The sequence below is a fragment of the Muscardinus avellanarius genome (genome assembly GCF_963383645.1).
Source record: "Muscardinus avellanarius genome assembly, chromosome: 4".
Taxonomy (NCBI): domain Eukaryota; kingdom Metazoa; phylum Chordata; class Mammalia; order Rodentia; family Gliridae; genus Muscardinus; species Muscardinus avellanarius.
In genome coordinates, this window is record NC_137789.1 from 30702922 (window position 1) to 30991279 (window position 288358).

Below are 288358 nucleotides of genomic sequence, written 5' to 3' on the forward strand. Positions count from 1 at the left end.
CCCATTCAATGACAAATATGGGAATTTTCTAATGTTTTAAGAAATTTCCTTAACACAATATATAAATATTGTGTCTATAACCTTTACACAAATATAAAATTTTTTAGATATATTATTATAAATCTTTTAAAAACAGGCCATTTGAAATGTCAAAATACTAATAAATTTTAAAACTACATAGATGTTTGCATAGGTCCAAACATTACCAAATTTAACACTAAATAGTTCTTTGCATATAAGTTAAACCTTAACAAAGGTATGCAAAGGCAAACATGAAAGCAGATAAATGAAAGGAAAACTCTTCAAAAATAAAGCAAAGCTGGATATGCTGATGCACACTTGTAATCTCAGCATTTGAGAGGCTGAGACAGGAGGATATCAGTTTCAAGGGCAGCTTCAGCAATGTAGTGAGACTTTTAGCAATTTATGTAAAAACACAGTATTGGGCATTTTAGAAAGAATTTTTTTTGTGGCACTGAGGATTGAACTCAAAAACATCCTACCTCTGAACTACACCTCCAGACTTATTTTATTTTTATATTGAAATTAGGTCTCACTAGAATAATGAGAGTCTCTCTATTTGCTGAAGCAGTTCTTGAATGTGCAATCCTCCTGTCACGGCCTCCCAAATACTAGGATTACAAGCATGTGCCAACACAGTCAACTCTTAAAAAGATATATACATACATACATATATATATATATATATATATATATATATATATATATATATGCACACACATACATATGTGTGTGTGTGTGTGTGCGCGCGCGCGCATGCACGCACAGATATATTGCCTGAAAATACAATGGCAGATTTCTTTTTTTTTTTTGTTATTGTTGTTTTTTTGTGTGTGGGTCTGGGGATGGAACCCAGGGGCATTCACCTCTAAGCTACACCCCCTGCCCTATTTTTTATTCTTTATTTTGAAAAAAGTTCTCACTAAGTTATGGAGAGCCTCACTAAGTAGCTGAGGCTGTCCACGAACCATGATCCTATAGTCTCAGCCTCCCAAATGCTGGGATTACAAGCATGCACCCCCACGCCTTTCTTCATTTGCTGGTTTTATACAGAAATGCATTATTTATTAATTTCACTGTTCTATGAGAAGTAAAAGCTCAGGCATGTTTTCAGGTTTAATTAAATGTTTAAAACTTTTAGATGATTTTATCTTTTAAAAATATGAAGTATGAAAAAGAAAGAATATGAAAAGAATGATGTTTTGTAGACAAGGGACCAAAAGGGCTGATGCCAATCAGTATGCTTCTTCCTCTCATGGGAAGTGGCTTAAGGGGAAACAAGTCTTCTACCCAGGTTAGAACGTACTGCAGGTGCTAACGTGTACACCACCACTTCAGATTGCATGATGCTGGGCAAATTAATTGAGCTTCTTTCCTCACAGTATTTTAATCCATCAAGTGGAAAGAAAAATTGCATCTAAGCTACAAGGTTAATATGAGAATCCAATACCATCCTATTTTAAAGTACTTAGGACTGCATTAAGAAGAGTCATATCTATAATGTTTAACTATTCATTTTTTAAAAATAACATTTTCCTTCACATTATAGTTTTAATTTCCTTACATACACACACACACACACACACACACACACACATACACACACACACACATACACACACACACACACACACGCACACACACACACCAGGCATTCCGGGAGGCAGGAACAATGTGTGAAGACCAAGGAGGATTGTTCTCCAGAACAACATGATTTGACCATAGGGTAGAATTAGTGAGAAGGAAAGTCCTGGAACTGAGGGCAAGACAGGAGGTTAGGATACAAGTAATGTTATGTGAGCAGAGAAATAATTCTTAATATGTATTGCTCTCACTTTACTTCCTCCAAAAGAGCACTGATTTACATCTTTATTTCAAACACAAGCAAAAGAATTTATCAAGCAGCCACTGAGTGTGTGAGAGAGAAGCTAGGTGCCATAGCATATCCCCAGCACACTGTATCCCATAAGAAAAAGACAACAATGCAATTAATGCTATAATTACAAAATGCTCTCGGTATTTACTGTTCAGAGGAATAGAAAACATCACATCTAGTTAGAGATAAAGAACAACTTTTAAAAACAGGGAGTGTCAAATTGGGGTTAGATTTCAATATCTAGAAATAAAATTTATAGTATATTTCCATGTTTTCAGCATCTAGAAATAAAACTTATCATATATTTCCATGTTTTCAGTATATAGAAATAAAATTTATAGTATATTTCCATGTTTTCAATGCAATGCCATAATCCCTTTCTTTATTTCAGCCCTATAAATCTCCATAAATATCCAGTTCCCAATAGGATCCTGATTGGGGATGTGAATGTAGTTCAGGCGGCCCTGTTTAGTATTCTATTTAATGAAACCTTCCATTAAATGAGTGATATAATTGAAACATCCTCTAACTTCCTGACATCAGAAACTTAAGCCAGAGGTAGTCTTACCTGGCTGAGAGCCCTGATTCCTCTCAGGCAGGAATACAAAGCCAAAGATCTCATTAAATTTTCACCCTCATATTTTGAAATTTTAACACTAAATTAATTGATATATAGCAAATATCGAAACAGTACATCAGACATGTGGATTTGTACTGACAATTCTTTTATAACACGGTAAAATTGCTCATTATCAGGCATGAATTTAAAATGTTACTTGATACATAAGGATGAAAAGCAAGTGTTTACCCCAAAATTCTTCAGTTTGACTTGAATGGTATAAACTTTTCAATATGAAAGATGTTAACCAGTAGATAAGGTCATTTTTCAGGCCAAATATGCATTATTCAAAAGGGAAACACTGGCAGACCACAGTGACCTCAGAAAAGTCAGAAAGGGTGGCCTTGCATACTGCATTCAAACACACAGGCAATGAATAAGTGACCCTGATGCTCCCTTCTAGAGAGATGCATTTTCTTTAACCTTTGCGGCTCTGCTCAGCATTAAGGGTCCCATCCTCTATCCACTTTATTTTTTCCAACCTTTCCTGCTCAGAATTTCTTTAGACAGCAAGATACAAACTATTGTAAAAATTGAGAAAGACAACTGTGAGACTGCGTCTCAGCAAGAATTTGGGAAATGCACCATGGGACAGTGAGAAAAGCACATGATTTTGAGGAGGACAGAACAAGATTCCATCCCAGTTCTGCTATTTCCCAGTTATGTGACCCATGCAGGTCCCTTCTCCTTATTAAACATCATCATAAAACAGTGCCCTTCTTGAGTCATTGAAAAAGTTAAGTGTGATGACATGTTTGATGATATATTGAGAGTGTCTAGTTTCCCACTTCACATAGCCTAAGACTGTAACACAGGTTCCTACTCTCTCTTTCGAAATAATAAATATACAAATATATTTAAAATTCAATCAATGATCTAAGTATTCTGTTCCTTTTTTAGTTCTCATCTTATTTCATTCACTATTGTTGGTCTGATAGGCCCTTCCATAAAGTAATTTCTTTCTATATCTCACTCTACATCTCAGAGAATTATTTCTATTTCTTCTGTTTGCTCTTCCCCTCATGGAATATCTTTAAATGTTAGAAATGTTGGTATTCATTAGTGTCCCACCCTTGGTTCTCCTTCTCTATCATCTGAATGACTTTATATGTCCATATAGATTGGCTGTCACTTTTAAGTCAATAGCTTCAAAATCTAGGCTTCTGTGAGTTATATATTTTATTTGCAAATACCAAATTACCTTCATGCTAGGATACCAAACCAAATTCATCCTTTTTCCTGCCAAACCTTAATCCTCTGTATTAGTCAGAAAATTTAAAATCTGAGAAAGATGATTTCTCCCACTTCAAAACAGTAATCAACCCATTACCAAGTGATGTTGATTCATCTTGTAAATCTTTCCATTTATTCACCTCTCTCCATTCTCACAGATAATATTTAAGTCTTCACCAATCATCTACTCTAATAAAATAATGTCATCATTCAACTCCATGTTGCTAAACATTTTCTCCCGTATTATTCACCATAAAACCCTCTAACCACATGTGGATACTAAGCATTTAAATCTCATTTCTGAAATCATATATAGTGGCACATGTCTATAATCCCAATACTTACAAAACTAAGAAAGGAGGATTTCAAGTTTGCAGCCAGCCTCAGAAACTTAGCAAAGATTCTCAGCAAGCTAGCAAGACCCTGTTTCCAAAATAAATGGGCTGGAGGTGTAGCATAGAGGTAGAATGCCCCTGGATTCAATTCCCAATTCTAAAATTAATTAATTATTAATTAATTAAAATTTTCATGAAGAGTTCAAATCCAAACATTCAATGACCATAGAATATATACCACCAAATCTTGAAAACACATTGTGAAAAATATCACGTTAATAATTTTAAATTGGTTGCATACCCAAACCATATTATTTGAGAATATTGTCTGAATTAAAACAATATTAAAATTAATTTTTCCTTTTTTCCTTTTACTTTCCAAAATTTTTTTGAGAAAACAGATGTGATTAGGATTCTATTTCTGTTAGACATATCTGTCTAACCCATTACTCTCTTTTCTTGCCAGTGTCATCTTTCTATGATACGAATTCAATTGCATCATTCTCTGAATTAATCCTCTGAAATGGGTTTTTACTATCTTGAAGCACAGATGCCTCATTGTGCAATTGCAGACTATAATGAGAAGCTGCTACCTTTAGCTCTGCATTTTCACTGGCAAGACGGGCTTATATTTCCTACCAACACTTAAGAGTCCTCTTAATTTATCTTACCATCTTTATCCCACATCATGTCCTGACCCAACACTGAACCCTGACACTATCAGCCACACTTGACTAGCTTCTTTTCCAAAGAATCTAAGTCACTTGCCTGACTTTCTACCATTTAATAAGCCATTTTTAAGGCTTAGAAATGCCCTCATCTAAGCAATTGCTTACTGATTTTCAAGGCCCAGCTGAGAACTCAACTACTAGAACAGCTTTTCATTTTAACCCCCTATCAGGAGAAAGTGATTGCTTTCTCCTTTGTTCTTAGTAACACTTAAAAAATGCCTGTATTATGTACTTGTTGCTTTTAAGGATTGGTTTATACATGTCTCTCACATTAGTACTAAATATACAAATGGTTCAGACAAGAAGCTGTGATTCATTTGTGAAGCCCACATTTTTTCTCTACTTACATTCTTTTATGCAGTAGTCTAATTTTCTCCTTTAATAAAAAGATAAAGTTGTAGCTGTGCCTGGAAGAGTTACTTTGGATTCTGGCATTCGTTGGAAAACTATAAATTCTTTGGGATATGAAGAAATACAGTTAGTTTTTATCTAAAATGCAATCAATATTATTTTGATTAGATATAAAAGGTCTCCTGAAGAGCTCACATATTAATTTTCAGAGTTAATGTAATGAAGTCATAATAGATGTGATGTCATCAGTGTGTGAAATCCATTGTGCTGGGTTTACTGGGCAGTAATTTAGGCAGGCAGGGGTTACTGGAGATTGTGGGTCCTGGTGGTATGACCTTAGGAACTGTGCATGCTTTTTTTCTTTGAAGCTCGTTATTTGTTTGTCCTTTCTTGCTTCTGGTTCTCATGATATAAGAGTAGAGCCCTTCGTTTCTCTCTCACTGCTTCCCACCACTGTGTCCTCAGCTCCACAAGTACCCAGGCCTGGCATGGAATGAAACTCCCAGATCTCCAAAAAAATGTGAGCAAATAAATCTTCTTTCCTATAAATTGTGTGGTCAGTTGACTTGGATTATAAAAGTAAGAATGTTGACTGAGACAAATGTTAAACAAAAATAGCCAGATACATAAAGACAAAGATTGCATGACATCAGTCATATGTGCAATAAAAATTGATCTCATAGAAGGAGGATGGTCGAAAAAGAGAGTTTGGGGAGATGTTGGTAAAAATTCTTAATTTAAGTCAGATAGAAAAAAATAAGTTCAAATGATCTATTGTATGGCATGATAACTCTAGTTAATATTATATTGTGTTTTTTAAAAACACTGAGAAAATGGATACAAAATATTCTGGCCACAAAAGTTAAATAAATGAAGCATCTGTAATTATTTAGAACTAGTCAATCCGCAGTGTATATATGCTTTAAAGCATGAAGTCATACAGAGTGTATTATTTGCATATATATTTACCTGTTACCTTAAAATAAAAAATATAAAACATGAACAATTTTACTACGTATATTTAAGGTATATAACATAATATTATAGCCTATATGTAGATAATATATTGAAGTAAATCAACATACCCATCATCTCTCATCACCATCATTATTCATTTTTCAATATGTGTTTGTTTTATGGCAAGGGAAGTTGAAATCTGTTCATTTCATTGGAATCTCAAGTACAGTAAAATTTTGATAACTTTTGTCCTTATGTTGTACATTAAACTCTAGACTTGCTCAGCAACTCACTCTATACTACCTTTTATCCTCTGATCTCCGTGTTCCCATTTCCTCCTTCTTGACTTGAAACCACTGCATTGTTTTCTGTATTGAACTTCTTTATGGGACAATGAACTGCAGATATCTTTATGATATGGTGATTTAATTTCTTTAGAAATATGCACAGAAGAATGATAGGTGGGTCACATGAAAGTCCTATTCTTAATTTCTTTAGGAATCCACCAACAATTTGCCAGAGTTCCCCTTTCTTCACATACTTTCATTCGACAAAGTATGTATATATACCAATACGTGTTATCCCTTGGCTTTTTGATAATAGTCATCCTAATGGATGTGAGGTGATTTTTCATAGTGATTTTTTTGTGGTACTGGGGATGAAACCCAAGGTCGTTCTACCTCTGAGCTACACCCCCAGAACTCCCAGCTCTATTTTTTATTCTTTATTTTGAAACAGAGTCTCACTGAGTTGCAAAGAGCCTCTGTAAGTAGCTGAGGCTGTCCGCAAACTGAGATCCTCCTGTCTCAGCCTCTCAAATGCTGGGGTTACAAGTGTGTACCACCACTCCTGGCTTTTCATAGTGATTTTGATCAAATTTCTCTGAAAGTGATATTGATCACTTTTTCATATATCTGATGACCTTTTTAAATATATTCCTTAGAGAACATATGTTCAGGAGTTGGCCCATTTTAATTGGATCATTATTTTCTATTATGGCATTGTATCAGCTATTTATAAATTTAGCATATAGACCCCTTATAGTAGGTATGACTTTAAAACATCTTTTTCTATTCTTTAGGTTGTCGTTTAATTTTCAAAAGTCATTTCCTTTGCTTTGTCAAAGCCATTTTTAAATGTAGATCCATTTGTTTTTGTATTTTTTTCTCTTCAGAAAACAAAGTTGTATATTCTCATCCCCAAAGACAAAATTTTCAACATCTTGATTCTCATTTTGTTAAGTAAGGAATGTAAAATTATCCAAACTTGCCTGGAAGTGTTTATCCCAATATCTATGCACTGAAACCAATTTATTTTTAATGTTTTTTTCAGACCCCATTTTTAAGATCTACTTTGTTTTGTGCACTGTAATTATATATCATAAAGATATATAGAGTGATGGGAACAAACATGCCCACAACACTTGGTGATGTTCACTATGGATCTCACTATTCTCCCTCTCCTTTCCCAACATGTTATTGAGATTTTCAACTCTTAAGCATCAACAAGTTTACAACTGACTTTTAAAACTTAAGAATATAATTGGAAAATTACTAGAGATACACAATTCAAATTCTTGTCTATGTAGAATGGACAGGTTCTAAGCTATCTTTACACTATTATCAAACATGAAACTCTCCTCACCCTTGAGTGCAAGGCCCTTACCAAAGCTATGTAAGGGGTCTTCAGAGGCCTTTTGATACCTCAGTTGAAAATAGGGAGCAATTACTCTTGTGAATATGAACCTGTATCCTCAACATCTCACAGCTCCTGAAATCTCTGCCTAATTCTTTAGCTTCTCAGCAATGTCAGCATTGTTGCTTTGGTATGTGAGATTATCATCGTTAATATTGGATAAATTGCTATAAAACTAGATGTCAACCACTAAGCCAAGCATGGGAAGGAGGGATGGGGAGGGAACAGGGTGGGGATTAGGTAGGTGCTAACTGGGCGATGTGTGCATGTATGTCTACAAAAGTATTTTCTTTATACCATTATGATGTATGAATACATTGCACCAATAAAAAATAAATTAAAAAATAAAATAAAATGTTTTTGAAAAAGTTAAAAAAAAGAATAGCTAAGAAGTTGGCCTTGAATGGACAGTGAAAGAGAAATGTAGGACTCACTTTTCTTAAGTTTTCTCCTATGTGGGTTTATGGATATTTTGAATCTCAGCTGCTTTGAATCTCAGACTACTTCTTTTAACTTAATTTTCCCACATTCAATGGCAAATGCCACAGGAGAAAAATGGATGAGTATGTGAGGTTAACCTCAAATTTCACCCTTTATTCTGAGCTACTAGACCCTCAGTTCTGGCTTCTTGGCTGATGTAATTTTGTATGTTGTCTAAACTTAAATGATGGATATTGATGACTGTTTTCAGGAGAGTCTCTACTAGAAGCTACTTCATTATGTGCAAAAGGTAAAGATGTTCCAATATCTTTAAGAATCTTTGCAATAAAGAAACAACTAAGACATTTTACTGGGTTTACATAGTGGATGATAAGAGTCATTCACCACTAAAGGTCTGGCTCAATGTTAGAATGGTTTCTTAGCATGCATGAGGCCCTGAGTTCAATACCCAGTATCCTCAGTACTGCAGGAAAATATAAATATTTGCAAATGCCTTTAATCCCAGTACTAAGGAGGCTAAAATAGGAAGATCACAGGTTTGAGAATAGAGTCATTCTCCAATATAGTAGGTCTAGGAAGAAGAGAAAGATTGGAAAGAACATGTGGAGGGGTGGTAAGTGATGAGTACAACTTACTATATGAAGAAATAATATTAGAGAGAGAAAAGTGGTGACATGGGTAATGCTTAATACTAAAGTTATTACACATGTAGGACTGAGTCACTTGAATCTACACACATAGGCATTCACACTGCCATTGTGTCATGTCTTTGGCAGCAAGGTCAGTGAGTCATATACATCTGTGATACACACATACACACACACACACACACACACACACTCACACACACAGTTTGAAGGAAGTATAACAATGGACTATATGTGAATACCTTCAACAATGCTATGGTAGGTCCAGAATTTTTGTGTTTTTTTTAATCAAAAATCACTTTATTTCAAACATTTTCAAGACAAAATATCAAGAGTTCTTAACTCTTCCCATGAAATATTCTACTCATACAAGCCCAGAAAACAAAACGTTTTCACTCAATTCTACTTTGAACAGAATTGTATCTCCACTGTTATTTTGAGATTAATTTTAGTCTGTATTTGTTCAAAGTATTGGAATATGATAGATTCTGAGAGAGAAAAATTCAAATGCCATTTGCCTGTTTCATTGCAGTTGGCAGCTAAATAAGTAATTTAAGTTTAATAAATTTGATGTGGTAGAAAAAATGCCAAAATGTGTAGAGCCTGGACAGAGATTTTTGAAGCTCTTTACTATTGTCCAATCCATGATCTTATATATTTTCCCCCATTATACAATGAATTTTAAAGTGCATTTATATCTTCAAAGTTCAAGCTGACTTCTCAGGTGAACTCTGGTCTTTTCCAAATCAAGAACTATCATTTTGGTCGATACTTGGGAAAAAAAGCTACTCTTGAATTAATTTATATATTAAATTTACCAAATGCTTAAGGGAGTTCACAGAGGTCTAGGGGGCAAAAATGTTTTTAAATGGTAACTGTTTCAAAGGTCATAAGGGAGAGCCAGAGCCTTTAAACAAATTAGATTGAAAAGCTTGATTTGGCAAATGCAGTTTCTTTATGACAAACCACATCTGACCTCCCCCAAGTTTAGAAATGATTCCCATTACTTTGACATTAGCATGGTTCCTCTATAACTTTTCTTCCATATAAGAGGGCAAATCTTCAACCTACAGATAATCCGTTGTTCACCTTCTAACATTAGCAAGTGCATAAAACTTCACTCAAAATATTAGGATGGGCTTACCTTTAAATATGCTTGTATAAATGGTAATATTTTTCTTTACTTGAAAATCTAGAGAATGCTCTTTTCAGTTTGACTGAGAGGTAAAATTATTGTGAAAATCACAAAGATAATTTTCTTTCCCAACTTAATTCACTTTATAATTTAGAACAAAGTTCACATAGTGAATATCCTATAAGAAACACAGTTAATCTGATTGTTATTCATTGAAACTAATTATTTTTGTCAACATTACATAGATATCATTTATCTTGAGTATGTGAAGAGAAACAAAGTTAAGAACACAAGCATGTAAAATTAATAAAAGGTGAGATAATGGAGAAACAATTTGTCTTAATTTATATGCAGATTAGCTAAGCTATTTTATTTCAGTTAACATTCCAACATATCATAGAAGGCCTAAAAGTTGCATTATGTATGAGAAAATATAAATCAAAGATAATTCAAAAGTACCATGATGCTGTGTGGACTTACGTCACTGTCCGCATGATTTAGATTATGATGTGAAACTATAATGCACCAATAAGATCATATTTAAAAATAAATACAAAACTCTTTAAAAACTTCAAAAAAAGTACCATGAAGATATAACAGAGTATTACCCTGGTGTTTGTAGATGGTTGCTTGGCCCAAGCCAAGTTGATCAACCATTTCTAAAGGACTTTAAACTTCATGGAACATCAGATTGACAGGAAGTTCCTAGAACTGAGTCACCATCAATCAAGGACTAATACTAAGGAGATCTTAGCCCTAAGAACATGTTTTTAACTTTTACCTCATTTATATTAGCTACTCCAACATGTTTTGAATAAATTGTATTCTTTTTCAAAACACTTCTACAAAATCAATAAGAATTCAACTATGAAACTAGGAGAACAGTAGAATGTTGCCTTTTATTCTTGGTCTCATACTTGTATTGCTTACTCTTAGTGGTTGTTTAGTAGAGAGGTAAACAACAGAGATTTCTAGGATCTAGTTTCAAAGTTTATTTAAATATGTTATTGGCCAAATATGGTGGTGTATGCTTGTAAACCCAGTACTTGAGAGGCTGAAACAGGAGGATTACAAGTCAGCCAGCCTCAGCTACTTAGTGAGGTCCTCTGCAATTTAGTAAGAACTTGCTTCAGAATAAACAATTAAAAAGGGTTGGGGTGTTGTTCGGAGGTAGAATGTCCTTGGGTTCAACCCCCAGTACAGCAAAAAATATAGATATCTTATCTTAGACAAGACAGTTATTTTTATGCCTCAGTTTTCACATATGTACAATAAAAAAAGTAATTTAATGTTCCTAATGTAGTTGTTGGAACTAAATTAGTTAAGATAATCAAGTGTTAGATGTAAATTTGCACAAGGAAAGAGAACTTTTTAAGACAGATTAAATTTAACTCATTTTCCATGTTTTTTATGTATAAATACATTGTGAAATGACTAAGTCTAAGCGTGGGGTGTGGTGGCGCACGCTTGTAATCCCCGTACTTGGGAGGTGGAGACAGGAGGATCGTGCTGGTTCTAAACCAGCCTTGATGGCTTAAGAGACCCTGTTTCCAAATAAAATAATATAAAATAGGTCTGAGATTGTAGCCCAGAGGTAGAAGGGTTTCCAGGAACCCCAGTACCACACACACAAAAAAGACTAAGACTAGCTAGTTAAATGAATTACTTCACCTAGTTATCATTTTGTAGCAAGAGCACATAGCCACTCTGGCACTTTTCAAGAACATGATATAATATTATTAACTATAGTCATCATGCTATATAAAGGATCTCTTGACCTAATTTCTTTTATCAACATATAGTTTGACCCACATCTCTCCATTTCTATAACCATTCTAGCTCCAATAACCATGATTCTACTCTATGAGGTCATGATTTTTTTATTTCACATAAGTGAGATCATGTGAAATAAAATAATATTTGAGTATCATCTATTATTATTTCACAGTCAATGAGTGACTATCATCCTAAGAGTAAAAGAGGATTCAAAACTGGGGAAAAATCCAAAAGCAAAGACAACAGAATCAGACTAAATATTAGGCTTCTAGGGCAGATGACAATAGAATTTTCACAAAATATGTTTTTTATGGTAAAGCTTAGTTTGAAAAGCAATGTACTTGTTTCCAAAAGTAATGCCTATTTTATAAAGAAACAAATTACAGAATAGAGTCCCAAAATCTTACACTTTTTTCATGAAGTGCTACATAAAGAAGAAAAAATCTTGTTTTATAATAAATGAGGATTAAACAGTAAATTACTAAAGAGCTTAATTAATTGGTGCAATTTGTACCCTAGGTTTTTCAGTTTCTTCAAATAAAATAAGATGGAGATAGATTGATCTGAAAAAAATGTATACTTTATCATTGTAGCATAATGAAATTGTGCCAAACAGTAGAATTTCTGCACTAAGAAGACATTAACAAGAGAAAAAATAAACAATGACTCAAGAAACAGAAAGTGTAGCTTGATTCCTAACAACAAAAATGTCTTATTTATGAAACAAAGAGTTGTTTTAAAACATTTTTAAAATTCGTGGCTAAATGAACTAAAAGTCTTATAAAGTAAAAGATGTATTGTTTCATTTTATGCTATGTGGGTATGTCAAGATAAAACACCTCCTGAGCATTATTAACAAAACATTTATTGCCCTTTAATGCATCAAAAAATCTTTCATTTGCTCTGTTGGATAATTCAAAAGTTAATGTGAATTACTCTTTTTTAAAAGAAAGTTTAAAATAAAATATTGCAAAAGTATGACCTCATATTTATGCAATTTAAATTTATTAGAGACAGATGTTTACAAATGGCCTATTACAACACAAAGTAAGGGGAGTTGTGGTGAAAATAAGAAGATGGAGTGGAAATCAGGAGTAAAGAGTTATTAAGTTTTCCCATGAGAGTAGAAACACCACGGAGAAAGCAACACTGGGCCATGGTTAAGGAAAGAGCGTGGTGCATGTTCAAAGAGGTAAAAACACGAGAGAACAGAGTATCTTTAAGGAACTAAAAATGGTATGAAATTTATAGAACTGAAAATATCCAAGAGGACAAGCAGGCAGGTGTCAAATTATGAAGAAATTAGATATGTCTGGGGTTAAGATTATCTCTTAAAGTGAAGATATGTAAACTAAAGAATTTTGAAGCAATTCAATGATGTTTTTAAAATGCAGTATCTTTATTTGTAAAAATCAAGCTGCTTTATTCCATGGATATATAATGACTGATATAATTAAATCATGCTTATTCACTACATATATGTACATATTTATACATACATATATACATACATATATGTATATGTAATATATATTACATATGCATATAAAATATATACATATACATATACATATACAATATATATATATATATATATATTTGGGGTCATTTACTATAGAGATATAAGCCTTTCTATTAATTGTTTCTAAAATTATCCAATTCAATAATTTAAAAGTGATTTTGGAATAGCAACAAAGCAATTATAATCATCAGGTTTTACAAAACTATAAGAGAAAAAATAGTTGAATATTCCCTATGAGCCAGGTATGGTGCCATACCCCTGTAATCCCAGTACTTTGGAGGCTAAAACAAGAAGATCATGTGTTTGAGATCAGCCTCAACAATTTAGTGAGGCTCTTGGGAACTTACTGAGGCACTGTTTTAACATAATAAAAAACTAAAATAAGGTTGGGTATATATAGCTCAGAAGCAGAATGTCTCAGGTTTCAATTTCCAGCACCACACACATACACAAATATATAAATACATATACATGCTACATATCCTTATTTATGTTATTAACATTAACTTTTTATTAAATCACAAAATATTCAGATTTAAAGGTTTTATGTAATTTCCATGCATAAAATGATAAATATAGCACTGCAGAGTTAATAATATGGCATGGGAAATCTTTCAACTAAATGAGAATATGTTATACCAACAACACTGTATAGTTAAGGAAAAAAATAGATATAGGATTCTTGTACCCTCCATCCACCATATTAGTGATGGAATGTTTCATCCAAAGACACATGCAGTTCTACCTAAAGACACTGTTATTATAGGAATCTGTTAGATAGTGCAAACTACATTATAACTTAAAACATTTAAATTAAATACTCCAGGAGAAAACAGGAGAGGTTATGCATCTGATCATGACTTCTTGGCCAGTGCTTAGTCACATGGTTTTTAGTTACATGAGAAATGTATGAATCCATTTTTATTGTGCGTGACCATGAGCCTTATCAAACACTGGAAAGTCTATTCCTAAGGAATGATGGCTATCAAAAGCAACTCCAATATTTTCCACTTACTATGCAATATTCATTCAGAAAATGATAAATATAGCACTGAAGAGTTAATATGACAGAAACTCTTTCAAATATTTATACTAAACTTTTATAAATTCTCTAACAGTTCCCTTTGCTCATAAGCAAATATTTAATAAGGAGGTACACAATAACTTTAAGTATTTAAATCTATTTAGACTTTTATTATTTTAGATGAGTTTTAAATAATTTTATTACTGAATTTCAATTATACATAATAGTGAAGTTCAATGTGCTACAAACATATATGCTAATATTTAAATTTTTATTATGTTTATTTGTTTTACCTATCAAAATGCAATTTTTCTTTTTTATTCCCTTCCATAAACTGCTGATTAGTGTAAAATTATCTCTCTAGAATGAAAAATAAAAGATTAGTTTAGAAATAATTACAAAGTATAATTTTCAGTGTTTTCTATGTGAAAACAATGCTAATGTAAATGCCAGTGTTAGATAATGCACTTCATCGCATATTACTCACCAAAGGTCATAACTAAGTAGAACTTCAGTGTATTCTAAGTTTATAATGCTCTCTTAACCTTACCAACTTCCCTGCATATTTTCTACTTACTGCTTCCCTATATTCACCCAACTTGCAATTAACCATCTTATTATTAACTGACAAATTTATCCATTCTATACTCTTAGTAAGTAATGATATTACTCTTTCCTGAAGGCTTTTATTTCATGTGACAGCTGGTGAGAAGGGATAGCATAACAAAAACCAATGAATCTGGAGCAGTCTTTCAGGGAAAGTAAGGCATTGAGTAGAAGAGAGAATTCACAAACATTGAGTGTTCTTTGATTAACAACTTATTGGTGGACTTTTTTTAGCTGAAGAATTATTCAATTTCAACACAAAAGGTACACAGAGTTAACCATATAATCTCCTCAACTGAATTCAACATTTGCAATTAAATGCAGAATTAAATATGAAAGTTATTTTAATAAGTTTTCATACTGAATTAAAGTAATTAAATATAATAAACCATTGAATAATCTTTCTGTTATTAATTTGTTATTTTGTGTCTATATACAAGGCTGAACTGTTCATAAAGAAAACAGGCATTAGAAATCATGAATTTGAGTATTTTTGCATCTCGTGTTTAAAGCCTAATTTTAAAGTAAATTTATATCGACTCATGATTTTATTAAGTATGACTTCTATATATTTTCTAATGGTTAAGACAGAGTTTTGCAGAAGAGTGTTATATCTCTCCATAACAATACATAAATATACAGGAAAATGTAATTGTTATTCTCTATGTAACATTTATTTTCTGTATAAAATGATAAATCATTCAAAGAACAAAATGGGTCATTATGACTCATTTGTATGAATACATAGTGAATAAGTATTTATTTATTTATTTGGTGGTACTGGGGTTCCTGGAAGCCCTTCTACTTCCGGGCTACACTCCCAGACCTATTTTTACATTTTTATTTGGAAACAGGGTCTCCTAAGCCAGCGCGCATGGCTCCTGCGCGATCCTCCTGTCTCTGCCTCCCAAGCACGGGGATTACAAGCGTGTGCCACCACGCCCGGCAGGTATTTAATTTAATAAATAAATTTTAAGTTGTCAAGGAAGATATTTCAACAAAGTTATGAACTATATAACCTTCTGTTAAGAGTTTTAAAGAAATTTAGACCGCAAAGAGACTGCATATGCAATATGATGGAGAAAACTTTGAAATTGAAATCAAATTAAATTATTTATGTAATTATATAGGTTTCAGTTGAAAAAAATAAACTATTTCTAGATTAAATTTCTTAAATCTTCAAGTTTCTTAAAGCCTCAAATTCATGATGTATACCCCAAAGAAACTCAAACAGTAAAGTTTGACTACTTGCCATTCATCTGTGAATCATTCAATATTGAAGGTCAGAGGAAATTTTTATACAGTGTTGTAACTGATTCACCTTATTTTGTCACAGTAGTATAAAAAATTTCCCAACTCAATAAGAGAATGGAATTTTTATAAGATAAGGAACACAATAATGAGTGAGAGTTGCAGTCCCTGGAGCCATACTGACCTGCTTCAAATCCAAACTGGGCTGATTACCGCTGTGCAAAATGGGTTGACTCAACCTCTCTGAAATGCTGTTTTCACATTTCTAAATTAGGATCATAGGATACTTAGGGCTGTTGTGGAAATGATAATATTTGACATAATGAAGCACTTAGTGGCTGCAAATGCTATCTATTATTGTCATTTTAGCTATTATAATCATAGTTCTCAAGCTTCTGAAGAAATAAATATAACTAGGATGAGGCAAAATCGGTGCTAAATTAAATAAAATCCCTTTCTGTATTTGTTTTGTTTTCCAAGAAAATACCAGTGAAAGCTATATTTTTGAAGAAATAAATTCTATTATAAGCATATGGTCTAAATAGGCTACTTAATGAAACAATGTTATTAATTCACAAAATGACCAAGCAAAAAAATCTTCTGAATCTTCATGTAATCTTCTCTAAAGAACTGTTTACATGCATGGAAATGTGAATATAAAAATATAAGTTTATGCAAGAACTACTCTTCTTATGAAAATATTTTTACCTAAAGAATTTACAATAATAACAGTAGGGAAAGTGTTATGTTCAGTTATATACTATGCAGGGAATGGAACCTGTCTTAAAGGACTGATAAAAGTAGATCTAGCTCAACTATTTTTGTGGGGGGCGTCTAGAGATGGAACCCCGGGGGCATTTGACCTCTGAGTTATACCCCCTGCCCTGTTTTTTATTCTTTATTTTGAAACAGGGTCTCCCTAAGTTGCAGAGGGCCTCACTAAGTAGCTGAGGCTGTCCACAAACCACAATCCTCTGGTCTCAGCCTCCCAAATGCGAGGATTACAAGAGTGTGCCACCACGCCGGGCTCTAACTCAACTCTTGATTTCAATTTAGCCAGAAGAAAATTTTTTCAAAACACTTATACTATATCTTATATAAATTTATGATAGCTAATAATTTTAAAAAGCCATGAGATAGGAATGTCATTTAATTCCTTAGCAAATGAAAGGTGGCATGACCATAACTATTATCACATTGTATAACTACTGCTCCTGGCTACTTGTTCCTAGTGCAAGTAGTAGATGAGAAATTCTAAATATATGGTTTCCTTTTGATTTTCATCTCTATTGTCAAGTTACTAAATTGAAAATATTAAACTGTTTTTAAAAAGTAGTAGGAATTATGTTCTGCCTAAAAAAATATCAGATGGTCAGACACTCATGCTTTCTGACTTGCCTACCTCAAATCCATTATATATACCTTGCAGCCAGGGTGACTCTTAAACAAAGACTCACTTGAGCCAGTAACATTTTAAGTCAATTCTAAGTGATTGTTAATTGTTTGAAGTAAAAAGCAGAGAGGAATACAAGATCATAATTAAAGTAAATAAAATGTGCATATGTTTATGGGTGATTTCACAAATGGAAAAAGTTCCAGCATCTAAAGAAATTATTAGAATACAGATAAAGGAATGTTTACGTGACATACTAAAAACCTAGAACTTTATATTGAGAATACTGTGGAACAGGTTAAGTGTTTTGTTTCACTTTATCAAGAATGGTGGGTTTTCACTAGCACACCAACCACCAACTGTTGTTAAATATTAAGGACTGCAATTTATCAGTAATTTTCTTCCTCTTAAGACTCTTTTTTACATTTTAATTGCATGTATCATTAAAATATGGATGAGAAGAAGATTGGTTAAAATCTTTAAAAAGTTTTTCTGGAAAGTGAAGTAAATCTATTCACAAATATCTGTTGGTTCATGTGTTAATTTCCATAACGAATTACCAACATTTTGTGGCTTAAAAAAACAGAAATGCATCCTCCATTAGACAATAAGGTGTCTACTGGGCCTTGCCCCCTTTGATGTATCTAGAGGAGAATCTGGTCCATGCTTTCTCTTAGCATCTTGGGACACAGTTTTGGTCTTTGACATTTAGATTCACCACTCATCTCTGCTACTACCATCACATGGCATTCTTCCTGTGCACCTCTATTCTTGTGTCTCTTCTCTTCAAATAAGAATGCAAATCATCAAATATTAAGGGCCCACCCCTCTCCTTTATAAGCTCTTCTTAACTAGTGATGTATGTAAAGACCTTATTTTCAAACATAATCATATCCTGACATTCTAGAAAGAATATAAGTTTGGGGAAGATGCTGTTATTCAATCCAGTAGTTTGTTACTTCCCATTATTGCTACTAATGAGGGGTTGTTATGAATAATAACAAAAGAGATATTTTATTTTTATTTTTTTGGCTTTTTTTATCAATTTATTTTTTAAATTGGTGCATTGTAGTTATATATCAATCACATTGGAGTACAAGACGTGAGAAGATATACAAGCACACATCATACAATTAGCCCTCCTCCAGCCCCATCCCATTCCCTCCCCTCCCTCCATCCCACGCTTCTTTGGTGATTTACTTTGATACATTTGTTTATGTAAATGAAGTTGGAAGAAAGAATATTCGAATTGCCTATGACTTAATACATGGCAAATATTTAACAAGTATTTGTAAAACAAATTTCTGGAGATAATAAATAAGTGTAGGTTATCAATGTAAGTCTTATTGGTTTTATTTGTTTTCCTATAAATCCTGAGGAAGAACTGATGACTATTTATCTGAATTGGACCACTGGTCTGAATTTCTATTAAACCAAAACTGTTTATTGATTAAAATTTAAATTAACTGAACCATACATATAAAATTTTATTAGTATATTTTACTAAGATTATATTCTTCTTTGATCAATGTAAGGTACTTTGCCATATATGTGACAAATAAAACTCAAAGTGCTTTTTTAAGATTCTTTTTTCTATGGTGAATAGAAAAGTTAATAAAAGTTTGCATAAATATGCTTCATAAATTATAAATTGCCACACAAAAGAAAGAATTTTGCACATATTTACTCAGAAAATATATAGAATTAATCCTTTTTCCTTAAGAAAAACAATGTAAGAAACACTTCATTTTTTAACAAAATTGTCCAATATTCCAAATTGCTATATACTAAGTAAAAGAGATTTAATTAAATTTATTTTCAAATTTCATTTAATCTTGTCATCTTTCAATTATGAAACTTGTCCATTTTTTATCTAAATGGAGGCAAAAGTTGGGAATTGTATGAGTTCTGATTTATCTTGTAGGAACAAAAGGCATTATTAGAATTTTGAGCAAAATAATAACTGTATCATGAAAAATAGATAAATCTTCTAGAGCCTTTTATTCTTCCAGTATCCTTAGAAAACATTTTGTATTTGAGAGTATTAATTTTCAACTCTCATATGAAAAAATATGAATAAATAAGCAAATCCTTAATGGTAAAGAAAATTGGAAACAAATGAAAGAAGAAAGAAAAGAGAAGGAAGGAAGGAAGGAAAAATATAAAGGTGGAAACAAAGAAGAAAAATAAATAGTAACTTGAACTTTGTCTAATTTTATCATATCATTGTTAGCTCCCATGTACATATGACTATGCTTTGGCATTTTTATCATAGTGATCTAAAGTAAAATATCCACAGATTTACTTATTTCCTAGTTATTACTTTCATAATTATTTGCCTAGCATTGCTTAGATAAAAAAAATGTTTCCCAATCCCACATTTTATCAAAATAAGTATACATATGTCTGTGTCATTTTGTTAAATAATAAATTATTTAAGCAATATGAAAAAAACAAGAAATTGCAGTATCCACTGCAAATAATGAAGTGATTTAAGTGAACATTTTAAATGAACAGTAGACATTGAAGGGAATTATAATATGAAGAATTTTAGAGGATCCCAGAATACTTGAAAGTTGGATGCATCAATTAATCATTAAGCCAGCAATATTTGCAATCAATTATAGACATGTGTGCATGTATTTCTCTACCATCTTGCACTCCATTAAGAAGTATGACTGTGAACTTAGTGTGGTGGTACATGCTTGTAATTCCAGCATTCCAGAGGCTGAGACAGGAGGCTTTCAGTTCCTGGACAGCCTCAGCTACTTAGTGAGGTGCTTTGCAACTCAGTGAGACACCGTTTCAAAATAAAAAATAGGGGAAAGCTCAGGGATGGATTGCCCCAGAGTTAAGTCCTCAATACTGCAAAAAAAAAAAAGTATGACTGCAGTGCACCAATAAAAAAATAAAAATAAATATATAAAAATCATAAATCTTGAAGAATTCATGAAATATAGTTGTGAAGAAGTTATTTGTAAGACATGAATATTCTCTTAGTAAGATTGAAAGAGAAAGTCCCACTCTTAGGCACTGAGGAAATCATTCAATGATTTCCAAATAAATGAGAACTGAGTATATTCATATTATACTCACCAAATAATTTTAAATGTTCTCATGCATGGACCTCTGAATTTGACATGACTCTAACTAATTTGAATAATAAAAGTCAATGACAAAGTATAAATATTTTAATATGCACATGAGCAAAATGTAATCAAATACACACACACACACACACACACACACACACACACACACACACATATATGATGGACATTAAAGCTCCAGGAAAATAAAAGTATATTTTTAAAATGTTTTATTGGTGCATTGTAGTCATACATCTTAATGTGATACAAAATGGTGGAGGCATACATGCACACATCACCCATTTAGCCCTTATCCAATTCCCAACCAATTCCATCCCCCTCCCTCCTTCTCATTTTTGGCTAAGTGATTGACTTTGATATGTTTGTTAATGTACAACATGTACATTAGAGAATTTCCCTTTCTCTCTTCCCATCCCCTCAGTTAGGTCACCTTATTTGATCATCTAGAGTATCTCCTTAGGAAATCATGACAATAGACATTCTTGTCTTGTTCCTGTTTTTAGGAAAAATTCTTGAGTTTTTCTTCATTTAATATAATGTTGGATGTAGGCCTATTGTAGATATGTTCCTTCTATTCTGATTCTCTGTAGTGCTTTTAGCATAAACGGATGCTGGATTTTGACAAATGTTTCTTCATCATCTATTGAAATGATTAGAAAGTTTTTGTCTTTGGTTCTATTTATGTGATGCAATACAAGGATTGATTTTCATACGTTGAACCAGCCTTAAATCCCGGTATAAACCCTACTAGATCATAGTGTATAATTTTCTTGATGTGGTTTTTGAATGTCTGTTGCTAGTATTTTAACAGTTTTGCATCCAAGTTCATCAAGGATATAGGCCTGTTGTTTCCATGATTTGTCTTTATTTGATTTTGATATTAATGTGATGTTGGCTTCATAAAATGTATTTGGTAGAGTCCTTTTTCTTTCTATTTCATGAAATAGATTGAGGAGTATAAAAATTAGCGCTTCTATAAAGGTTTTAAAAAATTTACTTGGAAAATCATCTTGTTCTGGGCTTTTCTTTAATGGTAGGCTATTATTGCTACTTCAATTTCTTCGACTGCTATAGGTTAGTTTAAATTTTCTATATTTTTTGCTAGTGTAGAGTATTTTGAGCTCTTTGTATATTCTAGGTATTAGCCCTCTATCAGAGTGGTGGCTGGTAAAGATCTTCTCCTATTCTGTAGGCTTTATCTTTAGTTTCTTGATGATTTACATTGATGAGCAGAAACTTTTTAGTTTGATGCCATCCCACTTGTTAATTCTTGCTTTCATTTGTTGTACTTTGAAGGTCTTGTTGAAATTACTACCTGTGCCTATATGTTGGAGTGTTGAGCCTGTTCCCTCCTCTAATAACTTGACCATCCCTAGTCTGAATTCCAGGTCTTTGATCCATATTGAGTTCATTCCTGTGCACAGTGAGAAGTAAGGATTTAGGTTCATTTTTCTGAAAATTGATAGCCAGTTCTCCCAGCACCATTTGTTGAAAATGTTGTCTTTTCTCCAGTATATGAATTTGGCCCCTTTGTCAAAGATCAATTGACTATAGATGTGTGGATTTGTTTCTGTATCTTCTATTCTGTTCCATTGGTCTGTGTGCCTGTTGTTATGTCAATGCCATGATCTTTTAACTACTATTACTCTGTAGTGTAATTTGAAGTCAGGGATTGTGGTGCCTCCTGCATGGTTCTTATGGCTGAGAATTGGTTTTGGTATTGTGGGTCTTTTTTTTTTCTCCATATAAAATTCATGACTGATTGTTATAGTTCTACGAAAAAAAATGTCATTGGTATTTTGAAAGGAATTGCATTGAATCTGTAGATCACTTTTTAATTGAATAGACACTTCACAAGTAACAATTTGATTCAATTCACACATGTCTGTAATTGATTGCAAATATTGCTGGCTTCAATAGCAAAACAAATATCCCAATTAAGAAATGGGCAACTGAATTGAATAGACAATTTGCAAAAGAAGAGATACAAATGGCCAAAAGATATATGAAAAAAATGTTCAACATCATTAGCCATCAGTGAGATACAAATCAAAACTATATTGAGATTCTATCTAACCCCAATCAGAGTGGCAAAAATAAAGAAGTCAAATAATAACAAATGCTGGTGAGGATGTGGGAAAATAGGAACTCTTTTACACTGTTGATGGGAGTGCAAACTAGTTTAGTCACTATGGAGATCAATGTAGAGATTCCTTAGAAAACTGGGAATGGATCCACCATATGATCTGGCTATACATCTGCATATCTTTCAAAAGTGGTTGAAATCACAGAACTACAGTAACATATGCATACCCATGTTCATGGCAGCACACAAACACACACACACACACACACACACACACAAAAAAATAAATAAATAAATAAATAAACAATATCGTTTCATTCACAAGAAGATGGAAAGACCTAGAGAACATTATGTTTAGTGAGATCAGCCAATCATAGAAAGAGAAGGGAAATATACGTTCTCTAATATGCCCAAACTAGTGAGTATTAAGGATACCAGAGGGATTCTAGATAGTGGAGGAGAAACCTCAGTCAAGCTGGAAAGGAAGGTTGGGGAAGAAAAAGGCTGTGGCTAATTAATAAAGGTGCTACTTTCAAATATATGTATAAGTGTGAATTTAGCACGGTCAACCTGGACACTTATTGTTGGGAGAGGGGGAAAGGTAAAGGGAGTGGGGGAGAGAGAACCAAGTACTGTGTGAATATTTGTCATTGTCAAAATGATCCACATTATGATTTAAAACTACAGTGTGCCAATAAAATTAAAAATAAAATAAAATAAAATAAGTTTTCTATATCTTCTTGACTCAGTTTAGGAAGGTTGTACTTATCTAGAAAGTTGTCAGTTTTTTCCAAATTTCAATTTTGTTAGGATTACAAAGTGCACCACCACACCCAGCTGAAATATACCTTCATTTAACAAATACTACAGGTCCCAGGGATTGAGAAATGTCCCTGATCCAATACCAGTGGCCTATAAAATGAGCAATTATGGCCATTGTCATTCTACCTTTTTTTAAACATTTTTACTGTCAGCCAGGTGTGTTGGTGCACGATTGTAATCCCCATGTTTGGGAGGCTCAGACAGAAGGATTGTGCAGGTTCAAAGCCAGCCTCAGCTACTGAGTGAGGCTCTCAGAAACTTGGCAAGTCCCTGTTTCCAAATAAAACATAAAATATATTCCATTTTATTAGGAATAGAAGCAACAGTATGCTGGTCTCACTCATAAAAGAGATACTTCTAATATATCTGAGACAGGATATGCTTCTAAATCTGGAAAGAGAAACACCCATTGATATTGGGAATTGGGCCTCATAACCTGATATGTCTAAGGCTTTCATTCATATAGATACCAAATGATACCTAATTATGAATATTATATGACTATGGAAGCAGTGAAAGGCCCTGTTGAATAGATTTTTGTCCAAAAATTTCAGAATCAAGTTAGGATTTGAAGGATAAATAGGAAACGTGTTACAGTGATCAGGACACTCCATAGGGAAGCAGACAGCGATCAAAACCAGATACAGAAGAAATTTGCCTCTCATCTCTGAAAGACAGGAAGTAGACTGCTTGCTTGCATATTGTGCTTGTTTGTGTTTAGATGAAACAATCTTTAATAAAAGCATTAATTAGTACATAATCTGAAAAATTCTAATGAGAGTTCCAGAAGCTCAAACGATTTTATTTAGCTGCAGCCTCTCTACTAAAAATCATCAAACTGCCACAATTGAGAATCTAAAATATATGTAGATAAGAGAAAAATTCACTTGTTTTGCTTGAATTACAAAGCTCACTCATTCAATTCTCTACTTGACTTTTTAAAATAAGAATACTGTTGAAAAATGAGAGAAAACAATGTAAATTCAAGTGGAAATAAATGAAAAAAATAAAAAGTAAATCTATTGGTATGCTAAATTTCTTGGGCATATAAAATAGTGTTAATGTCAAATCTGGTTAATTCTCTAAAAATAGAAACTAAAGATAAAGTCATCATTTTTATTTTCTTAATAAAATACAAATATTTCATAAAAGTATGATTTCAAAGTTAAACTATTCTGACTTCATAATATATCCAAACACCTTGAGGATATGAATGATACAGAATTCTCCTAACCTATAAAATATATTGCTCTCATAAAAATAAAGGTTACAGTGAGTATGTTGCCTCTAGTACCATGCTCAAGGGTTATTATAGCAACTCTTATTTGCAAGTCAGTATGAAAATCTTTTACAACACTTAGGTGGTTGAAAGAAGGAAGCAAATGAAAACTGAAGATCTTCGGGGATGACTCATTAGCCAATATTACTCCTTTGCCTGGTAGTCACTAAATACTTTAAGGTAAATGTATATTCATCCACTGTGCTATAGATTATGGCTAATAAAATTATTTTTCTATTAATACGTATTATATAATAGCATTGTTAAATTAATATTAGAAAACTTGGTTTGCCCATTTATTCAACTTTCATAAAGAAGAAATCTAATCAAACAGTATCATATTAAAATTTTAATGACAAATAGCATAAGCTAGCTTAGCAAAACAAAACTGAGCTCTAATATATACACAACATCGTTTTCATTATGGATACACAAATTGCTGCATAAGTAATAGCATGAACCTCATTTAAATAGTCTGGGCCTTAGTTTCATAGTAGAACAATTGTGAGGACTCTATAAATGTTTATAATATAGTGCTTTGAACACACACATATTCTAGTTCGTACTGATTTTATCATCATGAATGTTAAGAGGTATATGCTAAAAACACCACTGCTTTAAATAAAGAATGGATGCTGGGTGTGGTGGCACATACTTGTAATCCCAGCACTTGGGAGACTGAAACAGGAGGATTGCACAGGTTTGAAGCCAGCCTCAGCTACTTAGTGAGGCTCTCAGCAACTTACTGAGATCTTGTTCCCAAATAAAGTATAAAATAGGTCTGGAGTATAGCTCAGAGGTAGAAAGCCTCTGATTCCACCCCCAGTACCACCAAATAAATAAATAAATAATTTAAATAAAGAATGGTAAAGTTATAAGTTGTTTTAAAACTGGGACAACCTGAAGCCGGGCGTGGTGGCACACGCTTGTAATCCCAGCATTCGGGAGGCTGAGACCTGGAGGATTGCGGTTCGCGGACAGCCTCAGCTACTTAGTGAGGCCCTCTGCAACTCAGTGAGACCTGGTTTCAAAATAAAGAATAAAAAGTAGGGCAGGGGGTGTAGCTTGGAGGTCGAATGCCCCTGGGTTCCATTCCAAAAAAAAACCCGCAAAAAAAAAAAAAAAAAAAAAAAACTGGGACAACTTATAACAAATGTCTGGGAGCGATCATTTGGTGATGAGTAAATATGACCACAACCCTGTTGAAATCATATCATATTATAATCCATTATAATGCCACAAGGTACCCCTAGTACACTGAATGCATCTGAATATTATGTGTTAATTTGTAAATATATAAATATGTTATGTGTGTAATACATATCTATGTACACATGCACATGGATATGCATGTATGTATATTCATTTATATGTAAATTATATGTTTATATGATGCAATTACATATCCTTACATATAGGTACATGTATTTGGACGTATGTGCATGTGCAAACACAAAGAGGCACTCAAGGAATGTTAACAGTATTTCAAAGAGCTCTCCAAGGGACTAACCACAGACTAATTAATCCTCTATTTGTTGTTATAAATTGTTAAAAAAATGTCTATATAGGCCAGGTCTGGAACCAGCAAGGCCGGGCCTGGAGCCTGTCCCATGGCAGGGCTGGGACCAGGGCCTGCTCCACAGCAAAGGGCCAGCAGTTCCCTGCAACTGTGTGTCCAGGAAGCACTAGAAGCTGCTGCTGCCTCACCTCATCTCTCAGCAGTTTCCCAGATCCAAGTGATCTCCATTAAAAAAAAAAAATTGGTTTTGCGTGGATCATCTTGTCAAAGTTACTCACCTTCTGGCTTTTAGAATTTCAGTAAGTGGGAATAAGTGTGAAAATAAAAAAAAGACTTTCAAGGTAAAAAGAAACTGTAATTGATCAGATGTGGAGAAATAGAAACTCTAATACATTGTCAGTGGGAACACAAGTTGGTGCAACCACTTTGGAAAGCAGTATGGAAGATCCCCAGAAAAAGGAAAATGATCTTACCATATGATCCATCAATACCACCTCTGAGTATATACTGGAAAAAATGAAACCAAAATATTAAACTAATGCAAGAGCAACCATGTTCATAGCTGCACAGTTCACCATTGCCAAACTGTGGAACCAGCCAAGATGTCCTTCAATTGATGAGTGGATTACAAAACTATGGGATGTGTACACAATGTAATTTTTCCCAGCCAAAAGGGAGAACAAAATTATGATATTTACAGTAAAATGTCACAAAAAATAAGAAATCAGATGCTTTTCCTAATGTGCAAAAACTAGGGAGAAATGGGTAAAGGAGGAAGTCTAGATGAAGAAGGGATCCTATAGAGGAGCAATTAAGGTGACCTATCTGAGGGGATGGGAGGGGGAAGAGGGAAATTCTTTAATGCACATGATGTACTTAAACATATCAAAGTTAATCAGGAACCCAAGCATGGGAAAGAGGGAGGGGAAAAAAAGAGTTAGGGATTGGGTAAGGGCTGATTGGGTAATGTATGCATGTGTATCTCCACAAGTTTTTTTTAATCTCATTAAGATGTATGACTACAATGCGCCAATAAAAATTTATTTTAAAAATGTCTATATAAGTTATGAAGGATTCTAGGCTTTTCAGTAGTGTTACTACACAGAGGTATTTTATAGTAAGTAACTTTCTTTCCTTAAACATAATACTAAGGTTTCAGAAAACAATAGGCTGTATAATTCTTAAAGGGTTGTCCAAATACTTTCTAATGAGTAAGCATGAAAAAGTTTTTATCACAATAACTCAGATAAAAAAGTAATTTGATGCCGGGCATGGTGGCGCACGCTTGTAATCCCCATGCTTGGGAGGCGGAGACAGGAGGATCGCGCTGGTTCAAAGCCAGCCTCGCTGGCTTAAGAGACCCCGTTTCCAAATAAAAATATAAAATAGGTCTGGGAGTGTAGCCTGGAGGTATAAGGGTTTCCAGGGACCCCAGTACCACCAAAAAAAGTAATTTGATTAAATAATTTCATCAAAGATTAGTAGTATTAATCTTCAATCTTGGGATCATAGGAAGTTGAAGAGCTTGGGGTGGGGTGGAGTAGAGCAGATTCACTGTATAATGGTTACCAACTTGTTTTGAGTCCAGTGGAGCAGAATACACTCATATGTAGCACATTACATGAAACAGATTTGTTATTTGCAGATAGGCTCAAGGAATAAAGGGAGTCTATGACCCACTATATCCCAGTCCCCCAGGCTTTGAACATCTGCTTGAGGTGAAAGAGTCTTCATTGCACATGCTCCAAGTGGACAGCAGCTAAGGGATCATAAAAGGTAGTGGGCCCTGCTTATATACCTTAGAAATTGAGAATCTCTGGGAAAAGCCAGAAGGACATTCTACTTTTAGGGCAGAGAGGGACAAAAGTACAGGATGTTTTGGTCACTTTCTCTTAACTAAAGATGTTATTTTCTCTACAAGCAACAGGAAAAAGGTCAGGACTGTTTCGTACAGTTCTGCTTTATCTCTGGACATTGCATTTCCTGCATATTCTAGTTATTCTTATGAAATACAAGCAAAAAATGAGAAGAACCAGGTCAGTCCATATCCACCCATATCCAGGGAACACTTCAACAGGGGACAGATTCTTGCTTTATAGTTCTCATAAACTCTAGTTAATACAGAGATTAAAGACCAAATAAACAATACGCTGTTCCAAGATGACAAGTGATTTTCACTGGTATGATAATTTCTTGCCTCACAGATTTTATTTTTACTTGAACTATTGAGAACAGTAAAGACTAGTTAGTTTAGTTAAGGTGAGAAAAAATCACTGTTTTCTCTTTTTATAGATTACTTTGCATGAGTTCAGAAAAGCTGTCTCTAGCTGACTTTTGAAAATGGGATATGCTTTTAGGTTCTGCCAGAAAATATTGTGAGAGTATTACACAATTATTCAAAAAATCATTGAATATGCCAACCACATTGTCACACTGTAACCACAGTATTTGGTAAACTGAGATAATAGAATTACAGATTTGAAGACAACATACACAGCAACTTAGCCAGACTATGTTTCAAACTAAAAAATAGAAAAGTATAGGCATATAACTAAGATGTAGGATGTCCTTGGGTTCAACCCCCATTACCACATAAAAGAAAGAAAAAAAAGAAGGAAGGAAGAAAACTATTGCATAGAATTCAAAAAAGGAAGCTATAGTTTTTATATTTATTTCATTCCTTGAAAACTTATTGATCCTTTAGAGTAAGCTCTTTTACTGTTCTATCTATATCCCCAGGTGGAAATGAGTTTAAAAGAATCTCATTAAAACAAGTGGATCCAAAAATAAATGCAAAAATGTAGTTCTTATCTCCCAAGTCTAAAATTGCAATTAATTCAACTACTTTTATACATTAAGATGGAAACACTGCTGTCAATGGAAATGAAGTTTCTAAAATACAAAAAAAATATTTTCTACTTTTGCATCTCTATTGAGAAAATGAGAATATCTGCAGTAGTGTCTTATCTATGACAGCTGTTACCAAGTACTTGTGACTCACTAGCCATGGTAGTTGGACAGCAAATGTCTGCTATTTTCCTACTATCTAATATATCCTTTCCACATGCTTCAACTATAATGAAAAATCAGTGAACCTTAATAAACATATATCTTAGTTTTCTTTTTCCCGAATTTTAGTTTTATCCTAACAAGAAAAAATATTTCTAAATAACCTCAGTGTGTTATTCAAAGGCTGAAAAAAAGTTTATAAAAGATACACTAAAGAAGGTCAAAGGCCAGAGGCTTTGAGGGCTTCCTTAAAACTATCATCATATGTGTGTTATCTACCTCCAAAACTGTAATTCTACAGTTAAAAAAAAAACTATGCTGTAAATGGGCAGTTGGTCCACGTTAGCTATTCAATGCAGTTCATCGAATGTGTTTTTCCTGATGCAGCTGAACTGAACTTATTTCCTGAGAGAATCCAAGAGGTCAAATTCATTATTGCAAACTGGAATCTAAAATAGAAGCTCTATTATCTGAAGTCTCTGCTCTCGTTATCCATGGCATACTTCAGACTGCTTCCAGCTCTCACAGATGGAGTAGAAGTTGAATGGTCATTCCTTAAACATGACCAGAAAAATACACTTCAAGAAATTTACAGATTTACCAAATAGTGACTAACAATATCCACATAAAGACTAGCAGAGTGGAATGGCTTTTGAAAAATTTCAAAAGCATTTCCACTGACTCATGGGGACTTTGTCAATATTTGAGAACACTGTGGAAGCTAGAATTAATTTTACTTAGATATAGTTTAAATAGATACAAAATGTTATGAAAGACTCCATCTCACAGAAATAGCACTAGTTTATAACCTTATATACATTTTCAGGATTGTCGGTTTTTAAGAGTAGCTGCGTTTTGGAGGCCCAGACACAAGAACTAGTGTTTTCTAGATGGTAAAAATACAACAATTTATTTTGAACACTTAAAAAATAATTAAAATATTCTTTAAATGATACATTAATACTCATAGCTATTTAGGGAATGGTTGTTATCTGTTAGGCAGATAACATAGATTCCTTCAAAAATGGGTGCTTTTTTCTCCTATATTACAGATAAAAAAGTTAAGTGTCAGAGAACAATTTGTCTAAGATTATTCAAACCCATGATTTGAGAGGTATTTTTTGTTCTCCTTATAGTTTTCAGGAATGGCTTATAATTGTATTTGGCCTTTTCAAGAGAACAATGTGGGAGGGAGGGAGGGAAGGAGGAAAGGAGGGAGAAAAGGAAGGAAGGAAGGAAGGAAGGAAGGAAGGAAGGAAGGAAGGAAGGAAGGAAGGAAGGAAGGAAAAAGTATAGAAGGGAGGATGAGAAAAGAGGGAAAAAGTTCAGAAGTAAGGAAGGAGAGAAGAGGAAGGAAAGGGAGGAAGTAGAGATTTTTTTGTACTAGGAATTGAACCCAGAGGCTCTCTACCTCCAAACTATACCCACAGCTTAATTTTATTTCTCATTTGAAAACAGGGTCTCACTGGTTTGCTGAGAGCCTCACTAAGTTGCTGAGGTGGGCTTTGAATTTATGATATTCCTGTCTCAGCCTCCCAAGCTCTGAGATTACACAGGCACCACCATGCCCAGGGAAATAAAAGATTTTATTTGTTAATTAACCACTGTAAAGAAAAAATTTGAAGTTGTTCATTTCTGTTTTTAGCCAAGATAAAGTAAAAGTAGAGAAAGTACATAAGATAGAAAGTTAAATGGGTAAAAAAATGTGGTCACTTGGGAAAAGTAAACAGGCATCTAGGCAATACTAAGTGTTTAGACAAATACTAGTATTTTATATTGGCAAATCAAAAGCTGTGGTTGGGATCTAGGTAAGTCCTAGTATTTTTTCCAAGAGTTAAACTCTGTCTAAATGATGGAGAAGTTACTGCAGTTAAGCAACAGCTTTTATTTTCTTGCACAGTTTGAATATGGTGGAGCCAGTGAGACTCTTGAGGATATCCTCCTAGGAGGAATGAGCAGCCAGTATCTGCTCTTCCATTTGGACCAGTGGCCTGACAACCTTCAATTCCACTTTACTGTTGGACAAGACTTTGTGAAGAAAACTCTTCTTTTTTCTAACTACACTTCCGGTGAAGAAAAATAGAAACACCCGTGTTGAAAATGCTTTGAAAATATATTTATAGCCTATATCTAGTATCACTGAACAACTTCAAAGTGAAAGTCCATTTATTTTTTTAATAGTAGAAGCTTGTTTCACAGAGTCAACTCATTGAATGTAGAAAAATCCTGTCCTCCTCCATGAAGCATGACTTGAAACATATTACACGTGTTTGTTTTTAGTGTGCATATTTTATAACAAAATAATCAGCATTTCGCCATGATCCATAAATTCTATTTATATTCTAACAACTCTTTTCAATATTTTTGCTTTATTCTTAGAATTATATAACTTTTTCACTACTAGGGGATTGAACGTTTGAAATGTATATTAAATTATTTTTTCAAAGAATTTAACATGATAGTGCATTATCATGATAATGATTTAACTATCTCATCATTCTTTAAAATAGTTATGTCATATAATAACAGGATTTTTGTGTAATTACTCCAACTTTATCTGGCCATAGGGCCAAAATTCCATCCCAGATGATCAATATGGAGGTAGGCAATTGTGAAGGTACACAGGTATATGTCATTTATGTTAACTATTCATTAGTTGAAATTCCTCCAAAAGTTTACAAAACCTACTTCACAAATTTTCTCATATACTACAGAATTTGAAAATGCCAGAAAGTCACATGTGAAGCTCCCAGGCATGAGTTAGCAAATAGGTAAGCTGCATTCATCAAATTGTACTTCTCAAGTCTCAAATCAGGAGATACTAAAACAAAGGAATGGTAGAATACTTGGAGTCAGTAATATTATCTGAGGTCTGGAAATAGCCAGACGTATAGTCCACACTTCTTTAGCTAATACTAATCTTGATAGAAGAGTGACTTCTCTGTGCCATCTCTGAGATGCGATTTGGGACATATTTTTCCAATTACATAGTCTTATCAGTTTGAGTGTCCATAATCTTATTTATCTGATGAGTACCAAAATTCTCTTAGTAAAATAGGATCTCTGTTGTAATCTTAAATCTACTTTGTGCTGGGCATGGTGACACACACAGCTACTGAGTGAGGCTCTCAGCAACTTAGTGAGACCCTGTTTCCAAATAAAATATAAAATAGGTCTGGTAGTATAACCTGGAGGTAGAAAAGTCCCTGGGTATCACAAGGGCTGATACTGGGTATCACCCCCAGTATCACACACACAAAATTTTGCTTTGCAAGCTTTTGATTCTTAAAACACTACAAACTGACCAGTAAACACTATACACTGCCACTCAGCATGATATTTCATATACAGCCAACATGGAGCCTTTAAGAACTGAAGAATAAAACAAGAATCTGAGGTTATACATGCCAGATGTCATATATACAAAAGATGAAGAAGAAAAGTCACCTTAATATATATAGATATGAATCTCTGTATTTCCTAAATTTAATGTTAAGCACAAAATGCCCACTGTTGTTGTTTTCCTTAAACAAAAGGTGTTCAGGGACTGTGGAATGTCTTAGCCCAGGTATATTTGATCCAAAAGCCTGCCCTACCTCTGATTAGATACTTCATTTCTAAGAAGATATCAACCCCTGTACTTTTGGAATATTAAAATAAATCCAAAGCAGAAAAATGGTGGACTAAAGGAATTTATTTGTCATATGCCAAAACATTACGATGTCCATTTATATACTTTCTCGTGTCCTTTGGGGGTGGGAATCCACATGTGACATTGGCATCTGGTAAAATCCATGACTAGAAATAAAGTATCAGTGATGCACAAGTAGTAAAGTATGTATTTTATTCTTAAGAGTATTTACTTTCTATTCTTATTCTAGATTACTTACTTAAGAGTATTTATTTAAGAATATTTACTTTCTACTCTTGTTCTAGATTACTTTCTATGATGGTGCAGCCTAATTTATTCTATGTGATATAAAACATTTTTATTATTTCTCACAGCCTCTACCTACCCAAGGTGAGACATCTGATATCAGAATTTGAAAATTAGTACTCTAGATACTTACCAAATACAATATTTGTGAAATTATGCTGATAAAATATTTGAGGGAAATTAGTCTTATGGGAACTTTCTTGAACTTCACTGCTTGTAACTGTGTGAATGGGCCAGGGAGAACTGGAGGCTCTAACAGTGACTGCTGCAAACCAGCAAGGAGCTTCATCTTTTTCCACTGTCTTAGATAATGTTTTCTGCTTTGCAAGAGTGCACTCCAGAGAATTCTGAAGTTGAAGAGACAGAGATTTTCATGCCATCGGTTAAATTATCAATAAATACCAGTGACAATTCTACACAAAGTAAAATCCAATTTTAAAGACATAAATCTTGAAATCCAAGCTGGTTAAAGAATTAAGGAGATGGAAGGACATAAGAAAGAAACATTTCAAGCAATGCTATGTTCAAATACAAAGTTATCTTTTATGAAGTATCTATTCAATTCAGTTGCCCATTTCTTGATTGAGTTATTTGTTTTGCTAGTGTAAAGTCTTTTGAGCTCTTTGTAGAACGTGGTAGCTGGGGAAATTTCCTCCCATTCTCTAGGCTTTCTCTTTGGATTCTTGATGGTGTTCTTTGATAAGCAGAAACTTTTTAGTTTGATGCTATTCCAATTGTTAATGGGCAATAGATTAATAAAAACATGCTCAACATCATTGGTAATCAAGGTGATGCAAATAAAAACTACACTGAGATTCTATCTAATCCGAATCAGAGTGGCAAGCATAAAGAAGTCAAATAACAACAAATGTTGGCAAGGATGTGGGGAAACAGGAACTTGTCTACACTGTTGGTGGGAGTGCAAGGTAGTTTACCCACTATGGAGATCATTATGGATATTCCTTAAAAAAAATGGGAATGGATCCACCATATAATCCAGCTATACCACTAGTGGGTATCTTTCCAAAGAGATTGAAATCAGAAAACTAGAGTAACATATGCATACCCATGTTCACATCAGCACTATTCACAATAGTCAAAATATGGAACCAAACTAGGTATCCATCAACAGATGAATGGATTACAAAATTATAAGAAATGCACACAATGGAATTCTACTCAGCAATAAAGAAGGACAAAATCATGTCATTCATAAGAAGATGAAAAGACCTGGAGAACATTATTTTAAGTGAGATTAGCTAAATATAGAAAGAGAAGGGACATATGTTTTCTCTAGTACACTCAAGCTAGGAAGTATTAGGGATACCACAGGGACTTCAGATAATGAAGGGGAAACTTCAGTGAAGCCAGGAATGAAGGGTAGTGGAGAAAGAAGACCGAGGTTCATTAATAAAAAGCTACGTGTGACTATGTGTGTATATGTGAATATAACATTGTTATCCTGAACACTCAGTATTGGGAGAAAGGGAAAGTGAGCGGGGATACCAAGCACTGTGTGAATATATGTCATTGTCATCATGATCCATATTATAATGTGAGACCATAGTGCACCATTAAGAAACAAATATAAAGTTATCAATACCAGTTTCAATATTATACACAGGTAAAGAAAGGAGGCAGAGTGGGACCTGGAGGAAAACACATCAGTGCTGTGTGGATGTATGCTTCTATCACTCAGAATCTCATTTGGATGTATAATTGCAATGCACCAATAAAAAAAAAAAGGAGAGAAGGAATGATAGATTTTGTAGTCTCATCCTCATCTCCAGTTCTGAAGCTTCCCATCACCAAGGATAAGTTGAGTTAATTTTAGAAAGTGATAAAGGAAAATAGATCAGACTCATAAAAGCAACTTTTACCTAGAGATGTTAAGTTTAAATAACTAAAGTGAATCCCTGCTTGCACCGATATCTGCATATTAAATGATTAAGTAATACTATCATTTTTTGGGTAAATAATCCTCAGAATAATATTCCTTGTCCATGGCTCTTGTGAGAAGTGATCAAATCTCTTGTGAGTTGTCCTCCTGAGAAATAATCACATCTTTTGATAAATTCCCCTGCCCTATGGGAAGAAAAAATAATCTGAAATAAGATTTGTATAATGCTACCTGACTGAGAAGCAAAAACTGTGCCCACTGAAATTTTTCATAAGTTGTTTTTGGTACTTATATTTACTGAATAATTGTGTTAAATGTTATGAATTCTGCACTTGGTTGAGATCAGTTCTTCAATGAAACACTTGAATTACAAAGCATGATGTAATTACTTCTCTTTCTGAAAGGAAATGCATCTTGTATATTATTGGGATCTTTCAGAACCCTGCATCTCCACAGTAGAAACTTTCATACAAATACAACTTTGCCCACTTATTTCAAGGCTAGCATGCTGATAGCTGACAGTCTTGTGCATATATATAGTTTTATACTATGAGAAAAATATATTACTCTTTTATAGCTATGATTCAATAATAAGGGCTATATAATTTGCCACATCAAACCTCAGTTGGATCACGAAAGCTCCAGTCATTCCCTTGAAACGAAATGTTCCAAAGATGAACAGTGCTCTCCTGTGATCAAAGAAAGGAACTACTTGCACCATAAAATAGATAATTACCGCTGTTTTATTGCCAGTGCTTCACCTTCTGTTTTCTTATGGTTATTAGCAGGATTATCTTTTATTTCTACTATGTCCATTATCACTCAAAAAAAGCTTTCCTCTTTTTTTTGAAAGTGAAACTGTTACTATGCTAATTATTTTATTCACAGAATTAGGGTTGAAGTCCTAGCTCATTTTTACCTTTGTTATAGTCAGAGTGGAGCAGTTTGTGAAAATAACAAATCTTTCTAAAATGCATCACATAAATGTGGACAAATCGAAAGAAACTTTACTTACAACGCTGTCTTGTAGGAGTCAACGTGCTCATGTAAAATTGGAGCCTTGAATTTTGTCATTTGGTTAGTTTTGCCTTTTAGCAAAAAAAAAAAAAAAAGAAAGAAAGAAAAGAAAGCTTAATGCCTCAGATGCACAAAAGGAGCATCTATAGCTATTTGGCATTTCAAACACCTACAATTTGCAAAGCATCAAACTCTATCTATTGCCCAAAAATAAATTCTATTTCCATTAAGAAATAGAGGTTTAGGCTCCTACCAAAGATGTTCTATTATTCATCAGAGTTTCCTGAGTTTCTGTAAAACCACCACGATTTCCACTGACACATTTATCTATCAGCTGATGTCATTTTGGTAAGAAAAGGAGGGGAGCAAGGAAACTTGTTCCCTGTGAGTACTGATCCAGAATGGACCACAAACAGGTCTGTCTGTCTGTCTGGACAGCCTTCTTAGAAAGAGTGAAAGAGTAAACTCAGTTGCTACATAATCACCTGCCACCTAGATTAATGTCTCATGGAGAAGGCTAAAAGGTATGTCTTTTAAGATGGTAGGCACATATTTATCCCATAAATCACCCAGCAAGATTTCTGAGAAACTCCCTTACTTACTTCAATTGATAGAAATCCAGTTACTGTTTATCTGGAATATATATATATATATATTTGGAAAACATAGGTATATAGGTACATATGTAAGCAGCTTATAAAACCATCATTATGGAGCTGGCATTTACCAGCTGTGGTTCATGTAGAAGTGCAGCTGGCCTTAACTGCAGCTGGAAGATATTAGAACAGACACCTGCCACACACCTGTTACAACTAAATCTGATAATGCCTAATAGCAGGGAAACAAGGGATCGATTTCCAGGAAAGGAAATCCCTTGGGGGAAGGAGTGGAAACACCTCATGGAAGATTGCAAGAATATGACTTGTGAACTTAGGTGTACATCTTGTTATCTGAGCAAAGAGAATGCCAATATCTAGGGGAACCGCAGGCATAAAAATGTTCACTGGTTAAATCAATGCTTCATTGAAACACATTGCTGTTTGAGGTTTTCAAGAAGACTAAGAGCATGGATTGTCTATATTTCATGAACATGAAACTGTGAGGCAGTAAAACTTTGGGTATTACCAGTTATACTGCAGTTAAAGTTAAGAATACCAGAGGAAGGAGGGGTGGTGCAAAGTAGAGAGAAAAATAAGTCATTTTCTCACAGTAATAATTAATTTTCCAAGTAATGAAAACATAACAAATCACAAACAATTCTGAATTTTTTTGTCCAGAAAAGAAAAATTTATCTAAACAAACATGGATAGTATATAGATAGCAGTACCTACTGCTCCCCCTCTTTATACTTTGTGAATTAAAAATGCAGACCCTCACCCCAATAGTCTCAAATGCCCTGTACTATTATATATGTAATAATAAAATGAATATTGAATATTTTATCTAAGCCAGGCATGGTGTTGCATGGTTGTAATCCCAGCATTTGAGAGGATGATACAGGAGGATTGTGGTCTGCAAACAGCCTCAGCTATTTATTGAGGCCCTTTGCAACTCAGTGAGACCCTGTTTCAAAATAAAGAATAAAAAATTGGGCTGGGGGTGTAGCTTGGAGGAAGAATGCCCCTGGATCCATCCCCAGTACCGCAAAAAAAAAAAAAAAAAAAAAAAAAAAAAAAAAAGAAAGAAAGAAAAGAAAATAAATTCACCTAAGCCAAGGATGGTGGCTCATACCTATAACTGCAATGCTTGGGAGGCTGAGACAGGACGATTACAAGTTCAAGGGCAACCTCAGCAATTTCATGAGCCGCTCAGCAACTTAGTGAAATCCTGCTTCATAGGAACATGGCCAAGATCTAGCCAATAAATTTCTTCTCTAAATTTGGAAGTTAAACTGAGAAAGAGAGGACATGGAAACTTCAGAAACTCTTGACTGCTTTTTCACCACTGTAAGAGGCAACAAAATAGGCTAGCTCATCTGGAGGGTATGTCGGGCAAAAACAAAGAAAAGAGAAGGAAGCACTTCTTTCAAAATGTGCTCGAGTGAAAAATAGGAGACAGAGAATGCCAACTCCACTCAAGACATGGCTTACAATAGCCTCGGGGCCAGCCAACATTACAGCCCCAAGTTCTAATACTCAGCATGGCTTCCTTTTTTCAAGTACACATTTTTGCTTCAAGGAGAGCAAATCAGTCTTTTCTTCTGCCAACCAAAAGTATTATAAGACATTGTCTGAGAATTCCAACAACTTGCTAGCTACTTAAAACCTAGATTGTTCTATAAATAATTATGAAACTTTCCTGCTTAAAACATGAAAGTAGAGATACCAGGTAAAATAAGAATTAAAACAAAAAAGATTAACGACGGTAGTCTAATTTCTCATGATGAGGATCTAAAATCTGTTGCCTCATCTTAAAGGCAAAGGTAGAAGGAAGCCCTGTGCATTTTATCTTGTTTGGTATTAAAGCAAGATTCTGAATACAGTTAACTTGAAAATTCTGACTGAGAAATAAAGAGTAATGGGTGGTAATTAACTTGAATTAGCAAAATAATTACCTCTCTGCCACATTTCCTTTTCTTCAAGAGTCCTTGTCAACAAATTAGTTTGTGACTCCTTGTAACACAAAAATCCATTTTTTATTCTAATCTGGGTTCCAGAAGGAAATAAGAGAATTTATAATGTGCTTGTATATAAATGAGTTCCTCTTCCTACGAATCAATACAGCTCAAAAAATATTTGCAGAATGGGATAGGCACTATGGAAAGGACTGAGAATACAGAAATGAGGAAGTCATTGTAAGAAACAGGTATCTCACAATCCTGTTTTTACATATCAGTTTAAAATAAAAATAGAAAAAAGTAGACATTATCTCTGGACAAAGTAGAAGAGACAGATCAGGAAACACAAGGTTTATTGATCTTAAATATTCTATCAACAATAATACAACTCACTAGGTAGGACCACAAAGATGAGAGTGATCAGATTTATGAAAATTTACACATAGAAGTCTTCCTCTGGTACATTGAAGTGGCTGCTTGAAATAGGCATGTCTATAATGGGTAAAAATTCCAGTATTTTTTTTAAGGAAAAAAATGTGTGCTTTAATTGGCTTCTGAATTCTTTAGAAAATTATTAGAAAAATAATCTGAAGTCCACAAAGAATTGTTGCACTGTATCTTAAATCATAGATATATATCCTCCAACTCTATTGACCCCCAATTTTCTGCTCCTTCTCCATCTTGGCAGAAGAAAAAAAAAAGGTTGGACAAAGTATAGTGACTCACAGTGCTGAGTGGCTCTTAGTCCCATTATTTGCCTCAAGGAAATTTAAAGCTATCTTTGGTGCAAGGAAATTGTCATTTTCTAAATATCTAAATATCTGACGTCAGGCATGGTGGTGCACGCTTGTAATCCCTGTGCTTGGGAGGTGGAGACAGGAGGATGGCTCTGGTTTGGAGCCAGCCTCGCTGGCTTCAGAGACCCTGTTTCCAAGTAAAAATGTTAAAAAATAGGTCTGGGAGTGTAGCCCGTGGGAGTGTATCCTGGAGGTAGAAGGGTTTCTAGGAACCCCAGTACCACCAAAACAAACAACAACAAAAAATCTAAATATCTGAAAGTCGTTGTACCCATGAGTAGATACCTCATCACCCTGGTTACGATTTTATTTCACCACTATTCAACTATGTGGCAGACTCCTGCAGGGTCAGTTTTGTTTGTTTTTCTTCACAAGAAATTCTTTATATGTGCCGGTATGTATATTTGCTTTTGCTTAAATTTGCTGCTAGTCTTCTGTTTTCAGTGGAGGAAAGTTTTCCCTCATAGAGGGAAGGAAGTGATTCTTCCTCTGCTATGTCCATAGGTAATTCATTTCAAGATACACAGTGGGTGCCTGAAATCACATACAACACCAAACCAAATATATACCATGCTTTTTATAATGCATACATGCCTATGATACAATTTGAGTTAAAACAGGCATAGTCGAAGATTTATAGGAATAACTAATAATAAAATGAAACAATTATAATAATATACTGTAATAAAAATTGTGTGACTGTAGTCTCTCTTCTCTCAAAATATCTTCTTGTACTGAAGATTTTAGTAACCTCAGCATCTGAAGTTTTCAATTACTTTCTTCATTAAGTAAAATACTTTAAAAGAAAAATAAATAAATATCCTCAATGCACCAGACTTTACATACATCATCTCATTTCTTTTTTTTATTTTTAGCCTATAGACCACAGTAGCCTAAAGATTAACTCTGCAATGGCATGGTCACAGTATGGTTGCTGGTTTTTTTCCTCAGAATGAAAGTATGTCCAATTACACATTTTTGTTATTTCAACCTACCTAAAATAAATGTTATACTCTCTAGTTTCAGTAACAATCTCTTATTGTTTATTTTTTCCAAATATCCAGTAAAGGTGCAGAAATGCTTTTTAACTGAACATTGAAGGAATGATCACCCAATAGCAAACTACGGTTTATATGATATTTGTTCACAATTCTAAATATTTATTCAACATTAACATCTGTTTCCAAATATGAATATGAATAGAGTATGTGTATATATTTTCCACTTAAAATTAGCTTCTCAAACTTCTTAACAAATGTTCACCAACATGGGCCATCATCACAATATCTTTAGTTCTTGGATTAACAAATGGAGTCCAGGAGGGTTCAATGGAACAAAAAAATCCACACAAGAACCTGATTTGCAACTATTGTCAGTAACATCATTTTCTTTGCAATCTACTCTTTTCTGCTAGCTTAATTTCCCTTTCAATGATATTTGTACTGTGGCTACTTTGCTCATATTCAAGGTATCTCAACCAAGTGCTATAAATAAATGATAAAATTTTCTTTTACTCTCTTTCTTCTCTGCAGCTGAGGAGAGATGCAGGAATATTTCCTTCCAGACAGCTGCTAAATTTATATTTATGCCCTTCCTGTATTCTGTCTCTTGGCTACTGAAAGGCGCTGCTCATATGTTTCTGTGTTCTCTGGGTAGAATCTGATGTAATTCCTGGCAGATGCTTTAAGAGGGTTCCAGGCTGTTGGATTTTGGCACCAGGGGCTTTGGAGGAAGTCAAGCAGATCTTTCATAATAAGAGATTGTTGAAAGGTGCTTTATACACTTCACAATAGCTATGAAGCTACTCTGTGGCACATCCCTCTTAGCCTGTGTGTCTCAACAGTTCTCTCATGTGCAACTGAGTCTCTTACTGGAATTTTCTAATCCCAAGAGCATGCTAAAATCCTACTAGCCCAGTAATTACTAGTGGCTTGACAGCAATTCAAGCTATACAGCCACCAAATCACCTAACCACACATCAAAACCAAAATATTTTTGAAAAGACAAAGCACATCTCTTTCAAGCAATTTTATTCCAAAAATCACTTCACAGGTCCAATGCATTTTTACTGCCCCATGCTACCAAATATTTTTGCCTCACTTTAATTTTTATTTGATATGGATTGGATTATTTTCTTATCATCCTTTGTATTTTCTAGCCAGTGAAATGTATTGTTCTCCAGGGATTCTCACCATGAAAATCACATTAAAAGTAGGAGATATAAAGTAATTAGTTTTTCTGAATCTAGTAAAAAATCACTTGGACAATTGAACATTGTTATTTAACCTTCAGAAGGTTGATATCCAGTACAGACTACAGAGTTATTAAAGAACATTATGCTCTACTAAAATGTTACTGCTGTTACTGTACCAAGCAGGGGAGGCAGCAGGCTGCATTGCTCTTAGGGATTCTCAGAATCCTTTGAGACAATTGATCTTAAAGAGGATTTCTAGTATAGTTTATGGTCAGACAGACTGTTCCAAGTATTTTCATACGTTTAAACTTGCTCATTAACTCGAGACTGAATGTTAAGTGAGAACAGTAAGTGGTGGTCCTGGTGTTTTCTCAAAAGGGCCCAGTGTCGATGTTTTTGCAAAGCTATTCATTTTATAAATAACTGGAGTTTGTTTAAAATTTTCAATTACTTTTATTCAAAGAGAGAAACAATAAAAAGATACTAACTGAATGTCGGGCTCAGTGGTGCACACATTTCATTCCAATACTTGGGAGGCTGAGGCAGGAGGACAGCAGGTTTGAGAGCAACCTTGGAAGCTTTGTGAGACCTTCAGTAACCTAACAAGAAACTCTTTCCAAAAAATGAAATAGGACTGGCCATGTAGTTCAGAGGTATACTACTCCTGGGTTCAATCTCATGTACCATACAAAAAAGATAAAAGAATATATATCTCCACACTTACATTTAAGCCCTAAAAAAGAAACATCTCATTTTCTTAATTGATGATATTCATTGTTAAATTGAAACTATTTAACCAAAACTCCAAAGTAAGAATTACCGTTTTTCATGTGATATTAACTTACTCTTTAGAAACCTGAATCAAGGAAAAGTAAATTTGACTAGACTCATGGGATTCTAACAGGCATGTCGACAAAATTGAAGAGAAGCCTAGAAGCAAACCTACACCACATGGGTGCCTCTGTGTATCCTTTACTTTTTTCTTTCTTTTCACAGAAACCATCCTAAATGTCAGTGAATTGGAGAATTAAAGATAAACTGAGATTTGCATGATAACTGAAGTCAATAAAAAAGAAAATATAAAATTTGTCCAATACATTTTAAATGTGACTTAAAAATTTGACCTTTGAGTTTTAACTATAATATTTCATCGTCTAGGGATTTGTTACACAAAAATAACTTTCTGCCACAAATTTTCAAGTTTAATGTATCATTAAGTATTATTGATACCTATTACCACATATACAGGAGACATAATTATATAGTTGACACGATGATTAAGTGAGTAACAATGAATTAGATGAGCTTTTTCCTAAGCGTCCTAATGGTCCAGTTCCTCAACCCTCATTTAGTGTTGCTGCTGTAATATAAGCAGGCTAATCAAACACACATAATATTTTATTGACTATATTTGCTTATAAAAATATCTTTCTTCATCAGGGCATGGTGGTACATGCTTGTAATCCCCACGCTTGGGAGGCGGAGACAGGAGGATGGTACTGGTTCGAAGCCCGCCTTGCTGGCTTAAGTGACCCTGTTTAAAAAAAAAAACAAAAAAAAAAACATAGGTTTGGGAGTATAGCCCGAAGGTAGAAGGGTTTCCAGAAACCCCAGTACCACCAAAAAAAAAAAAAATTTTTTTTTCTTCATTGGAATATAAGATTCAAGCCAGGTGTGGTGGCACATGCTTGTAATCCCAGCATTCAGGAGGCTGAGACCAGAGGATCGCGGTTCAAGAACAGCCTCAGCTACTTAGTGAGGCCCTCTGCAACTTAGTGAGACTCTGTTTCAATAAAGAATAAAAATAGGGCAAGGGATGTGGTTCAGAGGTCGAATACCCCCTGAGTTCCATCCCCAGACTCATGAAAAAAAAAAAAGGAAAAAAAAAAGAATATAAGATTCATATGAGACAGAAAGATGGCAGTTTGCAGTCTACCTCAGCTACTTAGTAAGGCCCTCTGTAACTTAGTGAGATCCTGTTTCAAAATAAAGTATGAAAAAATAGGCTGGGCGTGGTGATGCCTGCTTGTAATCCCTGCGCTTGGGAGGCGGAGACAGGAGGATCATACAGGTTCAAAGCCAGCCTTGCTGGCTTAAGAAACCTTGTTTCCAAATAAAAATATAAAGTAGGTCTTGGAGTGTAGCCCGGAGAAGGGTTTCCAGGAACCTCAGCACCACCAATAAATAAATAAATAAATAAATAAATAAATAAATAAATAAATAAAATAAAGCATAAACAAATAGGGCTGGGGGTGTAGCTTGGAGGTAGAATGCCTCTGGATTCTATCCCAAGTACCTCTCGCCCTCTCTCTCTCTCTCTCTCTCTCTCTCTCTCTCTCTATATATATATATATATATATATATATATATACTTAGTGAGGCCCTTTGCAACTCAGTGAGACCCAGTTTCACAATAAAGAATAATAAATAGGGCAGGGGGTGTAGCTGGGAGGTCAAATGCCCCTGGGTTCCATCTCCAGACAGGCAAAAAAAAATAAATAAATAATAAATAAATAAATAAATAAATGTTTAAAAATACAGTGGCTGTTAGGATCACAACTGTAATAACAGCAGTAGTACAAATGCAACACAGAATACTTACACAAGAAGTTTCTGGACAAATAACATATGTACATGATTTCTACACTGAGTTTATTTGGAGGTCATGACCAGTATAATTGTCATGTTACATATAAACATATCATATTAACATAAGTACAGATTATTGCTATGTTACGTTCTGTTTGCTTTGGAATGAACTCTGATGAAATATAGTAAACCAGTCAGTTGGGGCCTTCACACCCTGAATCCATGATTAGCTACCTACTGCTGCTACATGTAGTCACAGGAAGTAGAATTGGAATCACAATAAATAAATAAATAAATAAATACTACACACTTATCCTTTTGCTCCAAACCCTATGCCATTTCCTAGTTATTGGGCTTGGCCAAATCACTCTGGCAAGGAGGACCTCTTCAGTTGAGGAGTACAAGCAGCTTAGATTGTGAGCCTTTTCTCTATGCTCTACCTCAAAGAGGGAGTAAAACTTTTAGTTTTCATGGAATTTTAACAATGAAAAACAAGAGAGGAAAAGTGAATTAAAAAGAGAACAAAAATACAAAAATCTCAAATGAAATGAAATTTTAATTATGGTTTTATTCATCAACATAAAAACCCTAAACCCAAGCACTGTGCTTAAACAACCTGGAATTTTGAGACCCTTGTTTTTACTTGAGGTTTAAATGCTATGAAGGCTGCCTTGCATTCTCCGTGCATGAGAGAGCACAACACAAAGACACCAAAATTCAGATTTCTAACAGTAACACTTTATTAAAATTGACAGATGCTTACCAATAACTGACTAAATATGTTTTAGGCCTTTAAGAAATAACAAAAGTATGCTAAAAAAGGATTCCAAATGCTCTTCAAGGAAAAATAAATAAATAATAAAAATATGAATTATACAATTTCTTGAGACTAAACCAACCTTTAAAATAATCTATCCTTCAAAAATAACTAATATTTATTATGATTATGGTTTTTATTGTTGCATTCTAGTTTCACATCATCATGTAGTTCATAATAACGGTGACATATATGCACATAGCACTTGGTGGGCTTTCCTCTAGTTTCCTCCCTGTTTCCTCTTTTTCATATAGGGTACTGAGGTTGACACTGATATTTTCACATATGTACATTATGTGTAGTGATATGAAGGTAATTCCTCCATTGATTGTTCCTCTCCTTCCCCCTTTCTCCCTGACCACCTCCTTGTCTCCACTGGAGTTTCTCCTTCATTACCTAGAGTTTCTCTGGTATCCTAATTTCTCCTAGCTTCTGCATATGAGAAAAACATATGACCCTTTACTTTCTGTGACTCGTTAATCTCACTTAACATAATGGTCTATAGGTTCATTCATTTTCCTGAAAATTACATTATGCTATTCTTTTTATTGCAGAATAAAATTCCATTGTGTGTATATCTGATAATTTTTAATCCATTCTTCTCTTGATGGACACCTAGGTTGGTTCCAAAATGTGGCTATTGTAAATTATGTTGCTATAAACATGTAAATGTATGTATCACTATAATTTCTGATTTCATTCCCTTTGGAAATATACCCAGGAGTGCTATAGCTGGTTGGTATGGGGTAACCATTCTGAATTTTCTGAGGAATCTCCACACTGATCTCCATAACAGATGCACTAATTTGCAATTCCTACAGTGTAGAAGAGTTCCTATTTTCCTACATTCCTGGCAGCATTTATTGAAGTTTGACTTCTTGATGATTGCTTTTCTGATTGGGGTTAGATGGAATTTCAGCGTAGTTTGCATCTCCCTGATTGCTAATGATATTGATTTTTTTTTCATGTCTTTCATTTTTTCATTTGTATCTCTTTTTTTGTAAAGTGTCTATTTAGTTCCTTTGCCATTTATTGATTGGATTATTTGCTTTTGAAGGTTTTTTAAGTTCTTTGTATATTCTAGATATTAGTCCTTTATCAAAAGAAGAGCTGGCAAAGATCTTCTCCCATTCAACAGATTCAGTTTTAGATTCATGATGGTTTCCTTTGATGAGCAGAAGCTTTTTAGTTTAATGTTATTCCATTTATTAATTCTTATTTTAATTTCAGAACTTTAAGGATCTTATTGAGGAAGCCAGTACCTACATGTTGAATTGTTGAACCTATATCCACCTCTAGTAACTTAAAAGTTTCTGCTTTAATTTCAAGATCTTTGATCCATTTCAATTTGACTCTTGTGCAGGGTGAGAGATAAGAACTTAACTTCATTTTTCTAGAAATAGTTTTCCCAACATTTGTTGAAAAGGTTATTTTTTCTCCAACATGTATGTGTTTAGCACCTTAATCAAAATTTAATTGGCTGTAAGTGTATGAATTTGTTCCTGTATAATCTATCTGGTTCCATTTGTCCGTGTGTTTGTTTTTGTGCCAATACTATGCTGATTTTATTACTGTAGCTCTATAGAATAATTTAAAGACAGGAATTGTGATGCTTCCTATATGGTTCATATTGCTGAGAATTTCTTTGACTATTCTGGGTCTTCTGTTTTTCCATATAATATTTAGGACTGATTTTTCTAGATCCATGATGTATGAAATTGTTATTTTGATAAGAACTGCATTGACTCTGTAGATCACATTTGGTAGAATGGCCATTTTTATTTAAATATATATAAATTTTTTTTGTGGTACTGGATTTCCTGGGAGCCCTTCTACCTCCGGGTTACACTCCCAGACCTATTTTTTATATTTTTATTTGGAAACAGGGTTTCTTAAGCCAGCACAGCTGGCTTCGAACCTATGCGATCCTCCTGTCTCCACCTCCCAAGTGCTCGGATTACAAGCGTGCGCCACCACGCCCGGCTATTTAAATATTTTTAATTAACTTAAACTTGACATTTCCAAGTTTAGGTAACTCTAAACTATCATTATCTAATTTTCTATCTTTTATTTTTCAATTAAAATCTATAGAAAGGAAAGGACACCAATGGAAAAAAGGCATTCACCAAATTGTAAGATCCAAGAAACTGTAACACATAGAGCTATGCTAAAGTCATATCTATGATCCATACAGAATTATACCTTGAGACAATTAGGCAAGTACAGAGAGATTAAGTAGAGAAATGTTTCAAAGCATTTTACTTCATTTCTCTGTAAAAAATCAAAGCCAAAATGTAAGAAATAAAGCAGTAGCTCCTATAATATGGTGAAAGACATTTTCTAAGATGCTAGCAGCTGAATGGAGTTTTTCTCATTTAAAAGTGAGAAATTCCCCTACCAGAAACAAAAATAACAACAAAACCAAACAAAGAGACATTTTTTAAAAGTAATGAGAAACAATTATCTCTGAGAAAAACAATCATTTTTTTTACTTTTGCCTCAAACCATTTATTCACAAATAATATTTTTAAAGATAAAATACAAAAAAAGATTTGTGCCTCTCTGATTACTCATGATGTTGAACATTTTTTCATATATTTATTAGCCATTTGAACAAATGTGAAGTATAACTATAATCTTATTTAACAAATAAACTTAAATGGTTAAAATAATAGAAGACCTTTCAAACAAGGAAGGTAAAAATATTTATAATAAATAATGAGTAAAGAGCCAGACCTGGTGGCATGGTGCTTGTCATTCCACTACTTGAGAGATGGGGACAGGAGATTTGTAGGTTTTATGCAAGCTTAAGAAACTTAGAAAGATCCACAGCAATTTAGTGAGATCCTGTTTCAAAATACAAAGTAAGATAGGGCTGTACATGTAGCTCAGAAATATAATGCCTCTGAGTTCAACTTCCAGTACAAAAAAGAAATAATAATGGACAAAGGATTAATAACATCAATATAAAATACATTATATAAAAATAACTAGTAACTTAAATATAAATTGATAAGAAAATATTAGAAACTCCTAATAAATAGTGGAAGACATGCACTAAAAATAATACAGGCACATACACACAGAGAGATGCAAATAAGTAATGAACACATTAATAAGTACTCAAAGCCATTGATAGTTTAAAACAACTATGAAATGCCACACTTTGTTTATTAGTGCTGAAAAGGATGTTGTGAGCTAGTCACTTTATTTTTATATACCATTAATATCCTAAATAATACAGGACACCCTTAGCATACACTTGATTAAAATCCTATATTGAAAAGTCAATTGTAAGTATGAAACCTAAAATACAAATAAAATGTTTCCATAGTTGTCTATTATAGGATGAAAGTTTTAAAATAATATAACTATCCAACACTGATAAATAGTGAAATAAATTATTCAGTATGACTGTAATAACATAATCATTGAAAATCATGTTTGGGGAGTATTGGAATAGCATAGGGAAATGTTCTTGCTACATTAGCTGAAAGAACTATTAAGCCTAAATATACAATCTGTCTAGTGAAACAAAACACAAGTTTAGAGAATTATTAGTAATACCCTATAATTGACTATGTATCTGTAGTAATTAAGGTGCTTTACTTATTACTGCCTTCCAAATATTACAGTGGTCAATAACTAATTTTATTTCTCTACTTACTTATTATTTTAATTTGGGAGGAAAGAAATTTTCATAACACATCTCATTGAAAGCTTGATGTCAAGGTAATCGGATTCAACCAGTATTTCCAGTTTCTTGTATATCCATTCAAAGACAAACAACCTTATTATAAAAACTCCCATGTTAGCATATTATGCAGACTGGTCTTTACGTGTATATGTAACACAGTTTTAGTCTCTTAACTATATATTTTGTACTTCATTCTCTATGAATCTATAAAGAGTTTTCTTTATTTTTTGTTTGTTTTCTATTTACTTTTTTGTTTTCTGTATGTTTTCAGCCACTGCATATTATCACACTTTAGATGGTTTCGTTTTCAGTGTAATAGTATACAATTTTACATTACAAATATATCTGCAAGATAATACAGTTATAAAATAATATGACCAAAGTGCATATACATTGGCAATTTTAGGAAGTCAGTCTTTCTTAGAGATTTTACTGATTTACACAACTATTATTAGTGCATCCATAATTCTTTATAGGAGCCAATAATGTTTCCTATAAAACTTTATTTTCTAGTCAAAAAATAACATTATATTTAATTTGCATTTGTGTTATTGTTATCACAAAAAGTTATAGTTTTAACACATAAATTTGAACATCTCTAAATAATTTGCTAAAATGATCATTCTTATTCTAAATTGCAAAGCTTTTCTTTATAGTTCTTTTGTTTTATTGTCTGTCTGTTTATTTGTTTGCTGGCTGGCTGGCTTGGTTGCTTGCTTGTTTCTCCTATATTGGGGATTGAATCCAGAGTCATTCACCCTCTGAGCTATACCTCCAGCCCTATTTTATATATTTGAAACACTCTCACACTAAGTTGCTGAGGCTGTCCTTGAACATGCCATCCTTCTGTCTCAGCATCCCAAGCATTATAGGTGAGTGCCACCATGCCTGACTTCCTTGTAGTTTTGATGTCCCATTCCTTAATTATAGATGGGCCTATTGCTCACACGCTCCAAATTAATGTTTCAGCCAGAGCTCCCATTTAAACTTAATTTTTCTATTGAATATTCTCTTTAACTACATGGTACCAAAACACAGTATTTCAGACCCAGGAAGGAGCCTCTCTTCACTTCTCTCACATGGAATTTTTTCCCATTATTAATTATACCCAAGGAAAACGTTAGCATTGTGACAGATATAAAACTGAATATTCTCCTTAACTCCATTACTGACTGTTTTAGTCAGCTTTTCCAGCACTGTGACCAAAATACCCAACAAGAAGAACTTAGAGAGGGCAAGGTTTATTGGGGCTCAGAGTTTTAGAGATTCTATCCACAGGGCCGGGTCCAAGGTAGAAACCACAACAGCGGTGTCAGTGGTGGGTTATGTGGCCGAAGAATGAGGCTACCACATCATGGTGGCCAGAAGCAGAGAGAGAGAAGAAGGCAACTACAGACACGGATAGAGTCCCCAAGGTCACACCTCCAGCGATCAGCCTCCCCCAGCCCTGCCCCACCTCTGAGCCTGCTGCACTAGGGCCATGCCTTCAGCATATGAGATTCTGGGAGACATTTTGAAAACAAACTAGCACACTGACCCCAGGCTACACTGATCTATCATGCGACTTGATGCCAAGATTAATTTGGGTGCAAAGCGATTGAATCCAAGGATAGTGACCAGATCTTGCAGGCCTGTTCTCTTGGACAAATCACAGGAGAAAATAGAAGATCCATTTTATTGCTTCTTCCATTTCCTGAATGCTTTGCTGCTAGCATCTTGTCACATAAGTTCTATCATGTGACGAACTTTTCAAAAAATAGTTCCCATTTCTTCAAGGGGAAATGCCAAATTAGAATCCCTTCCACGTGTTTGTTTGCAAGTGCTCCCTGGAGTCAAGTGCCCTGAGATGTGCCGTGGCTGGGGAATGGGACCCTTTCTCTACTGCAGCTTAAACTTAACGATAAACCATGAACAGGCAGAAGTTTAATTTGTACATAATGAACCCAAAAGAGGATTCTAAATTAAAACCAGAAATCATTCTGATTCCATTATAAAGGTCAAAAATTTAGCATGACTTTATATGTGAGTAGTTTGTTTATACAAAGACAGTCATTTTCTTTAATCAGCCTTTTTCAGAGAGAGCTGTCTCATTTCAATTTGCATCTTCCACAAGAAATGCCACGAAAGAGGTGCAGACGAAAGGTTCCTTATCAAAATGTTTTGTTTGTGTTTTCCAAATTACAAGGTTGATATTTCATGCAGAATTTAACTGTCAGTAAATCAAACCAAACTTTTACACTGCTTTTTTGCTTTATTCTTCAAATCAGAGCAGGACAGACAAGAAAGAGCATACTCCTCCCAGTTGAAGCAGACAAGAAAGCGTACTCCTCCTAGCTGAGGCCTTGCTAATTTTCAAGTAAAGGAGAAAAAAAAAAAACTTACTTATCAAGCCCAAGGAATTTTTAAGATTTCTACATTTTTAGAAAAATACCAGAAATCTTTCTCCTCTTAGCTTCTTCAACATAATTTACAACAGCTGTTCTCAAAACCTAAGCTTATGTTTGAAACTGACATAGGGTTCTTAAGCTGCCGATTGCTGAGCTTCACTTCTGTAGTTTCTGATTTAGTAGGTTTGGGGCAGTGTTTGGAATCGGCATGTCTACTAGGTCTTTGGGGGCACGAATGCTGCTGTTGGAAGACCACTGGACTTAACAGCCATATCACAGAGCCACTCACCCAGAGAATAACCACCGGGGCTGCTAACTTCAGGGCGATGTGTCCTCCAAATTGAAAGGAAGGTCAGTACTTGCTCTAAATTTTAGAAATGTTTCTGCAGCTTGTCAATTTAATTTCTTTGTGTCAATTTGTACCTTCGTGTCCCTGCTACCAAAGTGCTTTCTCCACAAATCCTTGCTTGAGTGTGTTATCAGTCCACTCCCTGCACAATCTTGACATCCTGCCCACCATCCCCTCATCCATACACCATTGCCTTTGCACGCTTCAACTTACAAAATGTTGTGTGCTTCTACAGTGATGGGCAGATTGAGTGGAAGGAACCTTAGAAATGATATCACAGTATCTAATGAATTTGCAGATGCAAAAACAGTCCCTGAAAAAGATAAAGAAAGTGAAATTATTCTACAGCCCCTCTGTGCCAGTTAGTGCCGAAACCTGGATAAACATTAATGCTGGCTCTGGGTTCTTCACAACATACTAACTATGTCCTCTCCCTCCCAAAAACACTTTGCCCTACTCAACAAACCACTCCAAAAGATTTTCAAGTATTTTTTTTAATGTGCAATTGATTCAAATAACATTTCAGAGTAGAACTGAATTAGCCACACCATTACCAGCAAAGAGTATTATTCAAAAATACTTTAAGTGACTTAGAGAAGTAATTATTATGAGTATTCAAAATAAGAAGCAATAAGATCCAGTTAGAAAAAAATATCTGCCATCTGAAGATTAGTCTCAAATATTAAAGGCCAAACAAAATCTCTTTTCCCAGCCCTAGACATGATTATTTATTTACAAAATGCAGATTTCTACTTAAGCACAAAAGCATCATCTTCAACGCATAATGATACTATCTGTCAATCATGAATAATTAGTTTGTATTAGTTAACCATCAACACAATTCTGAAATAGGTACCATTACTATATACATATTACAGATGTATCACAGTCATTATAAGTAAATAAATCCAGAATTAACATGTTTTAATAAATAGTAAATCTAAAACCAAACAATCCAGTGCCCAAACTTGCTTCCCTGTATTCACTCATCCTTAATACTTTGTATATGGATTTCTTTTTTCTTTCTTTTTTTTTTTTTGGTGATATTGGGGTTCCTGGAAACCCTTCTACCTCCGGGATACACTCCCAGACCCATTTTTTTTATTTGGAAACAGGGTCTCTTAAACCAGCACGGCTGGCTTCGAACCTGTGCGATCCTCCTGTCTCTGCCTCCCAAGCCCGGGGATTACAAGCGTGCACCGCCACCACACCCGGCTGTATCTGGTTTTCTACTTCTACAAAAGTTGCCTTAAGCCAAGCCCTTTTCAGTTCTTATCTGAAACATTATAATTATCTATCCTTCTGTATTTGTATTCCTTCAATTCGTTTGCAATTTAAAATTAATTTTTATTACGTAAAATTATTGTTAGACATTTGCCTCACCCCACATTAGCCACCTTGTTTTCCGTAGCAGTAGTTTTATTTATTCATTCATTCTACTTCTGAACTACACTTCCCAGCCCTATTTATTTATTTATTTATTTATTTATTATTTTTTGAAACAGGGTCTTGATAGGTTGCTGACAGTCTCACTACATTGCTCAGCCTATCCTCAAACTTGCAATTCTCCTGTCTCAACTTCTCAAGTACTGAGATTACAGGCATGCACCACCAAACACAGTTTGCAATGGTTTAAAAATTTGTTGAGGGGGTCTTACTGGGGAATGAGTCCAGGGGTGTCCTATCACTGAACCACACCCACAGCCCTTTTTATTTTTTAGTTTGAAACAGGATCTCATTAACTTACCACACAATGGTCTCAAACCCTCAATCCTCCTGTATTTGCTTCCTGAGTACTCAAAACGAAAGCCTGAGACATCATGCCCAACAATTTAAAAATTTTAACTGAGACAATTTTGATATAAGATATAATTTTCTTTTTAAGAAAACTTTTATAATTAGTGTCCATAAAACGTATACATTCCATAGTGGGCCACTCCAGCCCTCAAGATTGTCTGTGATGCTTACCTCCCTATCTCTAGGATTCAGTAGCACTATTCTTCAAATCCTAATTTTATTTAAGCCTAATTCCAAATGCTCCAGTTAGCTTTGGCTCTGTGTTTTTTTGTCATACTGTTATTCTGTCCCTTTTTTGTCATTCCTAATCCCTTCAAAAAGATCAATAATTTTTATTTTCTAAGGTTAATTTCCACTTTGAAGTCTTCCTGGCTCAGTGGTAGAACTTAATCCACCTCACTTGATTCACCCCTTATTGATTACAAGCATATACTTATAGCATATTCAATTACCTTACAAGTTTGTCTTTCTATACTAGACTCTAATATTCTTAGGGCAGGGACTATAATAAATTTTATGAAAGCATTAGGTATATTCATATTGACAACTGGCATTATGTGATTGCTAATAAGGCAAATTATTGAATAAAAAATAAATTATTTACTTGGGGTCCAAAGTACAACTTGCCTCTTCGTGAAAAAGGAGAAACTTGACATTAAGCAGTTTCTAATGTTCCTCTGAAAAGTGGGATGACTATGGTTCACAATAACTTGTTACATATTTTTTTAAATCACTGGAAGAGAGGAGCTCAAGGTCTCCAAACGTAATTGATAAGAATGCCAAGCATGATGGCACAAGCTTGTACTCCCAGCACATGGGAGGCTGAGACAGGAGGATCTTGAAGCTTCACAGCCAGCCTCAGCTACTTAGTGAGGCTCTCTGCAAGACCTGTTTCAGAATAAAGAAAAAATAATACAGGTGGGGGTTAGCTCAAAGATAGAATGCTCCTGAGTTCAAGTCCTAGTTTTTTAAATAAATAAAGTTATAAGAAAATAGAGATGCTAATAATCCTGATTTTATTAGTATTCATTATATACATGAGATGAAATATATTGTACCCCACAAATAAGTATAATTATTTCATGGTAATTAAAAAATTTAAGTAATGCTATGTCTGTTCATGAAGGTATCACTTCCAATCTCACTAATATATATGGACAAGGTTGAAGAGAGGGGGCATCAGTAGGGAAACACCATGTACTGTGTATGTACCACTTTGAACCTACCTTTGATGTATAATTACAATGCACCAATAAAAGTATAAGAATTTTCTAAATTATGAGTCAAAATTGAAAATTTTCTGTTAAATTAGAAAAAAATTGGTTAAATTTTCAACATGGTTAAATATTTTGATAAAGTACTAGAAGTTTTAAAAATTAAAAAGAAATTGCACATGACCTAGCAAGTGAAGTTGGAGTAATAGAGCCAAGCACAAGATACAACACCAGAAAGATGAAAAATAATTACTCTGAAAATTCTCCTCTGGGGCCTTACATTTAGAAAGGAAAACATTCACAGAGCTGGATTCAATTTGCAAGGCAGGTGTCACCATCCTCTGGCAAAACGCCCTTGTAGGACTTGAAAAATTCCAAGACCAATTGTTGGGAGCTGAATACACTTCTCCATGAGTATCTTACACTTCTGCAGTTCCAGTCTTCAAAGCAAAGGCATTAACCATCCATTTAGATTTGCATAAGGACACATTTTGTTTTATAAGTAGGGCTGAAGCATAGAACCTTCACAGTTCCTCACTTAAAATCAACCTATGTTTAGAGTTCTATTAGAAAAGTGGTCTTGCCCATTCTTGAGCAAGATTGAGTACAGAGCTACTGAGCAAATTAACATTGCTCTACTATTTTCAAGCTTTAATATTTCATGATCTACTGCAGTTTCCTAAAATTAGTGAAAGGTATTGCATTGTTGTTTCTCAAATAAGGAAAATGTATCCTTTCTCAGGTTGAATAGTTAGAAATTTTAAAAGGCAGTTATCATTACTGATCGAAAACAAAAAAAAGGAAAAGCCAAATGAATAATGAATGACCTCTTCAAATAACTAAATATTTTAATTCCATTTAGCTGCAATTCTGAAATGTCTACAATTTTTAAAGCGTAAAATATAGAAATACATTACTTGTAAATATCAATGGAATTATGACATCCTCATTTGAAGAGGTAAAGATGTAACGACATTGAGTATATTTTTGAATTATATGAAAATAAAGTTTAGAACAAAAGTTTTCTAAATAGTTTTCAGTTACAAAAACAAAAAAGTTTACCCTTTTAATTTGAAATATACAAGACTCTATGTTGAAGACACAATAAGGGATAGAGGGTTGAAATAAAACAAAGATGAGCAATCCAAAAAATTAAATATTTATTTATTTCACAGCCAGAAAAGCATACTATCTTCTGTAAGCAGAATTTATTTCAATATTGTAAAATGTTTTTGAGATCATTAAGGATATAAATCAAGAAAAAAATAAAATTAGATCATCACACATTACATCAAAATAAATTATATGGTACATAATTTATAAGTCTAAAATTAATTTAAAATGCTTAAGGACTGTGAAAACATATAGGGATAAAGAAAGTTTCTAAATCTGGTTTAACCTTATATTAATATCACTGAAAAACACTAATTTATTATTTATTTATTTATTTATTTATTTGTGGTACTGGGAATGAAACCCAGGAGCATTCTACTTCCGATCTATACCCCCAACTCTCTTTTTTCAGTCATTTTTATTTTTTTTAATTTTTTTTATTTTTTATTTTTTTTAATGGTACTGGGGTTCCTGGAAGCCCTTCTACCTCCGGGCTACACTCCCAGACCTATTTTTACATTTTTATTTGGAAACAGGGTCTCCTAAACCAGCGTGCGCGGCTGGCTTCGAACCTGCGAGATCCTCCTGTCTCTGCCTCCCAAGGGCGGGGATTACAAGCGTGAGCCACCACTCCCGGCAGTCCTTTTTATTTTTGAAACAGGGTCTCACTGAGTTTTGAAGGACCTCGCTAAATAGCTGAGACTGCGGACAGTGATCCTCCAGTCTCAGCCTCGCAAATGCTGGGATTACAAGGGTGTGCCACCACCCATGGCTACACTAACTTATTCTAATTTATTTAAACAAATATGCTAACGGTTAAATTTTCTTCATGCAGAATTTGAATCACCTCATCTTCACGAGGTACCTCCCACTTCCAGAAACAAACTATGATGAAGTTATTGATTTATCACTAAAACTTAACATTTGTCTAAATTAATCTTAAGTAGTATTGTGTGTGTGTGTGTGTGTGTGTGTGTGTGTGTGTGTGCGTGTGTGTGTGCGTGTGTGCGTGTGTGTGTGTGTACTGGGGATAGAACCCAGGGGCATTCTGTCTGCAAACCTGCCATTCTCCTGTCTCAGCCTCCCAAGTACTGGGATATTTGGATTACAAGCCTGTGCCAGTTTAGTAGTAGTAGTAGTAGTAGTAGTAGTAGTAGTAGTAGTAGTAGTAGTAATAGTAGTAGTATATAAATAGTAGTATATGTTAGTAGTATATATATATATTTAGTATATATATACATATATATTTATTTATTTATTTATTATATGTATATAACTTCTTTTTCTGTGGAACTCAGGGTGGAACCCAGGGTCATTCTACCTCAGCCCTATTTTTTTTTTCATTCTCTAGTTTTAAATAGTGTCTCACTGAGTTGCAAAGGGCCTCACTAAGTAGCTGAAGTTGTTGTAGAACTGCAGTCCTACTATTTCAGCCTCCCAAATGCTGGGATTACAAGCATGAGCCACCACACCAGGCAACTAGTAGTATAATTTTTTATAAAGACTTTATATACATTTCTTATTTGGATGTGTTAACTCAATTGCATCAACCCTAATATAGTTTGAAAATAAGAATAAGAAAAAAAACAGGTGAATAGTATGAACTTGTGATAATCAAATTTTACATTTTTAACAACTAGAAAAATATAAAGAGATTGTGATTTCAAGTCATCAGTGTCATGGAACATTTTAAAGCTGAGCTCTATTTAAAGTTATCCATTTCACTGATTACTGCAGAATTATGTTACAGGGCACCCTCATTCATTTATTTTTTTGATATGTTTGTGGTTTTATGCACTATTTGGTACAATGCTTTTAAGATGTTTCAGCTTTAATTATAGTTATTTTCATTCCATCTAATAAAAAACCATATGAATACTTTGTGACAAAATTTGATTTCCCAACTTACAGCATTGTTGAACACTAAAGTTTCAGCTCTTGATTATCTGTGAACCATCTTCTTCATCCTTATCATGTATATAATGAAATTAAAGTATGTGACAGAAACTAGGATCAGGTTATATTTTTTTAATTTGTTGGTCAAACATGTAATAAACTAAAAATTTAAAAATTAATGTTGTTACCCTCACAGCTTGAAAATTCTCAGCACCATTTCTTTATCTCCTATTAAATACATAACAGGTAAGTAATTGTACTCAAAATAAAGACAGACAATGGTGAACTGAAGAGTCCTCTCTTCTGAGAAACATCTAACTTAACATTATAGTCGTTGAGTGTCAAAGGACATGAAATATAGAGAAGCCAAGAGTGCAGAGCGTGCTGGGTAATCCTCAATGTGGTTTTAACATCGCCATTTGTTGATAGCACTAGAAAAGCAGTCATTTGGATGATGCAAAATTAAACTTATCAAAACACTTGAGAATACACCTTAGGTAATAATCCCACACTATTAGATAAATTGATGAGGTATCATGATGAGTATTTTCCTCATCAACTTTTTAAGTTATGCAAAATTGTGTCAGACTTGTCTATAATTTGTACAATTAGAAACAAATTTTGCCCTTCATTATGCATATTCCCTTTAACTTTGATATATGCTACACATTTGAATATCGTGTCCTTTTCAAAATTTGAATGTATGTATTCATGTTAAATAGCAAAGCCCTAGTAACTTTTCCCTATCCTCTCACTTTGTTCAAAACTACCTTATTGGCAAGAGTCCAAATTTGTAATTACTTTATTTTCTGGCATTTGTAAACCTGATAGATTTATCTGGTGACATTCTGGTGCTAATGACTTACTTGCTTTCTTTTTTGATCAGATATATTGCTTTTATGGAAAATGAGAGAATACTGTTGATTCTAACTATCCATTTGTAAATTGGCTCTTGGTTAGAGCTATACTTAAGGTTAATTTGAATGGTAAAATAGAGCATACAACCACTAATGTAACAAAAATTTTCAAAAATTGTTTTATTTATTGACAACAGAGTGATATTACATAAGACACAAGAGCATTTCTTTTCATAATGTGAAGTAACACGAACTCAACCTTTGAAAATTTAAAAGGGTTTCAGAAAAAAAAAATCTATAAGGGTTTCAGGAAAAAAAAGAATAGATATAGTAAACATTAGCCATTAAGAGAAATAGTGATTAGATGGCCAGATAAGAGCTTTACAAGATCAATCACAGATCTATCACAAATTAGTTACATGATCTGGAGCAAGCACTTAACCTTAGTCTCTTTTTATAAAAATAGATACCAAATGATCTCTAAATTTTCTCTAAGTTAATGGGTACAGGTTTAGTTCAATGATATTAATTTTCTTATTACATCTGATATGAGTACTTTGTGATTAGCTTATTTACTCACTTATTGAGTCATTTGGTCTAGAAGATCTTAAGTTTGCTTTTGTGTATATGTGTGTGTGGTAATGGGGTTCCAGGAAATCCTTATACCTCTGAGCTACACTCTCAGACCTTTTTTAATATTTTTATTTGGAAACAGGGTCTCTTAAGCCAGTGAGGCTGGCTTCGAACCTGCGCGATCCTCCTGTCTCAGCCTCCCAAGCGCAGGGATTACAAGCGTGTGCCACCACGCCCAGCAAGTTTACTATCTTAATTCTTCATCTAGTCTGGATATTAATTTTCTGTGGGAAGAGTATATGGAAACTGGATATTATGATGCCTCCATAATTGAACTTCTTGCTCAGAATTTTTTTGGCTATTCTAGGTGTCTTCTCCATAAATCATAGGACTGTTTTATAGTGCTGTGGATAATATCACCAATATTTATATAAAGTTTCATCAAATCTGTAAATATATTTGGGTAATATGGTAATTTTAACAATATTATTTTTGCTTATCCATGAACATGGAGTGTCTTTACATCTTCTAATGTCTTCCTAAATTTTTTTGTTAGTGCTTTATAATTTCAATTGTAGAGATTTTTCACCTACTTGATTAGATTTGTTTTTAGGTGTTTCTTTTTTAGTTGTTGTTTTTGTGCTACTGAGGAAAGTGAAAATATAAAAACTGAAGGTAAACAACAGGAATTTCTAGTCTCCCTTTCAGAAAGCCCAAAGATTCTTTATAAGCTGTCCCTGCTTTTCCACCTTTACTTTCTCCATTGTGGTGTCCAAATTTTCTTCCTAGTTGTTTCATCTCTGTATCTGGGTTTATTTTTTACTCAGTTTATAAATCTGTTGGAGAGTGGTGGCCTGTGTATTAAACTCAATGAGAAAGGTTTTTGAAGTTTGTTGGAGGAGAAATTACCCTTCTACCCTCTACCAACAAGTATCCAGCACTGTTTCCATCTATTCTTTAATTTTCTTTCTATTTTAGAAACCTATACTTTTGGTTTTTACCTGTTTGCTAGCTCTGAGTAGCCCACAGACATTTTTCCACAGCCTTCCTTTTCAATATGCTGATGAAGAACTACTGTTTTCATTCCATCTTGGGGAGCTACTATGATACTGTGGCATCCTCCAATCTGATGTTTTTCTCCCTGAATAAAGTTTGTAGTTACCTATTAAATACAAAATCATAAGAATATGTAACTCTAAAGAGAACCATATTTCATGAGATAATTTGTGAATTAACAAGAATCATCAATCACCACAACAAGATAAAATATTGCCTTTTGTTCACCTATAAAAATATGATTTTTATTGATAGGTTTCTTAGAAAAATGTTCCCTTGTTATGAAGTTTGAAACATTTTTAATTCTCTCTCTCTCTCTCTCTCCCTCCCTCCCTCCCTCCCTCCCTCTCTTTTTCTCTCTCTTCTTTTCTCTCTAGCTAAAATAAAATGAATATTGGCTGTAAGCTAGCAAAGTAATTTTATTCTTTAGGGGGCTGTAGCTTAAAAAATTTAAAGAATAAAATGATTTTTTTTTACTTTCTACTATCATACAATAGCAGCAGAAAACTTTGGCAAGAGGTTTTGGGCGCTACATTATCATAGCATTACAGACATGGAACAGTTCATAGACTCATTTATCTTAACACTGCTTTATCTTAACACGGTATTATTTTCTCTGGTAAAATATTCTAAAAAGTGCAGACAGTCTTTTTTTCTAGTAATAGGTAAATATAAAAAATATTACATTATCAGAACTAATGAACAGAGAGACAATAGACAGGTTTACTTTCAAGAAGTAAGCAAAAGGGAGAAATTTATCTAATTACTTCATGCAAATATTCCAACATCAACAAGAATTTCCTCTAATTCTGAAACCCCAATATGACAACTGCTAAAAAGCAAGGTCAACAGTATTTTTTTTTTACTTATCGAGAAAATTTGAATTAATATACATTTACCAACGTATAGAAGATGTTCTATTCAGACATGTTGGAGCACACCTAAAATCCCACTACTTTGGAGGCTGAGACAGGAAAATCACAGGTTTGAGGCCAAAGCCAGTCTGGGCAACATAAGGAGGCCCTTGGCAACTTAGTAAAACACCATTCAAAATACAGAAGAAAAAAGCCTGGAGATGTAGCCACAGGTATAATGCTGAAGGCTCAATCCCAAATACCTAATAAATAAATAAATATCTCATTTTTAAAGTAATTTGGATAGAAGTTAATTACAACATGAAGACCATTTCAGAAAAAAATAAAATTATTTTTAGCCTATTTTTTTGAAGTCAATTTACTTGCTCTCGAGGATAATAGTGAATATTTAACAAGAAGTAAAAATAAAACTGTAAACCAGTATCATAATCAATACTAGAATTTTAGCACGTTATTTGTAGAATAGCATTATAAAAGTGTAAATCTAAATAATAACTTCCATAAGATATAAGATATATTCTAATTCTTCATAATTATCCAAATATTCTTTTAGATTGAACATTTAATTCTGTGACTTTTGAAGGTTAGCAAACAAAAATCAGAAAAATATTGAGAGCAAATGTATTAAAATAAGATCACTAAAAAATAGGATGTAGCTGGGGGTGGTGGCGCACGCTTGTAATCTCCGTGTTTGGGAGGTGGAGACAGGAGGATCGCGCTGGTTCGGAGCCAGCCTTGCTGGTTTAAGAGACCCTGTTTCCAAATTTTAAAAATATATATAAAATAGGTCTGGGTGTGTAGCCCGGGGGTAGAAGGGCTTCCAGGAACCCCAGTACCACCAAAAAAATAAATAAATAAATAAAAATAAAATAGGATGTATTTTTCTATCTCAGAGGTCTTCAGTTCAAATTGTATATTACAAATTTTGATAACTAATCTCAACTAAAGACCTTTGCAACTCAATGAGACCCTGTTTCAAAATAAAAAATACAGGGCTTGGGCTGTAGCACAGAGGTAGAATGCCCCTGGGTTTCATCACCAGTACTGCAAAGAAAAGAAAAGAAAAGAAAAGAGAAAGAAGAGAAGAGAAGAGAAGAGAAGAGAAGAGAAGAGAAGAGAAGAGAAGAGAAGAGAAGAGAAGAGAAAGAAGAGAAGAGAAGAGAAGAGAAGAGAAGAGAAGAGAAGAGAAGAGAAGAGAAGAGAAGAGAAACTTCAGGTATAAAGATAAAGCATTGGTAATTTTAATTATTGAGGATATCACAGAGTTTCTTAAATAAATCATGAGTCCTCATCATTGTCATATGAATGAAAAGTGAGCTACAGTGTTAAATTACCTGACCTTAGCAAGTTTCTTAAGCTTACTCAGTTTTCTCATTTGTAATAAAGTATGCTTCATAGAATAACATAATAAGTAAGTAGAAGGAAAATTAAACAACTACAGATACCTAGTGTGAGCTCAATAAATAATCATTGTTCTTTTACAATTATCATCGTAGACATTTTCAATTATTTGGCTATGTATGTATGTGTGTGTGTGTGTGTGTGTGTGTGTGTGTTTGTGTGTGTCTGTGCAGTACTGAGGATGAATCCAGTGACATTCTACACTTGAGCTACACTCATACCCCTATTTTACTCTTTATTTTGAGTCAGGACCTCACTAAATTTCTGAGAGCCTCACTAAGTTGCTAAGGCTGGACTTGAACCTGCAATCTGCCTGTGTCAGCTTCCAAGTACTAGGATTACAGGCATGTACCACCATGCCCAGCCTTTGGCAGCATTTTGAACACAATGTTATGCTTTGTATTTGTAAGAAGTTGGAATATTTCCGCACATCTAAAATTAAACATCTATCACAAAAAGAAAACGTTCAGGTGTAAACTAGGCCAATGATGGCTCTGCTACTTTTAGATAGGTAATATTTAACAGTGAAATATAAATCTTAAATTATGAAAATTTAATTTCCCATTTTTAAATCAAACAAAAAGGATATTTGTTAAAGTATTTTCTAATTCTATTTCTATGACTGAATTTAAAAGATGACAAAATTAGGAAAGTTTTATGATACTACTAGGTTCCATTGAAAGCAATGCTCATGATATTTCTGACACTTCTTTGAACCCAAACAGCCAAACAGCCCAGAGTATCTGGGTTGTGAAGAAATGGAAACCCTTTTACTCTGTTGGTGAACATGTAAATTAGTATAGTCGTGGATAACAGTAGGGAGGTTCTTCAAAAAGTTAAAAATAGAACTACAGTATGATTCACAATCTGATCCAGCAATCCCACCACAGGGTATAATGTATCATATATCCAAAGAAAATTAAATTACTATATAGAAGACATATCAGCATTCCCATGTTTATCACATGACTATTCACAATGACTGAGAAAAGAAAGTGACGTTTGTATTGGTGAATATAAAATGAATAAAGAAAATGTATATATACACAATGGAATACAATTCAGCCATATAACAGTATAAAACATTATCATTTGTAAAAATATAGATATAGATATAGATACGATATTAAGTGAAACAAACCAGGCACACATAGATAAATACTGCATGATTTCACATGTGTAATTTTTTTTTTTGTACTGCAGATGGAACCCAGGGGCGTTCTACCTCTGAGCTACACCCCAGTCCTATCTGTTAGTCATTTTATTTTTATTTTTATTTTGTTTATTTTACTTTTGCGGTACTGGGAATGGAACTCAGGGATACTGCACCTCAGAGCTATACTACCAGCCCTTTTTTTTAGTCTTTATATTTTTGAAACAAGGTCTTACTGAGTTGCGATGGGCCTCGCAAAGGCTGTCCAGAATCGCGATCCTCTGGTCCCCGCTTCACAAATTCGGGGATTACAAGCATGCACCATCACACCTGGCATATGTGGAATCTTTAATAAAAATAATTTCAAACCTTAATTTAGAGAAGTAGAGAACAAAGTAGTAGTTATAAGGGCCTTGTGCTACAGATGCAGCTGGAAAAAGGGACAAAGGGCACAAAGTTTCAATTTAATGGGAAAAAATCCAAGTGATCAAATAACCATCATTAATGCCAATATATTATATTCTGAAAAATGCCAAGAAAGCGGATTTTGTCTGCATTATAAGATGGTAACTATTTGAGGTAAAGAATGTGTTAGCTTAATGTAGCCATTTCAGAATAGCCAGAATGTGTGTGTGTGTGTGTGTGTGTGTGTGTGTGTGTGTGTGTGTGTGTGTTGGAATAACATTTTATACATGATATATACACAATTGTTTTTGTGAATTAAAAATAAAATGAAACAAAATAGATACAAAATAAGCAGACCACATTTCCACTGCATTAAATTCTTACTCAGCATATTAGTTAGTACTCAGCATGTTAAGTATGAAATGTCTATTTTCTAACTCTCTGCCTTTCTTCATGAAAGAAACCATAAAACCATGTCAAAGTAGCCAGCTAAGCCAACAGACTTGGCAATCCTTTCAAAACTTTGAAAACAGATATTGCAGAATATTATCCTTTCTGACACATAAGACAGTAGCTAGTAGAATAATTTATCATTCCTCAAAGAAAATATCAAAGAAGTTTTGTAGTATCATATTTCTAGTTCACTTTTGTAAAATCTTGTAGTATTACAAAAAAATCTAATATAATTTCTAGCATTTTACATCATATAGTGATATTACTCAGTAAATTTTTAGAATGAAATAATTATAGTAAATAGAAACAAGCCAGCATTAAAAAGGATAGAATTTCTTTCTTTTTATGAAGAAAGATTTTGATTTTAAAATAGAATGAACATAGAGAAGGATCAACATCACAGACACAGGAGAGTCCACAGTACTAAGGAAAAATAAAACAAAGCAAATATTTTATGTTAAAAATAGGTGACTATCTCCTAGTAGGGTTTTAAGTTTATAAATTATTTTAAATGTCTGCTTAATATAATGTCTGATACCATACGTATTTTCATGCGCTTCAAATGGAATTTTAAATATCTTCTATCATTTCTCAACAAGGTAGTTTGAGGTACTTTTGTTTATTCAAACTAAATATTAATTTGTTTAATCTTTTCAAATATTCCATCAACTGGTAAAATGAGAAAAGAAACTAATTTTTCTGCTGAGACATAGCAGTGAAATTTCACTGATTGATTATACAGAGAACACAGCAGCTTTTCTGTAAGGTAGCTGAGAGAGAGAACAAGGATTTCTAGTAAGACAAGTTATGCCAAAACAAGGATCCAATCAATGATGGTAATTCAGCTAAATGGAATCACTTCAAGTTAGCCAATCTTACTGAAAAACAATTGCAGTCTTGAAAATCAGAAAGACTAGATTTTTAATACAGAGAACTCAGTGGGACTAACACTTTTGAAAGTTCAAAGCCTATTTTAAATATTCAATATTTTATGAAGAGTGATTGGAGAAAATATTCTAGTGTTTCTGGAATAAATTTACTCCATAGAAGACATGTAGTTAAGTGTTCTTATCAGTACTGAGATAATTCAGTGTCAGAAAGAAGCGTTTATTTATCTTTTCTAAATTGGTGCATTGCGATCATACATCATGATGAGGTTCAGAATGACAGATGCTTATATGCACATAGCACTTGGTGAGCCTCCCCCCAGCTCTCAATCCACTCCCTACCTCTCCTCCCCCCACCCCTGAACTATATCGTGATTGGCATCGATAAGTTTGTATATTTACAGTGTGGTGTGTGCGCGCTTCTGGAGAATGAACCCAAGGGCATTCTACCTCTGAGCTACACTCTCAGTCCTTTTTACTTTTTTTGTTTTTGAAACAGCATCTTGCTGGGTTGCTAAGAATCTCACTAATTTGCTGAAGCTGGCTTCAATCCTGCAATCTTCCTTTCTAACCCTCTCAGGTACTTGGATTACAGGCATGCACTACCATGCCCAGCTTTTTATTTTATATTTTTATTGATGCAATGTAATTATAAATCATACTGAGTTATAGAGTAATAAAATAAACCTTCACACAGATCTTGGGTACTTTCCTCTGAGTCCCACCTCCCTCCCTCTACTGTCCAGTAGGTGTCTTTGAGATTGGCATTGGTACAGAGCATTATTTTAACTGTTACCTTCTTTTTGTCTCTCTATCTTCTTCCTTTAAGTGAGTCTCTGCTACTCTATTTGATGTTTCTCTTATTTCTCAGTTTCTATCTAGCTTCTGCATATGAAAGAAAACATACAACTATTCACTTTTTTAGACTAGTTAATCTTGCTTAGCATAATATTCTCAAGTTCCACCCATTTTTCTACAAATGGTTAAGTAAAGTTTTATTGTGTGTATATATAACAGTTTTGTGATTCATTTATCTGTTGATAGATGATACATAGACTGGTTCTATAATTTGGCTATATTATGAGTTTTGCTACTATAAATATGGATGTGCATGTATTATTAGTAGTAGTAATATTATCAATATTATAATGTTATTATAATACTATGGCTTCAAAGGAAGAAATATTTAAACAGAAAAATGTAAATGGTTATCATTTTGTCACTCACAGTCTCTATCTTGGTTTTTGTGCTGATATAGAGTCAGTTTTACTTATGTAACAATAATATAGAATAAACAACCCAGTGCTATTTGCTCAAATTGTACATGTAATAATACGTAAAGACACCAGGGACACCATCCAGGTCTACTTTCAGAAGACAAACAGGTCCATCCTCCCTCTCATGTCTGTGCCTTTGTTTTCACTGTACTGTACACTTTTTGACTTTCACTCTGTGGTTCTTAGATCAATTCTCTTAAATCAAGCTACATCATGGACGGTAAAAGACATTCCTTTCCTATGTTCTATTCTTATGATTTGGTAAGTTCAGCCTTAGGCCTAGTTCCGAAAACATAGGCCTCCTAAGTGTCTTTCAAACGCCATAGAAAAGCTGTAATTCACTCCAATACCCAAAAGCGAGAGGTCTGAGTGTAATCAAATTATATTTTCTAATTGCTTGGAAATATCAAACACTGAGTAGCCAAGGCAAATAAAGCAAGAACACATTTCTCCAAGATCTGTCAGTCACATTTGTACTCATGTAAGCAGACTGATGAAAACCAAGAGGAGATTTCTAAATCAACGGGGCATCCCCTTGTATATTTACCAGCGGAATGAAATGCTCATAAATTTGAAAAAATCTTCTGGGTCTCCCTTTAAAGGGTCAATGATTTTAACTATATTAAGAGAACATGAGTGTTATGGTTAGATGTAAATTATTCCCTGAAGAGCATGTAATAATGTTCAGGGTTGACATAATGAAGTCATAAGGTTGTATAAATTCATTGTGATGAGTTTTTCGGGCAGTAACCTAGACAGGTGGCGCATAGCTGCAGAAGGTGGATCTTCTGGGGGTGTGCCTTGGGGACTGTGCATTTGTCTCTGGTCCCCTTGCTTGCTTGCCCTCTCTGCTTCTAGCCTTCATGGTGTGAGAGCAGATCCCTTCCTTTCTCCCTGTCTCTGCTTCTGACCATCACGCCCTGAGCTAAAATACTTTAATGAATTATTACTTTGTGCATATTTATGGAGTACCAAATAATAGTTCAGTACAAGTATTAAATATAGAATATCAAATTATGGTAGTTAACATTTTCATTTTCTTATAATTTTTTTATTTATTAACACATAATTATTGTACATACTAATGGGCCTCAGTGTGGTATTTCAATACATGTACCTAATATAAACTGATTGTTATAGTTAGATATAAAGTCTCTTATATTATTTATTAATATTCAGGATTAATATAGTTGAGTAAAGAGGATTGCGTTTCCAGCAGTGGATAAATCCATGGTGGCTGGGTGTGGCTGCAGGGGGTGGAAACCAACAGTGTGTCCTTGAGACAGTAGATGATTCCTTCTCCCCCTGCTCTCTCTTCTGCTCCTGGCCTTTATGATGTGAGAAGCACAGCCCCTGTGCTCTCCCTCTCTCTGATGCCCACCATCATGCCCAGAGATCCATGTTCCCTAACCCCACCTGGACTGAATCCAAAACTGTAAAAAAAAAAAAAAAAAAAAAAAAAAAATTAGGCCGGGCATGGTGGCGCAAGCTTGTAATCTCCGCGCTTGGGAGGCGGAGACAGGAGGATCACTTAGGTTCGAAGCCAACTGCGCTGGCTTAAGAGACCCTGTTTCCAAAAATAAAAGATAGGTCTGGGAGTGTAGCCCAGAAGTAGAAGGGCTTCCAGGAACCCCAGTACTACCAAAAAATATTAAATACTAAATATTTCCTCTAAATTTACATGGTCAAATCTTTAGATTATGATTGTTAGAATGCTATCCAGAACATTGTTCAAGCCAAGGTGAATAATATTCCTATTTTCTTATGATTACTTTTTAAGCTCCTCTCTTCTAAGTCTTCATATAAAATATCTGATAGGTTATTGTGAACTATAGACATCCACTGCTTTTTTCATATTCCTTCTTTTAAATATTTTAAAGACCTCTAGAAGAGATTCAAACAATATACCTATAATTATTTTATATTTATAATAAATGTAATCAAACTCTATAATTCTTAAAGTTGACAAATAGCAAAGTTCAATCTATTTTTACCTGTAGTAAAGCAGAACAGATGTGTAGATCCACGTGAGAGTAGGTCATGATGCAAACTTAAGTCCGTTAAAGGAGTGAGCAGAAATGGAAACTGTGATCCAGGATCCATGGTATCGAGCACATGCAAGGCAAAGCCAGTATTTCTGGGATATAGCCTGTGAATGTGTCCTAACAAAGCAGTACTCTAATGGACAATAGTTGACAGAATTGATTATAGACCAGAAAGGAGATTAATTGTGGGAACCATATGCTAAGAGTAAAACAGACACTTATACTAATGGAACAGAACTGAATATAAAAACAAATCCTCAAACTTACAGCCAGGTGATTTTTGACAAAGATGCCAAAAGCATGTTGGAGAGAAGACAAAGGTGCCAAAAGCATGTTGGAGAGAAGACAGCCTTTTCAACAAATAGTTTTTTGAGAACTGGTTACTTATTTGTAGAAATATGGAATTAAACCACAACATCATGATATCTTCTCCCCCTGCACAAGTGTCAACTCAAGATGGACCAAAGTCCTGAATATTAAACAAGAGACTGATTACTAGATGAAAGCATAGGATCAAGGCTCCAACATATAGGCACTGATAGAAACTGCAATAAGGTCCCCAAATCTCGAAAATTAAAACAAAAATTAATAAACAGGATGACATTAAGTTAAAAAGCTTCTATGCATCAAAGGAAACAAGTGTCTAAAGAAAGATCCAAAAGAATAGAAGATTTTTGCCATTTTTTACTCCTCTGATAAAAGACTAATATCTAGGAAACATGATGTATTTAAAAAACTTAACACCAACAAAACAAATAATGCAATAAAAATTGGACAACTAAATTAAATAGACAATTCACAAAAGAAGAAATACAAATGTCTAGCAAATACGTTGTACAAATTTTGACATCATTAACAATCAGGGAAATGCAAATCAAAACTACACCAAACTTTTATTTAAGCCCAGTTAGAATGGCAACCATCAAGAATAAAAACAATGATAAAATCTGGTAAAGAAATGGGACAATAGAACTCCTAAACACTTTTGGTGGTATTTTAAATTAGTGCAGCTGGTATAGAGATTAGGGTGGAAGTTCTTCAGAGGACAGGAAATGGAACCACTATATTCTCTAGTCTTACTGTTCCTGCACATCTTTCCAAAGGAATTGAAGTCAGAAAATTATATTGATACTTGCATATCCATATTTATAGTAAAACAATTCACAAAAATCAAATTATGGAAATGTCCAGTTGCCCATAAACAGATGAATGGATTATGAAATTGTGGGATATGCATACAATGGAGCCGGGCGTGGTGGCTCACGCTTGTAATCCCTGCGCTTGGGAGGCGGAGACAGGAGAATCGCACAGGTTCGAAGCCAGTCGTGCTGGCTTAAGCGACACTGTTTCCAAATAAAAAAAGTATAAAAATAGGTCTGGGAGTGTCCGGAGGTAGAAGGGCTTCCAGGAACCCCAGTACCACCAAAAAAAGATACATACAATGGAATTTTACTCAGCCATAAAATACAAAATTATGTAGTTTGCAAAAAATGGATGAAACTAGAGAATATCATAAGTGAGATTAGCCAGCCACAAAAAGAGAAGGATAATATATTTTATTTTATATATGGAAGCTAAAGAGAAATTGGGATACATGAGGGATTCCATATAGAGGATAAACCCCAGTGGAATAAAGGAGGATGTCTACTGAAGGGGATGTGGCAGGGGGACTGGATGAAGAAACACTTCAACTGAAAGCTATGTACATATACCTAATTATAGATGCTAATCTCAATTCCATGTATGTGGAAGGGGAGGAAGTGGGGAAAGACCCAAGGGAAAGCTCACCAAGTGCTGTAAGCACGAGTGTCTCTATCCTGCTGAACTTTATTATTTATTAGTACAGTGCATTAGTACAAAAGTATATTTTAACAAGTATAAAATTAAGACTTGTTAAATAATATTCTTTCTCAGTCTTTGTGGAGACCAAGTGAACACTCTCTGTAGATGCATAAAGGCACACATCTTTTACATGTAGCTACGAGAACATTGCAGCTTCACTAAAGTGCACTGTATGCCTTCCCACACATACTCCCCAGGCTAAGGGATCTTGCTATGGACTCAAAATACTAAATCATCTAAGAATTTTATTTTTGTAATGATACTGCTTCAAAATAAGGTGGTTTGCAGTAAGAATAAAAGTAAAAACAGTTATAATAAAGAAACAAGCTTTATTGAAGAAGCATAATATAAAAGATAGGACCCCTGAAATCAGATATATATTAAAAGAGCATATCAATTTGATATAAGATGGCGACTCTGTTCTACTAAATATGACAGTAAGCATCAGGGTGTGTGTATTGACAAAGCATTTTGTGTAACACTGTAAAGTACAAAACTGGAAACATATGAGAGAAACATTCCTATACAATAATATTTCATAGGCGTTCATTAGATTGCTTTCAGGAAAACAAGGGGAATTTTTGGAGTGTTTTAAAAGCATTCTTTTCTCTTTTGATGAATCTTGTTTCATACACTGGCTTTAAAAATTAAGATCATCAAAGCCCTGCGCAGTGGCGCACGCTTGTGATCCCCGCGCTTGGGAGGCGGAGACAGGAGGATTTGAAGCCAGGCGCGCTGGCTTAAGAGAGCCTGTTTCCAAAAATAAAAAAATATAAAATAGGTCTGGGAGTGTAGCCCGGAGGTAGAAGGGCTTCCAGGAACCCCAGTACCACCAAAAAAAAAATTAATACCATCAAGAACAATGACCCAGGAAACAAAATTCATCTATCCTCTCCATAAACTTCGTTAAAGGTAGTTCTTTCTGAGTCTGTCACTGAACATATCACAGCAGTGAGCTGAGTGAATAGCGGGGTGACCGGGGTTGGCTTGAGGTACTGACTGTGTTTCAGGAGATTCGTAACTTCAGTGAATTAAATTAAGCCACACAAAAGCTATTCAATCCTAAAGAAAAACAACTGCATTTATGGAGAATGGATATTTAAATCTTAGATGTGAGTAAAACTTCCAGAATTTCATGCTCTCATCCTACACATAAAATTTCCTTATTATTTCAAAGAAAAGTTTAACAATTTACAAGAAACAAATATAAGTAATTCATATTAGTCACACTCATGAGTTATAAAAAGTGCTAATATGAAAGTCATTTTATAAATCAATAAAACAATAAAATGTATAGTTTATTAATGTTAAATCAAAGTGCAAAGCCAGCAGGGTGGAACATAGAGTACAGAAATATTCTACTAAGTTTTACATCATATTTTATTGATAACTGACTTACCCAATAAGAATATTGTTAAAATTGTCTAAAAAGTATTTAAAAAGGAGAGAATCGCCTTTGCATATCACAACTAATGACTCCTTCTTTCACCAATTCCAGAGTATATTGGAGACTGTTCCCTTCACTTTTGTTATTAAATACTTCATAGACAACAAAGCACATTTGTTGTTATTTTAAGAAAAGAAAGAAAAGGTTAAGGGAAAACATATGTATTTTCTCAGATATATGTCTAAAATAGCCATATGTCATAATTAGCTATTTTGTTGTTGTTGTTTTTCTTTGTTTTCTGTGATCAAAATCTTAACAAGAACAACTTAGCGGAGAAAAAAATTATGTTTGCTGGTGATTTCAGTCTCTGGTTGGCTGACTCTAATGCTCTGCGCCTGTGGTCAAAGGGCGTGGTGGGGGGAAGCTGTTCATCCTGTGGCAGCTGTGAAGTAGAAAGAGCGAGAAAGGAAGGGGCCAAGGACAAATATAATCTCCAAATACTATGCTACTAGTGACCTACTTTCTCAAACCATGCCCTACCTGCCTACAGTCGCCATCCAGTCAGCAATCCAAATTATCAAAGTAAAAAAATGGATTAATGCACTAATAAGGTTGTAACCTTTATGACTCCATCATTTCCTAAAAGCCCCACCTCTGGACTGCCCAACAGATGAGCAATCTGAGGTCACTCCAGATCCAAGTCATAATTGCATAATCAGTGTTCTTCAATATTCACATACTAAATGTAAGGAAGATTGCAGCTTACACATTTCTTTGAATTGGTTGACAACAAAAGTATATTAAGCTATTCATACTGAACACTTTTTTATTCTGAAAACAATCAAAATCTTCTGGCTTAACTCTGTGTTTTCCATTCATCATACACTCCTGTACAGGAAAGAGGAGGATCGGTTGGAGGTAGAAAAGTATTCTGATTAGCACTAGCCCCCTGAAGAGGATACTACAGTCAACCCCCTAACTTATAAGCAACATATGGAGGTCCTTTCACAGTAGGTATAATTTGCCTAAAGTTAATTTTTCCTTTCATGGCTAAAACCTTAAGTGAGTCAGGTGTTGTAAGCAGAGGAGCAAAGAGTTCTTTTCTATGTAGCTTCTTGAAAGTTCTCCCATAGTCATATTCTTCTTAATGCTATTCCCAGCACAAATCTTAGGGCATTTTCCAGTCATATTCACATCAATTTTCATATTATTACAAAACAGCAATCCCCATTCAAAGAAATTTTCAAATTTCATTAATATTACCATTATTATAACTAAAATCAAGAGGGATAATGACTTCACTTTTGCCAGAATCTTCCAGCCCTGAGAAATTCTCTTCCTAGTTGCGACCCTGTCATACAGCAGGAATGACGCGACCTCCGCCACTGAATAAAACAAGATGATTCGGATATCCAAGGGTTTCAGTTAATATTTGTACAAAATAAAGACCACCCATATGTCGCCTACACAACTACAAACTTATGTGGATAAAAGTTAATTGTTCTAAAAAAGAAATAAATACATTAAATCTTTGGAATATTCATTGAGAATAAGTGGCTTAAAAATTAGAATTTCCTTCTGACTGGGGTTAGATGGAATCTCAGAATTGTTTTGATTTTCATCTCCCTGATGGCTAATGATGCTAAACATCTTTTCATGTATCTATTTGCCATTTATATATCTTCTTTTGTGAAGAATCTATTCAGTTCAGTTGCCCATTTCTTGATTGGGTTATTTGTTTTGCTAGTGTAGAGTCTTTTAAGCTCTTTGTATATTCTGGATATTAGCCCTCTATCAGAGTGGTGGCTGGTAAAGATTGTTTCCCATTCTGTAGGCTTTCTCTTTAGATTCTTGATGGTTTCCTTTAATGAGAAAAAATCATTTTAGTATGATGCCATCCCACTTGTTAATTCTTGCTTTAATTTTCTGTGCTTTGGAGGTCTTGTTGAGGGAGTTACTACCACCTGTATCTATATGTTAGAGTTTTGAGCCTATGCCCTTCTCTAATAACTTCACAGTCTTTGGTCTAATTTCTATGTCTTTGATCCATCTTGTGTTGATTCCTGTGCACGGTGAGAGGTATCAAAACTATGCTGAGATTCTAACCACAATCAGAGTGTCAAGCATAAAGAAATCAAATAACAACAAATGCTGCCAAGGATGTGGAAAAAAAGGAACTCTTCTATACTGTTGGTGGGAGTGCAAACTAGTTCACTCACTATGGAGATCAGTGTGAAGATTCCTTAGAAAACTGGGAATGGATCCACCATATGATCTGGCTATACCACTTCTGGGTATTTGTCCAAAGGGGTTGAAATCAGAACTGCAGTAACATATGCATACCCATGTTCATAGCAGCACAATTTGTAATAGTCAAAATATGGAACCAACTTAGGTCTCCATCAACAGATGGATGGATTGCAAAATTATGGGAAATACACACAATGGAATTCTACTCAGCTATAAAGAAGAACAAAATCATGTCATTCGCAAGAAAATGAACAGACCTGAAGAACATTATGTTAAGTGAGATCAGCCAGGCACAAAAAGAGAAGGGACATATCTTTTCTGTAATATGCCCAAACTAGGGAGTATTAGGAATACCAGAGTGGCTCCAAATAATGGAGGGGAAACCTCAGCAAAGCTAGAATAGAAGGATGGAAGAGGAAGAAGGCTGAGCTTGATTAATGGGGGAGATACTTCCGAATATGTGTAAAAGTACGAATATAGCATGGTTAACCTGGACACTCATTGTTGGGAGGGGGAAGGGCAGTTGGGGGGAGGGCACTGAGCACAGTCTGAATGTATGCCATTTTTCAATATGTTCCACATAAAAATAAATAAATAAATAAATAAATTAGAAGCCCTGATAAAATTTGCTTTTGAAATAAAAAATTAAGCTTACACAATCAATATGTACATTTTAATAATGTTTATTTCTGTTTGTTAAAATTTAATGCAGTGTTTTAATATAATATTAATTAAGCTTGAAAATATTTGTGCATAAAAAATTATTATTCAACCCAATGGATTTGTTTGAATATATTTCTATAGTATTCTAAATCGAATATATTTCTGTAAGATAATTCAGTGTGAGGTGGTAATGGAGTAGTAGAAAATTGGCAGCACAAAATACTCTGGCTGGTACAAAAAGAAATTTAGAAAGTATAGAACTAGATAAACTATGCAAAGTCTACTACACTGATGTGAGCAATTTGAAAAATAATAAAAAGAGCTAACAACTCATGTCTAATTAGTGAAAGAAACAAGAGACTACTTCAATACTCTATGCACATGGCTACTGACAATACTGCAGATATCATTCACATTTGCTCTAATGACAAGACAATAAAAATGTTGAAGATGCTTTTAAGCAATGTACTTATCTGTTAGCACATTGAAATTTTAAAAACTTTCCAGAGATGCCTATAAAAGAGAAAGTTTTCTATTAATGATGGAAATGATTATCTCATAGAAGGGATGTTTATGCCATCCCATTTCCTGTGCTTGGTATAAAAATGTATTCCACAGTTAGTGTTGGTTCTACTCCAACAACTATTCTGTCTCTATAATGTGTGATACATAAAGCAGCAGCTTTCTCTAAGTAGCACTATTTATCTTTCAACCTGATGTCCTAAAATATTGACAGGAGAGCCATTTTTGTTCACCTATATTTTTGATGCTAGGGATTGAATCCATAGCCTCATATATGATAGTCAAGCACTCTATTATTGAGGTAGGTAGGCCCACATCCTCTAGAGATTCACCTTGATCAGGTACTTCTTTCTTCTTGTTGTTGAATTTATTATTTATTCATCTATTAATTTGCTTTGTGAAGATGTCTACCAACTTTGTTGAGAAAAGCCGAATATTTTGTAATGAACTATGTATAGCTCACTAAATAAAAAAACAATTAAAAAAATAAACAGTATGAGAATATGTAATATTGGTAATAACAAATAATTGTTGTAGAACCACTTTTATATCCCATTTGTAAACACTAGGATAGAAGGACTGTTCTCTTCCTCTTCTACCTTAGGGATCTTGACCATAGACATGACTTATTTGAATAATGAGTTTAATAAAAACTTAAAAGTGTGACCTAGCTATTAAGACCATTAAGCTACTAGAATAAAATGTAGAGGAAATGCTTTAAAACATTGAAATGAGAAGAGAGTTTCTGGAAAACACCCCGAAATCACAGAAAACAAAAGAAAATTGAGACAATTGAGATTATATAAAGCTGGAAATCTCTGCAGAAAAAAGTGGAAAGTCAGCCGAGCATGGTGGTGGTGCACACTTGTAATCCCAGTGCTGGGAGGCTGAGACAAGAGTATAGCACAGGTTCAAAGCCAGCCTCAGCTACTTAATGAGGCTCTCAGCAACTTAGTGAGACCCTTTTTCCAAATAAAGTATAAAAATAGGTCTGGGAGTGCAGATCAGAGGTAGAAAAGCCCCTGGGTTCCACCCCAAGTACCACACAAAAAGAGAAAAAGTGGAAAGACTGCTCAGTGTGGTGGTGAATTCTTGTAATTCCAACATTTGGGAGACTGAGACAGGAGGATCTTGGTTTTTCTAGACAGCCTCAGCTCCTTAGTGAAGCTGTTTGCAACTCCATGAGACCCTGTTTCAAAATAAAACAGAAAACATAGGTCTGGGGGTGTAGCTCCGAGGTAGAATGCCCCTGGGTTCAATCCCCAGTACCTAAAAAAAAAAAAAAAACCAGAAAAAAGAAAAAAGAAAAGTAGAAAGTCATCAGAGTGAAGATACAACCTAAGGAGTGAGAGGAAATATTTGAAAACTACACATCTTATCAAGGATTAATGCACAAAATATATAATGAACTCAAAACACTAAATAAAAACTAACCCAATTGAAAAAGAAAATTCTCAGTATGAGAACAGTAGACTGAAGTGAAATGAACATCAATTCTAAAGTTAGACATTTTGCATTTGGCAGTTGGGTCTAGTATATGCTAGCTCTCTGGCTATCAGCTAGCTATTCCATGCCATGTTCATTAGTTTACTTCTCTATACATTTCAGATAATAATAACACCAATTTTTAAAACTTTGTTATGATATTAAAGGGCTTAAGCAATGTTTAAGGCTTATGATAGTACCTAAACAAATACTCTATTAGTAAAGAAACAATCACCATCATTATCAACAACAACCTGCTCATTACAAGTAAATTATATGGCTTTTAGGACAATAAGTTTGGTGAAGTCACTACTGTAATTATCCCTAAATTGTAACCAACTGACCCAGGACCCTGACTGCAGTACTTCAGGTCAGTCTTTCTCCATCCCAACTTTCTAAGTGCACTGAATAGAAAAAAAAAAAAAAAAAAAAAACTAGCTAAAATTTGATTATTTGAGACTCTAAAGATAAAAATTGCTTGCTTTAAGGAATATAAATAATTCACAATTGTTTCAATCAGCACTTTCACTGTTGTAATCTAAAACACCTGAAGACCATAATTTAAAGGAAGAAAGATCTATTTGTTCACAATTCTGGAGATTCGGTTTATGTTAGGCCAGGTGATATCTGTGGAACTCAGGAAGTGGGTCAGAGAGCAGAGAGAAAAACAGGTTACACAAAAGGGTTCTGCTTTCACAGCATGCAGGACAAAAGGGAGAGAGCAAGGGGAGAGGAAATGATATATAATCCCCAAGGTGACACCCTCAAGGATTCCTTCTCTGTAACAAAACTCAGCCTCTAACATGGCTAACTTCGTATCCATGAGATAAATGGAAATATGCTAAATCCAAACCATAAGAATAATTAAATAAATTCCTAAGAAAATACACATATATTAACATTTTATCATCTGTTCTTTATTGCCATATTATTGAAGTACTGAATAGTTGTCTTTGGTGGGGCATGCCTTTAATCCCAGTACTTGGAGGCTGAGACAGGAATATTTCATGTTTGAGACCAGAAATTTAGCAAGGCCCTCAGCAACTTAGTGATACTCTGTTTTAATTTTAATAAAATTGACTGGGAATGAAGCTTGGAGTAGAATGCTCCTAAATCGAATCTCAGCACCAAATACCAAATAAATAAATAAATAAAATAGAAAAGATATTTTAATCAATTTTTAAATAATATTGGTGCTCAATTATATTAAAATATTAATACAAAAATCTTCTCTATATGTAGATCCCAAGGCTAAATTTTTATTTGAGTATTATAAAATATATTTTTCTAATTTTTAGCAGATTAATTACGAAAATATGCATTCATCCATACACTCTTTAAAGAGAAAACCATACAAAACAATATGGTTTAGTAAATTAATCACACCTAGATGCCATTTTTCCCACAATCTTATTAGAAAACCTGAAAATAATTTATCATATGAGATATTAATAATAGTAAAATAAAATAAATAAGGGTTATTTGTTGTCATGAGATTGTGTCTGTGTTAAGCATAATCAGAATAGAATATTTTTAAAAATATTAAAATCCAAAGAACACAAAGATCAATATTAATCTAACAAAATATTTGAGAATTGAAATCTTTGTGTAGATTACAGTTTAAAACCATTACCTATTACTGTTGTCTCATGAAAAAAATGGGATACACTTTCTCACGCTAAGTTTGAGATTCCAGAGAAAAAGTAGAGCAAAATTTGAGTGATAAACTTTAAAGCTACATCATGACAACGAATTTAACTCTCTTCACCAAATCAGTTTCAATGACTTAATATTTTAAAGTGCATTCACTGCATGAAATTACTGTAATTGGCTGAGTTGTGACTTAATAAATGCATTTAACAGACTAGGAAATTCATTGTTAGTAAGGAAAGAGAAAAGTATTTAAATATGAATAGCTTGGATTATCATTGTCTAATTCTCTATATCAATATCCATATCTGTTATAGTGTAAACTCTTATTAAATCTATTATATGCATTGCAATCATTTTCTTTGGTGATGGAATTTTAAGGGAGTTTAAAATATTTTCAATGTGTGCATTAAGCATCTATTCCTTGACCTGCTAAAGATTTTACTAAAGCTTTCCATGCTTAGATTTTTCTGCACAGAAATAGGCTAAAATGAGGTTTCTGAAGTAAAGCAGATCATATATTTAATATAGGAAAGTCAGTTCTTATCCATAGGCATGAGTGTGTTGAGCTGAAAAATAAATATATGATAGACTATAGAAAGATGATAAGTAGATAACCTACATCTTTTCCTCAGCTGTAGGATATTCATATAAAATTATTAAATATCATTTCAAGTACTATTCTTAAATAATTAACCACCCTAATATGCCTTCAAATTATTTTTCAAAACTGAAAACAAATATAAATGTAGCCAAAATGTATTGCAGACCAAGTAATGATGTTAATGCTTCCAACAATTACTCATGTCTTTAATTGCAGTTAGTTTTGTATATGAATCATAAAATAAAGCTATTAATCTAGGACTTTACTACGTGTTAGCAAAAAATGTTTGATATTATCCTCATTATTGTTCAATAAAAGGAAAACTGAAAATATTCATGAATAAATAATAATAATAAATAAAAATATTGAGACTGACATACTTCTTTATTTTTGCATTTACCCTAAACTGAAGGAAAACTATCACTTTGATTCTATTATTGCAATTGTGCCTTAAAGTTTGAAAGACAGAATAAATGGACAATTTATAAGGAAAATGGCATTTCACTTAGAAGTTCAGATTGCATTTTTTCTTCAAACTTTCTTATGAACAAGTGTGAAAATAAAAATAGAAATACCATAACTATTTCTGTGAAAATTTACTGCTGAACAACCATTATGAATGGAACATTTTTCTAGACATTTTAAGAATAAGGTTGAAGAATAAAATCTAGCATAAAAACATATACAGAAAGGAGATTCTAAGTAAATTATAAATGCTATAGGAGATAAAAATAAATAAAGTTTGATGGAAGTTAGAACATTGAGTAAAGACTTACACCTAAGATGTAATATGTTTTTTTTATTTACTAGGAAGAAGATGAAATATTTAATCACCCATGAATGAAAAATAGATCGGTAAAATCACAGTAGGAAAATTATAATGTTCAACTTTTCATTCTTTAGAAGAAAATGCTGTCAACTGAGGGCATAGAAAAGCTTCCACAGCCAGAGAAACTATGTGATTTCTTATATTACTAACTAGAAACAAAGATCTCTACTTTTTTAAAGTTAGCTAGAGTACTGGACATGCTAGAAAGTTTTCGGGTTAGAAAATTCTGCTAGCTAGAGTAGTACTGGCACTCTACTTTTCTTATTTCTGGTTGCTATAACAAAAATACAATAGACTGTGTGTTTTTAATCAAGGAAAATTTGTTCTCACAGTGCCAGCACCTGGTTTCTGGTAAGCACTCACTGTCGGGTTTTCAGGTGGTCATCTTTTATAACCTTCACATGTCAGAGAGAAAAGAGGGAAAGTAACCTCTCACATGTCTTTTTTATAAGATCATGAATCTTATTCTTTTTCACCACCTTTATGACCTAATATCTTCCCCACTTAGTATCATCACATTGAGAGTTAGAATTTTAGCATATGTATTTGGGGAGAGCACACATTTGGTCCATAGCACTACCTATTCAAGTCAAGGAAGATGGGGCTAAGCAAGCAAATAGGTATAGTAATGGTGATAATCATACGGAAATAGTCAAGAACTACAGGATAGGTAGCCGATAACTTCACAGAGATTTTAAAGCAGTAGTTGAAACATACATATACAGAATATATATCCTGTTAGTTCTTTACTGGGAAAGAATTTAGCCAAGAGTCTATATTTTATTCAGGAAAACAGACTCGTTCAGCTAACATCATCCTCTCTATAAATAAGATTTAAATGTATGACCTTGGATAATGTACAGTTTTGAGGAGAGAAAGAATTATTAGAAATGTTGAAAACACATTCAGTATAATGTTAATAACATGAATGAGACTGGATGCTGTACTACTAGTCACTTTCTATGATCTTTATTAAATTCAAGCCATATAGGAAATATACTGAGATGAGCTAGTATTTAAGTAAATGTACCAAGTTTTGTAAAAGAGAAAAACAAAACATAAACTGAGATTTGTAATTTGAATAATCAAAACATATTCAAAGGAAGCTAAAATTAGGGAAGAAAAAAATTTTTTTTTTACTTTTTCTTATTGGTGCACTATAGGCTCACATCATAATGTAGATCATGTTGACAATGGCATATATTCACACAGCACTCAATGCCCTTATTCCTTTCACTTACCCATTTCCCTTCCTCCTGATATTGAATGTCCAATTTAACAATGTTATATTCACATGTATACACATAGTCACACGTAGCATTTCCATTGTTTTAATTTCCTGTGCTTTGGAAGTGTTGTTGAGGAAGTTACTACCTGTGCCTATATGTTGGAGTGTTGAACCTATGCCCTCCTCTAATAGCGTCACACTCTCTGATCTCTGAAAAAAAGAGGGTAAGAAACATCTTGATGTTGAGAAAAAGAGTTAGTGTTCTCTCTCCTATAACAAAGGTTATATAACCATATGGCTCTTATTTATTTATTCTGCATCATTTTGTTTCACCAAAAGAAACTGACAATGAGTAAAATATTTGCAAATATAATATAAAACAAAAAGGTTGACTCAAAATCATACTTACAAAAGTTTAATGTCCTATAATGCCATAAAACTTATAAATGAGCTAAAAATAGTAGAAAAAGCTACACATAAAAGAAATTTGTAAAATATGTTTAAAATGAAAAGATTAAATAAAGTTATGTTTACTATATAACTGAATATTAAAAATGCAAACATACTAAATGAAACATACTAAAAGAAACTAAATATTTCAATTTATCTCAGATTTTTTAGTGATCTATTTAAGAATCAAAAGTAAGTCAATATAAGTGGTTAGGAATAAAGTTTTTAAAGCATATGTTTGCTTTAAATAGATCCCATCTGTTCAAATACACTTATCATTACTATAACAAAATGTCTGAGATGATTAATGTAAAAAGAAGAAAGGTTTATTTGGGCTTGCTGTTTCAGAGGTTCCGGTGCATGGTTGTTTGGTACTGTTCTGAGACTGTGGCAACATAGTGGAACATGGTAAAAGTACGTACAGAACAGGCCTGTTCACATCATGGTGTTCAGGAAGCAAAAAGAGAAAAAAGCAAGACAAAATGTCAAGGTCCCAATATCACCTTCAAGGACACAGCCTCAGTGACTTAACTACCTTCTAGTAGGTCCCACTACTTAAAGATTCTACCACCTTCTAATAACACCACGGATCAAACCAAATCTTCACCATATGAACTTCTGGAGGATGTTAAAGATACAAATTATAACACCTCCATATAGAAATAATATATGCAATGTAAACCACTCTTAATTACTTCTAATAGGCTAAGAAAGTAAAAGAAATTCTTCCAATCTAAAGATCAACATGTACAACATGGATTTCCAGATAGAAGTAGGAAATAAAATGTAGGGGAAGAATTTGGGTGAGTTAGAAAAAAAGGAGTTAACAAATTACTTACAGTTGGAGGACTTTGACAAAACTCTAAATACTAAGCAGAGAGATTTTGAACGTTTGTTAAGAAAAAATAAGGTAATCACTAGAAATCAATATAAGTTTTCAGAGAGCGTGTTGCTCTTTATTAAAAATAGGAAATATTTAAAACAAGATTATGAATTTGATAGAACCAATGAATGTCATCCATATAATGTATATTGATTTGGGGAAGAGAATGATGATTTTATTAAATATTTATAGATTTCATTAAATATTTACAGAATATATGCTAAAATGTGAAGTAAATAATATTGGAATTGTTGCTTATAAAAACCTAAGTAATGCTGGGCGTGGTGGCGCACACTTGTAATCCCCACGCTTGAGAGGTGGAGACAGGAGGATCTCGCTGGCTTAAGAGACCCTGTTTCCAAATTAAAAGATATAAAATAGATCTGGGAGTGTAGCCAGGAGATAGAAGGGCTTCCAGGAACCCCAGTACCACCAAAAAAAAAAAAAAACCTAAGTATTGTCTTTTACTGCCTTCATTAAATTGTATAATATTGAATACATTTACTAGGTATTATTACAGGAAAATATTTTTGGTGCATGCCATTCAAAATTTTTGAGTGCTTTAGTAAATTTTAGTTAATTAAAGCTAAAATTCATACTAACAGGCTAAAAGTCTGAGTAAAATAGGAGCTACTTGAAATTCAAAGAAGTTCAGATATAATATTCTGAATTTTTATTACAGAACTTAATTGTGTATGTACATAGGCTGGGAAATATGAGTTATAAATGTTTCATGTAGAAGAAATTTAGGAATAGTTTAGACAAAATTTGTTCATATGATACAATAAACAACAATATGTCAAGTCTTGTCAAAAGGCAGGTTATTACCAAAGAAATGAGAACCTTGGGTAGTGCTGGAGAAACAATTTCTAGGCTCAGTCTAGGTTTATGAGCCAGCCATGGACAAAGTAAAATATGTTCAAATAAATAAATAAATAAATAAATATTAACAGAAACAGGACATCCAGCATAGATAATATGAATATGAAGTCCATGATATTTTAAAAATGAGAGTTACTGCAAATGTTAGGGTTAAGTCAACATGAGAGTTTATAGAAAATCTCAAAGTGAGACTTGACGTATTATCTCATGTGTAGCTAGGTAATAAGAGTGGAAAGAAGTCATGCTCATGCTCATGACTTTATAGAAAGAATAAGCCTCATTCATTCTTGTATCAAGGTACAAATACTGTTGGATAAGGGATGTTTGCATAAGGAAAATCTTGCATGTGGCAAGACTAAGTAAAAGTGTGCTTAGAAAAAGAGGGTTTGGCTATTTTTGTTTCTCTGGGATATTTTATTGTTGTTTCTTTCTTTTTTTCTTTCTTTTTTCCTTTCTTTTTCTTTCTTTTTTTTTTGCGGTACTATAGATGGAACCCAGGGGCATTCTACCTCCAAGAGACACCCCCAGCCCTATATTTATTCTTTATTTTGAAACAAGATCTCATTGAGTTGCAAAGGACCTAAGTAGATGAGGCTGTCTGTGAACCCCAATCCTTCTGTCTCAGCCACCCAAATGCTGGAATTACAAGTGTGGACCACCATGCCTGGCTGTTTTCTTTCTTTCTTTCTTTTCTTTTTTTTAATAGTCATCTACTTTTAAAAAATGGCCCTCTTCCACAAAAAAATCCTCAAACTGGGATTTTTTTTCCATTTATACTAAGAATCTTCATATCTGAGACATTATACTTGCTGGGGAAAATGTTACTTCTAAGGAACTATGATGGAAATATCTTTTTGTTGAAATATCTTTTTGGGGATTGAACTCAGGAGCATTCTATCCCTGAGCCACTCCCCCATCCCTATTTTATTTTTGATGTTGAAACAGGGCATGTGCCACAATGTCCAGCTAGTTATCAATTTTTAAATGCACTATTAAACAAATCAGCTAAAATATAAATATATACAATATAATATAGAAATAATATATGATACAAAATAGGTAACAGATACCAAAATATCTGGATGTTATGCATTTGTAGTTTTCTATTTATCATATTTTTATTTTTCTAAAATATAGTTGTAAAGAAATTATTGTCTTAGTTTAAATTTCAGAAAATCCCCAAAGTCCAAGGACCAGCTGAGGTAGAAGACCAAAGAAAAAGAATATGAAGAACATGTTGATAAATAGAAGAAAAAGCAAAATTAAGAACGAAATTAAACCCACTGTGTGTATATGTGGCACTGGGATTGAATCCAGGGCTTCATGTATGCTAAACAAGTACTCTGCCACTGAGGTATATCCTCAGCCCGTTTTGTTTTCTGACAAGTTGTCAGCAACTTTAAAGCAAACTTTTAAAAGGGCATCTGCACTCATGTCTCCCCTGATCGCCTCTTTACATGGGTGTTTATTCATTTCAGCTTGATCTGTACCTGTGCTCTTTCTGTTTATGAGTTCCTTCTTCTGATTTTCGTGAAATTGAAGTGTTTCATCTTCTAAGCTCATCTTCCCAGATCCTGAATAGCTTACATCCTAATACTCTAATTCTCAAAGGCTTATCGGCTACACTGATATCAGAGGGTCCTTATGAAAGAAACATCAAGGACCATGACAGTGAGACGCGAATGATGGAATGAGGCTCCTCTGTGACTTGAGAATTGGTCGTGTCTATTGCATCTGGGTTATACCTTTCAAGTCATATCTAGGCCAGCACTAACCACAAAGCCAATGCCACTGACACACATTTGCAACTGGGGTCCCTGACCTGTGTCACTTACTCTTACAAAGCCGTATTGATGCAGACACTAGAACTGCTTCAATAACAGGTTGTAATTGTCCCCTTTTGTTCCCAGACAAATCTGATGAGCGGTACAACTGAAGTAGCATTTAATTTTTAAAATAAGACTTTGACCAGCATAACAACGCTCTGTGTGTAATGGCAATATTGACCTCCTCTACTGTATCTTTTCCCCCATTCTGTGAGAATAAAGGCAATAACTTAGAAATCAAATTTTAGTCACTGTTCCTCTCAAACTGTAAATGTCCAAATAAGCTTAAGCCACTATAAATAAGAGTGACACCGATATGAAGCATGTTGAAAATCCAAAGCAGTAAAATACGGTACAAATCAGATCTGCCTTAGAACTTTTAAGAAGTTGAATTCACAAATAATAGAGCTGATATTCAGTAATAGCCTGCACTGAAGGGGACATGTCCTTCAAGATGAGGCCTGTGAAAATATAATTAAATTTGTTTTTAGGTCCAGTAAAATTCTCGGTGATTATTTAAGTGCAAAAGGATTTGGTTGTCTTAATTAAATTTTATGGTTAAAATAAAAAATAGTTATCAAAGAAGATAGCCTCTCTTCTCAGTTAATACAGGTCATACGGCATCAAAGAAAAAGAGTACTCAAAACACATATACAAATTTTCTATTAAACAAACATTTTTAAATTAAAGTATATTTAAAACCAAAACATTGGTTCAAAATATAATTGTCATGAATACATTCAGATAATTTTATCATCTGTAGCAAAACAAAGTTAAAAATAAACATCTTTATACATGTCACAGCCAGGCATGGTGGCACACTTTTGTAATCCCAGTACTTGGGAGGGTTGAGAAAGGAAGATTGCAGGTTTAAAGCCAGCCTGAGCTACTTAGTCCCTCTGCAACTTAGTGAGTCCCTGTTTCAAAGTCAAGAAGGAAAAAATAGGTCTAGAGGTATACCTTGGAAGTAGAATGCCCTTGGCTTAAACCCCCAGTACTGCAAAAAAAAAAAAAAATCACAATATAGTGGAAACTTTAATATCAATTTTGAGACATTTTATCCATAAAAAACACTTTTTGCTCTAAGATAATCTTGTGAAATTAAAAAAACAAAAAACTAAATCACCATGTATGACCGCACATACCTTTATCTCAGTAATGGGAGACTAAAATGGGGGATTGCAGGTTAGAGGCCAGCATCAGCAATTTGGTAAGACCCTGTTTGGAAGTATAATAATAATAATAATAATAATAATAATAATAATAATAATAATAATATAGGAATGCTGGGAGTGGAGTTTGGATGTAGAATGCTCCTGGGTTCAATCCAAATTTTTTTTAAAAAGCTTAAAGGTAGATAGAAAAATAAAGACTTTATTACATAATGATGCTTTCTTTTCAGAACATCAATGCTTGGCGAATCAGGAGGATGGTGAAAAAGCCAGGTCACAACAGCACATTCAGCATGCCCTACTTACAATCCAGCCAACTGCTCAAAAGAAAGAAAGAGCCTGGTGGGACCACACGCTTTCCCTGTGTGCCTTTAGAAAAGGCAGCATCCCCAGCAACAGCACACCACCACCCAAGGAAGCATCAAGTTGCCTACTGATGTGGTGCTCTCCATTGTTGATGAATCGAGGAGGTGAATTTTAGTTCAAAGTGTTCTAGAAATGCTAGGCAGTGTTCGTGTTTTTTCTCTTTGTTTCTGAACTCAAGGATCATAAGTTTAGGAAAACAGTGTCTGCTGACCTTGTGGGCCATAGATGATGAACCACCCCCTGTAGTCTGTTTTCTGCCTATCAGATGCTTTATTACAGCAAGCTGCTATCTGTGACTGTTAAGTTCATTCTTTCTGAAAATTGTTTTTATTCCTATAGCATAAAGAGGTAGGAATGATAACCTCCTTTCTGCTATTTTAATTCAGATGAGACACTGTAGTTTTTAATAGTAACTTCTATTTTTCCTGGATTTGAGCTTTGTAATTAACTCTATGACTACTTGCTGATAGCTTAGGGGTTCTTATTTAAAATGTATTAATTGTGGATTTTGACGCGGGGACATCTTCCTCCTCACCATGTTCTTAAAGACATAAAAGGAGCTGGAATTAAATTATAAACACAGGATTTTAATTGGCATAGATGTTATAATGCTTTCTTACCTCAGAGCAGTAGAAATGTCAGGCTAAAATCACAATTAATAATTCCATGTTATGGTTTAACAAAAAAAGAGGGGCAATTAGAAGCTACTGATTACCTTTCATTCACTCAAAACTGTCATCAATTATTTTTTACAGCACTTTGGATATTGTTTGTCGTTCTTTATATTGTCATAAATATCCCTGATTTTTATATAGTTTTTGGTATATCATAATTATACATCATAATGAATTTCAGAGTAATAAGAACATATATACAAACAAAACTTAGGGTGTTTCCCTCCCAATCCCATCCCACTCCCTCCCCTTCCCCATACATGTTTCTGAAATTGTTATTGGTAACTTTGTTTTTGTGCATAGCATTATTTAAATTGTTTCTTTGATCCTGGCTCCTTCTTCCCACCCCTATCTTCCCTAGGCTCCCTCCTCCATTCCACTAGAGTCTCTCTTCCTTTACCTGAAGTCTCTCTCACTTGTTTCTCAATTTCTCTCTAGCTTCCACATATGAGAGACGTTTTTACTTCCAAAACATACCACCTCTCCCACCTCCTTCTCTTCTTCTGTCTACATATCCTTCCCTTTTCTCTCCTTATCTTTCTTCCTCTTCCTCTTTCTCAACTCTTTCTTCTGTTTCTTCCTCACCTCCTGAATGAAGTCCCTCCAACTATCTTTCTTCTTCCTCCAGAATTCTCCAGAAGAAAAAATGTTTAGAAATGAAACAAAAAATTTAAAGGAGTAGAGATACAATAAATAGGATCCTAAATGAGATTTTCAAATGACTTCTAAGATCCAGAAGAAAACCTGAATGAAATACATTTTGTATAAAAATGATCCAAAACGCTGCTGCGTCTTGTCTCTTCTGAAATATTGAGCTGATGTATTCATATTGATGAGAAGACTTAAAATTCTAGGAACTGAAGGTGTTGATTTGCATTTATCTCTGCTACACCAACAAGATCCTGAATTGCCAGGTTTCCATTCTGTTGCTTATGTAAATATTTGAAAGTTGATAGTAACAGCACTCAGAATCCCAAAATTATATACTCAAATGTCTTTTCTGTATTTAGTTTCTTTTACGTGGCATTCTGGTACCTTCCTTTTCTTCCAGCTAAAATACTCTGGCTTTCAAGGTCCAACTTGAATGTCTATTTAACAAAATGTTCTCATCTCATCTGCTAGTGAATAATCCCTTGTTGCTTTAGCTACTTCCAAGTTGCTGCTGAGCATCTCACACCTGATGCTCTAGGTCTGTTCTCCCTTCTCTACCTGCCCGTACATATAACCCTCATGATGGGATAATGATAGAGAGATAAAGGAGGGAGTAGAGCAAGCATTTATTCTTCCAGTTCCCTCATAGTAATATGACTGTGTCACCTATAGTAAGACTAAAATGCTTAAATGTTCTTTTCCTCTATCACTCCAAGTTCAAGTACCTACCTCCTTTCTCTGTCTCTTTAAGCCAAAGGAAATTACTTCATGCCTGCCCTTTCTCTACAGCCTACCTGTATCTTTGCATCTTTGTAAATGATTCCCTATTAAATTATTTGGAAAGGCTTGAATTTTTATACTCTTCTGCTTACTTGATGGATCACTGGCAATATGTTATATGTATTTCTATCACAATGCTTAAAACACTATAACATGTTTTACATTGTTTTGTAAACATCAATCTCCCCCATCAAATGTTAAAATGTGACCTATTTGAAAGAATCTTTTTGTACTTACATCTCTTTGCACATGTAAGAAATTTCCTTTTATGAAGCAACAAATAAATGTTTCTGCATTGAGAAGATTTACTCTGTGATGTTTGTTCTCCCATATAAAGATAAAGCACAGAAGTATAAACCCTTACTTTGGAGGCTAACATTTATCAGCTTATGATCTCTGCATACCTAATTTAATTTTTTTCTTAAATCACCCTTAGACATTGATAGAATTATGTCAGCTATTGGTGAATGCAGAAACATTTAATGAAAGGTCATGACCATGATTAGAGAATCAATGCTCTAAAGGGCACTGAATAAAACTTCATGTTATATTCTGTGGAAGATTCATTTAAATTATTTTCATTGCAACCAAAAAAAGAAGAAAGAAAAATACTTTTGCTTTCCTCTTGATACTCTATGAGCTTGGCTGAAATGTGTGCTGTAATGAAGGACACAATCAGGACATTTCTATGATAGAGAAAATAAAACTGAGAATTATAATTGTCAAATTAATTTCAATATATGGTTTCACTTTTAAAAATCTACCATAAACAAGTATACCAATTACTTACAATTTTATACATTTAATCTGATTCCTTTGATTATTGTCTTATAAAAAGTTCTTTGAACTTTTACTTATAGGCACACATAAACAAATGTACACATATACATACCAACTCCAAATACTTATTTAATGTTTAAGTATTCTGTTAATGCTTAATCAATTTATAATCATTTTAGAATAAAACCATAGGCCAGTAACATTTATATGGCAATACAAAGGATATATAAGCCTTCTTAAAAAGGTCACAGAAAAGCATAATTATTGTGTAAGTGAATGGTACCCAGAAAGATTCTATGGAACATATTAGGGGACCAATTGTCAAAAAAAAAGTTTGAAGGTATCACTACCAATCCTACTATTATGTAGAAGAGGAAATGAGTAGCAAGGTCGGACCTTAAGGGAAACACACCAAGACTTGTGTGTATGTTTGTTTGTATAACCTTGAATCTAAGATATATAATTACAATGCATCAATAAACTATAAAAATTCCCTATATTAAAGAATGATGGCAGGACAAGAGCAAGGAGAAATGTCAGTGAATACGCACTCTGTAAATATGAGCACAGCTGAAATACAAGCAATTTATGACTTAAGTGAAGAAACAATCATCACATAATAAACTTGGCAATTAAGAAAAGACACTAGGTGGAAAAAAAAGTGCTCTGGAGAAAATTCCGTGATATATATATGAAAAAGGTTGCTAGAGTTACAAAACGTCATACACAGAAAAAAAATGGGCTTTTAATCTTACTCAGCTACAGAAGATATGTTTTTTTGTTGTTGTTTTTTGGTGTGGTTTTTTTTTTTTTTTTTTTTGGTTTTTTGGTGGCATTGGGGTTCCTGGAAGCCCTTCTATGTCCGGGCTACACTCCCAGACCTATTTTTATATTTTTAGTTGGGAACAGGGTCTTTTAAGCCAGCGAGGCTGGCTCTGAACCAGCATGATCCTCCTGTCTCCACCTCCCAAGCATGGGGATTACAAGCGTGCGCCACCACGCCCAGCTGATATGTTGTTTTTTATGACTAAGGAAACATACAGTTAAAAGTAGAGCCCAAAACCACAGAGCATTATACCCAGACTTGGAAACCTAATGTTCACCTGCTAGATTCCAAAATTTCTTGTGACCAATGGCTTTTTTAATTTTATTTTTATTTTTGCCTAATTTGGTGTCCTATGCCAATACCACTATTGTATTTTTGGCACAGGTAATTTATTCTCTAGTATCACAGGTCCAGAAATAGAAAGGAATTTTTCCTCAGAGTGAACTGTATGAACTTCTATATCTGATTCAAATTCTATAGAGGATGAGACATCTCAACTGATGAGATGTAGAAAATGCAATGAACTGTGAGTTGATGCTGATTGAGACTTTTGGGGCTGTTGTAATAGAGTGAATACATTTTTAAAATGACACAAATGTGGAACTTTGGAGATCACAAGACAGATTGTGATAGTGAGAACAATGCCTCACCAGGATACATATCTTCTGAATATGTTACCTGACCTTATATGGTTACAGAAGAAATTTGTAGATATAATTAAGTTAAGGATATTCATATGGGGAGATTATGCTAAACGGTTAAGGTGGGTGCACAGGAGCCCTTATAAAAGTAATATCATGGTCAAGCGATGGATTTTAAGATCTAAGATGCTAAGTTAAATCAGAAATGATCTCTAGGCTAAGGAATGTAAGTGACCTCTAGAAACTGCAAATCACAAGGAAATTGACTCTTTCTTGTAAATTTCTAGAAGGAATGTGGCCTACTGTCACTTTTATCTTAGTAAAACCCATTTCAAATGTTTAACACTTATAATTGTAATTAAAATTTGTGTTGTTCTTATACCACCATGTTCAGAAAAATGTGTTATAGCAACAATAATTGAAATTAAGAAAATATTATAAAATATCAGAAGTACAACGTAGTGCCTGATGTTGATACTGAGGTGAGTATAAGTGAGGAAGTTAATAGTACCATCACTTCTAGGCAGAGAGCGGGAGAACAATGTCTCCTTTCACAGAAATGTCGTAACTAAAACATTTCGTTATTCTAAAAGCCCCTCACCATTCACATTATACACTGAAGTTCCAATATCTGCTTTGTCTCAGGTACAACTGCCTTGATTAATTCTTCTGTTATCATACTTATGGTAATGTCTCATCTTTATAAAATACCACTGAACCTGTGATTCTTTTCATTATGATGTAAGGATTCACTTCTCTGTCAAAAATGAGGCCTATCACAGCAGGCACATTGCCCTCTAACTCTGCAAGACAAAACTGAATAAAATAAACCTTGAAGTGAAGAGAAATTAGAATTTTCACTCACTTCCCAAATGCATTGTGCTTTTTATTACAGAACAGAGCTTTAGAAAGGACAAAAAGAGTGTCTCTCTGTGTCTGACCTATAGTTCTACAGAACAGATTCTAATCAGCTTTATTACAATTTTTTATTTCAAGAATCATATTTTCAACATTAGCCAAAGCAAGTATATATAGATATTTCTTAAGTTGTATAGCATATCAACTAAACAGTTATTTACCTCAACTTTGATGAAATTTATAGAATGATTAAGATAAAATTATCAAGTAAATTAGAAAATAGAAACTTAAACATGTCTTGGTTTTTATGGTCTTCAGCCACCTAGCTCTCCACAGACTCTACTCAGTATGAATATGTATAAATATTTAGCCTGAAGTTCAAAGCATATTTTGCATAATTGATTCCTACTTAGGAAGCATGTTGCAATTTTGACCTGCACCTAAGCTTATACTTCTTCCAGTAAGGCAGTAAGATCGGTGTTTGAAGTTTCATTTACACATATAAAAACTTACACATATAAGTGTTGTTTAATTTACAGTAGGCAGGAACAATTAATTTATTAAAATTGTATTATTTTTATCTTTTAGAATGGTGTATATAGACACATATCACACACACACACACACACACACACACACACACACACACATATATATATATGTATATATACACATATTCTTTTTTTGTGTTTTTATTATATATGTGTGTGTATATATATATATATATATATATATATATATATTACTTTTTTTGTGGGTTTGGGGATGGAACCCAGAGGCATTTGACCTCCGAGCTACACCCCCTGCCCAATTTTTTATTCTTTATTTTGAAACAGGGTCTCACTGAGTTGCGAAGGGCCTCACTAATTAGCTGAGGCTGTCCACGAACCGCGATCCTCCAGTCTCAGCCTCCCAAATGCTGGGATTACAGGTGTGTGCCACCACGCCCGGCTTCTATATAATACTTTTATTGGTGTATTTTTGTCTCACATCTTTCTGTATTTCAGAGTGATAGAAATATATATGCACATAACACTTGGAAAGCTGTCCCTAGATCTCTTCCCACTTCCTCTCACTGAACTTGGTCTTTAATATTTCTGGACAATAACAAATTAATTCGTAGTCCTGTTTTCTTTCTCATCCTGTATCAGTAATGGCATTTTGGGGGATTTCTGGGAAAATAGAAACTGAGAAAAGCAGCACACTACAGTTGTGCTGACACTCGATCTCTACCCTGTGAAAACAGTATCTTGACAAGAAAAAAAAATCCAGCAAAAAATTTAACAAAGCAAACAAACAAATAAACAAAAAAAAAAAAAAACATTTTAAAGGTGATAGAAACAAAGCCAGAAAAAGAACAGATGACAGAAAAGTACCCTGTGCACAAGGGACATGGTGGCACCATCTTGCCTAATCTTGCAGGGATTGCTGACACTGCATCCTCCAGAGACTCCCAGCTAAAAAAGCCAAAGACTTAATGTAAAGTAAGTGGCTCTGTTCTAATGCCAAGCCATAACCTGCAGAGTGGCAGTCAAGCCCACCTCATCTTCAGAGACCCAGAGTGGTGCTCAACAAAATTTTAAGTGAACTAACCCTCCCCACAAGAAGTCATCCAGCACAGCCACAGGGATTTGCACAAGAAGCAATAGACTCTCAGGGTCTGAGACTTTGTGGTTCACTCTGGTAAAGGTTGGAGTAGAGTTTGGTGTTAGACACAGCAGAAACACAGATAAGCTAACACCCTCAGGGCCAACTGAGCAAAAAGGACTATAGTCCATTGGGTACAGCACACTAGTGGGGCATCCAGAGATTGCCACAGACCACCCAATTGTGATAACCAGGAAGGAGTCAGATTGACCGAACCCAATCTATGGAGAACAAGGACCTATACATATATACTGGGTCTAGTCCCAGTAACACCTTTCACTTATGGAGGTGGGGATAGACAGCATGAATTGAACATTGAAGAGATCTGGGATAATTTTAAAACAAACCTAAAAGTAGTAGGCATAGGAGAGGAAATAGAACCCAAAACCAAAGGAATCAGTAATCTTTTCAGAGAAGTAGTATCAGAAAATTACCAAAATTAGAAAAAGTGGTCAACACACAGGTTCAGGAAACATTACAACCCCCAGTAGACACCACACGGCATAATAAACATATTGACAAACAGAAGCTAAGGAGAGAATCTTAAAGGCAAAAAATGTAAAAGACTTAGTAACATTCAGAGGCTAACAAAAAAAAATTACTCAAGACTTCCCAAATCAAGTCATGAAAGCCAAGAGGGCCTGGAGCAGCATATTCCAAATTCTGAAAGAAAAATAATTTTAGCCAAATCTACTCTATTTAGCAAAACTATTTCTCAAATTTAATGGGGAAATAAAAACTTTATATGACAAAAAGAAGCTGAAAGAATTTATGTCTTTCAAACCAGCACTAAAGAAAATGCTCAAAAAGATTAATTACAAAGAAGAATTAATAAATAAATGGCAGAAAAAGAGAATCAATAATTTACATCAAACAAGCAACCAAACAAAGAACAAACATTACCTCAAACAGAAGTTAAAACTCAAAATGTTAGAAATTAAAATCACCTCTTAATAACCATGCTGAATATAAATGGACTCAACTCCCCAATAAAAAGACATAAAGTGCCAAAATGGATTAAAAAAAAGACCTCAATCCATCTATATGTTGCCTACAAGAAAAACACCTTTAAATAAAGATACTCACAAACTAAAGGTGAAGAACTGGAACAAGATAATTCATGGTAATGTAACTCAAAGACAAGCAAAAGTAGCAACTATTATATCACAAAACTAGATTTCAAGCCTACATTTATCAGAAGAGACAAAGCAGGTAATTTTTTACTAATAGAAGGAAAATTACAACAAGAGAAGATAACAATAGTCAACATTTTGCCCCAACACAGGTGCAACCACATTCATAAAACAAAGTCTTTGTGAAATTACATCACATTCATATATCCCAATAAAATAATACTGGAAGAATTTAACACCCCTCTCATACCACTAGACTGATCTTCTAGACTAAATGTCAGTAAAGATGTTCCCAACAAAGAACACCACAAATCAAATGGACCTATCAGACACATACAGGATATTCCACCCAACTACAGAATTCACTACACATTTTTCAGCTGCTCACAGAACTTCTCCAAAGTAGACCACTTCCTAGGCCACAAAGCAAGCACTAAAAAATTCAAAAAAATGTGGCATAATCCCCTGTATCTTTTTAGACCACAATAGAATAAAACTGGAAATTAACTATAAAAAAACAGAAAAACCACATAAACACAAAGGAAACTGAACATCACACTGTTAAATAAGAATAGGTCATAGAAGAAATAAGGGGAGAAATTAAGAAATTTCTATAAATAAGCAAAAAACAGAGACACAACATATCAAAATCTTTGTGAAACCTTGAAAACTGTAATAACAAGAAAATTCATAGCATTGAATGCTCACAAAGGAAGAACAAAAAATCATCAAATAAATAACTCAATGACACACCTCAAAATCCTTCAAAAACAGAAAGTCTAGCCCCAAGTCCAGTAGAAGACAGGAAATTATTAAAATCAGAGCAGAAACCAATGAAGTAGAAAGTAATAAAATATAATCAACAAAATCAAAAGCTGATTTAAAAGAAAAAACAAGATAGATAAACCACTTACCAACCTAACCAAAAAACAGAGAGAATTAAGGTAAATTACTAAAATACAAGGTAGAAAAAGTTGACATTACCACTGACATCATGGAAATCACAAGGATTACCAGAAATTACTTTGAAAATTTATACTCTAACAAAATAAAAAACCTGGAAGAAATTGACAAATGTATAGCCATTTAAAACCTTCCAAACTGATTTTTAAAAATAGAGAAAATTTAAAATTACCAAAAGCAATCAAAAAGTTTGAAATATCAATAAAGAGCTTACCTTGAACAAAAGCCCAGGACCATTTGCTTTCCCAGGTAAATTAAAAAAAAAAAAGAAAAGAAAAAACTTTATAGAAGAGCTAATCCAAATATTCTTCAAACTATTTAGTAAAATAAAGAAATGGACTTTTCCAAATACATTTTATGAAGCCAATATCACAATATCAAAACCAAATAAAGATGACAAAAAAACTATAGACCTAGATCATTTAATGAAAACTGCTATAAAAATAGTAGAAATATAAATTCAAGCCCAGATTAAGAAAATTATATACCATGACTGAGTCAGGTTCATCCCAGGTATACAAGTTTGGTTCAACATACAAAAACAATTTATATAATTCATCACATAAACAGAATTAAAGGAAAAAATCACATAATTATTTCAATAGATGCCAAAAAAACCCATTCAACATATTCCAACACCCATTCATGCTAAAAGCATGACAGATAATTTGAATGAAAGGAACATACCTCACCATCATAAAGGCAATATGTAACAGGCCCACAGTAAATACCATATTAAATGAGAAAAAACTGCGAGAGTTTCCTCCAAAACAGGAACAAGACAAGGATGTCCAGTATCATAACTCCTTTTCAATATAGTAACTTGAGACTCTAGCCAGAACAATAAAGCAAGAGAAGAAAATTAAAGGAGTGCAAATAGGAAAAAAAGAACAAAAACTATCTCTATTTGCAGATAACATTTATTATACTTAGAAGCCCCAACAAACTCAACCAACAGACTTATATAGAGCTGATCTACTAATTCAGTAAGGTGTCTGGTACATAATCAATCTTTTTTTTATGGTATTTGGGATGAAATCCAGGGGCCTTCTACCTCCGAGCTACACTCCAGACCTATTTTATATTTTTTATTTTGGAAAAAGGGTCTCTTAGACCCGTGGAGGATGATTTTGAACCTGCGCGATCCCCCTGTCTCAGCCTCCCGAGCATGGGGATTAAAAACATGTGCCACCACTCCTGGCTATAATCAATCTTAAAAATCAGAAGCTTTTCTGTATGCCAACCATAAACCAACAGAAAAAGAAATTCAGAAAACACTTTCAATCTGGGCATGATGATGCATGATTGTAATCCCAGTACCTAGAGTACAAACAGAAAAATAAGAACTTGGAAGGCTGAGACAGGAGGACCAAAAGTTTGCTTTGCAAGTTTGCATCCAGCCTCAGCTATTTAGTGATGCCCTCTGCAACTTAGTGAGACTCTGTTTCAAAATAAAGAATAAAAATAGGGTTGGGGGCAGAGATCAGAGGTAGAATGCCCTGGGTTTTATTTACATTATCACAAAAAAAGAAAAGAAAAACAAAAGCACTTCCACTCACAATACCCCCCCCCAAAATAATAAAATACTTAGGAATAAACCTAACTAAGGAGGCGAAAGTCCTCTACAAGGAAAATTAAAATCATTAAAAAAGAAATTGAAGAAAATCTTAGAAAAATTGAAAGATTATCCATGCTCTTGGATGGGCAGAATAAATATCATCAAAATGGCCATTCTTCCAAAAGTGATCTACACATTCAAAAAATGTAATATTTATTAAATTATCAAGGTAATTTTTCACAGACACAGAAAACGTCTGTCCTTAAAATTATTTGGAACAACATAAAATCCAGAATAGCCAAAGTAGTTTTCAGCAGCAAGAACCATGCAGGAAACACCACAATATCTGACTTCAAACTATACTACAAAGTCATAGTGATAAATAAAAACAGCATGATATTGGCACAAAAACTAATACATAGGCCAATGGAGCAGAATAAAAAACTCAGAAAGAAATATACACACAGCCAGTTGATTTTTGACAAACAGGCCGAAAACATACACTGGAAAAAAGTAACCTCTTCAATAAGTGGTGTTGACAAAACTGGTTAACTATATGTAGAAAAATGAAAATAAACCCCACATTCTCACCCTGCACAAGAGTCAATTAAAGACCTGGAAATTAGGCCAGAGAACTCACAGATACATGAAGAGTGCATGGGTCCAACACTTCAACACATAGGCATAAGTAAAAACTTTCTCAACAAGATCCCAAAGGCACAAAAAAATTAGAAGAATGATCAATACATGGGATTGCATTAAACTAAAGTGTTTCTGTGCAGCAAAGGAAACTATCAGGAACCTCTACAGAGAGCTAACAGAATGGGAGAAAATTTTTGCCAGCTAACCCTCTGATAGAGGACTAATATCTAAAATATACAGAGAACTCAAGAAACTCACTGATAAGAAAACAAATAGCCCAATCAGAAAATGGGCAAGTGACACTTAATGAAATAGACATTTCATTAAAATAAGTTCAAATGGGTAATACATGTATAAAAATGTTCAAAATAATTAGCAATCAGAGAGATGCAAATCAAAACTATCCTGAGATTTCACCTAACCCCAATTAGAATGGTAATCATTAAAATGCAAACAACAAATGCTGCCAAAAGTGTGGAGAATTGAGGATTCTACTACATTATTACTGGAACTGCAAATCAGTACAACCACTTTGGAAAACAGTTTAGAGGACCCTCAGAAGAATGGGAATAAACCTACTATATGACTTGACATACCACTTCTGCATATCTACCCAAAAGAATGGAAAACCAACTCCCGGACTCATGCATGTGTATCTATGTTTATTTTTTTTTATGTTTTTATTTTTTATTTTTATTTTTTTATTTTTTTATTTTTATTTTATTTTTATTTTTTTATTTTTTTAAATTAATTTATTTTTTAAATTGGTGCATTGTAGTCATATATCAATCACATTGGAGTACAAGACTTGAGAAGATATACAAGCACACATCATACCATTAGCCCTCCTCCAGCCCCCATCCCATTCCCTCCCCCTCCCTCCATCCCACGCTTCTTTGGTGATTTACTTTGATACATTTGTTTATGTACCTCCTGCGTTTTAAAGAGGCTCCATCTTCCAGTATTACATACCCTCTGATTGGTCACATTAGTCGCTTCACTATAGGGCCCTTTCTATAGCTCAACCTCTTCCTGTTGCCCTTTTCCTCCTAGTTATTGCTGATTAAGAGAAGCGTCTGATTCATATTTTCTGCGATATTTCTCTGTGCATGCTGCGTTGCAAGTACCGATCCCACTCTTGATGGTCCCAGTAGTGGCCTGGCTACTCATTGGACTGATCCAGACCTCGCTGGCTCAAGCAGCGGCCTTGCCTCATGGGAGGCCCCAGTTCTGGTCTCGCTGGCCCCTGCACCGTTCTAACCCCTAAGCTGGCTTTAGTCCCGGCCTTGGAGGCCGCAGGAGTGAACTTGCCTCACGCCAGGCTCCGATGCTGGCCATTGGCCCCTGCACCGGCCTAATCCCTTGGCAGGATTCCAATCCCGGCCTCGGAGGCCCCAGCACCAGCCTAGCCTCACGGCAGGCTCCAATGCCGGCCTCGTTGGCCCCAGCACCGGCCTAACCCCTCGGCGGGTTCCGTTCCCTGGTTAGGAGGCCCCAGTACTGGCCTTGCCACAAGGCAGGCTCCGATGCCGGCCTCACTGGCCCCAGCACCGGCCTAACCCCTCGGCAGGCTCCAATCCCGGCCTCGGAGGCCCCAGCACTGGACATGCCTCACGGCAGGCTCCGATGCCGGCCTCACTGGCCCCAGCACCGGCCTAACCCCTCGGCAGGCTCTTATGCTGGCCTCGAGGCCCCAGTACCGGCCTTGCCTCAAGGCAGGCTCCAATGCCGGCCTCACTGGCCCCAGCACCACCCTGACCCCTTGGCAGGCTCCGATCCAGGCCTCGGAGGCCCCAGCACTGGTCATGCCTCACGGCAGGCTCCGATGCCGGCTTCACTGGCCCCAGCACTGGCCTAACCCCTCAGCAGGCTTTTATCCTGGCCTCGGAGGCCCCAGTACCGGCCCTGCCTCAAGTCAGGCTCCGATGCCGGCCTCGGAGGCCCCAGCACTGGTCATGCCTAAGGGCAAGCTCCAATGCCAGCCTCACTGGCCCCAGCACCGGCCTAACCCCTCGGCAGGCTCTGATCCTGGCCTCGAGGCCCCAGTACCGGCCTTGCGTCAAGGCAGGCTCCGATGCCGGCCTCACTGGCCCCAGCACCGGCCTAACCCCTCGGCAGGTTCCAATCCCAGCCTTATAGGCCCCAGCACTGCTCATGCCTCACGGCAGGCTCCGATGCCGGCCTCACTGGCCCCAGCACCGGCCTGACCCCTCGGCAGGCTCTGATCCCGGCCTTGGAGGCCCCAGCACTGGTCATGCCTCACGGCAGGCTCCGATGCCGGCCTCGCTGGCCCCAGCACCGGCCTAACCCCTCGGCAGGCTCTTATCCTGGCCTCGAGGCCCCAGTACCGGCCTTGCCTCAAGGCAGGCTCCGATGCCGGCCTCACTGGCCCCAGCACCGGCCTAACACCTCGGCAGGCTCCAATCCCGGCCTTGGAGGCCCCAGCACTGATCATGCCTCACGGCAGGCTCCGATGCCGGCCTCGCTGGCCGCAGCACCGGCCTAACCCCTCGGCAGGCTCTTATCTTGACCTCGAGGCCCCAGTACCGGCCTTGCCTCAAGGCAGGCTCTGATGCCGGCCTCACTGGCCCCAGCACCGGCCTAACCCCTCGGCAGGCTATTATCCTGGCCTCGGAGCCCCTAGTACCGGCCTTGCCTCACGGCAGGCTCCGATGCCGGCCTCACTGGCCCCAGCACTGGCCTAACCCCTCAGCAGTTTTCGGACCCGACCTCGGAGGCCCCAGAATAAGCCTTGCCTCATGGCAGGCTCCAATGCCGGCCTCGCTGGCCCCAGCATCGGTCTAACCCCTCGGCAGGTTCCAATTCTGGCCATGGAGGCCTCAGTAGTGGCCTTGCCTCACAGCAAGCTCCAATGTCGGCCACTAGCCCCGGCGCCCGCATAACCCCTCAGCAGGTTCCGATCACTGTCTCTGTGGATATTATTTCAAAGGTTCCAGGTGTAATGTATCAGATCTCTGCCTCCCCTGAGTATTGGCCACTGGCATTGCCACTGCCTCCACCGTTTCAAATCCTTCCCAGGCTCTTTTTCCACTCAGAATGTTGTCCAGTGTTACTAATCATGCGTGATGGTAGCACTCGACATTTGGTGTAATTTCTCCAAAAAAAAATAATGTATGTAAGATCCGGTTTCTGCTTCTCCTGAATACAAGTCTCCACCATCATCGTGGAGAACTCTTTCAACACCACATTTCTCCTTGGCCTCCGCTAAACTCTCTCCTTACAGGTGATGTCTGAGATTCTTAACAATATAGAGAAATAGCAGTCCTCTTTCACGGCAAATTTTTCCATAAGTTCCAGTGCATTTAGATAAGTTTTGTCTGCATCTCCAGTGTCCTGGCATCCATAACGGCTTTCTTACCGCCTCTCCGATATTTTTCTTTATCTTTTTCTGTTCTGGGCCCGGTTTCTCCAGGGGTCTGGCGTGCTACTCGCAGTTCGGTCCGGGGCCCAGAGTCCCACGACCCGGGCCCCATCTGGCATGCCCTGCGCGAGACCCCCGCCCAGAACCCAGCATCTTACTGGGCCCGGTTTCTCCAGGGATCTGGCGTGCTACTCGCAGTTCGGCCTGGGGCCCAGAGTCCCACGACCCGGGCCCCAGCTGGCGTGCCCCGCGCGAGACCCCCGCCCAGAACCCAGCGTCTTACTGGGCCCGGTTTCTCCAGGGGTCTGGCCTGCTACGCGCAGTTCGGCCTGGGGCCCAGAGTCCCGAGACCGGGCCCCAGCTCGTGTATCTATGTTTAAAACAGCATATATCACAATTGTCAAACTATGGCACCACCAAGATATTCATCAACAGATGAATGGATTACAAAACTGTGAGATATGTATATAATGGATTTTATTCAGCCATAAAGAAGAACAAAATTATGTAATTTGCAAGAAAATGTATGGAATTGGAAACATGCTATGTGAGATTAGCCAGTCACAAAAAGTGAAATATCAAATCTTCTTCCTAATATGTGGAAGCTAGAGAAAAAATGGCAAATATGAGGGACTCTAGCCAAAGAAAAACAAACCTTAGACGAATAAGGAAGGTGACCTAATGTGAGGGAGATGGAAGGGGCGAAGAGGGAAGTACCCTAATGTGTATGATGTACATTCACAAACCTATCAAAGTAAGTCATTAAGCCAGCTTGATAAGAAGGGAGGGGGGAAGAAATTGGGTGAGAATTGGGGAAGTGTTATATATACATGTATGCCTCTACCATTCTCTACTGCATAATGATGTATGATTACAATGCACCAATAAATTTTTTAAAGTTATGTCATTTGTGATTGATTAAATTCCAAGGCAAATACATCACAGCCAATTGTAAAGATAGTTAACAATGTTTAATAGAGTTAATGGCAAATAAGTTAGAAGTCCAATTTAAAAATTTCTTGTAAAAAACAGGGCCGCTAAATTCAGACTAGACAGGGTGTGAGTCTTATATCTTTTTGGCACTATTATTGACTTCAGTAGGTTCCTTTAGAATCTCTTTGAGTTCCAATGCACCAAGCACAGTCAGAATGTATGCCATTTCCAATATGATCCACATTAAAAATAAATTAAGAAAGAAATTTAAATAATAAGACCTATCTTGCATGGCATTGTGAGGATATTACGGCCCATATAACATGAATGGCACATGTGTTCAGCAACTAATGATTATTTCTTAGGTAAGATTTTACCCCTTTTATGTTGTCTGAGCAAACTTACAGAACAGTTACTTCACTGACTTACAAAATTATAGGGTAGACAGACAATAGAATTCTACTTAGAAATGAAGAACAAAATTATGTCTTTTTCAGGAAAATGGACCAACCTGAAGAACATTATGATAACTGAACTTAGCCAGTCACAGAAAGTAAAGGGACTTGTGGGGAAGCTAGGAGTAATCAGAATACCAGAAGAACTTCATATATGGAGGAGAAACTCCAGTGGAAAGAGAGGGAGGTGAGGAGGAAAGAGAAAAAATAAGTAAACACTTCCATTGACAGCATATACATATGTGAAAATACCAGTGCACATGTGGTGTGGGGGAAGGGAGGGGAGTGGGGAGAAAGCTGAGAGAATCTCACCAAATGCTGTGAGCATATATGTTACTATCACTCTGAACTAGATTGATGTCAGCATACAATGCTCCAATAACATATGCATAGTATGTAGATATTTCTATAAGTTTATGGAACACGAAATGAGAAAGTGCTAGTTCAGTTATGATGGATGCCATTAGCTGAAAGTCTATATAATCAATCATAAAAATTTTCACATGAATAAGAAAACACAGTTCCTTCTTACACCCAGAGTCACTACAAAAAACATTATCCTCTTTAAATAAAATATTTTACATTATCTACCTAAAACAGTTTCTGGTCAGCATCTTGACTCTGAGTTGAATTATTATCAAAGAAATCGTCAATATATGCCAAAGTTTAGATAAAAGCTGAAAATTTATGGGGACTGGATTTCAGCTATGTGTTTTAAGGCTTTGCAAATAATAGTTTCTTCACTTTAAGAAAATGGTCCTTCATTTAAAGTGACAGTTCATGAATAACAGAAATTTTCAGAAACAAATTGACATGAAGTAATTTTTGTCTCATTTTCTTTTATAACAAATGGTGACTGCATGTGGCCATAGTTTCATTTCACAGACTTTTTGCAGCCATAAATACAAAAATTAAACCTACTGATGCTTTATTTTATATTCTTATTTTCGTTTACCATGCTTACTCTACAGTTCACAAGAAGACACTAGCTATATTAATTCTTATCTTTAATAGATATTATTCCAATATTAAACCGTCTTAATTCTTGCCAGTGTTTCCTACAATTACTTTTACTGACTACTTCTAAGGTTTCATAGTGCACAGTGTTTGATATTGTGGAATCCACGTTAAAATTCCCAATAGGGCTTTAAATGGACCTGAACAATGCTAAATGTAGTATTTTTTTTCAATTTTTAATAACCAAAACTTTTCAATAACATTCCAGCTTATAAGCCACACTGATTTTTTCAAATACCTTTCTACTGCTTTTTAATATAGTTAGCATTTTTATCTTATGTCCATGGTATTTTTCTATTTAATCTCCAAAAAAAGGGAGATACATATTTTGGGAAGAAATTCTCTGGTGCACATTTGTGCAGGTATTCATTATCCAGTGGAAAAATAAAATCATCAAGGCTTACAGTTTAAATTTCTGAAGCTCCAAATACTCTGTAATATAATTCCTATAGATGTTTCATTAACAATCAGGGAAAGATAGAAAACACTAGACTTAAAACACCGGTGTTAATAAGAAGTTAAAACTCTTGCAAGCTAATTATACTAAGTTTAAACTCACTTGTTTCATAAAATAAAATTGAATTTTCCATCTTTATAGTTGTCCCATATTTTCTGTCTCTGACTTTTAGTTAATTTCGCGCATTCTTTCTGAAATGCCAGACACATTCTCTATGGAATCTTTCCACCTACACATGAAAATTTTTGTATATTTGTTTGTATGTACTGTGATAACAGCTTAAAGACACCAAATTAGCCAGAGAAGCATTAACTACAGAAAACAGAGTAAGATAATAATGGAATCACTAAAATATAAAACATTAAAGAAGTAATAAATAAATTAAAAATAAAAGGTAAACAGCATGTCTCAAAATCATGTTGATTAATTGTAAAATATGGAAATGTAATTCTCCAAAAGAAAATCAATGCCATAATATTTCCATATAGAAAAGTGATATGTGTGTGTGTGTGTGTGTGTGTGTGTGTGTGTGTGTGTTACTGGGGGTGGAACCCAGGGGCTTTTCTACCTCTGGCCTATACTCCCAGACCTATTTTATACTTTATTTGGAAACAGGATCTCACTAAGTTGCTGAGAGCCTCACTCAGTAGCTGAGGCTGGCTTAGAACCTGTGCGACTTTCCTGTCTCAGCCTCCCAAGCGCTGTAGAAAAGTGATTTTTAGAATACATATACATTAGACTTTGTCGGGTGTGCTGTGCATGCTTATAATCCTCGCACTTGGGAGGCGAAGACAGTAGGATCAAGCAGGTTAGAAGCCAGCCTCGCTGGCTTAAGAGACCCTGTTTCCAAATAAAAATATAAAAAATAGGTGTCTGGGAGTGTAGCCAGGAGGTAGAAGGGTTTCTAGGAACCCCAGTACTGCATATTACTGCATATATATATATGCATGCATGTATGTATGTATGTATGTATATGTATACATATGTATATATGTATACATATGTATATATATGTATATATGTATATATATGTGTATATATATTTATATATATACACATTAGACTTCAAGGCAACACTGAATTATGCAGAAAGGAAAATAATGAGAGTGAGTCTAAAAGTAAAAGTTTATTGTAAATACTTAGATGACTGCTTAGTTGTTGAATAGTTAAGTAATAGGTAAATCATCATTTTTAGATTATATAAAATCTAGCAGAGGGTTGATTTTGCCAAGAGAATTAATGTTGATATTCATATCTAAGTATATCAGTTGCTGATTAGATAGAACATTATAGGATTTGCTGTTTTTTTCTGAAAACAAAGTACTAGAAATCATGACCTAAAATCAGCAAATTATATCTCTTACTTGTTTTCTCATGACAGTGTGTGTTCCTTGTCTTGTAAGGGTCACTCAAATCCTGAGAGCTGAGTGCAGTAATATGGGCCTATAGTCTCAGAACTTGGGAGGCCAAGTCAGAAGGATCACATGAGCCCAGGAGTTTGAGGCCAGCCTGGGAATAATAGCAAGACTCCATTTCAACTTTAAAAAAAAAAAAAGCATAATACCTGAGATTGTGATAAAGTACCCAATTTATCAGCTTCAATATTTTTTGTTTTATTTTTACAATTACATCTGTGAAAGTGTTTGGTAAATTAAAAATGTGTAATTTAGTATTTTAGAATGGTACCCTTTGTGTAGAATCCAAAGTTAAACAATATTTTTTGAGAGAAGGCACTGTTTATTAACTGGCAAGATTACAAAAATACCATGGTGGACACCTTTGTTCATCCTTCCAATGAGCCTGTTGATCTGGTCTTCCCTTTTGCTGGCATCTTTACCTCCTACAAAATAGGTGGGTTTTTTTTTTTTTTTTTTGTCTTCATTCCATCTCATGAAGATAACTTGAAGGGCCACAGAAAGTTATTCATTTATTTGAAACATTTTCCAGTGGTATAGATCTCATGAATCATGCAAATTATGGCACATTTACCAAATGGTACCTATCAAGAAAATTTATTTTCTTACTGATTTTGACATAACCATGCCAGTAGATTGGTTGAATCACTGACTTCAGGTTCCGGTACCTCCATGCAATATATGGTTCCACAATCCTCATCATGTTAATTGAAGCCTTGTTGAGCTTAAGATCAACAAAGGTACCATTGAAGATCTGGAGAAGGAAGAGAAGCTGCAACGCTATAAGGACCTTTGGTCTCACACCATTATGCCTTTGATCTTGATGACAAGTGCCAGCTTGGGTTTTGCAGGTAAGCAAAAGTTGCCATCTTTTCTTGACATTCCAGCCATTTGAATTTCATTTCTGACTGTATTCCTTGTGATAGTGCTTAGGTTCCTCCTTGCCTTTTGAAACATCTTTTGAGAAACCTCTATTTGAGGCACTTTACAAATCTGCAAAATTCTCTCTCTTTTTCTTAAGGGTTTCTGGCACTGCAGGAACCTTTCTCTTCTCTTCAGCACCTTTAATGGCTCCAGCCTAAAAAGAGCTAAACAAATATTTTGAATGAAAAAGAAATTCAGACTTTATAAAGAAATTGATTTCTCTCAGGCAGCATTAATCAAGGAAATGAAAATCCCATTACTTTTGCAAGTTGTTTAATACAGATAAATTTCACTTTCAGATATAGTTTTAGATAAGGTTAATAGGTTTAGATAGGGTTAATGATCTTTAAGGAAGGGCTAATGGTTATCTGCCTTAAAGGCTCACTTGTATAAGAAGAAATAGGCAATATTTCTTACCCACAGAAAGGTCTAAAGAAGACATTCAACAAATGTCACTTTCTTAGCATACTGCCAGTCCTTCATATATGCACAAATTCAGTTAGAAGTACCATGACCTACAGTATACAAATAACTCTAAATTATTTTATTAGAATCATTTTTGTGGTATAGGGATGGAATCCAAGAGCATTCTATCTCCAAGCTACACCCCTAGCCCTAATTTTTTATTCTTTATTTTGAAACAGAATCTCACTGAGTTGCAGAGGGCCTCACTAAGTAGTAGCTGAGGCTGTCTACAAACTGCGATCCTCCCGTCTCAGCCTCCTGAATGCTGAGGTTACAAGCTTGTGTCACCATGCCTGGCTTATTAAAGTCATTTTAAAGGAAGTTTTTAAAATATTCAACCATTTCACTTTAGTCCTGTACACTGTATCCAGAGGGTATAAAGTTTCTGACTGCCTTTGCTTTAGATTTGCTTTTTTCCCTAATTTATTATAAATGCCATGCCAAATTGTTTTACATGCTAGATCCATAATTAAAAGAGAGAATAGACTTTTAGTTCCTAGTCAGAGAAATTTGATATGCTTTTCTAGGTTTGGTGACAAGCATAATTTATGCCTTCATACATTGTAGCATTTCCATCCCAGGGGTATCCAATACATGTAGGGAAGAGTATGTTGTTTTCTTATATCACTTAACATAGGTATATACTGAAGTTTATGGTACATTAAACAGAAAAAATGAGCACAGGAATTCTTATCAACAACATTGTCCATGTCCTCCATTTTGCAAAATCAAACAGAGCCCTTTTAGTTGTTTTTAGATATTTGTGAGTTTTTCTTTAAATCTTCTTGCAGCATTGGATGAGGCAACTGTCCCAAAGGTTAGTTAAAGTAGCAATTTCCAAAATGTGGTTTGTGTACCCCAAGGTTTCTCAAGACACACTCTGTGCATCAGAGAAATTGGAGATGTTTTCATACTAACACCAAGACACTGGCATCCTCTTTACTATGCTGATGTTTATATTCATGGTGTAAAATCTATAGTGGTAGAACTGCTGTCAACATATCATTTATTAAGTCAGAGGCCATGAACTATACCACATAATTTTCCACTCTAACATATTCGTAGTTAATATGAAGTAAACCATTCTCATTCAGTGATATCTTTGATGGAGTAAAACCTATTAATATTAATAAATCTCAATCCATGTGTACATGTGTTTTTAATTTTCATGTGGCAAAATGAGAAGTGTACATGAAATAATTTGGTTGCATGTCAAAGAAAGGCACTTTGAAAACGAATGGTAAGCTTCTGAATTAGCTGCTTTGTTCATGGAACACAATTTTTGCTTGAAAGAACAAATAACAGATAAATCCTGTTATTTAGCCTAGGATGTTTGGCAGGCATTTTGTTGAAAACGAATACAATGAACCTTTCCTTTCAATGAAAACAACTGTCTCTATGTGTTGCCAGTGATAAAATTTGAGCTTTTGAGAGAAAATTGGAATATTGGACAACACGTCTGCCTCTGTGAACCTGACATCTTTCCAATACTTACACATATTTTTATGAGACCAGCAGTGATATTGATTAATGCAATTTGTGGGTATTGTGTAATAAAATATGTCAACATTAGAAAAATCTACATAACTCAGTGAGCTCTTTTCCAACTCATCAGTAAAATATAATACAGAATCACACATGTATTAAGGAATATCAGTCTATTGCATACAAAAGGTTAATTTATGTGGCTTAGAGTCCACATTATAACTAATTTTTAAGATACTACTCCTAGGCAAGTTATGATTTAATATCAAAAATAATATAACTACCTTAAAAGGCTATGAAAATGCTTCCCAACTTTCCAACTAAATATGTATGTGTGGTCATATTTTCTTCATATACCTTAACCCAAAGAGCATATTGTAACAGTTTAAATGCAAAAGCACCTATCAGAATCTAGCTATCTTCTAGTAATCTACACATTAAAGAGTTTTGAATAAAATATTACCAGTAATTTCACTAAAATTTTCTTTAAAATATGATCATTTTGCCGCGTGTGGTGGCGCACGTTTGTAATCCCCGCACTTGGGAGGCGGAGACAGGAGGATGGCACAGTTTTGAAGCCAGCCTCACTGGCTTAAGAGACCCTGTTTCCAAACAAAAATATAAAATAGGTCTGGAAGTGTAGCCCTGAGGTAGAAGAATTTTATCCCCAATACCACCAAAAAAAATGATCATTTATTACAAAGGTATATAATTTTGTTAAAATTTATTGAAATTGTCATTTCAGTTAATTAAATTAATGAAGTTTAAAATCCCAATTATATTTCTAATATAACAAACATCAATAGCTATAAACTACATCCTTTGAGCCTCTCAAAAGTGTATAAATGTTTGAGCTTGAGAGAATTTAAAAAATTGTGTGATCTCTAAAAATGAAATATTTACCTATATTGTTATATGACATTATCTTCATGCACTTATTCTATTCTGCAGTAATCCTTATTGGTCTCCCACTCAAGTGATTTTCTTTTTTCCCCTTTTTTAAGTACTATTATTGGAGCCGGGCATGATGGCGCACGCTTGTAATCCCAGCAATTGGGAGGTTAAGACAGGAGGATCCGGGTTCACAAATTGCCTCAGCTACTTAGTGAGGCCCTCTGCAACTCAGTGAGACCCTGTTTCAAAATAAAGAATAAAAAATAGCAGCCGGGTGTGGTGGCACACGCTTGTAATCCCCGTGCTTGGGAGGCTGAGACAGGAGGATCGCATGGGTTCGAAGCCAGCCTCAGCTACTTAGTGAGGCTCTCAGCAACTTAGTGAAACCCTGTTTCCAAATAAAATATACAAAAGGTCTGGGAGTATAGCCCCCAGGTAGAAAGCCTCTGGGTTCCAACCCCAATACCACCAAAAAAAAAAAAAAAAAAAAAAAAAGAATAAAAAATAGGGCTGGGGTTGTAGCTCAGAGGTAGTATGCCCCTGGGTTCCATCCTCAGTACTGCAAAAATAAATAAATACATACATACATACATACATACATACATGCATACTTTTATTGGTATATTTTAATGATACCTGATAGTGAGATTGAGATTCATAGTGATACATACATGCACATAATGCTCATTGTATTTTCTTTCGCCTCCCACCCTTATGTCCCTTTTTTCCTCCCATATCCATATTAGTAAAATTGGTAGTGATGCCTTTATATATGGGCATATCATTATTTGAACTGTTTACTTTCTCAATCTGCCTTTTCCCCTCCTTAAATCCCTCCTCCAATTCCCTTTCATTTTTCTACTTGTCTCTCTCTTCAATTATCTAAAGTACCGTTTGTTTCCTACTTTCTATTTTCCACATATCAATGAAACATACAACCATTGACTTTCTGAGACTGGCTGATCTCACTAAGCATAAAATTCTTTAGTTCTCTCAATATTTCTACAAATAGCATAACTTTTTCCTTTCTTTTTCGGTGGTACTGGGGTTCCTGGAAACCCTTCTACCTCAGGGATACACTCCCAGACCTATTATATTTTTGGAAACAGGGTCTCTTAAGCCAGCACGGCTGGCTTCGAACCTGCGAGATCCTCCTGTCTCCGCCTCCCAAGCACGGGGATTACAAGCGTGTGCCACTGCCCGACACTTTTTCCTTTCTTATTTGGAGTAAAGTAATGTAGTAAAATTTCATTCTGTATATATGCCACATATTTTAGCCATTCATCTATTGGTTTTTCTCTTTCTTTCAATGCTAGGAACCTCTGAGATTCTTTCATTGCTTAGTTTGGTTTATAACCTGTATCTGTTATAGAAACTTTGGATGAGATGGTTATTCCCAAGTCTATTTCAGCAGACCAGAATCCAGTATTCTCAGGTTCTTCTATATCTAAACATCCACTAGAGATTTTCACTTTCATGTTCTGTAAATTTACTAAACCCCACAAGTCTAGCATGGCAAGTCCAGTCATATCTCTCAAGCAATTGATCTTTCTTTCCATGAATTGTATTCATACATTTACTTAAGAAATTGATGGGGTGAAGGAATGTCATCCTAGACTCTAATCTCTCCCTCAATCCCCAAATATAATAAATATCTCCTATAGATATTACCTTTAGAATATCCCTTTAGTTATTATTTTTATTTTAATTCTACTGTTGTAATCTTGGTTAAGAATACTACTATACCTTATTTGATTTATTGCAACAATCTTTTAAAAAATTTGCTCTCCCCAGAAATAATCTCTTAAAATCTATTCTTGATAATAAAATCAAAATGATTTCTAGGTTTTTACTTTGATTAAAATTTTTCTCTCTATGCTTCAGGATCAAATTACAGCTTTGAATATCAGATCTTCATGATCTGGGCCATATCAAATTCAAAACCTTCATCTCTCACCACTGCTCAAAATAAAGGACTAGAATTTCAATGACTAGCTCTCAGACGATTGATTCCACATCTCATCTCTAGGCAACATCAAAGAATACTCAAGTTGAAAGGATCTTTAGAGATAAAGTAACCATATAATTTATCATCCAAACCAGGACATCTTTGACTGAAAGGTGAAAAAAGTGCTATTAATAATTACGTGGGAATAACAGGTGTAAACCCGATTTTTCCCAGGCAAAGGAGCTTAGCGATAACTGGCCCATGATAGAACTTGAGTCATTAAAGTGAAAATGGTCATACTGCGTCCGACAACGATTGGTCTACACTCAGCCTTTTATGTCTCTTAGTACACTGTTTTTCTTCCACAGTATGCTTTAAAAAAAATACTCAAGATAAAAATCAAAGAGCCTAGTTTTTATAGAAAAGTATTTATGAATTTATGTAGATAGAGTATATATACATAATTTCCAGTCAAAAGCACCCCTCCTAGGGGAAGCCCTTTGATACATAGAGGAATTAAAAAGATCAACATGCATGTGCAAAAGTAGGTTCCACTTCAATAAGAAAATAGGATATTGTTTGGTGATGATAAAAGAAGTTTCAAAATCCCCAAATCTCTGACTAGTAATTTCCAAGCCCATGCTGGCTGAGTTACCAAGAGTATGTGAATGTGGTGTGTGTGTGTGTGTGTGTGTGTGTGTGTGTGTGTGTGTGTGTGTGTGTGTTTAGTGTGAGAGAGACAGAGGGAGAGTCCAATAAGATTTTCTTCCTATGAGAATTAGATTTAGCCGGGCCGTGGTGGCGCACGCTTGTAATCCCCGCGCTTGGGAGGCGGAGACAGGAGGATCGCGCAGGTTCGAAGCCAGCAGCCCTAGCCTAAGAGACCCTGTTTCCAAATAAAGAAAAGTATAAAATAGGTCTGGGAGTGTAGCCCTGAGGTAGAAGGGCTTCCAGGAACCCCAGTACCACCAAAAAAAAAAAAAAATAGATTTAATTATGTAAAATACCCAGATTCATTTACCCAGACTCTTTATAACAGTCCACTCTACAGGTAAGAATACCTAGTTTCTCCTTGCCTTATTTTCCCTAAATCTACTCAAGTCATGAATGAATCCCAAAGGCTGAATTATCTTCAGTTTGAATGTTGTTCTAAACTGACTGCATCCCAGCAAGTGCTTGAGATGAAGAGGCACAGAAGAGAGCAATGGAAAATATAATTCAAGACAGGGCTTACCCTTTTATTCTAACATCTACATCTCCTTCCTGTAACCTATTAAGGGCTATCATTTGTTTTACTGTTTTTATCGCACTATATCAAAATTTCTTCTCACTGAAGACAAAATAAAAATAGAGACTGTCTTGATGTTCCTTTAAAAGCTATGGGTATGAAAATACCAAAATATTCATCAATTAGTAAAATAAAGTGCCATACTCCAATATAACCTCCTTTCTTTAAGACTAGATTTATATCTTTATTTATTTATTTATTTATTTATTTATTTATTTAATTTATTGGTGGTAGTGGGGTTCCTGGAAGCCCTTCTACCTCCGGGCTCCACTCCCAGACACTTATTTTGTATTTTTATTTGGAAACAGGGTCTCTTAAGCCAGCACATGCGCCTGGCTTCGAACCTGCGCGATCCTCCTGTCTCTGCCTCCCAAGCGCGGGGATTACAAGTGTGCGCCACCACGCCTGGCTATATCTTTAAATATATATCTTTAATTATCAATAACACTATTGAAAAAATAGAAATTTAATTAAATTATCACTTATAGTTCCATTATTTCCCTTGCAAAAAACAAAGCTTTCACTTGCCCATATAATCTAATTTCTATGTAACATATTCAACTTTTACATATTTGTATCATAGATACACCATACTTTTATATTTTATAACATTATATAATATATACATCTTCCATTCTGCTGCAGATTACCAACACATTTTTGCAAACAGCATAATGTCCCTCGTGTTAAGAAAAACAATATCTTCTATTTTTCCCTTTAGAGACATATCAAAGCATTTTAATCATAACATTTTATAAATGCCATGAACCAAAAACAAATGTCTTAACATCAAAAGAATACATGTGGTTCATCGGGCATGGTGGTGCACGCTTGTAATCCTGTGTTTGGGAGGTGGAGACAGGAGGATCGCGCTGGTTTGAAGCCAGCCTCTCTGGCTTAAGAGACCCTGTTTCCAAATAAAAAAAATAAAAAAAAAATTGGTCTGGGAGTGTAGCCCAGAGGTAGAAGGGCTTCCAGGAACCCCACTACCACCAAAAAATATAAAAATAAAAAAATAAAGAATACATGTTATTGATATAGGTTAAATTACTAAGTGTTCCATATTGAAAGCATCTAAGAAAAATTCTCAAAATTTTATCTCTATGTGGATATTTTGCTCATCAAACAATATTTACAATGACCTTAATATCTTTCTTTGTCTTGTGCATACACTGAGATCTACATACCAAGGAGAATCATTCTACACTGAATCCTCCCTGGTCTGCTACGATACACAGAAATATGTAACAGCATTCTCTAGCAAGAGATAAAGACACCTATGCAATGGACAATCAAGCCTAGTTAAAATTTTTCCTCTTCTGGATAAAAATCAAGATAGATAAATTCTAATTCTCTAGGCACAAAAAAAAAAAACCACTTAAAGTAGTGACCAACCTGAATATTGTAACTCATATAAATACAACCATTTAAGACCGCTAAAATGTGAGACGATTATAACTGAAAAAATAAATATTAGAATCACATTGTAAAGTATTTTAATCTGTTGTATACATTCCTTTAGGATAATCATATCATGGTTCTAGATTGTTCTCATTCTATACCGTAAGTTTAGAGATTCATGATTAATATTTTGCTGCTATTAGGGAGCTTTCTTCAAGTGAGGCATGGCAGTGCACATCTGTAATCTCAGCACCTGGGAGGCTAAGACACAGGAATCATAGTTTTGAGACTAGCTTCAGCAACTTAGACCTTCAACAACATAATGAGATGCTGTTTCAAAATAAAATATGGCTGCCATGTACCTCAGAGGTAAAATGTCCCTGGATTCAATTTCCAGTACTAAAAATATAAAAAAGTTATTTTTCAGAAAGTGTCCGAGTAAGATATTTGTTTGGATCCGTTTAGCTATAAATGCCTACTATCAAAATTTATACATTTCTAACAAAAAAGTTGGTGTTTTAGTACTTTTTCTGAACATGCAAAAATATTTTATACTTATCTATGCTCTGTTTAATGGTTCTACAAAAATTTACTAAACATTTTCTTCACCAAATTCTCTTCCAGTTTTCCAGACCCTCTCTCGACACTCAACTTCCACTTTGGACTTCGTTTGCCAGAGGCTTCCCCTGTGCTTCACCCAACAGTTCCAAAGCCAGTGGAATTAACCAGTGTCCTGTGCTCGAGCTTGCTCTGCTCTGCTCAGGAATTTAAGGCAATAAATTCTTTGCCTTCTAAAGCATCAAAGGTGACAACAATCCCATCTAAATAATAAACCAATATTAATAGGGTAGGCCTAGAATTGTCATCTTCCTTCTAGAAAAAAATAATTCTAAACTGATTTTTTCTTAGTCACTGGGCACCAATATAACTCTAAGAATAGAAATAGAAGGCCCAGAGGGAAAATATGATAGAGCAGGATACTGGAGAGCCAATGCTGCCCAGCAATCTCCATCATTAAGTACTTCTGGGCAGTTTATTAATTCATTTAAATAAATACACTGAGGGCCTACTATATGCTATGCACTCTTTTAGGTATTGGGACTAAAGAAATTATTTTCTGCCTCCCTTAGCAGTTTGTAATCTAAGAGTTCATAATAGGTATATACCAGGAATTAATTATTTATTGCAGTCCAAAATTGATTATAAGTGTTTTGATTCTTAGTTTGAGGCATTTTCTACAAAACTAAACTATTTTCTCAGATCAGCAATATCTCAGAGACTTTAAAAACCATCTATGTGCTGACTGTGGTGGTCCATACCTAAAATCCTAGTACTTGGGAAGCTGAGACAGGAAGATCATAGGTTCAAGGTTACCCTTAGTGAGCTCATATTTCAAAAAAAGAAAAAAGGTGGTGGTAGAGTAGAGCTGACAGGCAAAATGCCCCTGTACTTAATCCCTGGTTAAAAAAAAATACACATCACACACACACACACACACACACACACACACACACACACACACACACTTTATGTGCCTTACTTGGGATTTTTTTTACTAAAGGAAATATGGCATGGTGCTCAAATGGATCTCTAAAGTGAGAGAAAATAAGAAAAGACTGAAAATAATTATACTAAGAATCCTGGCATTGAGCAGTGGGGTCCAACCAATTAATAACCTTAAATCCTTTAGAGTTGTCATCTATCGCCTTTCTCTATTTGTTGACTAGACAGAGCATTGGCAAGCCCTTTACAAAGGATGTAATTTCATATAGCTAATGGTTTGTAACTAAGCCACATAGACTGTTAAAATTTATATATATAATGAGATAAGAAAAAAAAGAAATGCTCCAAACACAAACTTTCATAGAAGACTGATTTTAAAAAAGCTATATGGAGCCACCTAGTGACAGAATTTTGTGATAATGGAATTTCATTAGTTCATAAACAAAAAAACAAGTTCACAAACTGAATGATATTATAAACGACTAGGTTAGGAACAAAGCCTAGTTTTGTGTGTACATAAGACCTCCATTGTGAACAAAACGTGATTCGTTTGTCAAGGCTTTCATGTTTAAATTATTTTTATTCTACTTTTATTGTTAACAGACCGCTTAAATATGCCTTCTGAAACAGCTCAAAAATTTTCCAATTTAATAGCTCTTCAACAAAGTGTATAAGTTAGAGATAATTGGATTCCACTTTTAAATTCTTATATTTCACCCAACTGAATTAGGCTCAAAAAGTCATTTTCTTTAAATTGGAAAATATCAGTTAATGTTTTCAAACAGAAGAAAATAAGCTTTTTGCCCCCTAAAAACTCATAAGAATCTTTTATCAATGAGACACATTTTAACAACAAAGCTACATTTCTAAGAAAACTAACATAGCAGAAAATTGTCACTCCAATTAAAACCCTTTGTGTCTCCAAATAGAATAAAAATAACAATTGTCTGTATTTATTTAAAGGGATTTATATAGACACATATCTAATTAGGATACTTCAGAAATGCTGTGATAGGACAAAGTCCAAGTCAGGATCACACCAGCTTTTGTTAAATCCTTGAATCTCTTCTTTCATCTCAGAATTGATTTATTATGAATCAATTCTAAAATCTCTCAAAATGATGGATGCTTTGTTATAATGATAAATATAAAAATTGAGACTTTTATAAAAAATAACTTGCACAGTTGCATAGTTAGATTTTCAATCAATTACATAAGCACCTATTAAGAGAATCCTATATATTCTTAATGAAATTAAAGTGGAAGTGGAAGAAGATTAGGGATAGTTTATTTTAGTTTGGTATATTCTTTGGTTGGCCAAATATTAGCTTGAAAACACATTTTGTTTTGTGGCTTTTTGTTGAAAACTTGATTAAAAATATTGGATTTTTTTGCTCCTTACTGACTGAGCCTCTACTCAGTAAGAGAAAGGGCAGAGAGAAAAGGGGCAGATGCAGAATCCTCTGATCTTTATCTGTGACCCAAGATAACATACGTAAAATACACATTGATTTCAGATTAATGAGATTTTATTGTATTATACTGAATATAAGACCTCAGCACACTATCAACATCTAATTCTTCTTTCTGAGCAATTCTAGAACATCTACCCACAAGTCAACTAAATAAGCATTGCAATAAACAGAGATTAGTGAAACTGAAATTTTGGACATAAAATTTTAAAAGTAGTCAGAAAAATAAACAGAACAAGATATCACACGTGTTTTATTTTATAATGCTGTGGATGATTTTAAACAGAATAAAACATCAAAGTTAATATAGCTCTGATGCATAATTTCTGTCACAAAGACTATCGTAAACATAATCTAACTACAGGAAAACCAGAGTATGCGAAAGACTTAAAGTGACCTAGAACAGAGTATATTTGATTAAGTATCTGGTGTGTTTAAATAAATGATGCAAATATCAGCAGCATCCTGTGGCAGTCACTAACGCTACAAATCCAAGACTGCCTACTTGTGTGTGTGTGTGTGTTGTGCCGACAAAAACCTGCTCCCTGTGAAGAATGTATTTCAAAGAGATCTCATTGAACACCAAGGATAATAGGATATGGAGAGCTATCATTATTGAAGATGTACTATGTAATTGACACAGTGCTAGGAGTTTTACATGTGCTATCTCAGTCAACATTTGCGGACCTCTTGAGTTGATATTTGTTGTTCCATTAGATAGGAAAAGAAAATGAGACTCAGAAAGTCGTTCTGCATCCTTTGCTCTAAAATCCATTCTCTTTTCTCTGATTATTGAATTACATAGAAAAATACATATATGCCTGATATATCAGTACTATAAAACCAAATTCTATTCTGTTTACTTAATAATAAAGTAATCGTTTCCTGACCAGATTGGATGCTTTAAATGAATCAAAATAAAATGGTTATTCCTTTTCCTTGAGAGTGAGAGTTCTAGCAGGATCCATACATAAACATTAAAAATAAAATAATTTTTGTCTCTACAAGATAGTCAGTGATGTTTCTTCATATTTATGAAATAATTTCTCTTGCCCTATTTTCCAAATGCGTGTAATAAGTAAAGGTGTAGGAAATATTGACAAATTAGTTTTAGCCCTAAGGAATTGACAGTTACACACAGGAGAAAAGGATCACCTGTTAGACATTTTAAATGCAGATTACTGGCTCCCACCTTCTAGAGACCCTTGTTTGATGGTTCTGAAGAGGGGTCTGGAAATTCACATTTTGAATCATATTCTTAACCTCACTACTCCATGAATTTCTGATACAGGTGGTTCATAAACCATATGAGAATACTCAAGTAAGTTAATCCTTAGAATTCTTGGTTCATTTTCTCAATATTTTGTATCATGTTTCTAAAGCATTTATTATTTGCTTGCTTGTTTATTGCTCCCTTTACTTTTCCAGGGTATATCATACCAGAATTTTTAACTGATCATAACTGCATGTATTAGATAACTCTGTGTTGATTCTTTTAAATGTCTTAAAATATGTTTATTATGTAAGAAAATGTGCCAGTTACTTTTAGAATTTCCAAAACAAAATATTAATACTATTAAAATACCTACAGACTTCACTGTGATTGTGAGAGGGCCCTCATTTTAACGTAATTTAAATTGTATATATGTGAAAAATTGCTTGAATTAAGTCATATCTGCCCTTGTTTGCATAAACAACAAGTGCCATATAGAAAGCATCCTGAGCCAGGTGTGGTGGCACAACGTGTAATCCCAGAATTTGGGAGGCTGAGACAGGAGGATCACAGTTTGAGGATAGCCTCAGCTACTTAGGTCCTTTGCAAGTCAGTGAGACACTGTTTCAAAATAAAGAATAAAAAATAGGGCTGGTGGTGTAGCTCAGGGGTAGAATGCCCCTGGGTTCCATCTCCAGTACCATAAAAAAATTATAAAAACATCCTAATCAGCCAATATCAGCATGCGCCCATCATCAAATGCTAAAACCAATGCAATTTCCAGAACATTGTTTTCTGTTAACCACTACATGAACTGTGATCCACAAACCTGAAATTTAACTGAATGCTACTCAGGGGTCCTTCTCTGTGCTGTACAGAAGATATCAAAGCATAATAACCCTGAACTCTTCCTTTCACTTTAGCTTCCAAATAAAACAGAAAACATTATTTCAGGGGATCCTCTGTTTCATCAAGGTCCAAAAAAAGGAGACCTTTGTTGTGGACCATAGTAGACAGAATATTTGGGTTTAAAATGTGTCTTAGATAGACAGGCGTGGTGGTGCACAGCTGTAATCCTAGAATTTGGGAGTCTGAGACCAGAGGATCGCAGTTCGCGGACAGCTTCAGCTATTTAGTGATGCCCTTCGTAGCTTAGTGAGACCCTGTTTCAAAATAATGAATAAAAACTAGGGCAGGAGGTATGGCTCGGAGGTCGAATGTCCCTGGTTTCCATCCCCAGACCTAAAAATAAATAATAAATAAATAAATAAATAAATAAATAAAATAAAACTGTGTTAGGAACCCCTTGCTAGAGAGAAAAACACAAAAAAAGACAATTCCATTTAAACTGAAGGCGATGTAATCAGTTCTTTTCCACCCTGACTCTTGGTTATGGCCACTGATTGCATGAGTCTCTCCAGCAAGGGTGCACTATCCTTTTAATGCAACACATCTGCTTTCTTTATGATTTCTCTTTTTATGAGTCCCCTGAAAGCCCATCTCCTTCACCAAACTACTCTTTCCTACTTGGTCCCATTGGGGAAAAAACAATCCCTAAAGGGCTGAGGATGTAGCTCAGTGTTAGACCTCTTATTGCCCAGCATGTGTGAGACCCTGGGTTTAGTATTCCAAAATGACAATAATAATAAAATATCCCTCAATTTATATATATTGTATATTATATATAGAAAAAGATCTACCAATCTTTTCTTTTCTGTGTCTCTAGTTCACTTTCTCCTTCTTGTACCACAATATAGTATATATGTAATGCATACCTATATATCTATATCAAGAAAGATTACATTGTCTTTATCCACTGATCCTGTGCACAATTAGGCTGGACCCAGATTTTGCCCTAGTGAATATTGCACAATGAACATGGCAGTGTAGACATTCTTGACATATTGACTTAAATTCTATTGGGTATATACAGAGGAATTTTATTTTTATTTGAAATTTAAAACATCAGACTCATAGAAATAGAGTAGAATGGTTATCAGAAATTAAGGGAAGGGAAAAAGAAATGGGAAGTTGCTGATCAATGGTGCAAAGTTTTAGATACAGAGGAGAAATGAGCTTTGATATATATTGCACAGGACAGTAGCAAAAGTTACTAAACATGTATGTTCAAAATTGGTTATTGGTAAGGGTGAACTTTAAACATCTCACCATAAAAATGACAAGTAAGTAAGATGAAGGATATGGTAATCAGCCTTCACATTGTCTATCAAAACATCACTTTGCATCACATAAGTGTTTACAATTATGATTTGTCAACTAAAATGGTAAAATATTTTTCTAAAATGTAAGTTTTCCCTTACTGTATGATTTTTCATCTTTGAAAAATCATATCAATGACCCCTAGCAACACGGAGTGCACATGAGTGAGCCTTGACTGCCATGTCTGCATATTCCCTTGACTCTTTCCACCAATCACAACATAATTCCACTGTGTTGCAAGTATAATGCTTCTAAATTGTACTCCATCATCTAATGTCATCATAATCACTTATTATTTACCGTATCTATATTGGGTCATATTCCTTGCTTATCACACTTACAACTTACATTTCATAGGGAGTGATAAGCTCACTTATATCTCTAGCCATTTCTTTGAAGTTTTATTAGCAGCAGTACATCTGTAGCTATATTCCCTTAAAAATGCACTCAGATTCCAAATTCTGGTTTTGGTCTCTTTCTCTACCAACTCCATTTTCCAAATAGCTTATGAATTCCTTCCATCTTTTCTTTCCTTGATCTGGCTGTCTACTTAACTCTTTCCTATGTCTCTAGGCCACTTTCTCCTTCTTGCACCACCATGAGCTTCCATGGATTATCCTTTTCCTTTTCTCTTAGAGCATTATTCTGCATAAGATTAGGTTTATTCTATTGTATCATACTCTATAATAGTAAGTCTCTTGGTATTTTAGTTGGAAATAATTCACAAAAAGAGACGAGCATACAATGTTTCTTAAGACTCACAATGAGCCACATTCTTCACATTCTTCTGAACTCAGGATTGGCTCTGGTTACAGGCTTTATGACTGCATAAGATATAGAAATTAGATATTACTCTTAGTATACAAAGGCAAGTCCAGGGAGAGTCTTTTTCATTTTAATAGTACAATAAGATAGTAAAATTATAAAATATATTCATATATTCTCTCAATCAAGACTGTATAAAGTTAGATCTTGGGCTATCAAATAATAAAATATAACTGAAAAATAATGCTAAATTCAGACTATTATTCATGTTTTGTGCACATGCTACCACATAAAGCCTTTGGAAGTATCTGGACAATTATATGTAATACTGACAAAAAGAGTCAAATAATACATGAACATTTCATTCTTATTTAAATGTTTGTCATCAGTGATACCATCTATTTATGTGAGCTTCACTTATTTTCTATAGCTAGTTTTTATGCAAATCAAAAACAAAATCTTAGTCTTGTATAGTGGTGCACTCATAATTCCACTAATGGGAGACTGAGATAAGAGGATCACAGGTTTGTGGCCAGCCTCAGCAACTTAGTAAAAAAATAAAAGATGATGACTGTAAGGTGGGCGTATTATAGATTGTGGTACCAGACAGATCTGGGTTTACCCAGATCTGGGTTTAACTTCATTTTTTTCTAACTTTGAACCTGAGAAACCTATAAACTTTCCAAGCCACAGGTTCTTCTCTTGTAAAGTGGCAATATAAATTCCAATGTTAAATCATGATAAAATTAAAGTCAAAGTCTATTAAGCATATAGGATCAAACTGCTCATTCCCTAGGTGTTCAATAAATGATAGTGCTTTTTCATCCTGAAGCTATTTTCTAGTTTCAATATTCAAGCAATATCCTCCAGTGAAGCAAGAGATTCTCCCAGATCATTTCATCTTAACGTAAGCCATGTCTAGAAAGCAAGGAACTCTAAACAATGTAAGTCAAACTTTCCTTTGAAAAATACAATAGCTTATGCTATCTCCTTCAACTCATGAACCTTTTTTATTAGTGTCCCACTCATAAATTAATAGACATCAAAATGCCTATAAACACAGAAACATCTCTTTAATAGATATCAAATTGCTACTTAGAAAAGCAATTTAATTTCCCCTTGAAGCCAATAACTCCATCTCACATTTACTTTGAAACAAAATGGATTCAATTTCTTAATAATATTTTGTGATAGTAATATTTAACAATTTTAAAGTATTTAAAATGTGTCTCCCTGACCTAAATAATAGGCTAAGTATTATATACATTTTTATTACAGAATTAAAGAATTTAACTCATTATATGTTTTGCACAGATAGTATTCTATTACAAGTGTGTCTTTTTCAAAAACTTGGATTAATGCATAAAAGTTATATATCCAATGTTTCATTCTGTGCCTATTTCTTTTTTTAATTTTTTATTGATGTATTGTCATTATGCATCTTAATGGGGTACAAATGGTAAAGGTATACACGCACACATGACTCAGCCCTCAATTGGAGTGGGAACCCCAATTCCCACTCCAATCCCTCCCTCCTCCCTCCTATCATGTTTGGCATATAAATGACTTTGATATGTTTGTGAATATATGTCATGTACATTCAGAAATTTTCCTCCTCCTCTCTTCCATTCTCCTCAGTTAGGTTGTCTTATTTGCTCATCTTTGTTTCCTCCTTTCTTTAAAGGCTGTAAGCAGCAAGTTTTTAAGTACAAATAAGTTTTACTTTTTCAATGTCACATTCTACTATGTATTTTATTATATTCTAATGTGTAAAAGTGCATGTTGACTTTTAAAAGATTGTGTGTTTTTTCTCATATGTGAAAGCTAGAGAGAAAATAGGAAACTAAAGAGACTTCAGATGAATAAGGAAAAACACCAGTAGAATACTGGTTTGAGAAAGTGGAAGTGGGAGGGGGGAAGGAAGATTGATGAAGGAAACAGTTTGAATAAGCTTATGTCCATATATGAAGGTACCACTACAAATCTCATTAACATGTACCGGGAGGAAGAATGGGGCAGGGTGAGATGCAGAGGGAAATACACAATGTGAAGTATGCAGATATATTTGTATCACTTGGATTCTCACTATGATGTACAATGACAATACACCAGTAAAAGTATAAAAGTTCTTAACATTCTGGTAAAATTGAATTGGGTAAGAATCCTTATAAATCTGGCATACATTAAAGGTGTGGGATTTCAATAGCTTTTATAGTAAAGAATGAATTGCTTCTAATATACTCACTAATTATCACTCTACCAATGAGTATCCAGTTAAATTAGAATAGAATGTAATGCTATAGTCTGAATAACTGTGACAAAATCCAATTCATATGTTGAAAATTAATCACCAATGTGATGATATGAAGAGTTCTTTTCAAAGGTAATTAGGTCATGAGGGCAGAGTCTTCTTAATCAGGATTTGTACACAAATAATCTGTACACAAATTATCTGGGACTTGCCTCCTCCACCTGGAAATTGCCATCTATCACTCAAAAGCCCTCACTGAATTGACCAGCATCTTGATCTTGTATCTCCCAGCCTCAAAAACTATGAAAAATAACTTTCTGGTGTTTAAAATTTACATGGTTTTTACTACTATTGATCTATAGTATAATTTGAAATCTGGGATTGTGATGTCTCATGGGTTATTATTGCTTAGAATTGCTTTGGTTATTTTTGGTCTTTTCTTTCTCCATTTAAAATCACGATAGATTTTTCTAGGTCTATGAAGAATGTTGTTGTTATTCTAATGGGAATTGCATTGAATCTATAGATCACTTTTTGCAGAATGGCCATTTTGATGATATTTAGAATAAATATTATCCATGAGCATGGAAAATCTTTCTATCTTCCAAGGTCTACTTCAATTTCTTAAATGTTTTATAATTTTCTTTACAGAGGACTTTTACATCTTTGGTTAGGTTTATTCATAAGTATTTTATTGGTTTTGAGGTTATAGTGAATGGAATTGTTTTCTTTATTTCTTTCATTGTATATTCATTGTTGGCATAAAAAAGTAACTGATTTCTTTAGGTTGATTTTGAATCCTGCAACTTTGCAGAATTGGTTAATAAACTCCAAAAGTCTTTTGGTTGAGTTCTTTGGGTCTTCTAGATAAAGGATCATGTAATCTGCAAATAAGAATAGTTTTAATTCCTCTCTTCTTATTTGAATTCCTTTGATTTCCTTCTCTTGTCATATTGCTGCAGCAAGAGTCTCAAGGACTATATTGAAAAGAAGTGGTGATAGTGGGCATCCTTGTCTTGATCCTGATTTTAGAGGGAATTCTTTCAGTTTTTCCCATTTCAATACGATGTCGGCTTTGTGTTATTGTATATTGCTTTAATGATGTTTAAATAGGTTCCTTCTATTCCAATTTTCTGCAGTGCTTTTAACATAAATGGGTGTTCAATTTTGTCGAATATTTATTCAGCATCTATTGATATGATTATGTGACTTTTGTTCTCAGTTCTATTTGTGTGGTGAATAATGTGTATTGATTTGCATATGTTGAATCAGCCTTGCTTTTCTGGGATAAAACCAACTTGTTCATGGTGTATAATTCTCTTGATATGGTTAAGAATGTGTATAGTTAGTATTTTGTTTATAATTTTTACATCTATGTTCATTAAGGATATTAGTCTGTAATTTTACTTTCTTGAGATATCTTTATTTGGTTTGAAGATTAATGTGATACTGGACTTGTAGAAGGAATTTGGGAGAATTCCATCTCTTTCAATTTCAAGTTGTGGAGTATTGGGATTAACTTCACTGAAGGTTTTGTAGAATTCAGCTGGAAACCCATTAGGGCCTAGGCTTTTCTTTGATAGCAGAAATTTTTATTGTTCTTTCTATATCTGTGCTTGCTATTAGTTGGTTTAGGCTTGCTATATCCTCTAGGTTCAGTTTAGATAGTTTATATGTGCTTAGAAATCTATCAATTTCTTCCATGTTTTCCAGTCTATTGGAGTATACATTTTCAAAATAATTTCTGATAATCCTTTGAATTTCCCCACTGTCTGTAGTGATGTCTCCTATTTCATTTCTGATTTTAATAATTTAAGTTGATTCGCTCTTTCTTTTGGTTAGGTTGGCAAGAGGTTTGTCAATTCTATTAATCCTTTCAAAGAACCAGCTTTTTGTTTTGTTGATTCTTTGAATTGATTTTTTGTTCTCTATTTCACTTATTTCTGCTTGAATTTTAATAATTTCCTGCCTTCTGCTGACTTTGGGATTATACTGTTGCAATCTTTCTATGTCTTTGAGTTGTGTCTTTAGGTTGTTTACCTGGCAATTCTCTGTCCTTCTTATGTGGGTACTCAATGCTATAAACTTTCCTCGTAACACTGCCTTCAGAGTGCCCCATAGATTTTGGTAAGTTGTTTCTCTATATTCATTTATTTATTTCTTTATTTCTCCCCTAATTTCCAATCTTACACATTCATCATTCATCATTCAATAGTGTATCATTCAATCTCCATGTATTTAAATAGTTTCTTTTGGTCTTCCTGTTGTTGATTTCTACTTTCATTCCATTATGGTCTGAAAAGATTCAAGGAATTATATTACATCTTTTGAATTTGTTGCTGCTTGCTTTGTGGCACAGGATGTGATCTATTTTGGAAAAGGTTCAATGGGCTGCTGATAAGAATGTGTATTCTGTAGTTCCTGGTTGAAAAATTCTGTATATGTATATTAGGTCAATTTGGTTTATAGTTTTCTTTAGTTCTAAAGAGTCTTTACTCATCTTTTGCCTTGAAGATTGATCCAGTGGAGTGAGAGGTATGTTGAAGTCTCCCTACATAGTGTATTTGAGTCTGTTTGCAATCTGATGTCCCAAAGGATTCATTTTACAAATGTGGTTGCACCCATATTTGGGGCATAACCATTTACTATCATTATATCTTCTTAATGGATTGTTCCTTTTAATAAAAGAAAGTGCCCTGCTTGGTCTTTTCTGATGTGTTTTAGCTTAAAGTCCTTTTGTTGGATATCAGCATTGCTATCCCTGCCCATTTTTTGTCTCCATTAGTATGGTATATCTTTTACCATCCTATCACTTTCAATCTGTGAATGTCTTTAGCTGTGAGTTTCTTGCAAATAGCATATATTTGGATTATGTTTTTTAATCCACATTGCCAGTCTATGTCTTTTGATTGGTGAGTTAAGCCCTTTGGTATTCAGAGTTATTATTGAAATATGATTTTTGTTTTCTATCATTTTGTGTTCTGTCTTCTGTTTGGTATCCTGTTATTTCTTCTTTATTAGATGTCCCACTGATCAACTTCATCTCTTCTCTGGTTCTGAAGTCTGCTTCCTTTTTCTTCTTTATGGTTTATTTCTTTAAGTATTTCCTCTAGTGTTGGCTTTGAATTCATGAAGTTTTTGAGATTCTGCTTATCTTAAAACACTTTTGTTTCTCCATCAATTTTCAATTAGTTTGAAATAGTTTTGCTGGATATAGAAGTTTTGGTTGGAAGTTGTTTTCTTCCAGGATCTGGATCATATCGTACCAGTCTTGCCTAGCATTCATGACTTGGGTTGTATAGTCTGGGGTGATTTTTATTGTTTTTCCCCTATATGCCACCTTCCCTTGTTTGTCCCCTATATGCCACCTTCCCTTTTGTTCTCGCTGCTTTTAAGATTCTTTTTTGGCCTCTATGTTGGTCATTTTGATTATTACATGGTGTTAGAAGGTCCTTCTTTGATCTTGTTTTAATGGTGTTCTATATGTCTCCTGGATGTGAAGATCCAAGTCTCTTTCCAAGTTTGGATAATTCTCTGAAATTATTTCTCTGAAGAGATTATGAATTTCCTTGATCTGTACCTCTATTCCTTCCTCAATGCCTTTTAACCATATATTAGGATGTTTCATATTGTCCCATAATTTTTGGATGTTTAGGTTTTGTTGCTGTAATGACTTCTGTATGCTCTTGACTGTGTTTTTGGTCTTGAATGAAGTGGCTTCTAGCAGTGATACTCTACTTTCCATTTCATCTAATCTTCCAGAATTTCTTTCTATTGCTGTCTTCATTTTATTTATTGACTCTTTCATTCCAGACCTCTTTCTGATTCTTTCATAGTGTTTCTATTTCCTTTTTTATTTTCTGTAGACCTGTTTTAAAGCCTTTCATCATATTATAGATCAGGATTCGGAACTCCCCTTTTTGCATTTCTTGTAGGTCAGTATTTATGATTTCCGTTGTCTCTTCACTGTTCCATGTTCTCATATTTTCAAATTTCTCAGCCCCTTTTTTCTGATGTATTTCTATTGTCTGTGGGCATTATGTTTAATCCAGTCTTAGTAGTAGGAATTTAGAAGTGTCAGCAAGTAAGCAGTACTTTTTCCAGGGGTGACGGTTGGGTGATGATGGAGTAGCTAGGGTGATGGGTGCAGGAGTTGAGTAAGGTAGAAGATATGTTTAGGTTGAGGAAGAATTTAAGTATAATAAGGTAGTATCTGGTTGAGAATGGGAGAAGGTTAGATAGTAGGATTCTTGTAGTTAGTATAATATTTAAAAATGGAGATATGAAATACCTTGACTATTAAACAAAGAGATACAGTAAAGGGAAAATGAGAAAGTTTAGAGAGAAGAATGTAGACAGGCTAGAAGTTTGTAAAAGGAGTGGGGGGAAGGAGAAAAGAAACACAAATAAAGTAACACAACAAGATACAAAGGCTAACTATTATACATCAAAGAAAAACAATAAAAAAACAACCAAAAGAGAAAAAAGGGATTAAGAAAGAGAAACAAGAGGACAAAAATAAAATAAAAAAGAACTAGCAAACATGTGAGACAAAAAAGTAAAACAACCAAACAAACAAGAAGCCCAAATAAAGGGAAAAAAGAAAAATTAAACCCCAACAAAACAAAACAAAACCAAAGAACAAAAACAAAAGCAAAAAAAAAATGAAAGTTACCTAGTTTAGGTAATTTTGTTACAACAACCTGAACAGACTAAGACAGGGACAAAAATTAAAACAAAAATGAAAAACTTGAAGCATGTGGTGTTTCAGAAGCCAAGAGTCAAGGAGATGGTGAGCAATTCTGTTGAATGCTGCTCAGCCTCCTGATGAGACAAGACAAGGCACTGACCATACAGAGAGGTGATATTGATAAAATAAAGTTAAAAATAAAATTAAATAATATCTGATTTTGATTTAAAAATAGATACAATCTGTTCTTGATAAAAATCGGATCTTTATAAACACAGTTTCAAAACAATGATCAAAATCAAGGCCTCCCTAGAGTAAATGAAAGAAAACAGTAAGTGAGAAGATGTAGACAAGTATAAACAATGCTTTTTAATATGTTTCTTATAAAGAGAAACAGGAAAAGAAAGCCAAAGGAGAAATTTTATTTTGAATTGTAATAAAATATGAGAAAATTTATCATCTGAACCATTTTAAGTGTGTAGTTCAGTAGTATTAAGTACACTTACAGTATTGTACAACTATCAGTACCATCTTATCTTCATAAATCTTCATCTTGCAAAACTTCTATTTACCTGAAACAGTGACCCCCCCCCATGGAATGTACTGTAAACTGCTTCCATGTTAGTGGGAATAATCCAGAAAACTGGGAGGAATTGTCAGTGTGGGATAGTGAAGGAAAGTTTCAATATTAACATGAGAGTAGGAGGGCAAGTACTCTATTCAGAATTAGACTCTTGACTTAGGCAGGAATGTTGTCCACTCAACTTCTCATCTTTAAGAGTGCCTTTCAAATTTCTTCTTTCCTAAAAAAGAAATCTCTCCATGTAATGTATTTTGAATGTGTTTTTTATAATTCCTTTGGCTTTCACTCTTTCTCCACTTGTCTGTGCAGCAGCCAGCATGGCACTGTCATCCTCTTCATTAAAATAATTAATGTTAATTATCAGTCAACATACTGATGTGATTGAGATACATAAATAAACTGCTGTAAGCCAATGTTTTATATATAAGCTTTTCAAAGCAGATTCTAAACTCACTTAAGGAAGGGTCTATGAGACCTACTAAGGATGTCACTAAATTAACATCCTCATTTTTCTTATTCTTTATGCAAGATCAGATTTTCTTCACAGACTTCCACAAGAGCAACATATTGACTTAATGGATGTATGAAGACCAAGGAGGGGGATAGAATCTTTTATATAAAATCTTTCTAAGACTCTGAAAGTACTTTACTCTACTCACCTTTTTCTTAAAAAATACAGGTATTGTAAAGAAAACATTATTTATTTGATCATATAATTGTATTATTATTTCTAAGTGAATTAGTAATTAAATATCTTAAAAGTATGGTTTAATTGATAATGTAGTGAGTAGATGCAGATTTCAACTACCAAAATAAAACTCTTTGAGGACCTCAATAATTTTTAAGAGTATCAGAGCTACTTAAGATGAAAAAGTTGTAAATCCGAATATGAGATAATCTCTAATTGTCCTTAGCCCTTCTAAAACAACCTGGCTTCCCTCTATTAATGTCTTCAAACTGAAAGCAAATTCAAGACAAAATCAAGAATTTCTATACTATTTGGAATTTTTTCTTCATTCTGAATAGACTAAGAGCACCTAAAACTTTTTTTTTACATTCTCTATTTAAAATGTAAAATCTATACTTGACAGACACCAGCATGAAAGTCTTAACCTGAGAGACACTCAGGTCTCATTAGGAAATGAGGCAAGAAGTTTCAGACTGAGCATACTGGACCAAATTTCTTACTGCTGAGATTGGAACCTTTTGCCCATCAAAGTTTATAGTTCCTCTGTGTTAGTAGACACCCTTAATGTGATGATGGAGAAAGATTTTATTATCCCTAATAAGCATTAAGAGTAATACTTAAGCTCAAAGAGTTTGAGACTTGAGAGTCCTGAGCTTAAATCTAATCTGTGTCGCAAATTATAACCTTGGGTAGCATGCTTACATGGAATTTGAGAATTCACTTATTTAAAATGGTAATCATGGTGCCTAGTTTAGTTTGTTACATTGCTTATTTTGAGGCTAGAGCTCAAATAGTATTAACTTTGATCAGAGTGAAGTGGGCATTGGACAGCTGGAGCTTAGGGTGAGGAGACTGGAAGAATTCAAGGTCATAGTTATTTACCAACACATTAACAATGTCATTAGATTGCCAAATATTTATATAGGGAAGCTTATAGGGAAGCTGTAGTGGTCAGTCAGTGAAGCTGATACACACACCATCCCCAACTTGCCACAGGAGATGTTCCAGTGAAATGATCTCTCAGATCAAATTCTGCCATCATCTAAATACTGAGAGAATAAGCAGGGAAACAGTCATGTGACTAGTTGAAGGAAATCTATTCTCTGCTCCAAGCAAGACCCTTAGCACCTCTCAAGAAAGAACCACTCTGAGGACGATTCAAGGAAGCGTTGATGGCAGGAACAGCCAGTTACATTTAGATTAGATGACAGAATCGTCTGTGATTTGCAGGAATATAGAGTAAACAGAACCCTAACACAATGATATGATACTGCTGGGCTTGCCCAATCCTCAACAATGCAAGGAAGTGAGACCTGTATATTCTTCCTGATCCATCATCCATCTCCAATGACAGTTACTTCATCAATCTAAACAATTCAATCATATCTTATAATATATGCCCTGTGATATATCTCTCAAGAATTCACAAGTCATTGTTGGGCATGGTAGCACATTCTTGTGTTCTCAACACTTGGGAGGCTGAGACAGGAGGACTGCACAGGTTCAAAGCCAGCCTCAGCTACTTAGTGAGGCCCTCAGCAACTTACTTTGATGCTATTTCCAAATAAAGCATAAAATAGTTCTGGGAGTATGTAGCCTGAAGGTAGAAAAAAACCTGAGTTCCACCCCCAGTACCACCAAAAAAAAAAAACAACAAAAAACAAACAACAACAAAAAAAACAGAATTCCCAAATTATGACAAACACCAAGAAGATAATTTTAGTTAAGGATTCTTCAAATACTAAATTGCCCCTTTGCTCGATATTTTACTTAACATTCATAAGCCTGCAACACATTATTTACACTAGATTATTTTAAATGATCCTACAGACAACATAAGCATGACTGTGGACCTTTTAAACACCCTGACCTAATGCCAAGACCTCCCTAAAAATCTGTCATACATTCCTCGGTCTTTGTTCTATGTGTACAATGAGCTCCCAGCACACTGAATATGGTGAAATTTTACAGGAACAGGCTCAAGAAGTGCCCTAGATCTGTTGTGCTCAGCAAGTATCAGGTGTTCACAGAGATATGCTCTATCCCACATTAGCACAAAGCCACAAACCTTAGAGCAAATTGCCTGCCATTCACTTGTTTGTAATCCCTACTGAAGTTAATGGGAATAGTGGTTTAAGGTGATAAGAATGTAATCTTATTAAAAAACATGAGATGCCACAGAAAGAAAACTGCAGAAGCTTCCATATGTTATAACTGACATTGCTTTAGTTCATTTACTTTAAAAAAATAAAGGTAGAAATTGATTATAATAATATTAATGTTTCTTCATTTTAATAATATTCTAAGACTGTTTTATTCTGAACTGTATTTTCTTTTTTGGAATATGGACTCAGTCCAGAATCTAAGAGCTATTATCATAAATTAGATTCATATAGTTAAATTTCCAAAGTAGAGCATAAAGCATATATGAATTTTTCATGACACAGGTCATTTCTAATATATTTAAGAATTTAAAAATATATTTAGAGTTTTATTTAAGAAAAAATATTAAGATTTCTGGACCTTGCTTAATATGGTACTTTTAATGTTTTCCTCTTCCTCAGGTTTTTGTACCAGTCCCTTGACGATATTAGATGTGAAAAATTTTTATTATTTGTTAAAAAACAATGATTCTGTCTCACAATCTCTAGTATGGTTTCTAGTGACTATTACACAAACATACTTGCCTTAGTCATTCATAATTTTTACCAAAGTCTCCCAAGTTGTCTTCCCTTTCAAGCATACAATAGTGTTGTACTTACAGTCCCTATAAGGAAGAATGAGTTAATATAACTAGCTCTGGCCAACAAGTTATAACAAAAGTGACAAGTTTATTCCTCAGGTCAAAACATGTAATTACATATTTAAAACCATTTGAAGCTATGTTTTTTTCTGCCATAGTGACTGAAAAGTTTCAAAATGATGACTATTCTACCCTGTATGCCTATATTTCAAACCTATGATGAGAATGTAGCTTAAGAAAGAAGAAAATCTTACCTGTTAAGCTAAGGATAATTGGGCTATTCATTACTACAAAATATTCCAGCCTACCCTGGATGAGCCTAATCCAACTAAGTGCATAGTGAATTTCTTATTAGGACTTTCAATGCAAATCTTTACATACATATATACATACATACATACACATGCACACACAATCTTTATGTGTATATGTTTGTATATTTTTAATAATTTAATAATTTTATTAGTATGTTGCAATTATATATCATAGTGAGGTTCAATGTGATAGAAATAGCTCTTCTTATATTTCTTCCACAACCCACCCTGTACATGTTAGTGAAAATATTAGTATTAATCTGATCTATTGCTATAGTATTATTGAACTGTTTTCTCTCTCTCAATCCTTTGTTTCCTTCCCTGATTGTCATATAGTTGGATATAGAATGTCCCTTAAAAATCTCAGTATTGATGTAGTTAAGTCATGAGGACAGATTAAACCATTATAATTAATTTATCTGAGTGGTAACCTAGGTGGATGAGTTATGCCTAGAGAGGTGTGGTCTTAGGGGTTGTTCTTGTGTCCTTGAATCCCCTTGTTTGCTTGCTCTCTGCTTCTAGACCACATAATGTGAGAGTGGTGGCTTTTTATCTCTCTCATATTCCTGAAATCATGCCCTGAGCCTCAGACCCTGGCTTCACATTGACTGAACTTAGAATCTCCAAAAAAAAACTGTGAACAAATAAATCTCCCTTCCCCTAAGTTGTGTGGTCAATATTTTGCATTATAACAGTGAGAATGTTCACTTAGACCTGATTACCTCCACAAATCCCCTTCTACTATTCTATAGATCTCTCTGCACATAGCTTAAAGTCCCTTATGTTTTCTATTTTCTGTCTGGCTTCTATATTTGAGAGAAAACATAATCCTCACTTTCTGAGACTGGATGGTCTCACTTAGCATAACATTCTCTACTTTCATACATTTTCCTGCAAATAATATAATTTTGTTCTTCTTTATGACTAAGTGAATTCTACTGTGTATATATACCACATCTGCATAACCACATTCATATTATCCATTCATCTGCCATAAGTTTTAATTCATAAAAGTAGCATCCATAGAGCAAAAACCCCATAATCACACTTTTGCCCATCTCCCTTTAAATTAGAACCAGTTCCAAGTTCCAGAACTCTAATTATTTTTCTTAGTAAAACTCTTTCCTATCATTGACCCTAATATTGAAATAACCTTTTTAAATGGCAATATGCACAGTGTTAATTCTTTTATTCTGCTAATTACAGAGACTCAGCCTGGTCTGAGTGGAGCTATCTTCAATTGTATCTGTCATGAGTAACCCTGGTGTTTTACCCCATGTAGTTTCCCAGTGTATTATTAATGAGCAAAATTGGAATTTAGACTTTTGCAAGTGGACCTTGGCACCATCATAGCCATATATATGCCTAATACCCTTGTATTAACTTGAAATGAACCAGGTACATTCTAGCATGGATAAAACTCACTTCTCTCCGGATCACTATATTATCTCTTTCCATGAAACTCAAATCACAGAGATCCACTTGTCTTGCTACCACCCAATTGATTAATAACTTGAACTTCATACAACTCTAGATCTGCCTCTGCCTCTTTTTTCAGTCTCATGCCTAGCTTGTAGGTGGTTCTCATCCACTAAGACTAGTTGTTTTTGAGAACACTGGCAAACAAGTGTTTAAAAATATGTATATGTATATTAGGGATCAGTAGAGTAACAGAACTCAAAAGATATACATATACTAACAGGAACTTTATTAAATCAGTTTACAGTCCAAAGTAGTGTAGTCCCAAGTATCTGTCTAAACTGGAGGAACCAATATCTGGTCCAATGGTCAGAAAGGTGGAGTCTTAGAAAAGAGGTGACCAATAATGCAGTCCTAGTCCAAGATGGAAAGGCCAGAAAACTCTCTCTAGCAATGATGGTGAAAATATAGTGAGAAGAAGGGATGAATATTGATATCCCAGGTGAGAGCAGATGAGCTTTTCTAAAGAAGGGCCATACATATATTCACACAACATTTCCTTCTTTCTATTCAGGTCCAAGACCTATAAGAAAAGTGCTGATCATATTGAGGATAGGATAGTATTTTTTTTACATAAACCAGTCATCTTATCAGCACACCCAAAGTCACATAATCTTAGATGCTTCATAATCCAGTCAAATCAACAATCCAGACTAAATACCATAATAAGCAAAATAAACTTGATCTCCCAAGAATTCTTTCCAAACTTTTCATACTTAAATCCAAGTGTGTGTGTGTGTGTGTGTGTGTGTGTGTGTGTGTGTGTGTGTATGCACCTTCTTTGCTTCTATTAGTGTCAAGGCATTTTATGAATGGATCCTCCATCAACTCTAATTAAAGATTTTATCTGTCAATCATGGACCCCAAAATTTATGTTACAATGAGCCAGGCTAGACAATAGGCATTACTGTGTGAGGAATAATATTTGTAGAGACATGGCCACAGGATCTGAACAGGGCCAACCTGAGTCACTGTGAGGAATTGAAATAGAGTCTGTTCCAAGGAGGATTGGACCTTCTTCTGAAGAATCACTAGATATAAGGAAGATATATATTGACCTACCAGTGATCACATTATTACTCCCTAGAAAACTGTTGCCTGAAAAAGAAGAAAAGAAGACAGCATAGAGAAAACAGGGTAGAGGAAAAGAACTAGGTCAGGGAAGTTCTCGGGCCATCAGTCAGCTCCTTTGAACTGCATCACTTCTAACCTTTCAGTTCATAGTTTTCACTAGGTTTGGGGTATATTTGTTTATTTACTTAGAGTTTATATAAATATATATTCTTTGGGCTTACAAACAAAAATTTCTCTTCTCTAGAATCCCCACACTCCATATATCTACATGGATACTTATATAAGGCCTTCTAGATTTCTGAGTAAAAAATGTCTCCAACCCAGCCAGGTGTGGTGGCAAACGCTTGTAGTCCTCACACTTGGGAGGTAGAGACAGGAGGATCCCGCTGGTTCAAAGCCAGCCTCGCTGGCTTAAGAGACCCTGTTTCCAAATAAAAATATAAAATAGGTCTGGGAATGTAGCCCAGAGTTAGAAGGGTTTTTGGGAACCCCAGTACCACCAAGCAAACAAAAAAAGTCTTCAACCCAGAGAGGTTTTTCTTAGCCACACTGTGATAGATGACTTCTTTCTTTTGCTATTACTGAATAAGTTTCTACTTGTTTTCCATGACTTTAGAAAGTAAGTTCTTCACTAATCTATTAATTGTTGCTATATTTCCTTGGTCTAAATATCAGTATATGTTTGTCAAATATGCTATGGCACATTATCTGTGCTGCCTAATTCTACTTTTAACCTAGACACACTAGATAATTATTTATATTACTAATAAGGAAACACCTTTTTATGAGTAGATTTTAAAGGATAATGACTTTAATTTTCCAACTTTTTCTTTCCTATGTATAGGGTGCTTCATTCCTCTTCTCTTTACTTTTCTTCTCTTTTCTTTTATTTTCTTTTTTTTTTTTTTGGTAGCAGATTCACTTTACTGTCTAGCTATGTTTGAAGAATGCATATTAACTTTCAAAATAACTAAGTACTATTTAGTACATTTTTATAAGATTAGCACTTAAGCACTTTAATGGATTAATTTACCAAGCTGTAACCTGTGACAATGAAAATAAAAAAAACTACTTCCAAAGGTGTCCAAGCTTTTAACAAGGAACATATAAGATGAGGAACAGGCAAATTTTCTTTTTTTCCTAAATTTCACTTCATTCTTAATTAGTCACCACCATAAACCTTCCCCCATAATACTTTCCTTTTCTGTGTTCAGGGACATCAAAGTCACAGCTGACCACCTAAACCAGATAGATATAGGCAGAAATCCACTTTGCACATACACACACACACACACACACACACACACACACACACACACACATCAGTGCATGGTATTCATCTGTATTCATCTAAGAAATGAGATAAGATGTCAAAAATCTGTTAGTATAAATGAAATCAAATCCAAAACTGGAAATGGATTACTCAACATTAAAAACACACTTCTTTTTCAAATCTCCACAAAAAGAAAATTGTTTTAAAAGGCAAACCCACAAGACAGAGTAAGCAAAGATAAAACAGAAATAGTCTTAGAAGTTGGAAATCAAACACAATTAAGAAAATCAAACCTTAAACTGTAATGAGAAATCTTAGAAGCAACTCTATTTGCCATAAAAATTCACGAAAGTGCTCTAGAATTGGCACTATCCAGACCTTTTGGGAGTTGGTGTGAAAATAACTATTTATTATTAATATGAAGGACTAATTGAAAGACCATTTAAGAAGCAGCCAAATCCCTAGGTGTCCTCCTTCACAATGGCACAAACTAAAGTTTTGCTCTTTTTACTAGTAAATGACTAAGAAAACATTTCAATTGATGCTATGAACATATGCAAAATTATTCATCCAATCTTAATATCATGTACAGAGAAGAGGAGGAAATGGGAAGGAAGCCAGGGAAGCTCCCCAAGTACTGTGTGTGTGTGTGTGTGTGTGTGTGTGTGTGTGTGTGTGTGTGTTCCTAACACTCTGAACTTCATTATGATGCACCAAAGTATAATTTTTTAAATTTTATTTATATGTGGAACATATTGAAAATAGTATATATTTAGACTGTGCTTGGTGCCCTCTCCCCACCCCCCAGCTCCCCTTCCCCCACTCCCAACAATGGGTGTACAGATTAACCATGCTTTATTCACACTTTTACACATATTCAAATGTAGCTCCCCCATTAATCAACCTCAGCCTTATTCCTTTCCTATCCTTTCATTCTAGTTTTGCTGAAGTTTCCCTTCCATTATCTGAAGTCCCTCTGGTATTAATAATACTCCCTAGTTTGGGCATATTAGAAAAAACATATGTCCCTTAACTTTCTCTACTTGGCTGATCTCACTTAACATAATGTTCTCTAGATCTTTCCATCTTCTTGAGAATGATATGATTTTGTTATTTATAGCTGAGTAGAATTCCACTGTGTATATTTCCCATAATTTTACAACTCATTCATCTGTTGATGGAGACTTAGTTTCATTCCATATTTTGACTGTTACTAATTGTGCTGCTATGAACATGGGTATGCATATATTACTATAGTTCTCTCATTTCAACCCCTTTGGAAAAAATACCCAGGAGTGGTAGAGCTGGATCATATGGTACATCTATTCCCATTTTTCTAAGGAATCTCCATACTGATCTTCATAGTGGCTGAACTATTTTGCACTCCCACCAACAGTGTAAAAGAGTTCCTCTTTCCCCACATCCAAGCCAGCATTGTTGTTATTTGCTTTCTTTAAGCTTGCCACTCTGGTTGGGGTTAGATGGAATCTTAGCTTAGTTTTGATTTGCATCTCCCTAATGGCTCATGATGTAGAACATTTTTTCATATATCTATTGGCCATTTATATCTCTTCTTTTGTGAAGTGTCTATTCAGTTCATTTGCACATTTCTTGATTGGGTTATTTGTTTTGCTAGTGTAGAGTCTTTTGATCTCTTTGTATATTCTGGATATTAGCCCTCTATCAAAGTGGTGGCTGGTAAAGATCTCCCATTCTGTAGGCTTCCTCTTTAGGTTCTTGGTGGTTTCCTTTGATGAGAAGAAACTTTTTTAGTTTGATGTCATCCCACTTGTTAATTCTTGCTTTAATTTCCTAAGCTTTGGAGGTCTTGTTGAGAAAGTTACTGCCTTTGCCTATATGTTGGAGTATTGAGCATATGCCCTCCTCTAATAACTTAACAGTGTCTGGGCTAAATTCTAAGTTTTTGATCCATCTAGAGTTGATTCCTGTGCATGGTGAGCAGTAAGGATTTAGTTCTATCTTTCTACATATGGATAGCCAGTTCTCCCAGCACCATTTGTTGAAAAGTCTGTCTTTTCTCCAGTGTATGAATTTGGCCCCTTGGTCAAAGATTAATTGACTATAGGTGTGTGTGTGTTTGTTTCTGTACCTTCTATTTTGTTCTACTGGGCAATATGCCTGTTGTTGTGCCAATACCATGCTATTTTTACTATGATTGTTCTATAGTATAATTTGAAGTCAGGGATTGCAATGCCTCCTGCATGGTTCTTATTGCTGAGAATTTCTTTGGCTATTCTGGGTCTTTTCCTTCTAAATATAAAACTCATGAGTGATTTTTCTAGGTCTATGAAGAATGCTGTTGGTATTTTAATGGTGATTGCATTGAATCTATAGATATCTTTTGGCAGAATGGCCATTTTGATGATATTTATTCTGACTATCTATGAGCATGGGAGATCTTTCTATATTCCAAGGTCTTCTTAAATTGCTTTCTTTATTATTTAATAGTTTTCTTTGTAGAGGTCTTTTACATCATTCGTTAGGTTTATTCCTAAGTATTTTATTGGTTTTGAGGTTACAGTGAATGGAATTGTTTTCTTTATTTCTTTCATCATTGGTATAAAAAAACAACCAATTTATTTAGGTTGAGTTTGTATCCTGCAATTTGCTGAATTGTTTAATCAGCTCCACAAGTCTTTTGGTTTAGTTCTTTGGATCTTCTAGATAGAGAATCATGTCATCTGCAAAAAAGGATAGTTTTAATTCCTCTCTTCCTATTTGAAAATCTTTGATTTCCTTCTCTTGTTTTATTGCTGTGGCAAGAGTTTCAAGGACTATATTGAAAAAAGTGGAGATAGTGGGCATCCTTTGGGTTTATTGTATATTGACTTAATGATGTTTAAATATGTTCCTTCTATTTCAATTTTCTGCAGTGTTTTTAACATAAATGGGTGTTGGATTTTGTCAGATGCTTTTTTTAGCATCTACTGATAGGATTGTATGAATTTTGTTCTGTTTTATTTATGTGGTGAATAACATGTATTGATTTGTGTATGTTGAACCAGACTTGCTTTATTGAGATGAAACCAACTTGGTTGTACTGTACAGTTCTCTTAATATGGTTTTAAATGTGGATAGCTAGAATTTTGTTTAGAATTTTTGCATCTATGTTCATCAAGGGTATTGATCTGTAATTTTCCTTTCTTGAGGTATCTTTATTTTGTTTGGGGGTTAATGTGATATTGGCCTCATAGAAAGAATTTGGGAGAATTTCATCACTTTCAATTTTTCAGAACGAGTTGTGAAGTATTGAGATTAGTTCTTCACTGAAGGTTTTGTAGAATTCAGCTGGAAACACATCAGTGGCTGGGTTTTTCTTTAATTACAGAGCTTTTATTGCTGTTTCTATTTCTTTGCTTGCTATTGGTTGGTTTAGGCTTGCTATGTCCTCTTGGTTCAGTTTAGGTAGGTTATATGTGCTTAGAAATCTATCAGTTTCTTCCATGTTTTCAAATCTATTGAAGTATAAAATTTCAAAATAGTTTCTGATAATCCTTTGAATTTCCCCACTGTTTGTGGTGATGTCTCCTCTTTCTTTTCTTTTTTTCTTTTCCTTTCTTTTTTCTTTTTTGTGGTACTGTGGCTTTCTACCTCCAGGCTATATTCCCAGACCTATTTTATATTTTATTTGGAAACAGGATCTCACTAAGTTACTAAGAGCCTTACTAAGTAGCTGAGGCTGGCTTCAAACCTGTGTAATCCTCCTGTCTCAGCCTCCCAAGCATGAGAATTACAAGTGTGAGCCACCACTCCTGGCATGACATCTCATTTTTTATTTCTGATTTTAATAATTTGAGTTGATTTTATCTTTCTTTTGGCTAGGTTGGCCAGAGTTTGTCAATACTGTTAATCTTTTCAAAGAACCAGCTCTTTGTTTTGTTGACTCTTTAAATTGTTGTTGTTTTTGTTGTTGTTGTACTCTATTTCATTTATTTGGGCTCTGATTTTAATAATTTTCTGCCTTTTGCTGGCTTTGGGATTAGACTGTTGCAGTCTTTCTAGGTCCTTGAGTTGTGTCATTATGTTGTTTATTTAGTGACTTTCTGTCCTTCTTATGTGGGCACTCAATGCTATAAACTTTCCTCATATCACTGCCTTCAGAGTATAGATTTTGGTAAGTTGTTTATCTATATTCATTTATTTCTAGACATTTCTTTATTTCTCCTCTAATTTACAATCTGACCCATTCATCATTCAATAGTGTATCAGTCAGTCTCCATGTATTAAATAGTTTCTTTTAAGTTTCCTGTTATTGATTTCTACTTTCATTCCATTATGGTCTGAAAAGATGCAAGGAATTATATTACATCTTTTGAATTTGCTGCTGCTTGCTTTGTGGTACATGATGTGACCTATTTTGGAGAAGGCTCCTTGGACTACTGAGAAAAAATGTGCATTCTGTAGATCCTGGTTGAAATATTTTGTATGTGTCTATTAGGTCCAATTTGTTTATAGTTTTCTTTAGTTCTGAAGAGTCTTTACTCATCTTTCAAGATTGATCCAGTGGCATGAGAGGTGTGTTGAAGTCTCCCAATATTATTTGGGTCTATTTGAGATCTTATGTCCAGGAGGGTTTGTTTTACAAATGTGGCTGCACCCACATTTGGGGCATAAATATTTACTATCATTATATCTTATTAGTGGATTGTTCCTTTTAATAAAAGGAAGTTCCCTGCTTTGTTTCTTCTGATGTGTTTTAGCTTAAAGTTTGTTTTGTTGGATAGCAGCATTGCTACCCCTGCCCATTTTTGTCTCCATTGGCATGATACATCTTTTTCTATCCTTTCACTTTCATCTGTGAATGTCTTTGGCTACCAGGTGAGTTTCATGCAAATAGCATATATTGGATTATGTTTTTTAATCCACATTGCCAGTCTATGTCTTTTGATTGGTGAGTTAAGCCCTTTGACTTTCAGAGTTATTATTGAAATATGATTTTTGTTTCCTGTCATTTTGTGTTCTAACTTCTGTTTGGTATAATATTTCTTCTTTACTTAGATGCCCTGCTGATAATCTTTTCTCTGGTTCTATAACTTGCTTCTTTTTTCTTCTTTATGGTTTGTTTCTTTAAGTATTTTTTCTAATATAGGCTTTAAAGTAATGAATTTTTTGAGATTCTGTTTATCTTGAAACACTTGTTTCTCCATCAATTTTGAATAATAGTTTTGCTGGATATAGCAGTTTGGGTTGGAAATAGTTTTCTTCCGGGATCTGGATCACATCATACCAGTCTCTCCTGGCATTCATGACTTGGGTTGTATAGTCTGGGGTGATTTTTATTGTTTTTTCTCCTATATGTTACCGTCCTTTTGTTCTCACTACTTTTAAGATTCTTTCCTTGGCCTCTATGTTGGTCATTTTGATTATTACATGGTGTAGACAGGTCCTTCTTTGATCTTGTCTTAATGGTGCTCTGTATGTCTCCTGAATGTGTAAATCCAAGTCTCTTTCTATGTTTCAAAAATTCTCTGAAATTAATTCTCTGAAGAGATTACAAATGTCCTTGTGTTGTACCTCTATCTCTTCTTCATTGCCTTTTAACCATACATTAGGACATTTCATATTTTCCCATAATTGTTTCATGTTTAGGTTTTGTTGCTGTAATGACTTCTGTATGTTGTTGACTATGCTTTTAGTTTTGAAAGAGCTGTCTTCTAACAATTATATTTTTCATTTCATCTAATCTTTCAGAATTTATTTTCATTTATTGACTCTTTGATTTCATTCCAGACCTCTTTCTGATACTTTTGTAGTGTCTCCATTTTCTCTTTTATTTCCTGTAGGCATGCTGTGAGGCCTTTCATCATATTGTAGCTCACGATTTGGAATTCTCCCTCTTGCGTTTCCTGTAGTTCAGTATTCGTGATTTCCATTGTTTCTTCATTAATTCTAATTCTCATATTTTCAAGGTTTTCTTGATTGCTTTTCTGATATTTTGGCATCATTTGTGGTTATTACATTTAATCCAGTCTTAGTAGTAGAAATTTAGAAGTGTCAACAGGTAGGCAGTACTTTTTCCTATGGTGAGGTTTGAGTATGGTGGAGTAGCTGGAGTGATGGTTGCAGGAGTAGGGTAAGGTAGAGGATATGATTAGGTTAAGGAAGAATTTAAGTATAATAAGGTAGTATCTGGTTGAGAATGGAAGAAGATTAGATAGTAGGACTCTTGTAGTTAGTAGAATATTTAAGTATGGAGATATGAAATGCCTTGAGTATTAAACAAAGAAATACAGTAAAGAAAATAAAAAGTTTTGAGAGAAGAGAGTAGATAGACTAAAGTGAAGAAGTTTGTAAAAGGAGTGGGGGGAGAGCAAACAAACACAAATAAAGTAATAAAACAAGATATACAAGCTAACTATTATACATCAAAGACAAACAAAAAAAACAACCAAAAGAGGAAAAAAGAGTAAGAAAGAGAAAAAAGAGTACAAAATAAAATAAAATATAAAGAACTAGCAATCATGTGAGACAACAAAGTTAAACAAATAAGCAAACAAGCAAAAAACCCAAATAAAAGAAAACAAACAAACAAACAAAACAGTCCTACTAAATTACAAATATGGTGTGGGTCCGTATAATATCTGAATGTCTGATTGCTATGGTAGCTTCTGGAGTATGTTCCAATGACTCTTATTTGCTCTATACCCTATCATCAGTTTCTGAGCCTACTCTCTGAGTGTTTGGGCCCCTCTCTCACCTCTGACATCTTTGTGTCTAGGTGTCAGGGCATCAGGAGTCACTGTTAATTAGTTCTTTGCAAGTCCCCAGTTCTGTGTATTTTCACACTGTAGTCTGCACTTCTGAACTCTCCTCCTAGAGCTCTGGCCTGTGCTTCCCTACCCACAGGGGCAGAGGGTGCCCAGTGCAGTCTTGGAACAATACCCTGTGGCCTTGTGCAGGTATCATGCCTTAAACACCTTTCCTGTGTCTCTGGAGGTTCTAACTGGACTAGCCCACCAGGTCCCGCAGCATACAATGGACGCACATAATTACCACAGTGTCCCATGGCACACACTGGGTGCATGCTGGGTCCCGTGGCTCATCTAGGCATATACTGTTACCTGGATGCCCTGGTCTTGGGCTCTGGAGAATTTGCTATGCTTCTGCATGGCTTTTCTGGGAAAACATGGTGACCTGGTTCAGTTTGGGGTCTCTGGAAATCTCACTGTGCCAATGCAGATGCCGCCTCTGATGAGCAAATGGTGCCACTCAGGTGCTCAGGTGCAGCTCACCACTTAAGATGTTGGAGCTCCGTAGCCTCTTTCAAACTCTTGAGGTTTTGTTTTTTGTTTTTCTGAATTTTGGGGGGCTGCCATGCCAGGACTCGCGATTTGGGCCCGCAGCCCATGATGGCACTGGTGGCCTGCTGCATCCACAGCAGGTCCATCACACACTCAGGCTTTTTTGCAGTGGATCTCACAGTTCAGGGTTACTGGATTCCTGCCACGATGTTTCCTGGATCTGTTTTGGGTCATAAGCTATATTTATTTTGTTTATTAAGATGCTGCCTTTTCAGTAGTTGAAATTTATTTCAGCTACTGAGATGTGCTGAATCCCGCATTCACCATTTTGAATTTCTGAAAGTATAGTTAAAAAACAGTAAATGACAGAATTTCTGTGTACTTGGGGACCCAAGATTGTTCAGAGCAGGGTATTTTTCTTAATTAACAAAAATGTTTTAAATGGAGATAGAAAGTAAGAAATAAAAGTTTAAATTAAATTAGTGAAACAATCTACAAAGTTTGATAGTTAAAAAATAACAGTTCCAAAATAAAAGAGCCAAGGAATAGGAGGAGGTATCCCTGAAGTAATCAAGAGATCTTCCAGGAAATAAGAACATAAATTTTGTTGTTGAAAGGACTCACCAAGCTTGTAGCATGATGGATGAAAATAGACAATGGAAGGCACATTATCTTAAAGTTTTAGAAAACTAAGGACAAAAACTTGCTCTCCTAAGCTTACAGTAAAGAATAATATATCATATGTTTTGTATTAGTTTCATATTTTAAACACTATAACTATAACCAAAAGGATTTCAACTTTAGAATTCCACATATAACCAAACTTGCACACATAAGGTCCTTGATTTGAGGTTTAGTGTGGGAAAAATAATCCAGCATAGTCAATTTTCAGCCATACTGCAAAGCATCAAATGATGGAAAAAACTAATCATATTGAGATTTCAGCATTGACTTTGAAAGCTTTACTGCCAAACAGGACACCAAAGGGAATATTGATTCTTCTTTTACCCAGAAGCCACCACACTCAAAAAGTCTCCAGAATCAAAGGATACTTATGCCCATGCATTCCAATAAAATTGAGTATTCTCTTCACTTACTCATTTGACATTTGTGTAAGCATTTCTCATTAGCAGAAACTACAGCACTTCTAGAACCCTACTGTGTTAGTGTTTAAGAAATGCAGAAGTTTTGCTTTCCATATTCTAAAAGAAATTTAAAATTAACGCTGACTGATAATTCACTATTTCTGCCACACAAAGTCTCAAAAATATATTTTGCAAATACTCTTTCTTTGGACATTCTTGGAGTATATATTTCATTGAACTATGAGGAAACCAAGAAGCAGTAAAACATATACATGGCACAGAAGATCTAGCATTGGGGTAAAGTGAGAGAGCTTCTCAGGATAATAGCTGTATCCCAAGCAAGGAGAACAAACCATGGTTGGAGAGAGATCAAAATAAATAGATACCTGATGGGTGCACAGCCCTGATTTTACTGGGTAACAAGTGCGAGTCTGAAGTAATAATAAATACATAGGAAAACAAGCTTGTGACAAAACAGGACAAACTCTGGTATGGGGAGAAAGATGAGCAGAAAATTTATCCAATTTTATGCCTTGGCATATCCTTGGGTGATAAGAGACCTCTTCTTTTCACGCTTAAAGCTAAGCAAAAAAAAAAAATCAAGGAGTAGCTGTAAGCATGTTATTTAAGAGTGGAGGCAAAGTGTAAAATAATCAGCTACACATAGGTGAATATAATTGCCTTTAGGAAAAAGAATAGCAGTTGATTACTGTCTATAATCTTACAGGATTAAAAGACCCCTTAGAAAGGAACATCCTATATTTGATAAAAGTAAAAACTTGGTGGATATGTGTGAGTAATTGATTACAACTATTTATATTCCTACACTATTGTTAAAATGACTGCATTCCACAAAGATATTTGAACATTTTTCAACCTACTCTCACACTAAACTCCTCCTTCAGTCTTAACTCTATGTGAAAGAGCAAAGGCTAAAAGACTCAACACAAGATGACATATGATTTAGCAAAAGCTTATAAATGTTTGTATGTTCCTGGCTTTTGAGAATGCATTAATCATTCACTAGATGGGGCTCACACACTACGGAGAGGTGATGGCTGTCTAAAGTGTTCTCTTGTGTAAGGAAACACATTCTACAGATGTGTTAGATGGAAATTTGCAATGAGACAACATATTGTTTAAACTCTATATCATAATGTACATACAACTATTTATATATAATAAAAGAAAAAGTATTATAAATCTCTATTTGAAAAAACTTTAGTAATTATTTGGTTGAATTCTCTGATTGTAACGAATAAGAAATTTGGGGTCAGAAAAAAAGACTTGCCTAACAGAGGTGGGCATAGAACTCAGCAAAGGCACATATCTCTTGAAAAGAACTGTTGTTTGGAGGCTTAGAGACAATCAGCCCTAACAACAAATATGTATTGAGTACTGAATGAGACACTGGGTATAGGGAAGGTATAAAGATGATTAAGAAAGCCAGGCTTCTAATCCCAGTACTTGAGAGGCTGAGACAGGAGGATCACAGGTTTGCAGCTAGCCTCAACTACTTAATGAGGCCCTCTGCAACTACCTACCAAATACATATTGAAAATGTGGAGATGAGTTTGCTAATATATGTGAAAGTGACTAATATCTCCAGAGCTATAATCAATTGATTTTTACATGACAAATCTGCATTTTCCATCTTAACTATTAGCTTCCTACAACTTAACAGAATAGAAAGAATTTCAAAAAGAAAATGGAAAAGCACAAACCCCACACAGTCATATAAGTAGGAATCCTGTCCTATAAACAATACAATTTTCCACTAAAAACACTCAGCAATCTTCTCATCTGTTTAAATGTCATTCACATCTTTTCCTATACCACCATTATAATCTAAACATAGAATATAAACCAGCTGTGATGGTGTATGCCTATAATCCCAGCTTGAAAGGCTGAGACAGGAGGATTTCAGGTTCAAGCCAGCCTCATCAACTTAAAGAGGATCTCAGCAACTTAGCGAGACTGTTTTAAAATAAAAAATAAAATAAAACTGGAAGTATCGCTCAGAGATAAAATATCCCTAGGTTCAACCCTAGTGCCAAAGAAAAGAATATTTTTATTCTCCTTTAGATTTTGCATCCCTCTTATGTGATCTATAAAACAAAGGAAACAAATGAAATAAGCCCCAGTATACAGACTTAGCAGTTTCCAGACTATAAAGCATGGAGGAAAACTCAAAGGAAATATGACTTCTATTCAAATTTAAACAGAGCTCAGAACATGGAGAAACAGATCACACCAAATACACCAGCACAGAAAACAGAAAAATACATCACAATAGACTGGAGTTTAGCACAGTAATGGAAGATTGCTTTACTATTCAAAAACCAGCCAGTAATTCACCACATCTAGATACTAAATTTATGAAAAAATAAAATATGATCATCTCAATTGACGCAGAAAGATACCTGAAAAGAAATCCAACAACAATTATTGATTAAAATTAAACAAACAAAAAAAAAACTACAAAAAAATAATCATTGTGCTAGCAAGGTACAAAAAGAGTCAGAGAAATGTCCTCAATCTAATGTGTCACACACAAAAAATTAATGACTACCTCCTAATCATTGGTGAGAGATTAGATGCTTTCTACTTAAGATGAAGAATAACTTAAGAAAATCTATGTTCTTTATTTTTATTCAATATTTTGTAAAAAGATCTTAACCAGTGCCATAAGTCCATAAAAACAAATAAATGGTATTATTATTTTTTAAAAAAAGTAATTATATTTTCTTATTTGTAGATGACTATCTGTATAAAATATCTTATGGAAAAATAAGAAAAATAAAATAGGGGTTATGGATGTAGCTCAATGACAAAATATTTGCCTAGCACGTGCAAGGTCCTGCATTCACTGCAAATAGAAAAAAGACAGAGAAAAAATAAATAAATATAAGGAAATTCTATAGATGAGCAAATAAGGCAACCCGAAGGAATGGGAGGGAGAAGAGGAAAATCCTCTAATACACATCAAAGTAAATCACTAAGCCAAGCATGGGAAGGAAGGAGGGGGAGGAATGGGGAAGGAATTGGGTAAGGGCTAATTGGGTGATTTGTGCATGTATGTCTCCACCATCTTTTATCGCATCAAGATGTATGACTACAATGCACCAATAAAATTATATATATATATATATATATATATATATATATATATATATATATATTCATAGAAGTACTTGTCACTATTGTCCACAGCTGCTTTATACATAATAGCTCAAAACTGAAAAAGTATAAATACCCAGAAAAAATTGTAACTTAAAATATTATATTCATTAAGTGACATATTATTCAGGAATAAAAATGAAATTAATTATGGACATGCTCTAAAAAATAGATAAATCCCCAAAGAGCACGTTGATAGAAAAAAGCCCAAAATGCATGTTCTATATGTTAATATAAAATTCTGTTTATATAAAAGTCTAAAAAATGCAAACAAATGGCAACAGAAAATAGAAAAAGGAGTTACCTGTGGAATAAGATAGGGATATAAAAGGGCAGAGAAGAATTACTGAGGTGCACTAGGGTGCTCTGAGCATGATGGATATATTCATTATCTTCATAATGGTTAGGCTTTTTGGTATAACATGTCAAAAGTCATCAAACTATCTGATTTAAATATGTGTAGTTCATTGAATGTAAGCTGTACTTTAATAAAACTAGTAATATGCATGGATGTGTGCACATAAAATGAACAAAATTATAGGTGTACCTTAACTAAAAAAATGAAGTCCTCAGTCAGCAGTGTGATCTGATACCTGGTAAAAGGGTGGCTACTCAGTTAATTATTGAGCAAGTAAGGAAAAACAAAAAATAAAAAAGTCACTTGAGCCCCCTTTACCTTTAAGAGTGCTTTAATTTATTTCTCATAATATCTTTTTGAGATATACTTCATGTAAATTACAATTCAATTATTTAAAATATACAGTTTAACTCTGTCATTGTGGTACATACCTGAAATACCAGAACTTGGGAGGCTGAGGCAGGAGAATCATAGGTTCAAGGGCAGCTTTGGAACCTAGCAGAGCCTCAGAAACTTAGTGAGACCTTGTTTCAAAATTAAAAAATGAAAATTTTGGGGTGTAGCTCAGAGAAAAAAAATCCCCTAATTTCAATCCTTGGTACCAAAAACAAAAAATAAAGTATATACTTCAATATTTCTTAGCATATTCACAGTTGTTTAACTATCACTACTGTCAATTTTAGAAACATGTTTATTACTTCAAAAATAATCTCCCTTTGGACATCACTTTCCATCCCAGCCTCTCAACCACACCTCATGCTTACACAACCACAAGTCTACTTTATATCTGTATAGCTTGTTAATTTGGGCATTTCATGCACATGGGATCATAGATATATGATCTTTAATGCCACCTTCCTTCACTTACCATAATGTTCTCAAGAATTATTCCTATCAATATTCTGTTTCTTTTTCTTGTTAAATTATATTTTCTTGTATAGATATGCAATATTTAGTTATTTATGCATTGGCCAATGAACATTTGTGTGACTTCCACTTTTTTGTCTTCATGCCCCCAAAGCAGCTTCACCTATTTTACAATCCTCCCACACACATGGGAGCTCTTAGTTATCTTTCTTGTTCTCTCTGGGGAACTCTTTGGCATAAAGTTCAGCTTATTGTTCTATGAAGCTACCATCCTCCTGGTGATTACCACCAAAATTCTTTTTAGGGAACTTTTAGTCTTGAATTTTCCCACATTCTTTTTTATATAAAGGCAATTCCTATTCTTAAAGACAGCTCTAGAGCTGAAAGCAAATAGCCTCACCCACTTTTCTTGCAGGAAAGTCCCTACTTTAAAAGCAGGGCACTGGGTGTGGTGACACACGCTTGTAATCCCTGCACTTGGGAGGCGGAGGCAGGAGGATCACTCTGGTTCAAAGCCAGCCTCGCTGGCTTAAGAGACCCTGTTTCCAAATAAAAATATAAAATAGGTCTGGGAGTGTAGCCTGGAGGTAGAAGGGTTTCCAGAAACCCTAGTACCACCAAAAAAAAAAAAGCAGGGCACTGTGTAGGAGTCATGGTCTTTGCTCTTTTAGGCTTCTATCTCCAGCATGAACCGGGAACTAAAGAAGAGCTGTGGCCAAGTAACTGGGGTCCTGTTGTCTTCTGCCCACTGCACAGCGACACTTAGCTTCTGCTTGGACTGGGTAAAAGAAGGAAATCTCTGAACTCCCTTACCCTCACTTAGCTGGAATTTGGCCTTGATAACACAGGGCATAGAGGTTAAAGAGAACAGCAGATAGCCTTCCCTCCATGGAGAGTGGAGAGAGAGCCCCAGTCTTCATTGACTACCCCTGCCCAGAGTGGAGTCTCAGTCATACTGGTCTAGCATAAGTAAAACTACCAGAGACTTACTGTGATTATAAAGATTTGTTAGATTTTTCTTGAATAAATAATTTTCCACTTGCCCTATGTGTTTAGGACACCTTCCCAAAACTTCACTATTTTTGGTATTTTAGAAATATTATTCACCTTTTCTGTTTGTTTCCCTCTAAGTGGTCCATGAGCTCACCATTATTCTTGAAATGAAACTCACCTTCCATTTTATTATATGGCAAAAAGTACAACTATAGGTGTCATTTTGAAAGTTACATATTCTTATAGAATTATTAGTTTTTTTCCTCTGTAAGCTTACAGTTAGATCTCAGGATCACAACATTTTTATAGTCATGTTAAATAGCCAATAAATTTCATGTTTTATCTGGTTGCAATTTTTGAAAATATTTTCCTCTTTCTTACACCAATATGAGGTGAAATTGAATTTTGAAAAGAACACTCACTTTCATCTCATACATAGTTGTCATTTTTAAGGGGAAACAGGAAGTTCACATCACAAAGTTAACTCAGTCAAGTGAAATAGACTTTGTCTCTTATTTCAGAAAGATGAATTACAGAAGAGCTGTTTCAAATTTCTTCTCATCCCAAAGTGCTGTCAACACCATTCTGTAGTCTGCTAGTTCCTTTCAATTACAAGACCAAAATTAGCAGCAATTTAACAGGAACATATTACTAATTAATGCATATTCCCCTAGTCTATTCAGATAGACCTCAGCTCTGGAAAACATACTGGTCCATTTACTAAACTATTCTATGAACTTCATGTCCTCAAACAATAATACCATTCAAAAGTAACCCTATTTAAACTATTCTATTTTTTGGTTTCCTTTGATTAGCACTGAAACTAACCCCAACGTTTATTCATAGCTAAATTTTGGAATTAGGTTAAATTTACCCTTAATGCTCTCCCAATTAACCTTACAGCATTTCTTTCTCAGCTCCTGATAATCTTATCACTAAAGATAATGTCATCAGATAGACTTATCTTGACTTAAAATGGCCTCATTTTCAAAAATTACACCCTTGCAACTTGTTTTCATCTCAATGGTATTTCAGTGTCAACTGTTTGATGCCAAGTGATAGTAAGCTATAAGTGGACAACAGCAGTTCCATGCTTTCCTTTTCTCAGGGCTATTTTTATAAGTAAACATGTTTTTTTATATATAAGACATCAATGCAAAACACTGATGCTAGGCATTCAAAGATGAGTGAGGTACAAATCTATAACTTTAGTGAATGAGAGAAGTGCTATCAATACTAATTCCTAGCATTTAAGCTGTCAGTGTATACCAGGCAATATGGTAAGCTTTCATTTATATCATTCTTCTTTAACCTCACAGAAAACTGTTCAAATGGATATTAATATTATCCCAATTTTATTTTAAAAATTGAACTTCTAAAGAGCAAAGCCACAGATCTAATGTGACCACATCAAAATCTGACCCCATATATGTCAGTTTCCAAAGCTATGTTCTGAAACCATATGCTACATTTTTTATAATATAATAAAAGAAAAATCTGAGATGTCACAAATTTAATCACAATGGTCAAAAGTCGAAGGAGATAAAAATATAAGGAAAGATAGCCAGTAAACAGCTGTAGGAGAAATTAACAAAAGGACTCTTTATGTTGAAATTTTGATTTAAATTCCATCACAGTGGACCACCTTATCCTGTTAAATTACAATCATTTTTATTAAGTAAAACACTATTTTATTAATTAAAATATATAGTGAAGTGAAATATTTCAGAAATAGGTTTCTTAGCAGAGGGTGATGACACATGCCTGCAACTTCAGTGCTTGAAAGGGTGAGATAGGAGGATTCCAGCTTTGAGGCCAGCCTCAACAACATAGCAACACTCTTAAACAACCTAAAGGATAGTTTCAAACCAAAAGATAAAAAAAGGCTGGTTATGTAGCTTAGATGTCTAATATCCATTATGATTGGTTCAATTCTCAATACAAAAAAATTTTTAAATAAAAATAAGTTTCTTAACATGATAGCTGATTCTCCTTTAATAAAAAGTTCTGAGTTGGTAGGATTATTCTGCCTTGTATAGTCATTAGAAACCTAAATCCTTTGTCTGGAAATGCTCAAGATATTTAAGGAGTAAATTACAATCATTTTTGATTCAACCCCAACCAGTTCAGACACAGCAATAACTTTACATACTGACCTTCCATTCCAAAGCTTCCTCTGGTTTGCATAATGCTGCCTCTCTTATCTAAAGGTAATTACATTACAGTGCTTACTTCCCCAATATTTATGACAAGTATTCTTTTCTCTTGTCCTGCAAATATTTTCAAACTACTATCTAGCTCTGCTGGTGGTTGTGGGAACTTGTTCCAGGACTTGGTTATTTTGCTTTCTGGAGAGTATCTGTAATATCTCAATGTACTTTTTTATTATAGATTCTTGGGGATCTTTAGAGTTTTAGTTTAATATTAGTTTATCAAATATAATTTTAAAATATAGTATTAATAAAATAATAGTTATTTAAAAATATGATATAATAATAAAATATTGTACTATTCTATGTATTATCGAAGTACTGTTCATTTCAGCCCTGTACCATTATTTTTTGAAATTTTAAGATGAGAACATCAAAACTTTAACTTGCTCAGAGATATACAACTACGATGTAAGAGTACTATAATTTAAATTCCACTTGAAAATGAACAATTTAGAGATTTTATCAATAGTATTATATTTTATAAAAGAATATGAAAAGAATGTATCAGAAAATCTACTCATTTACTGAAAATTATGTTGGGGGCCTACTGAGTGTCCTATTAAGTGCTGATCCCCATAGTTAGGGCAGGGAATAAGGTAGTGAATAAAAAATATTGTCTTTTCACAGTGAGTTTTAGTTTCCCACAGATATGACAGATGGATAAATCTGCAGTAGCTCTGGTGGGATGCACTTAGAGAAGCTTTGCTGTATGGGACAACAAAGGAGGGACACTTAATTTAGATGATTGAGCAGTGGAAATACCTAGGAAAATATGACAGGTATATAAAGACCCAAAAGGCTGATCTCACTTAACATAATGTTCTCCAGGTCTTTCCATCTTCTTGCAAATGATATAATTTTGTTCTTCATTATGGCTGAATAGAATTCCATTGTGTGTATTTCCCACAGTTTTGCTATCCATTCATCTGTTGATGGTGATCTGGGTTGGTTCCATATTTTGGCTATTACAAATTGTGCTGCTATGAACATAGGTGTGCATATGTTGCTGTAGTTCTCTGAATTCAACCCCTTTGGAAGGATGCCCAGGAGTGGTATAGCTGGATCATATGGTGGATCTATTCCCACCTTTCTTAGGAATATCCACACAGATCTCCATAGTGGTTGAAATAGTTTGCATTCCCACCAACAGTGTAAGAGAGTTCCTCTTTCCCCACATCCTCGCCAGCATTTGTTGTTGTTTGATTTCTTTATGCTTGCCACTCTGACTGGGGTTAGATGGAATCTCAGTGTAGTTTTGATTTGCATCTCCCTGATGGCCAGTGATGAAGAACATCTTTTCACGTATCTATTGGCCCTTTGTATCTCTTCTTTGTGAAGGGTCTATTTAGTTCATTTGCCCATTTCTTGATTGGGTTGTTTGTTTTGCTAGTGTAGAGTCTTTTGAGCTCTTTGTATATTCTGGATATTAGCTCCCTATCAGAGTGGTGGCTGGTAAAGATCCTTTCACATTCTGTAGGCTTCCTCTTTAGGTTATTGATAGTTTCCTTTGATGAGAAGAAACTTTTTAGTTTGATGTTATCCCACTTGTTTATTCTTGCTTTAATTTCCTGAGCTTTGGGGGTTTTGTTGAGAAAGTTACTGCCTGTGCCAATATGTTGTAGTGTTCAACCTATGCTCTCCTCTACTAGCTTCACAGTCTCAGGTCTAATTTCTAAGTCTTTGATCCATCTTGAGTTGATTCCTGTGTTTGGTGAGATATAGGGGTTTAGATTCATCTTTTTACAAATGGTTAGCCAGTTCTCCCAGCACCACTTGTTGAAAAGGCTGTCTTTTCTCCAGCATATGTGTTTGGCCCCTTTGTCAAAGATTAATTGACTAAAGATGTGTGGGTTTGTTTCTGTATCTTCTATTTTAATCCACTGGTCGGTATATCTGTTATTGTGCCAGTACCATGCTGTTTTTACTACTATTGCTCTATTATATAGTTTGAAGTCTGGAATTTTAATGCCTCCTGCATGTTTCTTATTGTTGAGAATTGCTTTGGCTATTCTAGGAGAACATTATGTTAATTGAGATCAGCCAAGCACAGAAGGAGAAGGTACATATGTTTCCTCTAATATGCCCAAACTAGGAAACACAGAGGATACCAGTGGGGCTCCAGATAATGGAGAGGAAATATCAGCAAAGTTTGAATGGAAAGATAGGAGAGGAGGAAGGCTTATCTTGATTAATGAGGGTCTACATCTGAATATGTGTAAAATTATGAATATTACATGGTTAACCTGGACAACCATTGGTGGGAGGGGGGAAGTGAAAACGGGGGCAGGGGGGAAAGGGCACCAAATATAGTTTAAATGTAAACTATGTTCAATAAAAATATTGTTAAAAAATTTTTAATTAAATTTTAAAAAAAGACCCAAAAGGATCAAAATAAAGAGGAGAGTTGTTCTACATGGGTGATGTGAAGGCCTAGATGCCAAAGAAATAATGGATTCGTTTTCATCACTTCCCAATAGTGCATTCAATTATGATCCCATCAATGGATTAATCCATCAATGAAATCAAACCTTCAGGAGAGGAATACTTCCAAAAAGTTCCACCTCTGAACACTGGGCACCAAGTCTTCAACACATGAGTTTGGGTAGACATTTCATATCTAAAGCATAACAGAAGAGTACTCATTTTTAGAAGTAGGAGTAGTTTAAGATAATTAGAGGAAAAGGGTGAGAGATTAAATGGAAGAGGACTATGAATCCTAATCTACTTGAAGCCTTGCTAAGAAATTCAGAAAGAATCTTGAAAATCAATTAAGTCCATGAAGTCTTTTAAGCAGGAGAATGAAATAGGGAAGTGTTCCATTTAGTGAGACAAGATTCTGTCTGATAAATGGATAATGAGTTGGAAATTGACAGTGAGTGAAATTTTAGAGAAATTAGCAGAGTTTTTAAGTATATTTGTGAAAAATTTGGTAGTACCTTAACAAAGGTGATAGCAGTAAACTCTAAATAGAAATTTATTATCCTATATATTAATTTTTGTTGGTTTGATCTAGTCAGATATCAAACATAAAATCAATGTTTTGACATTTTTTATCATTAAAAGTGAACATCTCATATACTATATCTAGTAAGAATTTTAGTAAATATTTGTGTCTATGGATCTTTTTTTTTATAACAATTTTTTATTGAACATAAATAGTATACATTTACACTATATTTGGTGCCCTCTCCCCCCCCGCCCCCATTTTCCCTTCCCTCCTCCCACCAATGGTTGTCCAGGTTAACCATGTCTTATTCATAATTTTACACATGTTCAAGTGTAGACCCTTATTAATCAAGACCGGCCTTCCTCCTCTCCTATCTTACCATCCAAACTTAGCTAGTATTTCCCCTTCAATATCTGGAGTCCCACTGATGTTCTATGTGTTTCCTAGTTTGGGCATATTAGAGGAAACATATGTATCTTCTTCTTCTGTGCTTGGCTGATCTCACTTAACATAATGTTCTCCAGGGCTTTCCATCTTCTTTCAAATGATATAATTTTGTTCTTCTTTATGGCTGAATAGAATTCCATTGTGTGTATTTCCCACAGTTTTGCTATCCATTCATCTGTTGATGGTGATCTGGGTTGGTTCCATATTTTGGCTATTACAAATTGTGCTGCTATGAACATAGGTATGCATATGTTGCTGTAGTTCTCTGAATTCAAACCCTTTGGAAAGATACCCAGGAGTGGTATAGCTGGATCATATGGTGGATCTATTCCCACCTTTCTTAGGAATCTCCACACAGATCTCCATAGTGGTTGAACTAGTTTGCATTCCCAACAGTGTAAAAGAGTTCCTCTTTCCCCACATCCTCGCCAGCATTTGTTGTTATTTGATTTCTTTATGCTTGCTACTCTGACTGGGGTTAGATGGAATCTCAGTGTAGTTTTGATTTGCATCTCCCTGATGGCCAGTGATGAAGAACATCTTTTCATGTATCTATTAGCCCTTTGTATCTCTTCTTTGTGAAGGGTCTATTTAGTTCATTTGCCCATTTCTTGATTGGGTTGTTTGTTTTGCTAGTGTAGAGTCTTTTGAGCTCTTTGTATATTCTGGATATTAGCCCCCTATCGGAATGGTGGCTGGTAAAGATCCTTTCCCATTTTGTAGGCTTTCTCTTTAGGTTATTGATAGTTTCCTTTGATGAGAAGAAACTTTTTAGTTTGATGTTATCCCACTTGTTTATTCTTGCTTTAATTTCCTGAGCTTTGGGGGTTTTGTTGAGAAAGTTACTGCCTGTGCCAATATGTTGTAGTGTTCAACCTATGCTCTCCTCTACTAGCTTCACAGTCTCAGGTCTAATTTCTAAGTCTTTGATCCATCTTGAGTTGATTCCTGTGTTTGGTGAGATATAGGGGTTTTGATTCATCTTTTTACAAATGGTTAGCCAGTTCTCCCAGCACCACTTGTTGAAAAGGCTGTCTTTTCTCCAGCGTATGTGTTTGGCCCCTTTGTCAAAGATTAATTGACTAAAGATGTGTGGGTTTGTTTCTGTATCTTCTATTCTAATCCACTGGTCAGTATATCTGTTTTTGTGCCAGTACCATGCTGTTTTTACTACTATTGCTCTATAGTATAGTTTGAAGTCTGGGATTGTAATACCTCCTGCGTGTTTCTTGTTGTTGAGAATTGCTTTGGCTATTCTAGGTCTTTTCTTTCTCCATATGAAATTCATGATTGATTTTTCTAGGTCTCTGAAGAATGTCATTGGTATTTTAATGGGAATTGCATTGAACCTATCGATCAGTTTTGGCAGAATGGCCATTTTGATGATATTTATTCTGCCTATCCATGAGCACGGGAGATCTTTCCATCTTCCAAGGTCTTCTTCAATTTCTTTCTTTAATGTTATAGTTTTTGTTGTAGAGGTCTTTTACATCTTGGGTTAGGTTTATTCCTAGGTATTTTATTGGTTTTGAGGTTATAGTGAATGGAATTGTTGTTTTTATTTCTTTCATTGTGGATTCGTTGTTGGCATAAAGGAAAGCCACTGATTTCTTTAGGTTGATTTTGTAACCTGCGACTTTGCTGAATTTGTCAATCAGGTCCAGAAGTCTTTTGGTTGAGTTCTTTGGGTCTTCCAGATAAAGGATCATGTCATCTGCGAATAAGGATAATTTTAATTCCTCTCTTCCTATGTGAATTCCTTTGATTTCCTTCTCTTGTCTGATTGCTGCAGCAAGAGTCTCAAGGACTATATTGAAAAGGAGTGGTGATAGTGGGCATCCTTGTCTTGTTCCTGACTGTAGCGGAAATTCTTGCAGTTTTTCCCCATTCAATATAATGTTGGCTTTGGGTTTGCAGTATATTGCCTTAATGATGTTGAAGTACTTTCCTTCTATCCCAATTTTTTGCAGTGTTTTTAACATAAATGGGTGTTGGATTTTGTCGAATGCTTTTTCAGCATCTATTGCTATGATGATGTGGTTTTTGTTCTTGGTTCTATTTATGTGGTGAATAACATGTATTGATTTGCGTATGTTGAACCAGCCTTGTTTTTCTGGGATGAAACCGACTTGGTCATGATGTATTATTCTCTTGATATAGTTTTGAATGCGTATAGCTAGTATTTTGTTTAGAATTTTTGCATCTATGTTCATTAAGGATATTGGTCTGTAGTTTTCCTTTCTTGAGGTATCTTTGTTTGGTTTGGGGATTAATGTGATACTGGCCTCATAGAAGGAATTTGGAAGAGTTCCATCTCTTTCAATTTCCCGGAACATGTTATCAAGTATTGGTATTAGTTGTTCACTGAAGGTTTTGTAGAATTCAGCTGGGAACCCATCTGGGCCTGGGCTTTTCTTTGGTGGAAGAATTTTTATTGCCATTTCTATTTCTTTGGTTGTTATTGGTTGGTTTAGGCTTGCTATGTCCTCTTGGCTAAGTGTAGGAAGGTTAACTGTGCTTAGAAATCTATCAATTTCTTCCAGGTTTTCAAGTCTATTGGAGTATAAATTTTTAAAGTAGTTTCTGATAATATTTTGAATTTCTTCACTATCTGTGGTGATATCTCCATTTTCATTTCTAATTTTGATAATTTGAGTTGATTCTCTTTTTCTTTTGGTTAGGTTGGCCAGGGGTTTATCAATTCTATTAATCTTTTCAAAGAACCAACTTTTTGTTTTATTGATTCTATGAATTGTTTTTTTGTTCTCTATTTCATTTATTTCTGCTCTAATTTTGATGATTTCTTGCCTTCTGCTGGCTTTGGGAATAGACTGTTGCAGAATTTCTAGATCCTTGAGTTGTGTCCTTAGGTTCTTTACTTGGTGGTTCTCCGTCCTTTTTATGTGGGCACTCAATGCAATAAACTTTCCTCTTAGTACTGCCTTCATGGTGTCCCATAGGTTTTGGTAGGTTGTGTCTCTGTTTTCGTTTGTTTCCATAAATTTCTTTATTTCTTCCCTAATTTCTGCTCTTACCCATTCATCATTCAATAGTGTATCATTCATTCCCCATGAATTTGAATACTTTCTTTCGAGTTTCCTGTTGTTGATTTCTACTTTTATTCCGTTGTGGTCTGAAAAGATGCAAGGGATTATATTACATTTTTTGAATTTGCTGGTATTTTCTTTGTGTCCCAGGATGTGATCAATTTTGGAGAAGGTTCCACGGGCTGCTGAGAAGAAAGTGTATTCTGTAGTTCCTGGTTGAAATACTCTGAAAATGTCTATTAGGTCCATTTGGTTTATGGTTTCCTTTAGATCTAAAACGTCTTTACTCATCTTTTGCCTTGAAGATCGATCCAGTGGTGTGAGAGGCGTATTAAAGTCTCCCAGAATTATTGTATTTGGGTCTACTTGGGATCTTATGTCCAGAAGGGTTTGTTTTACAAATGTGGTTGCACCCATATTTGGGGCATAAATATTTACTATCATTATATCTTCTTGGTATATTGTTCCTTTTAGTAAAAGGAGGTGCCCTGATTTGTCTCTTTTGATGTGTTTTAGTTTAAAGTCTGTTTTGTTGGATATTAGGGTTGCTACCCCTGCTCTTTTTTGGTCACTGGTGGCATGGTATATCTTTTTCCATCCTTTCACCTTCAGCCTGTGAATGTCTTTGGCTGTGAGGTGTGTTTCTTGCAGACAGCATATATTTGGATTATGTTTCCTAATCCACATTGCCAGTCTATGTCTTTTGATTGGTGAGTTAAGTCCTTTGACATTAAGTGATATTATTGAAATATGATTTTTGTTTTCTGCCATTTTGTGTTCTGTCTACTCTTGGGTGGTGTGATCTTTCGTCTTTACTTAAGTGGTCCATTTATTAACTTCCTCTCTTCTCTGATTCTGAAGTCTGCTTCTTTTTTCTTCCTTATGGTTTATTTCTTTAAGAATTTTCTCTAGTGTTGGCTTTGAATTCATGAATTTTTTGAGATTCTGTTTATCTTGAAAGACTTTGACTTCCCCATTGATCTTGAATAGTAGTTTTGCTGGATAGATTAATTTGGGCTGGAAGTTATTTTCTTCCAGGGTCTGAATCACGTCGTACCAGTCTCTCCTAGCATTCCTAACCTGGGTTGTATAGTCTGGGGTGATTCTTATTGTTTTGCCTCTATATGTCACCCATCCTTTTGTTCTCGCTGCTTTTAATATTCCTTCCTTAGCCTCTATATTGGTCATTTTAGTTATTATGTGGCGTGGAGTGGTCTTTCTTTGGTTTTGTCTCAGTGGAGTTCTGTATGCCTCCTGGACTTGAAGATCGAAGTCTCTTTCCATATTTGGAAAATTCTCTGAGATTATTTCCTTGAAGATATTACAGATGCCCTTGGTCTGTACCTCTATCCCTTCCTCAATGCCTATTATCCGTAAATTAGGGCGCTTCATATTATCCCATAATTGCTGGATGTTTAGGTTTTGTTGCTGTAAAGCTTTCTGTATATCGCTGACTGTGTTTTCGGTTTGGGATGTACTGTCTTCTAATATTGATACTCTGTTTTCCATTTCATCTAATCTTCCAGAGTTTCTTTCAATTGCTGTCTTCATTTCACTTATTGCCTCTTTCATTTCATTCCAGACCTCTTTCTGATTCTTTTTTAGTGTTTCTAATTCACCTTTAACCTCCTCTATGCTAGTTTTAAATCCTTTCATCATATTGAACAACAAGATTCTGAACTCCCCTTCTTGCATTTCTAGTAGGTCAGTATTCGTGATTTCTGCTGTCTCTTCATAATTCCTGGTTCTCATATTTGTAGCGTTCTCTGTCCTGTTTTTCTGGTTTCTACCCATCATTCGGAGTATTATGCTTAGTCAAATCTTAATGTTAGGAGTTGGGGTATCGGCTAGTCAGCAGAGCCTTTCCAGTGTTGAGGGTGGGTGATGTGGGAGGAGCTGGGGTGATTGGTAAAGGAGTCGGATTAGGTAGAGGATATGTTTAGGTTGAGAAAGACTTTAAGTATGGTAAGGTGAAAAAAATATGGAACGCTTCACGAATTTGCGTGTCATCCTTGCGCAGGGGCCATGCTAATCTTCTCTGTATCGTTCCAATTTTAGTATATGTGCTGCCGAAGCGAGCACATGTCTATGGATCTTTAAATTGCAGATATCTAATTGATACATTAGGAAAGTTAAATAATAGTAATTTGAGTAATTTGAACCATAAGTATTCATGCATTTATGTACTAGTTTTATATTCCAAAATGATTTAAGGCTGGATTCCTTACATGATATATATCATTAAAATTTGTGACAGGAAACAGAGAAACAAAAAATCCTAAATGTTATATGCAGCCTTTCATTGTAGATACAAACTGAAAATATAATTAGCTCTGTAGCACTTTTTGTTAGTTATTGTTAATTTCAATGAAGTCTATAAAAATCAAACATTCATTATAGCTGACTGAATGTAAAAGACTGTCAGGTACAACTTAATCTTCACTAAAATAACACGTTGGGTTTCAAATGAGTGTAGTTTGAGAATGTAATACAAGAGAAATGGAAGTTAATTTATAACACAGTAACATTAAAATACACACATAGGAGAGAATAATAATTGATAAACACCTTACTCTAAAGAGGCATTTTTCAACAACGTGTTGTGGCACATGCTTGTAATCCCAGTACTTAGGAGGCTGAGATAGATGGATAGCAAATTCGAGGACAGCCTCAGCAACTTAGTGAGGCCCTCCACAAAATAGTGAGCCCCGGTTTCCAAATTACAAAACATAAAATATTATGGGAGTGTGGTTCAGAAGTAGAATGCCCCTGGGTTCAATCCCCAGTACTGCTAAATAAATAAATAAATAAATAAATAAATAAATAAATAAGCATTTTCTAATGCTTTCTACTTGGTTTCCTACCTATAGATTTACTCAAGCCTTGTGAGAGGACATATAACTCATAAGGAAAGATAGCTCATCATCCATATTTTCTATTTCTTTGTGCTTTATGCTTCCTCAAAAGTGATTTGAGAGTGCTTAAGTTGAAAAAGTAAGACAGAAAAAAATGAAATTTTGGAAATAAGCTAAATCTAGGTGAAAGGCAATCTACTGAAGTTAGGCCATGTTTGTAGTTTTATTTTTTTATATTTTTGGTTTTTTTCTTCTCTAGAAGAATTTTTATTTTTTATTTTTATGTGGATTATATTAAAAAATGGCATATATTCAGACTGTGCTTGGTGCCCTCTCCCTCCTATTTCCTGTTCCCTCACAATTTGGAAGTAGCTCCTCCATTAATCAACCTCAGCTTTCTTCCTGTCCTACTCTTCCATTCTAGCTTTGCTGAGGTTTCCCCTCCATTATCTGGCATCCCTATGGTATCCCTAATACTCTCTAGTTTGGGCATATTAGAGAAAACATATGTCCCTTCTCTTTCTGTGCTTGGCTGATCTCACTTGGCTGTTCTCCAGGTCTTCCCATCTTCTTGTGAATGATATGATTTTGTTGTTCTTTATAGCTGAGTAGAATTCTATTGTGTGTATTTCCCATAATTTTGCAATCCATTCATCTATTGATGGAGACCTAGGTTGATTCTATATTTTGGCTGTTACAAATTGTGCTACTATGAACATAGGTATACATAGGTTACTGTAACTCTCTGACTTTAATCCCTTTGGAAAGATACCCAGAAGTGGTAGAGCCAGATCATATGGTGGATCCATTCACAGTTTTGTAAGGAATCTCCACACTGATCTCTATAGTGGCTATACTAGTTTGTACTCCAACCAACAGTGTAAAAGTGTTCCTCTTTCCCACATCCTCACTAGCATTTGTTGTTATTTGATTTCTTTATGCTTGCCACTCTGACTGGGGTTAGATGGAATCTCAGTATAGTTTTCATTTGCATCTCCCTGATGGCTAATTATGTAGAACATCTTTTCACATATCTATTGGCCACTTGTATCTCTTCTTTAGTGAAGTCACTACTCAGTTCAGTTGCTAATTTATTGATTGGGTTCTTTGTTTTGCTAGTATAGAGTCTTTTGAGCTCTTTCTATATTCTGGATATTAGCCCTCTAACAGAATGGTATCTGGTAAAGATCTTCTACATTCTAGCTATTTCTTAAAGTTCTTGATTTTTTTTTTTTTTGATGAGCAGAAACTTTTTTAGTTTGATGCCATCCCAGTTGTTAATTATTGCTTTAATTTCCTGTACTTTGGAGATTTTGTAGATAAAGTTACTGCCTGTACCTATATGTTGGAGAGTTGAGCCTATGCCTTCCTCTAATAATTTCAGTCACAGGTTCTAAGCCCAAAGGCTTAGAACTCCATCTGGAGTTGATTCCTGTGCACATAGAGCAGTAAGAATTTAGTTCCATCTTTCTACAAATAGATAGCCAGTTCTCCCATCACCATTTGTTGAAAAGGCTGCCTCTTCTCTAGCATATGAGTTTAGCCCCTTTGTCAAAGATTGATTGACTTTAGATGTGTGGGTTTGTTTCTGTATCATCTATATTGTTCCACTGTTCTCTATGCCTGTTGTCGTGCCAATACATGCTGTTTTTACCACTGTTGCTCTAGAGTATAATCTGAGGTCCGGGATTGTGATGCCTCCTGCATGGTTCTTCTTGCTGAGAATTTCTTTGGCTATTCTGGGTCTTTTCTTTCTCCATATGAAATTAATGACTGATTTTTCTAGGTCTGTGAAGAATGTCATTGGTATTTTGATAGGAATTGCATTAAATCTGTAGATCACTTTTGGCAGAATGGCCATTTTGATGATATTTATTCTGCTTCTTCATGGGCAAGGGAGCTATTTCCATCTTTCAAGGTCTTCTTCAATTTCTTTCTTTAATGTTTTATAATTTTCATTTTATAGGTCTTTTACATCTTTTATTAGGTTTGTTTATTTCTAGTTATTTCATTGGTTTGAGGTTATAGTGAATAAAATTGTTTTCTTTATTTCTTTCATTGTTGGCATATAGAAAAGCAACAGATTTTTTTAGATTGATTCTGTATCCTGCAACATTGCTGAATTAGTTAATTAGCTTCAGTAGTCTTTTGGTTGAGTTCTTTGGATCTTATAGATAAAGGGTCATGTCATCTACAAACAAAAATAGTTTTAATTCCTTTCTTCCTATTTGAATTCCCTTGATTTCCTTCTCTTGTCTTATTTCTGTGGCAAGAGTCTTAAGTACTATATTGAAAATAATTGATGATAATGGGCATGCTTTTCTTGCTTCTGATTTCAGAGGAAATTCTTATAGTTTGGGTTTATTGTATATGAGATTTATTGTATATTGCCTTAATGATGTTGCAATACTTTCCTTCTATTCCAATTTTCTGCAGTTTTTTTTTAAACATGAATGGGTGTTGTATTTTTGTTAAATTATTTTTCAGCATCCATTAATAAGATCATGTGGTTTTTGTTCTCAGTTCTGTTTATGTGGTGAATAATGTGTATTCATTTGTATAGGTTGAACCAGCCTTGCTTTTCTGGGATGAAACCAACTTAGTTATGGTGTATAATTCTCTTGACATGATTTTGAATGTGTATGGATAATATTTTGTTCAGAATTTTTGCATCTATGTTCATCAAAAATATTGGTCTATAATTTTCTTTTCTTGAGGTATCTTTATTTGGTTTGGTATCAATGTGATACTGGCCTCATAAAAGGAATTTGGGAGAATTCCATCTCTTTCAATTACCCAGAACAAGTTGTGAAGTATTGGGATTATTTCTTCACTGAAGGTTTTGTCGAATTCAGCTGGAAACCCATCAGGGCTTGGCTTTTCTTTGATGGCAAAATTTTTATTGATGTTTCTATTTCTTTGCTTGCTATGTCTTCTTGGTTCAGTTTAGGTAGGTTATATGTGCTTAAAAATCTTAACGATTCCTTCCATGTTTCCCAATCTATTTGAGTATAAATTTTCAGAATAGTTTCTGATGATCTTTTGAATATCTCCACTGTCTGTGGTGATGTCTCCTTTTTCATTTATGATTTTAATAATTTGAGTTGATTCTTATGGTTAGGTTGGCTAGGGGTTTGACAATCTTATAAATTTTTTCAAAGAACTGGCTTTTTGTTTTGTTGTTTCTTTGAATTTTTTATTCTTTTGTTCTCTATTTTATTTATTTCTGCTCTGATTTTAATAATTTCCTGCCTTCTACTGGCTTTGGAATTAGACTGTTGCAGTTTTTCTAGGTCCCTGAGATGTGTTCTTAGGTAGTTTACTTGGTGACTCTGTTCTTCTTATGTGGGCACTCAGTGCTACAAACTTTTCTCTTAACAGCATCTTCAATGAGTCCCATAGGTTTTTGTAAGTTCTGTCTCTATTTTTATTTAATTCCAGTAATTTCTTTATTTCTCCCCTTATTTCTGCTCTTTCTCTTTTTTTTCCCCCTTTGGTGGTGGTACTGGGGTTCCTGGAAGCCCTTCTACCTCCAGGCTACACTCCCAGACCCATTTTATACTTTTTTGTTTTTGGAAACAAGGTCTCTTAAGCCAGTGTGGCTGGCTTCAAACCTGTGCAATCCTCCTGTCTCTGCCTCCCAAGCAGGGGGATTACATGAGTGTGTCACCACACCTGGCCTTATTTCTGATCTTACCCACTCACCATTTAATAGTGTATCATTCAGTCTCCGTGTATATAAATAGTTTCTTTTGATCTTCTTGTTGATTTCTACTTTCATTCCATTGTGGTCTGAAAAATGCAGGGAATTATATTAGATCTTTTGAATTTTCTGAAGCTAGTTTTATTGAAATATAATTTTTATTTTCTGTCATTATGTGTTCTATCTTCTGTTTGGTATAGTGTTATTTATTCTTTACTTAGTTGTCCCACTGATCAACTTCATATCTTCTCTAGTTCTAAAATTTTCTTTTCTTTTTTTTTTTTTTTTTTTTTTTGCAGGTCTGGGGATGGAACCCAGGGGCATTTGACCTCTGAGCCACACCCCCTGCCCTATATTTATTCCTTATTTTGAATCAGGGTCTGACTAAGTTGCCGAGGGCCTCACTAAGTAAGTACTTAAATATAAGTTCTATTTCATCTAATCTTCCAGAATTTCTTTCTATTGCTGTCTTCATTTTATTTATTGACTCTTTCATTTCATTCCAGACCTCTTTCTGATTCTTTCTTAGTGTCTCTATTTCCTCTTTCATTTCTTATACACTTGCTCTGAGGCCTTTCATCATATTAAAGATCAGAATTCAGAGTTTTCTTTCTTGCACTTTTTGTAGATCAGTATTCATGATTTCCTTTATTTCTTCACTGTTTCTAGTTCTCATATTTTCAGGGTTCTTGGGCTTGTTTTTCTGATGTCTTGGCATCTTTTTTGTGGATATTCTGTCTAATCCAATCTTAGTAGTAGGGATTTAGAAGTGTCAGCAGGTAAGCAGTGCTTTTTTCACTGGTGCAGGTTGGGTAAGGAGAGAAGAGCTGGGTTGATGAGTACAGGAGTTGGGTAAAGTAGAGGATATGATTAGATTGAGTAAGAACTTAAATATAATAAGGTTGTCTTTGGTTGAGACTGAGAGAAGGTTAGATAATAGGACTCTTGTAGTTAGTAGAGTAAGTATGAAAATATAAAATACTTTGAATATAAAACAAGGAGGTACAGTAAGGGGAAAAAAGTTTTGATGGAAGAGAGTGGGTAGTCTAGAGTGATGAAGTTTGTAAAAGAAATGGGGAGAAGGAGCAAACAAACACTAATAAAGTAACAAAACAAAAAGATGGAAAGATCTGGAGAACATTATTTTAAACGAGATCAGCCAAGCACAGAAAGAGAAGGGACATATGTTTTCTCTAATATGCCAAAACTAGGGAGCATTGGGAATACCAGAGGGACTCCAGATAATGGAGGGGAAAGCTCAGCAAAACTAGAATGGAAGGATATGAGAGGAAGAAGGCTGAGGTTGATTAATGGAGGAACTACACCCAAATATGTGTGAAAGTATGAATATAACATAGTTAATTTGGATAATTATTGTTGGAAGGGAGGGAAGAGAAATGGGGAAAGGGGAGAGGTCACCAAGCACAGTCTAAATGTATACCATTTTCAATATGTTCCACATATAAATAAAATTTAAAAGATAGATACATATATATACAAATAGAGTTGTATAGTTATTCATAGAGAAGAATTATATCATTTCAGTTTTTATCATTATACATCTATTGTCAGGAAGCATTTGGGTTTTCATCTCTTAATATTAATTGTTTGGTGTGAAGTAAAATAAAAGAAAGACAACTTTGATCTAACATTTTTCTTTTAAATAAAAAATGTCAAAGTAAAAAAATAAAAAAATAAAGGCATGATAAAGCCTACAGAATTTTAGTAGTAATCAAGAGTGGGGGGAAAGGAAGCACTTAATGTATACCAAGAGCTGATATCCCATAGTAAACTAAGGAAGAGTGAATGGATTTTAAAACATTTGGAGAAAAACAAAGATCTTTAATTTTTTAAAATGCAAACACCTACTTTCAAAGCTGTCTCTTTCACAAAACACTACTTAATAGCCTGACATAGCTCCAGAAGATTTGGGTGATGTTAATGGGAACAACTTATCCAGTACTACATTTACCTCATTTCCTTGACCACTGAACACAAGTAGGAAGGACTGTCCTTACTAAGACTAGTTCTCAACATGTATACAATTACATAATTCTATAAGAATTCATCATTTCTGGATGTAGAGTATGGGTCACTTTTCAGAAAGAGCAACTATGCATTTTGCAATGCTTTGATTGATCAATAAAAAGAATGTTTATAAAAAAGTATTAAAAGAAACCTAATTTGTGATTACTAGCATACCAATATCTTTAGAATTTTAAAATTATTTATGGAATTGGTTACTGTTCCTTATTAGAGTATACATGTTGGGTTAAAAAATTTCATGTCCTTGGAGTGCCCTGGAGTTAATACTTGCAATCCAGATTGCTGTATTTTATACTTGGTCTATGTTTCAATTCAAGTGTGCACCATTTGTACTGAAAACACCACAGAATAAACTATCTAAAATCCTTGATTTTAATATATGTTTTGGTTTGTAAACGAATCACAGTAATTTCTATTACATTTGTGGAAATTAATTGTATAAGAATTTACATATCAGCCTCGAGATACAATGTGTAAATAAAACTTTCATTTACCCCCGAAAAAAACAAAAAACAAACAGAATTGTCCTCAGCAATAAGAAAGTGATCTCTAACATTAGGACTAAGCAGCTCTTCTCTACCTTCAAATGCTATTGGGCTAAAAATATGAGAAGAATGAATATGGTAAGGATAGCCAGACAGCTGAGACCCATGGTGAATTGAAAGAGGAAGCAAAAGCCAAAGCAAGGAACAGAGAACAAATTTGCAGGGTGTGCCAAAGCCTAGCTTCAGGTAATCTAGAATCACTGGATACTGAGAATGAACAGTGGTGTGCCAGCTGTGCAATAATCAGAGTCCAACTGGCTCTTTTTGTATCTGAGAATTGATTTAAAGAGAGACAGATTTAACAGAAGATGGAATCATAAAGATAATTACTACCTTTTTGGTCTATAATATGCTCCAGAGACAAATTACTATTGAGAATTCACTATTACTTCACACAAATAGCATTTGCTAAAGATGAGCACAACTTTTCTACTTTATAACAAGGAAAAAAAATAATAAAACCTTATATGTTTTTAAATATTCTATACATATAATCTCATGTATTCAATCCTCATAGACATACTGAGCTTTCACATAAAAAAAATATTTCATATCCCAGTTGACAAGCCTCATTGTTCTGACTTTTGCTCTTTACCTAACTGTAGGGTAATACTCCTATCTCATCAGTTTCATACATGCATACGCAGTTGAAATCTTCAAATGCTGTTTCTTAGCAACCTAATCATTCCACCCTTTCCAGTACCATCTTTTAATCATTCTAGCTGACTGTATAGCTTGATGGTTGTTTTTCAGTGAATACACAAAACCAGGTTACCAGATAACCCTTGCCATTTTTGGATCAGATTTAAAGATTTATTTTGAGTTTTTTCAACTATTTTATCTGTTGTTCATTGCAGATATCTATGCAAGCTTAAGGAGTAAAATATTTTGTTTCTATTTTTGCATTGCAAATAACAAATTTTATCTGTATGTTACAATTTCAGAGTATGCTAAAAGCCAATTACTCTACATGGTTATCAGTGTCTTTGAGACACATAATGTGCACATTTATAAAATAATTTTATAGTCAAAAGAAAATACATTTTATATATCAAAGGAAAACAAACAGCAAAGTAGAAAATTTGTGAAAACTGAAAATAAATAATAAATATTACCTTAAAAGGAAGTTCAAAAATAATTCAACCTCTGGCAAAAGATATTTTGATTTTTCAATTTAATATTTTACCAAAGAACAAAAGAAGATGGATAAGATATAAAATTTTTGAAAGATGATGTGAGTTTCTCTCATAATACTGATGTCAACAAAAGAGCGAATTTACCTCAGGAATTCTGCAAGGCAGAGGACACATCTAGACTTGAATAGTGCATTGGATATTGTTATATTTTTATAACTGGCATAATAACTACTACATCATATGTATCTTCTGAAATTAAGCATCTCCAAAACTTCTACCAGCTCTAAATATCCCACATTAATTTGCAACTCAAGAAACATTAATCATGCAACACCTTTAATTTTCTCTACATAACAAAATCAATTCAAATGTGTTGCTCTCATCAGAAATGGCATATGCTCACTAATGAACATCATTGTGGTAGAAAATTAAATTAATTCAAACAGTAGGATAGTTATAGGAACAGTCTACCTTCATAAATATGTCACATTCCAGTGAAAATATTTAATCTGAGTGCTTTAATATTGTACATGAATTAAGAATCAATATTACTCAGGTTGCAGAGAATATAGATTCCAAAATTAGAATTTTAGCAATGAACTTTTAGAAGTTTTCTATGACCATTATTTGTATATTATATTTTATTTAACCAAGAATAAGGTTTAAATATTATAAATCAATAATATTTTAAAAATTAAGGAGACATAATTAATAATTTGCATTTTATTTTGATTTCATTGTTTTCTTTCTTTTTTCTCTTTGTCTTTCTTTTTTTTTTTTGCAGTATTGTGAATTGAATTCCATTGATCCTTACCCAGACATTTGCTCTCATTTTAAGATAGTCTTGATAAGTTACCCAGGTTGTCCTCAAGACAGCCTTCCAAGTCACTAGAGTTATAGGAGTCCATTTAATTATTTTTATATGCAAACTACTCTCTCACATTGGAGAAAGTCAGTTAATTAAAAAAAGAGTTGAAAAAGTTTAGGGAAAGGGAGAGAAAAGCACTGCAGAGACATTCTGAAAACAATGAGTCTTTTGTATTCTTAAACTTAAAGCTGAGCAAAGAGATTATTCATGGTATTCTGTCTTTGAAAAGGTGGACAAACATGTTAAAGAAATTAGTTTTATAAAAACAAATAGTCCAAATAAAATGAGCTATTTATCTGAATAAGCATTTCTCAAAAGAAGAAATGCAAATGGCAAACAAGTATATGAAGAAGTGTTCAACATCATAAGCAATCAAGAAAATGCAAATCAAAACAACACTGAGATTCCTTCTAACTCCAGTTAGAATTGTAATAGTTAAGAATACAAACAACAATAAATTCTAACAAGAATATGAGGAAATAGAAACTTTTACACACTAATGATGGGAGCATAAATTAATATAACCACTATGGAGATCATTGTAGAGGTTCCTCAAAAGAGTAGAAATAGAATCATCATATGACCTAGCTGTTCCACTCCTAGGTATTTTTCCAAAAGAATTAAAGTTAGAATGCTATAGTGATACATGCTTCCAACTTAGGAGAGGCATAATATTTTTGGCACTAACAGTGGAAAATTACAGATAAACCCAAGATAGATAAACCAGAAATTGCTCCGTATGCTGCTGAGGAGATACAGAGATGAATAACTAGAGTCTGATGGACCATGTGTAACCTAAGGTCTAAGAGAACAAAATAGTGCAATGATGCCCTCTAACATTTCTTGCCCATGAATACCCAAGTAATCATTAGTCTTGGAAGCCCCCTTACTAACCAGTGGTCCAATCCATATTTGTAGAATAAACAGGAGAACCTTACCTCCATGGACTCTGCATATTTGGACAAACATTGAGACACGGGGCATTTTTACTCTAAAATACTATAAATGACCAAAGGGAATATTTCTGTCACTGCATTAAATTAAGTTTACTTGGTTGTACTAAAAAAAGGATTTACCTTATGTCTATTATGGAAAAGTTACAAAAATACAGATGATCAATTGAAGCTAAATTAATTTTATTTTATCTGTAAATATTAAAATATGTATACCTTTATGTTCAGGAAATATTTGGATGAAACTTTATAAAATATAAATCGCCTATAGTTTTTCTGTGATTACTGAAAAATCTGAACATAAATTCTGTGCCTAAGTTGTACCACTATACATGTCCCTTAGCACAATACTTTTCAAAGTGTACTCTATAGATTCCTGAGGTGTGATGAAACCCTTTGATGGATATTTTAAAGGTGCTTTTCTTCCACATTATTCCAAGACATTTTTTGGTTCACTGTGTGTGCATTGTACTAATGTTACAAAATCAGTAATGCTCATTCATGTTTCCACATGCTTCAAAGCAATGACACCAAACTATAACTGTCATGGTGTTCTTCACACACTTTTAGGGAAACAAGTCACTTAAAAGTGCCCTGGAAGAACAATAATTACATTATTATTATATTACTTAAATATGAATTTTATTCACTTTCATGACTAGATTCATGTCTTTTAACATCTATACTGTTATTGTTGTAATGTAGTCTCACATAATAATGTGGTTCCAAGTGCTAGGGACATATATAAGCACAGCACTGAGAACTTCTGCAGCATGCTCTGGGATCATGCATACAGAAAGAAAAAGTACCATGTGACTGAGGTGAAAAAGGAGGTCTCTGCTCTCCAGAGTTCACCATTTTTACTTGGAAAAATTAGCAGGCAAACTAAAGTTATTCAGAGGTTTATGAATAACATCTTAAAAATGAATTAATGGAGACTGTCACTGTCAAAGAAACCTGACAGTATTTGTTGTCAATGATAAAATTTGAACTTTCTAGTGAAAATTTGAATTGTGAAAAACTTATTTCAAACATCAAAAGCTTGATAACTTCCCAAGAGTAATAAACGTATTTGATTAAATTAGTGGTAATATAACAAAAGGGATATTTTATTTGCTCTTCAATGAAATATATCTCCTTTGGGAAAGTATATAACAAAGGAACAACCATCCTGAACAGTAAATAAAATAACAAATCACATCTGTTATTTTAAAACCCTAAGGGAAAGAAAGATCAATATAGCTGAGTTTGAAAAATTTGCTGATACAATGTAAGATTCCACGTCTTGGTGAACCTATCAATTTCTGATATAGTTCCAATAAAGAATTTACACAATTATATGTCCAAACTATAAAAGTACCCCTCTACCTTTAACTATGTAATCATGTGACACTAATTTTTTTCATAAGCTTCAACTAAAATATCAAGTGGCAACAATTCAAACTAAATATTAGGTCAGATATGAAGGCAATATAAAAATTATGAAACAGTGCTACTCTTCTCAATAATTTTGGGGAATGTATTTATTTTTAAAGTGTGATTGTTTTTCATAGACTGAGTTTATTATTATTTTTTAGTATTATTATATACATATATTAAATTTGATCTGTTTAAAATTTCAATGTGGTAAATATCAAGACACATCCTATAAAAGCAAAAGCTGCTTGAAGTCCTTGATGATCTTAAAGATTGCGGAGGAGTTCCAACACAGCATGGACTTCTATCAGAACCATAATACAAAAATCTGCACCATGAAAACAAATATTTTAATAAGATGAGTGCTTACTATAAGAAAGTTGCCTCCATCATTTCATCAGCAAGAGGTTCACTTACTTTGTGACTCTTACCTGCCCCAGGGACAAATTCTGATTGAAAATAGAGGTGAAAGATTGTCAATTCGCAGAGGAACAGGGGTCTGAGTGCAGGCAGTGTTTGGCCATGCTGACAACATTGACAGAGGTCATGTATTCTTCTATAATGGTTTTACTCAAGCGTTTACATATTCAAGTGCATGCAAACTTTCTTTTCATTTGACATTTATCCATAAGAAAGTTTGTAGCAAAAAACTACAATGACTTGCTAAATAATATAAGATGAGCCAGGTGTGATGGCTCACACCTATAATCCCAGTGCTTGGGAGACTAAGACAGGAAGATTACAGGTCCAAGGCCACCAGCATGTGTTAACTTAGTGAAACCCTGTTTCAAAAAAAAAAAAAAAAAAAAAAAACAATAGGACTGAAGGTGTAGCTTACAGGTAGAATACCTGTGGGTTCAATCCCTAGTAGCACAAAAATTTTATATAAAATAAGAAAACATAAGGAACATAATTTTAGTATGTTTATGGCTTAATTTTATAAAAAATCTAAATTACTAAAATGAATGAATTTGACCATATTGAGATCAGACAAAAAAGCAGATGTAGGACAAATTTGCCATGCTTTGACTTCCCTCTGATTCCCATTTGGTTGAGGTTTCCGGGAAATCTGTTTGTGGGAGAACTGTGAGGCCAGGTCTAAAACTGAGATGTCAATCAGACGCAGTGGTGTAAGGGAGAAGCCATATGGCTCATTCTTTTCTCCATGTTGGAGGAATGACAAATTTGTGCAATGTAATTTTCTCTACACTCTGAATGCATGCACTGATCTCAGGGTTGATTTTTTTTAAATCAACAGGATTAATGTGTACTCACTCCAAATCCATGTCTCTATTCTTTTGTACCAGTGCAGAGAAAAAAAAGATAAAAATGTCTCACATACAGCTAAGTGTAAAACACATTGCCTTTGGGAAGTCAATCAGAGTGGTGTTCAATTGATTAAATAAAAATTTATTTAAATTAATGTGTTTTATGTGACTAAACTGAGACTAGAATAACATTAAAATGTTTTCTTCTATTGCAATCCAGTTAACAAAAAATAGTTTGGCATAGATTTCAACATATGTGTCCTAAAATGTTACTTCATATTTTTTCTTTAACTAGATCACGTTTAAAATTTCATGAGGATTCTATATAAAGGAACTATACTACATAACTATGGACTATTTTCTAGAGAAAACATGCCTTCCTCCTTACTTATCTCTACTTTTTTTATATTTCTCTGAGTACTCACTACTTCTCTTGTATAGGATAATGACAATATGAACCACTGACTTAGTACTTATTGTAAATTGCACTTTACTCCTAAGTGTGTGTGGTGTTTATGTGTGTCTACTTATATATATATTATGATATATTTTATTTGCATGTACTTTTAAGTGTCCCCCAAAGTTTAAGAAATATACTTCTATAAGTATTTACTGATCAATAAATTTTTCAATGCTGTTTTGATTGTATGAAACCAAAAATACAACAAAAATTATCATAATTTGTATAGAGTACAAAGATGAACTTTTTCCAATTTCAGAGTGAAATTCAAGTTTACTGAGCTCTTTGATAATGAAGGAAAGCACTAAATAAATTAAATGAAGAACAAGTCTAAATGCAAGTTACTTTTAATATTAATAAACCACAAATACTCAATGAGAAACATAGCTTTCATGGTTCTGTTATAACTCAAACTCCCTATCAACATAAGGGAACTAGATAAATCTGTGTGAAAAGAATTTAATTGGAATTTCCAAATTCAATATTGGGTTCACTTAACAGTTCACAGAACAAGATGATCAAAGCACTTGCCCTGTATTTGTTTTACTGCTTCTAAATCTTGTTTATAAAAGTTTAATGTCAGTGTAATTATAACAATCAATCCACTGAACAATAAGTGCCTGATTCTACACATTTAATTGATAATTCAATGAAAAACTTGACATGTCTTTTGCATATCATAGTGGTATAATAAAAATCACATACTGATAAATTAAATTGGCTCTTCCTTTATGAAGATTAGAAAAAAATTTAAGTTATTAAAATGTAAAATCACAGGTAATGTCTCGGTCATGTATTGATTATTTGGAGCATAGAATGTAATATTTCTCTTTAAAAAATTATTTGTAAAGAGAAGAATATTTTAATAGTGACTGCTATTTTTATATTATTACCTTTCAAAGAATATACACTTTGAATCAAATAAATGTGTTTACTGTGCTATTTTATATTGTTGCCTGTCAAAAAATATAAGCTTTGAATCAAATAAATGTGTTCAAGCCTTTATCTCCTACTTGTATTTGTATGACATGTGAGAAATTACTTCAGCATTCTAATCTTGGTTTTTTTTTTTTTTTTGTCTACAAAATAAGAATAACAATGTTACTTTCTTTGCAAGTTTATGTGAAATAAATGAAATAAGGTTTGTAAAGTTCTTAGCACGGTACTTATCACAGAATAAGTACTTGGTAAGGTGTTAGGGAGGTCAATCAGAATAACATTCCTGTAACATAATAATAAACGGGGCAGCAAAACTAAGGGAACTACACTAAGCATTTTACATGGATTATCTCATTTAATTTAAAAATGATAGCATAAATTGCTATTATGACCCTTATTTTACAGATGAGAAAAATAACACTTAAGAAACTTGTTAATATCATGAGCCAATAAATGGCAGAACAGGGATTGAATAAGTAAAGATAGCACCTATAATTATATTATCATTATCATCATCAACATCATCAATGTATATTGCTGTCTCTGTAGCAGACTAGGCTATAAAAATGAGCTCCTGGGTACTTCCACAGATAATTGCCTCCCCTTGGAAGAAATCCAGAACAAGCCCACATTAAGCTAAATTCTGCCTAAGAGTGGGCTGTCATACAGTTGGGAGGATTTATTCCAAGTACCTTGAAGGCACATGAAAGATGAATAGATGAAATTCGTCAGATTTTCTTCTTTCTTTACACATATTCCAAGACAAGGAAGAGAAAGAAGATGAAGCCATTTTGTCCTACACAAAGGCATTTTAGGTGTCATTACCTAAAAATTATAACTGACATATCTAGTTGTCAGTCCTGGGAAATCAAACATGGGGCTAAAGTTATGCATACCTCACTTTAAATATAGTGAGATTAGTCAATCCCAAATGTAAGAAATCAGATGTTCTCCCTAATATGTGGAAGCTAGGGATAAAATGGGTGATAGGAGGAACTCTAGACAAAGAAGAAGAAAAAAGGCAAATAAGGCAGCCTAACTGAGGAGGATGGGAAGGGGGAAGAAGGAAATACCCTAATGTATATGATAAACATTCACAAACATATTAATGTCAATCACTAAGCCAAACATGAATGAAGATGCTAACTTCATAGAATCACTGTAGGAAGTCAGGTACTTAACAAAGGGGTTGACACTTAAAGGTGGTTATTATTATTATTACTCCTATAGGACACCAATCCTCACAACCAAGGGTCAGGGGTCTGAAGGTAGTGAAGGTGATCCGCAAGGTTTAGCTACCTTTACTAACCTCAAGTTACCTGTCAAGGTTTCCCTTCTCACTTAAGGTTGTCATTTTCCTCTAAAAGCTTTCCTCCATCCTCACCATGATAAAGCTAGCATGGACCTTTATCACTAATCATAGTACACAGTTTTGTTGTACATAAGTACATAAGTACAACAAAACTGGTACAACAAAACTGTGTACTTCTGACATTCTTTAATACCTAAATTATCTGTGAATGAGATTTTGGAGGTTTTTTTCTCCGATACCTTCAAAAAATAATAACACGGAACCTAAACATAATAATAAACTATTTACTGGAATAATTTTAGTCTCTCCATATTTTCTGAATGGAAAGTTCATTATAGAGACAAAAGTTACCCAAATGGATAGGTATCAGTAGAACATAACCTAGAAATATTATGCTTTTAATTTTTTCACTGATTTTTTTTATTCTTACAGGGTAACTGTAAATTTCATAAGAACAGGGATCTTTCTGTTTTCCTTTCAGATGTATGTTAAGCACTTCAAACAGTCTGGTACTCATCAGGAAATACACCACATTAAATTCTCACCCCTCTTTAGAAATTCGAAAAAAAAAAAAGAAAGAAAGAAAGCCAGGCATGTTGGCTCACTCATGTTCATAATTCCATGGAAACAAAATCCCTTGGGAAGCTGAGACAGTAGGATTGAAGGTTCTAGGCCAGCTTCAACTACTTGATAAGGTCCTCGGAAACTTGACCCTGTTTCAAAAATAAAGAATAAAAAATAGGGCTGGGAGTGTAGCCTGGAGGTAGAATGCCCCTGGGTTCAATTTCCAAGTCCTACAAAAAATAAAAAAGCAAAACAAACTTCAATGCAATTTATTTTAAAATGAACAAAAATGGTAATTTCCATGCATTTTGCTTATAAAGGCAGCTTCTGACATTTAGTCCTGGGTGTGGGTTTGTACTGTGTGACCCTAAGTCAGTTAATTTCTCTGTATCTGTTTCTCCTTTTGTTATCTGGGTACATTGCTACCTCATAATATTGTTATTAAGCTCATACAAGGTACTAAATGATTAAGAAGCTCATAAAACTCCCTGGTATAAAGTAAGCACCCAATAAATGTTGGGTGTCTTTATTAAACCTGGAAAATTTGCAGGAACATTGAGATCCATGAAGTAAAACGCCAGTTGTCAAAGACGGAACTAAACAACCATGTTCCTGTCTAATCTATGAAAGTAAAGATCTTCTTTCTGCATCAAGCTGCTTGTCTCTGTACACTTACCCATTTCCTAAAACTACTTATAAAAAAAAAAAGATGAGCCATGGTGCACTCTGGAAAACACTTCTTTAAAAAAAAAAAAAGCAGGATTCTGAGATGCTTGGTGAAAATCATGAGAAAACTTTGAAGCAGGCGGGCATGCCCCACAACGCAGTTAATATAACTACCCTGACCCCAAGTTTAACACGCTTACTCAGTTTGGAAATTTGGGGGCATCTGTGTGGAACGCAGATAGAGGGGGGAAAGACTGAAATACAATGCTTGAAGTGTCTTCAAGATGAATCTAATATTCGGTGTCACGGAGCCCCTCCTTTCCTGCCCCCCTCGGTCTCACCTCCCTCTCTCCTTCCCTCCCTCTGCTCTTTCTCTGGGCTCTGCTGGAGCTGGGAACCTTGGCTCCCAGCGACAGCAAGCAAGCGGGGGCGGGCCGCTCTGCAGAGCCCAGAGCCTGGGAGCCGAGAGGCGGGTGGAGGCGCAGCGAGGCAGCAAGTGCTGGCGAAGAGCGCAGCTGTGAGCAGCTTCCTTCTAGACCCAGCAAGTCAGACATCACGTGTAGCCCAGGAGAATCACAAGACAGCTACCTATCAGCTCTCAGCGGCGCGTGCGGTGAGCGGCCCAGGTGTGCCAGGAGTTGCAGGTGAGTCACTTCTCCACCCTTCCCTGCCCTCCCATCCTCCCCAAGTCCAACAGGTTGGCTCCGGCGCAGCTCCCAGAGATGGGTGGGCACACTTCTAGTCTCACCTGTGCGCCTGCACGCGACTTCACCCCTTCCCTAGGGGTCGCTGTTATTTAAATTCCTGCCCTGGCCCATGCCTGTTTTCTTCTTTGGCTTTTTGCTTTCTGCTTTCCCTAAAAATGAGAGTGCCTCGGTGTGCACAGAACACCTGCTCTCCTGAAAACTTAGGAAGGGCGCAGTGCCTCCCGTGCGAAGGTCACCCAAGGGGGTGGGAGCCAGCAATGCCGACCTCCAGTTCTTAGTGGCTCGCTAGGACTTCAAAGTAAAAAGTCATCTTAACTAGCCTTGTGTCTCAACTAGGAGGCCAGAAACCTAAAGGAAGAAGAAGAAAACAGAGCGTGAGTGGACGACTGGAATAAGAATGAATTGGGAAGAAACTGGCAGCCCCGGTCGCCCAGGCACCCTGCCCCACGCGCGCACACACCCAGCGAGCACCCCTTGGAAGCCTATCCAATAGCAGAACAGGGAAGAAGATAACCCCTCAAGTTAGCAAGAACCCAGACCCAATTACACCTTAGCTTTCTGAACTTTTGGTCTTGCCCTCCTGCGGGTAGAAGCAAGCCTTCCCAGCCCCAGTCATTTTCCCTCCTCCTCCTCCCTTCTCCATCTCTCTCTTTCCTTCTGCACCCAATCTCTCCACCCACCCAGCAGGAGGCATTTCATCCCTACATCTTCCCGGCTGGGAATCTCCAGTACAAACTTGGGGTCCGAGGGGCGCCACCATCCTAAAAGGGACACTGCGTCTGGCAGCCTTGCCAGGCGCTGTCCTGGTCTTGGTCTGCTCGGGACCATTTCCCTTGGCGCGACCTCTCCTCCCAGCCTCCCGCCCTGACACTTAGGAGCTGCTCTGGCACACTCGCAGCTCCCTAGCGACGAGAAGGGGAACCGATCGCTGGGGGTGGAGAGAGTAAGGGCGCGCGAGTGGGAGGCACCTGCAGCGGGAGCCTGGGAAATCCCAGCCATCACCAGGAGACGGGCCACCGAGGCTTCCAGCGCCTTCCCAACTTTGTGGCGCCCTCAGGCAGTGGAGGCCGGGATGGAGCTGCCTCCCCGCAGCAGCCGGGCACCGCTGGGATCCCCTCTGGACAGCGGCTCCCTGGCCTCTCTGGACTCCAGCGTCTTCTGCAGCGAGGGTGAAGGGGAGCCCTTGGCGCTCGGGGACTGCTTCACCGTCAACGTGGGCGGCAGCCGCTTCGTGTTCTCGCAGCAGGCGCTGTCCTGCTTCCCGCACACGCGTCTGGGCAAGCTGGCGGTGGTGGTTGCCTCCTACCGCCGCCTGGGAGCCCTGGCTGCAGCGCCCAGCCCGCTGGAGCTGTGCGATGATGCCAACCCCGTGGACAACGAGTACTTCTTCGACCGCAGCTCGCAGGCGTTCCGCTATGTCCTGCACTACTATCGCACCGGCCGCCTGCACGTCATGGAGCAGCTGTGTGCGCTCTCCTTCCTTCAGGAGATCCAGTACTGGGGCATCGATGAGCTCAGCATTGACTCCTGCTGCAGGGACAGGTACCCGGGATATTGGGCGGTGGAGAAAGGGAGGCTTAGGTAAAGATCTGAGGCTTCACTGAGCATCCCAGATCCCAGGCCCCACAATAGGTGTGGCCACCTCTGGGAGAGGTGGGAGTGCAGGGCTGGGAAGAGGCAAAGCTATCTTATGAATCTAACTTTTTGAACTTTCTTGTCCTTCTTTTTATTCCAAAAAGTTATGCTAATTTCATGTCAAAGACAGGGAAGTCAAACTTGCAATAACTGTTTGCATGTTGGAGAAATAAATAAGAAAATCTGTGCTTTAAAAGAAACATGTATAGGGATGAAGGTGTTGGTCTGGAGTAGTATTTATGAAGCCTAAGACAGTAACTTTGGAAAATTTGCATAGAGAATGGCTTTAAATACAGAGGAAGGAAAGTTGGTTTCTTGACTGAATGACTGTAGGGTTTTGGTGGTGCCATTGCTGTTATCATGACATTGATATCATTTCTTTATGAATATCTTTCCTGGACACACGACAAAGTTCCACATTGCAAAAAACTGTCCTTGCTACCAGAAAGTGCATAATTAAAACGCATAGATCCAAAGTTGTCTTGTTATATATGAATCCTTCTGCATAAACTTCTACTAAGAAAAGGCTTCATTATAAAAAAATCATCATCCAACGTGATCATGATCACAATTCTGAATGCTATGGACAGGAGATAGCCTGGATAAAATATGAAAAGACATTTTCTGTGTTTTACAGAAATAGAAAGTTTCTGTCAGGTATCTCTCCTACTTCTGTGTTAAAAACAAAAAGTTAGACTAATCACCTCCCTGTCAGGTGTCTCTTCTGCTTCTGTATTAAATAATAATAATAAAAAAAATGCCAGGCGTGGTGGAGCACGCTTGTAATCCCCATGCTTGGGAGGCTGAGACAGGAGGATCGTGCAGGTTCAAAGCCAACCTTGCTGGCTTAAGAGACCCTGCTTCCAAATTTAAAAAAAAAAAAAGTGTAAAATAGGTCTAACCCGGCGGTAGAAGGGTTTCCAGGAACCCCAGTACCACCAAAAAAAAAAAAAAAAAAAAAAAGCTGGGTGTGGTGACACACGTTTGTAATCCCAGGATTTGTGAGCTGAGACTAGAGGATCATGGTTCACAAGTACTTAGTGAGGCTCTATGCAACTTCATGAGACCCTGTTTCAAAATAAAGAATAAAATTAGGGTGGAGGGTGAAGCTTGGAGTGTAGCTTGGAGGTCAAATGCCCCTGGGTTCCATCCTTAGACCCCCCCACACACACACAAAAAAAAAAAACAAGTTAGACTAATCACCAAGTTGTCTTCTCTAAAAGATACTTCAGAAGAAAGGAGCTGAGTGAAACTCTGGACTTTAAGAAGGACACAGATGACCAGGAGAGCCAACATGAGAGTGAACAGGACTTCTCACAGGGACCTTGCCCCACCGTCCGCCAGAAGCTCTGGAACATCCTGGAGAAACCTGGATCCTCCACAGCTGCCAGAATCTTCGGGGTCATCTCCATCATCTTTGTGGCAGTGTCCATTGTCAATATGGCCCTGATGTCAGCAGAGTTGAGCTGGTTGAACCTGCAGCTGCTAGAGATCCTGGAGTACGTGTGCATTAGCTGGTTCACCGGGGAGTTTGTCCTGCGCTTCCTGTGTGTGCGGGACAGGTGCCGCTTCCTGAGAAAGGTGCCCAACATCATAGATCTCCTTGCCATCTTGCCCTTCTACATCACTCTCCTGGTAGAGAGCCTGAGTGGGAGCCAGACCACACAGGAGCTGGAAAACGTGGGGCGCATCGTCCAGGTTTTGAGGCTGCTCAGGGCTCTACGCATGCTAAAGCTGGGCAGGCATTCCACAGGTATCCACATTTCATTGATGCTTTTTGTCTTTGTTTGCAAGCTTTAGTGATTTGACCATAGTACAAAGAAAGCCACTCTGGGATTGGTGCTCAAAATTACCAGCTTTGATGCTTTACTCAACTCTGACCTCTAAAGAGATACTGGAAAGCAAAACCTTGAGGTTAGTAGTGTGCATAGAGGAGAAGGTGTTTCTCACATACTTTCTCCTCATAGGTTGTAGAGGAGCAATTTGATCATTTGGTAACTTTGAGTTAGTAGAACCTAGAACCTAAAAGATACAGAAATGTAATGATGCTCTGTCTCTAAGAGGTTTTAGATGAAACATGCATAAATGACACAGAAAAACATATCTATGAATTGCATAATATATAGGACCACGACCTAGTTTGTCTTCTGTATACAAAAATTGGTTACTGTAATACATATTATTTAGTAGAAAAGAAAATAATCCCTCCAAAGCTCTCTCTAGTTATGCAAGAAGAGAGATGATCAGGTGTTAATACCTTTCCCATAATTAGTATAGAAACAATGGAAATACTTTTCTTTGAAAAAAACAGAAGACACTAATTAAATGTCTTCTCTAAGACTGAGAGATTTTCTTGTTTCTCAGGAAGAAAAAGAGAAGGAATAGGAATTCCTTAGTTTTGTGTGTGTGTGTGTGTGTGTGTGTGTGTGTGTGTGTGTGTTATAGAGACTGAAAACCAAATGAACATTCCCTAGAAATAATCTCCACACAACCCACACACATAAAACATGAAAACTGTGGCCAATGTCAATGGAAATCACACACACAGAGAGAGAGATTGATGAAAGACAGTTCTTCCTAGGATAGCAGTTCTCAGTATCTGGCCCTGATGCTGTTGAACATTCTAGAGTTATGTAGGAGTTACATTATGTCAGACTTTAAGAAAATGAGAATTCCCAGACAAGCTTCTTTCAATGCAGATTCTGATCCCTGACCCACAGAGTCAAAGTCAGAATTTATTATGTGAGTTGAATCTAGGACCAACTGTTTTAAAAACCTTGCAATTGATTTTGATATAGATGGTTCATGGACCACACTTTGAAAAACAGTGGAGTAGGGTAGCATAGTAAGTAATACAGTATATATTAATTCAAACACATGTTGGTACAAACAAGTTGGCTAGAGATTTTTATTCCACTTTATTTCCCTAGAGATATCCCTCACTGACTACCTGAAGAGAACTTCTGTTTTTTTTATTCTACAGCTCTGTGGTAATTAGGACTTATCCTAATATAATTCTGGTCGTGTATTTTCCTCGCTAGTAACACATGCCAGTGATTTGATAATGGGTTTTCCAACAACTTTTATAAGTACCACCCTTTGTTTTCTGGTACACATAATGGGATGCTTTCTTCAAGTATTTATAAACTCTTCACAGGATTCAATTTAAAAAACACCCTAGCAAACACTATATTTTTTCACAAAAGAAAGAAAAAGGAAAATTATAGTAATTTCTACAATGTCACCTCTTCAAAAGTTTTTTTCAGTCCTAAGACAAGTCTAAATCATTAATAAAGTCTTACTTTATTAAAAATATATGAGAATTGCATGAATATTTGATACATTTGCTCAAGCAAAATACAGACATAGGTGATAAACATTCCCATATATTAATTATGAAAAATATTGAAAGGTGTTATAGAATAATAAGCAGGAAGCCAGATAGACTAGGTTTAAACCCTGGCTTTGTAGCTTTGTACTAATAAGTTACATCTGTGCCTCAGATTGCTCATCTGTAAAATTGTATAACAATGACACCTGCCTTATGTTGTTTTTGAGGATTTCATGCATTACTAGACATCATATGCTAGACATTTAGCCCCACCTGTGCTTCTTTACAAAATTGTTTAGAACATTTCATCTTTAAATGAAAAGTTTTCCCAAACACAATACTTCTTCTCATATATTGTCAATTTATTTCAGAAATGTATTTCCATTTAGATGTATAAAAATCAGTTTTCTAAATAGGTATTATAAAGGTATTCTTAAAAATGTTCTTTGGAAATAAACCTCAAAATTAATATTCATTGGTCTTTAAAAATATCTGGTTACTAATGCAAAACTACAGCCTGGTGTGGTGGCACACGCTGGAAACCCAGCATTTGGGAGGCTGAGACAGAGAATCGCAGTTCCCCGCCAGCATCAGCTACTTAGTGAGCCCCTTTGCAACTCGGTGTGACCCTGTTTCAAAATAAAGAATAAAAGATCGGGTTGGAAGTGTAACTCGGAGGTAGAATGCCCCGTGAGTTCCATCTTCAGTACCACAATTTAAAAAAAAATGCAAGAATACTTCAAAATTTGAAAAGAAAATTATGAGAACATAAATAGTATTCTACTGCATTTCAAATAATCTCTAGTGAGTAAATATGAATGAGAAAATAATTCCTATTGCCCTGTATTTTTTTTTTTTTGGTGGGTCTGGGGATGGAACCCAAGGGCATTTGACCTCTGCGCTACACCCTCTGCCCTATTTTTTATTCTTTATTTTGAAACCAGGTCTCACTAAGTTGCAGAGGGCCTCACTAAGTAGCTGAGGCTGTCTGCGAACTGCGATCCTCTGGTCTCAGCCTCCCGAATGCTGGGATTACAAGCGTGTGCCACCACGCCCGGCTCTGCCCTGTATTTCTGAGGCAATTTCATTATGCTGTCATATTGATATGACTTCAGCATGTGGATAAACTTTGAGAAGTATCTCTCCATCACCAGGAAGACTATCTTACAGATAATTCAAAGTCCGGTTTATAATGGGCTTAGTCTCTTCACAGATGGAATTAGACTCTCTTGGGTCTGTGCCCAAAGGGCTCAGTAAGTCATCAGATCTAGTAATGGGAACCCATCAGTGCCTCATAGTGAGTAAGTCCCTCAAGGGCTCTCTCTCTATTCTTGTTCCTTTTGCAATGGAGGAACATTCTGTGTTCTATCTTCTTACAAGAAAGCAGAGATGTTATGTGCTCAGGGGAGATAGTTCTCTATGGTTTTGGCATTATGGGTAGGATATCAATGATTATCCTGGGAGTTGAAGGACCTTCTCCTGATACACCACTAAGAACATCCCTGAATGTTCATGAGTTCTCATGCCGTTCATGTCACCAAAGCCTAACTTGCTTCTCCTGCTTATTTCACCATTATGATATACACACTTCACTTCCTCTGACTTTTGGGACAAAAACTTTATCAGGAGATGAGAAAAACATATACACAAACACACATACACACATACATACGAAAACAACATAAAACTAGTGTTAGAAAGAAGTGCTGAAGTGATGCGTTGAAATGAAGATTTAACCAAATGAGCCCTCCATGTGCAACATTATAGAGGTCTCCCACTGTATAAACTGCAAACTCCTGTTGTAACTCTTATGAAAAACTCTCCCTACTTTTTATTCTTGTTTATCACCTACTTTAGAATATAAATAGTAGAAGCTCAAGGATTCTGCAAGACAAGGGTTATGATTTAATCGTACTTCTCTATCCTCTGAACCTGGCCCTATTAACTAGGGAAGAAGCTTTCTGAAGACAGAGGCTATGATTTAATCATCTTTGTATCCTGAACATTGCCCAGTGCTGGGGACATGGTAGGTAGGCAGTGCATGTGTGTGGGTGGATAGAAAGGAGAAAGGAAGGAAAGGAAAAAAGGGAGAAGAAAGGAGGGGGTCCTGATGATTGACAGCAGTTGTTCTATTTCAGGATTACGCTCACTTGGAATGACGATCACCCAGTGTTATGAAGAGGTCGGCCTGCTGCTCCTATTTCTATCTGTAGGGATTTCTATATTCTCAACTGTAGAATACTTTGCAGAGCAAAGCATTCCAGACACAACCTTCACAAGTGTTCCTTGTGCATGGTGGTGGGCCACAACTTCCATGACTACCGTGGGATATGGAGACATTAGACCAGACACCACCACAGGCAAAATTGTGGCCTTCATGTGCATATTATCGGGAATCCTCGTCTTGGCCTTACCTATTGCTATCATTAACGATCGCTTTTCTGCTTGCTACTTCACCTTGAAACTCAAGGAAGCAGCTGTTAGACAGCGTGAAGCTCTGAAGAAGCTCACCAAGAACATAGCTACTGACTCATATATTAGTGTTAACTTAAGAGATGTCTATGCCCGAAGTATAATGGAGATGCTTCGGTTAAAAGGCAGAGAAAGAGCAAGTACAAGGAGCTCTGGAGGAGATGATTTCTGGTTTTAAATTCACTTTCAGTTTGTTTATAAAGCTGTGTACAATTAACTGGATTGATACGGCCTTGTCTGCCTAACTGATGAGAAGTATCTTGAGCACTACCCATCTTAATTTTTGCTGGTGCATCACCTGATCTGCTAGAATATTTTACTTCCCCATACCACTACACATTGTTGTGACATATTTGAGTCATGGAAACAGTGATTAACACAGTCAAACACAATTGGGACAATAAATGCATGTCAGCATTTTCAGATATGAAAGAGTATTATTGCAATGCATACAACAATGTTAAAAATGTTATCAGTAATTTTACAAGTTTCTTCACAACTATTACTTTTTAAAAAGCGAAAACTAAGCTGCATAGCCCAGATAAAAGTTAAGTGAACATTTTGGAACACATTGAACATCTTTGCTATTTAAAGATATTCTCTAAGTAAATTACTCCTTTCTCTATCAGTTAAAGCTGTTGAGTATAACAATTAGCGTTGCAAGAGAAAACTTGACTTAGTGGTCATATATTATGTTGCTGTCTCCCATGTGGCACAAACTTTTAGTCACAAATGGACCAAACTCTGCATCCCATCATTAGTATCACAGGTGGGAGTTCCAACCTGCTAAGACTGTAGTAGATGAGACTGCACAGACTTTGCAAACTGAAACACTTCATTCTTCTGACTGAGTATAATATGTGAAGTATAAAGCAGTATATTTCTTAGTTTGTTGTGAAGATCAGATGGTTTTTAAAATGTCTCATTATGAATATACCAAGTTATATCTTTAAAATCATGGATATGTAAGTGTGAAATGGTGAACAACCTAAATTTATACACTGAAATTATTAAATGGTCTTATTTCATAAAGTAAGAGCATGTTGAATGCCATCATTGGATGAACTTGAAGGTCTTTCGTTTATTAACCAAATAATATTATGGACAGTTTTCTGACTGTTGGGGTAAATAGCACATGTTCCAACTTTGCAGGCATTGTGACATTCATGGTAATAATAAAATTCCTAGACACTCTGTTATGTAATTAAAGCTGAAAGCTCTAAGGCAAAGAACCAGAACCAGCTTGTGATTCCAAATATCCTAGTAACTAAGATTTTCAAAACTAAGAAAAATAACAAAGAATAGAGCACTTTAATGCCTGCATTCTCAAAGTATGCAATAAAGCCCCTACTAGAAAGAAAACTGGTTCTTAGAGGAGAATGTCTTACTCCTACATATATATATATATATATATATATATATATATATATATATATATGTACATGCAGTATGAAAATCAAATAATGCAGAATATCTGCAATATTAAAATTCCATTGGAAGGAAAATTTTAAAAACTGCCTAGGAGTTTCCTTTATAAGGCAGATGATAATAAATATTGAAAAGTATTACTTTAATATATGGTTCTAATATATTTCATCAACTCTAAGACATCCTACTATATTATGAATAATAAATAAAAAAATGAAAAAGGAAGAAAGTAATGAAAAAGGAAAGGAAATAAATATGCCAATCAGAAATTGTGAGATCCCATGGAATATAAAATGCATCCAGATTTGGAATATGTAAAATTTTATAATATACAGCTTAAAAGCAATGAAATAGTGCATGCACTACCTCCTTTATTCTGGTATGCATGCTTAAGCTCTGAAAATATTTTCATTGATGGCATGAGTTTCTATTATACACTAAAGTACTTTAATCCACTGGACTTGTTTGAACTTCTAAATTTTTAAGACATTTAGGATATATGAATACTAATGAAATAATTATTGTTCCTTTTACATATAGACATGGGTGCTAGAGCTTTGGCACAGGGCCACTAGTCCTAGTGTACATCTCATCCATAAACTGAAAAACAACCTAAAGGTTATACACAGAAGACAAACTTAGTCTGACATGTCTAGTACTTTCCCCACTAACAATAGTAACTGTGATCCAGGACTATGCTCTGTATCATCATGTATGATATCGCTCTATCCTCAAAATGTCCCAATTACATAAATATTATTCTTATACTCTTTCAAATATATGTTTTATACATTTACTAATTCAACAAATATGTATTAAGGATCATTCTGAGTGTTAGACACTAGAGATTCTTTGTTAAACAAGACCAAATCCTGTTCCCTTGTATTTAATGTTCTATTTAAGATGTAAGGGGAAGACAGATGACAAAACTCAGATAGTAAATGATATCCACCTGCCTAAATTCACAGACTACAGGTGGTAGAGTCAGGAATGAATGTCAACCTACCTAATTCAGAAATTGATAGTCCTTAAAGTCAGACTATAGGTTTTATTCTTCCCACACAACTCAGGCATAGGAATTTACTTTATAGGTAGGTAAGCTAACTTCTTATGGATGGAGAAGTTTACTATGCCTTAAGAAAAATACTACCTTATAGTCAACAGTGGAGTGGTGGTGCTTTAAAAAATCAGTTGTGGTAACAATTTATAGACACTATTGGACGAGGAAAATGTTGCCTTTAGAATAATTAATAGAAAAATTTTAAATGTAAACATATGTGTATATATATATATGTGAGTGTATATGTTATATATACATATATATGGTTTGTTAGCTGTATTAATTTTGTCAAGATGTAGACATTTCAAAAGAGTTTTAAAATATCATTGCTTAGTTAACTTTTCTGTTAAGTAAAATATGGATGTAATTATTCAATGAAGATCCTTGTTAACAAACCAAATTTAACTAACAAATCAAGACATGAACTGTTAATTTTACATGTCATAATTTTTAAAGCACTAAACATTCTTAAAAAATTCTAATTACTGTGATAAAACATATTTATTTAAAAATATAATATTGTCTTTCTCTAAAGTATTAGAGAACACAAATTAAAGACATTTTAATGCACACAGAGAATGTTTGCATACCTAAAAGAACAATTTTAAGAATTTGCTGAGGAATCTCTGGCAGAAAGAACATCATATTCATGCTTTATTAGTTTTATTTTCTCTATATATGTGTGTGTTTTAATACACGTACACATATATACACATATATTATATACATATACATACACAATTGTTGCATTTATAATTTTAGTAAAAAATATTAAGGGAATAAGTGACTTCACCGAGGTAAAAATCTTAGTTCTGTGTTCACTGTGGAATTCTTGTTCTCCTCAAAATCTTTTGACTAGCTTTTGTAGAAAATATATGTTCTGTCCCAACTCATCTAAGCAAAGTGTTATCACTGGGTAAGGTTACTATTCTGACAAGTATTTCCACTGCTACCTTATTTTCTGGTGGCACTGGGGTTCCTGAAAGCCCTTCTACCTCCGGGCAACACTCCCAGACCTATTTTTACATTTTTATTTGGAAACAGGGTCTCCTAAGCCAGCACACACGCCTGGCTTCGAACCTGCGCGATCCTCCTGTCTCTGCCTCCCAAGCGCGGGGATTACAATCGTGAGCCACCACACCCGGCTCCACTGCTACATTTTAACATGAAAAGTCTTTCTGTTGAAAACTTAGCCATTAATAGCTCTGATTTATTCATACTTTAATTTAGGCCCAAGAATCAAACCTTGGCTTGTTGACAAAGGATGTATTTCAATGTTTCCAATGGTGATTTTTCCTTGCAAAGTGCTGCCAGCCCAAAACCTCTCTCGAAGCCATGATAATATATAGAAGAAAAATGTCACACACAGAGAGAACCACTCGTCGCTTCCATGGTAGGTCTTTGTTGATAATGGGTTAACCTGGATGTCGACGCTGTCATGTCTTCACTTCTCTTATAATTACTTTCATCTTCACTCCATTAACTTCTTTTCCTTTCTGGTAGTCAACTGGCAATAACTCAACCCCAATAAAATCCAGTCCAAAGCCTACTTGTGCCTGCCTCTACAAAGCTGGTCATAACTACTGGAGTGGAGGGGGGAGCAAAGCATGGTGACTGTTTTCACTTGACATTCTTTTCAACCCCATTTGGGATTCTAAATGCTGCCAGGCAATCATACTGCAATCCCAAATCCATTCACTCCCAAAATAAATGGAAACCTTTAACACCTCCCTTTGGTTCCTATTTCACTCATAAAATTGAGTCACAGAAGAGATTTTCTACAAGAACCAGCACCCACGTTGATCCGCCTACCTCCATCTGTGCCTCTTCACTCTGTCCTTCCTCTCCTTACAGAGATGGAACTGTCCATCCTCCTTTACTCTCCAACTCTAGGACATTGCTTTGCAATGCCTTTCCTCTTCCCTACCACTCCTTCAGTTTCCTCATCTCTGCTGGACATTTCTATCAGCATACAGACATGACGTAATTTTCCTCATCATAAAAATAAACCCAGGCAAATAAACTCCTTGGGTCTACTTCACATTTTGGAAAATAACCTAATTCTCTGAACTTTATCATAGAAAAATTTATTGATTGCATTTTTTTTTGCAGTAGTGGGGATAGAACCCAGGGGCATTCTACCTTTGAGCTATACTCCCAAACCTAAATTTTTATTCTTTATTTTGAAACAGGGTCTCACTGAGTTGCAATGGGCCTCACTAAGTAGTATCTGAGTCTGTCCATGAACCACTATCCTCCCGTCTCACCCTCCCGAATGTTGGAATTACAAGCGTGCACCACCACGCCCAGCTTCAGCATTTTCTACAAATCAATTTCTCCATTTTTATATTTGCTGCTTCTTTTCCCATTATTTTCATCAATCACTCACCTCTATATCTCCTTTAATAATGGTATTCTTATGGTCATAGTGATCCCGTAATTGCTAAATTGCCAACTGTCAATGCTGAGAATTCATATTACTTGCTCCATCAGGAGTGTTTTGCAAGGTCAATCACAGACCCTCCTTTGAAACACTTCCTTCACTTCCAGCCCTTCATGTGCTCCTAATTCCATCCAACATCACTCTTCAGTCATCTTTTCTAGCTGAGGTGGTCAGTGAGGGCCTGTTTCTCAGTTTGCTTCTGCTGTTTATTCTGATTCCTTGATAAAATATTCTGGTTTTATGTCTTAAATGTCATCCGTACTTGGCCAACCCAAATTCTATGTCCAGACTAGACCTCTCCTCTAACTTTCTTCATCTCTTCAACAGATGGCCTGTATGCATCTCACAGTGTATCCAATGTCAAATTACAAATACTTCCCCAAAACTCTAGGTTCAGGCCCTCTGAAAAGCAGACCAAAGCATATAATTATTGCAATTTTCATTATGTGTAAGATATGTATGTATTGTGGGCAAAAGACCTGTGAATGCTAAAAAAAAATCTAGAGGATATATAAAGAATCTTCAGATCATGTTGCAGATCTGACAGCTGTGAAGAAGAGGAAGAAGGGAGGAAAGACTGGGTAAGACGAATCCCTTAAAGATTCTCATGGAGCCACATTAATATTCCAGAAAGGCTATAGTTCAGGCTGTCAGTCAGTAATATCACCCTCAAGTAATTGGCCACAGTCAATCCATGAAGATGCCCAAGTTTTCTTCTCCAAGTATATTCAACAGTGTTTCCTTCATGAATACCTTCTATATTTCAGTAATTATCTCAATATTGCACACTGGATAAGCAGAATTTTTCCTGTTTCTGAAAGGAAACTTAGAAAAAAAGGTAGGTGGAATGGACTATAGACCTTATTGCTGTAGCTGGTCACTATGCATCAGCTAATAGTCATCCTCTCTCTCTTCCACTATCCACAGAACTCCATGAAAGCATATTATTTTCCCCACTATACCCTGAACCTTAAAAGGGTTACGAAGAAAGCTCTAGCCTGCTTGTGTTAGACTCAGAAAATAATTTTACATCCTAGAAAACATTTTTTATCATTTTGTATACTGAGGCACATTGTGATTTATGTGGCACAGTATTGCAATTGCTATGCTATTTACCTTTATTCTCAAGCCAAGAAATGGCATGAATAAAAATGGTGTCTCAGGGGAATTTCAAAACAGTCTAAATCTCATTTTCCTCTTTTCTAAACTAGTAATATAACGTACAGTATGATCCTGCTTTAATAGGCGCTATTAGCAATCCAATGACTAAAAACTATGTTTAAATGTTAACTTCTATAAGACCACTGTGTAGACAAGTATATTTAGTTTTTCAGTAGCACAGTACAAATCTGAAGTTTCAGGGAAAATGAATTAACCTTTAAATTACCTTTTCATATTCTACAGTTGAGTAGCAATTCTCTCAATTACATGAAACTTTGCCTTCTTCTGAGGATCTATAGTCTAAGAGGTTTGGTAAATAAAAGGAGAAAAGTGAGAGTTGTCTTTTCTATATCATTTTATTGCTCAATAACCAAATTATAGGCAAAGAAAAAATAATTGAATTAAAAGAGTTGACAATTTAGGCAAAAGCATATAAAAAACATCAAAAGGAAAATTAAAAGCTTATGATAAAAATGTGATTTTTAAGTTGACCAGAAAGAAAATGTTCCTTGATATGTATCAATAATCATCTTCATATTAGATAGATAGAATTTCAAGTATAAGTAAGAAAATTGAATCGTCCTTAAAAAGTAATTTAAGTTTCTCTAAACGAGGACAATATTTCTGAAACCCTGTCTTTATACATGTCTTTGCTGTACAGCAAATGTTTTATCTTAAGTGGTCTATAATTATTATTGTCAACTAATTCTAAATGGTACATGTGAAAATAAAAGACAGTTACAGTTGCTATGGAAACTATATTTTGTAGAAAATTTATTTCACCAGGCCTTGATTCTAAAGTTAAAAAGAAAAAAAGACCTTCACAGAAAATAGTAAAACCTTGACCACAAGCCTTTAGCAAAGTCAAGAATAAAAATGTAAAAATAAAAACCATTCTACATTAGCTGAACTCAAAGCTTCTTTCTTCAAAATAAGCTTTAATATATAGCAATTAATTTATTATTTTTTCTTTGGGTTTCAATCAAGAAAAAATTTCCTACTATAAAATCTATGCATAATAGTTCAATTTTTAAAAAATAATTTTTTATTTTTAATCAACACATAATCATTTTACATGCTTATGGGATATCGTATGCATTACAATACATGTATACAATATATAATCATGAAATCAGGATAAGAGTTCTTTTTTGGTTTTAAAGATACAATATCTAACTTTGTAATAATAATTTTGAGGAATATAATTATCAAAGAATATTTGACAAACTAACAGTATTTTTCATTGTTTTTAATAAGAAATTCTGTTTTCAAAAAGAAATAATATTGCTGGGCGTGGTGGCACACACTTGTAATCCCAGTGCTTGGGAGGCTGAGACAGGAGGATTGCACAGGTTCAAAGCCAGCCTCAGCTGCTTAGTGAGGCTCTCAGAAACTTAGTGAGACCCTGTCTCCAAATAAAATATTTTTAAAAAGAGGTCTGGGAGTATAGCCCAGAGGTAGAAAAGCCCTTGGGTTCCACCCCAGTACTATATATATATATATATATATATATATATATATATATTTATATTTATATTTATATTACAAATATTACAAATAATTCAAAGGAAGTGCAATAAGTCAGGCACAGAAAGACAAATGTCACACATTCCCTCTCATATGTGCATGAATAAAAAGTTGACTAGAATGTACAATAGTGATTACTAGAGCCTAAAACAGGGAGAGGGAAGAAGAAATCGGAAAGAGGTTGGATAATAGCTATCAAAGGTGAGTTAGATAAAGAAAATAAGCTCAAGTATTAAATAGCATAGTGGGACCACAGTCACAATAACCTATCATATATTTTATGAATAACTAGAAGAGAGGGGCTGAAAGGCTATTAACACAAATTAATGATAAGGAGACATAAATGTTAAGTAACCTGATTTGATCAATACATATACATATATTGTATATACATATACATATCAATACATATATTGAATATACATATACATATACATATCAATACATATACTGAAATATCACACTGTATCCTATAAACTATACAACATTTATATATTAATCCAATTTTTCAAGTGCTAGGACTACAAGCCTGTTTCACCATGCCCAGCTTTATTGTAAATAAATCTTCCAAGAGCTTTAGGCATATACCTAATAATCAAATTAGCAAAATCTTTGTCGATGCCTATTTTCTAGAACTATTTTGCAGAGCCTAGCAAGACTTTTTTAACTTCATATGACACTCTTTCAAGGACATCACATATATGCAGAAAGAGAGGTGCTAATTAACTGATACTTATATTAACTGGATAATATATGATGTAGGAAAAAGTACTATGGCATAATTTGTCCAATCCATATCAAAATTTTCGAGGATACAAAAAAGCCTTTTTCTACTCTCTTTCAAGACTTATAATTTGACTGCTCAGTACCCTTCAAAAACATCAAAAATAAGAACATAAAAAAAGATATGAGAAAACTCACATCAAAGCAGAGACTAAAGACACATGATCACCCTGGATAGAATCCTAGAGTATAAAGGAATATTAGGTAAACACTTAGAAAATTTGAATAAATCTGAACTTGATTAATAAAATTGTATCAACTAATTATTCATTAGCTATAACAATGTATCACACTAAAGCAAGATGCTAATAATTAGAGAAAATATGTGGAACAGTATATGGGAACCCACTGTACCATCCTCTCAAATTTTCTCTAAATAAAAGTGAGAATACTATAGCAATACATGTATATCCATGCTTACAGTATCACAATTTACACTAGCCAATTTTCAGAACCAAACCAGGTGTCCATCAGCAAATGAATGGATAAAGAAATTGTGGTTTATACACACAATAGAATTCTATTCAGCCATAAAGAAGAACAAGATTATGTCATTTGCAGAAAAATAGATGAAACTAGAGAATATTATGCTACATGAGATCAGCTACGGAAAAACAGAAAACATAAAGGGCTTTAAATAATATGCAGAGAGACCTGTAGAGCAGTGGAATGGTACTGAGGGGAGAGCTAGAGAGAAGAGAGAGGATTAGGTGAGGAAACATTTCAAAAACTACTATGGCAATATGTGAAAGTATTACTACCAATTTCACTAACCTGTGTGGGGAGAAAAACAAAGGGAAGAGCCAAGTAAGATGTAGAAGAAAACATAGCAAGAGCTTTATGTTTGTATCACATTGATTCTTCCTATGATGTAGAGTTGCATGAACTAATAATTTTTTTCAAAAACTTCCCCAAAATATTAAATCTATTTAAATCTGAGGGTGATTTTGAACAAATTAGTATGTTTCTATCTTTAACAATAAATGTTGTATGAAGATATACAATGTGTTATTTCTGTTCCATAAAGAGAATGTCATTAAAAGACTTTAATGATTCACCAAAAGCCTCGTATCACATCTTTAAATAATTCACTTGACACTAAAGGTGACCAACATATTACTATAATGTTTTATAATGTGGCCTTTTAAAATTTGGAGACGGAAGAATTTCAATAAAGTATGAGGGTTGTCAAAAAGTTCCTTTAGAATTACATTTTAGTTATTAAAAATAAAACTCTCATTTAAATTTTAATCAAATTCTGCATCTACACTGCATGTAATTATTTGAATCCAGATTCATTATTTTCTCTCAGGCTTACTTGGTCTGTGTCTTTATTTAGCATAATTATAAAAAGCACTAGCTATTTATTTGATTTTATTAGAAGAGACTAACCTCTTACAAAGATGCTTACAAAATAGTTATGTGGCTAAATACAGATCAATTTCATTTGGACTTTACATTTAAGACTTGTTATACTGCCTATTCAACACCATTGCAGTCTCTGGTCAAGACCAATAAAGATCCTCATCTCTTTTTCTCCCAAATAGGATGAATGGGATTTCATAATCTTTTTTGTTGTGCATAACAGATGAACTTCCAGGTTATCACTGGAGGAAGCACTAGTTTTTCTTAAAAAGAAATTTTATTCAGAATCAGTAACTTTGAAGCTGTTTCTTTCCATGCCAGTCTGTCTAAAATTAGGTATCACTTGCTTAGGCAAAATGGTATTCCAGGTATGTCATATAAGAACTATTTCATCATCATTGCTATGTCACTATTATTTTTCCCTTTTTATTTAAATAAACAGTTCTATGAATGTAAACAATCTACTGAATTTAGGATCCTGCAGAGTAATATTTGGGAAGAAAGCAAGCAGACAGACAGATGGACTAGAGTTTTGTTCATTTCCTCTTAAGTACTGTCTTCTTTTTTCATTGTTTTTCCCTCACCCATGAATTCTTCCTGATTTTAGCTTCTCCCTTTACTATTGACAACAGTTTTCTCAGATGCCCCAGACATTATAACAGTGGTAAAAATCAGAATAGACTCTACTCTCTAGGTCAGCTCCCATATTAAATATTATTTATCTTGTTCAATCTTCAGTCAATATTATCTAAATAAAGCAAACGCTGTTTGAGAATAACCATACCTTTTACCCAATGGAATGAATAAGATGTGATTTGCTATATGCTTAAAGAAATAGGCATAAACATATAACTAAGATGCTACTCTCTAGGTCAGCTCCCATATTAAATATTATTTATCTTGTTCAATCTTCAGTCAATATTATCTAAATAAAGCAAAGGCTGTTTGAGAATAACCATACCTTTTACCCAATGGAATGAATAAGATGTGATTTGCTATATGCTTAAAGAAATAGGCATAAACATATAACTAAGATGCCATAGCATGTGGGTATATTTAGTATTCATTTCTATCATTACCTAGAATAGGAACTTTAAACATTTACAATTGTCCACTTGACAAATTCCTTAAATTCCACAGACACTCTAGCTATAGCAGAGTATGATAGCACAATGATACAGAAAATACCTGGGTCCCCTGGTGACTCTGTGGAAGAAGAGAATTTACCCATCCTTCGTGGCCTACTTTCATATTCTTACAAGAGAAAAATAAACTTTCCTCTCATTGGAGCCTCTGTACCTATTAGATATATGTCAATGAATAAAGAAATCAGTACCCAGAAGTGAATATGGCAAAGGCATAATTTAGACTTTGTAGCACTCACATGAGAATTGAATAATATGTAGATAATGAGACAGCTGTTTCATGCAGGTGAATCTTATGCCATTGGAAAACATTTGGTAAGATGATTAGCTACTAAATTTTGGAAAATCAGTCATGTACTTCCTAAATCTTAATATCTAGAAGAAACTGTAAGAATTTTTCATAGTACTCATTGGCTGGTTACTTAACATTGCTTTTAGCAAGACACAAGAGAAATAAGATGAAAGAAATAGCCACTTTGCAAATAGATATAGAATATAAAACAGCTTTGATAAGAGTGGCTTTCTGCCTGCTAATTGTACCAGAAATAGATAGGCCAGTAACTTGGGACTTTGAAAACTTTGAAAACAACATCTGTAAGTAGAAAAATATGTCTTCAGGCTGACTTTTCTTAGGAATCTTACCTTGAGTCTTCTGTGCCAGAAAAAAACTAGGGTTTTACTGAAGTAACACTAAATTATTTTGGATGGAGGGGAGAGGAGGTACTGGGGATCAAACTCAGGGTCTGTCACACTGCAGACAATTACTCTGCCATTGAGCTACATTCCCAGCCATATTTTAGCCTTTAAAAAAGAATTATGGATTGAGAATAGAATATAAAAAGTATACAATCTCCAGTCTTACTAACTCTAACTAGAAAAGATTCTTGGCTGTTGCTAACTTTTCAAATAACTGGCAGAAATAGAGGTTGTATTCAGACACAGTTAAAAAATTTTCACAATCTCAGTAATTAAACTTTCCATCATAAGCATTTGAAAACCATTACTACATAATCAATTACTATATTGGGAGTATTAAGCTACACATAAGCTCATCAATTAAAAACGTCCATGTACTGACAATAATGTGAACAAAGAAATTTTAAATTCTGCTCTAATTTTAAATAGTTACTGCCTTTTACTGTCTTTAAAGTTTATTTGCTTTTTGTTTTTCTAGAGTCTTGAGATATATCATTAGGTTATTTGAAATATTTCTCTTTTTCTTAATGTGGGCACTCAATGCTACAAATTTTCCTCTTAAGACTGCCTTAAAAGTGTTCCAGACATTTGGGTAAATTGTTTTTCTATTTCCATTTTATGCTAGAAAATTTTAAATTTCTCTTCTTATTTCTCTGATGGGCGAATCCTCATTGAAAACTATATCGTCCGATTTTCATGTATTGATGCATTTCTTCAGGGACTTCTTACTGTTGATTATAATCTAAGAAGATTCAAGGCACTATATACACTTTTAAATTTTTAAAATTTTACTAACACTTCCTTTGTGGCCTAGAATATGGTCTGCTTTGGAGAAGGTTCCAAGAACAGCTGAGAAGAACAGATACATGTGAATATATCTGTTTTGAAACATCTTTAGATGTCTTTTAGGTCCATTTGGTTTATAGTATTACTTAGGTTTGAAGAGTCTTTACTGATCTTTTGTCTGGTTGAACTCTCTAATATTGATTATGGTGTGTTGAAGTCTTCCAGTATTATTATACCAGGGTCTGAGTCTTAATGTCAAGTAATGTTTGTTATGAAAGCAGGTGTGCCAGTGTTTGAAATAGAAATATTTGCTATCATTTTATCTTCATATTGGATTGTTCTCTTTAGCCATAAGAAATTTAGTATTTGAAAATTACAAAATTTAATATGCATTTTCATTTACCACTCCAATAATATGATATAATAAAATCATAATCAAATATTCTGTCTTCATGAAAATTGATTTCTTAAAATAAAATTTTTAATTTGAAATTTATTTATTTATACTGCTAGATAAATCTCTGCTGGGTTCCTGGATAATGATGAACATATGAGACCATCACCACAGCAACCAAACCTGTAAATATATTGTGTTAGTCACAAGGAACACAATGTATGCTATTTTAAATATTTCTATGTTTACCCTTTGCCACTCTTAATTTATGTGCATTCTAACACTAAATCAGTATGTGAAAATTTTTGCTTCTTTGAATTAAAAATTGTATGCATCATAAATTTTTTTAGAATTAACATTCAATTTTATTCCACAAGAAAATATCAAATGACATTTATTAATTGTGATAGTTATTAGCTGTTGTTCCAGATAACATATCTTTCAATATAATGTAACTTGATACATTGAAGAGCACTATTTTTGGAGTCAAGACAAATCTAGATTGTAATCAACATTTTTCCACTTTGGCATTTTTCCTCCTCTTCAAATAAGAATAAAGGTATATTTACCTGTTATAAAATGTATTAATGAAGAACATAAAAGTGCATATGAATATGCTTAGTATAAATTAATATATTTATAAAATCAGGTATGCAGTATGAAAGTTAAATATTTTGTTAGTCAACTTTTTGTTACTGTGATCCAAACATCTGATACAACTTTGTGGAAAGAAAGTTCATATTGGCTCACCGTTTCATAGGTTTCAGCCTGTGGTTGGCTGATTTCACTGATTTGGAAGTTACTGTGAACTTTTAGGAGGTGGAGACTTATGGAAGATCCTTAGGTTGTTGAGGGTATGCCATTGAAGGGGATCAGGAAACCCTAGTCTCTTCTTCCCCTCTTTGGCTCCTGGCTTATGAGATGATCAAAGATCTGCTCTACAGCTTGCTCCTACCATGAGATACTGATGTTCCAGTCAGCATTCTTGCAGTTCTAATTTAAAAGATTGACTACATGACTTAGGAGAAAGATTTCTTTTCATACAGTTTTGGACTCAGTCCATGTGAGGCTGGAGACCAGAGATCTCAGGGAATGGTGCAAGGAGGCAAAGGGAGAACACATGGGCTGTATTCCTCACATCACAGAGGCCAGAAGCAAGAGAGAGAGAGAGAGTAGGGGGAGGAGGAAGCATTAATATAATCTTCAAGGCTGCACCCTCAGAAACCACCTCCTCCAGCCACACCCTAAGGCCTACCAGCTACCACCCAAGTAAATACATTACAATGGGTTTATCCACTTCTGAGATTACAAACGTCATGGCCCAATTACACCAACTCCAAATATTAATAAGCTCTTTAGGGGACATTTTATATCTAACTATGACATTCTGCCCCTGCACTCTAAATAGCTCATGCCCAACCCAAAATGAAATGTATTTGGTCCTCTCCAAGAATTCCCACAGTCTTAACAATTCCAGCAACACTGAAAAGTCCCATAGTCCAAAATCTCCTCTGAGCCTGAAGGTGAACTCTTATGAGCCCCCATAAAAGAAAATGAAGATCAAAATAAAAAGCACGTTACATGCATCCAATATACAATGGCAAGGTATAAACATTTTCATTCCCAAAGGGAAGAAGAGGACCATAGAAAGAAAGGATGGGACTAAAACAGTCATGAAAGCCCCCAGGAAAAGTATTTGGTCTTGCAACTCCACTTCAGGTATCCAGGGCACATATCAGTGAGAAGCATCTTCAAAGGGCCTTGGCAGCCCTGCCCCTGTGGCCTGGCTGGTTGCAATGGGCGGTCTTCTGCCTCTTCCAGCCTGGATCCATGGCTCCCAACTGACAGTCTTTTCTTATGGTCGCTCCATGTTTCTGGTGTTTCTAAATCTTGGGGATTTTTCTTGCAACCTTGACTTCAGCTTCACAAAGTGCCCTATTTAGGTCTGCTTTCAGTAATTCCAACTCTGCCACATGTTGCCTGGCTTCTCAGGCCTTCCTCTTAAATCTGGGGGGGAAGCATCCATGCCCCCCTTTTTATAGCAAAGCCAGCATTATGTGGGATCAGAGATGGGCTGCCAACAGAAAAGGTAGCGATGGTCATGCCCTTCTTTATCATTGTTCCTAGGGTCTTTTTAATCACAGTTTCTGGGCCCGCTACATCCAGGCTGCCACTGCCTCCAAGTCTATCTGGGCCAATCCTGTTCCCAACTCCATCTGCTGCCAACATCATGGCCATTGCTGGTCCCGCCTCCATCGTGGCCACTGCTTTCTCCTTCCTTTCAGCCGTCTTACCTTTTTCTGTGACATCATATCTCTGTGTTGCAGCTTTACACATGCCCTTCCAGTCAAACCACAAATCTTGGAAGACTCTCTGCTTTACTTTTCATTCCCAAAATTCTGTGCACAGTTCCCTGAATGTGGCCATCAATATCCATAATGCAGTTTGGATATTTGGCTGTTTTGAGATTTTCTCCACCAATGTATTTAGCCCAATCATCTTTAAATTTGGCCTCACATAGTAAAGTTTTCAGGACACAGGCAAAATGGAAGATACATTTTTTTGCCAGAGTGTAACCTGTGGGAGCTCTACTGCATTTCCCTATAGAATCCTCTTTGCCCTTTGTAATTTTCAGAGCACAGTCTCTACCATCATGCTAGTCCTGTGAACTGTACACCAAAAAAATGGTTTTTAATCCAAAACTGCTTCCATTGGGTGTTTTATTTGACCTGTATATTTTCATTTCTCATTATTTTAATCAATTCATTACCAACATTGAAAAAGTGGACCATTTCACGTAAGATTCTGGCTTTTCCACTTATTTAGACAAAGTAGAAGCTCTGGTAACAGTAGGTCTATATTCCTGTAGCACAGCTCTTTGGAAATAAGTGGTGGGTGCTCCCTCCATATGAAATCTTGTCTACCTCAGTTTCTGCTACTCCTCATGGCCAGTAGTCTACCTGCTTATTCATTTACTTCCTCCTCTTGGGTCCTCTGAAAATTTGTATTTAAGAAACTTTCCTAGAGGAGAATTAATTTTTTTTATTCTCCAGACTCCTTTTCAACCTTAAAATGTATTGCAAAAAGCCAGGCGTGGTGGCACACTCTTGTAATCCCAGCATTTGGGAGGCTGAGACAAGAGGAAAACAATTTGCCGACAGCTTCAGCTACTTAGTGAAGCCCTTTGCAACTCAGTGGGAAGTGGGACCCTGTTTCAAAATAAAGAATAAAAAATAGGTCTGGGGGCATAGCTCAGAGATAGAATGCCCCTGGGTTCCATCCCCCCAGTACCTCAAAAAAAAAGCATTGCAGATCCATAAGAGAAATTGTTTCTATAAGTTGTATCTACTTATAAGTTATAATATTAAATATTGAAATGGAAAATATTTCATTATATTCATTACCTGGTGACATAAATAAGATATTTTTATGCAAACTAACTTTTACAAAAACAGTAAAAAATAGTGAAGAGAGTGGCATTATTTTACACTTTTGCCAACCTCTCAATATCTGGCTTAAGAAAGATTTTATATCTATTTTTTCATATATTTTGATAGGTTGTTTTCACTGATTGATATGCAGAAAATTCTACCTCAATTAGATATGTAGTTAGAAAGAATAGCATTTTATTAGCCTTTCAGATAATTTTGAATACTTTTTCTTTAATAGTACATTCAACTTTAGTAGTGTTAGTTTTTTACAGATTAGCTACAATGAAAAAACTAAATTATAGTAATAACTTTTGATATTCTGTCATATTAAGTTCCATTGATATATCTTGCAATTTCAATGGCTCTTTTATCCATGTATTACTTGTAATATCATTTATTTGTTATTTGGAAAATATCATCTATAAACTATATTAATCTTCTAAAAGTTGAAATAACTTATTATGAAACATTTTAATGCAACATATTAAACAACATGTGCTCATTAAATTGCTGATATCATTAGGAAAGTCTGAATGATTAAAGTTTTTAAAAATTGTAAATTTTGTTCTAAAGCTCAAGTTTTACCATTGGTATTAATTACTGTCCGTTGTTTTAATGGAATACTGTTATCTATTTCCCTTGCAGTTATGAACTCACTTTATTAAATTTCAAAAACATATCTGCAAAATACCCCAAGTATGATTAACCAGTTTGCCTCCTAATCTTTCTTTTGAGTAAAAAGGATGTTTTGTGGGGGGAAAAAAGTATCTCATATAGATCCCAACTCAAACTGCAAAAATGTTTTTCCTTGGGGACACTCTATGCTTCAATATGCTACAGATTTGTTTTACAGCCCCATTTTGTTGCTCAAAGATATGATAAAGTTAATAAATTTTATTACTTCACAAAAAAATTTATGAAAACTGTTTTTTACAGAACAGTACTATTTCAAGCCACTCTTGATTCTCACCAAAGTGCCTATAGTTTCTGTCACTTTTGCTTTTGTATTTTAGTGTGAAACCAATACAGTAATAAAGTAATATCTTAATGTTTCTATTAAAGTATATTTAACTTCATGGATCACTTGAAAGGGTGGATCATCCCAAAGTTTTTCTGACTATGCTTTGGGAACTGCTGGCTTAGACCATCTGTTCCCACTCACAGAAAACCAGAAACTAAACTTTGAAATACTGATTCAAGGTGATTGATCCATTACAACCAAATTAATCATAAGCCAGAAAGTCAGTGAATTAATTACTATGGAAAGACATTTTTAGTTAATCAGTTTGTTCAATTATCCTATTTAGGGTTAAGGTTAGTATTTTTACGGATACGCTTACAAAAGAGTATTTTTAAAGATACTTTTCATGTATCTGTAAAAATATTTTATCATAATGTGTCTTGATGATCCTGGAGTCATAGCAAAGATTGGTGAATAATTTCAAGAATCATATTTCTTAAGCCATAACAAAAGCTTGACTAACCTAAACTACCTAAAATAGAGTATACCTCTCCAGGGACATAGTTGTGTCTGCTAAAACCAGCAGAGGACAAAGGGATCATCTCCAGCTCTGGGGTTTTCCTTTCTCCACCTTGACTGGCAATCTAAATACTCATCCACAGGGGATATTCAAATGCTTGGTCCAGCCAATTATTCCGCAACCACACTCCAGTTCTACTTCTATGTGACTAAAGCCAGATCTTCAGCATATGAATTTTCACTGTTACTAGATTCTCCAGTTAAATTATTTTTCATTCTCCTTGTTGCTTCCCACAAATAGCTAATCATCTCTCATATGTGGATTTGATCAGATTCCTACTGGAACAACCATGCATTGTTGCTGTTTTCTTCTTCCTTGTTCAATTCCTTCAGAGCCTATTTACTGTGCATTATCTTAGTCACCGTAGGAGATATATCACATTCCTTAGAATTCATCTGTTCCAATCACCAGAAATTTGCCAGCTATTTGTGGTGAGAAACCATCTGCAAAACCTCTTTCTCTGTGCTGTATTTCTCCCATTGAATAAACTGAGAATTGTCGCTTCTGTCAAATGAAGCCATTTCCTCTTTCAATTGTCAGTTCACCTACTCGGTATGTCTGCTATTTTCATTTGAAAATTAAATTGCTAACTTGGTGTTTGTAGAAAATAAAACCAGAATCAGTAAATATTAAAGGCATATTTATTTATTTATATATCTTAGCTATTTTATATATATATATATTTTTTTTTTTTTTTTCTGGTACTGGGGTTCCTGGAAGCCCTTCTACCTCCAGGCTACACTCCCAGACCTATTTTTCATATTTTTTATTTGGAAACAGGGTCTCTTAAGCCAGCGCGGCTGGCTTCAAACCTGTGCGACCCTCCTGGCTCTGCCTCCCAAGCGCAGGGATTACAAGCGTGCGCCACCACGCTGGGCGCTAAAGGGATATTTAAATTTAAAAAAACTTTAAAATTCAGCATCCATCTCAGGATCTTAGAGACATTTTGTAAGAAGAAGTTGAATAGGCAGAGTTGCCTCTGGCTTAAAGACTTTTTGTTGTTGCTTTTGCCATTGTTTGCTTGTGTTTGTTTGTTTGTTTGTTTTGCAGTACTGGCGCTGGAACCCAGGGGCATTCTACCTTTCAGCTATACCTCCAGCGCTATTTTTTATTATTTATTTTGAAACAGGGTCTCACTGAGTTGCAGAGAGACTCACTAAGTAGCTGAGGCTGCCTGCAAACCACAATCCTCCTGTTTCAGCCTTCCAAATGCTGAGATTACAAGTATGCGCCACCATTTCTGGCTTAAAGACTGTTTCCTAAAATAATTGTACCAACAAGATTTCACTTATAAGTAGATGAGTTAATAAAATCACACAAAAAATAAGCAATTTCATGAATAAAAAGATGTTGGTAAATTGCTAGCTATAAGAAAATGTTAACTAAGAGCTTAGAAAATCAACAAAATTATCAGGTATCTTTTATTATGGGATCAACCAGGTTAATAGCTAAAAGTATTCATGTTCTGTTAATTCACTAGGTAGTTAAAACAAAAATTCAGAGTTTAGAATTAAGGTTTCCGGGGGTGGGGGGGTGGGGGTGGCGGTCAAACAAACTAATTTAAGCTGAAAAAACTAGCATGAAATATTCTTAAGAGTTCTGCAAAGGCAGAGAAACAGAACAGTTTAATAAAATAAAGGGGAGATGCGGGTATGAGGACTGAAAATTCTGGTAGAAAAAAAGGTTTGTACAAATTCAGATAAAAACGAGAAAAATTGACAAAGAGGAACATACAAATGGAACTGAAGTCATCCATGAAATGAATCTTTACATACTGTCAACATGGAAAAATGATACCTTGTAATAAAATCAGATCTTCAATTTTATAAGTCACTTTACTTAATTTTCTCCTTATAGCCTTGTAAGAGGCTTTTAGTGTGAAAAAAATCTAAGAGGCTAGATTATTTTTCTAAATTCTCACAGGAATTTGAAGGATAAATCTCATTCGTTTTCAGATCTGATACTATTTGCTAAGTTAAGTATTATAAATATGTCCCAAATTTCTCCTTCGAACCAAGACTTAGCCATCCATTTCCTTTTTTTCTGCTTTCTGGAAACAACTTTGTGGGAGAAACCTACATTGCCATGGTGATTGGCTGTGGTACAAATTTGTGATTTCTAACCTCAGATGCGCCTTCCGCTCCAGTCATTTTACTCATCACTAGCTGGCACATTTTCCCATTCCTCAACACATAAACCATGACAATTCCATTCCCTCCCACCCTGGCATCCTGATTCTCTACCTGTCCTACTTTCAGCAAACTAACCTCTGTTCAACAGAGATAATGGATGCCATTTGATATAAATTTCTCCTCCAATAAACTCTGAGTCATGCCAATTTTTACTGCATCCTTCTTCCAGCTTTCTCCAACGGAAGAAACCTTGATGCTCTTTCCATCTATTCTCTGATCTTCATGTTCCCATGTATTTCTTTAAATAACTCCTTTTATATAATTACCTGTACTATACTACAAGCCTTTTTTCATTTTCTTCCACTTCAGAATCATCTCTTCCTGCACTTTGAAGGAAGGCAACTCAGCTGTCATCTCGTTCCTCTCCCTTCTTTTACCACCCTCTTGTTGGAAAGTAAAGGGCACTCTCTGACAGCTTCCTTGCCTATTGATGACCTATGGCTTGCGCACTGGGCCTAAGAGTATTTTGGCAAAAGTTTCTCAAATCAATATATAAGTAAGTGAGTGAATTTCCACTTCAGGCTCCCTAAAACTGTTCATGAGCACAAACTCTTGACTTTGAGAGAAGTGATTGGGAAGCCACTTTGCAGATCACAGGGTCAAGGGCAGCCTCAGCAACTTAGAGAGGCTCTCAGCAACTTGGTGAGATTCTGTGTCAAAATAAAACTAAAAGAGGAGTGAAGGTATAACTAAGAGATAGTATGTCCCTGGCTTCAATCCCAGGGAAGAAGAAGGAGGAGGAGGGAGAAAGAGATGGAAGAAAGAAAGGATGGAGGAGGTATGAAGGAAGAGGGAAAAAAGAAGAGATAGGAGAGGACAGGACAGAAGAGGAGAGGAAAGAGGGAGAGAGAGAGAGAGAGAAAGAGAGAGAGAGAGAGATCTAACTATGCAGCTGAAAAAGATTTCTTACATGGAAGACATCATTTACAACTTTACAAACTTGGTTTTTCAAACTGTTGTATTCTGCATGGCTTTTTCCTTCAAGTCTCGATCTCCACCACTTTCCCAACTTGATGGGAACTTCTCTTCCATGACTACTGTGCTGCCCTAGCATTGCTTTATATACTACTGCATGACAAACCACCTCCAAGCTCATTGCACAATCCTTGCATGGTCCAGGATTCCTCACAAAAGAAACTTTGTTGCCAAGAAAATAGCAGAATTCCAAGGAAAAACCTTAAAATTTGGATAGGTAGATAGAGAAAGAAAGGAAGGAGATTAGAAGGGAGAGAGGGAGGGAAGGAGGAGGAAGGAAGGAAGGAAGGAAGGAAGGAAGGAAGGAAGGAAGGAAGGAAGGAAGGAAGGAAGGAAGAAAGGAAGGAAGGAAGGAAGGCTGGCCAGGTAAAGAAAATACATTCTTAATCCTCCAGAAAACTAACTCTTCGTATTTACAAAGTAATTATTAGCAGAGATGCTTAAACAAACCTGACAAAATTTTAATCCATTTATTGAAAAATTGTAGAGCTTTCAAGGTTAAAAACAACTAAAATAATAACATAATATTAAGCAAAACACTAACCTGAAGAACTTTGTAAGTTGCATCAAAATAAACTATTAAACACCAATAACATTTAAAGGCTCATATGATTATGCCATCTGCATATTTCCAGTATCTTCAGTAGGTGAAAACTTAAACCACATTACATTATGTGTCTTATAAATGTGTTACTTACATGAAATGATATCCTCAGAAAGGATTTCCATTTGGCTTTGAAATATTATTATTTCAAAGCTGAAAAGCCTGAGTATAATGTTATATAAGAAACACCAGATGGTAACCATATCATGCTATAATGAAATTTGCGAATGAAAACTGGAGAGGGAAATAATATTCCCAGTGGTTGATATGCTGAAATAATTGTTTTGCTAAAGAGACAAAAATTAAATCCAATCTGTATATTAAAGTTGAAATGTACTATAGCAGTACTTCACAATATAATAATCACTTACACTTATATTAAAAGGTGAAGTCTGAAGTGCAATTTACTAAATATCTTACAATAATCCTAAAAATGAAATGCTATTTCCAGAAAATTAGATGTCAATAATTATTTTAGTGTCATCCTCATTGTCTATTAAAAATAATTTATATTTCCAAGTTTTTCAGCATCAAAGCATTTTCTCATTGCATTACTTTCTGATGTGCCCTTCTGTTACTTGGCTCTCTCAGTATCTCTATTTTATTTACATTTTTAAATGATCCACATAATTATTCTCCCCTCTCAAATTTCCAACAACTTGTGCCTACCACAAGTTTAAAAAGTTCAATAGGTTAATAGATTCCCCCTTAGCCAAATCAAACTTCCTTTGCATTATACATTAATGAAATCATTGAAAAGCAAAGCCTCAAGATCTACTTTACTCAACCTAATTTAAATGGCTTATAAGACAGTACCTTTGACAGCTTGTCCATAATATATTAATAAAATGATAATTGAAATTATAGACGTAAAATTAAAGCTTGGAATTTCATTTTGAAAAATCACAGTGGTCCTTTTACATAAAATTAGTATGTTATCACTAGACACACACAAAACATATTGACTATTTCAATGAATGATTAAAAATCCCAATGAATGTTTCCTACTGATGTTGGCATTTGTTTCAAAATGTATATTTAGTCTTGACTTTTTGTTTTAACTACGTTTCAATTTTTTATCAGTGTGTCATGAACTATTCCTAAAAGTACTCTTAGTAATAACTTTCCATGGAGATTGCAATAAACTCATATACTACAATTATTTAGATGCATATACCCCTCTATCGTGTCATTTACCACAAACATAACTTGCTAGGTTTTCTTTTTTCTATTCTTACTAGAGGCACAACTAGTCTGATAACGTGTAATAACTTTGTTGAATACCCACTATCCTGAGAATAAAATTTGTGAATTTATGAATATTATGGAATTTGTCTTATTTCAAATAAAAATCTCTTGCAAATTATGGATCATTACCAGTGACAAGCTCAACTCTGAAATATTTTCTATATCTCAATTCCTAATGCTCTGAGCACACTTAAGTTGGATGAGAAGAAAGTCTAACATTTTATCATCATCTTCCAGGCTCTGAGGGCCATGGAAGAAGATTCTTATATATAACTATAACTGAAGGAAGTGAGACCTTAGCTGTTACATTCTGAGCCAGCTGCCTGCCAACCTTCTGCTCCATTGACCTAGTTGGTGTGTGGCTCAACCTGCTGCATCTATTCTCTGGATAACTAACTTGTGGTAATCTCCTTCTATGACCAATAATAAAGAGCTTGTCTCCTTCTTTAATTGTCAGCTCTTTACAGGAGGTCTCCCAGACATGTAAGACTCCTAACAAAACAGTTCTGTCCTTTCACATGAATCACAGATTGATGAAGTTGGACCAGATGAGCTTTGTAAAGATGTTCGGCATGGCCAGTGTTCAAAGCAATTTAAATAATAAATAACCAAGTCCTTTAATTGTGGCATCTACCATTCAATTCTCCAATCTGCCTCCCAACCCTGTATTTTCTCCCTCTCCTCCTTCCTCTCTGAGCTTTGTAATACTGCTCTGGCAGGTTGGTGATGCCTGGCAGAGAGTCAACTGTCAAAGTGAAGTGTGTGGGCTGTAGAGTCACCAAGTGTCACTCAGACATCTCTTTGCCTCTTAAGTTGAAATATTCAACGCCAAGATCATCACCCAACCATCTCACACTATGTAGCCTAAATTTAACTTGACACAGAAAATGCAAAATATTCAGATATTAGGCCTTTGTGGTTCTTAGAGTCACTTTCATTTCAGTAGGCAGTATTTCACTGCCTATGTAAGCTACTTAGTAAACATTGGTTCTTTTCAAGCTGGGGTATGCAATTCCTCTCTTTTATATTAAAAATCTTTTAGTAGTCAGAAGTGTTATCGTCTTATTCTGTAGTTTAGTTAAATGAATTTGAAACTCAATACTGCCTTTAGAGGCTAGGGAAATGAAATAATACCTCTAAAATGATAGTTAAGCACAGTAATAAAGAAGCTTGGCATCATTAAAGAATTATTCAGAAATATAAGATTGAGGTGAAAAATTATGTAAAACTAACAAGACGGCTAGGAAATGTGCAGAATGGATTCATTGTGAAGAAAAGTGGTTTATTTAAGGGGTTTAGGATTTCTCATTAAAACAAACATCTCTGATATCCTTTAGTGATTAACAATGCACGTTTAAAAATAAGAGAGAGAAACCGGGCGTGGTGGCGCACGCTTGTAATCCCCACGCTTGGGAGATTGAGACAGGAGGATCGCGCAGGTTGGAAGCCAGCCTCAGCTACTTAGTGAGGCTCTAAGCAACTTAGTGAGACTCTGTTTCCAAATAAAATATAAAATGGGTCTGGGAGTATAGCCCGGAGGTAGAAAGCCTCTGGGTTCCACCCCCAGTAGCACACAAAAAAAAAATCAGAGAGAGTATTACTTATTATTAATAAGTATTAATTAATTAATTAATTAATAAGTATTACTTATTATTATGTGTTCTTAAAATCTAAAATTATAGCCTGGGATGGTGGCGCACTTTTGTAATCCTAGCATTTAGGAGGCTGAGACAGAAGGATCATGTTTTGTGGCCAGCCACAGCTACTTAGGGCCTTTGCAATTCAGTGAGACCCTGTTTCAAAATAAAGAATAAAAAATAGAGCTTGAGGTGTATCTTGGAGTTAGAAAGCCCATGAGTTCTATCCCCAATACCACAAAAAAACCCTAAAATTATATCTAAAAAAATGAAAGAATCTTCTACTAGAGCACCTATATATGTAGCATTCAACCAATCAAAAAAGCAATTAATTAAGAGTAGAAATGTTTTAACAATTCTATTTATTTTACATAATTATATTAACATAAATAATACTAAAAATTCTGATGATGCATGCAAGCAGCATCCTCAACTTGAATAGTGGGACTTCCTTAACACAGAAAATGTTGTGAATAACTGATTATCATTAAAGATATAGAAATCATGAAAACACAAATGGTAAAGTTTATTTGCCCCCTTCTGCTGAGTGTTGATGCTTTCTGTAATCAATCATATTTGATTTTTCATGCGTTTTTTCTTATTATTAAAAGATTCATTTTAAAGACTAAAAGAAGTGAGGCTCATAACGTTAAGGAACTTCCCAAGGTTGCACATTTTATACATGGAAGAAACAGCCCAATCCTATTCCCATATATGTTTCTACTCTATGTTCTACCTCATGATCCCAACTACAGTGAAAAGAAAAACTTTATTCTTGCAATAGCTCTTGTATTCCAATAGCCTTCCACCTCCTGAAAGGAGCCATGTACTCTAGTTCTTACCTAGAATAGTGATGATTATTTGACCTTCACACCTTAATACTGATAATCATGTTTATCCTGTTTCCTTTTCCTGTGTGCCTCCTTCTTCATTCTAATAAATATGTGCAGCATATAGATGTGTTGAGTGGTACTCCTACACAATCATGCCCATCAAATAAGTTATGTGAACATCACAATACAAACTTCTTGTAGTTGACAGTCATACAAGTTATACAAAAATATTGTCTTTGGATCAATCAGAGTAGTTTATTCAGAGATCAATTATTAGAAAAATAATCTCATAAACTTAACATATCATATATTTTATAATTATGAACAATTTAATTCTGTTATATTATTGCCTGTAAACTAGTAAAAATTATAAAAATTCAGTAAACATTTAAAAGTTTCATGTCCAGCTGTCTTTTTAAGATTTATAGTATAGGTCAAGATATTATTAAGGAGACAGAAAATATTTTATTTCTCTGAACAGAGACTTTAGTGTAAAAAAAATATAGTTGAAGAGCCAGGAATGGTGGTGCACACTTGTAATCCCAGCATTTGGGAGGCTGATACAGGAGGATGGAGGGGTTCACATTCAGCCTCAGCTACTTAGTGAAGCCCCTTGGAACTCAGTGAGACCCTGTTTCAAAATAAAGAATAAAAAATCTGGCTGGGATGCAACTCAGAGGTAGAATGTCCCTGGGTTCCATCCCCAGTATTGCAAAAAATATACATATACATATACTTGAATAATTTTAAAATTATAGATAATCATTAACTAATTGGAAAATCTAATAGGCATTGTTATAGCTAAGACTTTCTGAAGATTGGCTTCCTAATCAATTCAATGAACCAGTGCTTTATTTTGCTTCTGGTCTTGTATTTCTATAATTCATTTATTTTACTATTGTTTTCTTATCATTTTTCTTGGCCTTGCTCTTTTTTTAAACTATTGAGTAAATGAGTCAGTTTCTCAGACTCTCTTCCTTTCTAGTAATTGCATTTATAATTTTTACTTATCAATTTAGTTTCATTCTGTTCATTTTGATACACAGCTTTTCTGCCATCTTTAGATTTAAATAGAGTATAAATTTGATTAATTTTTATTTGACCCAAAAGATATTTTTTAATTTTTCCACAGAATAATAGTAAACTATCTAATGATTTTATGTTGATTTTAACATTATTTCTAATTATTATTAGAAAATAAATTCACTTAACTCAAATTTTTAATATTTGAGATATTTTTGAGATTCAGTACAATATTTTTAACAAAATAATATTTACATAAAAGTCTCCTGCCAAAAATAATTATTAAAATGTTAAAAGTCAAAGTTAGGTTAAGTGTTTTGAAAAATCATTCTAATTGTCAAGGAAGGGGATGTGTGTCTTGGAAGTCACTGACATTAAGAAAAGCCTGATGTTTATAATCACACACTAAAAAGTGGCTATGAGAGAAGAGGTGTAGCTTATAAGAGATTTATTCCTAAAAAATGAACACTCTCCAATTTTTCAAAGTATTTCTCAAAGCTACCTTGCTCAGAGGCACCACCAAATGGTGGAGAATTTATAACTTTTTCTCTGAATCTGATAGTTTGCCTGAAATTTCTTTTTTATCATCCACTCCGACTACAGCAACTTTTGCAGCTGGGTGCAGACACTGAACACATCGATGGTTTGCCCTTCTCTTCTCCATGATCTTCAAACTTTGAGTTTTAATTTGAGTAAAATTAATTACAGGAAAGATTTTTGGATTTTACTATAAATGTGTCTTTTTTTATGTTTGTTAACTCTCTGTTTTTTGCTGTGTTATAAGGCAAATACAGTGTTTACATGACAGCTTGCAAATCATCCACATTATTTCAGATAGACTAACTTAAAAACAATCAGATTGTTATGTAACTATATCCAATGTTTTAAGTATTTTACATGTTAATATACTAGAATGTTTGTTTCTTATGTGAAAAGACTTCATAGTGCCTTAGATAGATTTTATGAAATTGATTTGGAGTTTGGAGTGAGATATAATATATTATCTTTTATCCAATTTAAAATAATAGGAAAATAAGTTTCTAGTTATCCTTTTCCTGCAAGATATCTGCTTTTCAGTATTTTCAAACTCCTCTTATAAGTAGTGGATACCTGTAGTTTATTTTTTAGATCATTTCTATGACCATCACCTCAAGTTATTAGAAGAGTTATCCTTTCTATTATATATATATATATATATATATATATATATATATATATATATACTGAAATAATTCAGGCTGAATTATTTCATTGTATGGTTTTGTAGTGTTTGTGTGTGTGTGTGTGTGTGTGTGTGTGTGTGTGTGTGTGTGTGTGAGAGAGAGAGAGAGAGAGACAGACAGAGAGAGACAGAGACAGAGAGAGACAGAGAGAGACAGAGAGAGACAGAGAGAGACAGAGAAACACCAGACAGAAGAGAAGTGGGGAGAAATCTTCTGGAAGAAAATTTCTTAGCCATAAAGAAAAAAATTATGCAATTTTCAGGACAATGAATGTACTAGAGAATTTTATGCTAAGTGAGATAATTGACCAGTCTTAGAAAGCAAACAATTGTACATTTATTTTCTCTTATGTGGAAAAAAATTATATTTTCTCTCATATGAGAAAAATTGGATATCAAAAGAGGCCTCAGATAAAGGAGGAGAGGCCCCAATGGAGCAATGGAGGGAGGGATTTTAGGGGACAGAAGTAACAATTTAAATAATGCTATATACATATACAAAACTATCAGTACCAATCTCAGTAATGTGCAGAGGAGGAGAGGGCATTGGGTAGGATCTGGAGGGAAACACACCAAGTGTTGTGTACACATATATTATCAGTCTATAGCTCATTATGATGTATAATTACATTGCACCAATAAAAGCATTTTTAAAAGAATCCTGCTTGACTTCACTTACAGAAATACCTTTCTGAAAAGGTTCACTGCTTACTTCTTGCTGCTTTGGCACTCCGGGGTATCATTGAAATAGGATCGTTTTAATGTTAAAGTCTCAGTTTATGGATATCTTCATCACTTGTGTATTGTAATTTCAGATGCAATTCTATTCTCAGTACTGGCTTATAGTTTTTATTCCTTACAAAACACTTTTCCCCCATGCAAATTATCAGGAAAAATAAGTTTCATGCTCCCAAGAGTGGTGGATGGAGGTTTTCACAGTCTTCTTTTCCAGACATGACCAGGCTGATTTTTAGGATACATATATTAGGAGTTCTACCTCTGGTTCCCTTGTTGGGTCTGAAATGTTATTATCTGCCTTTTTGTGAATGATAAATCTCAAACTTCTTGACACAAAGGACTTATTTCTGGGTACACTAAGGCTACCACAGTATCACTTCCCCAATCTTACTAGACTGGGATTTTAACTCTTAATTCTTGTTTAATGTGGAGGAAATATCTTTCTCCCTGAATCATGCATAAATAAAGTATTTTTGGATTTCCATATCTTTGCAATGAAAAGCATTTCTACACTAATCTGTGTCACACAAGTCTATTTCCAGACCTAAATATTATCTGAAGAAGATATTTTTATCTCAACCCAGATTTTAAGACTTCCTATACATTATCCTCCTTTTGAATTTATTTAAGCTACCTTTATATCCTTTTCTTTCCCATGTGGTTAACGTAGTAGCAGGTGCTCACCTTCCTCTCAAGGGAAACATAGGTGCAAATAACTTGGCCAAATTCAAACGAGACAGTGATGGATTGTACTATTGTTCTCAAAGACAAATTCTTCATTCTAGGGGAATGTATCATCACCTACCTCACCAGTGTTGAGTTGCACATGTCACCCCGTGGAACAGGAGCAAATATAACTTAAATAGAATTGATGTAGTTTTGATTGGCATGTCTAGTTTTTGACACCATATAAGACACTGTAAGACAAGGGCATACATCAGAGTAACTAAAAGAGAATAATGAAAGAATCATATATAACATCTACAACAGAACTAGGCGCAAGGGTTTTGGAGGTGAGAGGGAAACGGAGAGAAGAAATCTTTTTAATAAAAAAATGCTTTAGCCTTACTGGGGATGGAACCCAGGGGCATTCTACCTCTGAGCTACACCTCCAGCTCTATTTTTTATTCTTTATTTTGAAACAGAGTATCTCTGAGTTGCAAAGGACCTGGCTAATTAGTTGAGACTGGCTGAGACTCATGATTCTCATCTCAGCCTCCTGAATGCTGGGATTACAAACCCAGCTTCATTTTTAATGATCCTATACAAAGTGAATTTTCAACTAGCAGCACAGACACACTGGAATGGCAACCAAATCCAGATAAAGGTAAACTGATACACACACACACACACACACACACACACACACACACACACACTATCATCTCATAGTGTCAGATGTCCTCCCATAGTCAGAACAGTCTGAGTTAACTCTTACCTTTTTTTTCAGTAATTCTTAAGTTTTTATTGTTTGATTCCCCATGTCTCTGCCTGCCTGCACCTTTTATTTTTCTACTTATTACTTTTTAATTTCTATTATTTTTATTTTTATGATCTTTTTAAACATTTTTATTCTACTTGATTTTATTTTTTTCACTTGTTTCTATTTTTCCATCACCATCTCCTGTTCTTCTTTGTTCACTCTTCATCCTTTTTTATGTAATAGTTCGCTCTTGTACATACCAACGGACTCCCCTAAGCTCACCTAAATACCTACTGGTTTTTTTCAATTTTCACCCATTATAATCACTCTCTCACTATTATCCCTGTCATAAATGCCTTGATGCTTTATATGAAGCCTAGCAGACACTCTAGGAAGCTCTAAATTTTGTGGTTTGATTTCCCTGACTAACTCATTACTTAGTCTCCCTCCACCTCTACTAGCCAAAACCCCACAACCATGTTTACTCACTGTACACCTAGCCTGGCGTGCCCACCTGCACCTTCTTTTCTCTGCCTTTCCAACAACCTACACATCCTATCGGATTTCATTCTTCTTCCTTGAAGTCTTTCTTAAAGACTTCAGAATTTCTCTCACCCAGTTACTCCATCTTTACATCAACTAAAAACTCTAACGTTACCTGATGGGGAATGAGCTGTTATTGAAAATTGCTTTGGTATTATTTCAAAACATAAAAAGTAGTCAGGGCCTGGGTGCTGCTCAGACACTCAGGCAGGGAGGGGTAAGCAGCACCAAAAGTGTTTAACAAGTACACAAAAGAGTTATTTTCCAGGGCCTTCATATTTTAAAGGCAAGTTTACATAATAAATAACTTCTAGCACATAGGCTAAAAAATGCTTAAGCTAAAAAATTCCTCAAGGGTGCAGAAAGACGATACAGGCCTTTGTCAAAGGAGGAAGATACCATGTGACTCCTGATTTTGTTAACCAAGTAACATATCTTGGTTGTAACAAAGGCTTGGGCTTGCACAGGAGACAAGGGTGGGCTCACATCTATAGGAAGAAGGCTTTTGGTCAAGCAGGATGTGGGATAGTAAATCCTCATAATCATATCTAAAGGCTTACACTGGAGATAATGGGGGGATCCACACCTATGTCAGGTCAGAAAGACTACTGATTAAGCAAGCCGGGAGTGGTGGCACTTGGGATGCTGAGACAGGAGGATCGCACAGGTTCAAAGCCAGCCTCAGCTACTTAGTGAGGCTCTCAGCAACTTTGTGAGATCCTGTTTCCAATAAAGTATAAAATAGGTCTGGGAGGACAGCCCGGAAGTAGAAAAGCCCCTGAGTTCCACCCCCAGTAACACAAAAAATGGTAAGATAAAATATAGTGAATCTTTATAAAAACTGTTCTATACCCAAAAACCTCAGTGTCTTATTTTCAAGGCACTCCACCACATCCCTCTCTGAGTTTAATAATTCTGTCCATTCTTTCTACCTTTGTAATAGTAAAAATTGCTTAAACTTCAGCAGAGTAGTTCTGACTATTTTTTTTGAAATTATCTAAGAATAAGAACCAGGGCTCCATCTCACACTGTTACATTACTGTTCTTTAGATATATTTAATTGCCGGGCGTGGTGGTGCATGCTTGTAATCCCCGCGCTTGGGAGGCTGAGACAGGAGGATCACACAGGTTCGAAGCCAGCCTCAGCTACTTAGTGAGGCTCTCAGCAACTTAGTGAGACCCTGTTTCCAAATAAAATATAAAATAGGTCTGGGAGTATAGCCCGGAGGTAGAAAGCCCCTGGGTTCCACCCCCAGTACCACCAAAAAAAAATTTAAAAATAATAGATATATTTAATTTACACAGTTCGCCGGGCGTGGTGGCGCACACTTGTAATCCCAGCATTCGAGAAGCTGAGACCTGGAGGATCGTGCGTGGTTTGCGGACACCCTCAGCTATTTAGTGAGGCCCTCTGCAACTCAGTGAGATCCGGTTTCAAAATAAAGAATAAAAAATATGGCAGGGGGTGTAGCTCAGAGGTCAAATGCCCCTGGGTTTCATCCCCAGACCCGTAATAGTAATAATAATAATAATAATAATAATAATAATAATAATAATAATTTACACAGTTCCATTTTCATGCATGTGCCATGACCATCAAAACAGTAGAAGTCTCCAAAAATACATACAATACAAATCTTTATGTCGCTCATATATAGACAGCTATTGCTAAATGAATGATCTGCACCATTCAGGTGATTAATGAAACAAGTACTATAATAAGCATAAAAGGCACCTGCGCCAACACTAAATGCTATATAGTGCTCAACTTTATTGTCACCACTATCTACTATCCCCAGCTACACAAGAGATTAAAACTGTAACAACACCACATACTTATAAGACAGAACCAGGATTTCTGAACCATATTCCTAAACTAGCAAAGAGATAGTGCAACCTGCCACATTAATTTGCATTGAGGATTCAAAAGGAAAAACAATTATAAAAATAATTAGAACACAAAGAACTTAGAGATCATTAGACAAAGAAACAGTAAACAATTTGTACACATAATTACCTCCACAACAATGGGAGCTACAGCAGAAGGGGAAAAGGGAATTCCAGAGGGTGAATTCAGAAATGTGATTATCAGTCTGATAAATGACCTAAAGGAGATCTGAGGAAGGAACTCAGAATAATAAGGAAATAAAAGGACATGTCAACAGAGAGTTAGAATCTTTGAAAAAACAGAAGAATTGAATGGCACAAAGAATGCAATAGACCAACTACCAAAAAAAGCCTCAATATAAAATACCACCAATTGACTAGACCACACACAATCCAGTCTCAACTTCAGAAAACAGTCAATAACAGAAAAATAACTATAAGATACAATGAGCCAAAACACAAGATATCTGGGACTCCATAAAGTTCCCTAAGTGAGGAAGACAATAGACACTGTTTACCAGTGATACAATATAAATTTGAGGGGGACTTGTATCTGCTACTGTGGGTCATAATTTCCCAAAAATCAAATATTTTTTCTGATAAGATTAATAATAGCATTAATAAGTGTTTATTTCATATTGTATGGTGAACTCTGTCAACATTTGGAAAGTCTGAATTATTCAATTAACTCATAGCTTGCAGATGAGCAATACTTACTGCTACAGAAAAGATTCACCTAAAGTACAAGAGACAGAATGAAGTTTAATGTAGCTAAGTACAAAAAGTTCATTGCTGTCTTTTCTTTTCCACATTGCAACCAAACATTACAAAATAACTACATTTTTTACAAAACAGTTGAGTTTTGGTGTAGCATAAGAGAAAAAATACTCTTCCAATTCTATCTACATACTCTGAGAGAGCAGACCATATTTGGCTATTGTGAATTATGCCACTATAAACATTGATATTCATATATCACTGTAATATTTTTACTTTAATTCTTTTGGGAAAGTATTAGGATAACCTTAGATAGAGGAGCAGAGAATCCAGTGGAATGATAGAGTGGCAAAGTGGCTTTTAGGGAGGGAGAAGGAATAGAGACTTAAAGTAAGAGTTAAAATAATGCTCTATACGTATATCAAGTTACCAATGTCAATCTCAGAGGACATGTACAGGGAAGGGGATGGAGGGTGGTGGGACCCAGAGGGAAGTGCTTCATAAGCTGTGTACATGTATGTTCCTATCACTCCATACCTCAGTATGATGTATAATTACAATACAGCAATAAAAGTAAAAAAAAATCTAAGTATTCAAGATTTATCAATAATGCTACTTCTTCTATGCAGCCCTCTGTGGTTGCTTTTGTCAGAAATTAATCTAAAATCAGCGTTGTCCCTTTCTTAGAGTAGTTAATTAAATGAAATATATCATAGGTGGTTTTTTACATGCGTCCTTCTCTGCTAGAAATGAACTCCTTTCAAACAGGAACAGTGGGTGGTTTATTGGAGCAGGTCAATTATTAAACAAATGAACCAGAGACCAAAGGACATGTCATTAATTTAATTATATCACTTTAGAAACTCGGGCTAATTATCTATAGCTATATTTGTAATTATAACTGATTATTTCCTTTTTAAATTTAGATTCACTACCATCATTTTAGATTGCCTGTAGGCATTTAATTAAACTTCTACCTCCCTGGATAGTTACTGATTCTAGATTGTTAAATGTTTATAAATAGATCTGCCTACTTTGGAATTATTCCTCTCAAAATTCTGAGTTTCTTAATGAATGTGTGCCTTTTACAGCATTTTATATGTATATCAAACTTCTTATTAATCTTTTTGTGTATTTATTTTACTCCCTGCCTCCCAGTTGTGCCATTGTTGTTGTTTAATCAGTAGTTCCAATGTTTTGTGTTTGCTCATGCATATTTTGTTATACTAGAATATCCAAAGCAACATTTAAAAGGATGAAAAAACTCAAAAGTCAGAAATATTTACAACACCTATTGCAACTAATTATATCTCCCCTTGTCTATAAATAAAGTGTGGTGTTTTGTTATTTACTTGCCTGCTTGGAAACACAGTGTTATTCCTTGGACAGAACTATTTACTGTTTTGGTTGTACGTATAACCACATCTCCCAGTGTTTATAAAAGCATTTTACTTTTATTGCATTGCACATTTGGTCATCCTTCAGCATAGTATTACTTTTTAATATAAATATTTGCATACATATTTATTTATTTATTTATTTACTTACTTACTTACTTGTAAAATTTGCTGAAAGATCCATTAGGCATTCAATTTTTTCTGGTGTCAATTATACCTTTCACTTATCATGCCCAGCTAGTGCTACTCTAAAATTATGCTTTAAGTGACCTACTTAGCTCCAAATCCTATTTAACATAGTATGAGAATATGTTCAACATGACAGAAAAATATTACAAGGTGATTAGAGTATTAGAGCCATTTTTCCCCAATGTCACAATATTTTTATGTTAACTTTCCCTTTGTGTGTATGTGTTACTTGGAATTGAACTCAGGGGCATTCTACCTCTGGGGTACACCCCCAGCCCTATTTTATTTATCTTGAAACAGGGTCTCACTAAATTGTAGAGGGTCTTACTAAGTTGCTGAGGCTGGTACAAACCTATTATCCTCCTGTCTCAGCCTCTCAGGTACTGGAAGCCCTGGCATTTGCCACATGCTCAGCTTATCTTGTACTCTTCTAGGCCAATAATTAGGTCCTAGATACTGATAAGCCCTTGAGTGCCACCCAACCTTGACATAAGATTTTATTTATCCACTAAGCATGAATTTAATGTAAGAAACACAAATATTCAAGAACTAGAAAGGGCCTGAAAGTTTCACCACTCTTACAATCTACCAAATGACCTTGCCGTAGTGTCACAGATGCTGAGAGAACATGAAATTCCTGGGTCAAAACAAAAGTCTTTATTACTCACAACACAGAAAACAACATGAACATCAGCATACTTGCTCCAGTTCCCAACTCGAAGGGCTAGATGATACCTGGACACACAACAGTTAGTATCACAGGACAGAAGAGGCAGCCTATAGCAGCATACTAGATTTTTTTTCTTACTTTCAGATAATGCAAGAGGAAAAGCACAATTATCAAACTCCTCTATACCTGTAAGAGTGCTTCCCACTAGATACCTACCAGGAAGGCATCTGACACTTGTTCTTTGCATTGCCCCAACCACAAACTGTCACCTGATGACCTGATATGCTACTAAAGGATTAAAAACTGTACCAGTTTGACCTGATCAGTATCTATCTCTACCAGTCTTCAATTAGTTCTATAAACAGATCTGTCCTTGCCCCATAAATGCCCACCCTAGACTGTATAGCTTTCTCTGTTCTGCCAAGAGAGAATCCCTCCAAGCTTGTATTAATGCTTTCTTTTTATGCTGTTGAATCGTGTTCCTTGTCCTCCTTTTATTCAACACCAAGGTTCTCTGCACAATTTAAGTGAGTAACAAACATTGCAACCATCATCGTAGAAATCGTTCCCATTTCCCCCAAAAGTAACTGGTCACATGGAAACCATCCTGGGGTTAAGTTAACCTGCTTTGATATCTATGTAACTAGCTACAAAGATGGTTCAGTATCAGAAGATAGATGAGCCTCTGAGTTTGTAATACTCTTCAAGAACATTAGAAATGATCAGGACCCACAGCTGACTGGCTTGCTCAACACTACAAATCTTGTATTTTCTGTTACAGTAAGCATTACATAACCTTAGTCTTTGTTCCCTTATTCCATCCATGATGACCTCATACCAATAGGTGTTGCAACAAAGCAGAACTTTCTAAGTCTGATCAAAACATGACCACAGCCAGAGCCATCATGTTAAAGTGCCAGCCTGCCTCTGCTTGGGTTCTTGGTCAGGTAGCCCCCAGGTGCCTCATATATAGAACTCACTGCAGCAAGTGATAAGATGTCATTGAAGTCACAGAGATGCTTGCCTTGGTGTCCTTTATAGCCTCAAGCATTTGCTTCCACCTTCTTCTCCACTTCTTCCACTTCTGAATTATTTTATAGATTTCCACATATTCAAATATTTCCCCAAAATTCAGCTTTTAACTCATATTATTTTCTTTCAAATCAGAACCTAATTCATCCTTCCCCCAAAATAGTAATTAAATCTCATTTGGAAAGTTGTAAGCCCATGTTTTCAGATTGCATACCCCTTTAGAAAACGTATAGTTCACATTCAACAATTTAAATAAGAGGAATAAATTTATTTCATTGAAGATTTGTTCATTTCCACTCAAGCCTATGAAATATAGATGTGAAAGTAAGGTTTGCTTTTTCAAAGGAGTTCATAAACTAATAAGAACATAAATGTAAGAGACTACACTTAATTTAATACCAGATATATATATACAAGGTACAGAGGTAATACTGAGGTACATGTTACAAAGTGAAAACAATGTGGGTGTCCTAAGCCTTGGTTTAAAAGGAGAATACAAATGTGTCAAAACAAGTGGGGGCTAATGCTCCTGGTAAAAAATCAATAATCTGTTTCCAAAACATAACTGGACATTAGAATAGTAACTACAAATAATAATAATAAGTAATCATTTTCTTCTTTCAATATGTATGTTTAAAAAGTTTCCTACAAAGAAGATTACTGAATTCAAAATATTCTTTATTAAGCAAATATTTTTGGAGTAGCTACTGATTTTTAGGCAGAGTACTGGGTAATTCAAAATAAAGCTATAATTATATAGTTAAATCTACTGGTTTGGTAAGTAATAACTTAATCTAGTTATTATAGTATTTCCTATTCACATACTGAATTAAATTAATCTGAATTTTATGAAATGACTAGAAAACACACAGATGCAATTTTAGAATTTGTGTATGACACACATGAGGCATATAATATATTATTAGCCATTTAGAATGAATCATTTGAAATTGCTAACAATGCTCACAATGATGATGATCTCATGATGATAAAATAAAAATTTAAATACTAAGCATATATAAATAATTGCATTTATCCAAGTGTATTTTTTAAAAATAGAAATTAGATATATTTCTCTAGTAAATGGCAATATTGGTATCAATAAAAGCACTAATTAGTCAAATTTTCTCTAGCTACATCATATCCACAACTTTGTTGAGGTTGAGCTGTATAATTTTAGGTTGAAAAGTCTCATGCTTGACTTCTTTCCAAAGTTTATTTTCTTGGAAAGTTTGAAGACCATCTGTGGAGTTATTTTGAGATACGAATTTAAAAAACTGCTATTTTATTCATTTTGAATGCAGTCATTTTTTAAGCACTCAGAACGTTTCCATCTAAAAAAGGTGAAAAATTAGTTGGCAGTGTAAGTAATTTTTTAGAAACAGAAAAAAAATTTTAATCAATTGGCTTGATATCACCTAAGTCATATGGCTCTAGACATAATTATAATTTTCAACTCTTCATAGCCTTTGTTTCTATAGGTTTCACCTTAGTCACCTGAGCATAATTTCTGCAGCACCTGTTATAAATTTTTGTATATTCAAACCTCTCTTGTAAATTCAAAGCTTCTGGATCTTAATAATCTAAGAGACCAGATATACCCATTTCACTGGTGGGGGAGAGGATAAGATCCTTCTCAATACTTAAGTCCTCATCTTGTATATCAAAAAATCTCATAAACGATCAGTTTAAAAAATACTCATGAACAAATAATTGCATATGGTGTAAGTGGAAAAATTATTATAGAATGCTAAAAAGAATTTTGAGAAGGAAGTAACTGGTTCTCCCCAGTTCTTCTGAATATCATGAGCAATGTCTACAAGGACTGGAAAAATTTCCAAAGGTGTCAAAGAAAGATGAGAGCATTTGAGCATTTTTATTATAGTAAATTAAAAGGCCATATTAACCAGGGAAGAATGCTTGCAACAGAGGATACATAATAGGGAGTTTAACAATAAGTTATAGTTAGCTTTTCATTGCTGTGTCAAAATATCTGAGAAAATCAACTTATAGAAGGAAAGGTGGTGTGATTTTTGGCTCATGTCTTAGATGTGTCAGTCAATGGTCAGCTGGCTCCAGTGCAGTGGGCCTGTGGCCAGGCAGAATATCATGGCAGGTAGCACTCAGTGGAGCAAAGCTGCTCAGCTCATGGTGGCCAGGAAGCAGAGATGGAGACAAAGAGAGAAGGAGGGAAAGAGACCCCCCCACACACACACACACACAATCCACTCTCCCAAAAAATGACCCCAGTGACCCACATCCTCCAAGGAGGCTCCACGTCCGGAAGTTTCCACCACTAACTAAGTGCCAAGTCTTCAACAACTGAGCCTCAGGGGACTATTGCAAATCCAAACTATAACAGATTTTAAATGTCTATTTCTGTTATAGGACTAGAGGGGCCATTGAAGGCTCAGGAATCAGGTTTATGTTTTAAACCAACAGCTCTGTCAAGTTTGGATCAGCAGGGAAAGAAATTGACTACAAAAAGAGAAATGAAAAGTTTTATAAAAGTCCAGGGCAAACCAGGCTTGGTGGTGCATGCCTATCATCCTAGTACTTGGGAGGCTGAGACAAGAGGGTCACAGGTTCAAAAACATGCTCTGAAAGCAATTAGATTCTCATCAACATAGTGAGACTCTGTTTCAAAATAAAAATAAAATATGGCCAGGGTTGTATCTTGGAGGTAGAATGCCCCTGGTTTCAATCTCCAGTATTAAAAAAAAAAGCCAGGGCAATGGCAGCAAAAATAGAGAGGGGAAATATTAGAAAAATATACAAGAGATCCAATGAGGTCAGATCTATAAAATTCTGATCAAATTAGTATATTTATTTAATTTTTAATATTGATGTTATTGTTTTCAATAATGGTGGTTTTTCATCACATGAAAACTATTTTATAATAATCTACATAATATTTAAACAATTCACTCTGTTCTTTAATAGACCTCCTGTTTCTCATTCTTCACTTAATAATTTCTGAACTGTATATGAGGATACTAGCAGCCATGACATTTATATTATCTATTAATTTATTTGTGTGTGTGAGTGTGTGTGCATGTATGCATGAACACATGTATGTGTTTTACTGAGGATTGAACCCAGAGGTATTCTAACTCCAAGCTATTCCCCCAGCCCTACATTATTCTTTTTTTTTTTTTTAAACTGGGTCTCTAAATTGCAAAAGACCTTGCTAAGTTGCTGAGGCTAACTAAAAACCTGATGTCCTCTTTTCTCAGCCTCCCAAGTACTGAGATTACAGGTTTATGACACTATGCCTGGCTTCCTTAGTTCATTATTAAATTTTATTGGTTCATTGTAGACATACATCTTAATCGAGTACAAGAAGGTAGAGGCATATATGCCCTCATCACTCAGTCAGCCCTTACCCAATTCCCACCCCATTCCTCCCCCCTCCCTCCTTCTCATCATTGGCTTAGTGGTTGATATGTTTGTAAATGTACATCATGTACATTAGGAAATTTTTCTCTTTCCCTCTTCCATCCCTTAGTTCATTCTTAATTCCTTCATTCTCTTTTATTCTTTCCCTCACTTTTATACACACATTTTAATTATGTTTAGGAAGAACAGGAGTGAACATGAATTTTGTCAGTTAATTTTAAGTGTTTATATTTGAAAAACACTGCTATCATTTTTATCCTCAAATTACTTATCTAATAACTGTTACATCCAAAAGTAATAATGGCTTTTATGTATACTAAGGGCACAAAGAGATTAAAACTCATTTATGATTTTCTCAAATGCAAAGGTAGCTGCTCTACATTGTCAAAAGCTTACTGTTATAAAGTTATTCTGTATTTTAATTAAAATGTTCAGAGGTATATTTCCCCTTAAGATAGTGATATGGGCACTATATGTCAGTTAAAATAACCAGTAAGCTGGGTATGATGGTGAATGCTTGTAATACCAGCATTTGGGAGGCTGAGATAGGAAGATGATGGTTCATAGACAGCCTCAGCTACTTAGTGAGGCCCTTTGCAACTCAGTGAGACCCTGTTTTAAAAATAAAGAATAGCCGGGCGTGGTGGCGCACGCTTGTAATCCCCGCGCTTGGGAGGCGGAGACAGGAAGATCGCGCTGTTTCGAAGCCAGCCTCTCTGGCTTAAGAGACCCTGTTTCCAAATAAAAATATAAAATAGGTCTAGGAGTGTAGCCCGGAGGTAGAAGGGTTTCCAAGAACCCCAGTACCACCAAAAAAAATAAAAAATAAAATAAAATAAAATAAAGAATAAAAATATAGGGCTGGGGGTATAGCCTGGAGATAGAATGCCCCTGGTTTCCATCCCCAGTACCACAAAAATAAATAAGTAAGTAAATAATTAATAACATGTTTTTAGTGCTAACAGTTGTATTAACATTTATAGAAATAATATATTTGGTAAGAAAATCAAATTATACAATAAAAGAATTGGGGAAAGACCTGTTTGTTTAAATAAGAGTAAAGTTCTAAGTTTGGTATTGTGTCTTGCTTTTGTGTTTCAATTTACCTCAACTAGACTAATTATCCTGTTTCTCTTTCTCATCATACTATTAGCTCAATTTTTTTAACAGATCCATACTAGTATACACATGTGGAAGTAGATATGTTTAGGGTCTGATTTTTGCACAAACTTTGATAATCATTATTATCTAATTTGCAACATCAAGGCTATTCTGTAACCCTCAAATTTATTCTAGTAAATAGAGATTTGGGAGATGACACACTGAAATTTTACCAAAGCAGCAGTCTCAGCAAGCGACACCTATGTCTCACTTATTTCACCCAATAATCTACTTCAACTCCCATAAAAATCATAATAAAGAAGAAATGCAAACAACTTTGTTTTATAAGCCTGTTAGAAGCTCTATATTTGACCAAAGCACAATATTGTTGTTTACTGAGTGACACAGGCCATTGTCACCATTTGTTTTCTGTCTTTATATTCATCAAGGGCACCTGGAAATGCACCTAATCACTTTCTACGCACACCCAGATGAAAACAAAACACAAGCATAATTGTCCCCTGTTTTACTGGTTGCAACTCTTGTTTGTACTAGACAAAGCCTTTCAAAGGCTTCACCTCAGCCTCTTCAGCAGTTTGCAACCACATATAGCTGCCTTTTTATTGTTAGCTCAGAAAAAAATAATCTGAAAGTAAAATTATTGAAATCTAAGCAATTTTAATTTATTGGCCCTATATTGTTCTTTAGAGACCTGTTTTCAATGTCTAATAATCTTATGGGCATATAATGATAGTTAGAGATAAATCTGCTTTGAGCAGCATAAAATACACATTCTATCCTAATGTGAATTAGCCATGCAGTGATTTTTATTTCCTTCTGTCTGACTCCAGCATCATAAAAAAATGAGAACAGAAAACACATGTTCCTGCTAGTTTGATAGTAGGTGATGAACCATGTCAGAAAACCATCATTTGAGTCAGTTAGGAAATAAACTTCAGAGCAATCCAGTTAAAGCAAGGGAATGCATTCTAAGTTTTCTTTGGGGAATTCATTCCAATCTCAATTTTTAAAATGACAATTTTGGACATGCAGTAGAGGATTATTTGACAGTCATGTTTTTTTAATTATTCATTATTCTTTACTGATTGATGTTTCTCTATACATGATGCACACCTCAGCTGGTTCCTTAACTTGGCTCTTGTGAATGGTGCTACAATAGACACATTTGTGTAGATTTCATTTGTTTTGGATACATACTCAGAAGAAGGAAAGATGAATTACATGATAGTTCTATTTTTACTTTTAAAATTTATTTTTCTTATTTTTTATTGGTGCATTATAGTCATACATCTCAATGGAATACAAGATGGTGGTGGCATACATGCACACATCACCGAATTAGCCCTTACCCAATTCCTGTTCCATTCCCTCTCCCTCCCTCCTTCTCATGCTTGGCTCAGTGATTGACATTTATATATTTGTTTATGTACATCATATGCATTAGAGAATTTCCCTCTTCCCCCTTTTATCCCCTCAGTTAGATTGCCTTATTTGCACATCTATAGTATCTCCTGCTTCATCTAGAATTTCTCCTATGACCGTTTTTTCTCCCTAGCTTCCACATATTAGGAAGAGCATCTGATTTCTTACTTTTTGTGACTGACTAATCTCACTTACCATAAGGTTCTCCGGTTCTATCAATTTCCCAGTAAATAAAGTAATTCTGTTTTTTTATGGCTGAGTAAATAATATGTATTGTATACATATCACATAGTTTTGTAATCCATTCAGCTCTTGATGGACCTCTTGGCTGATTCCATAGTTTGGCAATGGTGAATTGTGCATCTATGAACATAGATACACAAGCATTAGTTTGGTACTTTGATTTCCATTCTTTTGGGCAGATACCCAGAAGTGGTATTCCTGGATCATATGGTAAGTTTGTTCCCATTTTTCTGAGGATTCTCCATACTGTCTCCCAAAGTAGTTGCACTAATTTGCAATCCCATGAACACTGTACTAGAGTTCCCACTTCTCCACACCCTCACCAGCATTTGTTGTTGTTTATGTTTTGAATGATTGCCATTCTACTTGGATTTAGGCAAAATCTCAGGGTAGTTTTTATTTCCATCTCTCTGATTGCTAATGATGTTAAGCATTTTTACATGCATTTATTGGCTATTTGAATTTCTTCCTTCATGAAGTGTCAATATAGTTCACTTGCCCATTTTGTATTGGGTTGTTTTCTTAGTGCTGAGTCTCTTGAGTTCTCTGTATAGTTTAGATATTAGTCCTCTATCGGAGGAATAGGTGGAAAAATTTTCTCCCATTCTGTTGGCTCTCAGTTGAGGTTCTTAATAGTTTCCTTTGCTATACAGAAGCTCTTCAGTTTAATGCAATCCCAAGTACTGATCCAACTTTTAGTTTCTTGAGTCTTTAAGGTCTTTTTGAGAAAGTTTTTACATGCACCTAAGTGTTGCAGCGTTGGACCTATGCCCTTTTCAAGGAGGCTCAAGTTCCCTGGTTAGGCTTTCAAGTGTTTGATCCATCTTGAATTGACTTCTAGGCTGGATAATAAAGTGGGGTTTATTTCAAATTTTTTGCAAATGGTTGACCAATTTTTCCAACACAATTTGTTGAAGAAACTTTCTTTTTTCCAGTGTATTTTTTGGCTCCTTTGTAAAAAAAAAATCAATTGGTTCACTGGACATGGTGATGCACACTTGTAATCCGTGTGCTTGGGAGGCTGAGACAGAAAGATCACACAGGTTTGAAACCAGCCTCAGCTACTTACTGAAACTCTCAGCAACTTAGTGAGACCCTGTTTCCAAATAAAATATGAAATAGGTCTGGGAGTATAGCCCGGAAGTAGAAAGCCCCTGGGTTCCATGCCCAGTACCACCAAAAAAAAAAAAAAAAATCAGTTGACTCTAAGTGTGCTGATTGGCTTCTGAGTCTTCTATTCTGCTCCATTGGTCTATGTGTCTGTTTCTATGCCAGTATCATGCTGGTTTTATTACTATGAATTTGCAATATACTTTAAAGTTGGGTATTGTGAGGTTAAAATGAACCTCCTCCATGGTATTTGTTGCTGAGGACTACTTTGGCTATTCTGGGGTTTTTGTTTTTCCAAATGAATTTAAGTGATTTTTCTGTCTGTAAGGAATGACCTTGGTAATTTAATGGGTACTGCATTAAATCTGTAGATCACTTTTGGAAGTATACCCATTTTGATGATATTTATTCTGTCTATCCATGAACATGGAAGAACTTTCCATCTTCTAAGCTCCTCTTTAATTTCTTTTTCCAATGTTTTATAATTTTCTCTGTAGAGGTCTTTTACATACTTGGTTAAGTTTATTCCTAAGTAATTTATTTTTTTGTGGGATATCCTGAGTGGAAGTGTTTTCTAGATTTCTTTTTAGTGGATTTATGGTTGATATACAGAAAAGCTTCTAATTTTTTAAGATTAATTTTGTATTCAGACACTGCTGAACTTGTTGATCAGTTCTATAAGCCTTTTTTTAGTTTGTTGGGTCTTCTAAGTATAGTATCATGTCATCTGCATATAGTGAAAGTTTGAGTTTTTCTTTTTCTATTTGTACTCCTTCAATTTCATTTCCTTGCCATGTTGCTCTGGCTAGAGTCTCAACTACTATACTGAAAAGTAGTGGTGATAATGGACATCCTTGTCTTGTTCCTGTATTTAGGAAAAATTCTCAAAGTTTTTTCCCATTTGTTATGATGTTGGATGTGGGACTATTATAGATTGACATATTATGATATTGAGGTATGTCCCTTCTATTCTGATTCTCTGCAGTGCTTTTACCATAAATGAATGTTGGATTTTGTCAAATGCTTTTTCAGCATCTATTGAAATGATCTTACAATTTTTGTCTTTGATTCTGTTTATGTGATGGAAGTACATGGATTGGTTTTTGTATGTGGAACCAGCCTTTCATTACTGGGATGAACCCTTCTTGGTCACGGTGTATAATTTTCTTGATGTAGTTTTGAATGCATGTTGCTAGTATTTTGTTTAGCAGTTTTGCATCCAATTTCATCAGAGATATAGGCCTGTAGTTTACCTTCATTGATCTGTATTTTGTTTTGGTATTAATGCAATGTTGGCTTCATAGAAGGTATTTGGGAAAATCTCATTTCTTTCTATTTCACAAAATAGATTCAGAAGTAATGAGATTAGCTCTACTATAAAGGTTTTATAAAATTCACTTGGGAAACCAAATGGCCCTGGGTTTTAATTTGATGATAGGTTCTTCATTGCTGCTTAAATCTTTTTGATTGTTGTTGGTTGGTTTAAATTTTCTATATAGTTTTGACTCAGTTTAGGAAGGTTGTATTTATCTAGAAAGTTGTTAATTTCTTCCAAATTTTCCATTGTGTTCAAGTATAGTTTTTTCAAAATAGCTTCTGATAATCCTCTGGATTTTTACAGTAACAGTGGTAATATCTTCTTTTTCATCTCTTCTTTTTATAATTTGGGTCGATTCTCTCTTTTTTTTGTTAAGTTGGCTAGTAGTACATCTATCTTATTAATATTTTTGAAAAATCAAATTTAGATTTTGTTGATTTTCTGTATTTTTTTATTCTCTACCTCATTGATTTCTGCTCTGATTTTAATAATTTCCTGCCTTCTACTGGCTTTGGGGTTAGATTGTTCCTGTTTTGCAAGGGCTTTGAAATGTGTCATTAAAATTTTTATTTGGTGATTTTCTTTTCTTCCTATTGAGCACTCTGTGCTATGATTTTTTCTTTTAATACTGCCTTCAAAGTGTCCAAGAGGTTTCGATATGTTTTATCTCTATTTTTGTTTGTTTTTGAAAAAATTTTTGATTTTACCTCTTACTACTTCTATGACCTATTCTTCATTCAGCTGTGTGGTGTTCAGTCTCCACATGTTTATGTTGTTTCTCTAGCTCTTCTTATAGTAGATATCTAGTTTCATTCCATTATGGTTTGAAAAGACACAGCAAAGTATGTCACATTTTTTAAAATTCACTAATACTCACTTTGTGGCTCAGGATGTGTTCTATTTTGGAGCATCTGTAAGCAGCTGAGAAAAATGTGAACTCTGCTGTAATTGGGTGGAATAGTCCATATGTGTCTAATAGGTCCATTTGGTTTATGATGTTCGTTAGGTCTGAGGCATCTTTACTGACCTTTTGTCTAGATGATCAGTCTAATAATGTAGGAGGGGTATTGAATTTTATCATTATTATTGTATTGGGACTTATGTATGGCTTAATGTCACAAAGAGTTTGTTTTATTAAAATAGCCGCACCTGTGTTTGAGGCATAAATGTTGACTACCATTTCCTCTTGCTGGATTGATTCTTTTTAACATTAAAAAATGACCTGTTTTATCTCTTCTAATAAGCTTGGGCTTGAAGTCTAACTTGTTTGATATCATAGTTGCTACTCCTGCTTGCCTTTGAGTTCTGTTGGAATGGATTAACTTGCTCCAGCCCTTTACCTTTAGTTTGTGACTATCTTTAGTTATAAGGTGTTTCTTGCAAGAAGCAGATAGATGGATTCTGGTTTTTAATCCATTTTGCTACCTTATGTCTTTTTATTGGGGATTTGAGGCCATTTATCTTCAGTGTAATTATTGAGAGATATTTGTGTGTGTGTGTGTGGTGGTGGTACCGCAGCTCCTGGAAATCCTGCTACACTCCCAGACATCTATTTTTATATTTTTATTTGAAAACAGGGTCTCTTAAGCCAGAGAGTCTGGCTTCAAACATGGGTGATCCTCCTGTCTCCGCCTCCCAAGCATGAGAATTACAAGCATGAGCCACCATGCCCGGTGAGAGATGATTTTTTAATTACTAACATATTGAGATTTAACTTTTGTTTAAGGTGGTGGCTGTTCTTTTTTATTAGTTTCTGCATGAGTTCCTGGGGGCAGCATGATGGATGTTCTCCTGCAAGGATGGCAGGTTCACTTAAGGTGTTGTTGAGTACCAGTCTGAATCTCTGGAGGACATTACGAGCTCGGCCACCACTGCTGCAAGTTATCTGGTATTTGCACAGGAGGAACTGATGGCTTACAATTCCAATGATCTTCAGCTTCTTACTTCACTTCAAGTCCCAGTTTGATTTCCTGTGAGTCTCAGGAGTTGGATGCAGTGGGGCAATATGGTGCTGTTGTGGGGCCCAAGGCTGCAAGACAGGGAGTTTCTTCTCTGCTCTCTGATTGGACTTCTAGATTTTTTTTTCCTGATGTCTTTTACTTATAGTGTTCTTTTTAAAGTTATGGTGCTTTCTGGATTTTATGAGAACACTGTTTTTAAGGCAATGAAGATTGGGTGTCAGCAGGACTGGTATTTGCTGCTGCTCTTGGTCACCATCTTCCCAGAAGTCCTACTTTTAAAAATTTAAAGACTTATATACTAAAATAGAGTTATACTCCTGATGTGGAGTAATAAATGTCAACAAGCATAGTTTTTCTATTGAAAAAAAAATGGATTTCTCATCACTACAATGATAACCCACCAATATTCATGGTTATTTTGAACATTAGATCCTCACCTGTAGAAAGAGCCTGCTGCACAGTATGACTACTGCAATGTGATTCCATAGTGGTCGGTGGTTGCTAAAACCATACACAATCAAACTGGTGGTCAGTGGTGAAGCTAACATCTACTCAACAAGCACATTGGACTCTCCCTGCCACCCTCATGGTAGGCAAAAGTCTAAAGTTGTTTCCCCAAGAGTCCCAAAATCTGACTAACCAATAAAACATTAACTTTGTTTCTACTCTTTACATTTCAATTGTGATTGAAGTAAGTACCTTAACATGATTTTATCCTGGATTATTCAAATGGACCCTACATTATTACTTGAACTCTTTGAAACTGATACATTTTGCTAGCTGGACTCAATAGAAAAGAAAAAGAAGAGTTGAGGCAGAAAGGGAGATTGAAGCATAACATGTACTCAAATTTCCATTGCTGGCATTAAAGATGGAAGAAGGAGTTTTGGGGGTTTAGCTCAGCCTTAAAGCATGGGTCTTGCATTCATAATTTCTTAGGTTCAATCAGTAGCATCACAAAAATAAACAAAATAAGATGAAAAATAATATGAAGAGGAAAAGATGATGGAAGAGGACCACACTGCAAAGGATACAGGCAGCCTCTAAATGTTAAAAACCTCCAGGCAACAGACCACCAAAATACAGAACCTCATTTATACAACCACATGGAACTAAAGGTTTCCAACAGTTCATGTGAGCTTGGAAGAAGATTGATTCCTGTAGTATCCAGACAAGAAAGCACCCTGCCAGCACCTTGAACTTGAAATTAAACCTGCCACAGACAGTCAGCTGAGCCAACTTTCACCTGGACTTCTAACCAACATAACTATAAGATAAGAAATAAATGTTGTGTGGAGCTGCTGAATTGTGCAAATTCATCACAACATTTATAGAAAATAAATACATACCATGGACAGGACTCAAAAGATTGTTAAAACCTCAAAGCATTTGAATCCACTGGAAGATACAGAAATATTCTTTAACTTTCACTGTGCCTGTTGTCCACAAGTAGTTATAATATTTCCAAATGATGTACAAATCCTCCTTTCTGTGAAACTAATAATGATGAGGCCTTAAAAGATAATCACCTCACATCTTCCCTTCATTACCACTGGAGCTTCTTAATATAGCAAAAGAAATATAATCTCTGAATATATCCAATGTTACATTTAATTTTCAGAATGATTAGTTATTCCAAGAGCTGACTCTTCTAACATCCCCAGGTTTTCAAGAAACTGAAGGATATTTTTACTGCTTTGGTTGATGGACACTTTCAGTCACATTATTAGGAAGCAGAATTTGGTATCTGCAAACAGGCACAGGCATTCCTATGTATGCTGAACAGGAAAAATTAACACAAATGTTCCTGACAGCTGAGACCAAGCTATTAAAAACCGTGGGAATGCTCTCAGTAGAGACACTACCAAAATAGCATGCAATCTTTAATTGAAGAATGACAACTTGTGAGAAGCTCTTGGTTTCCTTCCCACCCTCCTCCAATGGCCCCATTTTTGTTTTAAATCATATGTAGCAATTATTCTTCCTCTCATCTTTCTGTTAAGTATTGATTTTAAATGAATATTCTGCAGGATTTATTGACAGCTTCCTTGGGGGTGAGGGGGTCAACTGATGTCCTTGTTCAACAATTTTTAAAATGACTTTATACTACATTCTCTAAATTATCAAGATGTTCATGTCAGGAAACTGGAAATGCAAACTATCTGACCTAAACTGACGTTCCTGGAGGCAGTTCTGACACAGAAATGGAGTGGCCTAGCTCTCTTAATTCATCAATTTGACAAGTCATTATTGAGCAACTACTGCATTTTAGGAAAGATGTTAAATGCAGGAAGCCCAAGAATGGACAAAATACAGTCTTTTCTCCCTGGAGGAAAAAAAATGTATAATGTGATCATTGTAATAAACTCTTTAAAAAGTTAAATGAAGTCCAGACAGGAACTATGGGGAGAAAGTCAGACTATACAACTGCAGTGACAACCAGAAAAAAGATTAATCCAAAGAGCTAGATAAACAGATAAATACCTGAGGAAAAGCAATATTTTACTAGGTGATGCAAGAAGCTCAGGAAGGAGGTGCCTGTAAAATCCCCCGAAGTTTCAGAATTTCTACTCAAGGATATATTATAAAGTACTTTCAATTTCTCTGTTGAGTGGAGAGAGGGCTATAGGTGGCACTAAGAATGAATATATGCATGCAAATACATCCTTAAAAACATTAGAAATTTTCAATGAAGAGAAGTTATTCCCAGTTCAATTTAACCCTCCTCATTTTTTTTCAGGAGAAATATTGAGTGACATCACAGGAGACACCTTCTTAGCCTCTCCATGGGGTCCACCGTCACAGGTATTAAAAAATGTTTACCCAAAAAACTTTGTCTACTGCCTCTCCAGAAAACCAGTCTATGTCCCTAATCTTAAAGACAATATTCTAAAGATGAGAATCCTGAGCTGTATTTAGCTTGTGTCAGCAAAGTTTAGTTAATATTAATTTAAGAATATAGCTCAATAGTTTAGGAAAACAGAAGCTGAGTTAGGTAGAAAGAAAGAAAGTAGTTGGACAAAACATTCTTAATTTCCTTCCAAATCTTCCCAGGGCTGGCCACAGAAGTGGCAGTGAAGGAAACAAAGTATGAGGATCATATTCACTAGTGCTGAAGGAAAGAAGAACTAGCATCAGAAACTGGGTACCCACTGGCCCCATTGGAATACAAGGAAATGGTGTCACACCCACCCAAGACATCCAATAGCAGAATTTTTGAGCCCAGCACTAAAGGAGAATGCACTGTAGTCTGAGGCCAGGGGAGGCTGGACTGGATTGTTTGCAGTGACTTTCAGATCTAGATCAAAATTCTTGTAGGAAAAGATGCCAACATGAGTATAATTCAGAAGATCCCCAAGATTAATTTCTGTTCAGTGATTTCTTAAGAAGAATCATAGACAGAGAGCCATTATCCTCATGGTCATGGTTTATTACAGTGAAAGAATAGTGATTATAATTAACAAAGGGAAGAAGCCCATCAAGCAGATTCAAGGAGAGACCAAATGCAGAGATTCCAGTATTCTTCTCCCAGGGAGTCATGTAGACAGCATTTTCTTTTCTCAGCAATGATGTGTGGCAGTACTCATGAAGTATTTCTAACCAGAGAAACACAACCATGCTTTAGTGTCCAAGGTTTTATTGACATTTGGCTATATAGACATGGCCAACCTGTCTCCTGTCCCTTAGGCACTAAGCTGAGGTACCACATAGCTCATGTCTGCCCAACATTAAAACACACTGTTAATATAGGGTATTCAGCATGACCCAAGGCTCCCTAATAAACAGGCACACTTATCAGGCAAGACATGTTAAGGTTTTAGAAGTTAACCTCTGGAAGAAGTGAGTCAAAGGCCAAACCATTCTTGGATCAAAGTTAATATTTTATCACATATGTGGCATGAGAAGTTACTAGAATTACAAAAGCTATAATCTTTTCCTTTTGGTATTTTAATAGCTAAATTTCATCTTGTTCATAACATTAAGCAATATAATGAGTCTTCACAATGTCCATTTTTAAGGACATTTTGTTACTTTTAATCTCAACCCAAAACATTTTGCCACAATCTCTATCATAAGAGTCTCATATGAGGCCAAGGATGTAGCTCATTGGTAAAGCATTTGCCTAGCATGTGCGAGGTCTTGGGTTCAATCTCCAGTACAAAACAAAGCAAACAAGAAGAGGGGCTCATATGAGTTTCATATATCGTAGAACTAAAATCTTGTCATAAACCTCTTGGACTTCAGAGGGGATTCTGATAGGCCCAGTCTTTTGACACATTCTCTGAAGGATCAGTGCCTTTTGTGTGTATGTGTGGTACTGGTGGTGAAACCCAGGGGCTTTTCTACCTCCAGGCTATACTCCCAGACCCATTTTATACTTTATTTGGAAACAGGGTCTCACTAACTTGCTGAGAGCCTCACTCAGTAGCTGAGGCTGGCTTTGAACCTGTGTGATCCTCCTGTCTCAGCCTCCCTAGCGCTTGGATTACAAGCATATGCCACCATGCCCAGCTTGGGATCAGTGCTTTCAAATGCTTTATGATAAGCCACTAGACCAGAGGAGAAGCCAATATAGGAGATACTGAAGCTTCTGCATGAAACATAAGCATAGCATATCTTCTGGAATCATAACCTCAGTGAAGCAAAGCACAGAAACAGCAGCTTTGTCCCAACCTCACCTAGAGCAATGTCAAGGAAAAGTGTCTGCATTATTATTTAGCCCAAAGAAAAAAACAGAGCTACAAACTGCAGGCTCAGGGCTTATCTATATTATCAAACTCTCCAAGGAACTGAAAAAATGACTAGTGACTATATTTTTAAACCATATCAAAAGAAAGCCCTCAAGTTTAGGAAAAACTGTTATTTAAATGCCTGTCTTCTCAGCCACCACCCCCATACATATGTTGAACACATTATACCATCAACAGAGGAATTTTAAGTATAAAAAGCAATACTGATTTTGTATCATGTACATCAAGATGTCCAAATTAAAAATGGAACTCTTCTGTAAAACTGCCTGTCATTTTAAAGACAATTTTAAAAGGACAAGGGTGGTATGTATAATTTTCTCAAAATGGAAAATATGGAAAAAGTGAAAGTATTATAGCTTGATATTAAGACTCAGCAACTCTAATATCTACAAGATAGGGGAACAAAGTGCTAGTCAATTTTAAGTCTCCAAATGGTCATTATGATTTGCATAATAACTAAAGACAAATTTCCTTGTGTTTTCAAAAGAGAAAAAGTCTTAATATCTTTATGAAAGAGTGTGATGACCAGATCAATCAATTTATTCATACCAAAATGAGACATCCTATAGATATGAAGAAGTGACAAAACTGGAATTATCTTGCCTCAGACAGACTTTTTTTTTTTTTGGTGGTTCTGGGGTTCCTGGAAACCCTTCTACCTCTGGGCTACATTCCCAGACTTATTTTTATACTTTTTTTTAAATTTGGAAACAGGGTATCTTAAGCCACCATGGCTGGCTTCGAACCTGTGCAATCCTCCTGTCTCTGCCTCCCAAGCGGGGGGATTACAAGCCTGCACCACCACGCCCAGTCCATATAACTGTCCATATAACTGTCCAATAACAATCTGGAAAACAAATGGGGTTTAGTTCATAAAACTGATGAACTGAGATACAGGGTGGTAGGGAGAATTTCTCCATATTTTTTATAGATTATTATTGACTTGAAATGAATATTTTGAGTGGATCCTGCTAAGGCTTGGTCTATCCAGTGTTTCCATCTTAATTTGGACAAACAAACATTTGCCATGATAGTTATGCCTTTGTGGAATTCATGTTAGTTGCCTGTTCAACACCTGCCCCATCTTCCTATTCCTAAGGTTTTTTTTTGGTGGTGGTGGTGGTGGTACTGGGGTTCCTGGAAACCCTTCTACCTCCCAGCTACAGTCCCAGACCTATTTTTATACTTTTTTAAATTTGGAAACAGGGTCTCTTAAGCCAGCACAGCTGGCTTTGAACCCGCGCGATCCTCCTGTCTCTGCCTCCCAAGCGTGGGGATTACAAGTATGCGCTAACACGCCTGGCTCATTTTCCTAGTTTTTATTGGGATAGTATTGGGCTCACCTTCACAACTCTCCTTCTGACTTCTGGAGGCCATCTAACCCAATCTTCCTGGCTACACAAACAAAAGTAAAAATCTTCTGAAAAACTCCCCCCAATTTTTTTTTTATTCTCGGTACAAAAGAAGCATGTACATGACACCATCCTGCTTTTTCAATTCTTCTTGCTTTTGAACATTAAAATGTCCCTTGATTGTACAGGTCATCTTGAGAATCTATGATATGACCAGCAAAAGGATGAAATTGGAAGATGGCAAAATAGAAAAAGACAAAATTTGTGTCTGTTCCAGCATCTGGATCAGTGAAGATACTGTATCAGCTAAATAAAGTGCTGCAACAACCAACCTCAAAACCCCATGGCCAGGCAAGGCTGCGTTCCAGCAGGCTGCCATGTGACATGTTACCAATCACCATAAAATGAAGAGGGGAGTATGGCAGGAACACCCACTCTTACAGGTTTCTGCCTAGAATAACATGAGCTACATCTGTTCACATTCTTTGGCCAAAGTAAGTTACATAGCTGCCTCTAACATCAAAGGGGAAAGAAGAGAATTTCAACCATGTGCCAAAAAGGAAGGAAACCAAAACATTGATTAACAGCTTTGATGAGCAGTTCAACTTTCTCTATGTGAAGAAAAATAAACCTCTATTTGTTTAAACCACTTCAAGTTGAATTTCCTATAACTTGTAACCAAGATTATTCTTGGCCAATAAAGTCTTTGAGTTACTCCTAAATTAGTAAAATTGCATATGTAAAATCATAAAAAAGTAGAATTAGAGTTCTACTTGGCAATGTTCTAGATTTAAAAAAAATTATAATTGATCTCACAAATACTCTGTCTCTAAGGATAGTAGATTGAGCGAAAATGCTCCAAATCAATTATTATCAATCCCACATTAGAATTCTAAGCTGAAATCAAAAGGGCCTTGACTTTACCTCTATATTGTAGTAAAAACTTTCTGAATCAACTTTCCTAGAAAAATCAGCAATAGATAATTCATTTAGTCATTATAGTTAGAAAAGAGTCACTGTGTCACTCTTTTCCAAGACATATATTTTGACTGCTGAGAATAATACTAACCAGTTTTGAGAGCATAAAATGACCCAAATTGTTCTGAGTATATTAAGTGCAGTAATGTTTAAATCTCATGAGGATTGCATGAAATAGACATTATTATTCAGATTAAATACATGAAGAAATTGAGGTTTATTAAGACTAAATGGTTTGTTCAAGGTCAATGAGCTAATAAACTGTAGCCATGATTAGATCTCAAGTCTAACTACAAAGCCCCAGCATCTACCTACCAGGCCATTCTATTCCTCTGCATTCCAGAAGCATTTTCTACGTCAGCGATGCCCTTTCTTAAGTCCTAAATCTTCTTTACACTGACTTAAATTTATTTTAATTTAGCTTTTAAATCCTCATCTGATTTCAATGTCTGCACCTACTCTCTACTGCTTCTCTCATACTTACTAAAACAAAATTAACTTCACAGCAAAGAACATCTATACTAGTCACCGGAAGAAGAGGGAAAAATCTGGAAGGAGAGAGAAGAATCTGGAAGGTAGAATAAATCACAAGATGAACATAAGCTAACAACATGGGGAATGTCATTTAAGACTCAAATATAGAGCATTGCAAAATATTCAAGCAAAGAATAACAATAATTATGGAAAATCACCACTCTGAGTCTTCTTTTTAGTCCTGCTACCATTTATCAGAGCACCATTATGGATTTATATTTTTTTATCCATGCAATAGTATTTATTATCAGTTAAATGTTAGTACTTATATTGTGTGAATTTCAATGCTTTGAGTACTTATATGAATTTCAATGTCTACAAAAATCCAAAAACATGAAGCCTTCCCTAGCACAGGTTTAATCCTGTGGGGAAAACATTTACAAATGGTGGATGTGTTGAGAAAGCAGTCTCTACAGTGATGCTTCAGTGAGAGGCCAAAAAGATTCAGGCCCAAAGGAAATCCAGATGGTGTCCAGAGATATTTTTATAAAAATCAAATTAGATCATATTTCTCCTTTTCTTAAATCTCTTCAGTAATGTTCCTATGAAAATTTACTAAAATGTGAACTTATCTTCTTCCAAAAGGGAAATTCTTATTCCAAAATGATCTGCTTCTTTCTTCATTTCTCTTCTCTTTCTTCTGTTTCTGTGTTAGCTATTTAGCTTTTTCCCTGCCTCTGGAACACACGAAACTTATTTATGGCTCTGAGCATTTACACATGTGTTTTTCTCCACTGTAACACACTTTCCCCAGAATCTTGTCTGGCTTTTTCACTCCATACCATAGATTAACAGTAATTCCAGGGAGAGGCCTTGCCTCAGTCTTCCTCTACTCTACTTTATCTCATGGCCTTGTTTTAGTATCTTCATCCCATTTACCACTAATTAAAAGTATCACATTTTTTTTTACTTGTTCATCATGTACCTCTTCCAATTCAGACTCAACTACCATGAGGCCTGTAACCTTCTCTGCATTCCCCATACATAAAATGCTACCTAACTCATAAACCTGCAATCATTTGTTGAATATATTCATTAATAAGAGAGTGAGAATCCTCTATAAATTTAGTCTAGAAGTAGAAAGAGAATGGTAAAATAGAAATCCAAGGTTCAGCAGAAATACAAGTTGCATTTATGTCAGAAGCATTTTTATGTCATGTGATTTTCAAAATTGTTCTACACTAATTTTAAATCCTATTACAATTCCAGCCAGTGCTGTAGGGACCATTTTCATGCATACTTCAGACAGTTTGGGACAGGAAAGTTCTTGAGGGATTTTTCCCTTTACTATGCCTTGTATTTCTTGTTCAGGACTTTCTCTGTCACAGTATTGGAGGCATTTATAGATCCTGGTTAGCAATTATGGATACACAACCAAGGAGGATATGACACCTGTGACTCATGGGGCCATCTCCATCAATAGGAAACAGAACCTGAAAGATATATCCTTCCATATATAATCTACAGCACTAAGTTATCCAATTCATTTGCTGGGATTCCTCGAAAAGTCCATTCTTTCTGCATCACATCTGACATAAACTACATGCATGAAGTTATTTTTCTTAGGCTCTTCTTTTCAGTAAACCTACATTATATACATTATATAGCATATTAATAAAAGTAGAAGGAGGACTATTAGGGAAGGGAGAAAGGATCGGGAAGAAGCAGTAAAGAGGTGAGAACAGTAAGAAAAAGGATGGGTATAATCAGAGTATGTTATATGCATGTATGAAATTTTCAAAATATAACTTTCCTGCAAGTAATATGCACTAATAGTTAAGATAGTTAAAAAGATAGCATGCTTAGGATTCAAATATTCTTTATACTCACAATTTGGAATCTTTGAATGATTTTTATGGGAAAGTAAAGATCCTTTTTACAAATACAGTCATTTTGATATTAGTGAGAAGGAGAAAATTACAGAAGTCAGGGTAGATATTATAAAAGACAATCAAAGGATTAGTCCAACTGGATAGGTAACAATGAGTAATTAAATGCTAGCAATATAATGTCAATAGAATAAAAGAATAAGTAAAAGAGAGGATAATGTTTGTAAAATTAATGGTGAAAATTTTTTAAGGACAATGAGGGGTAGGAGAGGTAAACTTTAGTTATTACATCACCTGTAAATCCCAAGATGGTTATGGGAATAATATGACCTGGATTTTGTATTTGCTTGCCAGTGTATTGTTTCACACTGGTTACAAAGATTCTCAAAAAGAAGTGGCATAAAAGAATTCAGAAATATCATAAAATGATTATGCATTTGTTCTGGGGAAGCTTAAAACAAAGATCTTATAGAGAAGAATGGAGACTTCTAAAAACCTTCTTTGAATTGGAGATTTCATAAAAACATTATACTCTTATACATTTTTGTGTGTGTGTGTGGTACTGGAGGTGAAACCCAGAGGCTTTCTGCCTCCGGGCTATACTCCCAGACCCATTTTATATTTTATTTGGAAACAGGGTCTCACTTAAGTTGCTGAGAGCCTCACTTAAGTAGCTGAGGCAGGCTTCGTACCTGCGTGATCCTCCTGTCTCAGCCTCCCAAGAGCGGGGATTACAAGCGTGCGCCACCACGCCCACTTCTTATACATTTTTTAAGTATTTTCCCTCATGTAATTATTTGTTTTTTAGGTATTATATGCTATATGAATAACATAACTTCCACCTTTGGTTTTCTTGTGAGGAAACTGGAGAGTGTGATTATATCTTAAACATCATGATATATATGTAGCGTGACATGTGAAAGTCAGGGGTTTTTAAACTTAAAGTCCCTGACTTTAAAACATAACCCAGTAAAGACGTGATAACTATACCAACCAAATGCATTGTAACAGTTGTTTGGGTCACTAGGCAGGAGACGAAATGTGGCAAAGGAATATAGACTCCTCAGTAACAGCTGCTCATTGAATCCAAGACCAATAAGTGGTGTCCCTTCCATTCAACCACACCAAGAAAGGGTATGCTTTAAATAAATGAGAGCCTCATCTGCTTAATGTAACAGAGGAAAGTATATTAAATGGTATTTTAATGTGAGTGAATACTGACTATTTATTGTTAATAATTCCATTTCATTTTGGTTGGAACAGCCATATCTCAATTCAATACTGAAAAGTCTAAGGAGAAAACTCAATTACAAGATGTGGGAAAATACAAAGAAATTTTAGTGATGGATACAGTGCAATGTTAACTGACCTTTACATTTCTTGATTATATTGAATTAATAGCCTCAGTGCTAATGGTAATTACTTCAAATGGCATAGTGAAAAGGCCACTGTGTTACATAAAATCTCCATGGAAATGGGAACCCAGTAGTTTATTTTTTTAATGCTCTGAGGGCATTAATTTGTCACTGTAAACACATTTTCATTTAATAAATCTTGACTTTTTTGTGTAGACAAGTCTCTATCCCAAGATATTTATTTTTCTGTCAACACAAATCTCTCTGCTGAGCTCCTGACTTTTGATCTTTATGGAAAGAACAATAATTAATTCTGGTCTTTATACTACAAACAAATATGAACCAGTATGCTTTGTAATGGGATCAAAGATCTGGAAACCTCTGCCTGTAAGCCAAACTATAATCTGCTCTTTTAGGTTCATTGGAATACAACATGCACATTATTTCAATATTTTTTGTGGCTGCTCTCATACTACAATGGCAGAGTTGTAACAGAGAACATATGGCTCGCAAAATGTATGATACTTATCATTAGGCTATTTTCAAAAGAGGATTTTACCATGTCTAATCTTCAGAAATCACTTAAACTAAACATTAATCACCCTTATTTGTTATTTCTAAAGTGACAACAAAGATAATAGCAATATTATGACAGCATATACAATGCTTTTCTATTAAATCCTAAAGCTCTTTTCAAATCTTCAAAGTTGAACATAGAAGCCAGGTGTGGCTTCTAATCCCAGTACTTGGAAAGATGAGATAGGAGAATCACAAGTTTGTGGCCAGCCTTAACTACTTAATGAGGTCCTCTGCAACTTAGTGAGACCCTGTTTTAAAATAAAAAATAAAATGGGGCTTGGGCTAAAGCTTAGAGATAGAAAGCCTCTGTGTTCAATCTACAGTAGTGCAAAAAAAAAAAAAAAGTTGAACATAGGCAAAAAGTATTCATACTTAAGAAGGCACTCAGAACCTCCAAAATTTGAAGCATACAGAAACATGCCTATCTTTGTACCTCTGTGGACCAAGTAGATATGACTGCCCATAGTCATGCTGATGCTTAGATTTGGAAACAGGCAAAGACAGATACAAGTCTACTTTCTGTGGGATCTGAGGAGGAAAATTTTCATATGAGTTGGAAAACTGGAGGTAGATTCACTGATTGAAACCAGAGTTTAAATAGGAACTTATAAGTTAAAAGAAAATAAAACTGTTTCTACCTATGGACTCTGAAGCATATAGAAGGAAATTAAAGAAGGCTTGTGAGCATGTCCTAAGAACACCAACCATAGGCAAGTAAACAGACAAATACTAACTTCATCTTCATGATGCAATACCAACCTATGCCTGGATGCAAAACTGCTAAACAAAATATTAACAACATCAGGAAAATCATACACCATGACCATGTAGGGGTTCATGCCAGGGATGCAAGGCTGATTCAGCATATGAAAATCAACCCAGGTAATTTATCACATAAACAGAACCCAAAAAAAATCACATGATCATTTCAATAGATACTGAAAAAGCATTTGACAAAATTCAACATCCATTTATGCTAAAAGTACTGCAGAAAATCAGAGTAGAAAAAACATACTTCGACATCATAAAGGCAACCTACAATATATTGTTCCAGAGGCAACATCATAGTAAATAGGAAAAACCTGATAATCCTCCCTAAAAACAGAAATAAGCCAAGGATTCCATTATCACCACTTCTTTTCAATATAGTACTTGAGACTCTAGCCAGAGCAATAAGGCAAGAAAAGGAAAACAGAGGAGTACAAATAGGAAAAAAGAACTAAAATTTTCACTATTTGCAGATAACATGATACTATAGTTAGAAGACCCAACAAACTCAACCAAAAGGCTTATAGAACTGATTGACAAATTCAGCACGGTCTCTGTATACAAAATCAATCTTAAAAAATTGAAAGTTCTTCTGTATACCAACCATAAATCCACTGAGAAAGAAATCCAAAGAACACTTTCACTCATGATATCCCACAAAAAAAAATACTTAGGAATAAACTTAACCACAGAGGTAAAAGACCTCTGCAAAGAAAATTATAAAACATTGAAGTAAGAAATTGAAGAAGACTTTAGAAAATGAAAAAAACTTTCATGTTCATAGATAGGCAGAATAAATATTATCAAAATGACCATACTTCCAAAAGTGACCTACAGATTCAACGTAATACCAAGGCCAACAAATTACCAAGGTCATTCCTTACAGACATAGAAAAATCATTCCTTAAGTTAATTTGGAACAAAAACCCCCCACAATAGCCAAAATAGTTAGTTCTCAGCAACAAAAATCATGCAGGAGGAATCACAATACCCAACTATAAACTTTACTACAAAACCATAGTAATAAAAACAGCATGGTAATGGCACAATATATATATATATAAACCAATAGAATAGAAGACTCAGATACAAATCTGCACACTTATAGCATATTTTTGACAAAAGAGCCAAAAACATACACTGGAAAAAAATAGCCTATTCAACAAATGGTGTTGGCAAAACTGGATAACCATATGCAGAAAAATGTAAATAAATCCCACTTTCTCACCCTGCACAAGAGTCAATTCAAGATATCAACTCAAGTCCACTCAAAGACCTGGAAATTAAAGCAGAGACCTTGAGGCTCCTCGAAGAGGGCATAGGTCCAACACTGCAACATATAGGCACAGGTAAAATCTTTCTCAACAAGATGCCAAAAGCACAAGAAACTAAAAGGTGTATCAATATGTGGGATTCCATAAAACCGAAGAGCTTTTGTACAGCAAAGGGAACTTCTTTTTCCCAAATCTTTTATTATTTTTACTTCATCTGTATTGAATTACTCTTCTGTTTTTTAATCTTCTATTGGTGCAAATAGTGGCTTTTAAGAGATGAACATGTCACTATTTTTCAAACACAAAATTTAAATGTTTCATTTTGAAAATTTTATTATTGTAAACAACATCAAAAAACATCAGAATCTTTATAATGCTGGTAGAGATCATACTGTCTGTATGGCAAGTCAGTTGTAAAATTTTACAAGTTAAACAAACAATGATAAGTTTTGTTCAAAATGATTAAAATGGCTGAGCATGTTTGTGCAAGCTTGTAATACCAGTACTTGGGAGGCTGAGACAGGAGGATTGCAGGTTAGAAACTAGCCTCAGAAACTTACTGAGGATCTTAGAAACTTAGTGAGTCTCTTTTTCCAAAGAAAAAATAAAAGAGTTCTGGAGGTGTAGCCGGAGACAAAAGACCCATGGGTTCCATCCCCAGTACCACACACAAAAAAGAAGATTAAAACATTGAATTTAGAATACTCAGAGTCTAACTAGAGATTTAACTAGAGATTCTCCTAAAGAGAACAGAGTGACTTATTCCCTGGGTATCCCACTACCTCAAGGTTGTATAATTCAGTATCATCATTTGAAAAGCAGTCAATTCCCTTACAAAAAAATCCCAGGAAAAAAATATATTCATAAATCAAGTTTAAAAATCCAAGGATTAACTAGCAACATGCATAAATACCAAGAACTGTAGAGAAAAAAGAAATCGCAGAGGACACTCAGAGAAAATAGTGATACAAAAGAAAAAAAGGGGAAATAATATTAATATAACAAAAGAACTGAGAGAGTTTAAGAAACCACTCAATCGGCACAGATACTAAATGACACATGAAGTAAAAAATACAGTTAAAGCTAGGTAAGGTGGCATACACTTGTATTCCCAATGCTTGGGAGGCTGAGAAAGGAGGATTGCAGGTTTGAAGCCAACTTCAGGAACTTGGCACTTTCCACTTTTCATTAAATGAGCTACTCATTTAACGAATACTTTATTTTTATTTTACGGATGTATTGTAATTATACAACATAGTGACATTCAAAGTGATACAAACATACTTGCACATAGCACTTGGTGTGTTTCCCTCTGCATCATACCCCACTCTCCCCAACGTGTCCAGACATGTTAGTGAGATTAGTGATGATACCTTCATATATGGACCTATCATTATTTCAACTGCTTTCTTCAGCAAGCCTCCTTTTTCCCTTCCTCACCTCTCTCCCACAATCCCTTCTTTCTACTCTATTGATTTCTTCCCTCATTTATCTGAAATTCCTTTTGTTTTCTATCTCCTTTCTAGCTTTCAAATGTAATATAAGAAGAAACATAAGACCCTTGACTTTCTGATCTCACTGGCTGATCTCACTTAGCATAATATTCTCTAGCTCCACCCATTTTCCTAAAAATAACAAAATTTTGTTCTTATTTAAAGCTGTATAAAATTCCATTGTTTATATATACCATTTTCTTTATTCTTTCATCTGTTGATGGACACCCAAGTTGGTTCCATAATTTGGCTATTGTGAGTTGGATGGTTATTAGCAAGGGTATGCATGTGTCACTATAGGATTCTGACTTTAATTCTTTTAAAATGATACTGGGGAGTGGTATAGCTAGATCACATGGTAGTTCAGTTTCTAGACTTTGGAGGAACCTCCATATCTCTATGTTGGTAGTACTAATTTGCACTACCACCAACAGTAGATGAGAGTTCCTATTTCCCCAAATCCTTACCAAGATTTAAACATTAACAAATACAAAGGTTAACAAATTTAAATTAACACATGTTAAAAATTCATGAATGGTATTCAGAAATCTCTGACTATTCAAAAATAAAAGTTAGATTTCAGCATTTAGAAGGTTGAGACAGGAAGATCTCAGTTCAGAGACAGCCTCAGCTACTTAGTGAGGCCCTCTGCAACTCAATGAGACCCTGTTTCAAAATAAAGAATGAAACATAGGGCTGGGAGTGTAGCTTGGAGGTAGAATGCCCATGGGTTTCGCCCTCAGTACCGCAAAAAATAAAAAATAAAAAAGAATTTATAAGACTATTTATAATACTAGCAGTATTCTCAATACTCCAGTTTACCTAAGCGGATGTTCAGTTCAACAAATATCAAACATATACTACACAAAATGCAATCTATTTGGCATTAGACCAATAAAATGAAATCACACACTGTGTGAATTCAATATTTAATGGATATAAAACCAATTTAATAATTATATTATTATTTACATATTTCTATAAGTGATCACAAAGCACAAACACAGTATTTTTTAATTACTTTAAGCCTAGGAGATGAAGTTGGTGTAGAGGGAAAGGTTTGTAGGAATTCTGACAAAGGCCTCATGGAAGGTACTGTACTTGAGAAGGGTTTTACAGTGACTAGCAATGTACTAGGAAGACAAAAGCAGACTCAGCATTATAGATAAAAAGGCAAACGTTTGCATTTTGACAATTTGCCAATATAATTGTGCTGCCTGCAAAGAGCTGCAGGCAGTTGACTATGACCAGATTTGAGGGCACAAAAGAAATAACAAGACAAGATGGTAAAGTCTTAGGCAGGGGCCAGATCAGAAAAGGCATGCTATCCCCTGTGAACCATGCAGTTCTTTAGGAAATGTGGAGTGATCAGAAGGAAGCTGCATGATATGAGGTGTGGTACAGGGTTTTCAGGGAGTTCAGTTCATGGTTAGGCAAATAGGTGAAGCCAGAAACCAGAAGAGGTCAAGCTAAGGCAGTAACAGTGGGAATAGAGGGATAGGGATGGTTCAGGAAATAAAACTATCTAGACCAGGTAATGCATTGAACAAAGCAGAAAGATGAAGGTAAAACTTATGTTTTGACTTGAATGAATAATTATATTGGTGCCAGTCAAAGCACAGGAGAGTGGGTTGGGGGTGAGTGATGTGTGGAATTTTATTTCAGACGTAAGTTAATCTCCTTGGTATAGTATCATGTTTAAGAGATTCAATCTGACCAAATTTTGATACTATAAGCCAATACTCCTTTATAAACCATATTAATTATTATTTTTGTGCTTATATGATTTATCAGAAAACGTTTCCTGAAATTAATGTAATCTAACTAAATGAGACCCCATCCTAACTTTCCTAGAGATATAAACTATAATTTTTTAAAATGATTAGAGGACATTTATTTGATTTGATAGCTTTGGTATTATTTAGAAGGACTGTGGGGTGTGATATTTCATTTACTGTGGTATTTGCTTTAATCTTTTTCAATTTTAACTTGGGAGATGACCTTCCTAATTGGAGCACATAAAACCAGTGTATCTTCCTTAATTCTTTAATTCATCTTTCTTAATTTTCAAATATATCACAGTGAGTTAGAGATAATACCACAGGGATAGATATATTGTGCTCTTTGTTTCACAAAGAAAAAGAGTATTATTGTTATGAAAATATTTTCTTGTTGTATATATTTGGTTTCAAAGCCTGAAAATGTTGATTTTGCAACATTAACTTGAAAGAAAAAAGCACTAATTTGCCTAATATTTGCTAGTTTTTCCCCATTCAAATGGCCATCTTATTTTCCTAAGAGATTGTCTTATATGCTAACAAAGATAGTATTATACACTCACATGCACCAGAATCTAAATGCCACCATATTGAGTAGGACAAAATGTAACATATTGTAAAAATGTCAATCCACTATATCACCCAAGGACAGTTTTACAAGAGCATGTTTTATGGACTGCTTCTTCTTTATTAACTTTAAGTGAACAAACAAAAAGTGAGAGCATACTTTAAAAAGTCGTATTTCTTTATATGGTAGTTACAAACTTTAAAAATTGTAGCTAACATTTGGGATTTCTGAACAGTACCATATAATTTGTACAAACCTAGACTCTGAGCCAGACTGCCTGGTTTATGGGTTACTTTACTTACTCTCTGAAGCCCTGGGTAGGGTCCTACATCTTTTGAGTGCTCATTATGAACAGATGCTACTTGAAGGGTTTTTCTATTAATCAATACATTTTAGAGATGAGGCAGTTGAAATTTTGGGAGATGAACTGATTTGTCCAAAGGTATTCAGATAAGATAAGAAAATGCAAAGCTGGAATTCTAACCAAAGCTACCTGACTCCTGAGTCTGAATTTTGCTTAAATTCTACACTTTAACTTTCATTTCAATATTTCAGTTACAGTAATTATTTAGAAATGAACAGTTACATTTTAAGGCCAGAAGCCAAGTTTCCTTAATTTAAGCATATCTCTTACTTATTTTTTATGCTTTTATTATTGATTTTTGTCACACATTATAATGTAAATAATGTGACAATGACATACATGCGCACAGTACTTGGTGCCCTGCCCACTGTCTCCTCACTTCCCTTCCTCCCATACCAAGTACCCAGATTGACAATGGTATATTCACATGTATACACATAGTCGATGGCAATTCTTACATTAATGAACCTCAGTCTTTGAAAGAGGGTCTCACTAAGTTACTGAGGCTGGCCTCAAACCTGTAAAATTCCTGTCTCAGTCTCCCAAGTACTGGGATTAAAAGCATATGCTACCATGCCCAGCTCATAGCCCTGTTTTTTAGGAATAATTCTAACTCCTATGCCCTAGCAGTATTTTTAGGAGCTAGTCTTGCTAAGAGAAGAAGCTACAGTTTGGGAGCAAAATAAGCCATTCACTCTCATCTCAGAAGAGTCTCAAGACTGCATGGCAATGCCCTGGTGATGTATTTAATGACATGCCACAGCAGACAAGTTATTTCCAATCTCTTGTCTCATGAAATTTCCAAGTGCATCCCACACCACAGGCCTGAAGATGAGGAAGTAACAGGGAGCTGAGGGCATCTCCTCACCTTCCTGATTTAAACCATTGAGATACACATACACAGAATCTGCACATGCACTCTCCTTCCCTCCTAAAACAAGGGAACAAATGTCCCTCTTCCTCTCCAAGGACTATCCCTAGATCAGTATGAAAGTGGGATCTTATTCTCATTTATTTTAAAAAATCTGTGTATTGATTATGCCTTTGCCGTTTTGTCCTTAAGAATGCTCAAGTTTAAATAATCTTCTCCTCAGTTTCATAATCTCCTCCAACTACATCTATTCTCTCTATCCTTAAGCACCAAGTTTCTTCAAAACATTCCCTTTACTTTTTAACCCATTTCTACCTCAACCCTCAGCCTTCAGTTCTGGGTTTTACCAGTACTATTTAAAAATAAAAATAAATAAATAAATAACAGCTTTTGCTGAAGTTATTTGATAACTCAGCAGGAGTTTGCACATCCTACTTCTGAAACACAAACTTCAGTCTTCAGCAGAAAGCTTTCCTTGACAGTCATAAAGATATATTAAACTGCCTATTGATATCAAGGCTGATGTCTCAAGAGCAATCAAACTAAATTCATGCTTCCTCCAAACCTATTCCATTATTGAGACTTGGCCATGCTTAATTCTCTATTTCAATAAATGGCTCAATAATCTTATAAATTTGCAAGTTATTACTCCATGGGTCCCTCTTCAAGCCTCTCTCTCACTTCTCACCCAATTTTTATCATTGTCAATTTTTATATTCAGTATCCATCTAGTTCATCCGTATATATAGCATCTACATATATATGTATATATGTTGTAAGTGACATATATAGTATATGTCATTTATCATGAAATATTCCCAGCAGCCTTGGGACATCACCCGTAATCAAACACATTAATATTTCTGAAGTGAAACATTAATTAGTATGTCATTAACTTGGATTAAATAACAACTATAAGTAGATTTGTATCAGTTCATTTCAAGTTTACCAAACCTATTGCCATTCAAGTTCAATTAGGTCAGATTTTCTACCAAATATGGTATGAGTTTTTAGTTACCAGAACTGAATTTCAGAATATGGCTAATAAATTATGAACCTGTGCCTCAGTTTATCTAGGAGTAATTTGTATATTGGTTAATAGAATGTACACTGGAGCCAAATTATCTGGTTAAATTCCACCTCCACCACTACCCAGACCTTGGAAACTTTTCTTGCCCTCTGTGCCCTAGTCTCCTGTAAGATGGAGTAACAAATTACCTGTCTCATAGAATGTGGTATTTAAATAAGCTAATGCATGTAAAGTGCTTAACAGTATTTGACACATAATAAGCATCAATCAGTATTGGTCACTACAAAGATTTTGCTATTTAAAAATGGTGTAGTTCAATATTCTTATACCAATGCAACTATTACAAAAAACCTAGCCATAGGATTACTGAGATAAACAAAGGACATAGCATTTAAAATTTATATAAATAATAAAATTTTTTCAACCATATTTTCAACTATTAAACTCTTAAGAATGTTAAATGAGCTTTTCCATATACCTAAATTCTTTCCACCACTGGGTTAACTCTACCAACTTTTGCAAATCTAAAAGTTAAGAACATAATATCTCCTTCATTTTGGCCCCTATAATCATGAGACATTCCATTCAAATTACTTTAATTATGAGAGAATGCATGATTTTATATATTTATTGCTTATTTATTTCTCTGCATTTTTAATTGTGATATACTTGGAATTTTTATATTTAAAAACTCCTACTAAAGCAAGAATAGAAACTAAGATTTTTTCTTTCATATCCATATATGGATATGAAATAAAAGTAAAAGCAAGAATAGAAATAAGTTTTTTATTTTATATTCATATATATATATATATATTTATATACACACATATATGTGTGTGTGCACAATATATATAAAAACCCTTACTAAAGAAAGAACATAAACTGTTTTTTTCTTTCACATGCATAAATACACATACATATATAGTGTGTGCTGTGTGTGTGAGTGTGAGGTGTGTGATGCTAGGAATTGCATGTGGAGAAGTTCTACCTCAGCCTATTTTTTATATGAAACATGGTCTTACTGCTGCTGGGGTTGGGCTCAAGCCTGCATCTTCCTGTCTCAGCTCCCTAAGTACTGGGTTTATAGGTGTGTGCCACTGCAGCTGACTCCATCTAATATTTCTAATATGTCATTTGTCAGCCATATGAGTTATCATCTTCTGACAAGAATGGGGAAGCCTTGAGACCCCTGTCACCCTCAGTCACTAAGTAGGTGCAGCCATGAGGAAGCATGGCCATGGTGCAGGTGTCGTGGCAGATGATTCAGGCAGCAGCAGGAGGAGCTGTCATTTAAGCACACGCCCCACAGCAAGAGAGCTCAGCACTGAATGTCCACAGCTACCACAGACTGCTCCACGTGCAGTACACATCCATGTCTTCATCAGTCTCAAGAACAGCTCCTCCATGGTTCTTGTAGGATCCTCTTCCTGAGGAGAAACTTCTAAGAGTGGGATTTGTGGGATCTTCATCTCTGACGATCCATCAGTGCATTTGGTCACAGTGCCACAACTGGTCATCACAACTTATCATCACCCTTCCCCACTGGCCACTGTAAATTTCTAGTACCCTATGTTTTCAATACCAATATTTGATGTTTTGCCTGCTAGTGTGTCCCAAAGCTTCCTTCTTGAGGGTATGAGCAGCCAGCAACCATATTTTCTCTGGTTACATTGCTGTACCTGTCCATACATGATGTTAGTGAAATGAGGAGTACAGCAGCACCAGCCAATCACCTAAGCACCATGCACAGTCTTTTCTGCTTCGTTATATGAAAGTGCTTAACATTCTCTTCCAGGTTAGAGTTTTTAGGCTCTGCCATGATGGTGACTCTTCCTTGCAGGATTCTAGGCACAAAAGTCCAAAGTGTGCTGATGGCAAATGACACTTGTAATTTAATGGGAATCTTGCTGTATTTCCTTCAATAGCATGCCTCCTTTTAAAACTTCCAACCATTTAAGTGTAGAATTGAGGGCACAAGAAGCATAGTCCCTTATTAGGTCACTGGGGGTGAAGGTATAAATGCTATTCCTAGTTGAATTCCTATGTTCCTTCATCCACATATTCTATTTATTAAAGACATAGGACTGTACAGAGGTTTCTGGCTTAATGGATAGATTGCATCCTGAATTGTGGTACCCCGTTATCTCAGAGTGCCTATCTTTGAGACTGTATGCTCTCAAAAGAGTATTCTAGAACTCTGAGATGACAGTTGTCTCTGCTCCTTCCAGTACAGTACATTATAATTAAGTTTTGTAATGCTTCCAATCTATAGTCTATCCCTTATCAGGCCTAGCATCTGAGATATGCTGAGATTTACCATAGTTAACCAAGAAAGGAATTAGGAAGAGTTCTTGAGGGAAATATCTAATATATTACCTGAGTGAAGTCTCTAAAGAGACTTCTAAAAAATTGTTAACTTATTCAGCTCTGTGTTTAGGATCTGCAGAGCCATCTTCCTCAAAACTATCAACCCCAAACCCATTCTATGTTTAGGGTTTCATGTCTCCAATACAGAGCTTTGAATTTGGCAATGTAGAATCCTGAATTTAGCAAAACAGATGCTTCTTAGATAATGAGCATTCAGATTCCTCTGAAGAATTCTCTTTCTGTCAGATCATTTTGTGTGCAGCTGTGGCTGCTCTTCTATTTAGATAAGGGACTAGTAAGCTACCAAAGATGCCTCCTGGTCCCCAAGCTCTTAACACTTCTCATTCTCTCTCCACAGGATGGCAATGCAACTTAGTACTAACAAGCCAATGCTGCTGTTTTCAAAAGCATTGTTCCCCCCAATCCTAATCAACCCCATCACTGGGATGTCTGAATCATCACATCTGCAAGGGTATTCTCCTCACTGGAATGGTTTCCCAAGTTACCACTGATGAAATATTTAGCAATTGGGCCACCAGCTTGTGCCAGCAATAATCTGCTCAGGATGCCATCTTCTTTGCCAACTAGGTACTTAGTGAACTAGTTCCATATCCTCATTGTAACACCTGTTTTATTGGACCACTCTCATTCCCACTTTTGTTCATTAAGATCCATTACAAAGCACATGGCAATGTGAACTTATCCATGCAAGTGATTTATTTGGTAAGTCAGCAGGAGATAGTAGAGGGAGGCTTCACATTGTGAGTCCCATGGAAGGAAGTGGAGGACTAAAGACAAGGTCGGAGGACTCACAGTTCTAAGGAAGTTTGAGTCAAGCCAAAGGGCATCTTTGATCCAGAGACACAGAAGAAGAGTCCACCATCTTACATTAATGAATTATCTTTTATACCTTTACCATGCTCAGTCATTGGCTGAGGAATGCCTATGAGAAGTGTCGCTTTAGCATAAAAGCAGTGTCAAATTTACTGGGACAGACGCTGAAGCCTCTCTGTGGCTGGAGATCTGAGCAGTGAATTTTCATGACTGTCACATTAGAAATTCTACTCTGCTGAAGTTTATTAAAAATTTAAGATGTCTGGTATAAAAAGGCCAATTTTGTTTAATCAAACCCTAATTTTAAGACAAGACTTTAGGTCATTAGATTCTTAAAACACAATCCTATTTCTCTCTTTAAGAACAAAATGTCTGTGCTTCATGGTGGTAGTATTTCTCTTTCCTCTGAACACAATTTAAGATGATTATCTATATTTTTGCAGTGCTGGGGGTGGAATTCAGGGAAATTCTACCTTCAAGCTACATCCTCAGCCCTATTTTTTATTCTTTATTTTGAAACAGGGTCTCACTGAGTTGCAAAGAGTGTCACTAAGTAGCTGAGACTGCTTGTGAACCCAGATCCTACAGTCTCAGCCTCCCAAATGCTGGGATTACAAGCATACACCACCAAGCCTGATTTTATATTTCAAGTTATGGAAGTTAACCACAGTTTAACTGTAAGATAAATGGATACTTATCATATATGTTATGACTCAGGATATATTATAAAAATGCTTTCAAAGATAAAAGATAATTTATTGTATTTCTTTTTCTAATATGGCAAATGTCTAAAAGATCCATATAGAAATTCTTTATGTTGTTCAAGTTTAGAAGTGTTGGTTATTAATCATTTGCATTGTATTGATACAAAACTGAATAGAATTGAAAGTAGTATTTTAATTTTGATTGGCTATGTTATGAAACTTTGCTGCAGTCCCAATTCCTTTAAGTCTTAGGAGCAGCTTATAACATACTTAAAAGGCATATGAATTTCTATTTATAACAGCTGTTGTTTTTCCTATGAATGCATTTTAAATTGGCTTCTTTTTCTAGATTGACAACTTCCATTATAGCTCAGGTTGTTGGGGATTTGAATATAAAAGGATCTCTAGTGGATAATTAGCATACTATACTACCTCTGGGAAGGAGTTGTATTTTTGAGAAACACTTCTAAGTACAGATAGTATATGCTTAGTACTTATTTTATGCTAAATTTAAAATTAACTCATGTCAAGGGAAGCACAGCTAATAAGGATTTTTTGTTTTGTCAGATACCTTCTTGCAAACATAACAGTCCTTTGTGACCTTAGATTGTTCACTTACTCAGAATTGAAGAGGCTACTTTACATAAAATCCAATGACTAGAAATATAAAGAGATATTGCGTCCTCTTTATGGTTGGCCCTTGGAGCTAAACTATAGCTAACAGAAACTAATGTTGGCATCCACACAGATCCTTTTTGTCCATCTTGCTGCCGCTATGTTGTCTATTCATGTTTCACATACCACCTTCCCAATTCTTTCCTCCATGGGAAACTCAGAGACAATGACTACCTGATGCAGAGTACAAAAGTTCAGCACCCTTTCCTAAAGATAGGACAAAAATTCTCTGAGGCAATTCACATCCTAGTGACCCTATTAATAAATCACTTGCACCAGACACCTGTAATACCAGTAATTGTGAGGCTAAGACAAAAGGATGGCAGTTTTGAGGCCAGCCTGGGCAACTTAGACCCTGTTTCAAATATTTTTTTAATAAAAGGATGAGCTAAAGGTGTAGCTAAGAGGTAAAGACCTCCTGAGTTCATTCCACAATACCACATACACAAAAAAGAACAAAATAAAAATTAAAAAATAAATCACTTACTTAATTCAGACTCTGCATATGGGGACACAAACTAACATAGCACATAAAAATAGAATTTTGAAGATTTTGTGAGTTTTACAAGTATACAATACTTTCTTTTAAACAGCATGGTAAACTTGTCAGCAATAATATCTGAGGGGGGAAAATAAGACTGTAGAAAAATTAGTGGAAAGATGGAAACTGTCTCAAGGAAATGAACATGCATAGAGTTAATAGGCTAGAGATCCCAAAATTCTGGATAAAAAAAATAAATAAATATAAATAATTCTATTTTTTTACTTGTGAAGGAAATTTTTGAATAAAGACCCACAAGACCTGGGACAGAAGACATCTCTCACCTCCAGCACCAAGCAAACTCTTATTTTTTTATGAATACGTAAATGAGGGTGAAACAAAGACACCAGTCATATATACTCAATTGTTTAGATAAAGGCAGCATTTAAAATGGAAAAAAAGTTTTTTAACAAGATAAACACTCGGCACAAATAAGAGACATTTTTTTAAATCCTCCAACTTAACAAAAGATACAAGATGCATAGAAATGAGTAATGAATGGAGACAAAAAAGTTGAGAATAGGAGAGATTTTTTGAAATGGAAAAACTTGATTACTTATCTCAAAACTCAATCAATACTTCTTCAGCACAATCATGTGAAGTATATTAACCATGCCTTTCATATATAGCTCATTGAGGCACTGGCCCTCCAAGGGCTGACCAATTTCTAGTAAGTAAATGGTTTACTTGATAGCATGCCTTTCAATTGCCACCTAACCAATCCACTCCTCACCACCTCAGGCCATCTCTTTATCAAGCTCCTTCACTCTGGTCCATTGTCCACCTAACTGAATCACCTTGAGACCAAATTCCAGACAACCAGAAATAGTTGATAAACTTTTTTATTTCCTTTTAGATTTTGCCAGAATAATTTTTATTATCCATATTAATACCTCCATTCTGTATTAGTATATACTTTCTAAAAAGAGAAAGGTATTCTTTCCAGATCATTCTTCTGTCTGAGATCTCACTAGAATCATTGTTAGCATCCATGTTTCTAACAATAGTCCATTCATGACAATCTTGGCTTTTTCTACTATACATCTGAAAGCTTTTCTGGCCTGGACTCATCATCCGGTTCCAAAGACATTTTTAGGTATTTGTTATAGAGGGACTTCACTTTTCAGTACCATACTACTGATATTCTAGAGCTTCTATAACAAAATAAGGGATTATATGCCTTCAATAGTGTAGCTAATAGGCTATAGATCTGGAAATTCTAGAAGAACTAAATTATATGCAAACAGTTCTATTTTTATCTACCTATGAAGTAAAGGTTTAAATAAAGATCCCTAAGACCTGAGATAGAGGTCATATCACCTCCAGCACCAAGCAATTTATTTTCTCACAATTGTGGAGGTTAGAATTCCATGATCAGGGTACCAGCAGATTGGGCTTGTGAGTGCTGTCTTCCTGGTTTGCAGAGACTACCTTCTTGCCTGTGTGACCTCATATACCCTTTCCTCAGTACAAGCTCATGGAGAGAGAAGAGAAGAGAAGAGAAGAGAAGAGAAGAGAAGAGAAGAGAGGAGAGGAGAGGAGAGGAGAGGAGAGGAGAGGAGAGGAGAGGAGAGGAGAGGAGAGGAGAGGAGAGGAAAGAGAAGAGAAGAGAAGAGAAGAGAAGAGAAGAGAAGAGAAGAGAAGAGAAGAGGGGAGAGGGGAGAGGAGAGGAGAGGAGAGGAGAGGAGAGGAGAGGAGAGGAGAGGAGAGGAGAGGAGAGGAGAGGGAAAAGAAGAGAGGAGAAGAGAAGAGAAGAGGAGAGGAGAGGAGAGGAGAGGAGAGGAGAGGAGAGGAGAGGAGAGGAGAGGAGAGGAGAGGAGAGGAGAGGAGAGGAGAGAAGAGAAAAGGAAGAAAAGGAAGAGAGGAGGCGAAATGAGGGGAGGGGAGGAACGAGGAGGGGAAAGGAGCAGAGGGGAGGAGAGAGGAGAGGAAGGGAAAAGAAGGAAGAGGGGAGGAGAGGAGAAAAGAGGGGAGGGGAGGAGAAGAGAGGAGAGGAGAGGAGAGAGGAGGGGAGGGGTGGGGGAGAAGAGAGGAGGGGAGAAGAGGAGAGGATAGACTGAAAGAGGGAAAGGAAGGGAAAACAAAGTCTTGTTTCTTCTTGTAAGGACATATCCTATCAGAAAATCAGGACCTCGCAGTTATTACCTTGTTTGGCTCATCACCTCCATAAATGTCTTATCTCCAACATCAGTCATATTGGGGACTGAAACTTCAACATATGAATTTGAGATGTGACACAATCCTTTCAATCCATATAAGCAGCATCTCACAAAAGAGAAAACTCAAATGACAGACATGCATATAAAATTTGAAAATGCAATCAAGATCAGTTACCTTCAAAGTCATGTAAATTAAAACTCAATACATAGCACTATATACCTAGACAAATGATGTGAATAAAAAGGACAGATCAAATCAAATATCAACAAAGTTTTGCAGCAGCTAGAATTCTTATACATTCTGCATGGCTATAGAAATTGTTAAAGACCACCTTGAAAACTAGTTTGTCCTCTTCTCAGGCTGAATATATGCATATATTCTCATCCAAAAATTTCACAACACTATGTTCACCAAAAGATATGTTTAAAGTTTACAATAATATTATTATTAATAACCATACTTAAAACAACTCAAATGTTTATTGACATAATAATATATAAGTAATTTAAGGTATATTCATGTTACAGTAAAGTATCATACATAGATTCTAAACTTATTTGTCTTGCAATCTTTTTTTTTTTCAGAACAAGAAAACAGTGCCACCTCTGAAAATCTACCTTCTTTAAGTAAATAGGCAATAAGATTCAGTGACAAATTTGTGTTCTTTATGTACCTTATTTCACGCCAACAACCTCGCCTCAGGTGGAAATTTATGCATGAAGCAATGAAAATGATCAAACTATTTGTTATTATATCAAGTTCCCAGAAATAGACCTAGAAATAAGAACTTAAGACCAACTGATTTATTTGAAAGGTAACTCTAAGAAATACTAAGGTAGTGGGGAAATGAGACAGGGAAAATAAAGGGCACATTAGCAAGCCAGTTACCACTGTGAGTACAACTTAATTCCTCTGGGAAACACTATAAATCAGGATAAAATATGTGCCTAAGAGATATCCAATCCAGGGAATAAAGGAACTGAAGTATTTACACACACATTCTTGTCATTCATTGGACGACGCTGTATTTCTGGGTTTCAGGTGCAAGAGGTGAGGCTCTGTCTGCCAACAAATGCCCTGCAGCTGATAGAATTTAGCTTCATTCATTACAATGGTAGGCCTGAGAGAATATAGGTATATATTCTGCCATGAATACCAGCATAAATGATTCTAACAAATATCATCTTGAAAAAAAACCAGAAACAGCAAGGGTATATAATGTGTTTTTCTATTTATGTAAAGCTTAGAATACGAAAAAACAGGTGTTAGAAGTCAGGATAATGGTTGTACTGGGGGAAAGAGCAGGAGATTAGAGAGGGCGCAGAGATATGTGGGGATGCTCGTGATGTTCTGTTTTGTCCCTTGGGTGGTGATTACATATGTGTTAGGTAGTTCATTAAACTATATGCTTATAACGTGTACATCTTTATGTATGTATTTTATTCCCAATTTAAATGTTTGTTATTTTAAAATAGAAAAAGGATAGCATCATGTTTTAGGTAGACATTTATGTCTTTTTAAAATTTGTGTATTATAGTTATATATCATTTTGAGATTTAAAAAGATACATTCATATATGCACACAAAATCACCTGGTGTATTTCCCTTGGCACACTGCCTCACCCTGTTACAGAATAGTGAGACTCACAGTAATACATTCATATATGCACATAAAATTATTTGTTCTGTTTTCTTCCCCAAGCCTTCTTTTCCCCTCCCCTCTTCCATCCCTCAATACCCTTCCACTATTTACTGTTCTATTTTTTCATTTTCATGGTCCTTTTTCTCTTCTGTTTTCTATTATTAACATATGAAACAAAAACATGTGACCCTTGATTTTCTGACTCTATCTGACCTTACTTGTCATGGTGTTCCACCCATTTTCCTTTGTATGCAGAGTAAAAATTCATTGTGTATACATTTTCTTTGTACATTCATCTGTCAATTGACATCTGACCTGCTCCCAAAGCTTGTCTATTGTGTTGCTACAAACAAGGATATGCATGTGTCATTATAGCATTCTAATTTTTTATTGTTTTAGATATATACTGAGGAGTGCAAATAGTACCTGGGTATTCAGGTTCCCAAACAATACTCCTTGTTCAGCTCACTTTTCCTTATTCATCAGAACTAGAGCTTAGAAATAGAAACATGGAATTCTGCTCTCATCATATGCAACAGCTCAAAATATATTTCCTATTCAATGGCTGTGATAACTGTTGTATGGTAAACAAGAACAAGACAACAAGGACCCCGTACTTCCACTTATGGTAGGTATCTTCTCTGTACATGTTCATCTACTGCCTGCTTCACTGATGTTTAACTATATCTATATTAATATCCTGCTCGATGGCTGTTTTGCTGAGCCTGGGTTGTTTGGAAAGACTGATGCAGCCTCCCCAGATTTTTTCACAGAAACTTGTAAATTGGGAAGAAATGCAAGAAAGGGCTCCTAAAAGCTCAGGTTGATGAAATTAAACAGATGAAACAGAAATTCAAAGGAACCATAAAAAATAAATATCTCCTGCAAGCTGAATCTGCAAGCTGAGCAAATAATAAAATATTTTCTTTTCCCAAAGATGAGATAATTAAACTCCATATATAAGCCACAGATTATTTATATAATGTCTGGAGTTTTTTGCTAATCCTAATATTCCTTGACTAGTCTCCCTCTTGGTTTTTCCCTTTGGTTTTCCCTAAGGCAAAATCAGCTCTCAGGATAGAAATTGAAGTTACAATCTAAGACATAGTTGTAATCCTCGACTGTTTTTGTTTTTTGTTTGTTTGGTTAGTTGGTTTTTCTTCCTTTCTGTCCAACTGAGAATATATTCAGTCACTTTGTTTTTCCAAGATGTTTCAGTTAGAGTAAAAATTATATAATACTCATTGTCAATATGGAGTGAGACTTTTATGCATTTTGAAACTCTGGTCTGGGACACAACATAATGTAAAAGAAGAGGATAAATTAAAAGGCTGGAAAGTAAAACAGCCATAAAAATTACCTGTTCTTGATTATTAAGGTCCTTCTAGTTTAGCTCCATGCAATCTCACAAAATAAAATATCAGTACCTCTTATACCCTTCCTGAAGTTAAACCCTAATGTCATTTATTTTGTTTGTCTATCTTATCCTTTAAAAAAAAAAGTTGAATTGAAAGAAGTGGTCCTTCTTCTCCAAGTACCAGTGAAGAATATTTAGAATGGAGAGATCATGAATATAGGATGTTGTCTGTTTTTGTTATTTTTGTTTTGTTTAAATTTGTTTTGATTTTGCTTTTGCTTTTTGTGGAACTGGGTGTTGAACCTAGGGATGTTCTATCTTTGAGCTATACTCACAGCCCAATTTTTTTTTTTTTTTTTTTTTTGGAAATGGGTTCTGGAAAAGTAACTGAGGCCAGCCTTGAACATGTGATCCTCTTGCCTCTGCCTCCCAAGTACTGGGATTACAGGCCTGTGCCACCACACCTGGCTTTAAAATGCTTTTAAAAGAAGAACCTTCTATCAATCTTCATTTCCCTCCAAGTCAAATGCAGACTGGTTTCTCAAAAGAAAACGAGAATTGTCCATACTAAAAGAGATTTGAATCACATTGTAATCTCTTGTGTTCATTTCACAGATGAGGCACCAGCAACCAAAGAAGGCTTGTGGATTGTGCCAGTTCCCTCAGTCATACAAGTAAGGAAGGGTCAGGCTTACAGAAAATTCCAGTGTCCCCAACTCCCCCATGAATTGTTCCTTCATTGTCTCGCTGAATTGTCCTGTAAGTTACTTTTCTTACTGAATAAACAATGCTATTCATTGTTTTTAATCATTTCTGAGTTTAAATACTACTTCAATCATTTTGACCTTTCCTAACTTGCAGTTAAAATATTATGCCAATTATTACTTGCTATAAACACTGTGAAGGGGCAATTTCATAGCTAAGACAGCTTTGATATTTCCCTAAAAATGCAAATTCTTTCAAAGTTATTAATGTTAAGGATGAAAAATACAGCTCAATTTCACTTTTTGTGTGTTCCATTTTCTGAGGTGACCCAGAAAAGTGAGAAATTATTAAACTCTGGAGGAAGCCCCAGAAGAGAAACTTATAGTAAGATAATTTTTCTTCTCAATGCAAACATCACCGTTACTCTCTTAGAAGATTTCCTCTTGAATACAGCATTTTGATTGCAGTAAGAAAAGGCATCTGATGCCCATTAGTAATTCTCTGACTTCTGAATGTGCAGTTTATTTCAAATGTAAAATATATCACTGTGGCAAAGTATTTGTTTTAATGAGAAAATTCCCCAAGAGAAGAACTGTTTCTTAGTAGTACACTGATCATTTAGAATTCCCAGAGTCACTGTACTATACATAACTTTTGACATTTTATGTACAATTCTCAAATTTCTTAGAACCATAAAAAACTATTGAGTGAATGTCATAGTCTTTTACATTTTATGCCCTATGATCTCTGTTCCATCCCAATGTGATCTCAATGCTACTCACTGAAACTAACTACAATGATGAAGGAAAAGATAAAATTATCACTTTCTTGTTATTTTGATTACTACTAATGAATTAGGTTCAAGAAAAATATAACCAAACTCAAGATATATTTCCAAAAAAAGAGTGAAAATGTGAGTCCCCTGGTTTAGGAGGTCAGATACTGAAAGGTCATTTCAGCTGTAGAATTATTCTTTTAGAAAGAAGCTGAGTCTGATATTCAAAGACTCAAATTGACTTTTCTCCCAAAGGTGACAAATTTTTCAAAGAACATTTAATGATGAAAATAGCAGCCAACTATCCCCATCTCTGCTTTCTCTCTCCTAGGTAGTTTTAAAACTTGGAAGCTTTCATTCCCTCACACCTTCTCTAACAAATTAGACTCATCTCTGCTTTAAAAAGATCTGTGCAAAGATGACAGAAAATGCTTAGTTTGGGCTCATTAAATCAAGGTAGTTCAATAATCTAACCTAAATAATCTATATATACTACTGATAATAACCAATACTAAGCAAAGAAGTGTAATGTTTGCCTTTAAAATGAACTATGAACAGTTGCAACACATAATAGGGTGTAGGTAATCCTATTGTCATATAAATAGGTTCAGAGGAGACATCGATTGGCAGAATTAGAGGTTTAAGTTTTTTTAACCAACGAGCCACAAAAGTGCTGTGGAAGAAACAGTGCACAGTAGAGAGTTGGTGAACTAAGAAAGGCCATGATGATATTTCTCTCACAAAATGTATAAGAAGAAAATAATAATAATTAAAGACAGTCTTTGTTATTCTTCCTCCTGTTTGAGCATCATTAGTGGTTCCTCTGATTATTGGAGAAAAAAAAATTTTTTTAATGGCACTGTGGGACTTAGTACTTCTCAGTAGCTGAAATAAAGTTCAACTACTGAGAAGGCAGCATCTTAACACACAAAATAAATATATCTCACGAACCAAAACAGACCTAGGAACCACGGCTGAAGGAACCCAGTAACTCTGAACTATGAGATCCACTACAAAAAAAAAAAAAAAAAAATTTAAGCACATGATGACACACCTGCTGCAGACATGGCCTGGCTGCTTACGCCATCATGGGCCATCAGCCCAAACCATGATTCCCAGCCCTGACTGACACCAGTGTGGCAAAATAAAGAGTTTGAAAGCAACCATAGAGGTCCAACATCTTAAGCGGTGAATGGCACCCAAGTCCGAAACCCGTGTACTCACCAGTGGTGGCACCTGCAGTGGTACAGCAAGCCCTCCAGTGACACCCGACACCCTGACACATAAACGCAAAGTTGTCAGAGGCAAGAGAGGGGCCCAAACATTCAGAGAGTGGGATAAGAAGCTGACAATAAGGTACAGAGCAAATAAGAGACATTGGAATATACTCTAAAAGCTACCAAAGTAATCAGGCATTCAGATATTAAACAGTCCCAGACCCATATTCATAAATTAGTAGGATTGTTTTTATTTTTTCTTTTATTGGGAATTTTTATTTGTTTGGTTGTTTGTTTTGCTTTGTTGTCTCATACAGTCGCTAGTTGTTTTTATCTTATTTTATTTCTGTCCTTTTTTCTCTTTCTTACTCTTTTTGTTCTCCTTTGATTTTGTTATGTTTTTGTTTTTTGTCATGATGTATAATAGTTAGCGTTTGTAACTTGTTTTGTTATGTTATTAGGTTTTGTTTGCTCCTTCCCCCTGGCCAACCTAACCAAAAGAAAGAAAGAATCAACTCAAATTATTAAAATTAGAAATGGAAAAGGAGACATCACCACAGACAGAGACAGAGGGAAAATTCAAAGGATTATCATAAACTATTTTGAAAGTTTATACTCTAATAGACTGGAAAGCATGGAATAAATTGATAGATTTCTAAGCACATATAACCTTAAAAAAAACTGAACCAAGAGAACATAGCAAGCCTAAACCAACCAATAGCAAACAAAGAACTAGAAACAGCAATAAAATTTCTGCCATCAAAGAAAAGCCCAGGTCCTGATGAATTTCCAACTGAATTCTACAAAACCTTCAGTGAAGAACTAATACCAATACTTTACAACTTGTTCTGGGAAATTGAAAGAGATGGAATTCTTCCAAATTCTTTCTATGAGGCCAGTATCACATTAATCCACAAACCAAATAAAGATACCTCAAGAAAGAAAAATTACAGACTAATATCTTTAATGAACATAGATGCAAAAATTCTAAAGAAAATACTAGCTATATGCATTCAAAACCATATTAAGAGCACACATTGCCCAGTTAGCCTCTACCCAATCTGAACCCCATTCCCTCCCCATTTCTCCTTCCCACACTTAGCTTAGTGGTTGACATCAATGTTTGTTTAAGTACATCCTGTGTTTTTGAGAGTTTCCCTCTCCCCCCTCCCATTCCCTCGGGTGTCCTTATTTGCTCCTCTATAGGATCTCTCCTTTTTCATCTAGAGTTCCTTCTATGACCCATTTCTCCTTAGCATTCACATATTAGGGGAAGCATCCAATTTCTTATTTTTTGTTACTGACTAATCTCGCTTAGCATAATGTCTTCCAGTTCCATTCATTTCCCTGAGAATGATCGAAAACAATATGGAGGATCCTCATAAAAATGGGAACAAATTTACCATTTGATCCAGCAATACCACTTCTGGGTATCTACCGAAAAGAAAGGAAACCAAACTACCAAACCAATGCATGCATATCTATGTTCACAGCTGTACAATTCACCATTGCCAAACTTTGGAACCAGCCAAGATGCCCATCAAAAGATGAAGGGATTACAAAACTGCGAGATATGTACACAATGGAATTTTACTGTCCTCCTATTTCTATTCCCATCATTGTTTTCAAGATAAAGCCTGACAATCCTAGGGAGAAAATATAGACAGATAGTGGGGACAGGAGAGGCTGAAAGTGGTGAATATATATATATATATATATATATATATATATATAATCTTTAGATGTGGATAAAATGCTTGGTGGGTATAATCTGTAGAGTAACAAACACTTGAGCGTTGTCATATTTTATGCACTTTATTAGAAAAGGTTCCAAGAATAGTGAAAAGAAAAGGCAGGAGCAGTGTGCATGGAGTCCTGTGATCACATCTGTATATACAACTGGTTGAAGAGGATTCATTTGATCTGATTATTGACATACCAAGTCTGAGCAATATTGCTCTTCTTAGAGGATAAGAAATAAAAGAAAACCATTTATTAATCTCTTAATAATACTTTGGCCCCTGTTGTGAAAAGAGATTCATAGGAAAAGAATGCCTGTAAGAACTATTCCAAGATAAAGAGGGACCTTTTAGAAGCACATTTGTTATTCTCAGGAGGACATAGGGAGTCACAGCATTTAAAAAAAAAAAAGGATAAGTCATAAGAAGATCAGGCTGAGATGAAAAGACAAGAGGATTAGATTAAAAAAAAGAAATATAGGAAATAAAAGCAAAAAGACTCTCTCATCCTGGGTGATGGACTATACTGAAAATTTATTTCAACATCAGTTCATCTTTACATTCTTACCATCAATTCTTCTTGTCCATAGTGTGTTATATTTTACCAAGCAATATTTTCACTATATTACCAATCAATATTTGTAATTACTGGTGTCTTAATGGGACTTTTGTAATTAAATTATTTTCATCCAATTATACTTTGTTTTCCTTTTTGCACAATTTTTGTTTTTACTTTTAAACTTATGCATAATTCTAAAAGAGGTGTGAATATTTTTAATTTATAATTTGAAACTACTTAAAAGCAGAGAAAAAGTTCCTAGACATTTTGTAGTCAGAAACTGGTATTCTTTTTAATCTGTAGACTATGGCAAAAGAGATATTTGTCATTTTCCTCAATCCTGTCTATCATTACTACTTTGCCATATTTTTGGTATTGCTTGTGTCAATTCCAGATAACTAATATTCCCTAAAAATCACCCATTTAATCAAATTAATTAAATTTTTTATAGGCATAGATTTCCAAAGTCAGAAATTCTCATCTTTGGGGGATGGTGGAAAGATTCAGGGGGTGATAGTGTCCTCAGAAGCAAATGAAAGAAATAAAAATAAGGGGGCAGTGGAAGAACCCAGGGAAGACACTAAGTACTTTTTATTCTAAAGGGGGCCATATCTAGTAAGTTTTGAAATTCGTGGGTAGAGCTATGAAAACTACTTTCTTATAATTTGAAATTTTAACTTGATCTGTGGTTGCTTCCTCTTTTCTTTTCAAAATATTGTTTGTTTCTCCTCTCCATAGTAAGGGAAGCATTCAAGTTAAACCTAGTTATTCATATCCCCTCATTCCATCTCAAAGTTCTGAGTGAAACTCAGCATCTGCATTTATTCCCTCATTGTGGATTTGTGGATAAAATACTTCAAAATATGAGCCCACTTCAAATAAGAAAACATTTTTGTTCTCTATATAATTACCCATTTCTGTTAGGTAGTATATAGAATCACCCTCTATGGCCTCGAATGTTTCTTAAGAAAAATAAAGTGTCATTATAGAGGAAACATTTTCTCTTTTTAAAAGAATGATCTAGTCTGCATGTTGCTTAATTTTAATGTTCCCTCAGGAACTGAAACAGCATTGGGAAGTTTCCAAAGTCTCACTTAGTTTGAGAGTTAGTACAAATCTACTCTCTTAAGTGGAGATTTTGGATATGGGCTTCCATAATTGAGTTCCACATCAAAGACATATTAAGAAGGAACTAAAGTTTGATGATACACTATTATGCTCAAAGAAGAAACTTCTGATTATAAGTCTCTATACAAGGAATAGTGGAGCTTAATATCCCTGAATTGTACTTTTTAAACAATATTTCAGGATGCAGTTGCTTTTCTCATATTGATTCAGAGAGACTGCCTTAGTTTGAATACAATTGTGTGTTAGTTTTCCAACACTATAGTAAATACCTAAGATAAATCCATTTAAAAAGAGAAAAGATTGTATTGGCTTACAGATTTGGAGGTTTCAGTTCATGAGCAATTGACCCTATTGCTTTGGGTTCTAGGTAAGGTAGAACATGACAGAAATGCACCAGGAGAAAAACCTAGTCATCTCATGGCCAGGAAATAAAACAGAAAAAAAAAGAAAAATACTACAGTCCCACAGTTCTAATGACTCAAAGACCTCCTGCTAGATCTCTTAAAGTTTCCACCACCTCCCAGCACAAAGCTGGGAACCAAAGCTTCACTGCATGAACCTTCAGGGAAAACTTGCCCAAACCATAGAAATAACCATACCAATTTATTTTAAAATATAACTCATAGGTGATTCTACATGCATAAAGTTACTTGTAATGCATTCTAAAGCTTTTCTTATTTACTCTAAATTTATCAACAGAAGTAGGGCAATTCCAAATTATCTGTGAAGATGTATTTAAAACCTAACACAATTTATGCAGTATCTAAGAAAAGAAAATTTTGATAAAAAGTTAAAATGACTATTCAGACTTATGTTGTTCCAGTATAAAGAAAGTTTTTTAACTGAACCAATAAAATTTGTCAGCTCTAAAGAGGTTCTCCCAGTAATTATCAAAGAGAGGAAATTAAGCTTCCCATCTGTAAAGTGGGAGGAAAATATTGTTCCTGGAAATTATCCATCTCCTTCCTGCTGCTCAATTAATTTTCTACCTGCTCTCACTTTTCTTCTTTGATACTATTTATACCTTTTTCCTCACATAAATTATCTTATTTCCTCTTTAATTCTTCATCTTTTCATAAGCTTTGTTGGGAAAATGTAGCATTCCAGCTTAGGATTTCAGGTAGAGGCTTTCTTATTATGTTAGAGACACATTCTGGAGTATCATATTTAAAGACAGATGGTTAAAATCATATGAGCAAACCATGTGGCTCATTCCGTCTCCATCAGTTTCCAGCCAAGGAGGCTAGCTGAAGTATTGCAATCACTAGGAGATATGAATGATGAAAAAGAGAAGACCATAAATTTTCAAGCATTAAAGATGTAACTTTATTTTATTTTGCCATCAAAATATACTGTACTTGACAGTCTTTTAGATGGCTGTTTCATAAGTCACTCTTACAGAGAAGTAACTATATTCTGGATATGCACAGTTTCTTTCTTTGGAGTAGGAAATTTAAACTAATAGCCATAAAATAACAGAGCCATATTTTTTCTTTATTTGTCATACTGGAGATTGAACCTAGTATCTCACATGTGATAGGCAAGTGCTCTGCTACTGAGCTATATCCCCAGTCCTTACAAAACCATTTTAATGTTGTATAATGCTGGCCAAAAGAGCTAGAGTTACTTCATAGTTTGACTCCTAAAGTAAAAAATTCAAGACTAATAAGATCATCTACAGATTATCCTATCAAAATGTCCTTTCTTCCTTCTTATATATTTGCTATAGTTGTTAGATAATATATATCTACCTCTCAAAATCTGGGTTCATTTAAAAAATAAGGAATTTAATCTAGAAAAATCTCTCCACTGCTGGTAAAACCAAGTTTTACTTAATCCTTAGAATCCTATTCCATCTGAGTGCTAACTGCTGGCAAAGTCTCTCCAATGAAACCCTTTGCTGAATCCAGTTCTAAGATACTTTCCAATGGTATACAAGTTCCAGGTATTCTTTATTCTAACTAGGATCCAGGTGACCCTGACTCTTTCCTCCCAGAGTGAAAGAATACATATATACTCTACCATGCAAATGTAAAGCCATCAAATCGTATCACACGGAGCTTGTACCTGACATATGAGCATACATGCACACATACATGCACATACACATACCTCTTCTCTAGATGTCAAAAATTAAGGTAATAATACAAAAGAACCAAATATTAGAAGAAATTTTGATTAATAAGATGTAAAAAGCCAGACTTGTGGAGACAGGTTATGAGAGGTTATCAGCAGGAAAAAAACTAGAAGAGATGAAGAGTTGAGAAAACAAGAGCAGAAATACCGAAAAATATCAGCATATTTTTTAATTCCTAGATAATGCATTAAACATAACTTTGTTGTAAATGTTTTAGGAAGATATTCACATTTTGGCTACTTGAGTACAATTTTTCAGTTTTCCTTTGTCATTTATCCCTCTAAGATATAAGTTAAACTGAAGTTAAAAATAATATAATGTTAGGGCTTACACATAGTTCATTAAGTATTAATTACTTTCAATTTTCAATTTCTCTATCCTAGAGCCAGTAAGCTGTTTTTATTCTAAAAATGTGTAATCTAAGGAATTGTGCCTGAATTATATACTGGATGAAGTATTACTGCACAAAACCAAATTATGAGGGGGAAAAAACAAAGACAAGGTTGGGAAATTTATTCCCAATTGTACTTCAGTAAGAGTTTGGTAAACCTTGTGATGAAGTTTGACTGGGAGGAAAACTTTCCTACTGACTTTCTTTTGGCCTTTTGTCATCTTATCTGGTGCCCTCAATAGATCCTCTTATTTATTGAATCCTGATCTTCATCTCACAAGGTACTGAACTGGAATGGTGGCACAGTGCAGTCACTCCATTCTTTCTGAGTGTAAGGCTCAAAGTGGTCACTCTAAGTGGAGTCTTTATGCATTACTTCTTTGAGTTTATGGACTTCTAGCTGTCCCCCAATTCTTATTAGTGACTTCACAAATCTGCTCAAAAGCTGAAGTGATAGAGATCTCATGTCCTTTGATTCTCTGAACAATGACTGCCTCAGTTACCAGTTTTCCTAGAAATAACTTTAACTGGGCTGTGTCTTCCAGGCTTTCAGAACACTGATTTTTCTCTTCTGAGAAAAAACTTGCTCTGTGGAAGAAGGAGGGTTTTTTACAAGGCTTTGCTGGGGAGGAAAAACCTCTCGTGGTCCTGAGCACCCTGCCCTCAGGACACTCCTTCCCCTCAGTATGCTCCAAACAGAAGTGAACTTCATAATGCTTTCCTTATTGTGACATCAAACATCATCTTATTTCCACCCTAGCCAGGATCTTGCTATTAATTTTTTCCAACTCTGTGTGGTCTATGTTCCTCAATCATTTTCAAATCATAGCTACAAAATTGAAAAGAGGCTCTTTAAGGACATTCACCATGTACCAAAGGGTGCAGAGACTACAGAACCTTTCCATTTCAACAAGTCTACACAGAAATATATGTCAGTAGCTATAAACATTTGAAGATCAAAAAAGGAAGAGAGAAGCCCAAGCATTTGAAGTATAACATGGAGAAAGAAACCATGGCAGAAGATTGCTAGAAAGTGCTGCATTCTAAAATGAGATGGTTGGATGAGTGTCTCCATATGTCAATAAGAGGCATACACTTGCCCTGGGTATTACATCAAGAAGTCACATATGGAGGGAGACTCTGAAATAATCCTTGGCAGTGAAGGCAAAATGTGGCAAAAGACTCACTCTACCAAACTGTCAAGCAAAGATATGAATAGTAAAGTTTTAGAACATCTCAATTTTTTAAATCATGTCTGCTCTTTGTAAAGATTAAAATATGTTACTACCTCAAAAGTTTTTGAAAACTTTGTAATGACACTATACTATTATAATTAGCATGAAAGGTAATATAATGAAATAACTAATCAACATAAATTTGGAGTAAATCAAATCAATGTTGGAATTCAGTCTCCTTCCTTTATAAGCAAAGAGACATTATTAAATGAGTCTATTAATCTTTCTAAGACTGGACTTATTTGAAAAAATATAGTAAATATCATCTTTGGGGTACAAATAAATTAGGTGCTATTTATATAGTGCTTAAAATAAGGTCTACCACTTAGTAAGTGTTCAAAGTATACTAGCAATTATTCTTATGTACATCAAAGTCTTACAGAATAAATTATATTAAAATATCACCTCATTTAAAAAACCAGGTAGTTTTCAAAATAAAATGTAGCATTCGAAAAAGAAAAGGTAAAGAAATTCTGAAGAAAAGAAAATATGGCCAAAAATAATGTAGTGGTATGGTTTTACATATCATACAGACAGTGGTATAGTAAAGTCACATATACTTCGCTTCATATAAAGCATAGCTTTAACTCAGAGATGCCTAAAAACCATTGTGAGAACACAAATGGCTATATAAAAATTTAGAAGTATAAAGCCAGATATTGTGACTAATATCTATAACCCCAGTACTTGGGAAACTGAGACATGAAGATCACAGGTTCAAGGCCAGCCTTAGCAACTTAGCAAGACCATCGGCAATTTAATAAAATCCTGTTTCAAAATAAGTAGCTAAAAATAGGATGAGAGTCAGGCGTGGTGGCGCATGCTTGTAATCCCCGCGCTTGGGAGGCGGAGACAGGAGGATCCCACAGGTTCAAGCTAGCGCACTGTCTTAAGAAACCCTGTTTCAAAACATAATATAGGTCTGGGAGTGTAGCCCGGAGGTAGAAGGGCTTCCAGAAACAAACAAACAAACAAAAAAATTATGTCAAGCAACCATATTCACCCCATTTTACAAATGTGGAAAGTCTTCAATAGGCTCAAAAATTTGCCAAAATAATTTATAAATGAAGTAGCAGAGCTGAGACTGGGATTTCATCTTCTATTTTCTAATTCCATGTCTCTTGCAGAACAATACTGTTGAGTGGGCTGAAGCATCAAGAGCATAAAAGACTTCAGACCCTTCGCTCTTGGCCATACGAACCACTTCCAACAGCCTTATGTTGATGTATAAAAAATAAAAACCAACTAGAATATACAAAAGAACTTTAAAAAATGTAACACTAAAAAAATCAAGTAAAAAATATGGACAGTTAAGCTGAATAGACACTTTATCAAGGAAAAATACAAAAGTCCAATAAATTATGAAAAATGTTCAAAGACATTACAGGGAAATGCAAAACAAAACAATACCATGATTCCATCCAACCCAGGATGGAATGAAAATTATCAAAACTGCAAATAATAATAACTGCTGGCGAGGATGTCGGGAAACAGGAACCTGACACACTGTTGTTGGGATTGCACATTAGTGCAACAGCTATGAAGGTCAATATGAAGATTCCTGGGGAAAATGGAAATGGAACCACCATGTGACCCAGTTATAACATTCCTAAGTATCTTGACAAAAGAAATAAAGTCAGAATATTATAATAATACATGTGTATTCATGTTTGCAGGAGCACAATTCACAATAGCTAAATTATGGAACCAGCTTAAGTGCCCATCAACAGATTAACAGGTTACAAAACTGTAGTATAGACACACAATGGAGTTTTACTCAGTCATAAAGAACAAAACTATATCATTTGCAGAAAAATGGATGAAACTAAAGAATATTATTCTAAGTCTGGTTAGCCGGTCTAAGCAAGTGGGGGTCATACAAAAATTCTATCATAAGTGGAAGCTAGAGAAAAGTTGGGAAAAGAAAATAGATTTCAGATAAATGATGAGAAATAACAGTAGAATGGCAAATGGGAATTGGGGATGGGAATTGGGGAAAAGAAAGGGAAAGGGAGGACAGGGTGAAGGGAAGAGTTTAAACAACCCTATGTACATTTGCGTAACTATCTGTATCAATTTTAATATTGTGAATGGGGAGGAAAAAGACCAGGGTGGGATTAAGAGGAAAATGCACCAGGTGCTATGTGCAGGTATGTGTCTATCACTATAAACTTCAACATCATGTATGGTTACAATGCACCAATAAAAAAAAATATATATATATATATATATATATTAGTTTCCATGAATGAAAATATGTTATATTTTAGTGGAAAGAAAATATCTTTGAAAGTCCTGACCAAGCAGAATTGTTTCCCTGATACCTAATAACTTGGGAGACTTCCCAAAGGTAATTCTTAAAATGCAGGACAACCTAGAAGCTATAAAAAATAACATTAATGATTTTTATTTCCATTGCACCATATATTTCTCAAAGGATTTACATATGGTGGCTTGTAGTTCCCTAAAGAAGGCTTCCCTGCAAAGCAAAGCAATTTGTTTATACCAAATTAGATGCTAATCAAGTACACCCTTTGCAGAGAGCTGTAGCTAGCTAAGCAAGAGAAACTAAAAATCTCATCATGAGAGATATTCATGCACAGAATAACCCTAATTGGGGGACTTTCACAAATATATCCACATGGCATGAAACTAATGATACAGCGAGAGAACATGGTAGCTAGCAGCTCACCAGTATGCAAGCTGGTATTTAATATAAACGAAAGGAGAAATGACAAAAGCAAGCAAAGATTAAATAATTTAAAAAGGAAAAAAGAGCAATAACCTATGTTCAGATCCCAACTGCAGATTGAGAAATTCATACTGCTATTTTTAAATACAACCCACAACTAAGTGTAAAATCTGGCTTTAGGGAAAATATTTGTTCAGTTTTTAAGTTATGGAATATTCTAGTCTCCACAAGATGCAAATATTTTGGCTGTCAATAATTAAATTTCTGTGTTTCCTGTAGGCAGTTAGTATAGGAATAAGGTGGTGATGTGAAAATCAGCAGTTACTAAAACTGAGCCACTCAGCATGAAAATGAGCTTTTTAAAGTTTATTATCTAATATAGTTCTGGATATGGTAATGACCTAAGGGTTATTAGTATGAAAAGCATCTCATTTGAGTCTAACATTCTGATCCTAGCAACTCTTCTTCTACCGAGAAAATAGCATAATCAGTTTGAGAGAATACATGCAGAGCAAAAAAACAGCCAATTTTAACTAATGTTTTCCAGAAATGGTACACAGTATACTAAAGGGGCCTTCATTATTTGTGTGATGTGCACTTGAGGACAGGACCCTGAATCCAGTGATGACCACAGGCTTCCGTCTGCTGCCAGAGAGGGCTGCTTGCTCAGCTGACCAAGGCTGAGCTCCTGCTAGGAACTACCCAGGAACTATCCAGAATATAATCAATCTGCCGAAACCATGACCTCTCAGACAAGAAAAGGTAACGGACAGATTTGTGGTAAATCAAAGCACCAAAAGACAATCAAATTTTTAAATCATTATTTTAGTTTTTCACTGTGAAAGCAGAACTGCTATTAAAATTGCTTTGGAAAGTTATTCTTTTGCTACTCAAACTACAAGCTTAATTTTTAGAAAGGCTATGTTGAGTTTGTACTTAAATAACATTTTGCAAAGTATATGCTCAGCATGTACCAATTACTCATCACAATATCCCCCTCAATACCTGACCTTCCCATGGCCCAGTTATATAATTAACAAGGAGTAAGTCTATGGGAATTTTAATATTTATTATTTAGTGTTCAAGAACCTGCCTCTAATGGTGACAGAAGAGCATATAGAAATATTTTCAGTTCATTCTTTTTTTTTTTTACTCACAAATCATTTTGGTTGCCAGATATTGTTTTGACATATGGTACCACTTTTCAGTCTAAATGCAGCCTGTGCTCCTATGACAACCTAAGAACAAATGCTTTTCCTTCTCCTGCCATTGGATTGGATGCTGAGGACTCAGAGCATGGCAGGGGTGTTGTTCTTACAGGCCCTAGACCAAAACGCTGAAATGCTGATGACAACTTAAAGCTGGATAACATTTTTAGGCTTTATTCCTTCTCAAATTTAACAACATATGTGTCCGTGTGTGTGTGTGTGTGTGTGTGTGAGAGAGAGAGAGAGAGAGAGAGAGAGAGAGAGAGAGAGAGAGAGAGAGAGAGAGAGAATAATAGAGGGGATGGAGGGAAGAGGAACAGAAACAGGGAGATGTAGAGAGAATTCTATTTTGACTCAACAAACATCTATAGAATATTTGCCATGCTCTAAGGATGGGACTTAATCCTGGGGATAAGAAGTCTGGACCCCTGAGAAACATAGTCTTTGTCCTTAAATATTAACATTTTAGGAAAAAGACTGTCATATAAACAGACAGCTTCAATACTATGTGGGAAGTGCTATCATGGAAGAAGACACTGGAGAATCTTTGGGACCACCATGTCCCCTCAAGTGAGACAGAGCAAATAAACATAGCAGAGAAGCTTTTCATTGAGGCTTTTATCTTAACTACACACTGGGCTTCTGTTTTGACAGTTCCCAGCTAAATTGAGGTTCCAGTACCCTAGAGTTAACAACTCTTCCCTTAGGGGGAAAATAGAAGCGAGCTGGACACAGTCCTTTTCTTGGGGTACTTCTTTTACAACCTAAGGCATAATTTCCCATACTATGACCAGGGAGCTCCTCAGATAGGAAATTTGTTCATGTAGGAAGAGTCCTTTGTGACTGTTGTCTTACCCATATGCATTTTTTGGGGGGAGGTGTATGTTTTTGTTTTTGCATTACTGGGGATGGAACCCAGGGGCATTTTACCTCTGCATGACACTCCCACCCCTACTATTTATTCTTTATTTTGAAACAGGGCCTCACTGAGTAGCTGAGGCTGGCTTAGAACCTGTGCAATCCTCCTATTACAGGCCTCCCAAATGCTGGGATTAGAAGCGTATGCCACCATGCCCAGCTACCCATGTACAATTTATATCTGCCTGACCATCAACCTGTCACAGGGAACTTGACCTTATATGTTTTCCTTGGCATTCTAGGAAACACCTGACCAAGGGTAATCCCTGGATCTTCAGATAGAAAGTGAAAATTTAACACACCACCACAGTAAGAAACAACTTCAGAGGTTTTACTTATAGATCCTAGGCAAGAAGGATATACAGTATGGGTTCCCACAGTGGAAAATGTCATCCCCAGACAATGCTAGAATGAAATACAGATACATAAAAGAACACAAAGTCATCACTACAACTTTATGTTTATTCATATAACCAAGGTAGATGTGTTTGGGGTGGTGGCTTTGAGTAATTTTTTTTTTTTCTGAAAAGATGGTGGTAAACCAAATAAACATTGGAACCTATGAAGGAAGACCGTCCCTGTCCTTGGATCTAAAAATAGGGTGTGAATCTCTTTAATTGCACAGACAAATGACTAAATGGATCATTTAAAGGCAACAGTGGGAATGCAGTGAGCCAGGTTTACCAGGTAGGAGAGATGGCTTTGAATTTTTTCCTTTGACCACTGCCTCAAGCCACTTGGGAGTTAAATAGATCTGAACACTTTATCAAGGGCAACTGAGCTTCCAGTCACTTCCCTGAACAAGTTCTTATCTTCAGTTCTGGCTGTGACCACTATACCTTTGACAAAGTCTCATCCTCATGCTCAAACTGAATTAATGTACAAGGCATCCATATTTGTTTTGTCACTATGTAAACATTTATGCATGTGAACATGTATTTTCTGAATTAAAAGGCCATAGATTTCTTCCAATTTCCAAAACTTGCATCAACCCCTAATTATTAAGAATAAATTGATTTAGAATATTACAAATTGGAAGAATGTAATTATTCATGATCTCAGAAATGAAACTGTCCTTTTATGTATCTGTATTTCATTCTAGCATTGTCTGGGGTAAAGCTCAATAAAATTTTATAACAAATACCTGTGAGATAATGGAAATGGTATATGACTAACCCAGATGCATATTTCTTTTTCTTCCTCTCTCTCTCTCTCTCTCTCTCTCTCTCTCTCTCTCTCTCTCTCTCTCTCTCTCTCTCCTCTCTCTCTCTCTCCTTTTTTAGTCCTGAGTATTATCATCTGAAAATTGAGGGATATCTGGGAAATTGTTTTTTAAATAGATCAATCTATCCACCATTTAAAAAACATTTTTTTCGCCGGGCGTGGTGGCGCACGCTTGTAATCCCCGCCCTTGGGAGGCAGAGACAGGAGGATCGCGCAGGTTCGAAGCCAGCCATGCGCGCTGGCTTAGGAGACCCTGTTTCCAAATAAAAATGTAAAAATAGGTCTGGGAGTGTAGCCGGAAGGTAGAAGGGCTTCCAGGAACCCCAGTACCACCAAAAAAAAAAAAAAAAAAAAAACATTTTTTTCTTTTCTTTCTTCTGTGTGTGAATTTGTTTGTGTGAGTGTGCTTATGTGTTTGTGAGTGTGTGTGTGTGTGTGTGTGTGTGTGTGTGTGTTTTACTGGAGATTAAACCCAAGTACATTTTACCTCCAAGATACACTCCTAGCCCTATTTCATTTTTATTTTGAAATAGGGTCTCACTATGTTATTAAGGGCCTCAATAAGTTGCTGGGGCTGGCCTGAAACTTGAAATCTTTTGTCTCACCCTCCCAAGTACTGATATTACAGGTATGGCTCACCATGCCTGACTAAAAGTATTTTTGAGTAACTGTTATGGGCCTGCTTTGTTCTTTTTCTCATGGATTGTATATTATAGGCCATAAACAAATACAAATGAGAGTAGAAAGTATAGGTAAACCACTCTATAATGTAGAGAGCCTGGTAAACAAACTTTAGTAAATGCTATGGTTTGGATACTCATACACCAAAGTCCATGTGTCTTAGTCTCCAGAGTGGAGCTATTGAGAGATGGTGAACCTTTAGGAGGTGGGCCTTGTGGGTGATGATTAGATCATTAGGATGCGCCCTCAAAGTGATTTTAGGACCCCCATCTCATCCTCTTCCTTTTAGTTTTTTTTTTTCTTCCTGTCTCAGGAAGTAAGCAGTTTGTTCTACCAAATGCTCCCACCATTGACATCTGGCAATCCTACTAAATGTCCAAAGCAAAGAGTCTCTCTCATCTTTTCACTGTGACCTCAAAAACTGAGCCAAGATAAAAATTTACTCCTTAGAGGTTAATTATTTCAGGCATTTCATTTTAATAACACAATGCTAACCAATACAGGAACCTATGGTACTTACACCAAATTTCTTCTATTTTCTCAATAAAGTGTGTGGCAAAGATCTTCAACTGAGAATAAATTGTGGGAAACAGGCATCAGAAAAAAAATAAAAATGTAAAATATTTATGTTGGGTCATGTAAAAGTGAAGTATAGCATGATAATCAGGCAATTTTAAGGAATCACTTGAGTTTTGTGGTTAAAGTGGTACTAGTTTACATGGATTGAAAGAAAGAGACAGAGAAAGAGAAAAAAAGAGAGTTTTCCACAGTTTCTATTAGAAAGTAAGAGAGAAGCTGGATGTAAGAACAATTTGAATTATGACAGTGCATACCATAGGGGAGAGAGGGCAAGAGAGATAGAAATTACAACAGTGATGCACGTACACTTAGATAAATAAGAAAAAATGAAGATATAAAAATTGAGATTGAAAGACTGTCAGAAGAGTAAATGAGCTGTTTTGAGAGGTTGAAGAATTTTGAACATAGTGCAGTTTTCAACAATAACAAGATCAAATGATAAAAATGAACATAGGACCTGGCCGCTCAGGGAGATTAAAGGAAAAGATTGTTGGTGATGAGGTCAAGAAACTGAGAGGAAAATGAAAAAAAAAATCAAAAGTATGTGCTCTTTTATCTCCAACTGCAGGGTTCATAATTTAAAAATTGTCCTGCCACTATTTGCCAAAACCCATCACCATATCAAAAAAAGCCATATTTCCCACAGACTTCTTCTTCCCAATGATTGGTACAGCAGGAGCAATACTACACAGGTCCGTTCTCAGAACATGCAAGACTCCTCTCATGGGGGATTTCATCTCATGGAACCCCAATGGCCTTGACAAACTTAGAGTGAACTGCAATTTAAGTTGCTTCCACCCAATATCTCTTCCTTCCCTTTCTTTTCCCTTGGAATCAAACCTGCATCGTAGTATCCTGGCTCAAAATTTTTTTCTTGGATTCCTTTACATTTCTTTTGTATAGGAAGTCATTCCCCTAATAAGTTCAATATATGTTAAATCCTGTCTTTGCTGTTTTTCTAGAGCACTCAGACTATACTGTAAGGTATTAGCTTAAAAAGTTCACTTAGATTTTCAAATAATGCCAAATAGTTGAAAGGACAGAAAGGGAAAGTATTATACACATAGTAAAGACATCAACAAATAAAAAAAGTTTTTAAGATTATGTATAAGCAACAAGGGAAGGCTCTAGGGGGCAAAATCTTATGGCATAAATTTTCAAAGAGGTAGGAATTAAAACTGCTAGATCAGTGGATGAGATGTCTCTGTAAGATTGAAGAATTAATTGAGGTTAAAAAAAAACAATTATGAAATCAAAAGAAAAATAAAAAGTAAAGGACAAAATATTTATGTCACTTACAGGCCCTTGTTGGGGTCTGTTCAATTGCCTGACAAAACTTCAGATGAATCAGCAACATGTAGCGCCGAGCAGATATGGAGGGCGTAACTACTCCCCTTGCCCCCGCTAGCCCAATTTGGTAATATTGAGCCTTATTGGCTCATATAATGCTTCCGTGCTCGTGAACCCCTCGTGCACTGGATAATGATTGGCTGCAAGTTATGTGCTTTGCACATGCAAAAGTGACCTTTAGCTTGATAGGTTAGAATAGTTTCCTGTTGGAAATCCCCCTTGCAGTTATTTGCTTTAAATTGGGTTGCCTGAGAGAAATAAATGAGATCCTGCTTGACACATCTCCAGGCTCCGTGTGCTGCTGCTGTTCAGGCCATTGGCACCCACCTTCCTGCTCAGCCCCACTGCTTGCGGGCTGGACCCATCAGTCTGGTGCCCCGTGTGAGGACTTCTTCTTCTTCGAGGAGATGCTGACAGGCCAATCGGTCTGTGGGTGAGTGTCCCCCTCATAAGATATGGGGAAGTCCAGTTCTAAACCTGACCCTGCCCTAGAATCCCTTCGACTCTTTCTCAAGAGCCGAGGACTTAATCTCATTGATATACAAGCCACCCAGGCCTGGGGGTGCCTTTAAAAATCTGCCCCATGGCTCCCCAAAAGTAATCTTTTTGATTGGGATACCTGGGATTGAGTTGAGGGACTGGTTAGGCGAGCCCAGACAGAGCAAGGGGAGATCCCCCCCCGGGGGTTCTCCCCACCATCTCTGCGCTTAAAAGTTGTTTTCCCTCTTGACCCCCAAAGAAACTCACTGACCATGGCCCCAAGCCAGCGAAAAAAGGGGCCGCCAAGCATACATCCCCCTCTGATCCTGAACCCCCTAATAATCCTCCCGATCCCTCCCTCGATCCCTTTGGGGATGCTAAGGGCTCCCCACAGCCCCTTTCCCCGGCCAATTCCTTCTTCATAACCTTGGCTCTGCTGCCATATTCAGGCGAAGGGGGAGCCGGAGGAACTGTGGGCCTCTTTCCTGTCAATGTCAACCCGGGAGGAAACTGCCCTGCAGCCTGGTGCCCCTGGGAACCACAAGACCTAAAAGAACTTAAAAAGGCTGTGGCAGAGGACAGGCCTAACTCACCTTGGGCAGACACCCTTACAGAAGGATTAGCCCACCAGATGCTTGTCCCACAGGACTGGAGAGACCTCACTAAGGCTGTGCTCCCTGAGGCTCTTTTTCTTAAGTGGACAGCATATTTTCAGAAGGAGTGTAGAATCCAGGGTGAACGGAATCAAGCTGCTCAGCCTGTTATACCCCTAAATTATGATATGCTCTCTGATATAGGCGATCAGTTTACCACTGGCCTCCAACAGGCGGCCTTACCCCACCACCACCAAGACCAGGTACGGACAACCGCTTTGACAGCGTGGAGGAAATTAGATGAAGAGCCTACTGAAGCCCCTATTGCTGGGATAACCCAAAAAGCAAAAGTACAGAAATCAATTAATGAGACATCCTTAAGGCAATTTAATCCCACGCTGCCCTTAATTTTATATGTTTTCATGGGAAGCACCCTATGCATGGCTCTTTTGGCCCAGATGGGAGAGCCCATTCATTGGATTCATCTTGCTATAGGAGAGGTGCCCCAATCTACGCAATAATTGACCAAATTGCTGATTGCATAATTAAAAGAAGGGACATTGCAAATCGTCTGTTTGGAATAGGCCCTCATGAAATAATAATTCTATGCTGGCTGTCAGATTTCACTTGGCTACAAAGAAATAATGCAAGGATAGTGATTGCTCTAGAGGGATTCCTCGGCAACCTGGATTGCCACTATGGTCCTTACAGGTAGATGAGCTCCTACATACGATTAGAATGGAGACCCCCAAAATATTTGTTTTAACTCCTAATCTGAGTTTCTATTCCATTTTTACTGATGGGGGTCATGTGAGGGCCTCAGTAATCGTCTATCCCCCCTTCATTAATGGTAATGATCCTCAACCTGTACACACAATATCTCATCCAATAGAGGGCTAGCCCCAGTTTAAAGAGCTTTTTGCCGTGACTTTGGCTTTACAAACAATAGAAGAACCTATAAATTTATTTTCAGATAGCCTATATGTGGTCAACCTATTGCCTCTTTTGATGGAAGCTTACATTAAATTGGATGCCAATCCCATTACCCCCTAATGATACAAACACAATGTTTACTTAAACAAAGGAGTAACCCAATCTTCATTCAACACCTCCGTGGCCATCAAGATTTACCTGGCCTTCTTTGCAAAGAAAATCAGGTTGCTAATAAATTTGCATCCTCTATCTTTACCCTAATGGAAGCCACTCATTTTCATCAGCTTACTCATACAAACTGGAGGGGGTTAAAACACAAGTATCCACACATACCAATAACAGATCTGAAAAAAATTGTGCGGACCTGTCGATCCGGCCAACCCTTCCTTCGAATACCCCCCCTACAAATCTCGGGCAGCAACCTCTAGAATTGCACCCTAACAATCTTTGGCAAATTGATGTTACCCATTATTCCCCCTTTGGCAGACTAAAATATATCTTTGTTTCAGTCGATACCTACTCCCGTGCATGCTGAGCCTCAGCCCACGCAGGAGAAAAGGCCAAACATGCTATTAGTCATATGCTACAATGTTTTGCCACCCTCGGGTTGCCCGACCAGATAAAAACGGATAACAGACCATGTTTTATGGGCAAGGCCTTTGCTATTTTCCTCCAAACCTGGAATATCTCCCATACTATGGTCATTCCATATAATCCTAGAGGACAGGCCATTATAGAAAGATTTAATCATACCTTAAAAGTTGAATTACAAAAACAAAGGGGGACTCATTACCCCCACATGATCAGCTTAGAAAAGCATTACTTACTCTAAATATATTAAATTTTTCAAAATACAGCCCAGAACTTTCACCATTCCAGAAACATTGGCCATCCTCAATCACATATACATCTGTCTTGGTGAAATGGAAAGACCCATTCACGGGCATATGGAGAGGGCCAGACCCATTGATTATGGCTGGAAGGGATTTGGATGTGTCTTCCCTCCAGATGAAAAAAGACTCCTGTGGGTTCCAGCAAGGGACATTAAATGTCTTCTGCCATGCACTAATAATTGTGATTCCAGGGAAAAAGAGATCCCTGAGATTAGCTCTCTCTTCTTAATTGCAAAAAGAGAGATACAAAATGGAGACGAAAATCCTCATCAGTCTGATCCTATTAGCACAAATAAGGTATAGTATACAAGGATATGGAGACCCAGGTAAAGCAAGAGATATCCTTAAGAAAAGGATGGGGCAACCCTGTGATTGTGGAGGGGATACCTTCCCAGTACTCCCCATAGATAGACAGGCTATCCAGAGTAATCCACTTTACAAGCCACCTTGAGATTCTCTTACAGATGTAGTGTTACAAAACCAGAAAGGATTAGACTTATTAATGGCTGAAAAGGTAGGCATATGCTTGTTTTTACAGGGAAAATGCTGTTTTTATGAAAAAACACCAGCAAGATCTACAAGACAACCCATTATGGACAAGCTTCAATGGGCTTTTGTCTTATTTTTCCCCTCTATTGGGCCCCCTTGTGTCTCTCCTGATTGTTTGTACCCTGGGCCCCTGTATCCTCAGTAGATCAGTTTGTAGGCAGTTAAAATACATCAAGTAGAGATCCAATATCAAAAGCTTACTGAGAGAGAGCCCAATCAGTATGACTGGCGTCCTGACTATAAACATCCCTCCTCTGCTCCCCATGTATCCAATGATGGGTAAGATCCTCAGAGGAGGACAACCTAAGACAGGGGCTGGGGTGGCTTATGAGCGGCTATCAAGCATAAGTACCCAATGACGGGTAAGATCCTCAAAAGAGGACAACCTAATACAGGGACCATGCATTTCGCCCTCATATATAAAAAGGAAGGGGGAGATGTTGGGGTCTGCACAACCGCCTGACAGAACTTCCGATGAATCAGCTACATGTAGCGCCGAGCAGATATGGAGGGCGTAACTACTCCCCTTGCCCCCGCTAGCCCAATTTGGTAATGTTGAGCCTTATTGGTTCATATAATGCTTCCGTGCTTGTGAACCCCTCGTGCATTGGATAATGATTGGCTACAAGTTATGTGCTTTGCGCATGCAAGAGTGACCTTTAGCTTGATAGGTTAAAATAGTTTCCTGTTGGAAATCCCCCTTGTGGTTTTTTTTGCTTTAAATTGGGTTGCCTGAGAAAAATAAATGAGATCCTGCTTGACACATCTCCCGGCTCCGTGTGTTGCTGCTGTTCAGGGTTGTTGGCACTCAACTTCCTGTCTAGCCCTACCGCTGATGGGCTGGACTTGTCAGGCCCTGAGATAAGAATGTTAGGAGAAAAACACACTATTCATTCAAAGAGACTAAATGGGATTGGCTTGTGGCAAGAAAAAGCCAAGTATCTACTAGAAAAAGAAGATAAGAAAATGGGGATACACAAAAGAAGAATGAGCCATAAAGAACAAAAGATGTGTCATCGGTAGAAAAATGTGTGGAACTAGAGAATTTTGTGCTAAGTGAGATCAACCAGTCTCAGAAATTCAAGGGTCATGTGTTTTCTCTCATATGTGGAAGCTAGAGAGAAGATAAGTGACAAAAGAGACTCTGAATAAATGAGGGGAGAGACCAGCAGAAGAGTGAAAGGGGTTTGGGGTAAGAATGTGGGGAAGAGGAAAAGAAGACTTGATAAAGGAAACAAACTGTTCAAATAATGCTTTGAACCATACATGAAGGTATCAGTACCAATCTCACTAACATGTACAGGGAGGAGAGGGAGCTGGATGAGATCTTGAGGGAATCACACCAAGTGCCTTATGATTATATATTTGTATCATATTCAATTTACTATGTATTTTTAACCAAATTTTTCCTCAGTCATTTATAATGGCTTTGCAGTAAAGTGTGTCAATAAGAAGCACTGAAAAATGGACCATCTCTAGAATGATAGGCATGTTTCAAGTGGTGTTGAAAGCTGCACTGATGGATATGTGATAATATACATATCTGTATTTAAATATGGTAATGACTCTCTACTCATTTAATGAGAAATAAAATTAGGTTATGAATGGATATTTTTAAAATAATTTACTATGTATAATTTTTTTGGCAATACTGGGGATGGAACCCAGGGGTATTCTACCTCTGAACTATACCCCAGCCCTATTTCTTATTCTTTATTTTTGAAACAGGGTCTCACTGAGTTGCAAAGAGCCTCACTAAGTAGCTGAGGCTGTTAATGAACCATGATCCTCTGTCTCAGCCTCCCGAATGCTGGGATTACAAGTGTGTGCCACCAGTCCCAGCTACTATGTATAATTATAATGTACCAATAAAGTTATTTTTAAAATCAGGATAAGAATAATAACAACAGAGGTATAGTTTAAGAGTTTGGGAAGTTATAGCGGGAGGCAGATTGGGTCAGAAAATGGGAAGAGTCAGCAAGAAAGTCAGAGTGGTATAGTGTTGAGTGTGCTGGTTGGTGTTATGTGATATGGGCTATTACAATCCCCTCCCCACACACTGATTAACACACATTTCCTTATACTTTTTTCCAATGAAAAGAAAGTAATTTTTATCTCATTTTTTCTTTATCTTAGTTTAAAAGTTCTCTTCTACTGATAAAATTAATTTTACATAGCCCTGGTTCTATTACTGGCTCTGATTTGCTCACTTTAAAAAAAAGTGAATTTAAGCTTCTCTAATGACAGTGTGTCTGAATAACTGAATTTATAAAACACCATTTGACCATTGCATGATAATATTTTAAGAAGAAATATAATTTTACATGCCACTCCAAAAATTATGTACTTCAAATATACTCTTGTCTCTGAAGTGAAGAAATCCTCTGACTATATAACTATGTTCTTTGATCCTCAGAGCCTTTTGTATTAGTTAAAGCAGATTTATAATAAATATTAATGTTTTGTAGTTTATTAATTCAACATTTTATCTACTTATTCAGCAAATTATTGAAATCTTACAACATGCCAAATGCTATGCTAATATCAATTTTGCTGACACTAGCTCCATAAGATTATGACTTCCCTTTAGTGAATATTCAGCACAGAGGACATTACCTTCAGTCTGATGAGTACTTTAAAAGCATGTGTGTGTTGAAAACTGAGGGAAATATCCCCTGTCTCCCCAGACCTATTCTCTACTCTTACATAAGACATCTTCAGTTGGGACCAATTTCAATTATAGATCAGTGAGGTTCTCAGTATCTCAAATAATAGATACACCAAGCATTTGAACAAATTATCCCATTAAAAGAATTAAAATATGTCTCATCTACAAGTAAGAATTATTGAGTGATTACTGTATACAAGATGCTGTTAAACCATACACATGATGTAAAATATCCAACAATAACCTCTATCTGAGTGATCACAGACATAAGAAACTTTCAGAAACATAGAACCACAATATTAGAGAGAGGAGAGGGCAAGACTGAAGAATTGAAGAATAAAAAAAAGTCCTGGAGACATATTCCCATAAAAAATGTCACAGAGCTGATGCTTATGTGGTCAAAGCATACTGTCTTAGTACCCAACTTGCACAACAGTGGTTCTGGTACTAGTTAGCACCATGAAAACCAACTAGGAAGACAGGTAGAGCAATTAGAAGATCGCTGTACATTTGGTTGTTGAGAAAGAAATAGGCAATTTACATGAAATTTATAAATAATAGGTAAAACCTCCAGAAAGATAACTCCATCTCAAGAAATCTGGTCCATTCTGTTGAATGATACATATTTAAAGTCAGGAGTCTAGACTGAATCAGGAGGGAACTGGGTCAATACTCAGACCTGGAGCCTGACTAAAAAGTCGTAGAAAGAGGATAGTGAGTATTTGTAGTCTTCTGAGATATTCAGAAACACAGCGTTCTTTGTGTTTGAACCAGATTCCAAGTCTGTGGGCAAAAAATAAATAAATAAAAGAATAAAACAAGGTGGGGGAAATATCATGGCAAGGCCAAAGTGGGGAAAATAACATGGCACAGGGGAAAAGAAGTTGAAATCACCAGCCCAGTAATCATTATTAGAATACTAAATTCATTCCATTCTCAAAATACTATGTAGCAGATGGAATAGGGTAGAGAAAAAGAAGTTATGATGAAGGCTACTAAGGTGTTTACAGTTCCTGTGAACATTAATTCAGGTACCACAGAGAAAATGAGTCCATAGCCAAAAGATATCAGGGGTCTCAGATTGGAATAGCTGAAAATGATAGGGGCTGACAAAAACTCTATCAACACCAATTGAAATGGACATATTCTCCCCTTCAGAAATTGCTCACACTAGATGCTATATTCATTGAAATGAAATGTCATAGATTCCTCCCATTTGGATATCAAAGTGACCAAGAAAACTGAAAGGTAAACCCTCATAACTGCTGTGTTTCCAAACAGGTATAACAGAATAGGCTGCAAACTGTCTAAGAAAATAGAAGGTTAAGAGACTTCTGGAGGAAGTGAGGGTCAAAATAAACACTCATCACTCATAACTGCTGTTTCCATGTAGATATAACAGAATGGGCTCTGAGTTGTCTAAGAGAATAGAAGGCTAAGAGGCTTTCTGAGGAAGGCAGAGTAAAGCCACACCTCTGACTCAGGCGTGACTTCGGTGCAGTTGTTTAAGCCTGTCCATCCTTGGGGCTGCTCCCTGCCCTCCAGCTTGCACAGAATGGATTAGTGTCTTCAGGGCATCATTATGCCTTTTTATTTTTTATAACATTAAGTTTCTTCCACAAAAGAAAACTCTTGCTGACATAAATGTTTGATTAGAAGCTTTCATATATTCCAATATGAAATGTTCTCTCACAACCAGGGCTCATGAAATATACATCAACAAGTTTTCTGTTCAGCATAAAACAAATTTCA

General features: G+C 35.3%; 1 protein-coding gene and 1 pseudogene across 2 annotated transcripts; one reads left to right on the forward strand and one right to left on the reverse strand.

Moving 5' to 3' along the window:
- Nucleotides 1-29904: 29904 nt before the first annotated feature.
- LOC308262277 (large ribosomal subunit protein uL30-like) lies at nt 29905-177889 on the reverse strand (annotated as a pseudogene). The gene is made up of 4 exons: nt 177677-177889; nt 105883-106610; nt 51456-51663; nt 29905-29992 (listed from the first exon to the last, which is right to left on the reverse strand). The product of its transcript is annotated as a large ribosomal subunit protein uL30-like (transcript).
- Nucleotides 177890-179069: 1180 nt separating this feature from the next.
- KCNV1 (potassium voltage-gated channel modifier subfamily V member 1) lies at nt 179070-185658 on the forward strand (the record flags this gene model as incomplete). The annotated part of the gene is made up of 3 exons (XM_080693863.1): nt 179070-179584; nt 180901-181430; nt 185147-185658. The coding sequence occupies exons 1-3, from the start codon at nt 179115-179117 to the stop codon at nt 185656-185658; spliced, it is 1512 nt and encodes a 503-aa protein (XP_080549989.1). The 5' UTR covers nt 179070-179114.
- Nucleotides 185659-288358: the final 102700 nt, after the last annotated feature.